The sequence below is a fragment of the Fundulus heteroclitus genome, chromosome 8 (assembly GCF_011125445.2).
Source record: "Fundulus heteroclitus isolate FHET01 chromosome 8, MU-UCD_Fhet_4.1, whole genome shotgun sequence".
Classification (NCBI taxonomy): domain Eukaryota; kingdom Metazoa; phylum Chordata; class Actinopteri; order Cyprinodontiformes; family Fundulidae; genus Fundulus; species Fundulus heteroclitus.
Genome location: NC_046368.1, coordinates 20,130,411 through 20,412,487, shown reverse-complemented (window position 1 = coordinate 20,412,487; position 282,077 = coordinate 20,130,411). Strand labels below are relative to the sequence as shown.

Sequence of the window (282,077 nt, the reverse complement as noted above, 5' to 3'; positions counted from 1 at the left end):
TTAAACTTATTTCATCTCCCCCAAAAAGAGGCTGACCCAAATTACATATTTAGAAATATTTGTAACAGTGGTGGACATATTTCAGTTTGAATCAATGAAATATGTTCACAACAAGGAAAGATTAAACTCATGCTGTGAGACAGAACTTAAATTAAATGTGGAAAATTGTCTTTGGAAGCACCTAACTCTGTTACACTGATTGTATAAAAGCTCGGTTGTTGAGAGATCATAGAAAACTTCAAATAGGCTGAAGGTTGGTTTCTTTTATCTAAGATCTAAGAATAATAATAACAGAATACATTATAGGACAAGGTTTTGTACTTTTATAATAATTCAAAAGACCACAGCAATTACCTCACTGATTGTTAATAATACAGTTACTAGTGCTTGCGATGAAGGACACAGAAATGGCCCAAGATAGACTGAATTAACAAATTGATAAATCAACACGTACTTTTTTATTTTAAGTTCACATCTAAAAAAACAAACAAAAAGCTATTGTCAGGAGTGCCACAAAGTTGACTAGGATAGAACAATCAACCCACGAAAGAAAGCCTGTGCCTGTATCCTCTCAGAGAGCTCCTATCCAAATCTAAAAAAATCCTACCTAGGAGTTTTAGAGCTGATGATGCTGTCTTCAGAGAGTTGTGATTGTACAAAAACACACAAAAATAGACACAATCACACATACACGCACACCTAGTAATCAAAGGATATAAACAGAATTTGGAAATGTGACATGATGATAAAACTTAACAAAAATTAAATAATTGTCACACATCATCAAAACGTTTGAACACACCTTATTTACGTCCTCATCATTATTTCCATTTGCTTGTTATGTTTACTCGCCATACTGGTAATTTTACTGTCATTTAATTGTGATTGCCTGCTTGCATAAAGCGATTGGATTTGACAAATCGACTGACAAAAAATGAAGAAAAAAAAAAGGTGGAAAAAAAATCGAGAGAAACAGCACCTCTGTCCACACAGTTCTGAGATTAAAATAGAGAAGTGTTGAAAGGTCAATTGGTCCCTGGATCCCGGCACAAACATGAAGACTTTGAAGCACATTGCAGCAGACTGATGCACTGTTTTCTCTCAATAAAAGTTCATAAAATACTTTCTCACCTATTTTATCTTATTTCGGCAACTTTTTCTTCTAAAATGTTTATTATTGAGAACATTTTTGTCAATAATACTAAACAATGTCTGTAGTATAGGCTTTGTACATTTCTCCAATTTTTTCATGATTATTCAATATATTTGGTTTATAATATATTTATTTATATATATATATATATATATATATATATATATATAATCAATATTTATTTACCCCCATAAAATCATGTCACTAGAGACCCGTCAGATTGCTGAAACATCCCCCTATGAGAATGACAGTGTTTATCTTATCTGCATATTATTAAGTGTGTGATTGTTAAATAAGTTTATGTGCTCATTTCCTCCAGTGTTTAGATGGTGGATCAGCCAATCAGCTCTCTTTTCCACCATCTTCCCTGCTTCAGACACTCTTAGGCTCGCTAAAAGTCCTCCTCACTACTCCTAACATGTTTCCACCTTAGGAGCTCTCTGAAGGCCTAAGATGCTTTGTGAATAAATCTTATCTTACTGTTGTAAAATCCTAAGAACAATCTTAGAATGCGGGACATTTAAGGATTTTTCCTAAAATGACGTCACCAAGAGCTACTTTTAGTCTCAGAATTCCTTGTGAACAAGGGCACCAAACTTTATGGCCTACATCAAAACTATTGTGAGAAGGAATAAAAACACTGCCATGGCCAAACTGTTGCACTGTGAAACATGAAGGTGGCAGCATCATCCTGAGGGAATGCTTTTATTCAACAGTGACACGGATGCTAACAGACTTAATGAGAATATGTGTGGACCTAAATACAGGTCAACAGTGGAAGGAGACCGGTTAGAGGCAGAGGTGTAACACCTATTCTTACCAAAAATATTTGCTACAGCCTTTTTGGCTCGGTGCGCACGGGTACCAAATACAGATTGGAGAATATCAATGTGCCGAACTAGGTGTGCAATGCAACGTTCTACAAGGCAACTTTAAAAGGGGACTCCAAAACAAACCAAACAGGACTCCCAGCTATCACTAAACTCTGCATTAAAAATATTCTCCTACAGCTACACTAGAGAATGAAAGGTGTGCCCAACCAAAACTTTGCCAGCATCAGAATATGCACTTTTAACAGCAATAAGGTATGTCGCTCGCTCTGCACTTCACTGAATTGCCTTAAACATCAAAGGAAATTTCAACATCACTCGGACTTGAAAAAAAAAAAATCAGCTGAAGTCCACGGCTACCTGTAGCATCCGATCAGCCCAAATTCTGTTCATTGTATAGAACAAAAGTTGGAGGAACTTCCGTTAATCAAAGGGAATCGTACCATGCGACTCCTGAGTTGCATGGTACGTGAAAGGGTGTGATAAATGAAACAAATGAACATAGAAAATAACACTAGGAGGGCACACAGAAGACCGAGCGAAAAAGCAGGGAGCAGGAAACTAAAACAGAATACATGAGCAAAGGAATGAGTTGATGAGACATGAAATGAAGCTCAAAAGCACATGACACCCACAGATCATTTAAAATATGATGAAAGCAAGAAAGAAGTCTAATTAAGAAGATGCTCAAAACAGCGTTTGACAATTTTGGCAATACTGGCCCTTCTTAACACACATGACATTGACCATTATCAAGTGGTTATGTTGTTGTATAATCTATTCATTGAAAAAAAGGCAACAAAAAATCTCCAGTCAGAGCTATACTTTGCACTTTTATTAGATTATCCTTTATTTTTCTCAACTGAAGCCTTTCGAAAACGTACCAAACCAAGTTTTTTCTATACCATTATAACCATAGTAGAAAGATGCAAAAACTGGGGTGGTGGACGTTTTTTCCAGCAGCACAAGATCCCATAATGTACAGCCAGAGTTACAATGAAACCATGTCAGCATTTTCATTTGTTAGAATGGCCCAAATCAGGAACAAATTGTACCAATAGAACGACTTTATAAAATAGTTTCTTTGAAACATTGTCCTTTATATGTACACAAAACATTGGCTTACTTCTATAGGGCAAAATTAGGAGGCTTGACAAAAAGCAAACAAGAGTATTATTTAAGCGAAAATGGTCAGGAATTCAACTAAGCTATATAAAAATAACTTTTAGAGAGTCTGAAATCATGAGCAACAGCAATCAAAGATTGCCAGAGAGTCTGCCTCCTTGTAAGGAAAATGTGTTACATTAGAGGGGAATGTTATCTTTTATTATAGATGTTGCAGTATGTAGATAAACTTGCGTCTTTGTCACAAGCGTCGATAAATCTTTTTCTTATTAAAAATCCATGTTATCTTTTTTTTTGTTCCCGATTAAAAATGTAACAATTAGTGTATTTATCATTGTCTAAAAGAGAAAAACCTCCCTTGGAAATTGCCACATAAAGCAACAACAGATAAATGTTATCAACAGATCGACATTGTGGTAAATCAACGCCAGTGCAACACAATTAAATTCCCCTTTTCAAGTATAAATTCATTTGTGCATTCGCCTTCAGATTAGATGCTTTAATAAGACTCATTTATGGAAGCTGTAACTGATGTAGTTATTATGTAAATGAGATCGCAGATAAAAATAAAAATAAACTTAAGCAACATAATGGATTGCATGAGGCCTGTGTCTATGCCAAAACAAACAACATTACTCTTTATCAGGTTGAATGACAAATAATTGATGCTGGGAGTAAAAAGGCACGTTAAGATACACAATAAGAAGCTGCAAAAAATATAATTCAGATATTGCATGAAAGATGATGGAACATGTACAGATGGTTAGTGGGTGTGATTTCAAATCCTTAAATGACATTTGTACTCAATTACTCCAAGACTGTGCTGTTTGCCTGCAAGCAAGAAGTCGGGATGTGCGTTCACGACGTGACATTAAAGAGGAAAAGCTCCAATAATGAAGGAGCTTTCCTGTTCCTGCAGGAGATCTTCAGTTAGTCCCGAATCTGCAGCCAGGCAGAAGCAATTTAAAGCCTAGACGGACCGTTGTCAGTCTTTAATGACAGTGTTGTCGTGTTGGGAGGGTAAAGGTCAAAGTAAACTGAGACCAGTGATTTTATTGGCATTTTATTGTTCAGGATAGTTATTGAATATGGAGGGTTAAAGATGCCTGAGACAGCTGTTATTTTGGCAGTAAATGGAGTTTCACATAAGAACACTGTTAGATGTGCCAACCATACGTACATTGTGTATATAGATGTTGATAAAATGATAAAATGTTGAAATGGTAAATCAGATTTACACTTTGTAATTGGAAAAGTGTGTAAATGTTTTTTTTTAAAGAATCTTCTAAGGATCATATAATAAAATTTCCCAGTCAAAAATAAAGTAAGAGATTTGACTACCTTAGAAAGGCACTGGAAATTTCAAACAATACAAATCATCTTTACTAATTTCTGTTGTGCTGGCCCAGAACTGATGCTAATTGTCCACAACGGCTGAGCTCACAAACCTGCTGTTTTTCATTGACTTTCTTCTATGACTGGCAATTAAAAGGTGTAGCATTCCCCAGTGCCAAATCAATTGTACATAAATAATGAATCACATTAGAGGCCAAAACTCCAATATTGCAGTTTTATTCAATTAAACAGTGTAAAAGACAAAAAAAAAGACTCTTGAACTCCAAAGGCTCAGAGAAATCCCCTTACTCAGTGAAAAGCACTAATAATAAAAGTGCTGCTGGAAATACATTTCCTCAGCTTGATTTGTCTTAATTTATTACTGATAAAATTAACACCAAGTTGATTATATCTGTCATTTAAAGCTTTACATTTCCAGATTTAACTAATCCTATTCAATTCAGACGAAGCACATGATACAGCCTTAAACATGCGCTGCAAATAGCTTGTATATCTTTCCATTTCCAGGAGAAAATGCAAAGGCCTTTAAACCGTTCAAATGACTCGCTCCGGAGAATGAATCACAAGGGTTCTTCTGTCGTGGCCGGCTCTCAAAGCTAAACAAGTGATGCATGTGATCCTCGAGGGAAGGATACAGATCAGGGGATGATTGAGAGAGGAACTGTGAGAACACTGCCTGAAGTTAAACCTACCGAATGCAGGCTAGAAAGCCTTCATATGAAAAGCAACAAAAACACAAGATATCACCTGCTTTCCCTGACACACACACACACGCACTTGCATCAAATGTCAGGGCCTACTGATAGCTCACACATGCTCATTCGTGTGCTATCATCTGGCAGGAACGAATGTGTTTGTAATCCTCCTCCTGTCATCACACTGTTCAACCGAGACAGACTCATTTGGACCAAAAGCAAGATGTTGATACACAGTATCCCCACAGTTTGGGGAGACAAAGCTGCTGCTATTTTTACTCCATTTAAACGAGAGATCTGAACAGGGTATCATCAAAAAGCTAAACTCATAAGATAGATTTACATCACACAAAAGCAATATATTTCAGCTGTTCACTTACAGCTAATGACAACCCCAAAATAAAGTTCTCTTTGAAATATTGCACAAGATCAATAATGAGGATTTTTATTACAACATTGTTATGGAAGACACCTAACTTGTAAGTTGCCCCAAAGACAGCCATTGCTAAACATGTTGGCTCTTCACAGAGTGCTGTATCCAGGGTATATTAGTGTGAAATTGAGTGGAAGGAAAAAGTATGGTAGAAAAAGGTGCAAGCGCCCATGGTAATTGCATCGTTGAAAGGATCCTGATGCAAAACCTATTCAAAAAGCAGGGCCATATGCAGAATATGGGCCACAACCGTGGCATTTCTTAAGCCACTTCTTAACTAGAAACAATGTTTGAAGCGACTTAAACGGTCTAGGCGGGGGAAGTCGTGGAGTTGCCACTGGCCACCTCTGGAAGTTGCCACCAGAGGTAATTCACATGTCACTACACCTATGCTGTAAGATCAATCTGATCAATCACCCCATCGCTCATTCCCACACTTAGCCCCGTGTCTCCTTGAACCAACCACTTTGGTGCTATTTTTCAAAATTTTAGGGCTATGCCTTTAACGCGGGGGTGCCTTTACACCCCCAGACACATTTTCAAAGATGTCACCAAAGTGGCTGGTTCCAAGAGACACTGATGACTGGTGGTAGTTTAAAGCAGGGCTCGTTTCTTTGGGCAGTCGGGATGAGGAAATGTGACCTGTTGAAACATGAAGTGACCCAGGCGACTATGAAACACCAAAGTGCTCAAAATTAATTAAATAAATAAAACATTATGAAATGAGCATTATTATACGAAATTCTAATTATAAAAACTGTTAAATAACTGAATGCTTATAAAAAGTATTATCTCATCACTTTGAAATAATTTTTCATTCTTCTTTAAAAATGTGTATAATAATAAAAAAAACACGATTTCACATTAAGTTTTCCCAATAATATAAAATAATTGTTGAGGTATTTTTATTTAATTCCATCAGTTTTTATTTCAAAATGTCCTTTTATCTTTTATTTCATATTGGTGTTTTTCCCAATGGCCTATTTATTTCATAATACCACTAAGCAAAATTCATTGAAGACAAATATTTGTGTAATTTATTAGTAAAACCTTTTCTGATTTAAATACTAACCCTATAACTTTCTGAGCAAAGTTTAAATCAACTTATTTGTAGAGAATAATAATAATGAACTAACCAGACAGTCACGTTTGATATCTGAATTATTTCTCATTGCGGAAAGCCAGCAGAAGTTGGAAAGCAATGTGCTCTCGGCATTGCGAGCCACAACTGGCGCCCAGTCAGCTTAAATCCTGCAGGAAGCCAGTAGGAGTCTGAAAGCAATGTGTTGGGAGAAAGGCGTTCTCTCTCGGCATAGCGAGCTGCAACCGGCGCCCGGTCAGGGTGCTGTCCGCGCGCGTCCGAATCTTTTTAAAATCAAGCGATATGGCAACACACTGAGCATATATTTCGGGATAACATAGCTAACGTCTTGCCTAAAATCTTTTTTAAACTTACTTTTATGTCAGAGAGAGAATAATACATCCAACTTTATTCACAGCTTTTCACTTCTCTCCACCATTGCTGTTTCCGGGTAAAAAACACGCGATTACACATTTGTCGTCCGCATTTAAAGCCTTTGTCGCTCAATGTAACATCGTGGGTCTACAAATACAGCCTTCTAAGGATGCAGCCCAAAACACTGTAAGCTGTGGAGCAACCAGGAAAACCTAATCACTTTTTAAGAATCAGCCAATGGGGGTGCAGGTCCAACCCACTGATGCTGATTGGCAGGCAAAGTGATTCTGCTGAAAAATGTCATTATGAAATAAATACGCCATTGGGGAAAAAAAACAGCATTATGAAATAAAAAACAAAATTTTCAAATAAAAACAGCTTAAATTAAAAAAGAGTAATGCATCAATAACAAGGTATATTTATTGCAGAAAAAATTACGTGAAACAAATTTTTATATAATCGTGCACATTTTAAAGAAGAATGAAATATATTTTAAAATAATGAGATGATTATTTTATAAGCATTCAGTTATTTCACAATTTCATCATCACTTTGTATATTTATTTCTTTATTCAAGTAAAAAATTATTTCATAATGAACATTCAACTGCAAAAAAACCCTAGGAGTGCAGCACTAAGACGATTTACACAAAAATATTGCAGAAGTAAGCAAGTTCACATAATGAAGTAAAAGTCTGTGCAATAACGCTAAAGTAGCACCCTTAGGCCCAGTTTTTACCGTTTTTCTGCATAAAAATTAGATTTTGTTGTTACACTTTAAAGACGAAGACAGAAATCGTTTATGGTCACTGTTTCTGTTCATGTGCAGGGCGACACGTCCGGTCATGTACATCCCCACTTTTGTAACAGCCCACGAGTTGTTCTCCAAACAAGAAGAGTAGTGAGGTAAAGTTTGAAAACCTGTCCATTTTTACCAGCATATGCACACTAATCCATCTAACCATACATTATCTATATCCGCTTGCTCATGCAGGGTCGCAGGAGGGCTGGTGCCTATCTCCTGGGGTCATTCGGTTAGAGGAAAGGGGGGATCATTATTGCTAAATGTTTTATAGGCTTGTAAAAAGAGATAGAAAAGACACTAATGAGCCCAAGCATTGTAGTTAAACATATATTATGAATGCCCCTCTACGTTAAGACTCTCTGCTACCAGATGTTGAATTCATACAAGATCTGTCTGCACTGCCTCCCCTGCTTAAGAACAACAGCGGTTCAGCTGCGCCTTAAGTGCATGTAGAGCTAAAACATGGAGAATTTAAATGAGAACGCATGAATGCTATGTATGCCTTGGGTCAATACAAAATGGCCTTTGAAAGTAACTACTGTGAAATTGTTGCTTTCCAAATGCAAAGAGAAAATAAGAAGTTGAGAGAGTGCAAAGCTACTGAACAAACTGCAGCGGCACTACTTTTAACTCAGACTCAGATTACAGAGGTCTTATCGGAAATCTAACTGACAATGAGAGTAATTAGGGCAATTAGGTAATTAAGAGCCTAATATCAAAGTTTCTTGAGGTCCAACCACAAGATTCTAAGGTCAGTGAGGATTTGGGGAGCCAATGGGTTTCATCAAGTGGAACATGAACCTAGCTTCTACCAGGGAACTCTTTATTTTTGCTTCTCTTGACAAGCTTTATGTCAATGCTGATTGAATGTACATCACATGTCCTGAATACATTTTCTGTGTCCCTCAAAGCCTCAACTCAAGTCCTCCTCTTAAATGGGTTTTTGGTTATATCAAAGCTGCAGTTATCCCTGTTAAAGGTATACTATGCAACCAGGGTTGATTTTCCAGCGAGGCTCCCCCCAGAGGGCGAAAGTAAAAGTGCACTGTCGTAAAGATGCTCAGCTGTTCTCCTGGTTTCTCCGTCAAGCCAGGCGCGGTTGTTTTGAGCTTAGCAGACAGGCGAACGCAACGAAAAATCTAAAAAACGGCAGTACAAACAATGACTAACACAGTGAAAGTATGAACATGCACACAGAGAGAGAGAAACCATTCCAATGTTGCAAACGCATCAGCAGAAACGCGAGGTCCGCGTCAGCCTTGCAGCCTTCTTTTTCTTTTAGTTCTCGCCATTCGGAAAAAGCTTCCCTGATGTTCACCCGTGTACGACTCCTCTCTCTGTCCAGAGCCCTTTTCCTCTTTCTTGCCTGCTCTGACATGGGCTTTCGCTGTTTTCTCGCTGGTTCCGCCATAATAACTGCACAAATATCGCCACTGCGCTAGCAACGAGCATGCCTTTCACTGCGGGCGTGTAGCAGTTCTCGCCTTAAAGCAAGACTCTCGCGATGCACGAGAGTTCTGAACCTGTGATTGCTGGCCGAGTGCTCCTGCAATTGCAAGTACAGTATTTCCCCTACAGACCACCAGGGCGGCTGAGAAAACCTTTGTTCGACCTGAAATGACTCATTTAATCATCCAAAACGGTATGGAACACATTAATTAACAGAAAAATGTTGCATAGTATGCCTTTAATTGTGCATTTTTACTTGCAATACCTTTTCCTTCCACTCAACTTCCTATTAATGTGCCTGCATATAAAGATCTGACCAGCCAGGTTCTTTGGCAATGATGGCCTACATCCTTAGTTTAATTTGTTCGCACCGTTAAAAGAAACATTTCAAAGACAAAAAAAAAAAAAAGAAATACCGGAACAGAAAGAGGCAAAACAACAACGACGAACAACAACACTGTGCTTATTTGAAGCCTCTACCCAGATGAGCCGAGGTCTTCTGGACAACAGCCATGCTTGCATAGGCCAAAATGTGCCAATGAAACAAAGACATTTTTTTGGCCTAAATAAAATTCTTTGTTTTAGAGAAACTTAATTGAGGAATTCATTATCAGTAAGCCATAATTATCTAAATTGACAGAAATGTTTGAAAATCTCTAACAAATCTGTTTGACTTTTAATAGTTTAAATACTGAAATAAACTTTTAATAATATTCTAAATCAGTTTGCTGCATCTGTATGATCATGACATCAATGCCTGAATAAAGGAGGAATAATAAGGTGATTTAAAGAAAAATAAAGAAAAACAGTTTCTGATATTGTCTTGCTATGACAAGCTACAATTTCAAGGACCTTTCACCACACAGCTGAACCTTTTCGTGTTGGATAATGCATTCATTATGCCAAAATGAAGACTCAAATAGACAAGCTGTTATTTTTTTCCACAATGCACGAATTACAATGGCAGAAAAATAAAGCAGCATGAAGAAGCAACCTGCAACATGACCTAATTTAACGGATTTACGAGTCCAGGCTGTAGTTCGAGCTGAAATAATCAAGTCTTTCATGCTCCTGCCTGCATTTTCAAAAATAATTACCTCTGCAGTTTTTCTGGGGGGAAATGGTTAGAAGTACAGTCAGAAGTGCACTTTCAGGGAAACAAAAACACCAAAAGGCAAAAGCCATGAAAAATCTAAGGAAGGTGATGATTTGATACAATGGATGTAAAACTGAAATAAGCAGTTTGCTTTAAAGTTGAAGTGAGCTTCAACATGAGAAGCAATGAGAAGCAATTTAGATGGGAGAGAATTAAGAGCTCAGTTGTTATATATATATATATATATATATATATATATATATATATATATATATATATGAAAACTGGAAGAGAAGGTACTGAAGGAACCATCGTGGGAGGAAAAACCCTTCATGGGACATACCACAGACAGATAGCTGGAGTGGCTGGCATGACAAAATCATACGGACGGCGAAAGACCGCTGGACTGAAGGATAGCACTGAGCACTGATCATGGCAGCGCAGGAGCAGGCCTTGAGCACCAGAGCAATAGAGGCCCAGATCTACCATACCAGGCAGGATCCCAGCTGCGGGCTATGCAAAGAAGCCCCAGAAACTATCCAGCATCTCACAGAAGGGTGTGAGATACTAGCAGGGAAGGAATAAATGGAACGCCATAACCAAGTTGCTGGTATAGTGTAGAGAAACATCTGTTCAGAATAACAGCTGGGGACCCCAAGGTCAAAATGGCAGTCACCTCCCAAGGTGGTGGAGAATGACAGAGCTAAGATCCTGTTGGACTTCCAGATACAAACAGACAAAATGGTAATGGCCAACCAAACGGACATTGTGATCACTGATAAGCAGCAGAGGACAGCCGTTATGATTGATGTGGCCATCCCCAAGTGATGGAAACATCCGGAAGAAAAGAGCACAAGAAACTGGAGAATACCAAGGGCTCAGTGAAGAACAAGAGAGATGCCCATGGAGCACTTGGGGCAGCAACCCCCACTCTTGAGAAGTGGCTCCAACAGATACCTGTAGAAACATCAGGCATCTCTGTCCAGAGGAGCACAATCTTCAGAACAGCTAATATCCTAAGAAAAACCTTGAAGCTCCCAGAGGACCAAAGCTTGAGAGATGGAGAACCACCCACCCTGCTCAGGAGTATGAGGGGTGGGTGAGAGAATTGTCTAAATGTGTGTGTGTGCATATATATATATATATATATATATATATATATATATATATATACGCGCAATTAACAGCGGAAAAAAAAAATTGTCGGCGTTAAAATAGGTTTTCGTTAATGCCGTTAATAACGCGTTTAACTGACAGCACTAATATATATATATATATATATATATATATATATATATATATATGTATGTATGTATGTATGTATGTATGTATGTATGTATGTATATATATATATATATATATATATATATATATATATATATATATATATATATATATATATATATGTGTGTGTGTGTGTATGTGTGTATATATGTTTATATAGGAAAAGGGTAGAGTGCCTTCTCCGGGTTGGGGAGGATGTGCTGCCCCTAGTGGAGGAGTTCAAGTATCTTGGGGTCTTGTTCACGAATGAGGGGAAGATGGAGCGGGAGATCGACAGGCGGATTGGTGCAGCGTCTGTTGTGAAGCGGGCGCTGTACCGATCCGTTGTGGTGAAGAGAGAGCTGAGCCAAAAGGCGAAGCTCTCGATTTACCGGTCGATCTACGTTCCTACCCTCATCTATGGTCACGAGCTTTGGGTCGTGACCGAAAGAACGAGATCCCGGATACAAGCGGCTGAAATGAGTTTTCTCCGTAGTGTGTCTGAGCTCTCCCTTAGAGATAGGGTGAGGAGCTCAGTCATCCGGGGAGGACTCAGAGTAGAGCCGCTGCTCCTCCACATAGAGAGGAGCCAGTTGAGGTGGCTCGGGCATCTGGTCAGGATGCCTCCTGGACGCCTCCCTGGTGAGGTGTTCCGGGCACGTCCCACCAGGAGGAGGCCTATGGGAAGACCCAGGACACGCTGGAGGGACTATGTCTCCCGGCTGGCCTGGGAACGCCTTGGGATTCCCCAGGAGGAGCTGGTTCTCCCTACTGAAGCTGCTACCCCCATGACCCAACCCCGGAGAAGCGGAAGAAAACGGACGGACGGATATATATATATCCACACCCAAGTCAAGTCATTTAGTGGAAGCCATGATGCTTCTCTTGGGAAAGTCAATCTGCTGGGCTTCTCCTTGGCACTCAGATAAAAATATTGTGTGTTACACTGCTGGACAAGGCACATAAAAAAAAAACTGTCAAGGATGAAATAAAATGAAAAGGGGAAGTGGGCTTTAATCTTTAATAAATGTTTTAAATCCCTTAAAATGTAAAAAAAACAAAAAAACAATCTGCATAGTTCTTTAAGCCTCTTTTAAAGTTCATCTTGTGTCTTAGTGTTTATCACATTTGTAGTGTGTTTGTTACCATGTGGTGGAAGTCAGATGTCTGGATTCATGAAACACATTCCTCACATACCTAATATATTAGGCGCCGGCATGGCATGTAGGAGTACCTTTCTTTAGTCAGGGTCAGAAAGGTGGAGGAGAGCAAATAGTTATTATAGCATTGTATAACTGAGATGTGCACTAGGTGACACGGCTCAGGTGTACAGAATAAATAGTTTCATTCCCTATTACAAGGAGGCCAACATTATGCGAGGAATGAACCATTACAGGCATTGTTGCATCCAGAGGCTGCCTAGTGACATGATGAAAAGCAACAATGATGGCTGGAATACCCACAGAACCCGAAAGGTTCCCTGGTAATCAACTCAGGCAGATAATGGGTTGCTTTGCTTTAGTGGGAACAGACTTGCTGCAATGTCCCTGAAAAAGACTGTCTTCTTCTCAGACTTCATTATCCATTCTCAGCAACATGTCTCAGATTATTGTTGAAGAAATATCAGTCTATACGCAAGGCTTATGCGACCGGAATCATTTTAGATAGTATGATATTTCTTTATGGTTTATTAACTTGTCTAATCAAAAAGCTAATATTTAGATTTTGTTGGTTGCACATGTCTTTAAGAATAGGGTTGTCCATCTGTCGCCACTATCCCACCATGTGGATCAGTGCAGTCAGGTTGGCACGAGCGGTGGAACAAACAAGGTTGGTACCAATGAAAAAAATTGAGAGGTCAAGCAGTTTTAATGTCCTCAGTTTCCATGTCCTTTTATTTTCCATTCAAAAAAAGTCCAAAAAGTGCAAGTGCATTCAAAAAAAGTGCAAGTGCAGTCCATATATGCATGGAGGTTAAGCAGTTTAGTGTTTTTACCTAGTAGCAGCAGGTGGCATTCAGGAAACTCCAACAATCCAACTCCTGACTGAAAACAACTTAAAACAACTAGGGGTGTACAAACATTAGTTACTTTAAAACTAATGTAAAATTCCTCCAATAAAAACCCACCAATAATTATGTAAAAATAAACCCACTAATTAAATAGACAAAATCCTAAATTAAACACAATTGCAATAAATAATTCTCCTGCAATTCTAAAACCAATAAACCACTCCCCCTGCCTTCTTTGTTCTTGGTCTGGCCCGGAAGGTTTCAAATAGGTATCTGGTCTCTGGGGAATCTTTTTGCCAGACACCTAGACACAAGAAGAAGAAGGTTAGAAAAAAAATACATTACACCACTCTAAAACCCTTTAAAACATACCACATACACTACACACTGACACTTAAAAGATATCACCAAAATTACATTCATCATTCTTATTTCTATAGGCTGTAGCCTGGGGATGTACAAATTAGTAAAACTTTAAAGTGCAGTGTGCCAGCCAAAGTGCTATGTGCATGTTCAAGTGTTTCAGGTAAGAGCTCTCTTTTTACTTCACAGTAACGAACCGGGTCTTCGTTACACCATCTTCTGGGTGCCATGTCTTCTTCGTCTTACATCCAAAAACTATTTGGGAGAAACAGCTGTATTTGACTAACAGAATCAGCTCACCGCTGAGGTTTGTTGGTTTGTTTTGCATCAAAGACAACCTTAGGCCTTGACATGTAGGTCTGGGACCCCTGATGTCTTCCAAGATGACCTCTGACCTCAGAAAACAGATAATTATTAACAACTACATCAATTCTGTTGTTCATTGTCTGAAGGGTTTCCAAGCCAATGACATACAAAGGGATCCAGGCGAGATTGGGGAAAGATAATTTTTTTTCCAAAAAGTCTTGGGGGATCATCAACAAAGTTTTTTTTTGGCACATATGAAAGGCGTTTTGACGCTGAAACATTGAACCTGAATCTAGAGTTCATACCAGTTAATTAATGCTTTAACAAGTGGGCTAATTACTGTATATTTTCATGTACAGCCAGGTTGGTCTGGACAAAGTTTTCCCTTTGAAAAATTATACCCTCATTAGAAAACAGATTTTTGCATCTACGTTCTACTTGTCTGATATCAAAATTTGTCTCATTATCTGATCTTGTAATCTTAAGTGTCTGTAGGGGTTAAATACTTTTTATTGCAGATTCTAATTAGGATCCTTTTTGTTTTGAATCTGAAGGGGATTTAATTTTAGGAGAGAGGATTTTCCCCCCTTTTTTTAACAGTTTCTGCTCCGACAACCGATTAGAAAGAAAACTTAAGTTGTTCCATTAAATTCCCACATATGTGATGTGGGGGCAAACATGTTGAGCTGATCAGTAACATTTGTTTGGGAGGTAAAACTGCAAATCAGTCGGGGACACAGAGGAGCTGCTGTACGTGATTCACATCAGAAAACTGACATTACATTTTTGAAACAACACCAGGGTATACTCTGCTTACCCTTCAACAAACCACTGCTTGTTGAATAGCTATTATGTGTGTTTTACAAATTTAAGAGACAACTGACTAAAGTAATGACTCACTGAGATACTGATACCAAAAGGTAAGTCTGATTTTTGGAGACACTCAACAAATGTAGTTATTTTACAGATAACGTATTGTGTATGTATTGCCGTCATACGGCTGATACATGTGAACTGAATTGTTAGCTGACGCATCAGAATAGAACTAAATCATAATCTTAAATCACATCTTTTTTTCCTATCCTTTTTTACCAATATCCAGTCTATTGCATGACTTCTTGTCAGGAAATAGGTGGTACCAGGTCCACCTATGGCACACGAGACCCACATAAAAAGGCCTGACCCCGGGGTTCCACTGAACGTGAAAGTGTCACGGGAACGCCACGGCGCGGCAATGCTGCGCTTTCTGCCACGCACCATTTCCACCAGAAGCAAACTTCGACTCGGATCACACAAGGATTGCATCATTGTGCGTTAGTAGTGTACTTGTAGGCTTTAAATAAAATGAATTTCGCCCTTCATGGAATCAAGTATTAAACAAGGTCCGCTTGTGGATTGGTGGTGGAGCCGCAGGTAATGACATATTGATGTTTCACAGTAAAATGCATTCCAAACTCTGCACATGTAGTCCTTTATTTGTAAACTCAACCGGATCCACTTTGCTTTTCATCAACTGACTTCCTGCATGAACAATCAGCTCTGCTCTAGATTGACGTGTTGACAAGCGACAAACAGAAATGCGCTACGTCTTGCTGGGTGGACTCGCTCTGATTGACTAGAGTTGCAGTGACCAGACGCCAAGGCACATCGCACTTCCGTTACGCTTCCATGTTCAGGTCAACCCTGGGGTTAGTCCTTCACATGGCCATCCCGGGTTCGACTTTGACCAGTGGACCTTTTCCGTGTGCCTTGCCCCTCTTTCCCAGTCCCCTTCCTGTCAGCCTACTTTCATTAAAGGCAACTCGTGCTACAAAATAACAAAGAAGAAAAAAAAGAAAATATGTGGTGTCTGGTGTCTGATGCTGAACCTGTAAGTTACTATTTTACCCTAAATTGCCAAATAACACCTTTATTCCTCCCTTTTCATGAATCTCCATGACCCCATGGCCACTGTTGTTTTGCTTTTCAGGCATGTCTTGATCAAGATTTTGTTTTTGTCCCCATAACTGATCCAAGTTAAATAGAATTAGAAATTTGCTGAAAACAAGTCTTTAGCTAACACCTGTAGTTTTTACTGCACAGACATGCACACTAAAGATCATAATATAAAACGTATGAGAATCAATGATTTTAGTAGTTTAAATTCTTTAGATGGGTCATTCATCGTTTTTTGTTTGTTTGTTTTTACATATTTCTGATACTACAACATGTACAAAATGTTGAATTCCCACCTTTTCCTCAATTGCTTCCTTCTATATTTTGCTGTAGAAGCAGGAAACAGCCCAACAGCCCATGAAATAATTTACGGGTTGTTGTGCATCATTGAGTAAAGAACGTATGAGGCTTCGCAGTGACATCGGGCCAATGTCCAAGCTTTTAATGTCCGTAGTAAATTCAAGTGCAGTTACATCAGTCAAATTATCATTCAGGTGGTGGTGAATGTTGTTATCCAGTTCATGAGGTGAGCTTTTAGGGAGGAACAACCTATAGCCTTCAGTTGGTCATTCAGCGGCACAGGCAAATATGAGTTCACTCAACTAAATCAGCCACTTTAAGAACTGCTAAGTTCACAAGCAGCGACCGATACGATTTCATTTTCCGTTGTAAAATGGTTCCAAAGAGCGGCAGCGTCAGCAACACCAGATGGCAAATGTACTCATATTTTACAGCAGCAAATGACTTTTACTGTGCAACTGATGCAACATGATATCACAGACAGCAGGGCGACAATAGACCAGGGGTCATCATTTAAAAATACAGTGGTCAGAACCCCCACAGATACTTCGGCTCGTACCAGTAAAATATTCCTAGACGTGTCTACCACTGAAAAGAAACTGTCCAAAATACTTTTTTGTATGACCAACTTTAATTCTAATTTTGTCATTTTCCATTGGATAAGTTTAAACTTTTATTAGTATTTCGATACAAAGATTTTTTTTTTCCGTCTCAATAAGACTAATTAAATGAAAATCATCACATAATAGCCGCTAATGATGATAAACAAACTGGTGATTTTGGTAAACAGTGAAGCAGAGAATGAAATTAGAGAATATCACAAATTAACTATTAATTAATCATTTCAATTTTATTTAAAAATAACCTGGGGATGAATGTGCATTAAAATCAAAAAGACAATTTAGAACTTGTACAATATGGATACATATATTTTCATTATATTTAAACTATGTGTTGTCAATTAATATTTAGCATTGATTCTATAGTTCAGAAAATTGAATTTGAAAAACATTACATCACTATGGCAACATAAACAAGTCTGAATAGTTTTTTGCAAAACTGAACGCAGTTACAGCAGTAATTATAGTGTGCGCGACAGATCTGACAGTTCAGACTGCTGCTCAAGAAAAGAGATGAATCCTCCACATTACAGCACAATCCATTGTAACAATGACCCTATTTTTAGTGTGGCAACTGCTGTATCTGAATTGGTTTTGAGAAGACAATAAATCTGCAACGGATCTGATACTGAGACTTACTGCACAAAGCAGCCAGAGCAAGTGGACATCAGCCATTAGGATGACAGACCTAGCAGCTTAGAGTGAACAACAACAAAAAAAAGTTGTTATTTATTTGCGTCGTCGCTGCTTTGTGGTGCCTCAGGCTAGGCCCACAAATCTCTTTTGGCATGTTTTGACCCTGGGCAGGGTAACGAATTACCCATCAGGATGCTTTCATTTCAATGGTGTGGCTGTGCTTTCCAATAGTCTTTCGGACTACCTGGCACAGAAGGCACGAGAGGCAATAAAAAGTGAGGTAAAGCACATTTCTAGTCACTTATAGAACCCATAAGATGTGTATCTACGTACCCTGTGGGGAAATCGCATTGACCTTAACACCATCAAGTCAATATCAATGTTTTTGTCATCTTATACTAGACATTAAGCTTGAATTTCTGCCTCAGAAATGAATAATTTAAATTTTCCTTCCCTAAAGTTTTGCATTTCTTTTTCACAGAAATTTTATTTTCATCTTTACTGAAATTACTAAAACAGGATTTGCCTTCCGTTTTTCAGTTTGCCCATCAAAGACCGATCGATTTCTTCTTTTACAGCTTTGCCTTGACAGCATCACACTGCACAATGCCGGCTGCTAGCATCCTGTCTATCTCCCCTGAGGTATATCCGTAGTCCAGCAGGACGTCGACCGTGTGTTCTCCAACTGCTGGGCTGGAAGCCAGACATGGCTCAGCGGGAGTCCGTGACAGAACCGGAGCCGGCCGTGGGAACTCCTCCCCGCTGGAGTCCTTGATGAAAGAGCCTCTCTCTCGGTTGTGAGGGTGAGAGCTCACCTCGTCGAAAGACAACACAGGTGTGACGCAGGCATCCGTTCCGTCAAAAACCTTCAGCCAGTCCGCCTGGGTCTTTGAGGCGAAGCGCTCTGTGAAGAGCCGCTTGAGCTCCGGCCAATCGCTGAAGCTCATCTGAGGAGGCAGCTCTCCAGCATCAAACTCTAAGCCTGAAGAGAAAAACACAGAAAAAAAGACTGATGTAACTCCATAAAGAAATAAACAAGAGTCCAAGAGCAAAATGATGTGAGATCAATGTGAAGACCTAAAAGGACCTTTCTTAAGGTATCATCTGATAACTTCTCTTGCAGACTTCTTGATGAGTTTTCTTTTAAGAGATTTATATTTTGTACTGTTAATAGCAATGCAGTTTTCTCAGCTACTAAAAATATCTTGATATAGAACAAATTCTGTGAAAGTGCACAAGGCATGACAGCTTTCCTGCTGTGCTGATCTGGGTCAAAAAGTGTTTCCATATTCTTCAAGCTCTATGCATCACAGTTTTAAGGATCCTACAGTTCCTCAGTTTTAGATTGACCCCATTCCGGATTTGTAATTTTGCTTTTATTCCAACATTTTGATAAAGCGCTATACAAGTACAAGCTATTTACCATTTAGGATTAGTTTCACTGCAAAGTACTTTTTCATTTTACTTGAATTATATTAAGTATCGCTGCTCTTGAGTAAAATTTATGCCAACATTGCCCACCGAGAGTAACTTTACTGAATGTCAAAATAGACTTGCTTTAACCAGAAAACATATATTTTGTGAGGCTTCTCAGTTATACACAAGCTTTGTTGTTTTGACGTTATATGGATGTAAGAAATTTAAGACCTATTAAAAAAATGTATAATGCTGTTATCTAGAGAAAATTCTGATCCAGTGGGTGTGCTCTCCACCGTTCTGTGCCTGGTGGTGGCATTTTATGGGCAGGGAGGGGGTAAGCCCTGAGTGGCAGCTGTTCACGTGCACATACGTGCATGCGTGGCCGGCGCGGCTATGTAAACAAGAGACTGGAGAACAAGACAGAGAGATGGTGTGTGACTTTTAATATATGTATAGACATGCTAATTTACATAAATTGCCAATTTACATAAATAGTTTGAAAAGGAGCAGGTAGAAGATAAAACAAACATCCTGATGTCCTGCGTCTCTGTATCACCTCAACATACATTCATCCAGGTCGCCTCAAACCGGTTAAATCCTTAAAGAATTCAGACAGTAATCAAAACTTAAACTCCTCATCAACCTCAGTCACTGCACACCCATACATTAACATCCAGAGCAACAACCAATCTAACCTGTATAACATTTTCCAAGCAGTTCTTTTTATATTGTTTTATTGGTGTAAATATGTACTTTAAGCCCATCACTTAATCTAATCCAGAGATCCACCACACACACAGATATAAAAAAATATATTGTTGCTTGTTCAGATGTATTGTTTTTCAAAAGTTCTTTGTCCTTTAACTCCTTTTAAATTTTAATCCCCCTCTTACACAATTTTTTTTTTTTTATTGAATATTGTAACATAAATTGCACTGTTCAACGGCTATTCAAAGCTCTTAAATTTACTATTTAGCCGTTGGCTCAACAAATCAAGAAATAACACGAGGGCCAAGTTGGTTTCTGAATTGGTGTTGAGAGATAGTTTACAATTTTATAGTTTTATTTTATGCCGTTTGAACTGACATCAGATGCTCAGATTTCTAAAGTCAGGAGTGAGCGTAGTTTGTAAAGTAAAAAAATACAAAGTTGTTTTGATGCTTTGAGCTTGTTGCATCACAAAGTCAACAGGTGGTGTGGCAAGTCAAAGCTAAAGAAATATTCCAATATATAAATAAATAAAAATAACTAGTTATATAAATTGAGGATATCACCTTTCGAAATTCAAATGATGTCTGGAGGGTAAAGCATTTTCAGTAGTTAACTTTCTTCTTCCATTCCCATTCGTCTGTGGAAAATGAAAAGCAATTTCCAATCATTTCTCTTGTAGTTGGTATAAGGTTATTTCCCTCTAATTTTATATCAGGTTTAGGATTAAATATGTCCCTTGTTCTGGTGTCCAGATGATTCAGTTTTGGATTATAAAGTTCAGTATTGTTTTTTGTTTTTTTTAGAAATCCTTTGTCTCAGTCGTTTGCAGTCTGCTTTCAGACCCGGGCATGTTGGCAGTTGTCTTAGATGTCCTATAGGCTACATCTAGACTATTTTCTAAAACGAGCAATGGCTGATTTAAATTTATTTTTGGAACCTCTTACTAGACCGATAAGCTGCAACAAACGTCTTTCTGAAGGCCTCAGAGTGCTCTTTTGATCTTACTATGGTGCTCACTCTCACTTTAAAGATCAGAGGTATTCTGCACTACAACATACACATTTGTTGTAGATTATTACACAAATATTTGAGATTTCTCATTATTGTTTGGATGACAAGTTTTTTTTTCAGTCCGTTTAAAATCCAGTACTGCTCAAAAGTTAGGCGTCACTTATATATGTCCTTGTATTTTTAATTAAAAAACACAATTTTCTTCAGCGGAAATAACATTAAATTGTTCAGTTATACAGTCTAGACATTGTCAATGTGGCATTCTGTCTGTAAAGGAGTAGCCAGCAGTCACCAGATCCCAACCCTGCTGAGCTGACCTGGGATCATCTTGACTGTATGGTGCGTAATAAGTATAATTTTATTTCTATAGCACCATTCTCAGACATATACATCACAAAGTGCTTCACAATGACAAAGCAATTAAAGCACGACAACACATTAAACAAAGGCCCGTCTGCATAAAAACATCATTAGTTGTTTCTTGAAAGAGTCTATGCAGTCTGTGCAGCGCAGGGAGAAATTTTCCAGAGCCGCGGAGTAACTGCAAAAGCTGAAAAGCTTGGTGTCCACGGGTTTTAAAACGCATTCGTGGTATCATCAGCAACATTCGACTTGAAGACCTCAGAGTCCTAGATGGAGATAGAAGATCGAAAAGGTCCAGAATGTATTGAGGGGCCAGTATCCTAAACAGGAAGCCAGAGCATGGGGGCCAGAACAGGAGTGACGTGTCAACGGGCTCGCTGCAGCATTCTGTACAGACTGAAGGTGAACCAAGAAGGTTTTATTCAAACAAGCAAAAGGACTATTATAATAGTCTAAATGGGAAGAAATAAAAGCATGAACAATCATCTGAAGTTCAGTCTTTGACAAAAATTATCTTAACTTAGAAATGTTCCTTAAGTGATAAAATCAGTTATGAACAGGTTTTTTTTTGTTTGTTTTTTACAGTGATTGTTAAAAGACAAAGAATTTTCAAAGATGACATCCAGATTTCTGAGAGTGCTTTTCACAGTAGGAGCTAAAGAAGCAAGATGCTGCCTGATTGCAGGAATTATTTCATCAGGGAAAATTATAAGAGTTTGTTTTGCTTGCATTTAACTGCAGATAATTGGTGTGCAGTCATTGTTTGATCTTTGACAGGCAATTACTGAGTTCAGACAGACAGTAGGAAGTGCCCATCGAGCCAATCTAACTTGTGGGAGGTGCTTCAGGAACTATGGGATGGGGGGGAGGGGGTGCACAGACATGTCCGCTGATGACCTCAACATACTGACAGCTAGAATGCTGAAGGTCTGCAAGGCTGTAATTGCTATAAATGCAGGATTCTTTGATGAAAGCAAAGTTTGAAGGACAAAATTATTATTTCAAGTTTATCAATTTCATGACTATATTTCTATTCATTTTGCAACTCATCAGATTGTGTTTATTTATTTATTTTTAAAACCATGGCATATACTGACCCCAAACTTCTGAGTGTTTTGTTTTCTGTCTTTTTGAGCTGTTACAAAGTGGTCAGGAAACAATTTCAGTATTATTGTATTACAATCACAGAAGAAGATGTGAAACCATTAAACTAAAATCACTTTTTACTACTTAGTCTCATTTCTATATAAAAAAAGGGGGTATAATATCTTCCTTGTATTAGCAATTGCTATCTGCAAAGAAAATTGTGCCACCATATTCACTTTGAATAACATGAGAAGATTGCTACCAAGAACAGATTTTTAAACGATGAAAAAAATATATCAGACTATCTGTTCAATATTGATAAAAAGGCATCAGGACATCCAAAACTGTATAGAAAGTGTCAGTACCACCTCCTCCTGTTTGTTAGAGAATAATGTGTCCAGCAGCAGTTCATCCCTCTTGGACCTGTTGCCCCCACAACCTGATCTTGAATAAGCGTAAGACGATGGATGGACGTAGGGCTGGGCGATAATTCGATTATTTTTTAATTTACAAATTAAAAAAAAAATCTGGATTTTATTTTGCCAATGCACTCATTAGGCTTCCATGAAGAGAATAGTATCTGATGCTGATTATAAGTTTAAGAAAATATATTGTCAAAAAATGGTAAAAAGGAAACTTTTTTTTACAATAATACGAGGCACGTTTATGTACTCATTTGTTTATTTTTTTTAGTTAGTTTGAGTTACACAAGTAAAGCGAAGCCTGTTCTTAGCTCATTGTGTAATAGCAGCAAACATAGGCTCAGTTTTACTTGTTGGGCCAATATGGTTAAAATAAGATCGAAATTTAATCAAAATGTCCTTCATGAGCAACTTTTTCCAACAATCCAGCCACCATTTGGGGATGATTTTTGTATTCTCCAAAGCCTAAAGTCATTAAAAACATTAAAGACTTTTAAATTTGTCACCTGATGCCCAGGAAACTCTGAAGATCTTAATCCTATAGAAGATCTATGATGTATTCCCAAGCAACTACAGGACCTAAAGTTGATATTCAGCAAAGTAGAGTCACATACGTTCTAAAAATGCTAAAAACAATGCAAATATAGATTTGTTTGTATAAATATGCATGTTTTTAGTTAGTTTTAGCAACAAGTTAAAAGAACTTGGCAGCAACAGAAGAGCTCTTGTGTCTTACTGCCAAAACATTTTGTCCTGACAAGAATACATTTCATTGTGATTTCAGTACGAACCCTTAAGCAGCTGGCTATAAAACTCTGGTTCTATGGCACCCACAGCCACGTATTTTCCATCCAGAGTCCTGTAGGTATCGTAGAAAGGCGCTCCGGTGTCCAACAAATTTTCTCCTCTAGGACGACTCCACAAACCAATGCTGCGAGACTTCCATACAAACGAACCGGTAAACGCTGCTCCCTCCACCTGAGGACAACACAGACCAACATAAGACTAAAAACGGGGGAATATACTGAGTTATATGTACTACTGGTAAGTATTTGAAGGTCTGAGGGGGGTGGTGCTACCAAAAATCTTTAGCGCTATTCATCTGAAGTGCCTTGGAGAAAGCATTTATGACCACTGAACTCTTCATATTTAGTCACTAACATCAATGTATTTACTGGGATGTGATGTGAGAGACCGACACATACTGAATGTGAAGTGGAAGGAAGATGGGTGTTTATGTCGACCCACACTGCAAAAACGGAACTAGAAATAAGTAAAATATTCTTTAAAATTAATGTTTTTGTCCTTGATTTGAGCAGGTAAATAAGATAATTTGCCAATGGAATAAGATTTCTGCACTTAAAATAGGAACAATTCATCTTCATCATCTTATTCCAAGTGCAGGATGTCTAAATATCTTATTTTAGGGGTCAAAATACTCATTCCATTGGCAGATAATATTATTTACCTGCTCAAATCAAGGACAAATACACTAACTTTAAGAACATTTTACTTATTTTTAGATCCGTTTTTGCAGTGCATCTTCCAACCATCTCTGAACACCTTCCCTATTCCTGCTAAAGAAAAGCATTCTCACCCAAACCCTGTGTATTTGACAGTGAATTTATGTGATAGACAAACGCAAATTAGTACATATCAGTGAAGTATAATATACAGTAAACATGTTTACTGTTTATTATGTTTCTACCAACTTTGAACATCTAAAGAGTGACATTTTTTAACCTTCTACTAAAAACAACCAGCAGGATTGCATGCACCGTTTCAGTCAAACATTCTCAGAAGTCTGGAATTTGTCATTTTATGTAACGTTTCCTTCAAAAAATAAGGACGGCTGAAGAGAGAAGGACGAAGCATGAATAGCCAGTCCGAAAAAAAATCTGCCCCTTTAAAAGCAAGCACACACATTCCACATTTTAACTTGTTAAAACCACAAACCCCAAGGTGAATTTATGCTTTTTTTGTGCCTAACAAGAGACAGGGCATGGTTCTGAAGAACAAAGAAAAGTAGTAGGGTGGAAAGTAGGGTTACACGTCACATTCATGACACATGAAAAGTATGGGCCTAAAAGCATGACATGACTGAAACATCATTAGTTCAACTTTGTAGTCCAACTGGTTTTAATAGTTTCTATTCTCCCATGTTTTATTTTGTTTCTACAGCACTTTGAGTGGTCAGTATCACTGGAAAAAGCACTATATAAGTTCAGTTCAGTCCATTTACCATTTACATTTTATTCCAACTTGCTTTTATTCTGTTTTATTTTCCTAAGTTTTAATCATGTAAAGCACTTTGCATTGTCTTTGTACTGAAATGTGCTATACAAACAAATTTGCCTTGACTTGCCTAGAAACAATTTGAATTATTATTATAATTTTTTTAAATACAATTCTAAATAGTGTTGCATATATGTATGTATTCACCCCCTGAGTCAATAATCTGCAAAACCCCTAAAAAAAACTCTGTTGCTTCAATGAAAGCTGAAAGACTTTCTTAGGTATGTCTCTAAGAGCTTTACCAATATTGTTGCTCATTCTGATCTTAGATAGGACGGGGCCATTTAAAAAAACTATATAAAATGATCTAGCTCTCACTGTATAGGCAATATTACTAATTTTAACAGCAAAAACTCTTTTTCAATACATATAAAAAAATTAAACCATTTAGAAAAGTGCAGTTAACAGCTTGTGAGAATCTTCAAGGGGAAGGCGTCTGCTTGCAGTACAGACAATAAGCTGCCAATTCAAAGCTTATGCTGCAGCTGCAGAATTATGTTCAGCACCCTGATCAGACAGTAATGGCTGACAACTGTGATAAAAATGCCAGTTTTGAATGTCATCCGTTGGATTTTAAACTGTTGTTGAGCGAAAACACCAGCAGCAGAGGAGAAGATATTTATCACTAAGATTATTGTTGATGGTAATCATTTCTCCTGGGCTGACCTCATGAAAAAGTGCCCTTCACTGCAAAAGTTGCAGCCTGAACAGAAAGCAAATCCACCTCTCTACTGTTGAAATGGCTTTTTTTTAGACGTTGAAAACTAAGAGGATCCAAACCTGTTTTTGCTTTGTGTAGACTAGAAAGGAAAAGAAACTCTTCTGTAAGGCAACTGAAACATGAGAAAAAGAAATAAACGAAAGCTACTTTAAACTTGAGAATGTAATAGGTTTTCTGACAATTGTGGCTGCTTTAAAAAGAAAACAATCAGAGGAGAAGAAGGCCGCTCTGACACTGGTCACGCTTTCAATTCGTTCACAATTATTCTGTACTAAAAGTAACAAGAAATATCTGCTCTGTGCTACAGCAAGAACGCCACTCAGAATGTGGATTCTTTCATTGTCTTCAAAATGAAAAATACATTTGTGAATAAGAAAAAAAACAAAAACAAATGGGTAACTGCAAACATTACTGTGCGTAGGGGAAAAACTTACAAATTTTGTTTGCATCTAAAACTTTCTTGCATCCAAGATACTGAAGAAACTTACACACCCTCTATTCAAATTCATGTCATTTAAATGACCAGGACAAGCGTGAAAGCATCATTTAAACCTAATGATAATATAATGATTGCCTGATTGCCCCCCTTTTCTCAACTCATTTCATAACCCGCCGCACTGACTTCACTTTAACTCCCTGGTCCCCTTATCGGCCCACACTAGTGTTCCTCCTGAAGGCTCTGTTGAGGTTTGCACATCCCACATCTCCAGAAGCAGATTTTTCTTTTGCCAACTTGGCTGCAAGACAAACAAGTTGCAAGCTAAACAATCAATATTTGTGAAACAATTAAAAGTGATTTTGGAAAACGAACCAGCGGCACCCTGGGGCCCAATCTTGTCCACCGGGTAAACCTCTGTTTTCAGGGGGAAATCGTGAGCTCTTATGCAGCCGAATCCATCACTGAGTATATCTGCCAGTTTTAAACCAAGGATATTTCCCCTGTAGAAATATGTTAAGAATGACAATTTGTTCCAAGTGGCGATGTTTTTCAAAAACCACAAGCTGTCGGCATGGTTGCATTTAAACAGCTGAAGGACAGGCGGCTAAACAAGAAGATGAACCTTTGCCCAAACTAAATGGACCTGCGTGTTCAAGCCTGTCACGCTACGTTTTGCTGCTGAATGACTAATTTTAACTGTTGTTGATTGTGACTAATTGTAAACAACTGTGAAATTAAAAAAGGATATCAACGCCAATGGCCTTTTATTACCCTTGGCATTAATATGCATCCCCACGGATGTCCTTTGAGAGGTTCAAACGCCTTGGAGCAGGGTTTCTGCAGGTGTCACCAACTCCAATTTAAGACTTTTTAAGACCTTTTCAAGACCGTTATAAATGAAATTTAAAACCTACATCCTGACATACAGAAATGTCAAGAAGAATTGCGGTCATAAAATTACTCACTAAATAGGTGAATTTATTCAAATTGACTAAAAGATTTACCACACTTTTAATTCTGTCTAAGTGTCCCACAAACTGAAACAATGTCCCGTATTTGACTGGGTCAAATTATAAAGTCAGAAATCACTCGACAGTATTGAATGTGAAGTGTAGCCTTAATATATGATTTTCAAATTTAAGTCTTGTTAAGACCTCGCGGAGACCCTGTGTAGCGTTTGCACTATTTACAAAAAAAAAAAAAAAAAGAGCCAGAGTGGTTTTTAAGCTTTTTTTTCTCTCTAGAAAATTCTATAGCTCAAGAATATTTATCCAATCCTCTATGGTGCTTTGATTCTTCTGCCCATACAAGTTATTAATAATTTAATGGGTAGTGACCAAGCACATGCATAAAGAGCTAAACAGCTTGTACTATACAACATTGTGTATTTTTGCAGCTTGTCTGACTGTTAAGACATAATTAAGATGTTATGAATGACTGAAAAAGAATTTGTAAATTATATGAAACAACCAGTTTGAACTGATGATCGAATTAAGCTAGTAAATGGGGGGAAAAAAAACGTACAAGTTTTAAACCAAAATCAAACTACTTTGTATGGTAGCAAAGTTGGCTGAGAACATTTATTCACTTCAGGGTGGATTATTTAGTTTGAAGGGGACTTGAATGCACCTTGAATCTATGGTCACTCTTCATGTGAGGCGGTGGGAAGTTTGTACCAGGTGATCAACTTTCAGAGATCAGAAGCTTAGATGATGTAAACTTAGTTCACCTACAACCTGAACTTGGTGCAGCTGGAAGCTAAGTGGAAGTCCAAACATGTCAGTCACTGTGACAATGTGCACAGCTGACAGAGAACATACAATATCAGTTTTAAGAGTATTTACATGTGATATATTATGTTATTAATCGCTAAAGCATTTGTGCTTTACTTGGCTGTATGAAAATTGCTCTAAGAAATAAACTTTGACTGATTAATGATACAGTGCATAAAAAACAAGGAAAAGTAGTTTCACTCAACATTGATGAGTGAAAAAGAAATGACAAAAAACCATTTTAAATCAAAAGATCAAATAACTGTAGAAATAAGTAACTTTATTTGTATATTTTAACAGTCCCATGTTTTGTTATAACTAAGATTTAACCTTACTGTTTTTGTTGTTGTTTTCATTTTGTTTCATCTATATGTATAGTTATTTTATTCAGACATTTATTTTTGTGCAACACATCCCTTATTATGCCGTGTCTAGTCCTCACACATTTTTATCTTTTTTTGTAACGCTAGGTGATTCAAATCGATTTGAAACACTAGACGTCTTCATTACTTATTGCTCCTTTAGAATAATGTTAAACTTACAATGGAAACAACACTATTTGGAGGTGTGCCAACGCTTTGTGACCCATATCAATTAGAACGCTGTTGGATTCAAATGGAAATGGAGAGGTTTGTTCATTTTTTTTCTTTTCCATAAAAATGGTAAATGATATGGCCAACAACGTCCAACAAGAGGCAACTCCAGACGTTGAAACAGCCTGGTGATGGTTTATAATATAGCTCAAACCGATGGTTCAAAGCTTTTAAGCACATTGCTCTCCTTTTCTGTTTTTATCAGATGACTTTGTGAGATTGAGAGGTCCTTGTTTATTTATGTGCAGGACAGAGACTGGTGATGCATCTTAATGCTGGAAGAATGACATTAGTCATCAGATCACCCACAAGATGCCTATTATTAGACATAAATTCAGAATGTACTGACAATTATGGTTACCTGACCATCTTTGCCAAAATAATTAGGATTAAAAACAGCATTTGGCCTTTTTCAGAGAAAAATGTTGATGAATAAAGGGTGCAAAAACATTTTTCAAAAAAGCCCAAACTTAAAGTGTCTTGTAAAAATTGTAGCTTATTAATTAATTGTTATCAAATAACATCAATCTTACCAGCTTCTGATCTAATTTACTATAAAATTTAATTTAGTTCTGAAAATGAAGACCAATGAACTCCAGTTTATAGAAATGTTGTTTGGTCAAGCAGTTTATTCCTGACTGTTGCTAAGAAACTCCAAATGCGTATGAAAACGTTGCCTGCTAAAAATAAATGTATTTGAGAAAATTAAGTACACAAAACGAAAACCCAGAAATAGGCCCTTGTATACATATTATATGGAGCAATAATATGGCATGATTGTACAGGAATATATTAAGATATATTGCAAGAAGATAAAAATTATAAAACACAACAATAACAAAAGTAGCTTGTAGAAAGACATATAAAAGAAAATCAAAAATGCTCAAAATGAATTTTATGAAAGGCAAGAAAAGGAAGGTGGTACAAAGAGGCCTCAACTGAATAAAACTCATTAAGGTGGATCAAAAAATAATTAAAACGCAATGAGGACTCATGAGACTTTATTAAAAGGCAAGAAAAAAAAAGAGGTTTTTAAAATCCAACTTGAATATTTCATTTGAGTGACGGGGATCAATATGAGAGACTGTTCAGAGCCTTCAGCCATCTGTGGAGAAAGGAACTCACTTTTAATCAAAAGGAACTGTGGGAAGTAAGTCAAAGTGACCCAGAGGGCAGAAACAAAAATTAGCTCAGTGCTTCTAAACTGTGGAGGTGGTTCATTTTGAGGTGCGCAGAGGAGTCACGCGGCTTGATCCGTCAGACAGACTGCCAGTTATAAATGTTTACAACCTCACAACCACTTCATTCAATCCGCATATTACAACCAGCCCACACAACCCTCAAAAGGAAGCGAGTGGTTCGAACCGGGAGTCTGAATGGAAAAGCTATACGGCTGAAAGCGCGATGCTGCTGCAGATGTTTGGAAGACGAAAACATGGAGAGAAAACGTTTCACCCTGACATGTCGCAGTTGACAGCTCTGAAGCAGATGAAGTGTGCTTTGCTGCCTGTGATTATAGGAGGCTCATGGAGAGGCTCTGAGAGCCGACATAATAACACGGCTGTTCCGCCAACAAAAGGGGCCACGCCAGCTGTTTCTGTGCTCTAACAATGAAGATCTGCCCACAGCGAAGTGAAGAAATAAGATATTCAAGTGAGCATGGTTCAGTCCTGCAACGCTGTTCAATGTTTCATGACCCTTTCCCAATTAAAACTTTTCCTCTCTGGCAAAGCAGAAAAGCTTCATACATGTACTATAATATTACCTTCATTTATTTATTCAGAAAAAAATAAGATACTAGAATGGATACATACCTTCAAATAAATTTGTGAAGCACAACCACACTAAGAGCTTGTATTAAATCAATTTGAGAAAGATTGACTGACTAGTACCAAGTCACCCTTTAAGCTAAAACATTCTACATTCGTCTGAACCTTTCTTTCACCTAGATTAGCTTTTCTCATGGCCTCATGTGGTTTTAATCAAAACTGGACTAATTGTAAACAGTATTAGTTTGTGACAAGAGATAAATATGTTGGCTTAATTCAATGTACTAAGGGACCTTCTCCAGTTGCAGGCATGTTAAATTAATTGTGCACTCTGAATTGACCTCAGGAGTGATTTTCTGGTCCTGGGAAAGGCATTAGCATATGGGTATATTTTATTCTTCTTGATCTTCTTCCTTATTATTTCTTAAATGTCGTTTCACTTGTTCGTGCTGCTTTTTAAACTCTCTATCTCCTTCTTGTTTTTGGCTGTGATAACCAATGACCTGTCCAGTTTTTGTCCGATGTTTGGCCTATTGGGATAGGTTTTAGCGTCGAGGTGTAACGGACAGAGGATACCACGTAGAGACGACTACACAGTACGGCCCAAACCTCGATGTACTCTATGCTCCCTGAGGGAAACTGGTGCTCTCTATTACATGTTTTTGTAACGTCCACATCAAGAATCTTATATTGTCATTACGTAACCTTAATGACATTTTGAGGAGACTTCGGCTCAGACTAGTAAGCAGTCTCAGTCCAGCTGCCTGAAATGTTGCCTTTCACTGTGCGTCTGCTGCTGCATCTGCTTTCTGTGCCAGCTATCTGTCCCTGCTCGTCAAAAGACTCATTCTAGCTGGCTTCGCAGCAGCCAAGAAATTGAAAGGAAAACATGCGGCCAGACTCCCATTAAAGTAGTGATATTACAATTTTTATCAGGAGTAATCAGCGTCTTGAGCGAAAAAGGCTAATCTTGAACTTTGGAGACAAGCAGCTAAGAAACCGAAGGGAAAATTTGAACTAAAAACTATACATATGTTACTGTATGTCAATATTGATGAAGTGCTTGTATATTTTCAATTTTCCACCATGATGTGTTTTTTATACACTGTATACAATTAAGTATTTTGATATCTGTTTTTTTTTAATCAGATGTCCTATGTTGTTGGTGTTTTATACGCTGAGAAACATAAAAAAAAATGTTTTAACTGTAGTTGATGGACGGACAGCTGAAATTTGCGCTGATCAATTGGGTGGTGACTGAAACGAGCTGATTTGATCGGTAGGAGAAGCAGCATATGCTCCGCTTATCTGGAACAAACTTCCAGAAAACTGTAAAAGTGTGGAAAGCCTGAGTTCTTTTAAATCAAGATTAAAAACACATCTGTTTAAAATTGCCTTTGACTGTTCTAGTTAAACAGTTTTACTGTTTTTAATGTTCTTTTTTTGTTACTACATTCTATCCCTACTTGCTTTTATTCTATTTTCTATCTACATTTTATTATTTTGGTATATCTTAATCATGTAAAGCACTTTGTATTGTCTTGTACTGAATTGTGCTATATAAATAAATTTGCCTTGCCTTGCCTAGGTGTGGATGAGTCAAAGCAATGTTGTTGTTTTTTTTACTGATTGAGCAAATGTATGACGTGTACAACGATACAGGCTCTAGTTGCCAACCTAGGGACTATTACCAGATTTCCATATTTTTCAGACCCTCTCATGGTTTTTTTTTGTGACATTGTGATAAATATAACAAGTTTTAGAAAAACGATTGCAGTTGCACACTGTTATATGAAACAAAATTATTTTCTCACATAGCTTACTTCCTCAATCAGTTGAAAATAGAAGCTGCATTACGGTTGTAAATTGCAAAGGCGGACAACTTCTCCTAACTTTCTGAGTGATCAATGTACAAGACAAAAAAGGTCCAATTCACAGAACTTTTGGTCATTTTAACCATCAGGGCTTAGGCAAATTAGAGCAGAAGTCTACTAATGAAGATGGTCAAAGGTAGAGTTACAGTGTCTAGCTAAAACATTCGTTCCTCTTTAACTTTTTGAAATTTTGTTGCATTACAACCACAAAGGTTACTGTATACAGTTTAGATTGTATGTGATGGACTAACACAAATACGCTCATTAATGTTAAGTGAACAGGAGAAATCTGACATGAATTCAAACATGTTTCACAAATAAGAGTTGCACGGGTTTGTATTGAGCTCCGTTTCCTCTAGATACCCGTGACTGAAAGTTGGTGATGCCTCAGATGTCTTCAGAAGTCACCTAATTGATAGAGTCCCCCTATGTGTAATTCAACCTCAGCATAAATCTGCTGTTCTGTGAAGGTCTCAGAGGTTTTCGATTAGTGAACAGCCTCAAGAAGACTAAGGAACACTGCAGACAGGTCAGAGATAAAGGTGTGGAGATGTTTAAACTTACTAAGCAACAGTCATCCCCCTGAACAGACAGGCCAGGCCTGGAGAGCATCATAAGGCCTGTTTACACTACACCTAAAAACAGAGCCATGCCGAGACCGGTCCGAGCTGGGTCCAGTTAACTGAGATAAATGCAGCCGTTTACACACAAGAGTTATCCCGGTTTTTTGTTCCTTGGTTGCTCCTCGCCCCCTAGTGGCGATCTGCGGTACTACCGCTCTTTGGGATTGAAGGCGGGACCGAGCAAATCAAAATGGCGGCACCCGTAATATTCAGGATGTTATTGTTAGACATAGAGTCGGCTTTTGGGACGTGGATAAGACAAATGAACGTCTAATAAGGATTTACAGATGCGGGAAACAACAACAGACGCTGAGGTTCATAAGCAGAGTCATCACTGGAAACTGTGTGGCACGGTAAGGAAGCTAGTATTATTATGAATGTCTGAAATTTGTCTGAATGGAGTGTGAATCGGGACGTGCAGCCAGACACGCCAGGAAACCCGCTGACAGTCAGCTGACTGTAAGGGGATGACGCGGTCTGCTCATGCGCTCCTCGTTATCAGGGAACCGGGCTAAAAAAAACCAGTCCGAGACCTGGTGATGAACTGGTCTGCAGTTAGCGCGGTCCGGTTATCGTTAGCGCGGTCTGGTTCAGTCTGCTGACCGTTTACACACAAGAGTTATCTCGGTTACCGAGCTCGGACTGGTCTCGGCTCGGTTAAAAAAGTGTAGTGTAAACGGGCCTATAGAAGCAGCCAAGAGGCCCCTGGCAACACTGGAGGAGCTGCTGAGATTCACAATTAAAGTGAGAGAATCCGTTGACACAACAACTATTATTCATGCAGGAATCTGGCTTTTAAGAAAGCTTGGTTATTGAAAACCAACTTTAAGAGGTCTACTGCAAACAAGACCTCTTAAAGTTGGTTTTCAACAACCAAGCTTTCTTAAAAGCCAGATTCCCTACATGTCTTGTTACAAGCCATGTAGGGAACAAAGCAGGCATGTAGATGAAGATGCTTTGCTCTCTATTTACATTTTATTTAGTAAGAAAAATTAACGCGTGATGGATAACTAACATCGCACATCACCCTGAACACAGCGTCCCCGCAGGGAAACATTACCGCTCCGAATGCTGAGAGATTGCTTTCCTTCAGCAGGGACAGGAAACCTGCTCAGAGTTAATGGGAAGGAGAATGGAGCCAAGTACAGCTCAATCCTGGGAGGAAACCTGAAAGATGCTGCAAAGGATGTGAGGCTGTGGCAAAGATACATCATTTCGCCAGATAACAACCCTAAACAGGCAGCAAGATCTACAAATGGAATAGCTTCCATCAAAGTCTCTCTTGGAAATGAACCCATGAGTCTCAAAAGATTTTCCTGTATACATAAATTATAAATAATAAAATCCTATTTATGTGTTAGAACGGCCCAGTCAAAAAGCTGTGGCGATGGTTGTAAAATTTTATGCACAGAAACCCGCCGCTCGCTCCAACTGAGCTTGAGCTACGTTGTCAAGAAGAATGAGCAAAAGTTTTAATTGCTAGATGTGCAAAGTTGATAGAGACAAACTCAAGAGGCTCGCAGCTGAAACTGCAGCAAACATTGGATCTACCAAGCAATGACTTAGGGAGTCAGAATATAATTACACACCACACTTTTTACCAGGAATAGTGTTCCTTCCACTTCACTGTTTTTGTTGGTTTACTCTGTAAAATCTTAACAAATGGCATTTATATTTTATTGGGATTTAATGTGACAAAATTGTGGGAACTTCAAAGCATATTAATGTACTGTTGCAATGAATGAGAATTACTGACTTTCCAGTCACAGTTTTAGGCTTTTAACAAACATAACAGTTTTTCAAATGAGACCAACCTAATTAAAATTGGCTCTGCATTTTTTTTCAACTCAAAAAATATTTAACAAATCACCAAAGCCAAAAAATACTCAATAAAGGAAGCTTCTGAAACAATGTTGCCAGAACACAACCAGGAAATTTAAACGGATCCTTTGAAAGCAACTGATCTAGTACCAGACTTCACGACAATGGAAGATGTGTACATCCTCGGTCAAAACGTCTGCTTCTGTAAAAAAGGCAGGGCAGGCAAGGACCTGCTTTTGAGAAGGAATCAATGTAATTTTAACAACTGAAAAGGCAAGGTTGCCTGTGCGTTTTGTTGAGCTGCACTTTAAAAGTGCAAAAAAAAAAAGAAAAAAGGAAAATATTCAGAGCAAAACCTTTTGGCGATTTACATTTACATGGCAAATCAGCCATTGGCAAGGGTCCTAAGAGTCTCTCTGTTTGTCTCGGGGATTGCTGCATCTCCTTGCTTCAAACAGCCTCTGGTTTTGTTTGATTCTGGGACAGATTTTTATGCACAGCTCTTTTTAGGTCTTTCCACAGATTTATGATTATCTTTGAGTTAGGGGACTCCAATGGCTGAGGCAAAAAAAAAAAAAAAAACTTTTGTTTGAGGCCTCTCTGGAGAGAGTTCATGTGGATTTTGTTGCTTTTTTTCTCCCAGTGTGTTTTCAGAATTTGCTGGCAAGACAGCAACTCAAACCCAGAAATGCTTCGTTGGGAGGGCAGCTCAGTGGTTTGGTGAGTAAAGCGAGCGACTTTCTGACGATGGTCTCATGAAGGTCAGAGTGACTAAGTCCGAAAAAAGCGGAGGAGGTGAAGGACTACAGATCAACTGGTGTTAGGCTAGACAACAGAGTGGACTGCAAAAGCCACAGAGGCAAGACGTTGCATATCTATAAGTCTGTGAAGAATGCAAATTTATTAGTAGCCATCTGTTAATGCTGCAGCATTTGAGCCAGTGTCATGAAGGAGCTGATTCAAGTGGTAGAGAAAAGAGAAAGTGCTGCGAGCAGCTCCGGAGCCTGTGGAGATTATTGTAAAAAGAATAATATAAGCTGCTAAATGCAATAAACACGCAGGGACAATATTCCAAAACAAATACAATAGTATTCATTAATACTAGTACACAAAGGAAAATGCTATTAACAACACTACCACATGGTGGCAGTGCAGCGTCTTGTTTTCCAGCTACAACCTGCAATTTCTAAGCGACATCTAGCACCCAAAACGCCAAGTGTGTTTGCGTCTGGTACTTTCATTTTATCTGGAAAACTAAGCCCAAACGTAAACAACGACGGCCGTATCACCCACCACCTAAACACTTATCCTTTTGACAGGTACAAAATGAAGTACTGAATCTATATACGTGTTCATACCTGCAACCTCGGGCTCCATCAGAGAGCGTTTCCATTGCAAGACAAGGTTAAGCTCATTTTTGACGCTAAAGTTAGGGATTTCCATTAAACCGGATCACCGCCTTGATCAGGACATTTCTGGCTGATCGGTACTGAGGTAGCCGTCTCCACTCAACTCCCAAATTTCATTTGGGGCTTCTTTTTCTACTATGGTTTTAAATTTGCCTCACAGGACCACAGGCAACCTAAAAGCATCGACGGAACATGCCGATATGCCTATCATTTTTAAAAAAAATATCAAATAATTTTAGAAATTTGTGTGCAAATCCTACATCCATTGATTCATAGGTGTGAGAATGCTTTCAGCTAATAAAAAAGTAAGACATGATGGTGAGCTCGTGAGAACAAGATACAGCAACATATTGTAGGGAAAACTAGCAATCCCTCTTTTTTTTCTTTCAGAAGTGAAATAAAGGTTATAGGTAATAACAAACTGTGTTTTAAAAAAATCTGTGATTAGTGCAAAAAATTATTCAGTCCAGGTTTGTCCAGTTGATATATTGGGATTTTCATGCTTGCTCAGCCACACTAGGTCTGATAATAAAATAAAAATAAAAAAACACTTTTTGTGTTTTTCACAAACAGAATTAGGATTTAAACTCAAATTAATGTAAATAATCTCTATTCAAAGCCCCATAATCTAGAACATAAGAATTCTAAGTGTTTTAGATGTTGAACTGGGAGTTTGTATTCTTTAAAAGATCAGTAAACCAGCTTTTTAATTCAATGTCGACAGCAAAGCAAATGTCAAATCTAGCAGCCGGATTCTATTGCAATATTTTTTAATCACAATTCTTGCAAATTATTTATGTCTAGTTCAGTCTGCCAGACATCTGTATAACTTCATCTTTTCATCATTTTTACAAGAGGCAGGGTGTTTAGTGTGCCAACACTAAAGTATATTAATGAGGTATGGGGAAAAAATGAAATAAATTTGCACATTTTTATCGCTTTCTCTTTTTAACAGGAGGTGCCATTTGCTCAGGTATAGCATTCTGTAAATATGCAAAGGTGTTATCGCTGAGGCCACGCGTCAATGTGAAGAGGTTTTTAGCAGTGCGAAAAAGAACATGTATCATATCTTGTAGAGAGACAATTTAAGCAGAATGCTTTACACACAATCCTTACCTTCATTTCTGAGTTTCCTGTTCTTTATTATACAGGACTATTATGGTTACTACAAAATGTATATAGCTTTGAGTGTTTTCATGTGGATGACCACATTTCTAGAAAGAATGCTAATTTTACAAGGAACCTTTGCTCTCCTTCAAGAAGCCTAGACACTTAGAAATGGGTTGTGGGGAGGGTTTGCCACATGACTTGCCTCTTGGAAAAAAAATATTATTTACTTTCTTTTATATCGTTCTTCTTTTTAACAACCTTTTTTTGATTAATAAAATAATACTAACTTTGTTTTTGTTTTTTGAAAATTAGAATTTTCAATGTGAAATAAGTATTTTTCCAATTAAAACTGTGAATTGGTTCCTTTCACTGGTGACAATGTTTGATACTGCAGCGCCATTTTTGAAGGCACACGGATCTTTCTATTTTAGAAGAGAATAAAAACATGATTAATTACAATACATAAATACTTTAATTTCCTTAAGCAGTGTAAAACTAGTAAGTAGAGGACCTGTTAGCCCTGGTCCTTTATGGGGGTAAGTGCCATTGATTCAGTCATACATTTATTTTATTATAATTGCTTGTTTTAGTGTGCTTTTATATCTGTCTATGAATTTGAGGCGGATAAAGACACACATTCTACGACTGAGGGACAAATAAACAAAGGAAGTTTCAAAACAAACATGGATTTGGCTATCACAAAACATGTTTTTCACTGTGCAAAAAATTATCTGGTCCATGCAAATGTATTCAGCAGCCACACTGTACAATTTCTACCTTTCTGGTCCATTCATGGTGCAGCGGGGTAAGACTGCCTTGTGTCAGAAAGGGCATCTCTAAAAACTTTGACAAGACTGTGTGTAATTTGTAATAACTCTCAGGGAACCAAGAGCTGGGGCATCTCCATCAGTGCAACAATTTTGGCAATTGTGAATTTGCATCAATTGCGATGCAAACGAGCATCTTAGAATAATTTTGTTTTAGCATAATGTTATAAAAATATTGATTATTTTTACAACCTTACCTTTGCACACTCAAAATTGCTTGTGCTCTTATTGAACACGTCACAAAAAGTATTGTGACACAATGTATCGAACACTTTAAAAAACTGGAAACAAGGAGTGAAAGTCTTAGCAGTGACCTAGTGGTTACAGCATTGTGCTTGTGTCCTGGAGGTTCTGGGTTCAACTCCCACAGACTGCCACTCTGGGTCCCTGAGCAAGACCCTTAACCTCAGACTGCTCCCTGGGCGTCACACAGTGACAGCCCACTGCTCCCCAAGGGGATGGGTTAAATGCAGAGAACAAATTTCATTGGAATGTATGTTGCAATGACAACAAAGATTATTATAATTACTATTATTATTATTAAAAAGTCAAAACTAAATAATGATACAGAGCTAAGGGACTTTGTTAAAGAAACATCGGCCTGCAAAAGCTTTATACAATATAAACAACTTTCTAATCCCTTGAGTAAACACTTCCGGCACTTAATAGCAACCCATTTAACCCATTTTAGTTTTAATATTAAACTCTAATTACACTAAAAAAAAACTCTGAAAAAATATAATGAATCAAAAGAATAAGCCTCTGCAGCGTTTTTTTTCCAGGCAGTTCACGATTCGCCGCTCGTCTTGTGAAAACATGTCTTCTGTAACTAGATTGTTAGAAAGAAAGCCCTGTCTGACAGCGCTGCCTCCATAACCACACCGCTTCAGGCCATCAGCTGACAAACCTTCCAGCTAAATCTCATCCTGTCACCTGAAGCCCTACAGTTTGTTCTTGTCTATTTAACACGGAGAACTGCAGCACATCGGTGACTCGTCTGAAAATTACCTGGCAGAGAAGTGAACCAGATGAATGGACAACATCCCTGCTCATTTATGTCAAAGTCAGAACGGTCCGGCCCCTTTGGCTGCTGTCCATTGTGCCTTCCTCTTCAGTTGGCTGCATTTAGGAAAGGCATTAGATTTTTCCATCCCACGCTTTAACGGTATAACATTAGACACATCTTTTGACACATCTTGAGCTAAGGAGCAATATTATAATAATAGGGTAAACTGAACAATTGAAGGAGCTTGCATTTGCAACCGGCAGGCATCTTTTCTTTAATCAAGTGTATTGCTTCTGTACACTTTCCATCCTGGACGGCGTTGGTGATTTAAAATCAAAATCAAATTAGAATTAGTCAACCTCTATTGATAAAGGTATGCTTGCTTCTTGAACTAATTTTCCGCTGTTAGTTCCATAACAGCATCAATAATTGCTGCTGCGCTTACATTTCACATAAGAATGAAAGGATGAGCTGCAACCCTTCTCAATGCATGAGAAGCTTTTACACAGTTTTAATATCCTGGCCATAATGTCCTTTTACTGAGATACCAGAGAAAACGCTGGAGTTACGACAGTTTTCTGTTCAAAGCAAAGAATAGCACAGCGCTACCCCCTGACCTATCCTGTTGCTGAGCACTGCAGATCAGCTGGTTGACAAAGGCCTCCTACACTTTTCCCTTGTTTTGAAATACTTCCAACAGCAAAAACCACAATCAGTCGTGTTATGGCAACTAACAGAGCATTATTCATCACTCTCGTTGAGGCAGGGGCAATATGTTACGTTAAATTAGCTGCAGTAGGACGGAACCATTTTACCTTTATCGTTTAAAAAAATAATAAATTAAAACATAATGTCCCTAGTGGATGAATTTCCCGAATAATCTGTCTTGTTGAATGTATATATGCATTGTACTGGGTTGGTGTTTTAATTTATTTGTGGCGAAACCCAAAGAACCTGCGTTTAGCTAAATGAAAGTGACTATCAATCAATAACGATGACCCAAATCCAATAGGCAGCAGTTTTATCTTGCTTTAGAAAAGTCTTGTTTCCACTTTGCAGAGCAAATTGGAACGTACCATCCGAAACGTTCGCATCAATTTGTTGAACTAGTCAGCGCTTTCCCAAATCCCATTCCCCCAAAGGTAAAGCAGCAGCCACAGTCTAAGAAGCCCACACACAAAGCACTTTCTCTTATTGAAAGAAAAACTTTGTATTCCAGCTGTGCACGATGCAGCTCTCTTCCAAGGACAACTGTCTAAGGTCTCATTTATGTGTGGACTCTTGGGTTCCAAGCAAAGGACTCCTCTCCAATAAGAATACAGCAAAGGGGTTTAATTTTTTCTCCGCCTCGTTATCTCTCATTGCAGCTGTTCAGCAGTTTCAGCCTCCTGCTGTTTCTCCCTCAATGTGGGTCCACATGCAAAGTTGTCTTCTTTCAACATTTCGCACTAAACCACCAACAAAAACAAACCCCTAGAATTTTGCAACAGACTGGAGCTTCAGATCTGCGTCCGCAACACAGGAACAGCTGAAATCTGCATTCAGGAAACAAGATCTAAAGTCCCACTGTGATCAATTTTCAGGCAGAATAAAGTCAAACTGGAGAATTAAAACATGTTACTGTATCAATGAAAAATTAATAAGAGCCACAAGGGATTAAAAAGAAAAAACTGGAATATATTTGTCCATTAGCTTGGACAACATGAAACCCAATTAGATGAAGAATGGAACCCAGGGAATCGGACAATCAGATCAAACTTGCATTATCCAAGAAAAATACGGGGTTGACTTACAAATATACAAATTGCACAGAAGGTCCGCATGTTTGTTTTGAAATAGCTCCTTTTAAAAAAACATTAATAACTTCACTCCCCTTAGGCTTTCAATTAAGGATGTTCTGCTTTTTAAACTTTCAGTTTACAGCCTGAGCGGATGACACATGCAGCAGCCTCTGGATACTCTGATGAGCTTTTCAAGCAACTCCAACACGAGCTGTCCAACTCATCCCACCAGCTGTGATTAGGACTTTACCCCAAAGGAGAGCGCCACCATCTGACAGCTCCGTGCAGCGGTGCAGAAAGTATTACAGCCAGTACATTGTTGATGTCGACAGATCACGTCACAGAGACAGAAGAGACAATTAGTTCTGCATCCTCTCCTGAGCTCTAAAGGGCCTCTGAGGGTTATATTAAGCTTCATTGTGTGACCAGTTTACCAGGGGGAATTATCTGAACTACATCTCATCTACGTACACATACTGTACTAATGACATACTGTCTATTGACATATTAACTTTGACACTTATGTCATCAATACCCTTTGTTATCTTGATTTTAATACAAAGACACCTGGTAAATTTAGCGGCAACTCTCAGACGCTTATGTATTAACTGTCTTCCACCTGTGATCAGGTTGAGGGGGGTACCAGGAGTAGGAGGGAAACCTAGACATCCCTCTCCAAAACGAAACACTCCATCTCATTCCGCGGGATTTCAAGGCTTTCCCGGGCCAGAAGGTATGTATACCGTATTTTTCGCACTCTAAATCGCATTTATTTAGAACTTTATTTCACACAATCCAAGCCTAAAAAGTGACATTTAATCTGGTAAGGCAATTTATTCATCCATAATCGGTTGAATAATATGGAACATACCTGGGAGATTAAATGGGGTAAATTAGCACAACAGGCCACCAGCTCTAACCGGTAAAGTTCTCGTCAGAGCATTTTGGTTTAATTACTCTGAAATTAGACAGTGAACGTAATAGTGCTACGTGCTAAGCTAACAGTATGGCATGGATGTTTCAGAGCAACATAAAGCTCACGTGCAGCATCAGTGAAGTTGTAATCTGCCTGGATGACAGACCTGTAAGCTAGCGCTAGCTGTTATTAGCTTCACAGACAGCTCAATGACACAGGGTCCTGTCACGGTTTGGGCCCTTCGGGCTGCACCACTCAATGCATACTGAAACAGCAAAACTACATACATACATGTGTTCAGTCTTTGTTGTTTATAGGTTAATCTTTTAATTATTTTTTAAGTGGTACAGGAGCGGCTTATAGTTTCCACAAGCCTAGAGCGCCCTCTTGCGGCTATAGACGGTAACTACTTGGTTCATGTTGTTCAGTATGATTTACCATTTAAAATTGATATACAAGTCGCACCTCACTATAAATCGCAGGATTAGCCAAACTATGAAATAAAGTGTGACTTATAGTTGGGTTTGTCCCCTGGGTATCCTTCCCTTCCCCAACAGCTGAATATACAAAGTGTGTGAATATATATATATATATATATATATATATATATATATATATATATATATATATATATATATATATATATATTCACTCACTTTGTATATGATTAATACTAAGTGAGGTTGGCACAAATTATACTATACACCTACAAGAAAATCAGTTTGAACTAATTTTTAGAAGAATGGATGAAGCAAATTCTGACAAAAAGATGAATGAACATAGTTAATTAAATAACTCACAGCATCCCATCATGTTGAATATAGCCAATTAGTGCTTTAGTTGGTTAAGGTTAAACATAAGAAATTTTTATAAAACTTAACCATACCTGATTAAACTGTATTTTCATACTTCATTTTGATTTGCTGCCACGTCCTTTTAGTACCTGCTGGGTTATACCTAGACACTTAGTAAATGTGCCCTCTCTTTTTTTGGATGTTAAACGAGTGTAGGGTGAGAATACAGGTTTAATTCTCCGTCAAAAAACTCCCATCACTCGTGCATCGATTTTTTCAGCAATTCGCTGCCGCAAAGTCACTTTTTCTGCAACAACAGCATTTTACCTTTTTTTTTTTTTTTTTTTTTTTTTTTTTCCCAGTGTCCTGTCTAGCAATATGGCAATAGGAATTGATATCTCAATGCCAGATAGAGCTCGACAGATTTTGCTTTTACAAGTGGAGCAAACAGCTTTCGCCATAGAGCTCCACTTGATTTATGCTTATAAATAGCTTTATTATGATTCCTGCAAGGAGAATTTCAAATTATATGGACATGACAATGGGAGAGTAAAGGAAGAACAAAAAGTGAAAGAAAAGAAAACAAAGAGTAGAGGTGAAAGAAAGAGGAGATAAAAGGAAGAGAATGATAAAACGTCCTCTGTCTGCTCCATCACCTGGAAAGAGACACAAAAAGAACAGCACAACCAACAGACATAAAGCAACAGATACACTTGAATAACACCTAGATGCCATTGCTAAATCATATATATTATTATTTAAGCTGACATGTGTAATGTGATATTTGAAAAAAGAAAGTGAAAAAACATAAATAAATAAATGAATAAATTATAACATTACTGTATATAAGTGAACACTTAATACCTGGGACCCAGCACCTGTGGGAGATGTGAGAGTGCACTAGTTTAGGTGAAGATTATCCAGAAATAGCTTGATAGTGATTGTGGAGAACCGAAGACCCACCTTCCCCGAGCACAGAGGCAGGCGTCAGGGGACCCGTAACCCCGGACTCCCAAAGGGGTCCCTAAAGCAGGTCGCCCAGGAAGGGCCGACACAGGATATCTGCAACCCCCCCCAAGGAAGGAGCAGAGACGACCCCGAGGAAATCCCCCAGCCACCGCAATGCCGACGCCCTCAAGAGCCGCGGAGACGAGCCCGTGGGCTCCGCCGGCAGCCAGCCCCGCTGAAGTGGTCCCGGCCATGGGCCCTGAGGGCCAGAGGCCCCAGGGGCGCCCCGCCCCCGCGACGAGTGCCCCGGCCGCCCCCCGGGGGGCCAGGCCCCGCGAAGAGGCCGCCGGGAGTGGGCCGGCGCACGCCCGGGAACCCGCCCCAAACCCGAAGCCAACCAATGCGCCAGGGGGCCAAGGCGCCCACCAACGAAGTGGAGGAGGGCAGGACGTGGGGGGATGGGCTCCACACCTAGCGGAGACTTGAGATGTTCTTGGGAGAGGGAGCGGACCACACCCATACCTGGGGAAAAAAAAAAAAAAAAAAAAAAAAAAAAAAAAAACATTCACACCATCCCTCCCTTGTGCCCCACTCACCACACACAGAGAAAAAAAAAAAAAAAAAAAAAGACGCTGTACACACATTCCCACATAACACTCACATCCAACACTGACCAAAAGGGGGGGGGGGGGGGGGGGTCACCCCAAATCGACTATACGACTGCTTGTGCCCGACCCCCGGCCCCGGCCCCAGACCAGACGCCCCCCGGACCGGGCCCCCCCAAGAGGGCGGGCCAACACGACCCGCACGACCCACCCGGCCAGAGCCCCCCCCCTCCCCCTAAATACCTAATAAACCCCCTCCCTCCCCCCACCTTACCCTTGCCATCCCTGCCCCCCACCCCCTGGGGGGAGCAGAGGCATCAGCCCCAGACCTGGCAAGCCGCTGACCGCACACCGCAGCCCCCCGCCAAGACCCCGGACACAGTGGCCCGCACCTCCTCCAGGCCCCAGACTCCTTGCCGCCATCGGAGAACGGGGGTGTGCAGAAGACCCCGACCCTCCCTACGCCTGCTCAAATGTTGTGTTGTTGCATGTTGTTCTCAAGTGCGTTTAAAAACTGGGAGCGCCGAAGGGGATGCACGGCACAGCCCACCCCCCTTCCGGAAGGTAGCTGTTGCCAGCGCACCCCCTCCGTGTGACTGCCCAGAACCCTCAATGTCTAAGTGGGAGAGTGGGAGAGGAGGTGAAGGGAGCCGTCCGAGGTGAGGCCCACACAACGTAAGCCCCCCCTCAGACGTCTTCCCCCCACCCCCCCCTACCATGGCCTATATGAGTGTGCGATGTGAAAAATGTTTGAAGTGAAAGTGTCTAAGATGCATGATAAAATTGGGGAGAGGGGCGTCACCAGAAAGTGGCAACCTCCAGTAACGCCCCCTCCCTCAGGACCTACATGTGTGGCGGCGTGATGGAGCAGGCAGAGGGAGGAGTCCGGGGATGGGGAGCAAATGACTGGGAAGCCAACCCAGGGAGCCAGCTCCCCTACTGACTCCAATAGGCACCCCCGCTCCCCGAAAGCCCCACCCAGAGAAGGGGGCCTCGCCAGCGGCACCGACCAACACCTCAGCCCCCCCCAGCCCACCCACCAAGCCTACTTAAACTAAATAAATAAATAAATAATAATAATAATAATAATAATAATAATAATAATAAGTTTTTTGTTTGTAGTGATTATGGTTTAAACACCACAGACTGCCACTCCAAACTGAATGAACTGCCTCTTGAAAAGAAAGGAAGAAAGAAGATGCTTCGATCAGGGTTACCTTCAGCTATCTGCAGAAATAAGTTACAATCATTTGGATGGTGGCTAAGCTCTGAAACTGAACTGAAATCATTTTTAACTCACAGGGAATTTCTAACAATCGACAGATCGTTATTAATAAAAGCCTGTGAGATATGTCTGAGTTCTTCTCCATTCAAATTTAAAATCAATAAATAATTAACAACCTTGGGCATTTGGGTTGCTCTAATCTTTATCTCAGGACATGAAGACAGAAAAAAAATTTCAACTTCACTTATTAAAATCTCTTAAAAATGCTTCAATGACAGCCCTTTGTCTCCGTCTATCCATATTTGAGGAAACGCCGAAATGGGCCGAAATATTACCTAAGGTAATATATTAATGGTGCACCATTAGTTTCCACATCATGACTGTCAGTAGTTTGTGTGACCTAAAAATATTTCTTTGCAACTTGCTTCAGCCTGCTGACCAGCAGTGAGCAGCGAAAAGTTGAAAAGAGGAGCCTTGTGTACTTCTATGCTTTACAGATCCAGGGAGAACTCTGTGCACTCTGACACTTTCTGTGGCGTCTCACTAACAGGAGTTGAAACCAAAGGAAGGGGATGACCAACATTTTTTGCGATTATCAAACTTTTTAAACATTGGTATACGATGATACTGGTAACCGACCCTATGGCTGTAATGTGGCTCCAAGGTTTGCTACGTTTGTTTGTTCTTCTGTGAGGCAGTGACTTCAGTAAGGAGACTTATGCATAAATAAAAAAGAAGCTAAAGGCTAAAAAAAAAACAATCAAAGGGTTCTTTACCATGCTAGCGTCAATGATCTGTCCTTTCCCCGACTTTGTCCGCTCCAGCAGTGCCAAGACAATCCCCAGAGCACAAGTGAGACCACCACCAGCAAAGTCTGCTATAAGGTTTAGAGGAGCGTAGGGCTTCTCTCCACTGCGACCCAGTCGGGATAAAAGGCCTGCGTAGACATTAAACAAACTCTTTAAATGAAACTGAAAACAAAATAATGATCCATCTATTATAGAAACAAAATAAGAGTGGAAAACATTCATTAAACAGCTTCTACACACAGGACAAATAATCATAAAAGGGCACAAATGTCCACTGAAATGTCCTCTAGTCGGACAAATTCACTGTGCACACTGTTACAACAGAACCTGGCCGGAGTTTGTGTCGCCTTTGGCCGCAATGTTATCACACAGATATAACAAAGGACCTTGAGGAACAACAGAAACATTACTGTGTGGTTACAAAAGGATTTTTCAAAGCTTTTTTTTTTTGTAATATCTTCTGTTGCTTTGAGTGCCAGTTATCGAGGTTTAGGCAGAACGTGGGAGCAATAGGAGGCCAGCCAGCACATGTAACCATTCAGTTAAAAGCAACAACAGGATTCATATGATGTGTGCTAATCCTAATTTATTCAAACCTATAATTATCAAATGAACATTCCCTTTTTTTAAAAAAAAAAAGCTGGAACCAACTGGCTGCATTTTTAGACATAAGTGAATTTTAAACCACGTCATCTCATACAGTACAACAGTATTTAGGGTTTCAAAAGAGCACTTCAGCCTAATTTGTACCTGAAAATGACCTTTTAGATGTGGCTGAAACAACCAGAGTGCTTTTCATTTCCTGCCAGCCATTTCAGTGGGAATATCGCAGGTCATTTCAGTACATAAAAATGGTCTGATTGGGCAATATTTTTTAAATTACTGCCAATTTGTCACAAACTAACTCCACAAATATCAATAAAGGTAACGTAAACAGTCTAATCTCTCTTATCTAGCCAAGTAAATTATTCAAAATTACGATGAAGCTGAAGTTGTTTTCCATTTCCTTCAGTCACTTTCTTTTATAACTCCCTGCATGAGCCTCTTCCTATTTCTGCTTGTTTAAGCGATGCACTAACAATTAGCAATTAGCTGTAGAGCTTTCAAAGACCCCGTTTTTTGCGAGATGACAGGCATGTCCCCGAGTAAGGAGTTGTTGCTTTCATTGTTCATCGCTTCTCTATGTGAACCTTCCTGTGTGCTCACATGAAGGTTATTTTAAAGTTCCCTAACAATGCTGCTGGGTCTGAACAGACTGAGGCCACTGCACCTCTTCTTCTGGTAAACAGATTGAAAACCTCCATCAGACGAGCTCTTTCGGTCAACAAACAGAAATAATCATAATAATAAAAAAACATCTAATACTAAAATTAAAATACAACTCTCCGCCCTTGCTGAGTTTCTTGGTAAAGATATTAAAAAATATTCAACAATCCTGAAGAACAAATAAATCCTTTTATTGCAGTAGCATATCTCACACAGGACATTTTTTTTTAGAAAAATCCAACCTCTAACTAGTCTACATTTATTCAGGTTGGAAATAAATATGCCACTGATGTTACTATTTAGAATAATCCCTTTTTGCCAACAGCACAAAACTTAGTCTTCACCGATACAATTTTACAAGCAATTCATTATGTAGGAATTTTTGATAGTTCTTCTTTGCACAGCCTTTGTAGATCATCCTGGTGAGTCCTGGCTCCCTTTTTCTATGCACAGTTCATCTACAGGTCAGGAGTCAAATCTGTTGGACTAAGGCAGCACTAAATACCACAAATATATCATCATCAAAATATGTGTCTGCAATATTCGTATTGCGAAAGAGTGTAAGAAATATTGGCTAATATATGCCAGGTATTGTGAACTTGCACTTTACATGCTAATTGTCAGGGTTCTTGCCAGCACATCTTCAGCGTAATGAACCGTTACGCTGAAAGTGGTCAAACTTGCGCTGAAATTTGACGGTTACAAAATAAGCGTAACGGTCAGTACTTCACTGATGTTTGAGAGCAACATAGAAAGGTCAGTAACCCTCTTGAACGTGCATCAGCGCAGCTCTAACCGTCCCGAACAACATAAGCTAACGCTAGCTGTTATTAGCTTAACGAACAGCACCCTACGAGCTGCGCTACGCAATGCTCCGCTGCAAAAATACATCCAGAGAAGCTGAAAAAAACTCCTGGTGAGGATCCTGAATGTAATATGCCAGCTGGACAGAGTCTCATGGCAGGAGATGCTCACCCCAGACAAAAATACATCTGCACAATATGCTAAAGGTTACTGGGAGTAGGAAGTGTAGAAAATATGTATATTTCGCTACTGATATTATCATTATAATATTTATCAATAATATTGCAAAGCTCAACTGGGGATGGGTATGGCTATGGAAGAATGTTGATTTTTGTGCCTGGTGAACCGTTTATGTGCGGATAATCTCTGAAAATCTTCATTTTAAACAGCCTGGCATTTTCACAAGGTTCCGGAGGCCTTGGAAGGAGAAACAGGCCCCCAGCATCATACATCCTCTTCTAATTAACAGTGGGCATACGGTGCTTTTCCACACACCCACCACCTAAACACTAGACTTGCCTTGAGTTGTTACAACCCTAATGTTTGTCTCATCTCATCAAAGTGCCCAGTCTCAAAGTAAAGTCCAAGTGGAGTTTAGCAGATGTCATATGTTCAAGTTTAGGATGGTAGAATCATTTGGCAGCAATTTTCTAACATACCCCCTAAAACAACATCTGCCATATAGGTACCATCTATTGGTCGTTACCTAGACATGATCCCAAGATGCCATTCTTTTTGCAGTTCTCAAACAGTGAGCTTTGCATATTGGCATTACTTCCCTTATCATTTTCCTCATAGCATTTGTTGGCAAGATAAAAACCGTGGAACTCACTCAGTCTCGCTTGTACTAGTACAGTGCTTTCATATGCAGCACTTAAATGACCAATTCTCTTACTTTTCCCCATCTCAAATAGAAGAAGACAGAAACTGGCTTCTGCATCAGGTCACATCTATAAAGGAACTCATGGTTTACAACTTTTACAAATTTACATTTAATTGATAGAAAAAGGTGACAGATATTTTTCATTAAGTCACATTTTCTGTCTCAGTTGTTGCACATCAAATAAGACTAAAGATCATCAACAAAAGCATTAATAATACTTGTGCTTTATCGACCCGGGCTTGCAATGAATGTTCTAACTTCTTTACTGAGAAAATCAAAAAGATTAGAGGATCAGTCTGTAGATCCATATCAAGTTCAGAACGAAAGTTGTCTCCAACTAGAACCAACTTATCTTGACAAAATATCCCAATTCAGCCAAATAAACTACAAAAGCATAGAGGGAATCGTTCACCAGCTAAGTTCCTCCACCTGCTGCCTTGATGTTCTCCCCACAGCTTTCTTTAAGAAAGTTTTGCCTGTAACAACATCTGATTTGTCTTGGATAATAAACACTTCCCGTTCTGTCAGGTGTTTTCCCCCAGTTCCTCAAAACAGCAATTATCAAACCACTGTTGAAAAATACGAATTTAGACAAACTTCTACTCCAGAACTACAGGCCCATCTCAAACCTCCCCTTTATCAGTAAGATTATTGAAAAAGCTGTGTTTCAACAGTTAAACACCTTCTTAACAACGACTAGCCGCTTTGATGTAACTAAGAACCCATTCAAGCACTGAGTAAATGCTTAGAAGAAATCAGTGCATGGATGTGCCAAAATTTTCTTTAATTGAACAAAAACAAAACTGAAGTAATAATTTTCAGACAAAGGAGAGGAGAGATCAAAAGTTAGCACACAGCTTCAGTCGCTTTAGCTAGGAACCACTGATCAAGCCCGAAATATGGGTGTAGTGATGGACTCAGACCTGAACCTCCAAAAGCATTTAAAGACAATTACAAGGTCGGCTTTCTATCACCTGAAGAAAATTTTCAGGATTAAAAGACTAATGTCTCAGAAGGATCTGGAAAAACTAATCCATGCGTTTATTTTTAGTCAAATTGATTACTGCAACGGTGTTTTCACAGGTCTTCCTAAAAAGTGGATCAGACAGCTGCAGCTGATCCAGAACGCTGCTGCCCGCATCCTTACTAAGACTAAGAAAGTAGAGCACATAACCCCAGTTCTAAAGTCCTTACACTGGCTCCCTGTTTCTCAGAGAATAGACTATAAAATACTTCTGTTAGTCTATAAATCCCTGAATGGCTTAGCACCTAAATACATCACAGACTTGTTATCAGTGCATCAACCATCCAGACCACTCAGTTCTTCTAGCTGAAATTGACTCTGCATACCTAGAACCAAACACAGAGAAGCCGCATTTATGCTCCACTTATCTCGAACAAACACCCAGAAAAAAAGTGTTAAAATCCTAAATTCTTTTAAATGAAGATCAAAAACACATTTGTTTAGGATTGCCTTTGACTGTTCTAGTTGTTTTACATCATTAGTTCAAGTTTGTCGTCCAATTGTTTTTTTAATATTTTCTTTTAGTTCCCATTTTCCCATGTTCTATTTTGTTTCATTTATTGTACATTTTATTCCAACTTGCTTTCATTCTGTTTTTATTTTTCCTAGATTTTTATCATGTAAAGCACTTTGCATTGTCTTTGTACTGAAATGTGCTACACAAATAAATTTGCCTTGCCTTGCCGAAAGTTTTATGGAAAGCCATGTGGAGGCGAGACTATATTTTGCTAATGCATTACATAATATTAGGTGTCAGTGTTAAGTGCATTGTTGATTCTCTCGAATAAATACAAATTTCATACATTGCATTCTCAACTTTTCAACCTAATTATGATGGAGTGTTTGCCTAAAAATTATGAAAGTGGATAAGTTTAGGACAGAAGAGTTGTTAGAAATGAAAACTATCAACTGTGTCTTTGTAAAAGGTCATCTGTAAAATGATCACGTACTGGACTGAAAATGACTACAATGAAAACTAGTGGAAGAGCAGCCAAGGTTCATAGAAAAACTTTGAAGATCCTCAGAGATCCTAAATGAATACTGATCATTTCAAATTTTGTCTTTAAAAAAATAAAAAACAAAAATTCAGAATGGATCAAGCTTTTTGCAATATAGTCTATTTAGCCACATGAATTTCAGGTCTCCCGACTAGTCCTTACCTGACATGGCGAGGTAGTTGATGTCATGTCCTGCAGCTGTAGCGTAACACCCATTCTGGCCATATCCCGTCAACCGAGCATAAATCAGACGAGGGTTTTCTGTCAGTAACTCATTCGGACCAAGGCCAAGTTTCTCCATAACACCTGCATAACAAAAAGAATCACTATGTAGCATCGCTTCCATAATCTGCTAGTTGAAGCTCAGCAAGCTGAAGATAAATTATTAATCAGATAACAGTGTTTTTCTTTCCCTTTTTACCAACAAAGTTCTGACCTTTCCGATAAGGCTCGAGCACAACGTCAGACTTAACACAGAGCCTCCTGAGCAGAGCCACGCCCTCTGCGGTTTTCAGGTTGACGGCGACAGACCGCTTCCCACGAGCTTGAGTGTCCAGACTTGTGGCAACCTTGGTTCGGTCCACACGGATCACCTTGGCTCCGAAGTCTGCCAGGATCATGCCACAGAACGGTGCGGGAGCGAGACCTGCCAGCTCGATGACTTTTACTCCCGCCAGCGCCATGGATTAATTACTGCAAAGTCAATTTACACATAGATCTCAGTTTAGGTAGGAAAAAGTTGAGCTGTAATATTATAAGAAATTTCTGTTTTCAAAAAAAAAAGAAAAAAAATCCTAATTAATTATTGCAGAGTGCTTCTCCAAAGATTCAACAGATGCTATAGAGATAGAGAAACTCTAGATTGCTCACTGAAAAATAACCCAATTAACTAGGTGTTCATTTAAGATTAAAATGTCTCTTTTTTTTTAATATAACAAAATTCAGACAGCCTTTATCACTAATATAAAAGGCAGTACAATTTTGCAGTGTCAGCATAATGTATTATCTCTGACATTGTGTAATAAAGGGTTTTAATTAATAGCAAATCATTGCATTTTAATTTGCATGTCATGCATCACCCAAGCTTTGGCATTAGTTGCAGTCCAGCTCTGTGACAACACTGACAAAGGCGGCATTACTGTTGTTGAGCTGCAGAAACTCACTTCCAACACAATTTACTATTTTGGCATATTGTCAGACAAACAGGATCCCATTTAGATTGTTTAATTGCCCAATTACTGCATCTGTTCAGCAGTTTCAGCTTCTTACCACACATGGGTCCAAATTTAGTGCTACGGTCCCAGATCGAGCATGAATTAACACGAATGCCATTCATTTAGAGTTTTTAAAACATTTTTTTTGCCGTTAACCATTTTCCATCTTTCAGGGCAGATGGATCGTATAACGAACAACAACAAATTAGAAAGTAAGGATTGTATGCCGAGGTTTGAATTTAGTGTGGATATTCTCTGAGCCACGTAAATCAAATTTATAGAGGCAGGCTTAAATTATAAACTTTACTAATATTTGGTTGGTTGTGCCTCAGCAACTTCACCCATAAGGACTGGCTTGTTGTAGCAGCCGTCAAGCTTCCAGCATATTGTTTCCTGGATATATACTCTATAGTCTATACATATTCAACAGTACTGACATCAGGGATTTGGGAAACCTAATGTTGCAGGATATGCAGGATGATTGTCCTGTTTTAAATTCCAAATTGTGTCCAAGTTCCAACCACCTCGCTGTTAATCTACGGTGAAGTTCAACCATTATTTAGTCCAATTTATGCAACAGAGCTTCACTACTAGCAGCAAAACAGCCCCGCAGCATGATCCTTGACAGTTGTTATAACGCCTTTAGCTGTAAAAGCCTTACCTTGAATTCTTCAAACACACTTTGTGTCTGACTATAAAACCTTTCACCAGAAGGCATCTGGCTTCTCCATTCGGGCTGCTGCCAATTTCAGTTGAGTTAAAAGATGTCAACTATTACTTTTTATTTTGGTCAGCCACTTCTCAATACATGTGAGAAACACAAAATCTCCTCTCACGATAGCAACGCTAAAGTTTCAATGGTTTCTGGTTCATTGCTTCAGCGCTTAAGCCTTGATGGTTACTGGGTTGTCTGTGAACATCCTAAGCCAGTTCTCTGTATCTGCACGTGACATTTTGGGTCTTTCCCCACATGTTGGCAAAGAGAGAAAAAAAACATTCCCAAAATCTTTAATTATAAAATGGTGTCTTGAAATCTGCAGCTGTCTAGAAATGGCACAGAAACACTGTCCCAATGTCTGCAAATCTGCAATTCAGCTTAGATCCCCACGGAGATACATGGCCTTTCCCGTTGTGAGCATCGGTCCATCGGATGCTGTCAAACTAATTATTTTCAAGCTGCCACACTGGATCACTGAAAAGCAGTTAATATTGCCAACTCTAACCCTACCTCATTAAATCTTTCACACATACAACACTATACAACCTTTGTTCGTTAACATGCTGCTTTAGTGTTTAAACAGATAACGTGCAAAGAAATGTGCTGTTAATAGATAGCACTGCAAATAGCAGTCATCTTTTCACTGAGAACAGCGGTTAGCAGGCCCTACTGGGTTTCTGACTTGCAACTGGAATACGTTGAGGTTGGGATTAGTGTCCTTCCCAGATTAGCATTATAATATCTCAGGTAAACAAGCAGCGGGGCCTGAAATTCACAGCGGGATTGTGCATTATATAACAGATTCCCGCAAATCTAGTTCATATAATGCGGGAAGTTCCCGCATAATAACACTGGTAAATAACGTGCCTATTTGCATCAAAGTCAAAAACTAAAACGAAGAAGACCACTGTGCGCACTCTCCTTGTTCCTTTAGCGATATGAGTGCGCAGTTGAATGAATAGTTTCAATGCTTAAAATTAATGTCTTCCTTTGACTCTAGTGTTACTAAGGGAAAAAAGTAAATAGAAGAGAACAAACAGGGAACATAATAAGGAGACAAGAGAGAGTCACCTAAGATGACAATTAGGAATGGAGAAAGTGATGAGTAACTAAAGCTGCATATAAACATAAGGTATGAGTAGGATGGTGTAAGACCTCTTATCAGGCTCATAGGTATCACCCCCCCCCCCCCCCCCACACACACACACACACACACACACACACGTATAAATCCCCCCAATGCAAACCTTGTAAGGGGCGAATCCCCCCCAAAGTGTATTTTGGGCTGTGAAGTAGCCACCAAAATTTGCCATTGGTTGACTGTTGTCTGCTTTACTGTGCAAAGGGAATTCTTTATAAACTCTCCATTTTTGGAAAGTTCCTGTCTGGAGCAAAGATCAAAGTGCTTGAACATCTCCTTTTGGTTGCTAATTAGCTTTTGTTTTATTTTATTATGATAGATACCAAAATGTGTAGCACTAAAGATACCCCAATTACAACTAGTGGTATTTGTACCACAGTTAGAGAACCTTGGATTTAAAGCATTGTTTTCTCCATAACTTTTTATCTGCTTGAAGCATTTTATCATGGTTAGTTTTATAGTTAACGCCGGATAACTGAATGAAACAAGAGCTTTTAAATAAACAAAATTATAATGTCCCTCACACTGCACTCTTGCAAAGGTAATATAAGCTTAGTATTTAATATAATTATTTTATATCATTCTTATAAGTATGCCAAATTAAAGACTTATAACAATTTTTTCAAGGCATCAACGAAAATTTTGCATATTTGTATGCAGAGACTAAATGTATGACTGTTCATACTTATTGAGCCTGGTTCTGCTGTAGGTTTTCCTTGCCATTAATGGGGAGTTTTTCTTTCCACTGTCGCTTCATGCTTGCTCAGTATGAGGGATTGCTGCAAAGCCATGGACAATGCAGACGACTCTCCCTGTAGCTCTACGCTTCTCCAGGAGTGAATGCTGCTTGTCGGGACTTTGAAGCAATCAACTGGTTCCCTTATATAGGACATTTGTGACCAATCTGTATAATATGATTTATTTTGACTTTGTCAAGTGCCTCGAGATGACATGTTTCATGAATTGGCGCTATATAAATAAAATTGAATTGAATTTAATTATTTATCCCTATATTTGCATTCAAACACTGGTCTGCTAGGAGAAATAAACAGATATAATTAATCAAAATAGTAAATTACTAATTGAAGTAAACTAATGCGAAAAAGCAAAGTACACGGGTAGAAAACAGGCGATGTAACCCAGGAGCAACATGCGCAACAAAGTAACAAGAGTGAAAGAGTGACACGTTTATTAATGCCGTTTCTATATTACAAACAAGTCGGATCATTGCAAAACACGTTTTTTTTATGTATGAACACAAAAAATCGGGCAGCAGCTTGATAAGGTGTTTGCACAAAGCAGTGTCAGCTCAGCGCACCGACGGGCAACAGCTGCAGGAACTTTGCCCAAAAGGAGCGGCTCCTACAATCTCCTCTCAGACCGAGGTCAGCTGTTTGAACTGCTAAAACACACACCCGAGGGGTCACTGACAGCTTAGATCTAATAAAACCAAACGGGATAGCGTCCCAGGGACCAGCCAAACGTACTTTCTAAGTTATTATATAGATGTGACATTAAATTTTAAGACTGAGTCGGCATGCGCAGTTTACGCATCAATGGTAGCAGATTCAGACGGCAGCCCCTACCTGTCCGCCTGTGTTATGAAGGGATGCAAGACAGACAGAAAGCGTTAACTCCGCCTGGTTGGACCACTTGGACAACTGTGGTAAAGGTATACAACTACGGAATGACTTTACTTCCTGGTGACATCATCACGTTGTTTCGCGTTGGCCTTATGGGAAATGAAGTTTCTTTTTGGAGATATGGGCAAACAACGATGTCTTGTATTGCTTAATCTATTGATCGTTTTAAAATGTTCATAGGCCACCTCAAAATTATGCGTAGTTATGTAGAAACGTGGTTTTCCTTTATAAATAACACCTGAAACTTATGGCTTGCGTTTGTGTTTAGTTCTCATGAGTCAGTATAAACCCATTTCATTACACCTGCATGTCTTTTGGGTGACATCTTAACATTTACTCATAACTGCACATCTAGACGAGCCTGTTTTATTATTGCCTATTCTTCCTTGCAAACCACTCAAAACCAGTCACTGTGGAGAGAGAGCCACTGTGAGCAGCAGTCTTCTAGTCTTGCTGAAGCTGTATGTGTTACACAAGAATAGTACTACTTTAATACATGTTTGATTAAGTAAAGTAAAAAGCAGCCAACCAAAAAAATTACTAAGATTAAAAACAGCTATTCAAGTACTGCAGTAACTAATGATAATTGCAGATTTAAAATTTTAAAATGATAAAATGGACAGATAAAATTTTAATTTAAATGTATGTACCAATTCTGGTATTTTAAAGACTAAAAATAAAGCATATACAAAACAACACAATTACAAAGTAACAAATTCAGGCAGAATTAAAGGTTCTAAATCATTTTTAACATAAAACTTTTTAAACAATACATAAATCAGTTAATGTTAAAACGATGCAAAGTCTACTGATATGATCAAATGGGTCAATGAGCTCCACAAATAAATATACAATTAAAAATAACATCAAAACAACAAATATTGTGCACAAATAAGTTTCCCTTTGTAGCTGTGTGTCTTTCTGTTGCTTTTTATGGTTAAAACAAGTTTGTTCTTTGTTCAGTTTGGTTAAATTTAATTTATTCCACGACAATTTATAACACATGTCATCTCAAAGCACTTTACAAAGTGAAATTCGTCAAATCATACAGACAGATTGGTCAAAAGGTTTCCTATCTAAGGAAACACAGCGAATCTTGACAAGCAGCAATTCACTGAATGAGCGGAGAGTCGTGTGCATTGTCGATGCCTTTTCAGCAATCCGTCATACTAAGCAGGCATGTGGTGACAGTGGAGAGGAAAACAGGAAGAAGCCTCCAGCAGAACCAGGCTCTGTGTGAACAGCCATCTTTCACGACCGACTGGGGTTTTGAGAAGATAGAGCAGAAACACAAAAGTGCACAGAAGCACACATTGATCCGGGAATACTTTCTATGGTAGAGGATAGCGGCAGACGATCTGCACCCAAGGATGGCGTCACAGCTAAACAGAAGCCCAGGCCAGATGTACCTACATAAACATAAAGTTAGAAGTAATAAACTTCTAACTTAATGTTTGGCCCTCATTTGGCCCAGTAATAATTCAAAAGTAATTTTGAATTATTTCTTGTTAGAACAAGAAACAATTCAAAATTGGAGAACAGCAGGGGAACTCATTAGAGTGAGAGAAATAGATATTGATGTCCACCAGCAGCCTAAGGCTATGGCAGCATAACTACAGAGATAGCTCAGGATAATCTAAGCCACTCTAACAATAAGCTTTGTCAAAAAGGAAAGTTTTAAGCCTAGTCTTAAAAGTAGACAGGGTGAGTGATATTACTCTCGGTGGGTAGAGTTGCCATACATTTTATTCAGGTTAGAATAGCAATACTTCTTAATAATATTACTCAAGTAAAAGTAAATAGTACAGTGCAGTAAAACTACTCCTAAAAATATATTTTGTTCTAAAGGTTATTCAAGTAAATGTAAATTGTTCTACCCCAGAGGTGTTTAGACATTGTCCTGCTGGAAAGTGAAACCGCCGACCAAGTTTCAAGTCTTTTGCTGCCTCCAGCCTATTGTCTTCCAGGATCGTCGTACATTTAACTCAATCCATCTTCTGAGCAAGTCTGACCAGCTTCCTTGTCTTACTGAAAGATAACAGCAAGATGCTGAAAACTGCAATTCTCAAAGGGTGATGGTTTGTTCAGGCTGATGTGCAGTGTTAGTTTTTGTTTCACACTGCATGTTGTCCAGAAACGTTTTCGTGTCATATGACCAGAGCTGCTTTTTCAAGACGCTTGCTGTCCCCAACATGGCTTGCCGTGTACCGCTCTCTTTTGAAATCAGCTTCCTTTATGTGACTCTTTCCTAAAGGACAGATTTATAGACGACACAATTATGTTATTTCCTTTTTAAGACAATGGATTGAACAGCGCTCTGCGATAAATACATGGCTTGGAATATTGTCTTATAGTTTATCCCTGTCATGTCCACAGGGCCATGTGCAGGAAGGTGTGTGTGTCTACTTCCTCTGATTGCAGGGTGTTACGAGCAGGTGTTTCCTGACAGCAGGAGCTTGTCAAGCCCAATCAGAAGTAGCTCCAACAGGGGCAGATCCCCTGAGGCCGATGCAAGATTGTTTTGCTCACATGAGTGGTAACCAGCCCTACTACTTCTCAGCTCCTGTGTTCCCTGACATTCCTAGGCTTACATTTTTGTTGCCTTCCCTTTAGGAACCCAGTTTCTCAGATTGATCATGTACTCCTCTTCCTTATTCTCAGAGTCCTTTGGAGAACTTCCCTCCAGACTCCCTCTGTGAGTCTCCTTACTCCTCCTCTGGCTGCTCTGTTGGTTTTTGCTGTCAGGATCCCTCAACAACAATCCAACATCATTCACTCCACCGACTCTCACGCCACCTCCTGTAAGACAGAACAAGGAAATCCCTACCAACAATCACCATTTCTCAACACCTTCCAATCTCAGTCTCTATGGGTATACTCACATATTACACCTACACATATCTCAAAAAGTGTGGATATCGTGAATAACTTTCATATATTCTTTCACTTGTGCCAGACAGTGAAACTTATACCATTATAGACTCCTTACGCATAAAGTGAAATATTTCAGACCCAAAATTCAGTGTCTCACAACATTAGCATATAGTGAAAAACTTTTATATTTCCCAAGAAATGTTGGAACACTTCCTTCTTCCCTCTGCTGACAAGCTTTATGGAACTGCTAAATTATTTTCCAGCCGAACTTGGCATCTACCCACATTGCCAAAGGTACAAAATCTGATTCTATGACCATGGTGTTGCTGCGCCCAATTTGCCAACAAACTAGCCATCTCTGAACCCCATAGACAACCTAAGGGGTATTATCAAGAGGAAGATGACAGACACCAGAATCAACAATGCAGATAAGATAACAATTCCTTCATTGTCTCACAATGGAGAAATCTGGGTGTGACATGATCTGAAGAATGCTTTAAAACCAACACGGGCTTCCTTCATATCTCTACAGTGCCACAGGCTGGTTGCCTCCATGCGACGCTGAACTGATATAGTAACTCATGCAAAAGGGCCAACAAAGCATAGAAATTAACACACTGTACCATTCAGAAGTCTGACATTTCTGTTTGTAATGTATGTAATATTCCAATATTCTGTGACACTCACTTTTGGGTTTTCATTATCTGTAATCCATAATCATCAAAATGACAAGGCTTGAAATATTTAACTCAAAGTAATGAGTTGAGTTTCACTTTCTCAAATGAGTGACAGAAAATATCAAACTTTTTAACAACATTCTACATTTTTAATAGCTTTTAAGATAAGATAAGATAGACTTTATTGATCTCACAGTGGAGAAATTCACGTGTCACATTGGCTCTTATAATCAATGAAGGTGCCAAAAGGAGGAAAAGGTGCAAGAGGTATATACAGTGCGTCCACATATATACAGTGGATCGGAAAAAAATAAATAAAGAAGAGATTAAAGGTGACTTATATAAATTTAAGGTTACTTATATATACATATGGATTTGACAATGGCTTTGATGTTGCACATTACCTGAATACGGTCAAACTAATTTTAAAATGTTTTATGCTTATTTTAACAGCTTGTTATCAACTATAAAATGTTGATGTTATGGGGCTGAATCTGAGTTATGGATGCTTTACTACAGGTCAATCCTTCTAGTTTGTTGTTTTTGTTCAATTTGCTGGAGAAGGAATATGATGAAATACATTAGAGAGCTGACTTGTTACACTGACAGACGTATACTCTCACAAACCAAACAACATTTATTTTAATGAGGACTGTGAAAAAGTAGTAGACCAAGAGCAGAAGAGCTCACTGGAGGCCCAGTGGTTTTTGGTCAACAAGAAGAGAGCGGCAGGGAGACTGATTGGCGGAGATCAGAGAAGCAAACGAGTCTCAGTGGAGAGTTTACATTCTTCAGATGGCCAGATGAGGATTCTTGAAGATTTTAGGTGATCACATAAAAGAACCTGAAATTTACAAGCCATTTATTTTGCCTGGTGCTTCATTTCCTGTTATCCTCGTGTCTGAGTTTTTGTATTTTCATCAATCCATTATTTGTAGCTGCTTATCTGTACAGGGTTGGGGGGTGGGAGTCAAATCTCCAGCAGTCAAGAGGCAGGGTACATTCATTAACAGGCCTCCAGTCTATCATAAGGCAACACAGAGACACACAGGGCAAATAACAGTCATGTTTTTGGACTGTAGGAGGACGCCAGAGTACCAGGAGAGAACCCACGCATGCACAGCGAGAACATGCAAACATCATGCAGAAAGACCCCAGGCAGGTATTTGAACCATTGTGCAGGTCTTATATTTGTATTTTGGTATTATAAATCCTTCTTTTTTCTCTGTGCTGCTCCCTTGCTCCTGTCTACCTTTTGCTCCTGTTTCAACCTCACGACTCATGACAAATACTAGATTTGTCAGAACTATGTGTTTGTTTGGCAAATACCAAAAACCCTGTTTTTTGAGAACCTTATACACAGCGAGAAGCTAAATGAGACACGATGGGTGTTTTTTAGTTTGGGCTTGATTAGCTGCCTCATAGACCATGCAGCCTGTAGGCACTGATTCTAATATAAACCATGATTGAATTTTTTTTTTTTTTTTTTTTACAACACAATTTTTTTTACAGCCTGTCTGAGTATAAAAACTAAATATTTGCAGAAAATGGATTGGCTGCAGAAAGGCAAATTCACCATGGACTTGATCAAAAAGAATAAATTATAGACATTGAAACAAAATTCTGCTTGAAGACGTCAATGTTGTCTATAAAGACAATTTAATGATTTAGCTTTATGTACTTTACTGGTGCTCGCTCGCTGTAATACGACCACAGTCTAAATGTGATTGGAGAACTTCTGCAGAATAGGTCAGAGAGCAGGGAAACAAAACTGTCAACATGTTCTGGCCCAATGGCACAAGGAGCTTATGCAAAGATTATTTCTGCCAACAGAAACTGGCTTATGTAGGTCTGGACAATGTAGCTTAATAACTTCTGAGAATAGGTTGTGGCTGGAGGTAGCACCTAATAGAGGAAATCTAATGTTACCCTCAATGACAGGTGGCATAGTGTGGTGTGAGACAGCATACAAATGTTGTGTCACACTCTAAAACAAACCCTGCAGCGTGTTTGAAGCACCTGAGATGTTACTTTCCTCACATGCTTTGTTTGTGATCGTCCATCCATTATCTATATCCACTTATCTGCACAGGGCTACGGACGGTAGGGGGTGCTGATGTCTGTCTCCGGTAGTCTTTGGGCAAGAGGCAGGGTACACCCTGGATAGGTTGCCAGTCCATCACAGGGCAACACAGAGACACACACACAGAACAAATAACCCAGCATGCACACACTCACACCTAAGGGCAATTTAGAGAGATCAGTTAACCCAATTGTAATGTTTTTTAACTGTGGGAGGAAGCAGGAGTACCCAGAGAAAACCCACATGTGCACGGGAGAAAACTTTCTCTCTAGGTGGAACCCGGGGTTCCACCCAGGACGTTCTTGCTGCAGTTTGTGATCAATGAATCTGATCTAGATTAATTTGACTTCATACCTTCTTCATCTTATGGTACAGTCAAAACATTTTGCTCTCCTTGGTAACTCTACATCCTGAATATATATATATACTTTTAAGGTGTCTGTGAGCACAGACAGTATCACAAACTGCTAAAACTGTAACTGCAATGTCTCTAGAGATATCCTGGTAGCTTGAGCTCTCTAACTGCTCTTTGCTATTTCTTATTTAATAAAATAATCAATGTTGCCAAAATATGTAACAGGCAGGTCTTTATGTGAGTTTTCCTTCAAGACTGATTTTCTACACAATTTAAAATTGTAGAAAATAATTAGTTTCTTTGCTGGATTTTTCTCTATGGCTTTTATAGGTAAAATGTAATGTTTAAGTCTTTGTGTGATTTTTGGCACCTCCAGTGTGCAAATACTGATCTTTACGGCTTTTTATTTGGATTTTATGTGATAGACCAACACAAAAGTACAGTTTATACGAAGGAGTGAGCAAGGCAAAGGCATTCTTGAAAAGAAAGCTATAAAATCCAGCAAACATGGAAGACAAAACTGAAAGCTAACACTGCACTTTATCCTGAACACTTCATCCTCACTGTGAAACAACAAGACAAGCAAGGACCAGGAAGCTGCAGAGTTTATGGGAAGACAGATGGAGATAGAAGTCAGGGCATTCCTCAAAGAAACCCCGGTAGAGGCTGCAAGCGACTTGCCTGGGGTGGGGGTTCCTCTCCCAGTGAGACAATATCCCTAAAGCATGTAGTCAACGGTATGGACAGCTCTAATTTCAGAAAGCACTGGCTCTTCAAAGCACTGACTGAGGGGGGCAAGGAAGGAAAATATGTGATTTTTCCTCAATCTTCTCAGTTTTGCACAAAAAAATCGCAATAAAATGCACTGAAATCTGTGGTTGTAATTTGACAAAGTGAGATGAAATTCAAAGGGAAATTAAAGCTTTAGCGAGGTACTGTGTTGTTTTTGCATTGCACAGTTATAGCGTTTTCAGCAGATGTTGTTTATTCATTGTGTTAATCGTTGGTTCCAAAGCCTTAACCAACTTACCATTAGGTATCAGAAGACCAATCACGAGGTGAATTACTTCTTAAAATCCTGCTCTTCAAAAAAAAGAAAATATCTTGGCTATACATATTCTCCAGGTGTCTGGGTAAGTTCAAAGTCAACTCAAAGAATTTTTTAATGAAACTGGAACACACATCTCTGGCATATTCATTATTATTCTGTGAAAAGGCTCCATCTGCATCCTTGATTAAACAGAAAATAACCTCAGCAGCAAAAGAAAGGTAATTATCGTGTGACATAATGAACATACCAGGGATTCTCTTCAAAGGATGAGGAGGCGTTAGAGCTTATTTCTTCAGGTGGACAGCTAATGAAACTTTTCTAAATTGACAATGATGTCACTCATTTGATGCGTGGTGTGGATGTGCTAGATTCTTCTTTTTTTTCACTGAGCACAGGAAGATTGTGGCATCAGAAAAATCTTATATTTATAAAGGAATTGTGAAAGCATAATTATAAGGTTGCTTTTTTTGCCTTTTATAGTCCTCATACCTTTAATAGTTGAAACCAGATATTTACACTCATTGCACAAAATGACAACCTTTTTTTGTCCGGTGGTCTGAAATTGCCACCTGCAATCATCTCTCACCGGTTCCACCTGTTTCCACCTCCATATAAACTGCGTTCAGACTAGTCATCAGTGCCAGATCATCTTTCCACACATGTGGGTGAGTCTCTGTCCAGCATAATACTGTTCCTGTTTTTTGTCCGTTGATTTTGACCCCATTTGTCCACGAGGATCTGAGCCAGCCGGACCTGTTAAGCACCTGTTTCTGTTCCTGCATTTTTCAGACTGCATGTGAGCTGCCTGACCTGGTTTACCTTTTGACTGAGAGTTTGCCTGATCCGTCTGTTTTTGTAACGTGCCGTCCCTTTTTGGTTCGGTCATTTTTGGCTGTTTTTGTTTTCTTATGTTAATAAACAGCCTTTTTCCATAACCTTTGCTTGTCTGGCTGAATCCTGGGTCCCCTGTCGTGAATCATTACAGTAATGTTCTTTCCTTGCGATACAACTTCTATTTGGTCTTTTCTTACGTCTTTATTGTTATAATCACAGTAAAAAGAAAAGGACAGCCTAACTTTTTTATTTTTTATTTTATCATTTAAAAGTAAACAGTCGATGGTAACACAGACTCAAATGGTAAAATTGTAATGTATTGTATTTTTCGAACCATAAGGCGCACTGTGAATTAATGGCGCAATAACTTACTAGGTTTATTGTTGCTAGCGCATACTTGGCCATACTGTGCGCATACTGTGAGCGTGGCGGTCTCTGCGCTGACTCTCCACGAATATTTTGCCCTTCATAGTCGAGCGTACTATTGCCTACATTTTTTGTGACAAATTCCTTCAATTCCCACACTTTGTGCCAGTGGAACGGATGGTAAAATGTGTGATTAGCTAGCTGAGCACCTAGAGCCGTTTCTATTCAACAGAGAGGGACTGTGATGCCGCGCTTCCTTGCGACCCCCTGCTTGGAGCAGCTCAGTTTACAAGCTCGGTGTCACATAAAAAACAGTTTGATGTAAAGATTTCTTGCCGCCGAGAAGTTTGTAGTGTGACACCGCGTATGCGATTATAAAACTTGAGCTCTGCACGTACCTGTAGACGCAGAGTCCGCTTTGAGTACACAAGGACCTCCGTGGAGTGAACTACGCCTGAGTATGTGGGGGCCTTTACTTCTAGTTTCAACTTTACAGTCAGGCAGTCTTGAAGACAGCTCTGGGGTCGATCAGGTAGTGACAGTGTACTAATATTGAACAAAGCCGCTCCGTTCAATAATAATATTGAACGGAGCGGCTTTGTTGCTTACAAATGTCGTACTTACACATTTTCAACAGATTTGAGCGCATTGTACCACATAAATTTGGTCAGTAAGCACAACAGTAATCATATAGTAGGCACAATGGATTTTAAGGTGCACCATCAATTTTTGATAAAATTTAAGGATTTTAAGTGCACTTTATAGTCTGAAAAATACGGGTAGTTTTTTTTTTTGTTTTGTTTTTGTTTTTATTTTAGGGATTGAGCAGACTAGATTTACCTTCAATTTACACAGAGAAAATACAGAGAAGGTTTCATTAGTGGGTTATCAGTTTTGCAATAATCACATTGTCTCACAATTATTTAAAAAAGGGACTTTGGGAACACAGTGACTGGGTAATTTAATGGGCATTTTTTGTATACAAAATTGAGTCTACTTGTAGTTAATCCACTGGCATGGCTATTATAGTTGTTTATAGATGGAAAATAGCCTCATCAGTTTTGTTCAAAATGAAAGGCTTTGTACTAAATGTCACCAATCCAACTGTACTGTTTTTGCTTTTCATAAGTATTCAGCATCTCACCCATCACAATTTTGCAAATACTTTATCATATCTTTCCAACACTGAAGATATGACACTTTCATACATTATAAAGTAGTTGGTGTACAGCTTTTATAACAATATAAACCTCACGTCCCTTCAAGCTAACTCAACACACAGCCACTAATGTATAAACTGCTGGAAATAGAAGGGAGTACAGCCCAAAGTGAAATATCGAAATTGTTCTCAATTAGCCAATTTGGCTGTCGGCCCAGAAAGGGGCCACAGCTGATGATGATTTCATAAGAAAGCCCACAAACAGTTTAATGAAGACAAGCAGCCTAAGGAGATTCATTACCGGAACCATGTATACAGTGGTCTGCTGAAACCAAGATAAACTTATTTGATTCGGATGGTGTGAACCATGTGTGTGTGTGTGGCAGCAACCTGGTGAGAAGTAGAAAGGCAAGTGTGTCTTGCCTACAGTCAAGCCTGGTGGTGGGAGTGTTATGGTTTGGGCCTGCATGAGGCCTGCAGGCTGTGCGGAGCTACAGTTCACAGAGGTAACCATGAAAGTCAACATGTCCTGCGACATACTGAATCAGAGCATAGCCCTATCCCCCTTTCCCTTCAGAAACTGGGCCGCAGGGCAGTATTCCAACACAATAACAAACCCAAACACACCTCCAAGACGACCACTGTCATGCTGAGAAAACTGAGGGACAAAGGTTTTGGACTGGCAAAGCATGTCTCCAGAACTAAACCCGATTAAACATCTGTGGGGCATCCTCAAATGGAGGGTGGAGGAATGCAAGACTTCTTACATCAACAGCTCCATGATGTCGTCAGATATCCAGATATCCAGTGGCTACCTGTGAATGCAAGGCTAGTTTATTTATAAAGCACATTTCAGTAACAAGATGATTCAAAGTGCTGTTCAAAGTGAAGCACTAGTGAACTCCAGGCCCAAGAGGCAAAAAAAATTACACTTTGGGCACAATTCCAACTTGTGGACTTGGGGGTGTACTCACTTTTGTTGGCAGTGATTTAGACATGAATGGCTGTATTGAGTGACTTTTAGGAGAGTGTAAATTTACACTGTTGTACTGGTTGTACACTTGCCTACCTAGCATTGTATCAAAGTGTCTTATCGGCAATGTTGTCCCATTAAGAAACTTAAATTAAAAATATTTACAAAAATGGGAGGGGTGTGCTTACTTCCATGAGATAATGTGTATCCCTCAGACATAACAGATTCTACAGTCAGAATATGTGGACAACTACAGTGCAGGAGGGGAGCAAAAATGTAAAAGAATATGCGTTTGACAACCTTAATGTGACATGTCACCTTTTATATAACTCAAAAATTATGCCTGCATATCTGGACTGATGGTTCATGCAAGATTTACAGGCTCGGTTTGTAAAGGTCATCTTACCTTGACAGTCTGATGGGATGCAAACCCGGATCTGGGATTTTTTTATGCAAATTTTCTTCCAACAAAGAAGATAGATGAAAGTGACGTGGTAGATGAGGTATCTCCACTGCTGGGATAATCTTGATTTGTAAAGGCAAATAATTTAGACACATTCAGCTAGTATATAATGCATAATTACTGCTTTCATCTGAACCTCCTCTCCTTAGTCACCGTGTTTGCATTTCACACAACAGCTTGGCAAAGCAATGCCATCTGCTACATGGAAGAAAAAAAAACTCTTTGAAAGGGGGGAATTAGGAAACAAAAAACGTATGATAAACGCAAAAGTATGCGGAAAATGTTTGATTTTAATTACGCTTTTTAATTATTCCACCTGTCTTGGAAACAAATTATGTTTCCGGAACTTCAAAGAGCCTGAAACTATCTAAAAATGTCAATAGAGGGGAAAAAAAAGTTAAAATAGATCACTCAGTGTTAAATTGTTTTGGAGCCAAATGTTACTTTTGCAGTTAAAAGTTGCCGGAAAGTAATAATGGCACATTGGGAACATCAAGCATGACCATCGATACATGATTCAATGTCCATCCAAGACAAAAGTAATGAAGAGTTTCATGCAGAAGGTGTCAGGTTGAATGTTGTCTGAGAACAGGTGCTTGAAGACCTAAAAAAAAACTGGTACCATGCTGAGGGGATTTACCGGTTCTTTGTGACAAGCCGAATCTGCCATTAATGCACCACAGTGGGGCTCCCCGCTTGGAAAAAAATTGTAACTCAAAACATTAAAATCCTGACAGCATTCAAATAGACACACCCTGTTAGAAAGGTATTTCTTTTCTTCCACAATAATCCCAGTATTCATTATCCAGATCACAATTCTTTATATGTTGAAAAGGATGATACATTATGGTAAAAATTTTTTTTTTTAAAACGGCCCTTTTTGTTTAAAAATTATATTGGAAAAGCTGATTATTATTCACCTGTTACTTTCAATATTTGGCTGTTTCATGCCTCTAAAAATGGTTTGCCCAGGAATGATAATGGACATTTTTTTCACAAGTAATTTCTTACTTCAGCGCTTTTACTTTTGTGCAGAGGTAAACATTTTTAAAGTTCACTTTGGATTTTTCTATTTATTTCATCTTTGATTTTGCTGATCAGGGTTAGGACCTCACTATGGCCAACACCACTGTAAAATATAAAGCACAATTAGAAGCATTAATGTGTGCTGTGATGTTCGCCATAGAAGTAGCCATCACAAAGTGTAAAGGAAGTCAAAAGAAACTTTACAGAAATAGAAAGAGGGAATATAGTAGTGGATAGCAGCATCAGAGGTTATATCAGGATCACAAGTCTAAACCACTTATTTTCCCCCACCTTTTTTATCACCAACCACTGTGGTTTTGTTTTTCATCATCCGTTGTATAAACCATGTATGAACTGAAGGATTATCGCTTTTTCTTTGGCATACTGTGTGCGCCTTTGTATGCGCAGTGAGATGAGCACAGAGACAGTGTTTGTACAAGTCCTTGAGTCGTCAGTGAATTCTCAATGGAGAGATAGTTTTGATATTATTTATCATAAATTAACAGTTTTTTTAACTCAGAAAACTTTACAAAGCTAACAAATACGTGAAATATATACCTTGGATGCAATAGAAATAATAAAATGGTAATATTGAAAAACATTAGCAACCATTATGCTCAAAACTATATTTAAATTTAATATAAAAAGAAATACTCCCAATAAATAGAGATACTCCCAAGGTAGAGCTTTGAGCTTACACTTCACTTTGAAAAATATTGCAACATTAAAGGCATAAAAAAACATTAATTGTACTTTAGGCTGGAACTAAAGGAGGAAAAAGGCTCATATTGAAAATTTTAAAGAAGCTGAACATGCAAAGCTTGAATTTTAGTACATAAAATTCAAGCTATAATAGTCAATGTAAAAACACCCATAATACATTTTTCTTCAGAAAAGTCAAAATACAAGTGAATAATATAATCATTAGAATATTTGTACATGCTGGTAGTCGCATCTTGCTGAAGCTCAGGTTGAAAGCTAGGAAAACAAGTTGGTTTACTCTTTCTGGTTTAAGTGCAGAACTCTGGCATGTTACAATGTTCCCACTTGTACTGAATGCCCACTTGGATGGAGGAACGGTGGCTGAGATGCAAAGATTTGCTTTTGCCAGCTTGGCCACCAGTGGGAAATATGCCTTGTGTTGCATCCATCACTCCAAAGAGTTTGTTTTTGGGGAAGCCTCCAAAGATGGGAGAAAAGAGTAAATTCCTTTTCAATTAAAAATCGCCCGTTGACAGAGTCTGGTATTGTGTTTTTTTTTTTATTGTTTTGTTTTTCAGAGTAGCAAGTCTTCTTTTGCTTCTTAGCATGAATTTCTGGTTCATCTGTAGCAGTTCCAGCTGATGGAGGCGGAGGAAGCCCAGCAAAACAGTTTCTGTTCAGCCACCAGGTTTTGGCACAGCCCTGGTCTTCCTATGCTCAACCTTCTCCTTGTCACGATTTGTTGCAGTCGCTATAGGACCCCGAATGAGGAGAAGAAGTGGCAGTGAGTAGTTATTGGTAGATTTAATGAAAATCAAAACTCGCAAAAACAAAACGTAGAGCCAGGAAGAAAAGGAGGAGGAGGTCATGCAAAGTGACAGGACACAAACCGCAGAAACCAGCGGCAAGTGGGAGAATGAGAGGAGCTTAAATACTGGGAGGATGAGAGCTGGAACAATGTCAGGGGTTGATTTACTAATTGATAGCAGGCGTGGAGAAGGAGCTGGAGGTAAAAACTGAGGAGAGAGCGCGAGTGGCAACAGGGGAACAAGGAAGAGAATAAATGTAACTGAGGATAACTATATACAGGGGATAAGCTAAAGACTGTACAGAAGGGAACTCAAACAAAGCTGATCTAATAAACATAAGAAACACAGGATGACCAGGGGAAAACTCGATGTATGGAGAATAACTAGGATAACTAAGAAAAGACTGAGATATTAAACAAGGAATAAAACATTCTAAAGATACTGAACAAAACAAAAACCAAAAAACTGTGCAGACCACGACACTCCTCCAAAACGCATGTTGTCCTGAAGTCAGGGTCAACATGGCAAGGCAAGGCAAGGCAAGGCAAATTTATTTATATAGCACAATTCAGTACAAAGACAATGCAAAGTGCTTTACATGATTAAAATATAGCAAAATAAAACAGAATAAAAGCAAGTAGGAATAAAATATAGATAGAAAATAGAACAAAAAAGTGGTGATTCAGTTAACTAGGACAGTTGAAGGCAATTTTAAACAAATGTGTTTTTAATCTTGATTTAAAAGAACTCAGGCTTTCCGCACTTTTACAGTTTTCTGGAAGTTTGTTCCAGATAATTGGAGCATAGGAACTAAATGCTGCTTCTCCATGTTTGGTTCTGGTTCTAGGTATGCAGAGCAGGCTGGAGTCAGAAGACCTGAGTGGTCTGGATGGTTTATACGCTGATAACAAGTCTGTGATGTATTTAGGAGCTAAGCCATTTAAGGATTTATAGACTAACAGAAGTATTTTAAAGTCTATTCTCTGAGATACAGGGAGCCAGTGTAAGGACTTTAGAACTGGGGTTATGTGCTCTACTTTCTTAGTCTTAGTGAGGACGCGGGCAGCAGCGTTCTGGATCAGCTGCAGCTGTCTGATCCATTTTTAGGCAGACCTGTGAAGACACCGTTGCAGTAATCAATTCGACTAAAAATAAACGCATGGATTAGTTTTTCTAGATCCTGCTGAGACATCAGTCCTTTAATCCTAGAAATGTTCTTCAGGTGATAGAAAGCCGACCTTGTAACTGTCTTTAGATGCTTTTGGAGGTTCAGGTCTGAACAGGCCGTGTTAAGCCGTCATCATAAGCCCCAGTTCCACTGGCTCTGTTAGCCTGCGCACCACTCGGCTCCGCCAGCTTGCAAGTGTTTCAGGAGCAGTTTTTTTCAGGGCCAGCCCGGGGGTTCTCCGCCCCTGCACAACAGCAGGGTCGAACCGGGCGGACTCCAGAGGAGTTTTGACGCAAACGCACTGTTTTTCAGTGACTGGCCAAGGAGCGATGAGAAATGAGAAGGTTTTCCTCCGGGGAAATGCCGACTGAAAGCAGCTCGTGCTCAGAAGGCCTTAAAGCTCTCCCCGCTGACAAGAGCAGCCCGCAGCCGGGGGAGTCAGTGCAAAATCAAATGTATAAAAATAATTTCCCTGCGGTTAAAAATATTTTGCGCTATTAACGTGCTCTCGTCGCTCCCGCCATGGCTGAGGCAAAACAAATCTCATAAAGCTGTAAATGTTAACTCTGTGGGACAAACTGGAGCAATTTTAGAGAGCTTCGTCTTCCCTCTCCGGTCTCACATACACAGACAGAGGGACAGAAGCAGCGGAGCTGTCACTTATTTTATTTGTTTAAGATGATGTGTGATCCGGATATTTATCCTACTATATCCTAAAAAAAATAACAAAGACAATTTTGCATATACAATTATACAAACATTATTTGTATATTTTTTTTCCTTTTATTTTTTTATTTTTATTTATATATATATATATTTTTTTTTTTTATCATTTACCATTTCTCACAAATTTCCTTTAAGTGCGAATGTCGCAAACAGGGCGAGGGCCGGAGGGGATTCCCTCTTCCAAACACAAACTGTGCAAAGTCAAACCAAGTGGGGAGGAGCGGAGCATGAGGGTTAAAAAAGATGGAGAGGTGATGGATGTGTTTCAAGTAAAACACACTGGCATAGTGCTCCCCAGTCAAGACATCTGTGAAATCCATGCGAGGACTCAGAGCTTTCTGAGGGACTCACGAACATCCATGTCCTACCACGTTAGGACTACCCGTCTTCTTTTCTGCCCAGAGCACTTGTTCTATAACCCTGTGAATTGGACCACCCCCGGACCAGTGGGTGTGTGTGTGATGAGCTGATGAGCCGGCAGCCCAGTCCTGCTTGAGCTCCAGTTCACGCCTTATTTAGCACGAATTGAAGAAATCCCCCACCAGTCTTTTGCAAACACCAGCTGCGCTTTCCACCTGATGTAGTTTCACTCTCTGCTGGGTGTATATAAACATAAAATATACTTGTTGCAATTTACAACAGGGGTAACATTTCTCTAGCTACATTTAGTAAAATGATATGTTTATCAGATTATAGTTTTTCTAAGACTAGGAAAAATTATAACCCGTATGCACATTCTTTTGGAGGCAACTACAGAAGCCCTGCACAGCACAGTTTTCTGCTCTTTGTCCACTTTTCATAACCAAACAACGTCAATGGTACAGATCTAGCCCCTCTTGGTTGGTGCTCTCTGCACATGAACTACCATAAGCAGTTTTTTTTTCACTCTATAAAATAAAAGATAGCCTATACTTTGAAACAATAGACATTTTGCCTTTGTCATCTGATTGCGATATCGCGGCTCCTTTGCTAACGACCGCACACATCCTTCACTGGCTTCCTGTTTGTCCTGACATTGATTTAAAAGTTTTATTGTTCACTTTTAAATGGCCTAGCCCCATCCTATCTACGTGATCTTCTCAACATCCAAACACCTTTTTGGTGAGCTCTCCCGTTAACCAGCTAGTTTCTCCTTGATGATACAAGAAGTTAAAGCGCAGAGGTGATCGATAATTTGCCGTGGTCAATCCCAGACTGCGGAACGCCTCGCCTCTACGAATAAGACTGTAAAATCATTTCAACCGCTGTCTTTTCTTTGAGAGTGAGACAATAAACAGTACTTAGAAACCTTGATTTTCTGTGTTTATTTATCTTTATTCGGTTTTGCTCTATGTGCTATTTTCTGATGGTGTGATGGTGAATTAGTTTGGTCAACTATTATTTCTGAATGTGGAATATACATAAAACTGCCACTGACACACCCTGAACACCAACTGGTTAGACTTTAACCTTCAGATCGACGCTACAGAGCGCTATTTGCAAACAGCCTTCACAGAGACCATTTATTGCTCCATGCTCTCTCTGAACACAGTGAGACAGGCAAAGTAGTGAGTTGTTGACAAATAAGCATATTTGCACCGCCACAACCTGCCTTTCTGGGGATTTTTTTTCTTTTTGGTAATATAAAATTGGCCGTATATACATATACATGTTCCTTTTATCCTTAATTTATTTACTCCAAAGTCTATATGTATTTGCTTAATGTCTGTATGCAGTGAGCGCTTAAAACCGAGGTCAAATTCCTTGTTTGTGCACAATATCTTGGGCAATTAAGCTGATTCGGATTCAGACTACTGAGATGCTCGTAGATTTCTACATCCATCTGATGATTTTGGTTCACTTTTCCCCAGCCTTGTTTTCTCTCCCAACAACTTTTTGAAGATTTCTCTGATGTTGCTGCTGCATGTTTCAGTTGGCTTTGTGGTCACTGATGCATCAACATGATCATTAATTTTCCATGCATAACCCTATTGTACCAAACTGTTTTTTTCTTTTGTGCTTATCCATCTAATGGGGAAAATGATGCAAATCAACTCACGCACAACAAATGAAGCTGTCAGTATCCTCAAACGAGAAAAAAAAGTGCTTCACCTCAATGTGAAACATCATGCTGTTTGCTAAAAAGGCTTCTATTTAAAGAAAACCTTTTAGGCTTAATCGCTCTCTTTCTTTCTCAGTGCTTCCTTTAATGCTGTTTGCATTTTAGATACAGTATAGCGTTTTGTCGCTTGTTTAGGCTTGTTTCCTACCCTTTTTTTTGGACTGTTCTTCATTATTGTTTCCACATTTAAGTGGCCTGAACTGATTCCTTGACGGGGCTGGGTCAATAGTGGGCTTAGAATAAGAATAATAATTCCTTAATTGTCCAGCATTGGGGAAATGTGGGTGTGACAGTGGCAAACACGCGGACAGTTGTACACAATTATTAGCAATGGGGAAAAAAAGAGAAAAAAAAAAGAGCAAACCAGTCAAATCTAAAGTTAGCTCTAAAGAAACACCGTGAGTAGAAGATTAGAGTAAATATTGAACAAAGGAAAACTATTTGACAGTGGAGAAAAACTCCAGCCTATTCACATAACGTAATAATACAATAAATATAATAGTGCAGCAGCATCCCTGGCTAGGGCGTGCGCAGGTTACCTGAGCATCTGGGAACGGTGTAAACAATTAATGGTTGAATCAGAACCTGTGCAATGTTTCCGGGATGGAAAGTTTTCTGCAGTCTTGTTACTCTCTGCAGAGCCTTCGGTTCTGCAGGAGAACAGGCAGCGAACCACGAGGTAGCACAGCTCATCAGCACTGGTTCTATGGAGCCTGGCAGAAGGACACCAGGAGCTTCTCCTCCAAGGCAAGGCAAGGCAAGGCGAATTTATTTATATAGCACAATTCAGTACAGAGACAATGCAAAGTGCTTTACATGATTAAAATATAGGAAAATAAAACAGAATAAAAGCAAGTAGGGGTAGTATAGAAACAAAAAAGAACATTTGAAAACAGTAAAACATTTTAACTTGAACATTCAAAGGCAATTCTAAACAAATGTGTTTTTAATCTCGATTTAAAGGAACTCAGGCTTTCTGCACTTTTACAGTTTTCTGGAAGTTTGTTCCAGATAAGTGGAGCATAGGAACTGAATGCTGCTTCTCCTTGTTTAGTTCTGGTTCTAGGTATGCAGAGAAGGCTGGAGCCAGAAGACCTTAGTGGTCTGGAGGGTTGATACACTGATAACAAGTCTGTGATGTATTTAGGTGCTAAGCCATTCAGGGATTTATAGACTAACAGAAGTATTTTAAAGTCTATTCTCTGAGCTATAGGGAGCCAGTGTAACTGCTCCAGATGGTTCCTCTGGAGCAGTTTCAGGAAGTTGAGTCTCTGCTGGACCTTTGTGATGTGATGACCATCCAGGTGAGGTCCTCCTTGGATGTGTACATCCCAGGGAACTTGAAGGAGATTACCTTCTCCAGCTGAGCTCTGTTAATTGACTATAGAGCATGTTCCCCTCTCTACTTTCTGATATCATGTGTATGGTCTTTGTGATGTTCAGCTCCTGGTTGTTAAAGGAACACCACGCATCCAGGTACTGTACTTGTACATTTAACTTCCAGTCATTGGCCATCATTGGGAGTTTTTTTTGTTTGTTAGTTTTTTCCTTTATTTACGGAACCTTTAATTAGAGTAAATTAGAAAATATTAAGACGCCGTGAAGCTTTTCACATATTGAGTTATATTAAAGCTGCAAACCTATCAAGATGTCACTCCACATAAACTGACAGTGGTCGCGTTTCGATCAATGTTTTTTTATGCGCATTTTTACATATCGCATTAGAAAAGGTTGGTCACTAAATGCCACACTGAAACTGATAATCTTCACCAACATAAAGCTGGGCTAAAAGAACAATAATCAGAGAAACAGCTATGAGGTCAATGGTAACTCTGGAGGAAGTGTAGAGATCCAGAGTTTAGGTGGGAGAATCTGTAATTGTGTGCACTCCACAAACCTAGTTTTCATAACACAGAAAGAGAAGGACATTTTTAAAGAAAGCCAAATGACCTGACCAAAATTTAATTTTACCTGTATGCAAAATGTTATATGTGAACCCTAACCTATCAATGCACATTAGAGAGATTCCCTCACTGCCTACTTTTTAAAATGGTCCTAAAAAGTATTGTTTTTTGGCTTTTAACACCAGCGAGGCTTAGTTTGACCTTGTTTGTTTTAGTTTTAGTTTTATCGTGTTTAATCTTTTTAATATACTCTTGTTCTTTTAATATGCGTTTATTGTTTGAAGCCATGTTTGGCACTTTGTTTCAGCTGTGGTTGCTTTAAAGCACTTTATAAATAAAGTTGGTATGGTATACAAAACTAATACACATCATCCTGAACACACCAGTAACAAATTGAAACATGGTGTATGGTTAATGCACCCCATGCATCGGGGTCAGAAAAGGAAGTCTGGGCTTTGAAATAGCAGACTTTCCAGGAGGAAATCCTGAAGACGAGATTGGGGGAAAGGTTAGATTGGTTCAGTCAAAGCCTAGATTTAAATCCAGCTGTTGAAGAAAATCAGCAGAAATCTGCAGAAAGACTCAAACACTGCTGTTAGCAAACTATGTCTGGCTGAGCTTGAGTCATTTTGCCAAAGTTTGCCAAAACCTTGCAGCTAAGTGTTGCGAAAGACGGACATACAAGCAGAGACTGACTATAAAAACAAGCTGGACTTCCTGGATCTTTACAACATAACATTTTTTGTTACTTTGTAATGGTTTCTCATGTAAAATCCCAGTTGAATACATTAAGGTTTATGGTTGTAATGTGATAAAATGTAAATAAATAAAAAAGGTTCAACAGGTCTGAAAAACCTTTGAAGGGCAATGTACTATTTATTTATTTAGATCAAAGTACCAAAAAGATGGAGGAAAACAAAAAAAAAGCATCTTTCTTTCTGATTGGGACATTTGAACATAAACCCCGCTGTGAAGCAGAATTATCTAAGTCACTGCTTTCATCTGTGCAGTTTCTTGCCCATAGACAGACGTTTTGAAGCTGAAAGTTACAAAACAAAACAGAGCATGTTTTCCAAGCTTTGCAATGTGTATTTCAGGTCAGCTAGTCCTTGTGTTTATACATCACAGAAAGGAAAAAGGGAAATTTCCCTAAGCCTCCATGTCCTAATCGGATTTTTGTGTGAAGATGACGGTTTTCTAGCTTGGTTAGTTTATTTCATCAATTCAACCTTCAAGCCACATTTGAACCCAGTAGATACTTTTATGCAGACACCTGCATAAAATCCAATGGTCACTTTTTTTGCTTTTCGACCACATTTCTACATAGTTTGCATTAGATGGATGTAATGGTATGTTTTGTATCTTTATCACTTCAATTAAGCTTGAGGGAAATCTTCCATATTTATTCCAAGTAAAACTATTTAATCGTCCTTGATTTCTGGGCAAGAATTGCAAGAAAATTCTTCTTTTTAACCCTGGCAAATTGGTTATTGTTCAGAGCTCTTAATGTAAAAAAAAAAAAAGGCGTATTGTATGAATACATTCCTTGAACGCCATAGCTTGGGTGTGTATTTGGAAATTCAAAAGAGGCCTTCACAAAATTAATCCTGTGGTTAATTCCATCCTTGGCAGATGTACGACCATTCAATAATTTGGTTTTAGCTTTGTGAACTGAACAGGCATTGCTATAGAGAGATGAATGCAGCCAATTGAATAGCCACTGATGCCACAGCCAAATATGTGTACAGAGTATTTCCACTATTGTAACTGATCAAAATAGACAACTAAAATTTAAAAACCTGAAATGCGACAGTTTGGGAAGCTGGTCTGTCAAACTGAGGGAATTAAATTATGAATAGTGCACAGCTGGGTGCTCCAACTTGTGGGGACCTTGTCACTTTTTAAGAGGCTTTGTGCTTAGAGCGACTGTTTGGATTTGAAGTATTGAATGGCAGACAGTCTGCTTGACTGAGTACAATTTCCTGAACATTGTTCATTCAATTAAATATTGTGGCAGCAACAGAAAGTTACATGCAGTCCTTTTTTTTTCTCTAGTGGAGTACAAATTTTTTTTGCCCCTTGAACAGCGTGAACAAATTTAGGAACGAAACTGGGCTTCATCATATTCTCCTTCCCGGTTAGAGGCAGCAACGCAGACTTTAATCGCAGTCATTTTCCAGTAATGGCAGATTATCAAAGCTGCACAAAGATGCTGGGAACACCCCACAGTCAGCCTTCATGCAACACAGGAGCAGGAGGTGAAGTTCAGCTTTGATTCAAGGAAGGACACTGGAAGGAACGGACAGATCTCTGTTGCCATCTGTTGGTCATAATAAATTATCTAAACAGAGCGTTCACATGTGTTGCAGCAACATTTTATTCTAGAGGAGACATATTATTGTTTTTACCTAAATTAATAGGGTAAGATATTGCAGTAACCGCTGTGCTGAAGCCGCAGCAAATTGTCTCTGTAACAGCTCTAGGTGTTAAGAACTTCAAAGCTTCCTGTAAAATATGTCTCCTTTGTGGTATTAAGTAGATTTTTAATGCTTGGATTAAGCTGGGATTCTTATTTTTTTTCCCCTCTCTCTGTTGAAAGGTAGCATGGAGTGTCTCCTACCTCTTTTTAGAAATAAGGTGAAAATAGCAGAAAAATTGCTTTTTTTTCCTCCTTATTTCAAGCATTGTCTTGTTTTTTTTTTTTTTTTTTTGTTGTTGTTGTTGTTTTTTTCCCCCCCTTAAAAGCGGTTTAAAAAAGATTAACTTCAAACACACTTTGAATGCATGGAATACAATGAGGGCTTCAGCTGACATGGCTTGTACTTGTATAGCGCTTTATCAAGTCTGACGACCCCAAATCACAGTACAATCAGTCATCCGCCCACTCACACCGTTCTGACGGTGGTCAGCTTTGTTAGAAGCCACAGCAGCCCTGAGGCTACCAGCATAGTCTGAAGCAGACTGACAGGAGCGAGGCAGCCAAATATCAGCGCTGCCGCCAGCAGGCAATGTGGGTGAAGTGTCTTGCCCAAGGACACAACAGGTGAGACTGTCAGAGCAGGGAATCGAACCGGCAACCCACCAGTTACCGGACAACCTCCCTAACCATCACATCCTTGGCAGATGTACGACTAGGGCTGGACGATTTATAGAAAAAAAAAGCATATCAATAAAATAGAAATCATATTTATCGATATTGATAATTATCAACAAATTCAAAACATATATTTTAAGTGCAGCCCTGGCCATTTTATGCTGTTGCTTAGCGACCTATTTTTAGATACAGGACATACAAACTCAACCCTTTATTCAAGCAACTTTTTACCAAAACTGCAAGTTTTTTAAGAAAATGAAAAAGAACGTGTGCTCTCTGAACTCTTTGAAGGGGAGCGTTCCTGGGTGTGCGTTGTGATTGGCTGAGAGGATGTAATATTAACCTACATAATAGGCTAGAATGCAAAAGGAAGGAAAACTGTTCTATTTAACTTTTCATTGACCCTTTTTTTTTCTATCATCGATATACGTCTATTGATCAATATATATATATATATATATATATATCGGTATTGTATTATCGTCCAGCCCTATGTATGACCATTCAATAATCATACTTACCTTTCAAATATAATTCGCTGCAAGAAACCTCCCTTCAGAAGCCACCTAATGAGGGAACGGAGAGACTAATTTGATCCCCGTACTGAAGTTTAGAGAACATTAATGAGCAAACAGCATCATGAAGACTAGGAAACTCTACAGACAAGTCAGGGGGACCATGTAGAGAAGTTTAAAATAGGGTTATGATAACAACGCTTCAAGGTCTGAACTGTTCAAAAATTAATTGAAAATAAAAAAAAAGAATAGGCAACAACTTCAAACCTATACAGGACACTGTACCTAAACTGGCAGGCTGGGCAGTGAGAGCATTAATCAGAGAAGCAGCCGAGGTGCCTGTGATGACTCTGGAGGAGCTACACAGAACCACAGCTCAGGTGGGATAATCTGTTAACAAGTCAAGCAGTCATGCCCACAGCAAATCTGTCTTTTTTTGGAAAAATTGCTTAAAGAAAGCTGTTGTTCAAACACAGCCATGTATGGCTGTGTTTGAACAACAGCTTTAAAAAGGTGATCTTTTTAAGGTTTCCTTGTCTTTGATTCCTTGTCTTTGATGAGCCCAACAAAGACAAGGAATTGTAATGTCAAAATCTCCGTGGAACACCTAGAGTCTTGTTTCCACAAATGACTTGATGATGATAATTCTACTTTTATTACAACGGTACAACATAGCAAACCAATGTATGGGGCACAATGTGTTGATATAACCCTTTTACAGCACATTTAAAACCACACTCCATGCAAAATAACATAGAAAAGGAGTAGCAATGTGAGAGCCATGCACCCTGGTGCATGTACCACAACTTATATTTTTATTTTTTTTACGCAGTGTTGGCTTGAGTTTTGTTTTTATTTATTTTTTAAATGCAGAGCTGTGAAAATGATCCACACATGCTGATCGACAACCATCAACACAGACACCCAGCAGAGATAAATAGATAAAAGCCGTTCTGGCAAGTATGCTGAGAGCTGCTCACTCCGGGAACAAACTGTCCCAAAGTCAGATTCACTGGGCTCAGTTGTGGCATTGAGCCCTCAAATGGGTCTTGCTCCTTTGTTGTTGTTTTTTCCCATCATAGCTAGTTCAGGTTGTTGAAGTCTCAGTTATCTGCTGTTGTGACTGCAAAGAGATTTGTGCAACGACACAGGTATGGATTGCTTAAACTCATCCGTGTCAGACGGCACAGGTGCAGCGTTTGTTGTAGTTCTGCCACTGGCCACAGTGGCGCACAAGGATGCCAGAAGCAAATCTTTGTGAGTGCATTTTCCAGACCGTGTTCTGTGTGTGGAGCGGCAGTGCTAAGAAAAGCATGAATTTTAGACTGTAAATGACCAGAATATGAGAATACTCAGTCAGTTTGCCCTGTGTAATTATTTCAGCCCAACCTGATTCAATTTCCCAACCAAAAACAAACCATTTCATGTCGGATACATTTTGATTATCATTATGTTTAATCTCTCTGGATGACCTTTGTCTCAACTTGGCTCTCACCGCACTGAATGGCCCCAGAGAGCCTGATCCTGCATGTCTGCATTTCCAGTTAACTATGTTCAAAGGTCCATTGTGCGTGTGTGCGGCCAAATGTTTCCTTCAGTCTGTAAAACCTTATCAAAGTTGATCACATAACAACTACATTAAATATATTATTAGTAACAATAACAGGAAGAAAACTAGTATGATGAGGTGATAACAGCCTGGCTTTGATTTATAGTGAGCATCATCTCTGTCTGGACTGCACAACTACAGGTCAATTTGTTGATTAATACTTCTTACTTGGGTCATTCAAAACTCCAATGCTCTTTAAAACTTCAAATCAGTTTATTTTCCCTTTTTACTTAACGATTTTGATGATTTATGAAGTAAAAGAACTGCTTCAATCTCAAGGAAAACATATCGTTTTTATTTATTTTTTGCTTTAGGTTCTATTCTCGTGAATTCCCTGTTTGGACCGCTTCTTTCTCATGAAATATGACAGATTATAACCCCTGATCAGGCCAAGTTGAAACAACTTAGCGTTGTCTTGTTGGTGGATTTTCTTTTTTTAATTAAAGTTGCATTATGACAAAACTAGAAGCAGATAATGGAATAAATACTCCAGTATTAATGAATGCTCGGGACTTCTGGTACCAAGTGAAAAAAGTCCAAAACAGCAAAAGTACAAATTGGTAGAGGATGCTAATGATGTGCCTTCAATGAAATTGCTTCTTGTTCTTCCATATAGATGCATGTCAAAATATTAGAATTTCATAAAATTTTTTATTTATTTCAGCAGTTCAGTTCAAAATGTGAAGGTGTTTGTTGCAGGAAAGCAATCAAATTATTTTTGATTGCTTATAGCTAATTAAATCTAAACTGTTGTATACAGTAAACCTGAATATTATCTAAGACCAAGAAAAAAAATTATCATAATATTGGGCTATAGTATATGTGCTAAATATTTGCTGCTTTTGCTTAAATTACTGCACTGCGGCAGCACGAACAACTAAGTAGCAGCCAAGGCTTTTTTTTTTTTTTTTTTTTGCCTTAGCCGAGGTAAGAGGCTTCTGACATTACTTCTGGTTTAGTCGTTGTTTAAAACAAGGAACACTAGAGTGCTTGTCATGGATACATCTGTGTGTGGAAACTCTTAAAGCACTGACTCTAGCTGCAATCCAGTACTGCTGGATGTCTCCTGAGATTTTGAATGAACTTTGCGTCACAATTCACACACAGCTACGGTTATCCCTGTTGTTTGCACATCTTTTTTACTAACGCCCTTTTTCCTTTCCCACAACTTCCCTTTAATATGCCACCTGGATACAGATCTTTATGACCAGCCAACTTCTCAAATTTACAGCCACTGCAATTATTCCTTCTTTCCACAATAATGCCATAAAACCAAAATATGCTCCTAACTCTGTTTCGACCCCAGGCGGTTTCTTGTACTATTTGTTTGTGATCAGCATCAAGTTCCGAAACAAATATTTCTGTCTGACCTCAGCTGACACTGACGTTCTTCAGTGACAGCCAGTTGTTGGCGTCCCACAGCTCTACATGGAAAGAGACGTGTGCTCAAACACTTAATGAGGTCATCGGGCTATAAATACACAGAACAACCTTAAGCTTTGATGTGCAGGCACTTTATTCCGCTTACAGCATCAGCTGCTTCGCTGTCACTCCGTTTCAGCTGGATTTAAAGTTCAATTTTGTGATTTCATCAAACTCATACAGGTCACTGAAAGAGGATACCGTTGCTGAAGTTTAATAAATGACTGTCCGAGGGGTGAAAATGACAACAGGCGCTTAAGGCAGTGGTTCTAAATCATTGTGCAAACAGAAAAGATTCGATTACCTCGGCATCATGCCTTCAGTCAACATGGACTTTGGATTGTGTGAAAGGAAAGCAAATCATCACAACCACTTCATCTAATCTTAGCCTGACCTACTCACAACTTTTTTTTTTCAATTTAAGCATTTGAATTATATGTCATTTGAAATATAAAGCATTAGATATGTATTTAGTGCACACTATATTAAGGATAAGGTTTCTTGAATATCTTTACATTCAGAGATAGGTTAAATTAACTCCCATTTACTTGAATGACTTTTTGAACGAAGGTTGTACTGCACCATGATTTTACTTGAGACAAATTTCTGGCTACTTGATCCACTGTGAGTAACTTCATTGAACAGACAGACTTGTTTTAACCAAAAAATACACAAGAGAGACATACAGCTACATCTCATTTGGTAATTGAGCCATTTGGAGGTCGAGTGAACATATATTAAACAGTAGATACTGTCATTAGAAGGCATTTACTGTGTTGCCAAAAGTTGTTGGAGCACAATACCCAGTCAGTGGGTTTGTTTGTTTGTCCCAATCACTTCCATGTCTACAGGTATATAAAGTTTGGTGTTGTGAAACTTGACTGGCCTACACAGAGCCCAAATCTCAACTTAATAGAAGACTTTTGGGGTGAACCAGAATGAAGGATGCAATTCTGGTTCTCACATCTACCCCCCCCCCCCCCCCCCCCCTTCCACCCCTCCCACCCTACATGCTGTGGAAGATGTTTACATAATGGTTAAAGTTGCTATTGCTGGGAACATGGATCCATCCACCAATTTGTCCCGGTAAATTAAGAATAGGACATACGCTTTGTGTCAAAAAACATTATTTAGAAAAGGGTTTCTTCTGCCTGACTTTGTTATTTTGTAATTATGTTTTTTGCATATTTTCTTTAACATACCAGGATGTGTAGATAACTTTATATTTTTGCACATGCCTTAGCTACTCTGAGATGTTGCCGTACAATCTTGCACATTGCCTATTGTTCTCACATCGTTGGTTAAAATCGGCTGCTGATTTTCCTGTTTGACTTGAATATTTCATTTTTTTAACCTGAAAAAATTATACAATACATACAATTTTGTTGAATGCAACAAAATTTTGTTTTGTATGCACTCTGTGCATACAAAATGACAATAAAGTTTGTCTAAGTCTAAGAATATTATCAATAATTGTGCAATATTTACCACAGTTTTATTTTTACTCTTATTGTGGCCTTTCTAATGAGTTAATTCTCTGTTGCTTTAGAACTATATTTAGATTAGCTTTAGTGTGTAACTCTGTCTGCATCTTTGCAACTGTCAAATTTCCTCATTTTGGGACAAAAAAGGAATTTTTTATCTTATTTTTGTTTGTCTGATACATGTTTTTGTTTGTCTGATACATGTTTTTGATGATTAGTCACTCAGTGCTTGAGTAGCCTTCTTACTGAATACTTATTCACTTATACATGAGTGAATTCTTGGTTGGCTACTTTTTACTTTTACTTCATTAAAAATGACTGCATGCTAAGGTGGGGCTATTCTTACTTGAGTATAATTTTTTTGATGTTTTCAATATCCAATTAACCATTTGCATTATTTACATAAAATATGCCTAATTGAGATTGCTTCATATCATATTAAAGCACAGTGGCTCACAGTGGATCAGTTTGCTGTTCTTTTAAAGGTTTAATTTCATCAACCCTAAAAGATACAGCCTAATCTGATCAAGAGCAAGGTTGAATTCTTGGTAGGTTTTCCTTTGGCAGTTTTGTTTTTGTAAACATGTAGAAAAGGTAATTTAATATAACACTTAAGTCAAGAACTCTGAAAGACAGAAATAAGTTCTTATAGTCCCATTTAAAGGCAGCAAGGATTCATAAAATAGATTAGACTCAACAAGAATAACCACATTTTCATGTTTTTGCCTAAACATGTCAATTTGATTTACAACACTGTTGGATCGGGCTTGCTACTTTAAAATAGCTTTAAGGAAGACAATGCCAGGATGTGAAATGATGATCTCTGTTTCTGTCTTTATCAGCGAACGACTCCAACAAGTCCTGCAGTGAGAGGAAGAAATACTGTTTTAGCTGTAGACCTTCAAACAATTCATACAAGAGTCAACATAAGATGTTTGTGTGATTAGATTAACAGGTGATGTGCAACACACCCAAATTATTCAACACACAGAGCATTGCAAGAGCATTTAAAGCAAGGTTTGGATGTGCAAGGTTGGAAAGGAAATCCAGCCACGAAAAGGGTAGCTACAGTGAATTGTAAGAAGTTTATTTTATTTCAGAGGTTGTTTATTTTTTAAGAAGAAAGAAATGTCTTCTAAAAACATGTAGGCAGGGGCGGTACTAGACAGGGGCCAACAGGGGCCAGTGCCCCTGTAGAACTGTTTCTGGACCCTGTTATGACCCCTGTACTAAAAACATGATATTAAATTTCTTAGGATGATAAATGCTGAGAAAGATACCGTGACTGACTGGTCATTTGGATCAGTTGTATTTTTTACATTTATGGTTTTACCCAATAATAAAATAACAAAATAATTAAAAAATACATATAAAAAATAACAATAATTTAAAAAAATAGGCTGCTTCACGTTAAGCTCCCGCCGTATTGAGAAAAGATCAGGGGTCTGCAACCTGCAGTTCCAGAGCCACAATTGGCTCTTTGGCTTACTTAATATATTAAACGACGAAATGTTGACCTATTTAGTTTTTTTCCCCCAATCTTTTGTTTTGTGCCCCTGTAAAAAAAAACACTGGCCCTACCCTGGCCCCCCTGCTAAATTTGGTCTAGAACCACCACTGCATGTAAGTATGAGATAACAAATTAAACTTATGCCAGTTCAACTGAACGACAAATCTTTAACCATTCATATAAAGAGGAAATGTCAGTGAGACCATAAAAGAGGGAACGAGTGGGTGGATTCAAGAGCAACAAAAAAGGTTCATCATTAACCTTTAAATCAATGAACATGTAACCGAACGGCTGTGGTAGGTGCTTTGGATGTATTCCATTAAGGAAATGCTGTTAAATATTTTCATTCTCAAAACGAAATTGAGCATAGGCTAGTTATAATCCTTTCATTTTATTATGAGTAACACACTGAGAAAAGGAAGTCAGCTGCGTGGCTGAATGTAAACTGTACAGCCTCAGGCTTCAGATTCTGGAGAAGCTGTTTGAAATACTAATCTGGCACACAGTTGATAGGGGTGGCTGTCTGGGACATTACGTCAACATGTCTGCTGTAACTTTTGCAAAATGCTCGTTTTTTTCCCGATAAACCGTTTTATCAGCTATGAAGTTTATCATTCAATTGACAGACCCACGGGTTCTGTCAACATATCAACACCAACAACTGTATCAAAGAAAATCTGGCTACAAACATGTGACACATTCAATTTCCTTTTTTCTAGTGAAATAAAATAAGAATAAAATCCTTAATGATCTTTGCAGGGTTCTAATAATTCATGTTGAAAGAGATTGTGACAAACTATGAATTCCTGTTGCAAGGCAAAAGGTTATTTGTCTTACACTGTGTGGGATTGGATACTGACGTTTGTCCCAATTGTTACCTGCATCTAATATGGCTGGTGGCTGGAGTGTTGGCTTTTGAAGTGATCACAAAAGAGCCAAAAGACCTTCTGAAAACAATTCATCTATGTGCTGCTTTGTTTTGATCTATCACATAAAATCTCAGCAAAGTTGTTAAGGTTATTGGTTTTAAAAGGGGGGAAAAAATGAAGAAATTTTCTCCGGCACTGTAAATACCTCCAGAATCACGTCAATCTGAAATTATTTATTTATTTATTGTTCTTTTAGGACTGGTTTCCATTTATTAGGAAGATTCCCTCATTTTCCGACTTAAGGATGTTCCTTGTATGTGCCATCTGTAACTTATTCACAGATCTCTTCTAATTCTTCAGTAGGGTAGAAACTCGTAGCTGCAAAAAGGATTTACATCATTTTTGCTCCAATACAAAAAGTGAACGCCACTCAAATCTTGATAGTTTTTATTTGCAGAAAAGCTTTTTGCTAGGAGGAAAAATCGATCTTTACAATACCTCCTTAAGACAAGAGAAACGCAACAAGACTGGGGCAGAAATCATGGTAAATATCCTGCCGTGTGAGCCAGTTTTTAGATTTTTGTGTTTTTTAAAGTCTTCAACTCGCCGCGCTGCTTCTGCCTGCCTGTTCACACTTGGGTCCACTCCAGGAAACACATTCTTGACACGCACAGAAGCTGCCCCGGTCTGATGAAAGATATTCCCGGATAATGGTCTTGCATTAGTCCTTAAATAAACCCATCCAACATGAATAGCATTTAGAGTTATTTGTTTTGTTTTGCTGGTTTTTTTGTTTGTTTTTTTACAATTTCTTGGGCATTTGCATTGCCACCAGGAATTGTTCACAATCCTTCACATTACTGCATTTGAGACTTATTCCAAAATTTAACTAAGTATAATTTTCTCTTAAAAAAAAACAAAGAAAGAAAACAACACAAAATATCCCATAAAGACAAAGTCACATTTTTTTACATTGGTTAAAACAAGAAGGATTTAAAAAATATGGGTAAGTAAATATTCACGCCTGTTGCTATGACACACAAAATTGAGCTCTGGCGCATCTGATTACCGTTGATCATTCTAGAGATACTTCTTCAACTTGTTTGGAGTCAGCCTTTGGTAAATTCAGTCAACTGAATATTTGTAATGCTACACCCATGTCTATACAAGTCCCTAAGGTTGGCCCAGGATATTAGTGCAGAAACCAAACAATGAAGTGAAAGAAATTGTCAGTAGACCTCCAAGATCAGAATTTTTTTTTAATAACATAAAATAAAATAAAATCTGGTTGAGGATTTTTTTTAATTGCAGCAATTTATTTTCCAACAAGCAATGTATTCTCTATTCTTTGGAGATGTATAAAGTTTGGGACCACCAGGACCCTTTTTTACAGCCAAACCAAACGGAGAAGAAGAGCCTTGGTTGAAAGAAAACCAAGGACCCAATGGGCATTTAGGCAGAGCACCATAGTTTCCTTGTGAAATTAGAGAACCATGCCGAAGGTGAACCATTTCTAATTCCCTCCACCAATAAGATCTTTGGGGTTGACTGGGCAGATAGAAGGCATTTCTTCATAAAAGACACAGGGTTGCCAATTTGAACCTTAGAGATCGTCAAACACTGTGAAACAAAATTCTCTGGTCTGACGGAACCAAAACAGTGGGTGAACTGTTTCCCTCCAGCTGTCAGTAGTTAATCAACTTCCTCATTGCCCCCAATATACATATTTATACTGTACATCTTCTCCTGCTCAAGAACAATCAATACTGGCACCCACCAGGTGTGTGTTCTCTCCCCTCTCATCACCAGAACGGTGATGAGTCTGCATACAGACAGGAGGTGGATCGCTGATGTAACCTGGACCACCTGGAGCTAAACCTACTTAAGACAGTGGAGATATTGGTGGACTTCAGGAGAACCTCACAATCACTATCCTATCCCCAGGCTATGTCTCTGATGAAAACCTCACAGGCAGGGCAGCCAGCTACTCTCCAGGAAACAATAACTCAGCAGGTTTGTTACCCGTGGTACATGTTTGTATATATACAAATGTTGGAATGTTCCTTATTTGGACCCACAAACTTGGCAAATAATGTCCAGTGATAGAAAACAATTGGTTGTAAACACACTGGACACACCATTGAACATTCAGTACTTGGATCCAATGGCAAATGTCCAGGAAGGCTTCTTGGAGCCTTTCAGTGTTGTGCTAGCCAAGTTGAGGTAAAGGTCATCAGAGATAAAATCCAGTGTCGTAACGGAATAAGATGCAATTAATAGCTGAACAACAATTCAATTGGATTTCCAGACACAAGGAGCAAAGTGTTGGTCACTCAGTTAGAGCCAAAATATATACAAAATCCCCATTACAGCTCCATGAATTTCTATCCAGTGTCACTTTCAACCTGTTGAAAGCGACACAGCTGTCTCTTTTGTTTACCATGGGTGGAGTTTTCTACTATCCAGCGCCATGTTTCCTGTTTTGTATCCTTAAACTCAATGGGAAACTGCACAGAAGTGAGATGAACTGATGTGCTAAGGTCAAGACTACAACACATCCTGACTGTTAAAGAACTTAAAGCTCAGTCCCTGCTTGCCAACAACAAAAACCCTATCATATCGGTGTACTGATGGGATGCAAAATCACTTTTCATGGTGTCCCCATAATTTCCTAAAAGCAACATGGGTTGGTGTCGACCCTTGCAGGCTTCCTGACAGGTTTTTGGAGAATCCGTTGGAAAGAAGCAGCTTGTTTACCAAAGATAAGCAACGTTAATAGAAAGTTGGAGAGGTCTGCGCCTCATTCAGAGACAATCCTCTGTCATCTCATGTCTTCCTTGAGAATGTGGGAATCTACGCTGCTCCAGGCTGATAATGAATGGAGCTGAACACGTTTTTTTTTTTTTTTTTCAATTAATTACAGCACTGCAAGACCGCCAAGTTCCTCTTCAAGGCAGATAAAGGGCGAGTGAAGCATTTAGTTTTGACTCGTCCTCTACTGAAATCTGCACGCAGTCAAAGCACAATCCCAAGCTTTGTGGGAAAGAAGGTAACTGACATCAGATGAAAAGGAATGAGTAAAAAAAGAGTAAATCAGATATGTTTCAGCTTGGAAACATCATTAAGACCTTACAGAGCTTAGAATTTTCTCAAAATGCCCCCTAATTAAATATACAGCATATTATGACACCATAGTCTTGTTTTGATATACAACTCAGGCTAATTTGTTGCTCATAAGTTAGAATATTAATGTCTTTGACAACAAAACTGCATAAAAACGAATATAGACAAGCTTAGTATTCAGAGTAGCCGTAGAAGTAAGTAGTGTTAGATTATTGCAAGGCTTGCCATTCACTCAACATCAGGCACATCACTCATCATATCTTACACAGGTATTTGTTGTTCACTGAAAATAAGGACGTTCAACTTTGGAGACAGCATAGTGTTTCCTTTAGCGTCTTCTGAAATTGTTCTGAAATATTTGAATGCCAAAATGATGTAGAAATAAGGTGATCCATGCATCCATGGTTCATGAAGGTGAAACATGCACTCATGTTCAAACTTTTTTCTGAATCGCTTTATTGGTGTTTTGGTAAAAAAAAAAAAAAAAATCCTTTGAATGCTAGAAAGCTGTATGCTAGAAATATTTTATGTTTAGAATCACACTGAGTTCAAGAATACATGATCTACTTCTACAAAGAATAAATTTGTGATACAAAAGTTAAAGTTTTCGAAGTGACCCGGCCAGTTCATTTCACCTGTGTGGGATAAATGGTAAACTATATGTGGTTTAATTTTGTTTCACAACCAAAAAACATTGTGTTGACATGTTTGTAACTTTTGGACTTGTGTTATTTGTTAAACGGTATGATGAGGCAATGCAGACCAGAAACGCAGGAAACTACATGAACTAATAATTACTAGGAAGGTCATATGAACTGTTCCGCCTACTGTTTAATTGTACTGATGTTGTTAGAGTCTCTTTGTGTCATTGTCTAATGAGGAATGAATTTAAGACAAGGAGAATGATCATTCCCAAGTTAACTCTTGGGGAAGAAACAGAACACACAGATTTGCATGTTCATTGATATTTAATGCTACACTTATCCTTCTCTGCAATGCATCATAAGATTAAAATGGAAGGAGTCTCCAAATCATGTGCATTCCTTTTTGAGTAATAATTATCAGTGTGGAGCAATTTCGCAGTTTAACTAGAAGGAAAGCTAAAGATTGCTGCATCTACAAACATATATATATTTTTTTAAAGCCTTCTCCAGGAGTGAACACTACCAACCCCAGTTTTGCACCTTGATGTTCTGCTGTCCACTGGGCTTAAATTAACACGTTCAGCCCCCATGGCAACGCTAAGATGTCTGTGTACACAACTCAGCCTTGGTGTAAGAACCAAAGAGCAACAAAGAATCAAAACAGAGCTGTTCAATTATGTGAAAGGAAAGAGGAATGTTATTTTGCTTTCCCATTAATTAGTTTCATTTATTAGAAATAAATATATTTTCTATGGTAGAGGTTGTTTTCAATGAAAAAAATGTCACATCCTGCACAACAGGCCAACTTAGATCACAGAAGCCACTTAGTACATCTTCTATATGAATGTTCATTCTTCATTTATGCATGGATGTCTTTGTGACTGTGTATCATATGTCAATTGTGTGCCAGTGTCTGACCAAAAATTTCATTATGGTTACATAATGACTATAGAGACTCTTGATTCTTGACATCCCTTAGATTATGGGCTTTGATGGGACATTTACATGTCTTCTTATGCATGGATGCAAAGCAGACCTAAACCATCACACCCCCACCACCATGTTTATGTTATTTTTTTCTAAACTGATGTGGGAGTGGTTCTCTGGCTGTAACTGCACGCTCACTGTTAAAATAGTTCCTTCTTTTAAAAAAAAAAAAAAAACAAGTTCTATATTTTTCTCTTCAGTGCACAGAATATTTTGCTAAAAGTTTTTTTTTTTTTTTACTTAAAAGCATGACAATCATTGTCCCTTTTTTCTTCCTCCTCAGAATTATGCAGTACATTAATTTAGCTTTCTGGCTGTAGCATAAAAAATGTAAGCAATTTCAGGGGCTTATGTAAAACACGTGGAAGACATTTTATAATTTGTTACAATTTCAGCAAGTTTATGGCGTCTTACTGGGTCCATGTTTATTTTGACCATATAAGGAAGTTTATGAAGCTTGAGAAAATCAATGCAGTCCTTTGGAGGAAAAGCTGAAAAAAAAGTTTATCCTTTTGATCTTATTTTGCTACCCACTACATCACTATGATACCAACTATAACAGATTGTGACAAGTGACAATCTTCCAACAACAGGAACACAACCTGATGTAAGCCAGTGGTTTATTGGTGAGTCAGAATCAAAAGATACAGCAGCAGCACCTCTTGATTGTTTCTGTCACCAGTTAGCGCTGCTCTGAGGATTTTGGTAAACTATAAAATGCAATTTTCAGGGGAGTTTTTGGAGGGGGGGAGCACCAACTCATGCTGTGTTCCAAACCATAAATCACAAGCACCAACTTTTAACTTGAAAGTGAGTGAAGAGAGCAGAGATCTGCTTCTATTTCTGGATGTTTGGCAGAAACCTGATGATACTGTACTGAACTAATCAGAACATTTCGGCACACTCTCTGATCCTCCTCACTAGCAAGAGTTCTTCAGAGCTGGATTTCTTTAAGATCAAAGTAGCTGTGGGGTGGGAAGCACAGCCATATGTTGATAAAGCCTTCTTGCTCTCAGAGCCCCTGAGGGAAGGGTCAAAGAGCAGATGCTGAAGCAGGTGGAGACTCTCAGAAACTTGGACAAAAGAGAGCTTTGTGTTGCCAAAAATGGCCCGTCAGGGCTTCTCGTTCTTGGGCATACTGATGGAGATTTAGAGATTATAAAGAAGAATGACGGTTTTTTATTGTTGCCCTAGTTATATATCTATAACAAAAATGTTTACATTGAGTAAAAAAAATGTTTCCTCCCTTACAGATTTATGCTGTTTTTTTTCTTTTATCACACTCCAACTTTCAAATCATTAAATTAATTTTGATATCAGACAAACACAACCTGGGTATATAAAACATATAGTTTTCAAATGAGGATTTCATTTATCAAGGGTAAAAAGCTATCTCAATCACCCTGGCTCTGTGAGAAAAGGACTTTCATTCCTAACATACGGACATACAATGGAGAGGATTGTCTGATACAGTGCTAAACTGGTTCACATCTTACATGACAAGATAGGGATTTTTTTGTCATTTGTAATTATAAATCTGGGTGAACAAAAAGGATCTGTGGGCTTCTAAAGAGTTCATTTTCGAGTAACACAGTTTCCCATAATTGTTACGCTGACGACACAACTTTACATCTCCATGTCACTGCATGACCCTTAGACCACTACAATGTGTATCCATAGTATCAATTAGTTGACTTGTCAGAATTACTATAAAAATAAACTTACTTTGCCTAAATCTAACAACTGGTTGTGACATCTTAGATTGCATCTGCCACTAAGCATTTGTAGTTACTGGCAGTGACTCTTTTTCATAATTTGATTTAGAGGTGGAATTGTTGACAGACTTTGGATCAAGAGTGTTTAAACCTAAGGTCACAAGCTGATTGCCAAACATTCTCCTTCAGAGATCAGTATTCATGGCTCCATCAAGATATGGCAGGTTGTCGGGAAGCAACATAGTAGCACTCAACCATTGCTCTATTACCATTAGGTTACTCTAACAAGGATTTTGTTTCTCATTAAAGCTGTGTTAGTTTAACACCAGATGCACCACATATTTCTAGAAAGCTCAACTTTTGCCTCATTGCCTGACAAAATGAGGGGACCACAAAGATGTTTTGTGTTTATTTTGGTCAGTAGTGGATTTCACCCATGGAATTTATTTTACATGGGTATGTTTATTTGTGAATCATGAACACTGACCTTAACGGAGTTAAATATGGCCCACAGTGCTTTGGATTTTGTTTTGGGTTCCTTTGTGACCTCCTGGAGGAGTCATTGATGTGCTCTTGGGTTAATCTTGTACCCTCAGTCACTCCTGGGAATGTTAAAGTATTTTCCACTTGTTGTCTTTAATGGGACAGTTGGATTGTATCATCTACAGCAAATAATAATAGGTCAGTAGTTTGTTCTGTCAACTTACAGTCATTTGGAAAAAGCTGCTAAAAGTTAACAATACTAGCAAGTATTGAGCAGCTGATTTTTGCTGTTGGAATTTGGCAAATATGTACATTTTTCAGTTGCACAGATGAATTGTCTCATTAAACTTACAGAAAACATTTAAACATTCATCCTCATGGAGCTTTCAGGGGATCTATGTGCAACTGAAAAAAATTAATTCCTAAATTCTGCACAAAAGCTTGGGTATTTTGTTTGAAATTATCAGCTCTGTATTTAAAAAAACAGGCATTATCTAAACTAGAGAAACTACGTGCCAGTGCATTTTAATCCAGCTGGTCAAATGTGTCAGTTTTAGGAATTTAGTTGACTTAAACAGAGGCTTAGTTTCTGCCTTGATTTAAAAGCAGAAAAGTCTCCCAGAAGGTAATCTAAACGGCAAGTGTTTTACAGTCCCATACTTTTAAAGGACAACACACACACACACACACACACACACACAAAATGCATGATTTCAACAACACTGTAATATTGAAACCTCTGAGTCATTTGTCAACTGCTACCCAGTTAATTAAATCATTTGCTGAAAAAGCTTCATGTTCCAATGTTTTTTTTAGCAGTTTTTAGCATTTTTTTTTTTAAGAAGGAAGTGTTTTACAAAAGATATCTGAATATCTTGGATGTAAAGACTGGAAGTGTAAAAAGAAGAACGGTTTTAAGAAAAAATAATAGTTTCAGTACAGTGACTTCTTCAAATACTGTTGCCTTCATGGACCAGTCTATTAAGGAGGCCTTTTTATGTAAACAAAATTCCTTCAAAAGCATTTTAAAAAAAAATTGATCTTGGAATTTTGTTCTCTGTTGCCTAAACACTTTAGTAAAAAATTTAATTGTCCAGTGTAGATTTGAGTGGAAAACAAAAACATCATCAGTGGACATGTCATTGATGTATGTCAAAGTGGCCTATGATGAGCTTCTTGCTGCAAGATTACATGAACTCATGTGACTTTTACCTTTTTGTCATTGCAGAAGTAAGCTTGAGTTGTATGTCGGAGAACAGTCATTTCCTCCCGTGTGATGAGCAATCAAAAACAGAACTGCACACACTGCAGTCACAGTTTGAGCCGTTATAACAGAAGTTACACAGTCACTATGGTTCTGTAAATTCCAGTAACGGTGGCCATAGTCAAAGGGGATATGTCTCCTTGCGGCCCGTGCAGGTCGAGGTTTTAATGCAAACAAAGTCATGTACGTGATGTAGCTCACCTGGGTGTAGCGTTTATGAGTAACACCCGGGGAGCTACATTTGGTCTTCTGGGATCTTCTCGCTAAGAAGTTCCGAGTGACCGGTGTGACTGCAAATGCCTGCAGAGCTACATCATTAAGGTCCCCAAATACCGCTCCAGCCATCCCCGGCTGCAGTATCTGTGATTAGGCCAGCAGGTGCACAGAGAGGGAATCACCAGTACAAGCCAATTGGTTGGACAGCGAGGAAGAGAGGGGGGTGCTTGCATCCCTGGCGCGGTGGAACACCACCTTGGGATCAGATCAACAGCACTAAAGCTCCTCCAAGAAAGCCGGCGACAGAGGCCCCCTAAACAACGACCCTGAGCCATTGTGGACCTTCATACTCTGGGGTTCTACCTCCCGAGGCTGGCAACCTTGAGGGGGTTCCACTCCTCCTACAGGGACTGAAACTCTGAGTTTGAACCAATGACCAACATCATGTCCTCAAACTCTCCCCTCGATTCCCAGGCTGGTGCCTGGGAGGCAGGCGTAGGGGCTACGTGCCCACCAGGGCCCCAAGCTGCTCCAACTCTGCCCTCAGCAAACCACCTCCTGCTGAGAGGGACGCTGCAGCTTCTTTGCCTTTCTCCTCCTTGGACTGTGGTCGTCCCTGACAGGCGTTTCCATACGGCAGGAACTGAAGACCTTCCACTTGACGCAGTCTATCCTCACTCACTGAGAGAGGAGGATGCTGCAATTCCTGCATCGGTCAGTCAAAGCTTCTCTGAAATTACCCACGCCCAGGCACTTGGGGCACAGCTTGTGGCCATCCTCCACGTCAAGAGGAACCCCACACGAGGTGCGCGTCAACATCCCGCTACTGCAGGGGGGGGGGAGGTGCCCATTTAACAAACAACAACAAAAATACAGTAATTTTTTCTTTGTTGTACATAATTTTAATTTAATTCAGACTGAGCGAGAACTTCACTTAAACAGAAGAGTGCGAATCAGCCACAACAACCAGGTAATCTGAACGTGAACTGTGGCAGCCACAGAACGGGGTCAGAACGTCCATCGCTTCACTTACCTTGCTGTCACCGGCTCCTCCGCCGGAGGGAAAGGGAACCAGCAACGCCACAGCCTTGAAAGCGGGGGACTCGTCCACTGACGGAAGCTCCACACATCTCCTTGCAAACAAACAGCAAGCAGAGATCTATAAAGAATGCCAACCACAGCCTTGGAGGGTAACAAAGGAGGACTCTGACTAAAAGGTCATAGGCAGGGTGACGCTAATCACACAACACTCTGCGCTTACCTCTTTTGTCCTGCAGAAACCTACGTTCTGAAACACGGTACTTACGGAGCAATCAACCAGCAAAGCACGCCAGGTCAACAGCGAGAAGATCAAAGAGACAGAATGTAGCTCCCCAGGTGTTACTTATAGACGTCACACCCAGGTTGGCTACGTCATGTAGGTGACTGTTTACATTAAAACCTCGACTGGCACGGAATGCAAGGAGACATTTTCACTTTGTCTATTGCCACTGGCAGTCAGGAAGAAATGAAAAAGGCCACGTCTGACGCCCAGCTCCAAGTCAAGTCCGATGTCCAGCGGCAGGCCAAATGCGGGTCACTCATCCGAGGACCTCTATTAAGTCATCGACGGCCGCCTAGAACCCGGCCATGCCAAGGTCTGCCACGCGTGCTAACTCTTATCGCCCATTTTGTGGCTGTGTTTGGTTTTGCGTTTTTTTTGGGTCTGCAAAACTTGTCGGTGTTGTTTGGAAGATAGATGTTTGCAAATATTTGAAAATCTCAGAGAACACTGTTTAATTGTTGATTTTTGTTTAGTTTATTTGAAAATGGAAACAGTATGGCACTTCTGCAAAACTAACCAAGACATAACCGTCTATCTCAACTGACAAATCTGTCAAGGAGAGCGTCAATCAGAGGAGCCATGTAGGTGGCTACTTGAAGAAGGGGCTCTTGTCAGATAACACCAAAATTTTACTATTTGGGCTTTGTTCAAAATGCCATGTGTAGCAGAAACGTAACACTGCACACCACCCTGAACACACTATACCAAGGTAAGAGGTGGGGGTGGCCGCATCACAATTTCGGAATACTCTTCCTCAGCAGCCACTGAGGACCTGGTTAAAAGTAATGGGAGGATAGATGTAGCTAAACGTAGGCACATCCTGGAGGGCAACTATAAAAAGATTTAAGGCAACGACATAGGTTAAGCTTCCAGGACAACAATCTTAAACATACAGCCAGAGCTACAATGGTAAGGTAGATCAAAGGATATTAATGTGTTCATGAGTCCAGGCATAAATATAACTGGTAATGTGAGGCAAGTCTTAAACACACCTGGATGCAATCTTTTAATCCACCTCTGAGGATTTAAAGCCATGGCTACAACTTTTTTACTACATATATTATTACTATATAAATATATTTACTATTTATTAAATATATAAATTTTACTGAAAAATAAATAATTGTTTTCTAAATTTAGATGAGCCCAAAATATACAAATATTTTCTTTTGGTTACGACGCAAACATTGACATGAGAGGATTATGCACCAATAGGAATAGTGGGTTGAACTCACGTGAGATGGAGCATAGGCAATGCCAGATCAAAGTAGCTTCGTAATAGCGCTGAGAAATGGCTTCTTCTCAGCGTTACATTTCTCAGATTCAAGTTGAAAAGAAGCAGGTAAGTTAAATGTTTGCTAGTGCCAACAAAAGATCCTGCCAACCGGCTGACAAACAGTAGAACTAAAGGTTAGAACCAGAGTGGTGAGTGTGAGTGCACCACCTATTGGCCTGGAGGAGTTAAACTTGTTGCTAGCTTGTTTAAGAAGCTGTCTGATGACCACTTGTCGCCTAATGGTCAGCCATACTGGTTAGATTTCAAGCTAAATACTAATCTTGTCAAATTCCTTTCCAGCTTTTCATTTTGTTTTTTTTTCTCCAAATTTTCCAGAATCAAAGATCAGAGGTGGAGACTCACCTGATCATACCTCATAATGCCTGGAGGAACTGTTCCATTCCTAACCACATTCTGATCCTACACAGGAACTTCCTGGATAACTCCTCAGTTCTATGGTCTTCTTCCACAGCTCCTTCATCTCTAAGTCCTCTTGCCTGGACTTAGAGATGAAGGTAACACCAGTCCCTCTTTAAAACTGTCTCTCTTTCCCGCATGTGGGTCAAAAAATGACCTCCAAGTATGACACTCAGGCCATCCAATCTGACTGAGCTTGTGCTATTTATCAAAGAAGAGCTGATAAAAATTACAGTCTTTAGATCTGCTACATATTTATTTATTTACTTTTAAACATTCTGGAAAACTATATCTTCCTTTCCGTCGCACAAATCTGTTCTTTAGGTTTTACTATCACACAAAATCCCAATGAAATTTGTATCAAGGCAACGTGTTACTATTGTTCAACCTCAGATGAGTTGTTACAATATGGATCACAACTCTATTTTATTTTCTTTTGCCCATCTGAGAAACTATTTCCCCTTCACAAGAGACATGAAAGAAGACCTGCACACATACTTACAGATTGTAAATTTTGATAAGCTTACATTCTGTTTGGCTATTCATCACGGCTTCTCTCAGATCTTCAACTCAGACACTTGTATGTTTACACATGTTTATGCAGTATACATTCAGCATTGTTTCTTCATACAAAGGAAATTCGGGGAAGGAAACATGCTCTTGAGGTTCAGTGAGCCAGTTGATTACATTTTCCTGCTATATAGAACATGCGGTTGATGTTTGGAGGTGAGGAAAAAAACTGTTCAGGAGTTTTAGGTTGCAGTAGCCTATACAATGCAAACCACAGGTGGCTGCTGTAGGACAATGGTCATTTCCTAAAACCTATTTTTAAAATTAGGCCACCAGATAAAAAAGGCCTTTTCGTTCAGTCTGCAAAAGGGTCTGATCTTTGATGCTTGAACGTATTTAGTCTGTTTGAGGTTGCACCTTTTTGACCAGCGGTGCTGTTTGCATTCTCAAATGTACAGTGACTACTAGTCAAATAACCTTTGGCAGATACACAGCATGGCTATAATCAGATAATGGTTAGTGGCACAAGCATGCGAGTTTAAAGGCAGAGAACCTTTAGTGAATCAACCTGGCAACCGTTGTTAGGAAATTCAAGACAGTAAGAGTCAGCTCACCATATTTGAGAAGGATTAAAGGAGACAAAGTCATAAAAAATGCAAATATAGTCCTAAAATGGCAGCAATTTATGTAAATGTGTAACAGCTGATTCTATATATAGATATATAGATTAACACATTTTTCTGCCTTCCCTGTTTTTGACATAAAGACGGAACTCCCATAGCTTGCAAATGTTTCAGTTCTGATTATTGTGAAAAGATAAGAGATTACACTAATAAAGATTGATATCAACTGGGTGTAGAAGTGATTTGTATCAAAGACAACAGAAGTCATGGATGAAGGCTGAACCTCAGCCTTGAGGTTGTGAAATACCCCAAGTTCACCCCATCTGATCAATTTATTAACAGGAATTTTAGCTCTTTCAAAAGAGCATGTTGGTGCTCTCAGACTGGCTGAAACTTGCTCATCTCCCATTTATCAGAAACCGATGATAAATAGCAGACTCTCATACCAAATAATACGCTATATGGTTTTTCTTCTTTAAGGAAGTTGTTTTAACAGGAACCTAAGCAGTAAAAAAAAAAAAAAAACATGTTACTTTTACTTGTGGGTTTTTAACGCCCAGAATTCCCTGGAGAAAATCTGCAAATTCTGACATGTTCATATTAAAAGATCACAGTTTTCAAGATCAGCAGTAACCCTGAAACTTTCTGGTGAAAACATGTACCCCGTATAGAGCTGAAATTCAAGAAACGTACATTCTGAACAAAGACTAAAATATTATAAGCTATAATTGAAGTGGCCATGTTGACTTTTGATACCTACACACAGCTGTTATCAACTTTATTAGTGTGATCTCTTATCTTTTCACAATCATCAGAATTGAAACATTTGCAAACTATGGGAGTTCCGTCTTTATGTCAAAAACAAGGAAGGCAGAAAAATGTGTTTATCTATATCTCTATATATAGAATCAGCTGTTACACATTTACGGTACATTGCTGCCATCTTAGGACTAGATTTGCATTTTTTATGACTTTGTCTCCTTTAATCCTTCTCAAATATGGTGAGTATTGCTTTTTTCTATCAGTGTATGTACATATCTATAGTCAGTTTTAGGTTTTCATCACTATTTGGTGCTAAAACCTTCGGTACTCCCTTAAAGGAAATTCCCTGATTCTTCCAGTTTATGAAATGTTTTTTTTCCTTGTCATTTAAAATTTTTGTGCATATCTTGCATTCATTACAGTTTTCTAGGTAGGTCAGCAAATTTTTACTCCTCTTTAGCCCAAGAAACAGGGGAAGGACTAAAAAAAATCTTTAGTTTGTGGTTATTTAGTGTCGTGTGAGGATAGTTTCCCGTATGCGAGGAATTACAAGTTATTTGCCTTTTAGTTGGATGACCCTGCACTTTTTTCCCAATTCTCTGATGTGCAGAAATAATTATCTCTTAGATTAAAACATGTCCTTTCCTGCAAAAAGCCTGAAGTGCCAAAAACATTTCCTGTGCCTCAGAAAGGACTTTTTCCCCACCAAAACACTTTACAAGACAACAATGTTCTGTAAAAAAAAAAAAGTAAAAAAAAAGCTCTGGTTTTGCTACTCCACAGAATATATTTATCAATCCAGATTTTTAAGATATTATTTTTTTTTTACTTTTCCAAACAAGGCCTTCATCCAATCAAGTGGCATAAGAAGGTCTTTAAGGTCTGGATTCTTGCCAGCAGTTATGTCAGAGCTTAAGTATTTTTTCCATGCTCTGGTTTCAGCATGCCTAAATGTTCATTTATTTGAAGAAAAAAAAAAAATTCAAAGGTTTAAGATTTATAGAAGAAAAATAAAACTATAGAAAAAAGGTTAAATTTTTTTCTTTAAAAAAGCATCTTCTCCTTGAAAGTAATGTACAGATAAATGCAGACGTTAGGTTTGGGAAGTTGTTTCTGAACCACCCACTTCAGAAATAACACCCTTTGGACAGACTAGATTTAAAAGGAAATTCTTGGTTGACGTTGTCAGCAAAACAAACCTCCCCTACCAACTGGGAATCAAAGTGTTTTTGCAGCCAGAGGACTTGGGCACTGTGCTGTCACTGAAACCATCGTGACCCCCTCTATCTACCAAAGTGTCCCAGAGACAACGCAAGGAAATGTGACGGGACGACAATTCCAGACACAACAACAAATCTATGAAGGTGTTGCAATGATTAACTCAAACTCCAGTGCTCCTCCTAAGAATTGTGGAACTCTACAGGGCTGTGAACAAACTTGTTCAGCACAGTAAGACTGATAAAAACTGTATTTTTCTTAAATAAACTTAGACTCATTTACAAATTACAGTTATACCTCTTTAACATTTCAAAACAGCTATGTGTTGCTTTAGTTTTTGATTAAATATTCAGTCTGGTGATGCTGTCTACCAGATGGTCTTCTATGGTTACTTGACCTACAGTATTTTTTAGAAATGGCATTTTTTACGGTGCAAAGCCCTGTTTTTTTATCGTCATTGTTTGAGGGTTGGAAATCTTTTGATATCAAAGAAGATGTTTTTGATATGACTGTACATCTAACCCTATCAACAGTTGCCTCATAGTTAAAAACATCAGATAACACATTGTCAGTGTTTTGCATGGATGCATTTATATGCGTGCATCCACGAGCATGAGCGATTTTGAACTCAATTATGTGTTTTTTTACACAACACTCCTTAAACTGAATGTAGCTCTCCTATAGCGTCATTAAACCAGAGTGAAAGTTGTGTAAACAGACTCAGTAAGACTCAGTTGTGTTCCTCGTGCAGGAATTTGTCCCCGCACTCTCCTCCAGGGCAAAAGCTTGGTGACTGATACAGGCCCATCTAAAGGCCTATGTTGTCTTTGTGACAATCCAGTCATTGATGTGCATTCTTCTCCCCTCTCTTTGAATGTACTCTAGGCTCAAAGGTCATGCCCTGTTCATTAAAGCTTGTGGATTATGCTGAAATGTTCCTGTTTCCCGTAACTGTATGGGAGCCTACTGCAAGCAGGGACTGAGTCCAGCTGTGTGGACTCAGTCCCTGCCACACAGGGACACACAGGATGAGCAGAGTAATGACCATTTCTGTCACTCCTAATGTTGCTCCTCAGCTGTCATACAAGTGGAAATAGCCGTTACATAGATTGTTTTGAATCGGTGTGTCTGTTGATTTGGCGTGAATGTTTAACCACAAATGGGATTTCATCAGAAGAACAGCACAGTGGCCACAATTGTAGTCTTTAATTAAAATGTCAGGCTTCACTAAAACATGAAGATAAGCGAAAGAAGGCCCCTCGACTGAGAATTTGGGCAAATTACCATATTTGTCTTCCCTTGTCTAATAAAAGTTTATGTGAGAATTAAAAAGATAAAATCTAAATGAGCAGGTAAAGTCTAGTTTTAAAATCAATCCGCATCACCAGGATCATTATGTTGATCATGTCAGGATCCGTCCATCCTCAGGCTGACGACTCTCTCCAGTGATCAGCAAATGAAGAGCGGGGTACACTGTACACAAGGCAACACACACACACACACATATATGCGCACATCCTTGTTTAATGTATAAAGTGAGGACTGTCCCTTGACTTTCATAGACTTCCACTCATCTTCAAGCCTTACGGTCTAACCCTAACCTTTACAGTGAAGACCAACAAAAGGTCCTCAATTTTCATCTAAGTCCTCACTTTACATCAAAGTCCCACTTTACTAGTAAAATGAGCACACATTCTTGTCTTGCAATATGTAGCGGGGGGCCATGTATTGACTCCCATTGAGTTCCATTGATTTTCAGTCATTTTCAACCCTTTCTATGCCCAAACCCTGACTATAAACCCTATACCTAAACAAAACCAGCACATACCTAACCCTAACCTAAACTCCATTCACACCTTAGTCCTAAAGCCGTTGCAAAATAAAAAAGAAAAATAAGTGAGGGCCAGCAAGATTTTCTCACTTTGGTACAAACGGTGCTCACTTTGATGGTTAAATCAGAAAAATAGTCCTCAGTTTGATGCCTAAACAGGAGATCACACACACACAGTTTTAACCAGAGGTGGGTAGTGACTAGTTACATTTACTCAGTTACATTTACTTGAGTAACTTATTTTACTTTTAGGAGTACTTTTACAGTAATAACTGTAGTTATCACATTTACTCGAGTAATATTCTTATCTTATCACTACTCTGACATGTGTAAAATATCTGGCTACTCTACGCACCACTGAATAAAGAACAGACTTATTTTAACCAGAACTGCACCTCACTTTATGTTAAAGTGAGTTTTCTGGTTTGTACACAAGTTCTTCTGTTTAAATGTTATTTGTTAAATGTTATTCTCTATCTGCTAAGCTGGTGAACATACAGTAAACAGTGGATATTGTCATTGGAATTACTTTGCACTGTTCTAACATGCTGTATATATACTAAGTATTATAAGTTGGTCTCATAAGTTTTATGTTGAAAAGAAAAAGATTTAGAAAAGTGTTTCTTCTGCCTAAATTTGGTTTTTGTAATGGTGATTTTTTTTTTTACTTTGTTCTATAAAATACCACAATTTGTACACAACTTTATATTCATATTTATGTACTTTATATACCAAATTACATCATTTAAAAATATTAAATCAAGTTAGGATCAGTCACTCAGTAGTGAGTAGTGAGTAGTTTTTTGCCAAATATATTTTTACTCTTACACGGGTAATTTCTTGGCTGGCCACTTTTTACTGTTATAGAGTCAAAATAAGAAGTGGTGCTAATCTTCAGTAAAATTTTTGGCTTCTCTACCCTGGTTTTAACATGAGTAAACTGAATTTTGAAATTATTTAGCTTTTGAGTGTTTTTTTTTTTCTTTTCTTGCAGATATGCTTAAACTTGTTTGTTTGTTTGTTTTAAGAGAAACACAAGATTAAGGCAAAAGAAAAATGTTAATAGATGGTCAGTGATGGCGTTTGTGATCGAGACATTGTCTCAGCAAGTAAGCAGTAAGATAACAGTAAGATCTGTTAACATTGTGTGTTATTAGGTCATAGCTCCGTGGTTTCCGTTCACCTGATGCTTCTTCCACCTCTGTGCACAGCCGCAGGGTGAACAATCCGAGTGTGTGAGCGAGCGGGGCAATTGCTGCGGGGGTTCGAGGTTATTATGGGTTGAGAGGAGCGTGCTCAGCCCACTGCGCTCCGACTGCTTCAACCAATCGCAGCGCTCCTGGCTTGGGAGGAGGGAGAGGACAACCAGTCCGCTACAAATACTCTCTGGTTCACTTTCCAACACATGTGCTTCAGTCTGACTGGGAGAAGGAACCGCATAGTTTCACTATTCATAACAGGACTTCCCTGCAACGCTTTCAACGTGTGTGGGGGGAAACCCTTTTTAAAAAAAAAAAAAAAAAAAAAAAGAAACTTTCGCTCAACTTTTGAAAACTTCATTCAAAAAAGCGTCGTGGGAGAAAAGAGAGAGAGAGAGATACGCAATCTCACTTTTTTTTTTTTTTTGGTGTGTTGGAGAAAAGGTAGATAGTTTTCTCAGCGTAAGGAAATATACCTCCACATCCATCCTTCCAGGGTCCAAAGCCCGCTGCTTTGCATCTGCAAGCCATGACGCGAAGGTCCTGCGCGATCTACACGGTGGGGGCCATCTGCGCCCTCCTGCTGGTCACTGGCATCGCCTTGATGGTGGCTCAGGTTTTCCCCAGCATGATGCACAAACGCCTGAAAAAGGTAGAACAACTTTCAACTCCCGTCTCTTACTACACGTGTGCGTGTTTGGCGCCATTGTACTGTCCCTGCGCTGCTCTCTTACGAGTGGATCTCTGAGTAGGCTACTACACGTTGTTGACTCATTTGCAAGAGATAATAACCCCACAAAGACGGGGTTGTTTGAACCTACTGTGTAACTCCCCCACAGATTCCCTACTGTCTGCAAGTGAGCCGTGGACAACTGGCACAGAGCAGAGACTTCAAATGTTAGATCGCAATTACATTGTCATGTGCTATTTTTCCTCTTAGTATGCAGACAGTTGGATTTTTCTTTTGTTTGTCGGTTGGTTTGTTTGTTTAATAGCTGTTAATAAACAGTGAAAGCCAAATGTGAAATGATTTACATTGCACTGCAAAATAATCACCGTGAACTTTTTGGATCATTGTGTTTCTCTGGGATGCACTCCCCAAATCCAGCTATTAATTATCCACCAGAAGTCTAACTTGTGGCTCGTTGCAAGCCATAGGCGGCACAGCTAGTGCGTGGAACTAGGTGCTCTGGTCATTTAACACCAAGTCTTTGACTTTTTGTCGTGAAACACGGAGGTGGCAGAATCATGCTGTGGAGACGTTTTTCTTCCGTGACTGGGCAGGTGCCTCGGAGTTGATTTGAACGACACAGAGGAATCCTTGCAGATAACGTGACAGAGGTTGGGAAAGGCTTAAGGTTCCCAGTACATTTTCATTTTTTAAATTCTTATTTTTGTTCTTAAGCGCTTGAATGACCTGGCCCCTCTGTACCTCTCTGAGCTTCTTTATCCCTACTCGCCCTCTCGGACCCTCAGGTCAGCTGAACTGCATCTTTTGGAGGTACCGAGGTCTAAGGGGAAGCTCAGATAGAGCAGGGACTATTGTTGGTCTTCAATTGTGTAATAACTTGCCCCTGCACATAAGAGAGGCTCCTCCACAACCCACTTTTAAAAGTAGCCTTAAAACCCTCTATTGTCCTTTGGCTTTTAAAACTTGCTTAGTTTTCATTTTTAATTGGTTGTATTGTTTCTTTTAAGCCTTTTTATGCGTCTTTTTATTTATTTATTAATTTTTAATGGGTGTGTTTTAGCTTGTAGCAATGTACAGAACTTTATTTCAGCTGTTTTTAGGCGCTTTGTAAATAAAGATGCTATGGTATGGTTTGGTAAGACTAATGCAGAGGTGCATCCTCCTACAGGACAAACAAAATAGACCCAAAGCTACAATGGAATGGTTAGTGTAATGTGACCAAAACTGAGACGTGCTCATGGATATATGTGCAACGCACTGTTAGGTTTTTATCCCTTTATTTCAATAACAATTTTTTGATATGACTGTGTTCTCTTTGCTGTCATGGTCAGCAGCTAATAAGCATTTTGACTCAAAGATTCAGGTCAACATGGCACAAATGTGCTAATACTATGAGAGAGAGAGAGAGAGAGAGAGAGAGAGAGAGAGAGAGAGAGAGAGAGAGAGAGAGAGAGAGAGAGAGAGAGAGAAAGAGAGAGAGTCCAACGTTGACATAAAATAGAGCATTTTAAAAGAATGAATTTTAAAGAGTTAAGTTTGATTAGTTTCTACCAAGCAGTAGAAGCTTTAGTAAGATTTTAGTAAGCATGCTGTGTAAGTGTTGCACTGACAGACTTTGACTTAGAGCCTATTTATGGGGGCGGGGGGCTGGTGCCTATCTCCAGTGCTCATTGGGAAGTAGTGGCCTAATGGTTAGAACATTGCGTTTGTGTTCTGGGTTCAACTCCCACGGACTGCAACTCTGGATCCCTAAGCAATCCCTTAGCCCGATTGCTCCCCGGGTGCTGCACAGCGGCAGCCAATTGCTCCCCAAGGGGACGGGTTAAATACAGAGAACAAAGTTCATTGGGATTATTACTCATAGTTTCATCAGATGCCATCTAAACAGAGCACCAGAGTTAAATGTTGTAACCATTAGAGTTAAATGTTGAATGAATATTAAAAAACTGGAAAATAATAGGAGGAAATGTCGCAGAGTAAGGAAAAGTGGTTATGTTCTCTGGTAGCCGAAGCCTACGGCAGCATAACTACAGAGACAGCTTATGACAGCTAACCAAAGTAAATTAAGGGAGCACATTCTTGAATAGGTTCAGTTTAGAAACAACCTCAATGTCCTTCTCTACTGCCTTAAGGAAAATAGACCAGTCATTCCCCCAGGACTAACTACCTATCACACCTCAGATGTCTCTTCCTCCACCTTTGGTAATGGATCCTGCTCCTTCCCCGGTATTGTCTACAACCAGAACCCCCTCCATCTTCCCTACCTGCCTTTCTCTTTAGCCTTTAGATGCAGGACCAGAGGGTGTCAGTACAAGAGTGTTGAAGGCCTGTGCGAAGTAGATCTGTGGGATTCTGCAGCACCTCTTCAACCTTAGCCTGACCAAGGAGAAGGTACCGGCACTGGTAAAGACATCATGTTCATGTTCCAGTACCAAACAGTGCTCATCTATCAGTCAACAATGGCTGTAGACCTTTTACTCTGATATCCCGCATCATGAAGATCCTGGAGAGAATAGCGTTGGTTGGCACACCTGAGTAAACAAACGCACACATTTCAGGACCAGTGGCGTTAGCTTAGCTCTGTGGAGGTGGAGCTTAAAACTCCATCACACACCCTCTACAACAAAGCAAATGTCATCTGGACGAAGCAGGCGACACTGTGAGGATCATGTTCTTTGATCTCTCTGAAATGAGGACAGGGGCTAGCAGTAGTAGACACTGTCTCGAGTGTGTCATGGCTGTGGAAAGTAGGCCAAGAATCTTTTGTAAAGTTATTAAAGCTGCTTTGTGTAGTCTGCCATTCATTGCCAGTTGTTTACATTGATTAGAAATGATAGCCAAATATAAGCAGGGTGCTATATGGAAGTGGCCAGTAGCGTGAGGGTAGCCATGAAGCTGTCCAGATGAATTCAAGAGATATAATATTAATATCTACAATGCTACAGATAACCCCTTTGAGATGAGATCGTAGAATTTACCAGATACTCCCCTGTCATGTCTCTCTTCCCTGCTCCATCTTTTATTGTCTGGACATGTTTTTGATGTTGCCTTTGTTGCTGCTTTAATACTTTATATATCATACATTTCTAATCAGTTGTAAACAACTTGCTATCCAAGTTTCTTCTTTTCTTCAAAGGGACTGAAGTGATGAACTCTCAGTCACTGCGGCTCTAATGTGAATTTTATCTCTGCTGTTCAACGACAACAGGAAAAGAGAACATCAACGTTTCCATCTGCACATGTTTGTGTTCTTTTGCTCAACTTTTCCAAGGCTTTGGTTGAAAGAGTTTGGTCTCATTCCCAAAGGTGGCCGATTTAATGGACCATGTGTACAGAGCAACATGGGCATCTTGGTGTTGTTTTTACCAGATGTCCGAAGCTCTTCCACAGAAGACAACAAAGACATTACAAAATTGCTTCCTTTCGCTAAACAAGAGGTTGCAATTATAAAGGAAATGAAATAAATGTGGTCCAAGCTGGGATATTCTGTTATTTAAAAAAAGAAATGGATACAAATAAATCATTCAATCAGACAGGAGGTCTCTAGAGGAAGACCGGAGAGGAGATTCAGGGATGGAGTGAAACAGACCATGAAGTGAAAATAGTATTTTTCTCTTCCATGTTTTACCATCTGACAGGCCTAGTAGGGAATGTATTATTTGGAGAAGCAGCAACGGTCCTATAGGTAACTCTGGAGGAACTGCAGAGATTCCTCTTCTCAGGTGGGAGGACTCTACCCACAGGAAAACTATCAGATGTGCACGCTGCAAAATATGACTTTAATGAAACACTGGCAACGTCCATGCTGATCACCATGCCAGATCATTCTGCGGCGATGCTTTACTTCATCAGGGAAGCTGAAATGAGTTCAATAAAAGACGAATTTAGCTAAATGCAGGACAACCGTGAAAGGGAACCTTTTTTTTTTAACACTGATACAGATGTTTTACTTTACAGCAGAAAAGCAACCCAAAACATACATGCAGGGCTATTATGGGATGATTTAGGTCAGTGGTCCTCAGAACCAACTGTCCTGTATGTTTAAGCTGTTTTCCTGCTTCCACACACCTGACTTAAAGTAATGGGTTATTTACAGGGTTCTGCAGCACTTGATGGCATGCTGAGAAGGAACACAATCATTTGAATTCGGGTTGCTGGAGCAGAGGCACAACAATCCAATGCAGGACAGCGGCCCGTGTAGACCAGGGTTGAGGACCACATTTTTTAAATCCAGGCATACGTACATGATGGAATGGGCCAGTCCGAACTGACACCTAAATCCAAGAGAGAATGTGTGCCATGAATTGTTCTTCAGGTTGTGAATGACTGATCAGTATAAACACTTCTTATCATGAATGCTTAAAAACCTAGTGGCATAATCCCACTCAAATCATAACATTAACAAAGCGTTTATCTTCCACTCCATTTCATTCTTTACAAAAAAGAAAAAAAAGAAAAAAAGGGGTGGCTATGGGGACTTAAATTTATGTGGTACATGTAGTAGACAGAGACATTTCTGGGAAGTTAATTCTGTTTAATTTGGCAGATGTCCTGAAGTTACTGTGAACACGGGGGGAAAATTCAAGCTGATGGAATTTAAAATCATAACAAAAAGTTAGAAACATTCCAGAAATGTTGAAATAAAGTTCTCATTGTGACTGCATTTAAATAATTGATTTATTGCTTTGGCTACAGTTGAAATACCAAAGTCCACGTCAATGTTAGTTTCCTCATCCTCGATAAATCATTGTAACTTTCTGAGTCACATCATTCTGTGGGGAGGCCACTAAAGTTTCTACAAGATTTTGAATGTGTGTTTAAAGTAACTTCAATATGCTTAGAACACAAACGAAACAAATACCCAGTCACTGCATCCAGTGTTGGACTGGCAAAAATCTGTCTCCTACTGCTCTTCTCAATGGGAGGCTTGTGTTAAGGAAAAGTGGCTTATTTGTAACAAAACATTTCACTTAGAACATTTAATCATTTCTATAGGGCAGTGCAAAAGTTTACATTTTATAACAGGGTTACTACCTGTGTTTAGCCCCTCTCATTCTCCCATCAACTCAGCTTTGCTGTTCCTGCTAAAAAGTTTCCCAATGGCATATTGTTGCTACCTTTATGTTTCTCTGCCACCCCTATGTGTGGTTACTTTTCCACCACACAGTGATCCGCACATAGCGCAAAAGGTTCAGTCCCAGTTTTATCAGACCACAGTACGCTTTACCATATAGCTCATCCATAATGGATAGATTGATGCAGCACAAGCTAATTCATCAAGTCATCAAGCTCCAGTCATCCAGCTTTCAATTCAGCTCTGTTTATCTTTATAGCGCAACAGATCTTCTCAAGGCATTTTGCAACGTCAACACCACCAAAACATCCAGACGGTTTGGTTAAAAAAGTTTTCTATCTAAAGAAACCCACCTGGTTGCATCACATCATTGACTTGCAGCACTCACTCCTCCTTGGGGATTATGTTGCCACAGTTGACAGTCAATTGGATTGTGTCATTAACTCTGCAGCAATCCCTCATGTATTTTATGCATGCAGTGGCAGTGGAGAGGAAAACTCCCTTTATACAGGAAGAAACCTCCAGTAAAATCAGGCTTAGTTTGAACAGGCCTGGTTCTGCCACGACTGACTGGGGGGTTGAAAGGACAGCACGCACGCACGCACACACACACACACACACACACACACACAAAAGAACACAGAAGCACTGATCCAACTTTCAATATGAGAGAAAAAGGATAATGGCAATCCTAGCTCCAATACTGGCTTCCTCTAGGAAAGAAACACGACCAAGCAGAAAAGCTCTGTGCCAGTCTTCAAGTCTAGAGAATGAAAGATATATATATATATATATATATATATATATATATATATATATATATATATATATATATATATATACATACACACACATACCGCTAGTTGGCATTAGAGCTCAGCCGACAGCTACGTCTACAAGAGAAACAGGGCTAAACACTGAGAGACAGGGCCAAGTGTATCATCTATTGAAGGAGAACATCATGCTGTTGGCAGCAGTAGCTCCGAAGATGCCTTCCTCCAGGACGATGTCACAGCTAAACAGAACACCAAGCCTGATGCAGCTAATATGAAGAGAAGAAACGGAGAACAAAAAGTTAAAATTAAAAAAAATGCAAAATTGGGGAGTAGTAGGAGAATGTAGGAAAGTGAGGGAAAGTTGTAATTATGTTCTTCAACAGCCCAAAGCTGTAGCAGCATAGCTACAGAGATAGCTAAGGATAACCAAAGCCACTCTAACTATAACATGTATCAAAACATGAAAGTTTCTCATAAGCAGACAAAGTGTCGGCCTCATGGTCTAATCAGTACTTTGCAGCAGTGTTTTGGATAAGCTAAATGGTTCTAAGTGCATTTTGTGAATTTCCTGAAGTATTACAATAATCCTGTCTTGAAAAAACAAATGCATTGAATAATTGTTCAGCATCCCTCCTAGACAGGATATTTCTGAATTTGGCAATATTCCAGTGGTGAAAAAGGTAACCCTGAAAATCTATTTAATATGTGATTAAAAATAACATGTCGTGGTCAGAAATAACCCTAGGGTTATTTTTTACTTTATTACTAGAGGCCAATTTAATGCTTATGTGATTGATTAGGAAGTTTCTTTTTGAAAGACTCATCCAAAGACGATTACTTCTGTTTACCAGGCTTATATATGTCATCAAGACACACCTGTTGTAGATGAGCACATGTTTGGAAGCCTGTTTATTTAAAATAAGGGGCACTCCATTTGCAGAGCTTGAGCAGTTCCTTGAAGTTTAAAGATGCCTATAGTTCCCCAGATTTATGGAAAGCTTTCCCAGAAGTTTCACCTTACTAAGATAACATTTCAGGCAGGAAACCGCTTATTCGCATGTAATAATGATACTTTACACCTTCATTTTTAGTTTCACATCAAGCATGCGTTTCCATTGCACCGATCAGACTGCTTCTGGGAGGTTTTGCATGGGATTTAGGAGATAAGGGGCTAATGTCAGTGGTAAATCATCCTGTGGAAAAAAATAGCAGAGAGTCAGAAATTTGGGTTTATTAGTAAATTTAACTACTCAAACCTGTTGTTTAAATATATTTTTTTTAAAACCAACAGTTTAAAAGCAAAGCTTGGTTGTTGGCCTGTTGTTAATGTTTTTAACAACACATATCTACAAGTCTCAAGCCTTTAAAAAAGGCTTATTTTATTGCCTTCTCAATTATAACAATGTGTCTCTGTCTTCTCGAAACCCCAGTTGGTCGTGGCAGATGGCCATTCACACTGAGCCTGGTTCTGCTGGAGGTTTCTTTCTGTTAAAGGAGAGTTTTCCTCTCCACTGTCGCGACATGCATGCTTGATATGAGGCATTAATGCAAAGTCAATGAGACAATGCAGTGCTCTCTTTCAGATGGAGTGAATTCTGCAAGTCAATGACTCAATGCAGTCTGCTGAGTGTCCTTAGAAAGTTTTTATCTAACCTGTCTGTCTGGATCGATTGAATAGACATTGTAATGTGCCTTGAGATGACATGTGTTGTGAATTGATGCCAGAGAAATAAACCTATTTGAATTAAACTGAATTGAATTCATTATTGCACTGGATTAACAAAGCAGTTGGCACTAAATACATGCAGGAGCTATCCCACCCAGCAGATGGATGATTTTTGAAGTCTATTCTCTGAGCTACAGGGAACCAGTGTAAGGACTTCAGAGCTGGGGTGATGTGCTCTATCGTCCTTGTTTTAGTGTTAACGTGACCAGAAGCATTCTGGATCAGCTGCAATTGTTGCAGTAATCAATATGACTAAAGATAAACATATGGATGAGTTTCTCTAGATCTCATTAGGACATCAGTCCTTTAATCCCAGAAATGTTCTTCAGCTGATTGAAGGCTCACTTTGTAACTGTCTTTATGTGTCCTTGAAGGTTCAGGTCTGAGTCCATCACCACGCCCACAATAACTGAAGCTGTGTGCTGACTCCAGATCATTCCTCTTTAGGTCCAAAGATGATTGCTTCAATTTTGTTTCTGTTCAGCTGGAGAAATTGTTGGCACATTCATCCATGCATTGATTTGTTCTAAGCATCTGTTTAGTGCATGGATGGGTTCAGAGTCACCTGGCGACGTTGTAATGTAGAGCTGTGTATCATCTGCGTAGTTATGGTAACTAATCTTGTTTGTTGTTATAACCTCAGCTAGTGGGAGCATATAAATGTTGAATAGAAGTGGTCCCAGAATTGAACCTCGGGATACCCCACATGTGACTTTGATCCACTGATGAGAAGTTACCTATTGACACACAGAAGTCCCTGTTCTTTTGGTAGGATTTGAACCAATTGAGTGCTGTGCCAGAGAGTACGACCCAGCTCTCCAGTCACTTTATTAACTTCAGAACTGATGAGGGGAAAATATTTTACTTCTTTATTTTGATTTAAATTGGGTCCCTTGGCATGTTTTTTGTTTTTATTTTTTTATTCTTATCAGCTGGGTTGATAAAAATGACATGCAAATATGTTTATATCCGATTCTTGTTTCTACAGTTTAATACTCAATTGCCATTTTTAAATTTGTTTTCATTTCCAGGAGTTCAAAACCTTTCAAAATATCATGTTTGTTTTTTGGCAAAGATGATTTTTTTAGATTTACCAAAATCCGCCAGCTAACGTATGTTATATATGAGAGAAAACAGAAACATTTATGTATGATTGCATCCTTTTAATTTTGCTTAGTAAAAAAACAGACTCCCAGGTAACTGGGCATACACAAGCGAGCTCTCCTTCTGCAGCTGACCCCCATCCCCCACCCCAATATTTCACTCTCCCTACTATGGTCCCTCGTCCCACCCTCAGAGCAGCTGACAGGGGCAGAGATTCCTCAGCATACATTCCCAAAGTCGTGAAAAACAAATCGATCTTCATTAAAAAAGTAATTTTTTTGGAATCAATTTCTCATCCTCCGTGTGTAAGGCATCTGGTGGAATATTGTAAAAACATATTTTTTAATCAGCCTGGTTTCCATCATGCCAGCAGCGCAATATGTCTCTTTTTTTTCTCTCCTTTTCTTCTATTCCCTGAAAATTACCACATGCACTTGCTTTCTTTGCTAAAATATGCAGAATGCAAATTACTTGTTTTTCTTTTATAAAGAGGAGTTATTCATAGTATTTACATAAACTCACACAAATATGGGATGGATGCCCCCTAATTGCATTCATAATGGTTCATTTAAATGATGGTAAAGTGTGGTAGTGTGCAGTGATGATGTTAGGAACTAATAAAATAACCATTTTTTAAGGCAACCTTTTAAACACATTTTTACAGGGTTGCAGGAAGGCCTGAGGGTTTATATTAATTTGTTTAACAAATGCAAAGAAAACATGTCAAAATCATCACAGCTATTCATTTCAGTATGCAGGGACCTGATCACAATTAGAAGCAACCCTGAAACCCGTTCCACCATGCTCCCCCACATATTATTTTGAACAACACGGTCATAGACCTTCAAAACCAAAGTCCAATTACCCACTAATCAATGATGATCATGATACCTCACAGAAATGGCTAGAGATATTTGGCCTAACGAGGCCTTCGTTTAAACTTGACTTTACGTCTGCTGCTCAGTGTGCTATTAACCCAGCTTGGGATCTGACCTGAGACTGCTGAGCCAGAAAGCCCCCTAACTGACCTATTCTGGCATTCAACCTTCAGCTTACCTCGCCACCGCTAAGGTTTCCTATGAAGTCACCTCAGAGGAGTTGGTTTAGCATGTCTTAAAACTGTTACAGAAATAAATATTTAGGAATATTTTGGAAAAATTTTAATTTGTCACTACTGTGGAAAATTATTTACTTAAATGTTTTTGATGAAAGAAATTATTTTATACAAAGATGACCAGAGTAAACACAAAAAGCTGTTTTCAAATGATTATTTTATTTACTAAAGGAAATAAAACAAGAGCAGCCTTACCCAATATGAAAAAAGTAATTGCCCTCTAAACCTAATGTCTAGGGTTGCCACTCCTGGCAACGGTTTACTGGCAGTCAAGCATTTAAGATAACTTGCAATAAGACTTTTACATTGCTGTGTTTGAAAAATTATGTTTCAAGTTATCCACATTAGAGAGTTCAAGGTTCTGTTCAAGGTCTTGCCACAATCGCTCAATCACATCAATGCCTGAACTTTGACCAGACCACCACAAAACCTTGATCTTATTCTTGTGAACCATTCGCAGGTAGACCTGATGTTTTTTAAATTGTTGTCCTGCTGAACAATCCGACTGTGGAAAAGCTTTAGGTTAAAAACTAATATGTACTCTAGTTCACATTTTCAGGTAGACAAACAGAAACCATGGTCTTAACAATTGCAGCAATCCGATGTCCAGTTTTTATAGCCGGTATGATGTCCTCTTTCTTTATTGATGGGGTTATTCTTTGGCCAGATTTAACAGAAAGCACACCTTCCCCAAAAAAAATCTATTTCTGTTATGTTGTTGAATGCAATGATTTAGCCAATTCTGCCTCCATATGTATGACCTCTTGCCTGTCCCTTGGTTTGTGAATTATTCTCTGCCAATCTGTCTGACGCCACTGCAGGAATTAAAGCCTGCTCTCCAAGCTGCCAAGTTGCTGCCTGAAAGATGCTTCATTGTTTTTTGAGCTCAACATTGTGTTGTCAGACAGGCTCTAATTACGTGATTTCTTGACTCAACAGGTCAGGGAGAAATTAAATCCAGACCGAGATGTCACCGAGGTGGTCTTGCCAGTTGCTAGGTTTAGGGACCAGACACATTTACAAATAGGACCAGGTTCCGTTTCGATACCTTTATTTCCTTAATTAATTAAATCAGCTTTTGAAAACTGCTTTACTGTGCTTACCCTCTTTGTCTGACATTATACTGCAAGTTTGATCGTCTGAAACACTGAAGCGTGACCAAAAACAGCTAAAATAGTAGAAATCTGTAAGGGGGCCAATCCTTGTTTCCCAGAATGTGTTTTTTGTTCAGAACGCGTTCCATTAATCCAACTCCATCTCTCGGCTGTAACAGCCGAACCCCAAAGGCCTTGCAGCAAGTTCAGAGCTCATTATGAGCTGGATTCAGATTTTAAATCTCACTTCCAGAGTAGATTCAAACTTTTTTTGCTTTGCAGGCTGAGGCAAACACTTTGAGAGGATGTAAAGCTTTTGTGGCCCGACTGAAAGATTTAAAGGGTAGCCCCCCGCCTCCCCAACTGTGCTCAGTGTTTTTCACATCTATGTATGTATTTGAACGTCTCCACATCAAAGCACTGGGTTTTTATGTGTGTTTGTGTATTCACCTGCCACGTGTGTTTATGTATAGGGTGTGGTGTAAGAGTAGCAGTGGTATGTACAAAGATGAGAGGGATTTTTTTTTTTTTTTTGGTCCCTGTTTTCCATGTATTTTATGTAACCTGCTGTGAGGGTTATAATATTGATTATTCAGAGCGTGAAAATATGAGCGAGAGAAACAAAGACTCTGTTCCTCAATTTAAGGTGACAGCGCTATTGTCCTTGGCTACTCAGTTACGGTTCTGTCTCTTAACACAAACAATAAAGGGTCACTAAAGAGGAGGGGGTTTATATTCCCTTGAAAAAAAAGCGGCTCTATGCCTACGATAAATCTGACACCATTAATTAATGTCATGCTTTCTCCTCACTTGCTGTCTGGGGGAAAAACCATTCCCACTTGCACTCTTACAGCTCGTGTTTTCATACGTACTTGTGGGGGAGATCCCTGCTTCTAGTTTCACCGTACTGTGTAATCAAACAGGGTGGTCACCAGTGCTGCAAGTCCGGGGGCCTCCAAAAAGCTTGATCCTGAGGAATGTGGCTCAGATCATTAAGGTTGGAGTCCCTCACAAACAGCGGGCATCCAGCTCCATGCATCACATGGTCTGTCAGAGGCCCTCTCTCCAAGGGCCCGTCGTCAAGGGAAACGGCGGACAATGGAGCGGTGGACGGGTCCCCCCTTATACCATTTAGGTTCACAGCCAATGTTGTCGTCTGAACACAGTATCCCCCCCCCCCCCCCCCCCCCCCAAAACACACACACACACAATCTCCTGCACCCACCCAGGAGGATGTTTTTCTTCTTGGGGTTGTTTTTACTGGGAGCACACTGGGGAAACTGCGGATTCAAAACATCTGCTTTCTGTGGTGAAATACTTTGTGTTGTGCAGGAACAGAGTGATAAGATTAAAACCCATTTAATGAACTTTTTATCGGCATGCTTCAAAGTGAAATGCATGCAACGTTTTATTTATTTTTCCTCTATTTTAAAAGACCTGCTCGTTATGATTGTTCACATGTTAGATGGAAAATTAGATGGTGTTTGTAGTGCTTTTTAAATGCAGGGGAAACTTGAAGCAAATGGGCATAATGGGCTAGGCAAGTGTCAGACGGCTACCAAGAGGGCACGATAAGCAGTTCAGGAATGTTTTTTCCCTTGGTATAGATTTTTGAGTTGTTGTTTTTTCTACTTTTCTCATATTCAGAAAAAAAGGCTACAAAACAGCATCTTCATTTCTTGTGATATTTGGACTCTTTTCTCAACAGGAGATTGTTTTAGTGGAGGGCAGCCGCGTGTTTGACTCATGGAAGACCCCTCCTCCTCCCGTCTTCATGGAGTATTTCTTCTTTAATGTGACCAATGTGGATGAGCTCCTTAAAGGGGCCAAGCCAGTTGTCAATCAGGTTGGACCCTACACGTACAGGTAAGTTTTATAAAAACTAACTTTTGAAATTGGAACATCTTTTTGCAAAGTGACATGATTATTGCCTCATGATATAAAAAATGGTGCCATAAGAGTATCTTAAAGGGGAATATCATGCAACATAATTTTTTTCCTTCCTTTTCAAGGAAGATTTTCCATTCTTGAAATTAAACCCCAACTTGGGGTGTAGGCAGTAATAGGTAGAAAATTAAGGATTGTAATTGTTATGTTCCTGTGAGCAATCCGAGTCATTTAAGTACAGGCATTTGCTAAAATGGAGCCCCAGTCTGATACTTGAAATCAGTGACATATGCTGTATATGCTTAAACACTCAATGTGCTTAACTCATGCTCCAGTAACCTTTTGGACGCTGCAGGATTTGTTTTCCTTGACAGCTTTACATTTTGTCAAAGGAGAGTTTTTGTGGAGAGTAGTTTGAGGTAGAGCTGGGCTAACGCTAGCATCTCAGCTCTCTGTTGTGATATGACTCATTGGTAACTGTTACATATTTCAGTGCATCTCCAGTTAATCGTGTGTGGACGAGCCGTACAGGAAACCCGTTCTCCTACTTTAACAAACTTATTGCTGTCCTTTGCCCCTCTTAAATTTTGTTGAGTAGGATTTCAAGATACACTCGCTCATAAAAATGTAAATCTGTCCGGGGCCATTATAGCGCAGAACTTCTAAACCAGCTCACTGACAGGCTGAACGCTGCGCTGTGCGTTCTATGCACGCTTCCCATTGTTTTCGGTAAACAAACAGGCCCACAGCAACACAGATCCTCCACCATGCTTAACACTGAGCAACAGCTGCTGTTCCACACATCAATCAACACCACACACACCTGGACTTGTTGTTGTGGAAAATAAATCTCAATCTTACTATTATCTGATTTAAAGCTCAGTGTCTCAGTAAACTTACCGATACATTTTCGCAAACTACACATGCACTTTTGTGATAGTTGGACTGAAAAATTGTCTGGCATCACTGCCAGACAAGCGGACTCATTTTTGTTCAGGAACTTGGTGACCCCAAGAGGCCACTCCTTTCTGCTATTCTTTAACACAAATCCCAGGGCATTTTTTTTATTACCTTCCTTATCATCCTTCTGAACATAGATGTGACTTGTGTAATTTATCATAGCACAGTGGTCCAGGTTGACTGTGTAATGACACATTTATACCCTGAGGAAACATAGAAAGGTTTCCATAGAAAGTAATGGATTACTAATTAAAGGTACCACTAATCAAAACACTGAACAACTTCAAAACTGAATGTATAAATTAAAAGGCATTGTTGGTTATATCAATACCTTTGCCACCTGTGATTTTGTTAAACTCTATTCCTATTTATTTTTCTGTTGGAAAGATCGTCTTGTAAAATCTGTGTGTTATATGTAATTATGTGCATTCTGACCCGATGTCTGTTTCACTATAATATGTCATTATGGTAACACATAATGACAATACAACTTATTAATTCCTTAAATGGGTTGTTTCTTTTTCCCCCTGGTTGAATGAATGTTTAAAATGTTTCTTCTATTCATATGCACATTTGTGTTTTTATTAAGGGTTGAATTAATGTTCAAGGTCTAAATCAAAGTGATAAATATTTTCTGAAAATTGTTGTGCAGAGAGTATAGGTATAAGGACAACGTCACCATGGTGGAAAATGGTACAAAGGTGTTGGCGTACAACACTAGAAGCTTTGTGTTTCTGAGAGATAAGTCTGTTGGTGACCCGGCTGTCGACGCTATCACCACCGTCAACATCCCTCATTGGGTAAGTCCTGAAGTAGAGGTCACGGATAAGTGGGGAAACGAGACTGGGAATCCAACTTGGTTAAAGGGGAGCATATGCTCCCACTGCCCCCTGCACTGCTCTGCTCACCACCAGCTTATCCTGCACTGTTGTTTGTGTTTTCTCATGCCTGCTCTGCTTCCTGACTCCAGGCTGCAATGAACAAGATGCAAGGATTCGCCAAGTCCTTTATGTTGAACATGATGATAAGCGCATCCAAGAGTACTCTCTTCACCACCCGGACCGTACACGAATTACTTTGGGGATATCACGACGCTTTGTTGGAGCGTATCTCCAGGTCCAAACCTGAGGTGGAGAAGGTCTTCGGCCTCATGTATAAGGTATGCACAGGTCTAACCTAATTTTTTTTTTTTAAATAAAATAAAAACCTGCTGGATTTTAGCAGGTTTAGAAAAGAGAGAGGACTTTTTGTACCTGTACCTGTTCTTACCTATAAGAAAATCATTCATTTTAATAAGCTCAATGTTTGTTTGGCAGAAAAACGGAAGCCACAACGGGGAATTTGTCTTCCACACCGGAGAGCAGAACTACTTAGATTATGGACGCATCGAAACATGGAATGGGGAAAGGTAGCACTGCTGTGGTCTCACACAAACACACCCCATTAAACAATAGGTGTGAGGAGTTAGGGTTGGTCTCAACTGTAGTTCTCAACACAGGGTGCTGGACAGGACATCCTGGCATTTGGGTTTTCAAAAAAAAAAAAAAAAAAGGCTTTTTAAATACTTTTTCTTATCCAGATCTCTTATCTCTAAGTGCTCTAATTACCCGTTCACACTAGGGAAGCTGCTTTTTGAAGTGTTATAGAATAAATATAGCAAACCTTTTGACCAAATGTTGATTTTCAAAATGTCCTGTTGTTTGTACTTTTCTCTCAATGACCTTTTATTGTCTCAAATAAAGTCAGAACAGCTTTAAGCTTCTTTTGATTTGGTTTGTTGTCAACAAAGAACAACAAACTCCTATACAGCGCTGGTAATGAACTGATGACAGGTCATTCTTTCTCAGGGTTGTTTCTGGTAGTGAGCAGATATATTTTGCAGATCTTGTTGTGTCAGATATTAAAATGAGTTTGATGTCATGAGTTTAACAGACAAGTCAAAAACAAAGGTAATCTGTAAAGAGGAAAATGGAGCTTATTTGCACATTTACAGCTGCTTTGCTGGCAACAAAGAACAATAATATTGTTTGGAAAAACCTGAGATGCTCATGATGTTAACAGTAATTTGTTTTCCAGGCAACTGACCTACTGGTCAACTAACATAAGCAACATCATCACCGGATCAGACGGAAGTGCTTTCCACCCTCTGCTGAACAGGAGTGAACGCATTTATGTCTTCAGTCCAGACTTGTGCAGGTACAGTTTAGGACCACACCACCCTCCTGCTTTATCTTTTAATGTCTATGATTTTAAGACTTCAATGCAATAATTTTAATGTTCTTTCAAGTAGATGCAGCTTTTGTTTAACCAGAAGTTGTTTGGTGAAAAATTGCTCAGATGTTGATCAATCATCCCACATATCCATCTAATGGATGAAAAGAGTTTGAGATTTATTTTTTGTGTGTGTGTGTGTGGTTTTGTTTTTGCGCAGCCCTAGTCTTACTTATAAAGTTGCAGCATTTTAAGACAAACTAGCTCTTTCAGTACAAATGTAAAGTTAAAGATTCCCCCGCGGGATGCTGTATGTTGACTTCAGTTAAATCCAGCTCATTCTTACAGCACAATTTCACAGCAAAAGGCATCTGAAGCCACTTAGAAAAAACAAACGAGTCAAAGTCATATCCAATTATGTTCAAATTCACACTAAATCCGTCAGGTTAATTAAAATCTTGTCAAATCATATACATAAAATAAAAATAGCACACAGGGTTAATGGCAACCATAATTACAAATACCCTGCAAAAAGGGAACTAAAAGTAAGTAACGTTTTCTTGAAATTTGTGTATTTGTCCTTAATTTGCCACATTTAAATTCTTAAATTTTCCAAAAGTTCATGGTGCGCCTTATAAACCAATCTGCCTAATATATGATTATCGTTGTGCTTACTGACCGATTTTTGTGTGGTACAATGCACTAAAATCTGTTTAAATGTGTAAGCACGACTTTTGTAAGCAACGAAGCCGCTCCGCTCAATGGATATTCCGAGCTTTACGGTACACTGTGTCACTACCTGATCGGACCCCTGAGCTATTCACAAGACTGCCTGACTGTAATGTCGAAACTAGAAATGCATTCATGTAAAGGCCCCCCACATACTCTGGTGTAGTTCACTCCACGGAGGTCCGCGTGTACTCGAGGCGTACTTGAGGCGCACTCCGCGCATACAGGTATACGCTTCGTCCCACTGACAGAAAGTGTGAGAATTGTTGGAATTTGCCACAATAAATGTAGTCAATAGTACGCTTGACTATGAAGGGCAAAACATCTGCGGACAGTCAGCGCGTAGTCCGCCAAGCTCACAGTATGCACACAGTACGGGCAAGTATGTGGGAGCCTTTAGGCAGCCCGCGCCTGGAGTACGCGCTAGCAACAATAAACCTAGTGAGTTAATTCAATATAAAAGTTATATTTATTTTGGCCTTATGTTAGAAACAAGACGGCGTAGTCCAACTACCGTATTTTCCCGACACAGTCACAGTTTTTTCATAGTTTGGCCGGGGGTGCGACTTATACTCTGGAGCGACTTATGTGTGAAATTATTACACATTTTTACCGGTATATCATTACACCTGTTATTTTCACACCAAACCACAAGAGGGCGCTCTAGGCCTGCGTTGAATCAGACGTAAGCGACGTAGAAGCGGAAGTGCCGCATCTTCTACCTCCGGAGTCAACGGAGTTATTTGAAAGTGACACCGAGGATGAAGATTTCACTGGATTTTAGTTATTTGGAGTGACACGGGCGCTTTGGTTAACTTCTTCACATGTTATTTATGCTATAGTTATCTGAATAGCTTTTAATATGTTATGTTAACATACCAGGCACGTTCTCATTTGTGTCATGTAGCGTAGGCTAACCGTACAATTATTCAGCCAGTTGTTGCCTCCGTTCTATTTTTATTTAAAATTGCCTTTCAAGATGACATGTCTGTTCTTGATGTTGTATATTATCAAATAAATTTCCCCCAAAAATGCGACTTATACTCCAGTGCGACTTATATATGTTTTTTCCTTCTTTATTATGCATTTTATGGCTGGTGCGACTTGTACTCCGGAGCGACTTATAGTCCGGAAAATACGGTACTCTGTCCTCTCGGCAGAGATGGATAGAGAGCTGTGTACGTGAAAGGGCGGAGGGATATTACACACTTGGGAAGAATATTCAGTGTGCCTTATAATCCAGTGCACTTTATGGTCTGAAGAATACAGTAAATAAGATTATGTACCAATGAAATGAATATTTTGACACCTAAAGTACGATAATTAGATATACTCCACTTGAAATGAGATGGAGGTGAATCTTATTCCGGTGGTAGATTGTTTTACACCTGCCCGCTAAAATCAAGGACAAATACTGTACACTCATTACAGGTAGTTCATGATAATCCCAAGCACCCCAACTAAGCCTTATTAAGACAGAGAGCTTTAAGCATAGTTTTAAAAGCAGCCAGGGCGAAAAACTGGAAGCTGGTTCCACAGGAGAGGACCCTGATAGCTAAAAGATCTGCCTCCCATTTTACTTTTAGAGAGCAGCAATCAAATGTTTAATGTAAGATGCAGCGTGAGTATTCACAGCCTCTTTTTAGAAAATTTCATATGCATATGTTTGCATTGTTTTTGTTGTTGTTACCACATCAAGACAGTGAGCTGTAGCTTTTGCCTTTGTGGTTCTAAAATTAAAAGTTCTCAAAAACTTTGTTTGAACTGTAATGAAGTAATGCTCAGCGAACGAATATTTGTTGGTGATGGTTTAACGTAATCACAAGCACTGTTAAAAGAAGGCCATGGTTAACTTGTAGAGATGTTACGTATTATTTTCCTCTGGATCACAACTCTCACTCTATTAAAAGTCAATGTGGCCAACAGCAACAAATTAAGATTGTATCCCAGGGTGGCTGACATAATCTTGTATTCAGATCATTGTTTGTAAGGACACATTACAATACGTCTTGTTCTTGGACCAAGGTCACAGATCTCGTTCATCCGCTCACAGCATCCTGATTGAGTACAAACATGTTCACAGCTACCCTCGTCTTATTGCTGAAATTCCGTGTACTGGAAACAATTTACGTTCGTTATAAGCCTGCTGACTTATTTGATGTGCTTGCCTGACATTTACAGAGCAAATGATATAGTAAAGAAACAATAATAAATAAATAAATAAATAAATAAATATATATATATATATATATATATATATATATATATATATATATATATATATATATATATATATATATATATATATATAAATATAAATATATATGGTTGTATGTATGTATTTTCTGGGAGTCAGAATCTCTTTGCTCAAAGCTTGATCCTTGTGGAGGTTTGCATTTTACTTAGTAACAATCGGATGTGTGGTCCCTTAAAGTTTATTTCACAACGATGAATCTTTCCTTGTTGCTACACTTAAGTAGTTTGTGCGCTTATCCTTCATGAGGCCCACATCTTCCTCTTTTTCTCTTCTTTTTTTTCCGAGTGGAAAGAATCTGTTAGTAATGCAGCTTGCACCTCTCGCTCTGATTGGCCATGTGCCAAAGACCCCTCACCCAAATGTCCAAAACTCTTTGACCTACTTACTCTTTGCCTGATGGTGTCATTGTTTCTGATTGTGCTTAACAACTAAATGGGAGGCTTCCCTCCCTGTTCCTGTTTTGTTTTTTGCATTAATTTAAAGAGGAAATATTAAGTTTAGTCATATTGCTGACCCTTTGCACACATACCATGGCCTGAACCCTGCGTACTAGTGGTTAAACCATGTGCTGAATGACATCTGGGACTGATCTGCTGGTTCAAAACTGTGCCAGGATTCCCATCTGCAAGCTCATGGGGTAGTGACCCCTTTGCTTCAGAAGCTGACAGCTGACTCGCAAAAGCTGCACAATTTTGACGTACTGCAGGCAGGTGTAATTGTTTAAATACCAACAGGCCTTACGCCCTGAAGTTCTTCTTCCCATAAAGCCACCAAGGGCTCAAATACCGTGTCTAAGTCTCTTGGATCATAAATAAATACTCTTCAGAACACAGTAAAGTGATAAAGTATGAATATCTGTCAAAGGATTCACAATCCTTGAACTTGTTCACACTGTGTCAAGTTACAAGTTACCACATTTTCTAATGTTGTTTTATTGTGGGCTGCATACCTGTGAAACAGGAGGAAACATTTTCAGCTTATTTGGAGGAATACTAATCTAAAACTATCGGCGTCCATTTGTATTTGGGTCCCTTTTACCCAAATAACCCCAAATAAAATCCATCAGAAATCACACAATTCTGTAGTAAACAGATTTGACCTGTTTGTAATTTAATCTCAGATGCCTTTACAGAACCAAGAACCAGAAATCTGGATCTTGTGAAAGAGAGACGAAAGACTTCAGAAATCCTCTTTCAAGTTTGGCACAAGCCATGTAGGGAGACCGCTAACATCTGGAACAGTTTGTTTTGGGTCAAATGAGGCTAAAATTGACCCCTTGAACACATCATCCAACTGGGAAAACCTGGTGGTAGCAGCATCATACCTGAATATTCATCAGCTCATCATGGCCTAGTCAAAGTCGACGTCTAAATCCATTCTTTGAATCTTTAGCAAGACGACAATTAATGTGTGGAGACAACTCTAGAAATAATCTGACTGAGCTGGAGCAACATTACCAAGAAGAATGAGGAAATATTTCTACATTTACAAAGTTAGAACAGACATATCCAAAATGATTACTGTGGTTATTATGACAAAAGATGGTTGTACGCCGTGTTGTATATTGATTTATCACCTAAAATCCGCCTGTCTGTAACAGGACAAAGAGCGAAACCGTTCATGGGCACTGCATATCAAAAATACTTAACTGTGGTAGTTGCGTGTTTCATCTCTTACGTCTCTGTTTGATTTAAAACCTAAATGTCTTGAAGAACAAACTCCCGTCTAAAGTTTAAATCTTTGCTCAGCGCAGCTAAAACCTTCTTCAGCTTGGTGCTAATATGTCAGTCCAACTACAAGGCAGAGATTCCCAGTCCTCGCTCCTGAAAGAAGAAACACTTTACGCTCTTTTCTTGGCTTCTCTCACGAAGGTCAAGGGAAAGGTCTACATAGTGTTGTTGCACTACTGGTGGGCGGTGTTTCCTCCCAGTCCTTTGGCAGACAGTCTATGGGGTGCTTTGTTCTCGCTGAGGATGGTCCAGATTCCCTTCACACTATATGACTGCAGTTATTCACAGATAATACAGTTCCCCTGTGAACTGTTGTAACAGAAATGATATCTGATGTAATCCAACGTTTCTAGCACAAAGGGAACACCAGAACTGAAGTGCAGGAAAAAAGATCCTTTAATAAAATCAAGTAAAGGTTAAAAATGATTCGTCTGAATTGAGAGGGTTCGTCTGTTTCGGTGTCTGGGTAAAATCTTCCTGCTTTTTTAGTGTGGGCTCTGGCAAAAGATGTTATTTTTTTATGTCTTTACCCACCTTTTTATATATTAAGCGTTGACTGTAAAAACTTTATAAAGAAATGCATTTAAATGTGTTAACTGGGACTCAAAGGTGAAACTGACTTGATCCTTCATGACAAGGTTTTAGCCTCAGCTTAAAAATGCATGCGAACATCATCCAAATGTCTTTTTGGAGAAAACGATACAGTTTAGACAAACCAGAACGAGCAGAAATCTTACAAATCATCAACGAATTGTTTTTTTTTTATTTTGATTTTCTGATGTCAACAATGGTCGGCACCACATTGTCAGTTCAAGGCCCCAGCAGTACGCTTTTGTGAAGACATTTCGGGCAGTGCTTGGTGGGATTGGATTCTGTTCTAGAGGCGATGCAAAGTTCCAGGTCCAGCAGGGAATATGGAAGAAATGGTATTTAGGGGAGACCTCCCAGTCAGAAGGTTTTTTACTCCTACTCTCATCAAAGTCAGTTAAGGCTCAGTCTGATAAATCATTAAAGTCAGTTCTAGATGTCAATATTTCCATTTTAAACTATAGCTTTGAATCTTTTGGGGTAAAAGTCTCTACAACCTTTACACATCTATCTAGCCACTGAATATTTTATTTTTTCTTGTCAAACTGGCTCAAGCTCAGTCAGATGGAATAGTTTTTTTTTTTTGTTTTTTTTTTAACAAGTTTTGCCACAAAATGTTTATTAAGATCTGGACTTTGTCTGGGCTGCTCCAACACACTAATATGGTTTCATTTGAAACATTTAATTGTAGCCCTTGATATATATTTGGTAGTTTATTTGCTGAAAGGTAAGCCTTGGGATCAGTTTTATGTGTTTTCATCCACACAGCATGAATCCACAACTACCATTTGATATCGTGGGAATGCTATGTGCAGTGTTAGCTTTTTGCCACACATGGCTTAAAGGTGGCTGACTACAAATGCAAGCCACACTTTTCAGAGTTACACTTGACAACAATGCATATCTTCTCTCCCACTTCAAATAACCCATCAATGTAATACTTAGATATAAAAATAATGGGTTATTTTGAAAAAAATTGTGAAAAGTTTGCAAAGCCTTACTTTCCTTCACATATCACGTATCAAGCCAGGTCTAGTGTGCATTTGCTGTGGATTTGTGTCCTGTGTAAAGATGCACCTATAAAACAGGCAACAGTTATTCAGTGACACTGTTATTACTGAGCATCCTAACTCTGTGCTGTGGGAGCAAATTATGACGTGGCACTGAGCTTCTTCTGTTTAGTCTGTGTGAATGACCAAAGAGCAACAGTAGAAGCTGATAAGGTGAGCACAATTTCTGAATAAGATTTGGGGAAAGTCTCAGGAGAGACGGAGGAGATGGAAATTGATAACGTACAGACAAATTAGGAGGGATTTGGTGCTGCTGAAGCCATAGTACAAGCAGGCAGCCCACATACTAGTATCAATATCAACTGATTTTTATTGTAAATGTTGCAGCCAAATGATCACTAATAATTAAGGATATTTTATTATCATTATCAATTTTATTTTGTTGCAGTTATGCTGAAATTATAGCAAAAGTGAAAATTAATTTACTCCTGGAAGATGTAGGTGTAAAGTAATATTTGAGCAAAAGATTAGCAAGAAGGCCTTCCGGTCTTAGTGACCCGAGGCCCAACACAGGGATAAATTATCCAAATACCAGCTGATTAGAAATCATAAAAAGAGTATATAAAGGAGGTAACGCTAATAAAGATTCTTACAGTAATATTTCTGGAGGGTTTAGATTATTTGCAGCATGCCATTTTCAATAAAAGTCAATAGAAATAGATAAACAGTTGTTGTTTTTTCTGAAGTGCTTTTTCTTTAACAGTGCTCTCTTATCTTTTGTGAAATCTCTGTTTCATTTCCAATGGGGGAAACAAATTGCCCAGCTGAACGAAAATAATGTTGAACCTAAATCGGCTAGGTGTATGAATACTTTTGGATCTAACTAAAATTTCTGGCCAAATGCCATGATGATTCTCTTTGTGCAAAAGAAACAAAAATTGCAGTATTTGAAAGTGTCGATCTATAGGATAAGGGATTAAAAACTTTCCCGTCATCCTATGCTTCTCATGATATAAACTTTAGCCTCTGCTTTACTCTTCAGGACGATCTACATGGAGTTTGAGAAGGACGTTAAGGTGAAAGGAATCCCCGCCTACCGCTTCACCCCTCCCCGCTCCGTGTTCGCCAGCAAGCAGGAGAACCCGGCCAACGAAGGTTTCTGCGTCACCCCTCAGGAGTGCCTGGGAACCGGGGTCCTTAAAGTCAGCCCCTGTCGGAATGGTAACCCTCACCCTGTGCAGCACATTTGTGCCAACTTTAACAGTCTTAACTCTGACGTGCCTCTAAGGAGCTTCGACCGTAGCATTTTTATTTTTTTTTCTTGTACTCGCCTCATTGCATTTCGTCGCTTACGAAGGAGCCTCGGGTTTCAGTTGCATCACCAGCAGTGAAGCTGAGCGTGAATGAACCACGTGACAGAGCTCTCCAGCTCATGCCACACCTCAGGCCCCATCTGACCATGACGGAGCCAGCAGGCTCGGGCCAGTAAGCTCTGTCACCTGATTGTACCCTTGAATCTGATCAGGAATGACCTTAGTGCTTTTGTTTCTTGGCCCTTTTTTGTTTTCCTCTAGATTATTTAGCCCTTTTCTTTGGGTTAATCCGTCACAGTAGTCTTGTATCAAAGTTACAGCAGGGTCTTGTTCAAAGAACCGCTCACTTTGCAGCTAAATAATCTAAGTTGTTCTGGTTAAAAAAAAAAAAAAAAAAAAAAGGACTTTAGTGCTTGCCGGCTTCACTGGCGTTCTCAGACGGGATGAAATGAAAGTCTGTAGTTAGACTCACCAGCAGTGAAAGCGGCGAAACGTTCGAAAACATGTTGAGAGTTTACAAAAGCCCAAGCTCGGCTGAGGTCACGATTTTGTTTAGCCACCATCAGAAAAGGAGTTTCGGAGTGGAGGATTGAGGTCACGCAAAGCTGTGCTGATAAAATAAAAACAACACACAAAAAAAAAAAAAAATAGCGAGCGGCGTGCTTGCGCTGCAGTGACCTTGCGGGTTGTCACGTGAACGCTGCTCTCAGGTGACTGCGGGTGGGCCGCTGTTTTCGCCCGGCGTCCGCTGCCTAACACAAGAGGAGGAAATCTGTCACCTATGCCCCACTTTGTCATCACCTCCGTCTGCCCCCCCCCCCCCACCCAGCAGACACCCCATCCCTGTCTGACTTTGTTAATGTCGCCAGTAAACGGGAGGGGTGCGTGTCATTTGAGAGTCAATCATTTTGTGTAGAATTACATCCATGGAGTGCAAAAGTTGCACAAAAAAAGGCCTTTGTTATCTGCGCTCCTTAACCTCGCCCCAAGCGCTGAACCCAGACAATAGCAGGAAGGTAGTTTTAGTAGTTAAAAAAAATCTTTATCTGGACAGACAGTAATTAATTACACAAGTTGATTTATTGTCTCTTTGCTCCTGTAATGTATTGTTGCTGTTTTTTTTGTTGTTGTTTTTTTTTGGGGGGGAAGGGGTATTTTATTCACATTAACTTTGAGGTCAGATTGTATCTTTGACTTTGTCCTGTTCCAAGGGCAGGTTACATCTTGTTTTGATCAAACATTAAAGAAGTGGGAGATTAAAACGCTTTCCATGGTTGGGGGGGGGGGGGGGGGGGGGGTGTTTGGGCTTTTCGTCACCTCAGTGTGAGCATAAACAAGAGCAGCTTGAGGAGCATTCATAACGATTTAGATCTATTCCAGCAGATAAGCTCAGATGTACAAATAAACAGTCCTCCGTCAGTCAGCCTCTGTTTCAGTTCATGATATACTGTGACCGGCCGCTTTATTAGGTACAGCTGTTCAATTCAACGCAAATCAAGCACCAGGATGGGGAATAAAGCAGACTGATGTAACTTTGAAAGTGGCATGGTTTTCATGGCAGCGTTATAGAGATGAGGAGTTCATTTCAGTGAGGTCCAAATGAGGTTTAAACCCCGCAGCCTACCTGACTATCGTTGCTGACCATACCCACTCATTTATGACCCCTCGGGGTCTGTCTCTCGCGGTGGCTCCTTCGAGCAGAATGACGAAGCTCAAATCGTCTCAAACTGTTTGTCTTTTTTTTTCTCAACATGGCAGTAACTTCAGGGTACTTGCCAGATTTTGATCCAATGGAGCACATTTGTGTGGCGGAAAATGAGACAACTTTTTTTTTTTTTTTATCTCATAGGTGCCCCAGTGGTCGCCTCCTTTCCACATTTCTACCTGGCAGAAGATAAATATATATCGGCCATTGAAGGAATGTCCCCTCAAAGGAGTCACCACCAGACGTTTTTAGACCTCAACCCGGTAAGCCACCAGACTACACTGTTGTCTTTTAAGAACTTTGCAGAGCTCTGGTTACGCCGAAATATCAAGATGTATTGCTGCTCCATCTAGTGGCTCACAAGCAGTAGTGCAACCGCTGCAACATGAAACGTCAAAAGGCTTAGAAACATTTTATTTGTTTATTTTTTACTCATCTGAATATAATTAGCATCATACAAAAAGATTAGAATGTCATCAAATAATGTATTTATTTCACTAATTCAATTCAAAAGTCACATACTCATCATTTCCATAAACATACATTTCAAGCATTTATTTCTGTTAATTCTTGAGGATTGTCAGTTAAAGTCAATGAAAAACCAAAATGTATATTTTTGATACATAAATGGGATTTTTTAATACGTAAATCCCCCCCTATATGTACATTACTGTATAAATCCACTCATTGCCTAGTGGGTGCTCCTTTAGCATGAATTACTGCATTTGTGCGGAGTGGCATGAAGGTGACCAGCTTATGGTTTGCTGAGGTGTTAAGGAACCCCAGGTTGGTTTGATAGCAGCCTTCGGCTTCTCTGCATGGTTGGGTCTGGTGTTCCTCATCTTCCTCTTCACAACAGCCCACAGAGTCTCTATGGGTTTATGGTCAGGCCAGGTGGCTGGCTAATCAAGCACATAAACACCAGGGTTGTTAAAGCGGTTGCTGGTACTCTTAGCTTTGATGACAGGAACTAAATCCTGTTGAAAAACACAATCAGAATCTCCATAATTACTTGTCAGCAGAAGGAAGCGTGAAGTGCTCAAAATATTTCTTGGCAGACGACTGCGCTGGCTTTGAGGAAACACGGTGGAGCAAATTCCAACTCCTCGCCGCCTGTGGAGACCTCACACTGGACTTAAAGCAACATAGATTGTTTGGATCTTGATTTCCAAATTCAATGTAACGTTTACTTTAAACACTAGACACTAGACAAATACAGTCCTGTACTTTTTCCTCCGGGTGGGACACTTGGATGTTACGTCTGGTTCTTAACACAGGGAAATTAAATCATCTTCTAAGAAAGGAATCAAACACTTTTCTTTTCACTCAACTTTGCATGATTTTGCTTATATACAACATCAGACTTCATTTGCAATGACCTTTTGTGGCTCGCTCTGCCTGTGGAAGGGAAGAATGGCAACTGTCATGTCAGCAGTTTTACTCAAGATTAACATAACCACAACATGATAAAAATATCCCTTTTTTTTATCTGGTTTGATGTTATATTCTGATTGACTGAGAAACTGAATACTAATCCATCCATACTAATCTACATTAACACACTTTACTCTATGACTGTACAATCACTCTGAATTATCTATATTTTAATAAGTTTCACTTTTTTTAATTGAATTTCCAAAATAAATGTTCTTTTATATAGTATTTTGATTGATTGTGATGCATCTCTGCATATTTTTTTTTTTTTTGGTCATAATAAGAATTTAATATATATATATATATATGTTTTTTGTCAATATTCTGCTGACAGACAACTGGAGTGATTGTGCGTGCAAACAAAAGAGCACAAGTTAACGTCTTGATTAAAAAAATCTCTGGATACCCGTGAGTATCTGCATCCCACCACAGGCCACAACTTTTCTGCAACTATGTATTATTTATATTGATATTGTATGTCAATTTCTTCCATTCTTTTCCTTATTTTTTTTTGAAACAGAGACACTAAAGCCCTGAATGAAACAATCTTCCCTGTTATGTTCCTCAACGAGGTGAGAAACAATAGCTACACGCACACATTTTACATTTAGCTCCTATCAGGATCCAGCATCTAGTTTGGGGTGCGTTGATGTAGTTTTTCAGCTTTCAACACAACAAATGCTTAGTTAGTGACTCTGAATTTGACCAGAATAGGTGAAGGAATCTTACACACACGTTATGTTGAACAGATTGTTTTATCATAATAGTGCCTCCTAAGGTATTCATGCTACTTGAGTTTTGTCTTGCAACAACCATAAATTTCAATACATTTTGTGAAGATTTTATAGGGTAAACTAACACAAAAGAGGACAGGATCGTGGAAGAATATTATGAAACATATTTTGCAATTCAAATGTTAGAGTAAATGAGACTGAACACAAATATGTGCTACAACTTTGAGATCGCCAAATGGGAGCGGAGCAAACGTGTGGTCAAGTGAGACCAAAATGAAACCTTTTGGCAAAATGCAACGTGTAGCACGAGGGGATACGTGTAGCAGAGTTGATGGGGAGATGGATAGGACTAAATACAGTGCAATGTTGGAAGAAAATGAGTTAGAGGCTGCAAAAAACCTTGAGACTGCAGTGGTGGCTCACCATCCAACAGGACAAAACCCCTAAACGTACAGTCAGAGCTACAATACAGCCTTTGGATTTTTTTTATGTATTTCATTTTGAAAGATGCATATGTTGACAAATAATGAAAACTGCATAGGTGCAAGAAATCCTATCCTGAACCAGGTAATGATAATATTACACATTCAGCTACATGGGCTCCTATCAGAGGTGAAACAATACATTCAGAATTATCAGTCGAGTCTGCAGAAGAAATGTCGCTTCATTTGATCTGATCTGACCCTCGATGCAAACGGGTCACAGTGCAAACTTACTACTCACTTAGGCTTAGACAACTTTATCGTCATTTTGTATATACAGAGTGCATACAGAACGAAATTCCGTTGCATTCAGCTTACGACAGTGTAATGAGATTGCAGTTGGAATAAGACGACATTACAATATAAAGTGCAGCAGTGATCAGAATGTAACACTACAGCAGAAAAACAGTGTACAGAGGAATGTTCAACCATGTTAATGGTGCAAAAAGGCATTAATATGAAATATGACTACCATGAGATCTCAAATACCCGCTCAAATGTGAAAGAATTGTATTTGCAGAAAATACTTTTTTTATCTCATTTTGCTCCCTCTGTTCCGTTGATCATATATTTCTTGCCATCTAAGAACTCTTCCCCCCTGTGTCTTGACTCTCAGAGTGTGGAGATCGATGATGCATCTGCAGCGAAGGTGAACAAGCTGCTGATGATCGTCAACGTGGGCTCCAACTTCCCGCTTATTATCATGGGACTGGGCGGGATCATGCTGCTGGTCTTCATCATCCTTCTGGTCAGGGCCCATCAGCAGAAGGTACGACGCCTCCTCTCTATCCACGCCTTATTCTAACATCTTAGTTTGCTTGATCCTAAAGAGTAATTTGTGTTAATCCATTTAATTTCTTAACCCCGCACCAATGCCACTGTGCACGTGTTTATCACCGCTTATCTCTGTGCAGAAGGAAGCTAAGCGCATTGTGTTTACCAAGGCTGTCTATGCTGTAAGTTTTGCTGCTTTGTTTCAATTAATTCACTTTTCTGTCTTATTGCTCATTGCCTGAATGCATCACTTACAGTTGTAGCAAGTTCACCTTTGCTCACCCTGGGGAGGAATCTGCTTTGCACAAAGTGGGCGACTTAAAGAAGACCGGGAAGTCAACAACTAGCCAGTTAAAACTTCCAAAGGGATAATGATCTCAAACGCACATCAAAGCTAGCTTTGGAGTGCTGACCTCACATGTTTGTCCATTTGATTTATTATGCTTAAAAACTCTGTGCTTGTCACTAAGCAAAACTATTTACATGTAACCTACCAGTTGAACCAATAAAAGTGATCCAATATAGAGGCGCCACAAGAAAGTTTTTAGGTAGGTGGCAGGGGAATTTTACTCTCTATACCCGCTTACACCGAGACGCACTTACTCGTAAGGGCAATTTAGAGAGATTAATTAACCTTGCATGCATATTTTTGGACTGAGAAGAAGCTAGAGTTACCCGGAGAGAAGCCATGGTGCATGGAGAAGGAGCACAGACTGAGTCCGTAAGCCTTCCTGCGATGCAATAGTGCTAACAGCTACGCCACCGTGCAGCCTTAAATAACTATACAAACAAATTGAAAAGCTTGAAAGTTATTTAAAGATACTCTCCTTTCTTAAAGTCATTCAGGCCCCAATGGGCCAATCTATTAAGTCATAGCAGATTTATAGGAGTGGCGATTGTCTCTGAAGGCCCATTAGCAAAATGCTTGCCACTAGCCTGAAAAAGCCTATAGTCGAGGAGCAAAATGCTAAGTTAGATATATATATATGTATATATATAATCGAGTAAATAAACTTGGGAGAATTATATGACATTTCTCATTATGAGTGAGTAGAAACCTCTCAGTGGAACTGCATTTCACTCTTCAGTACACAGTAACCCTCACCCTTTGGTTTTAACCCTTTAACACGACTTGGTTATGCTGGAGCTTGACGAGAACTCTTAAATGCGTATCGGTGGGAACGTTAAAGGGGACGCTAATCCTTTTAATCACATGACACATAACCTAAAAACAAAACAAAAGATAATTGTTTTTTTTTAACTCTTTTCTTTCCCAACGCAGACCTCAACTGAAGACGACACCTCTTACACGCCGGTCAGCAGCAAGGAAAAGGACGATGGCCAGAATGGAAACTACATTGGTCTGACGGCTAAACTGGAGCAATAAGCTCGCGGAGGAAGGATGGGATGGGGCTGTGTGAGACGGGGCGGCGTGGCATCCTTTTCGCTTTAAGCCCAATGTATTAGATTTCCTTGGTTAAACACATGCCACCCCTAGTCCAGGTATAGCCATCGGACCCCTGAAAGTATTTTTGTCTTCCTCTGGGCCCAACGCCGTCAGATTCTAAAACCCTCCTGACCTGCAAAACGAAGGTTATTGAGGGTAAACCGCGCACCGGCATCTTTAAATGTAGTATTTGTGAGAATCGTCGCTCTCAGGGGGTCTCCTACCAAGATGCTGCCAAACATTCTTAAAGCGCGAGAGGCGCAAAACTGCAAGTGAGCTCTTTCACAAGACATTTCAATCAGTTCAGTATTATTTTGTCTAATCTTTCTTTAATCCCTAACTCAGTGATGCAAAGCATGTGTTATTCTGTGTGTCGGCTGTCCTTTTCGAACCGAACGCGTCACGGCGTAAAATTCATGGAGTTTCACGTATAGACGGTGGGAGTGGAACAACTTTCTGTTGTTAGCGTTTGATCGGGATTGAAGCTCAAACATAACACTTTGTTATTGGATAGTTATATTTTTGTAAAGTTAAGCATTTGTCACAGTTTTTTTCTATTAATATGGTAATTGGTAATGTAGAAATCTTCGAACGGTGAAAATCAAAGTGTTGCGTCTAGGTTACAGCTAATGTTTTACCTGCAGCAGATAACTCTCCTAACGTCTTCGTTTAGCATAAAGCCAGGTTAGTTGGTGACAGGTGGCCCGATAAACGCCCATCTCAAAAATATCGTCGGAGGTTATGGCTATTCACAGAGGACTGGATGATTAGTTTGATGACAAATGGAACTAGGAGTCTGCGCCACCAGTGATCTTCCTGTGGGAAACGGGAACAGAAAATGAAAAGCTTTTCTGGTCAAAGTAAGCAGTGTAAAAATCAATAAACGGGGTTCACTTAAACCTTTTTAAAATGTATTAACTTTTATAAGAGATGCTACTCTGAACCTTTGTGTTGTCAGTTCATCTTTTGTGCCGGAAGATCGTTGTTGCCGGGACGCCTCCGACCTCCATTTCCTGTTTAAATAACCATCAGCTTTTCTTTATTCCTCTAATTAGCATCCTTTCAGGACAGACGTGATTTGGCGTGTTCTCTTTGTTTTGCCTTTTGAACTTTCTCTGCTCAGGCAAACACACAATAACACCAATAAGTGCCAGATACTGAAAGCTGAAGTGGTCTTGATAAAAGCCTATTTTTTGACAGCTCTGCCTACATGTGATCTAAATAAATAAAGGTTAAATTTTTTTGTTTTTTTTAAGATGGTATAAGTCCCTTTGGTCTTGGCCCCTTTAGAAGTCGCCGTTACCCTCGCCGTGCAGTACCATCAAACCAGACGGCGTGAGAGTTATCTACTACAGAGGCAGAACTTCTCTTGAAACAGCCTGAACTATCCCCTCGATATGAAATAATTTATATACCCTGTACAACTGATTTTACTAACAATTATGTTATTCAGAAAATGCTTTTAACTGCTGTAGCTGTGCGTTTTAAAAGATTGTTGTGTGCGTCCTGTTGTATTTTCTTTATAAAAGAAGAGCCTCGCCATATAATTTTATCTTCATCTTCCCGCTACCAGGCGAAAAGTGGAATATAAGATTTATAGAAGTTTATTTCTTTTGATAATGAATTCAGAGACATAAAGGTTGTTTTTATTTCATGTGATTCTTTTTTTTTTTTTTTTTTTTTCATTTTTGTGAAATCTCAAAAATGCTGTGGAATGATTCAAGTAAACCTGTGATGAGCCCCAGCTGTCATGACTGCTCCTGAAAAAACATGTCAGGAAGGATTTTAACAGTAGATCTTTATGCACACAGATCAGAAATTACAATGTACATATCAGGCAACAGCAGAGAGATAAGATTTTATTATTACTCTTTAGAGCATAGATAAATCTAGTGACGCACAATGAAAAAGCTAAATGGAGTTTTTATCCTGTTGCAATTGTTATTTCATGAGAGCAATACTCTTTTTAGATAGAAATTTTGTGAGTATTTTATATATAAAGAAAATAGGCAGTATTATACCATAGAAATCTGGCTGAAGTCTGAAAGAGTAAATTATTTTTTGTTACATTTACAAAGCCAAAACACTGACATCGTAGACGTTACACCGGGATACTCTGTGCCAAATTTTGATCGGTGCTGTTCTGTGAAACTATTGTTACTTCCACAACTGCATATTCCTCTGATCGTCAACTTTTGAAATGTTGACTGTTGGTAATGTTTTTACTGTGTTCACAACAATAAAGAGTAGTTTCAGTAGATTGGTCTCCTTATACTCACTGTTTGCCCCTCAGTTTGGTCATTTTAAAGATTTCTAAATGACCAGCTTTCATGGTTGGATGAATGGGTTCATTTTTAACACATAACAATGGTTTCTAACAATTATGTTTCAATGTTGCCGCTCTTTTTTTAGCTATATAATATTAACAACAATATAAATGGCTTATAGCTTGACTTGTACCTGCAGTCAACTTTTAACTAGCTTTGAAACTCACGTGGCAAAAAAAATATCAAGCCATAAATATTAAAGACAAACTTCAGTAACACTGAGTTTTCTACTTTTGTAGGAGATTGTTGATAGTATTTATCTTACCACAGACCGCAGGTACTGACCCAACAGCAGGGGGTGCTGTTGTCACATCTAAAATGATTTGAAAGGCCCGTATTTGTGGAACCAAATAATAAAGACAAGGCTGTTCCAGCTAATCAATGGCGAAAACTCACCACATTAACCGTGGTAAGAATATCAAGGAAACGGGGGAAAAAATAGATGGTGGACTTTCGTAAGTAAATTTAATATTACTCTGTGTTGTCAATAAACCTTTCAGTTTGTAGCTAAAACATTGAATTTCTCCATTGAGGGATAGATCAAGGATTTTTTATTCTTTTTAATGTTTTTCTAGTCAGGTCTTATTTGTAAAGCAGTTGCAAACAGCTTTCTGTATTTTGGACTCATGCTCATGTGAATAATTCGGGTAAAGAAAGAGCAGATAGGTTGGCTAAGGAGGCGATTAAAAAAGAAGATATTGATATGCCGGTAAAGTTATCTAAATCTGAAGGCAAAAGTATAGTTTGGAGAGAAAGCAAGAAGATATGGAAAACTAGGTGGGATAATGAACTAAATGGAATACATTTGTATAGGATACAAAATACAGTTATAGTAAGGATTAGAGGAATAAACATGAGGGGGGAGATAATTATAAATAGAATAAGAACCGGTCACAGTTTTTTTTTTTTTTTAATGGAACTATTTTTAAGATGGGGAAACATCTTACTGGTTTTTGTAGTTGGTGTGATACAGTAGAAACAATGGAACATGCATTTATTAATTGTAGAAAATATGTAAATCAAAGAAGATTATTAAAAACGGAATAAGGTTTTAATAGGGAATTGAAATTTGAGAATGTGGTTAATCAGTTAAATAGTATTGAGGGGGAAAAAGAAGATTTTTCGTTTAAAAAAAATACTGGGATCTTTATGAGAATTTGAGGATATGCTGGTGAAGATTCTCAGTCATCCAGGTCATGGTCATTCCAAAAAAAAAAAAAAAGTCCAGAATTTGAGGATATTAGGATCCAATAGATGGCAGTAGTGCAACAATAATGGATGCAAGCTGCCGTAAAAATCTCAAGGAGAAGAAGAAGAAGATGAATCTGCTTTCTGAACTCCAGGGGGCGGTATGGTGCCACTTTGCAGAGTAGTCACCGACTGAAAAAAGTCGAAGAAGAGCACTTCCGGTGACAGTCGTCAACATGGCGTTCAGTTTTGGCGGTGCCGGGACTAACACAGCCGCAGGTACGAGCGACCTTTGCTCAGGTTTTGAGTTTTCCACGGAACATAAATTATGTGGCGCGTGTGCTTACACGCGTGGGTCCGGCTGTGAACTGAGTTTACAAGTCGTACATCTAAACTGAACGTCCCGGCGAACATGCCGCTAAGCCTCGGCTCTCTAGCAGTGCAAGCTAGCGATAAACGCACACGGGGTTGCTTTGTAGCTTTTACCTGCAGAGTTGGGAGAAGTGTAATGTGTAGTCAGACATGTAATAACTATTACTGCTTAATTAGGTTTCCATACGCCTCCGCTTTGATTAGCCACGTACTAAATATGTTGTCCTTTCAACACGGGGTGTTGTTATTGTTGTTTTTATTTGGTTTGTTTGTTTGTTTGTTTTTTGTGAGATGAAGCTAGAAAGTGCTTAACTCTAACTATGCGTTCTCCTGAAGGAACATCCGGGTTTTCATTTGGTCAATTTGGTGCCAAAACCACCGCTTCGACGACGTTTGGGTTTAACCCCACAGCGACCGCCACCACCGCCTCTTCAGGGTTTGGCAGTAAGCCCTCACAGCTCCTGAAATCTGTTCCTAGAAGATCTTCTCCTCACTCAGAACCACACCTGATTGGTTGCAGATCATTTTTTTAGATCAGCCAGGCCGTCCGCCGGCTTGTCACACACAGTGTCCCGCTAAAGTATGCACACCCCTTGGAACTTTAAAAAAATATGTTATATATGTATTTAGTCACTTTACGAACACGATCTTAAATGCATTTCTTCTTAAGCCTTTTCTAGTCTCTTAACAGGTTTTCCTCCTGTTTGACGGCATCCTTGCATTAACTTTGCACATCTTCCCTGTCCCTGGTAAAGGAAGCCCATTCAACATAAGACGTTGATCCAAGCGGGTGTTCTAATGGTTTTTTTTCCCCCCACTCTTCCATAAAGACCAGATTTATGGATTTCAAAACAAAGCTGTGCTTTTGATAGCTTCTCCTACCTGAAATCTGGATCTCTACAGCTCCCCCAAAGCCACCACAGGGCTTTTGGCTGCTTGGTCTATCAGTTTCGATGCCTTGATTTGGCAATGCTTTTCAGTGTGTGTGTGTGTTTTGTTTTTTTTTAAAGTTCCCATGGTGTGAATACTTTTTGCAAACTGAGCACTGTAGTTCACGTTAGTTCAGTCAGGCCAGTCACCAGCTTGTCACACGGTCACTGCAGCCATCTGTTTGTAGTTCTGACAGAACACTAGTATGAATGAATTCATCTTTGTCTCACTGTTTTGCATTCGCATCTGTGCATCGTTTTAAGCATCGGCCTGTTTGACCTTTGCAGCTCTGACAGCTCCTGCTTTTGGTGCGGCCACAACCACAGCTGCACCGGCCACAGGATTTAGTTTTGGCGCCTCCAACACTGGTAAGACAGATATTCTATCTAAAGCTCGTATCACGTGTACCGTTTCTCTAGATCACCCTCTTTATAGGCACACGGCGGGTGTTAATAGTACTTGTCGTTTTGAGCACTGGCATTGTCGTTTACCTCCCGTGTTACTCTCTCCTTTTTCCGCTGCCTTGCCTGCTTTGGCTGCAGGATTTGGGGGGCTTGGAGCTGGAGGCACCACAGCTGGTGGGTTTAGTTTTGGGGGGTTTGGTGTAAATGCAAACCCAGCAGCAATCAGCTTCAGTGTAGGTGGCTTTGGTACAGCAACCACAACTGGCTCTGTTTTCAATTTTGGTAATAGCCTGGCTAGCACAGGTAGAGGATCTTTGGGATTCAGTTCACTTTGTGCCTGTAAATCATGCATCGTTGTTTAGTTTTTCCACCTCAACGTGGTGCTGTGTTTTTCTTTTCTTTCTTTTTCCATCCCACTTGGTGATTCTAAATCATTGCATTTGCATGAAAAGTCTTGAGTTATTTACGTATCCCTGTTGATGCCAATGAGAGTATGTGTGTTGTAGAGAGAAAAAATAGATGGGAATCATTTGTCAAATTCTTCTCCAATCGTTTTAGAAGCTTTGTCACGATTGTTTTCTGCTGTTTTTTTTATCCTCTTACTGTCGTTTCATCTCCTTTCTGTAATTTCTTTCATCAAACTTGTCGTCATTCTCATTGATCTGCAGGTGCGTTCGGTGGCTTCGGGACAACTACAACCGCTGCTGCACCAGGATCCACTTTCAACTTTGCGTCGTCAAACACAACAGGTCAGTAACACATTTTCCAAATAGAAATTTGGACATTTAAAAAAAAAAAATATGTTGCTCAGTCATTATCAATACTTGCTTAGTTGGTCAGTGTTGTCGCTGCTGATTCTCAGCCGTGGGGGTTTTAGACACCAGTGCCCATATTCACAAAGATTCCTAAGAGTAAAAGTAGCTCTTAGTGAAGTCATTTTAGGAGAAATATTAGAATTTATTAGAATTATGGGAGTCTTAAGCAGGGATGATGGTGGAAACAGAGAGAGCTGATTGGCTGATCCACCATCTAAACGGTGGAGGAAATAAGCACATAAACTTTTTTAACAATCATACAATTATTAATACGTAGATAAGAGAAACTTTATCATCTTTACAGGGGGTAATTAATTAGTTTAAGCGGCTCTACCAAAAAATTTTTGGATAATGATGAATGAAAAGTGGAAACATTTACAAAGAATATATAAAAGAGGTGAGAAAGTATTTTCTGTCGCATGATGATGTCAGTAGGCCAAATGGTCATCTAGAGGTTTGCTTGTGTTATGCCATCCTCGCTTTTGATTGCTGCACGCAGCGCGTCAGTTTCCAGGCTGGTGCGTAAAGCACCAAGACGCAGAGAGAAAAAAGCGCATTGATCTGCAGCAATACGATTCAAAGACCGCCTGTTTGCTCCGTGATCCAAAGACCGGTCACCTCCCAGAGATGACGAGACAGATGCACTGCTGTTCATTTTGTTATTTACTTTTTATCTTTTTCTTCTCCGTTTCATGTTGGTCGTTTTGCCAAATACAACCATTTTATACATGCAGGTAATCTCAGTAAAATGCTGACAGGTGAGTGCACATTTATATGAAATAGACAAAGGTAGTAAAAGCACATCCAGATTAGGAGTTCAATAAAGTGGTTCAAAACATTTTGATTCTGTGTGGCAGTCAATAAATCTTGCTAGTTTTTATCATCATGCGACTAATTTCTCTCGTTTGATCACCAGGAGCACATTTGTTTTTGTTTTTTTCCCCTTTAATATCAACCAATCACATCTTTTAAAAGACAGCGTCACACCTAGCAACAGGTCAACCACACCTCCCCACTAAGATAACAGTTTCTGCCGTCTCCTTACTCAGAGTCGCTCTCAGCAACTATCTGAATCACTATAAGGCTCCTAGGTAGGATTTCTTTTAGGCTCAGATAGGAGCTGTCTGAGAGGACTGTGAGAATCTTTGTGAATACAGGCACAGGACTCTGGGTGATCATGTTAAGATTCCTGTCTCCATATTCTCCCACCCATGATATAGGAGAGGACTGTCCCGTCCATCATCACTCGTTCCTGGCTCCTATTAAATAATTAAGTGTATAATCAGAGGGCAGATGATTGACGCTAACCCACCACTAGATGTCACCCTTTATCTCCCAGAACATGGGACCGTATCCTAACTTCTGCAAAGCTGGCATTATACTGCAATTTCCAAGTACTCTAGACCTAATAGGTGGTTTTCTTCCAGGTCATAATTATTTAAATTTGTTCTCAGGAGGCCTGTTTGGTAACACGCAGAACAAAGCGTTTGGGTTCTCATCCGGGCTTGGAGCTGGTACCACTACTGGAGCAACAGGCTTTGGAACTGGATTAGGAACAACCAGCCTTGGTGGGTTTGGATGTTTTAATATCCAGCCCACACAGCAACAACAAGGTCAGGAATTTATTTTTTGACATGCAAAAGTATGGAGAATGATGGCTGTGCTTTTAAAATGCACCTTTAGCATACTTCTTTTTAAACGTTTGCTTCTTTTGTAGAACATGGATAGGATTCATCTTAATCTTTTATTTATTTAACCCTGATTTAAAACATGGTTAGGGTATAAATCTCACCATGACTATCTGTTTATTTCCCCTTTCTGCTGCTCGTCTGTGAGCAGGAGGCCTGTTTGGCCAGCTGACACAGCAGCAGGGTCAGGCTCAGCCCACCCAGCTTTACCAGCAGGTCACCGCTCTGTCAGCCCCCACCCTGTTAGGAGATGAACGGGACTCCATACTTGCTAAGTGGAACCAGTTGCAGGCCTACTGGGGAACGGGGAAGGGCTACTATGCTAACAACAACCCATCAGTGGAGTTCACTCAGGAGAACCCTTTCTGCAGGTTCAAGGTAAAGTGGGGAAAGTTGATTCATTCAGCTGTCACTCTTTAATTTTGATATTAAACATACTTAAATTTGGATTATTTAAAAGTATTTTCCAGGTCTAGATATATATGGAAAAAAAGTGTGAAACATACCTCCATTTTCAGGCTTTTCCTCCCCTTGTTCAATTGTTTATAAAATGTTATTCATTCATCCCTCACCCAACCATCCAGCTTTTTCTGTTCTATGGATCCAACCGTATTGGTCCATCCATCCTAGCATCCGTCCATCCAAGCATCCGTTTCTGCATCCATCCGTTTCTGCATCCATCCATCCAAACATCCATTCATCCAAGCATTCCTGCATCCAAGCATTCCTGCATCCATCCATCCTGGCATCCATTCCTGCATCCATCCATTCCTGCATCCATCCATCCTAACATCCATCCATTCCTGCATCCATTCATCTTACTATCTATTCCTGCATCCATCCATTCCTACATCCATCCATCCATCCTAGCATCCATCCATCCATCTTAGCATCCATCCATTCCTGCATCCATCCATTCCTGCATTCGTCCATCCAAGCATCTGTTTCTGCATCCATCCATCCAAACATCCATTCATCCAAGCATTCCTGCATCCATCCATCCATCCATCCATCCAGCCATTCATGCACACATCCATTCTAGTCCATCCACCCAACAATCTAGTTGCCTGTCCACCCAGTTGTGTTTGGCCAGCTGTCCATCCTTCTGATGCTGGTGTTTTGCAGATTCCATATTTAAACTCTGAGCTCTGTAGAAATATCTTCTATTATTTCAAAACTTCTGCATTTCTACTTTGGAACTATACTAAAGATGACTATAAACTCTAAGCGGGAAAGGGTATGCAATGTTGACATGAAAAATGCGTAGAAACCCTGTTTTCCATCTATATGTTCTTGTTGCAGGCTGTGGGCTATAGCTGTGTCCCAGTAAGCAAGGATGAAGATGGTTTAGTGGTGTTGATTCTGAATAAAAAGGAACCTGACGTACGTGCTCAGCAGCAGCAGCTCGTTGAGTCGCTGCACAAGGTTCTGGGAAGCAACCAAACTCTGACCGTCAACGTAGAGGGTGTTAAAGCTCTGCCCAATGATCAGTAAGTTTCTGTAACTTTACTTTCAAACACAGGTTCCTCCTTCATACCCAACGGGCACGAATCCTGAATAAGTTCCTCTTCATCTGTTGTCCAGGACAGAGGTGATCGTTTATGTCGTGGAACGTTCCCCCAATGGCACCTCCAAGAGGATCCCTGCTTCCACCCTCTTCGGCTTTCTGGAGCAGGCTAACATTAAGGCTCAGCTCGCCCAGATCGGAGTGGTCATGTCGGTCACACGCACAGAGCTGTCCCCGGCACAGCTGAAGCAGCTGCTGCAAAACGCTCCAGCAGGTAAATGTGCTTCGCAGTAGCTTTGTAATTTTGCTGTTGACATCAGCTGACGGCGTTATCTCCCCAGGAGTGGATCCCATCATTTGGGAACAAGCCAAAGTGGACAACCCTGACCCAGAGAAGTAAGCTGGAATGTGTTTTTTTTTTTTACTTGTTTCTTGCTTCTATCCAAACAGCTCATAAATCTTTCTAGATCCTCAAATGTTGTTTTTGTGTGTATAAATCAACATATCTGTCTAGTTTGGCTTTCACATCCCATAGTTGGAGCCAGCACACCCTTTATAATCACAGTAAACAGAAAAACACACAAACCGGTGCACAACATTCCCACCTAGGGCTAATTTGTTTCCTTGTTTTCCTCCAGGTTAATCCCAGTACCCATGGTTGGTTTTAAGGAGCTGCTCCGCAGATTGCAGATCCAGGAGCAGATGACCAAACAGCACCAGACCAGGGTGGATGTGAGTAAGAATATCTTCTGCTATTGTCTCTAGATTCAGCCATTGTTAGGGGAAAGAAAAGGTAAGAAATGAACACGGGGCCACCTGGTTATCAGAAAAGGAATTCAGAGGCAGATATCTGTTGTTGTCAAGGACGGTGCACAGATGTCCAGTCAACGCTCACTGCCAACAACTTGTTTTCATCTGACATTGTTACAAATCAGGAGGAAAAGGATTTTAGAAAAACTTTCTTATTCAGGACTTCAAATGAAAATAATCTTGACTCTTAAGAGTGAGCCTACTCGTTGTTCGTCATCCTGTCTTCATTTACCCCCTTCGTCTGCTTACAGATAATCTCCAATGATGTCAGTGAGCTGCAGAAAAACCAGGCAACGACTGTAGCCAAGATCGCTCAATACAAGAGGAAACTGATGGATCTCTCTCACAGGGTCCTGCAGGTAGAGTCTGAATTCACTCCAAATACCCATTCAGAGTTTCAGTTCACCCATAAACCATAATATAGAGCTGTGATTTACACAAAGCCAGCTTTTAAACGGCATCCCTCCCTACTCCGCATGTTCTGTGTTCAGGCAGGATATACTGATCCCTGTTCTTTTTCTTCCACGAATAGCAAATCGCTACCGAGTACCATGTGTATACTTAATCAAGTTCGAATGTGCTGGCGCCGTCCGCATCTCTCCCTGCCCTGTAAATTCCTCTTCAGTAATCCTGCCATATTAATCATTGCTTTTGTTTTATTTATTTTTTTATTTTGAAAGGTCCTGATAAAGCAGGAGATTCAGAGAAAAAGCGGCTACGCTATCCAAGTGGACGAGGAGCATCTCAGGGTGCAGCTGGACACCATTCAGTCAGAACTCAATGCACCCACACAGTTCAAGGCAAGTTTGTACATAAACTGGATCAGCCTGTCCTCTAAGAGGCCATTTTTCATTTCTTTCACAGAGCGAGTAAACATAAAATGAACATAAAATAGGCTACTGTTGATTTGAACCTGGATATTATAGTATTTTCAGGTATTAGTATATAAAAAAGCCTTTTTTTACAATTTGAATACATCAGTGAATCGTAAGTGGTGCATTACTCTCTCTAGCTCTTATGAATCGAACCTCTGTTGTAATTCAGACACACGGTTTTCATTCAGTGTCTGTGTTTTTTTTTTTTTTTTTTTTATCCAGGGTCGATTGAATGAACTGATGTCCCAAATTCGAATGCAGAACCACTTTGGAGCAGTGAGATCAGAAGAGCGCTACAACGTCGATGCAGACCTCCTCAGAGAAATCAAACAAGTAGGATTCACTATTTTTATTACCACATTTCTAAATCTATGACTCTCATTCCTTTTGACTGCTAATACCAGCAGAAAACACTAGAATATATATATTTTGTAACTGAAACGCTGTTTTTTTGCTTTCAGCACTTAAAGCAACAACAAGAAGGTTTAAGTCACCTGATCAGCGTCATCAAAGATGATCTGGAAGACATCAAACTCATTGAACATGGACTAAACGATGGCGGCCACATGAGGGGGGGCATCTTGAGCTGAGGACACATCCCTCCAACCTCAACATGTGTTCAGACCTATCGGCCTGAAAAGGATCAAATTTCACCTGAGAGGGATAAACGAATGTCTTATTTTTTGAAGGTTTGGATGAGTGGTTATTCTCTACTGTCTGGACTGAGTTAGACAGCTTAAAGTAGACTCAACACGGTCTAATCAAAGCTGGCTGCCCTCATGTTAAATCAGATTATTGATATGGGGCTATAAATGTGCCTGGAAAGTAAACAAGCTGCAGGAGTGTGTGCCACGATAAAAAAAAAAAAAAAAAAAAAACCGAATGTAAATACATCTTTGTATTTCTTTCCTTTTATCCTAGTAGAATGATAATAAATTTTCTTTGAATTAAACTATATATTCTTGTATATGTTTGTGGATTAGAAGCTGTTTTTTAATTTATTTTGGTGGTGGGGGGGTAGCATTTCTAGGCTGCTTTCTTGTCTGTTTGCTGCTTTTGATTTGCTTATTTATTGTAATAATAGGGTCCATTTCTTGTTTACCTTTTTAGATTAGGACTTTCCTACATCTCATCAAAGCAGGGCTTCAGATAATAGGATTTATGTCCTGGATTTGCATCCCCTACTCAAATGAAAAGGCTGATTGGCAGTTGAACTTATTAGGCGGCTTCAAACCGATTACATCCCCTCGTGCAACAGGGTCACCCACATCCCAAGCGACTATAGTAGTATCCAGAGCACCAGTAGAGGTAAACATCTTGTCAGATGTGTAGAAGCAACAAATACATATTAAAAAAAAAAACTTTGGCTTTAATAGGAAAATATATATATATATAAATGGTTACATAAACGTATTCATAACACCTCCACAGACAAAATGACAATAAGAACAGGTTGTGCCAATGAAAATCACTATATATGAGAAAGGAATAAGTTGATATTTTTTTAAGATGAATTTTCATTGGAAATACCTTGTATACAGGAGGTTTGATATTCCAATAGAGCAGAAGTGCTCAGTTCTAGTCCGTGGGGGCCAGAGTCCTGAATGTGTCGCATGTTGGGTATATATACCAGAAAGGAAAAAAAATCTGGCTAGGATCTGCTTGGCGTGTATAAAATAGCATATAACTTCCTTAAGTCTACAATTTATTAATCCTGAAATTCTTGGACATGGGGAAAAGTGTGTTCGATACCCATAAGGTAACATAAAAGCCTTGGGTCCTTCCTATGGCCAGCGATACTAAGATGCCCACGGAAGGTTAACTTGGTCTGAGTTTATTTGGTCATATCATTTGTTCTGGTAAGTTCTTTCACTTAAACCCACCGGTGATTCATTTTCACAGTTTTTGCAAGAGAAGACAGATATTTATTTAAACCTCCCTGATATATGAAAGAGTTAAGTGATCTCACGCACCCTAAAAAGTGTCCCAGGTTATTTGGAGGGAGAAACAAGCCCGTTGCATCACAGATCCTCCATTAAGCTTGATAACTGGTCAGATGTGCTTTTCCTCATCCTCTTTTTTCTTCTTCTTTTTTTTGTTACTATATATGGTTACCTTTACATGAGCAGCTATTTTCTTGTCTGTATTCACCTGCATCAGTAGTACGGCATGTTCTTTTCTCTTTCCCATTTTGAAAAATGGTTTAAAGAAATAGACTGTGTTATGTTTTATTTCTCTCTGTGGAAGCAAGGAGTTATGGGTTACTAATCAAATTTGCTAAAAGCTCGAAGAAAGTACTTGCGTTTGGACCAGCTGGAGGCCAGGTCATCTGTATTAAATGATAATGGGCATCAAGCATCGTCACCCATATACAACGGTTGAACAGAATGTATTTTTATTTCCTTTCACCAACTAAATATGTCATCTTTAAGTACAAAATTTTGGTAGAAAATCATGATACAACTGCAGTAGCTAGAAAACACCTGCGTTACATCTGGATGAATAAAAATGATAACCTATCCACACAATACAGTCAGTTCCGAAAATATGGATCCAGGTGATCTAGCCAGAACAAGACTGTCAAAAGTCAGATTTTATTCGTACAGCACATTTAAAAAAAAAAAAAAAAACAGCTAAATAGGCGACGTGCTTAGTCTGGTCCTCTGACTGGGTTTGGCAGTTTTCAAGAAGGAATATGTAACCTACTACTGCTTCTATTCCAACTCCAGTTCGTCAGCCATGTGAGGAGAGGTCCACAAGGCGAAAGGCCTCCATGAACTCATTGATATCGATGCTGCCGTCCTTGTTGAAGTCCATGCTCTGGGCCAGGTCCGCGATGGCTTTGTCGCTGATTTCCATTTTCAGATGAGAGCTCAGCAGTTTCCAAGTCTGACGGAACTCCTCAAAAGAGATCAGACCTATAAGAAAATCCCAGATCACGACTATTGAAGGCAAAAAGTAGTATGTTACAAAAAAATAAAGTGTGATTGTACTGCTGTTAAATATACACTATTTTTATTTACATGTGTAAAACTAGATTAAACGTTTACTTTAATTCCATTTTAAATAAACTACAAGTTCAAATGTAAATTTTAGTGGTCAATTATTTCATGGTTTTTGTTCCGAAGGGATGATATTTAAATCGTGGCACAATTCAGTAAATAAATTAAATGTTAAATTATTTAAAATTTGCATCATCTTGTGAGAAGACGGATGGTGTACTGGGGTATCTCCTGAGCATCACTGAGCTGCTGCACAGTCTGAGGTGTCAGATGGACCTCAGCATGATGTCCCAGGGAGGTTCTGTTGGATTTAGGTCCAGAGAGTGTGGAGCCCAGTCAATGGGGTCAGTTCCTTCATCCTCCATGAACTGCCTGCATATTCTTGGCCAGGCATTATGATCCACCAGGAGGGACCCAGGACCCTCTGCACCAGTAAAGAGTCTAATAACTGGCCTATGGATTTCATCCTGATACCTAATGGCAAGCAGGCTGCCATTATTTATCCTGTACATGTCTGTGCATCCCTTCACGGATATGCCTGCCCAGACCAACACTGATCCACCACCAAACCCATCTTGCTGAGCAATGTTCAGCGAGCAGCATGATGTTCACCGCAGTTTCTCCAGACCTTTTCAGGTCTGTCCCAAGAGCTCAGGGTGAACCTGCTCTCACCTGTGAAAGAACAAGGAGCCAGTCAAGCTCCACGGCACCGGGCAGTGAGCACAGAGCCTACTAGAGGAAGGCAGATCCCCAGGTTATCCTCATGAAGTCTATTTTTACAGATTTGAGCAGAGACCTTCACTTTTGTGGTTCACTGGAGGTCACTTTGTAGAGCTCTGGCAGTACTCGTCCTGTTCCTCCTTGAACAACGGAGCAGGTACCGGTCCTGCTGATGGGTTAAGGACCTCCGGCAGCCCTGTCCAGCTCTCCTAGAGTAACGGCCCGTCTCCTGAGATCTCCATGCTCGTCAGACTATTCCAAAACCATTAAACCATCCCTGTGTTTTTGTGTTTGTCTTTAGTGCCCCTGTTGTTAATTTCATTTACACCAAAAGAGCCGACACTGATTAACAACTCCTTCTACTACTGACCTGACCAGATCAATATTTAAGAAGCTTAACTGACATAACATAATATAATATAATATAATATAATATAATATAATATAATATAATATAATATAATATATAATTTGTTACCCCTCGCGACCCCAAAAAAGGGATAGCCGTGTTAGAAAATGGATGGATATAATTTGTTGGATTGGTGTGGTCTATAATATTTTATAGTACGCTGCAGCACAAAAAGCATGGAATATTTAGTTAAAGGTGATTTTATTTACCCTCCAATTTTTATTAACTTTAACATTTAATTATGTATTCAGTAAACTCACAAATGCAAAACATTTCATATGTTTAATCTATCTTATATTTGGTATTTACTTCCTATGTTGGAGCACTTCCGCCGCTCCACAGATTCTGTGTTTTACTTACCTGAGTGATCGGTGTCTATAATACGGAAGATGGTTTCCAGGTTAGAGTGGTTCTTGTACATTGTCTCCAGGATGCTGGTATCTGACACCTGCCAAGGAGTTTGTAACAATTTTCATATGTGTCAAATAATCATTATGGTCACACATTTAGAACAGAGTATGCAGCGGGTTAAAAAAAACACACACACACACCTCTGGTTTGGGCTCAGGAATAGAGAGCTCTCTTATCCACTGCTGGTAGTTCACCATACCATGCTGGGCCCTGCTGACGAGCTGCGGGCGCAGCACCCTCCACGGCAGACCCAGCTTCAGCACTCTCTCTGTAGCCGTCGCCCAGTGGCGTAGCGAGATCACCCCTGGGATCAGAGGTACAGAAAAGTTACTTTACTGAGCCGCTTTTACATGAATAGATGTCGAGAGGCGTTCTGTGGTTCCTGTACCCGTGTTGTTGGGGTCAAACTCCTGGAAGGCTCCGATGAGGTCCGACTTGTGAACAAACAGTTGTTGCCTTAGAGCTCGCAGGGCTGACCTCTCAGTCCAGCCGACACTGGTGGAAAAAAAACAAGCTTTCAAAATACATTTTCAGCTTATAAATAAGAATAAAAGGGTCAACTTAAAATACAAAGACATTTCTTTTTATCACTTTTTAAAACCTCTGTTTTCATATCTAATAGTTTCCTTTGGGTTTTTTGCTTGATTCTACAAACCTGTTTCATCGTAAAACAGCAGTTAAATAAAATTCATATTAACTTCATTAAAATAACACACCACTTTAAACCTCAAATTGAAATAGGCGCAAAAGCAATTGGGTCTTTTGAAATAACTGTCGGCAGAACATATATTTTAGCAAAAGTTAAACTCATGACCCAGTTGCTTCAGGTAGCGCTGTGTTTAGACCAAAGAAAGGCTTAACAGTATGAAGCAAAAAAACAAAAATATATAATTATATAAGATATATATATATATATATATATATTATATCTAATATATAATATAGATATATATATATCTATATATTACATATAATATATAATATATTAATAATAATAATATATAAGACATATATATATATATATCATAATAATATATATATATAATATAGATACATATATATAGTATATACATATATATATATATATAATATACTATATATAGATATATAATATATATATATATATATATGTTAAAACATAAATCCATGGATAAATGGTTTATGCCTTGTTGTCAATCAAGAGGATTGTCAGTTAATCTGATATTTTATTTTATTTATAATCAGACTCAGGATTTTAAATGAACCTCTTTCACTATTACGCTATTTTAGCAAGTAATTTTGCTAGATAATGGGATAAAACGCAGGCGTATCTCTTTTTAACTATATACAATTCTGTCATTTACCTATAAATGTATTTTCAGCTTTAATCTGTGTTCAGATCAGTTCTAAATTTGACCGCCATGAGCCTGACTGCCGTTCTCTGACTAATAATTTCTTTGCAAAGTTCAAACTATGCACCTTTGTCTCAGAGTCAGCTCCCTGCATGTGCTGCTGGCTTGGTACTGAATGAAGTGAGGGACCAGATCGGGGCCCATTCTGATGTATGCCCCTCGGTTACTGCCCACCTCATAATAATTGGAGGCGGAAAATATGGTCAGCACCTGCTTGTAACATTAGAGAAAAGATAATCAATATTAACACTTTTTTTCCCCCTTGCAAGACTTTTTTTGTCTTTGTGTGTCTTTTGGTGCTCACCCTGCGATCGTGGCAGAACTCATAGCCGTCCTGTTTGCACTCGTGGGAGCGGATGAGGAGCTGGAGGTTGTGCCTTCCTAGCACCTCCTCAGTTACATCCGGTCCCCAGTAGCAGCCTCCACCTCGCACCTCGTTGGCAATGCAGCCATTTTGTGGCATTGGATCGCTCCATAGAAGGTCCACTATCTGAGCAGATGCATTTCTTGTTATGACATTCATACATTTATGTAGAAATGAAAAATTAGGACACCTTTTAAAACCTGTCTCTTTACTAATATAAGCAATTAAAATAGCACAAAATCACCATATTTTCAGTAGAATCAAACATACAAAAGCTCTAGTAAGCAATAAATTGGGACACCACCCAATTTATTGGTGCAAATGTTAATTTAAATGGCTAAAATATACACGGGCACATGATGAGAACAACATTACTCTGCGTTTTGAAACCGATTTGCCCTGTTTAAACCTCTGACATTGAGTTTGGGTTGCTCCTGAGTGCTGAAGTGAGGGTAAACACCACAGGTCTTTATAAAGAAGATTGTAAAAGATTAAGGAGGCTAATAATTTTACTTTAGACCTTAGAGAAAGTACCAGATTTACAGGACTTTCACCTACTATATTGAGCATACAAATAACTTAGCCACCCCTCCCCCTGCATGTTGCTACACCCTGGAATAAGCTTTATATTTCCTTTAGTTACCAGAAAGTAAAGTTGGGAAACATTCCATCCATCCATCCATCCATTGTCTTCCGCTTATCCGGGGTTGGGTCGCGGTGGTAGCAGCTTCAGAAGGGAGGCCCAGGCGTCCCTCTCCCCAGTCACTTGGGCCAGCCCCTCTAGGGGAATCCCAAGGCGTTCCCAGGCCAGCCGAGAAACATAGTCCCTCCAGCGTGTCCTGGGTCTCCTCCCAGTGGGACGTGCCCGGAACACCTCACCAGGGAGCCTGACTACCGGGCATCTGGTAAGGATGCCAGGAGGCATCCTAACCAGATGCCCGAGCCACCTCAACTGGCTCTTCCCCGGATGACTGAGCTCCTCACCCTATCTCTAAGGGAGAGCCCATGCACACTACGGAGAAAACTAATTTCGGCCGCTTGTATCCGGGATCTCGTTCTTTCGGTCATGACCCAAAGCTCATGACCATAGATGAGGGTAGGAACGTAGATCGACCGGTAAATCGAGAGATTTGCCTTTTGGCTCAGCTCTCTCTTTACCACAACGGACCGGTACAGCGCCCGCTTCACAGCAGACGCTGCACCAATCCGCCTGTCGATCATCCGCTCCATCTTCCCCTCATTCGTGAACAAGACCCCAAGATACTTATACCCCGTTTACACTTACCCTTTTTTAACCGTGCCGAGACCAGTCTGAGCTCGGTAACTGAGATAACTTTCGAGTGTAAATGGATCGCAAACTGAACTGGAGCGTGCCAGACACAACCGGACCGCGCTAAATCTAGACCAGTTAGATGAGTGGGCTCGGCCCGATTTTTCCCTGGCTGGGGATCTCAGATAACAAAGAGCGCATGAGCAGACTGCGAGCAGACAGACTCCTCCACTAGTGATAGCACATTCTCCCCAATTTGGAGAAGGCACTCTACCCTTTTCCGGCTCAAGACCATGGTCTTGGATTTGGAGACACAGATTCTCATCCCGGCCGCTTCACACTCGGCTGCAAACTGCTCTAATGAGAGCGGTTTGCAGCCTATTGGCTTCACGCCCTGATAAAGCCAATAGGACCACCTCATCCGTGAATAGCAAAGACGCAATCCCAAGGCTCCCAAAACGGATCCCTTCAACACCTTGGCTGCGCCTAGAAATTCTGTCCATAGAAGTTATGAACAGAATCGGTGACAAAGTGCAACCTTGGTGGAGTCCAACTCTCACCGGAAATGAGTCCGACTTACTGCTGGCAATGCGGACCAGACTCTGACACTGGTCATACAGAGACCTAACAGCCCTTATAAAAATCCATACTCCCAGAGTAACCCCACAGGACCCCCCGAGGGACACAGTTGAATGCCTTCTCCAGATCTACAAAGCACATGTAGACTGGTTGGGCAAACTCCTATGTCCCCTCCAGGATCCTGCTGAGGGTATAGAGCTGGTCCAGTGTTCCACGGCCAGGACGAAAACCACACTGCTCTTCCTGAATCCGAGATTCAACTATCCGACGGACCCTCCTTTCCAGCACCCTGGAAGAGAACTTACCAGGGAGGCTTAAGAGTGTGATTCCACTATAGTTGGAACACACCGTCCGGTCCCCCTTTTTAAATAGGGGGACCACCACCCCAGTCTGCCAATCCAGGGGAACTGCCCCCGATGTCCACGCAATGCTGCAGAGCTGCGTTAACCAACACAGCCCCACAACATCCAGAGCCTTAAGGTACTCAGGGCGAATCTCATCCACCCCCGAGGCCTTGCCACCGAGGAGCCTTTTAACAACCTCGGCAACCTCAGCACCAGAGAAGGGAGAACCCGACCGAGAGTCCTCATGCTCTGCTTCCTCAATGGAAGACGTGTTGGTGGGATTAAGGAGGTCTTCGAAGTATTCTGCCCACCAACATACAAAGTCCCAAGTCGAGGTCAGCAGCACACTACCCCCACTATAAACAGTGTTGGTACTGCACTGCTTCCCCCTCCTGAGACGCCGGATAGTGGACCAGAATCGCTTCGAAGCCGTACGGAAGTCTTTCTCCATGGCCTCTCCGAACTCTTCCCACGCCCGAGTTTTTGCCTCGGTGACCAGCCGAGCCGCCTGCCGCTTGGACTGCAGGTACACATCAGCTGCTTCCGGAGTCCCACAGGCCAATAAAGCCCAATAGGACTCCTTCTTCAGCTTGACAGCTTCCCTCACCGCTGGTATCCACCAGCGTGTTTGAGGGTTGCTGCCACGACATGCACTTGCAACCTTGCGTCCACAGCTCCGACTAGCCGCCTCAACAATAGAGGCCCAGAACATGGTCCACTTAGACTTAATGTCCCCCGCCTGTTCAAAGCTCTCCCGAAGGTTGGAGTTAAAGCTCTGTCTCACAGGGACTCCACCAGATGTTCCCAGCAAACCCTCACAGTACGTTTGGGCCTGCCAGGTGTGACCAGCTTCCTCCCCCACCATCGGAGCCAGCTCATCACCAGGTAGTGGTCAGTGGAGAGCTCCGCCCCTCTCTTCACCCGAGTGTCCAAGACATGAAACAGATGAAACAGATGAAACAATGACAAAGTCTATCATTGGACTACGTCCTAGGGTGTCCTGGTGCCAAGAGCACATATGGACACCCTTATGGACATTCCATGATGAGCACAGAAGTCCTACAACAGGTGGTTGGTTCCTCCCAACCATGCCCCTCCAGGTCCCACTGTTATTGCCCACGTAAGCGTTGAAGTCCCCCAGCAAAACGAGGGAGTTCCCAGGAGGGGCACTCTCCAGTACCTCCTCCAAGGACTCCAAAAAGGGTGGGTAATCCAAATTGCTGTTTGGTGCATAAGCACAAACAACAGTCAGAACCTGACCCCCCCACCCCGCATGTATGCGGAGGGAGGCCACCCTCTCGCCCACTCCAGCTCGGCGCCTCTCACCATGGGCAACTCCAGAGTGGAAGAATGTCCAGCCCCTTTCAAGGAGACTGGTTCCAGAGCAAGAGCCATGCGTTGAGGTGAATCCAACTATCTCTCTCAACCTTTGCGCACTAGCTCAGGTTCCTTCCCCACCAGAGAGGTGACATTCCACATCCCAAGAGCCAGCTTCTGCACCCGAGGATTGGAACGCCAAGGTCCCTGCTCTCGACTGCCACCCATTTCACAATGCACCCAACCCCTTTGGCCCCTCCCATAGGTGGTGAGCCTATTGGAAGTTGCGAAACATTCCATGTCGCAAATAGTGATTTGTCACTCTTGTCAAGGTGGCGCTGTTTAAAGCTAGAGTTGGCAAGCTACAACCTGTATTTCTGTTAAGTAGCTGCAGGCTGGGCGTCTGAGCAGATACCCTGACTAAGTAACCAGCTACCAGCTTGTCAGCCTCCTCGTTTTACTCTGAAGCAGGGCGCAATGGAGAAGTATAGTATTCGTCACAATAGGCAGTTGTAAAATACTACAAAATAATAATCTAATGTTAGAGATAACATTGTTTTAACTGATAAGTGATGATATCTTAGCAGTCATGAATAATTGTGTTTTTTCTGTTTCAAATAAAAGCAACCACATCATGTCTTTCATTTTTGTTTCAAAATGTGGGAAACACAACCATATGGTAACACGTTGGTATTTTTATTATCAGTCCGTGAGTGTATCTCACATCTGAGATAAGGTGCAGAGCGTTTGAAAGCCCAGTTTTGCTTAATGATCATATGTAGTTGGAACTACAAAACATTTCTATAGCAATTAATCTTAAGCCTTACGCTACAAAAACAAAAACTGTCAAATCAAAGTTTAAAGAGGCCTAACCACATACTATGGTCATACAAAAATACCCCAAAAAACATATATTCATCTTCAAATAAAACAATATATGCCAACTGCTCGTGCTGACAGTGTTTACTTGTCCTTTTTGAGCCTGAAATGAAGTTTGCACCGGTTGTGACAAACGTTGCGGTCTGCCAACAATAGTATCAGAGAGCAAGATGGCGACAATTGCAGCAGCGATTGTAAGAGCCAGTAGGCTGTCCCGCATTGCCTTAGACTAATGTGACAGGGTCTACAGGGTCCGGTTGAGTTTAGTGTCACAATGACGTTTACCTAATTCAGTCATTTGACGAAAAAGTTTGATGTAGGGAGTCAAAGGCAAGACATGGTCCTTCACTCAAGAGCCCAACCCCTTTTGTCTTCCCGGGTGAGAGTGTAACAGTCTAAAATATTCCTGTTGTCCCAATTGGAAGGTCTGGAATACATTAAAGCTTGGCTAGCCCAAAATTTTTAAAATTTAACAATAGGAAAACTGTGGTAATTGCACAGTTACTTAGTTACTTAACCTCTGGACACTGCTGACTCGCTTGGCTCCATTGCTTCTCCTTGTTGACTCTTTGTGCATGTGCAATATCATACTTTCGGTCACATGGTCTTGTTGTGATAAATATGCACAAAAGTGCTTTGTTTACTGACAAACGGAGCCAAAACAAGGTGTAAAAACAGGATTAAAATATAATAAACCAACAGTGGGGAATAATTTAGTCTTTGCATGCAACCAGTGTTAGCTACTGATGTAGTACGTGACTAGGCCGCTTTAATCCTTTTGACGATCAGTTAATCTTTTACTTGGTGTGAGAGAACTGCTTCGCGCCATGTAGAGACCACAAAGCAACGTCTACCATCACTTACTTGTTTCCACTCATGGCCATGTGTTTCCATGGGCTCTCCAAACTCTGGGTCCGAATCAGAGTCTGGTGTCTTCATCTCTCGGTAGGACTGATCAAACCCAGCCAGCCTGCGCCTCTTCTTCAGCTCGTCCTCCACCGAGCAGTTCGGCTGGTTGCCGGTGATGGGCAGGTTGTGGAGGGAGCGACGTGGGATGTTGTTCTTTTGAATCAGGGCAGAGGTGTTGGTCAAGGAGCGTACCCGACGACGGCCTTCTGCCGGTCCTGACGCGTTTTCGTTTTTGCCGATCACCGTCTTGTCGCCATTGAGTGTTTGACGGGACATTTTAGGAGGCCGTAGGACTGACACATACTGTGCATTCACAAGGTCAACAGGTTTAGCTTTTCTAGATTTGCTCTGTAAAACACACTAATCGGAACTAAAGCTGAAGGCCTCTCTTACTCTGTGTCTGTCCATCCTGGTGACCATGTCGAGGTCTGTTGAGTCGGAGATCCCTCCGTGTACAACTAGGACCTTATGGTTGATCACTGTGGCCAGAGGAAGCCAGCTGAAGATCTTCTGGAGCAGCTTTAAAATCTTCTTGCCGTGCACCTGAAAGTCGAGTCAAAACACTTTGTAATAGCGTTGTAATTACATAACATCATGCAACTACTGGTCATATTAACTTTCATACTCACCCTGTATTTTCCCAAGACCTCTTTAGTAAAGCCATATCTAAAGAGAACACATGAATAATACCACACAAGTTTAACCAACATGAGGTTAATGTTATATTCTATGAAACACATTTATTTAAAACATTTAAAGGGAACAATCAGAGATCTTTAAAATTAGCTTTTTTAATTCAAGTTCATGTCAGTTTTAGCAGGAAGGGGGTGGGGGGCTGTCCAGTGTCCTCACTATGAATGAGGAGTAGGCCAGTCAGCTGGGCTTCATGGAGAAGAAACATTATACATCGGTAACTCCTTATACTGAAGAAGTCTCTTGGAGAAGAGATGAAACATTTTAACAATGAACCCGTGCGGAAGACCTGCTGTTTTTTGTGTTATTTTGGGTTTTTTTGCGACCTGGATTACTGAGATGCACCAGGGTAAAATTATACATGATTTCTAATAGTTTTTACGAAGAAAAGTCTGAAGTCAGCCCCACACCTCAAATCTGCCTTTTTTCAGCCATGACTGTCTGCTTGCCACTATTCCATAAGAAACATATTTGTGGTGAATAACTAAGGGGCCTCCCTACTGAAGCTGCTACCATCGCGACCCGACCCCGGATAAGCGGAAGAAGACAGACGGACGGAACTAAAATTTATCCTTTTGCACGTTTTCCCACCTGAGCTATGGACCTCTGTAGGGTTCATGTCTACTTTTTTGATTAATGCACTACTCAGTCAGCCTTCGGGCATAGGTGGATGGACATATCTCGGAAGGTTTTCTATTGTGCCATACTCTTTCCATTTTTGTATTAGAGGTTTAACACTTCTTTTTGAGAAAGTCAAAACTAAGGATATTGCTTTATAACCCAACCAGGCTCTAAATGTCTTCACAACTTTGCATCTGAGTGGTCAATTTTTGTTCCTTGGTCTTTATAATGCTGCTTGTTTACGTTGGTGTTTAAAAGGGAATTAGAATAAATGCAGACGGATGCTGGGAGCATGAAGCAAAGATTTTACCTCAGGTTAACAATGTGATCTTCATGGTTCCCTCTGTTCAGATGCACATCATTGGGGTAAACAAGCAGGAACCCGAACAGGATGAGCATAATTTCTAACGAATTCTTGCCACGATCCACAAAGTCTCCATTGAAGATGTAGGGTTTTTCACACGATGGTAAACCATTCTAGACACATTTAAAAAAGTCAGTAAAATGGGCATCTTGACTGAAGACACGAGGACCTGCATTATGATTAAATACCTTATAGAATATCAATAGCAGATCTTCTAGCTGTCCGTGCAAATCCCCTGAGAACGACAAATCATGCAAAATACCAAACGTTGCATAAGCAGTAAAAATGTGAATATATGATGAAATATTCATAGAATATAAAAAAAGGCCTGCTTCTGTGTACCACATATTGTAATCTCCTTTGTGTGGCAGACAGAGACATGATTGATGTTTGGAAGGATTCGTAGAAGTCTCCAAGTTTCTCCAAGAATCTGTAGGACATAGCGAGCGTGGAGCTGCTACTGGGAGGAAAGCATGTGTAAATAAATCAAGAAAACATTGCCGACAACTGCTTTGATCTTCTTTTCTCATGCGGGCATTTGTTATCTACTATCTTGAGTTCTTCATGGACCAGTGCACCCACTTGTTTGTGCTTAAAAGCCTCCATTAGCTTTGACAACCCACAGAATGTCATGGGGATGGTGAGGTGAGGGCCGCTGTAGCTGGCAGGTACCTCTATGTCTTTGTAGCAAAAATATCTTTCCCAGTCTGCATCATGGCAGATCTCATTCTCCCGAAAGATGTGAGATATAAGGTTTCCTTCGATAAAGAGAGGAAGGAAGTCAAAAGGAGTTAGAGCATCAAGTAGAAAAAAATGACAGCCAGTCTAAATCAGAAACAGAAGGAGCAGATTGTTGACTTTAGCAGACTGATGATAAAAAAAAGATGTAGCACAGAAGAGTTAATGGGTTCATAGCTGAGAATTGTTCTCTTACTTTCACTGCTGGTTGGGGTGAAGTGGTCCATCAGGAAGCCGAAAAAATTGTATAGCTGTAAGAAGAAAACACATTTTAGATAAGAAAGCTTTGTTTCAATGAGCAACATATTAAAACCAAGAGTTTACTGCAAAAGAGACAGTGCAAAACATAAAGTACACCTTTGGCTGATTGTAGTGTGCACTTTTTAGATATTGAGTGATCGACCAAATAACAGAAGCCATTGAATGATAACAGAATGTTTGTGCTCAACAGTTAATGCAAAAGCAACCAGTGATACACAATAGCATCAACTTGGCTCCGGTACATATGTTACATAATGGAAACAGAAAAATGCACTTCTTAATGTTTTGTTCTGAAGGGGTACAGAAATGTTTATTTACATGTTCACAGCTGACCCAATTAATAAGTGAACAAAGCTGCTGCTCTGGACCCGAACCAGCAGGGGGCCCCCAGGAGTGCTTTAATGGTTACTCATAAAACACATTCCCGAATTACATTTTGATTATCAAGGCTGAGCATCCTGTTTAAAACTGTTATAAATAACAAATGTAAGATTTTTTTAAATTAGGGGTTTTCAAATAGCTTGAAAAATGAACCAGTTCTGAACATTAAAAAGAAAACCTTCATAGTTTATTAGTTATTAGTGAGGCCACAAGTTCAAACCCCTTGGCTTTTGTTGCCAGCGCTATAGACATTAATGGCCATGTGTTGAGTTATTTTGAGGGGGCAGCAAAATTACAGTGTAACAAAAGCTTTACACTGACCACACTGTATCAAATTGTGTATCAAATTGTCATATCTTCAGTGTTGTCCTATGAAAAGATATAACGAGATATTTACATAAATGTTAGGGGTGTATTCACCTTTGTGAGATAGTGTATAAGCCGAACATGCCAATATGCAATCACCATAACAAAGATCATAAATCTGTTCATCTTGCTGCAACAAAGACAACATGAAATACTTCAATAACGTTATAGTAGTTCTGTGTCACCGTCGGTTTATATAAAATAAATCTCTGTTGTGCTGTTTAAAAGTGACCCTTCACATCTGGGGGATATCTACTGTGCCCTACAAGATGACTCATACCACATACGTCAGTGAACTTTATTCTGGTTTTATGTAAATTTGGTCCAAAAACATGACTGTAAGGGTAACTGCTCGCTATAAATTGCCCTTAGGTGTGATGGTGTGCATGCATGGCTGTTCCTGTGTGTCTCTGTGTCGCCATGTGATGGACTGGTGGTGGCCTGTTCAGGGCGCGCGCACACACACACACACACACACACACACACACACACACACACACACACACACACACAATCCTGCAGGTGTAGATAATGGATAGATGAATTTTGCAATTTGTGAAAACCGTTTGATTTTGATCCTGTCTGACCAGAGTACCTTCTTCATATCTATGTCACCTACATGGTTTGTGGCACAAATGTTACATTTTATAGCCTTCTTTCAACATTGCCATTCTTTTTACCATAAACAATTTGTGGAGTGCTCAAATTATATATTCTCCAACCTAAGCTGTGGATCATTTAACCTTCTAGAGTTACCATGGACTTATTGGCTGCTTCTTCAGTTCATGCTCTCCTTGCCCAGCCTGTCACCTAAGGCGGACCATCATATCTTGGTAGTTTTGCAGTTGTAATATACACTGTCCATTTTCTATATAGCTATATGGGATGTTTGAAGCTTCGTTATCACTTATCTTTAGAAGTCACACGAGTGTAAACTGTGTGACTTCTAAAGATAACTGGGAGCACTGCATTTTTTCAGAGGTTTTAAAGTAAATGAGCGAATTACAAGTACAAGCCACACTTTTCAGATTGTTATTTTGAAAACTGGTTTGAAAAACATGTATCGTTCTTCTTCCAAAACACAATTATACCCATCTTTGAGTTGCTTTATCAGATGAAATTTCAACATTTAAATTCAAGGTTGCACAGTGACAAAGTGGGAAAAAGTTTGAGGGTAAAATATTTTACACTATGCTGTATACATAAAATTAATATAATAAATATAATAAAATATCAGACATTTGAGACCAATAGACTATTGTCTGTGCAACATTTTGACCTTACCTTTATTTGATCTTGCTCCCCTGCGTATTCAATAGACTGGAATATGTTCCACGTGCACCTGCGTCTCATTTCCAGCCGAGCAACATACTGTCGATACCAGCGCTGGATCAAAAGTGCAGCTCTAATCGCTACGAAACCAAAAGTGGAAAAAGCATAAATCTGATGAAATGGCCGGGTTTCACAGAAACTAAGCCGTGAGGATGTTAATTTCCAACTAGTTGTTTGAGAAATCTAAGCTCTCGGGCTTGAAAATGTTCTCGTCAATCATAATGAAGTGTTTTCTTTCCTAATCCCAAGGAACACTTTGAGCTGGAGTACTAAAACATTACAGAAAGTAGTAAATATCATTCTAGATAGAAAATGATTTACCTGTGGCGGCTTTCCAGAATGCAAAAAAAATAATAAAAAATAGGTTCAGATTACAGCAGTTAAACACACATTAACAGGCCTAAGCATGGATTTTAGCTGTAAAGGTTTTGCTGAAGCCTAATTAAGTTACCTGGAACGGAGATGCTCACTGAAAATGACAAAAAAAAAAAAAGACATGGAAGTGTTGCAGTGAAAAGAGGATTTATTTCAAGTTGTGTAAAAATGAAATACCTCTGTCACATTTGTTCTGCTGTATTCTGGGTTTTCCCATGCCACATCCCATGACCCTTTGCTGCTTTCCCTGTCACAAACAATGTGAGTGAGTATGAGATAATTGTGACCTTGTATTGTGCAACCTGGGAATGGTTCAGTAACAAAATATCTACATACTAAGTAGCACATTTCTCTACTTTTTTCCTTCAAACTCATAAAACAGCTGCTGAATGAAATTTCTAACCAGTGTGCACAAGATGTAAGGATGTGTGTAATGTAAGAGCAATGTAAAGATAAAGATAAATATATTTTAAATGCATTCTGTAAATTTCATTATATTTTTAAAAGTGATAATACATTAGTCACATTATCTTTCAATTTTATGTTTAAATCTGGCGGAATGACTGAAAACGTGCTCACCTGTAGGAGTCACCCGTCGTTCATTACCTTCCCTCACTTCCTCCGTTTTAAAAAATTATCTTTTTGTTAAAAACGCCCCCGCTGAACAGATGCAGGAAGAAACATTTTTTTATAAAAATATGTTATGTTATCTCATTGTTTGCTTCCTCTGCAGGTTCAGTGGCAGTAACATTGTAGCTCTTCTCTGGTATACAGCCATGTGTTGGCTAAAGCGCTGGGGAATATCACAGCCAGGCTACTGTAATCACTCACTCAAAACAAGATGCAGTTGGATTAGGATTAAACTTTACTACAGCTCACATCTACGCTGAATAAACAGGTGAGGGCTCTGTTAAAGGGCAGCAAGCCTTTCAAAAGGATCTTATGCAGTCTCACTTAAGGCTGGGAGTTATCAATGTGACTCATTGCAAAGATCTGGGCATTGATCCCTGACCTGTTAGATATGTAAATAAAAAGAACATATTTTGCAATTGATACTTTACTAAAAGAAAAAAAAAGTGACTAAAGTGTTTCAAAAAAGCCTTTTTTTCTTTAATGCTTAAATTATTAAAATTTGAATCTAGAAATGTAAAGTTTTTATAAACAACCATGTTTAATATATATATATATATATATATATATATATATATATATATATATATATATATATATATATATATATCAGGGGGTAGCAGCTTCAGTAGGGAGGCCCATACGTCCCTCTCCCCAGCAGCTTGGGCCAGTTCCTCCGGGGGAATCCCAAGGCGTTCCCAGGCCAGCCGAGAGACATAGTCCCTCCAGTGTGTCCTGGGTCTTCCCCATAGGCCTCCTCCCGGTGGGACGTGCCTGGAACACCTCACCAGGGAGGCATCCAGGAGGCATCCTAACCAGATGCCCGAGCCACCTCAACTGGCTCCTCTCGAGCCAGTGGAGGAGCAGCGGCTCTACTCTGAGTCCTCCCGGGATGACTGAGCTCCTCACCCTATCCCTAAGGGAGAGCCCAAACACACTATGGAAAAAACTCATTTCAGCCACTTGCATCCGGAATCTCGTTCTTTCGGTCATGACCCAAAGCTCACGACCATAGATGAGGGTAGGAACGTAGATCGACCAGTAAATCGAGAGATTTGCATTTAGGCTCAGCTCTCTCCTCAACACAACAGACTGGTACAGCGCCCGCTTCACAGCAGACACAGCACCAATACGCCTATCGATCTCTCGCTCCATCTTCCCCTCATTCGTGAACAAGACCCCAAGATACTTAAACTCCTCCAGAGCTGTAGATCATGCCCTGGTGAAGCCAATAGGACCACGTCATCCGTGAATAGCAGAGACGCAATCCTAAGGCCACCAAAACAGATCCCCTCAACACCTTGGCTGTGCCTAGAAATTCTGTCCATAAAAGTTATGAACAGAATCGGTGACAAAGGGCAACCTTGGCAGAGTCCAACTCTCACCAGAAATAAGTCTGACATACTGCCGGCAATGCAGACCTGGCTCTAACACCGGTCATATAGAGACCTAACAACCCTTATTAGAGGGCTGTTAGGTATGTCCCTCTAACCATGTCCCTCGGGGGGTCCTGTGGAGGGTCCTGTGGGTACCCCCCACAGGACCCCCCGAGGGACACAGTTGAATGCCTTCTCCAGATCCACAAAGCACATGTAGACTGGTTGGGCAAACTTCCATTCACCCTCCAGGATCCTGCTGAGGGTCTAGAGCTGATCTAGTGTTCCACGACCAGGACGAAAACCACATTGCTCTTCCTGAATCTGAGATTCAACTATCCGACTGACCCTCCTTTCCAGAACCCCGGAATAGACCTTACCAGGGAGCCGTAAGAGTGTGATTCCACTGTAATTGGAACACACCCTCCAGTCCCCCTTTTTAAATAGGGGGACCACCCCAGTCTGCCATTCCAGGGGAATTGCCCCCGATGTCCACACAATGTTGCAGTGTCACGTGAACCAACACAGCCCCACAACATCCAGTTACTCAGGGCAAATCTCATCCTCTCCCGGGGCCTTGCCACCGAGGAGCTTTTTAACCACCCCGGCAACCTCAGCGCCAGAGATGGGAGAACCTGACCCAGAGTCCCCTGGCCCTGCTTCCTCAATGGAAGGTATGTTGGTAGGATTAAGGAGATCTTTGAAGTATTCCGCCCACCGACACATGACGTCCCAAGTCGAGGTCAGCAGCACACCACCCCCACTATAAACAGTGTTGGTACTGCACTGCTTCCCCTTCCTGAGGCGCTGAATAGTGGACCAGAATCGCCTCAAAGCTGTACGGAAGTCTTTCCCCATGGCCTCCCTGAACTTTTCCCACGTCTGAGTTTTTGCCTCAGCGACCAGCCGAGCCACCTGCCGCTTTGACTGCCGGTACACATCCGCTGCTTCCGGAGACCCACAGGCCAATAAAGCCCGATAGGAGTCCTTCTTTAGCTACACAGCTTCCCTCACTGCTGGTGTCCACCAGCGTGTTCGAGGGTTGCCGCTGAGAGATGCACCGACAACTTTGCAGCCACAGCTCCGACTAGCCGACTCAACAATAGATGAGTGGAACATGGTCCTCTCAGACTTAATGTCCCCCAACTCCCTCGGGCCGTGTTCAAAGCTCTCCCAGAGGTGGGAGTTAAAGCTCCGTCTCAAGGGGACTCTGCCACACGTTCCCAGCAAACTCTCACAATATGTTTGGGCCTGCCAGGTCTGACCGGCTTCCTCCCCCACCATCGGAGCCAGCTTACCACCACGTAGTGGTCAGTGGAGAGCCCCGCCTCTCTTTTCACCCAAGAGTCCAAGACATGAGGCCGCAGGTCGATTATTGAACTACAGCCTAGGGTGTTTTGGTGCCAAGAGCACATATGGACACCCTTAAGCTCAAACATGGTGTTCGTTATGGACAATCCATGACAAGCACAGAAGTCCAACAACAGAACACCACTCGAGTTCAGGTCAGGTGGGCCACACCTCCTATCCACCCCCCCCCCCAGGTCTCACTGTCATTGCCCACATGAGCACTGAAGTCCCCTAGCAATACGAGGGAGTCCCCAGGAGGAGCACTCTCCAGAACCCCCTCGAAGGACTCAACGAAGGGTGAGTAATCCGAACTGCTGTTTGGCGCATAAGCACAAACAACAGTCAGAACCCGTCCCCCTGCACCTCTGTGGTGGGAGGCCATCCTCTCATTCACTGGGGTAAACCCCAACGTACAGGCACCAAGATGAGGGGCAACAAGTATGCCCACTCCAGCTCGGTGCCTCTCACAAGGGGCAACTCCAGAGTGGAAGAATGTCCAACCCCTCTCAAGGAGACTGGTTTCAGAGCCAGAGCCAGTGCCATGCGCTGAGGTAAGTCCGACTATCTCTAGTCGTAACCTCTCAACCTCACGCACTAGCTCAGGCTCCTTCCCCACCAGAGAGGTGACAGTCCACGTCACAAGAACCAGCTGCTGCAGCCGAGGATCGGAACGCCAAGGTCCCCACCCTCAACTGCCACCCATTTTACAATGCACCCGACCCCTTTGGCCCCACAGGTGGTGAACCTATTGGAAGGGGGACCCATGTCTCCTCTTCGGGCTGTGCCCAGGCTGTGGTGGTCAGGCATTGGCAAAAGCCTAGCCGGCAGTCGCTCGCCAACGTGCCCCACCTCCAGGCCTGGCTCCAGAGTGGGGCACCGATGATCCGCGTCCGGGCGTAGGAACATGACATCCATTTATGGTGCTCATCATAAGGGATCTCTGGGCTGCTCTTTGTCTGGTCCCTCACCTCGGACCTGTCTGCCTTGGGTGACCCTACTAGTGGCATAAAGCCCCTGACAGCATAGCTCCAAGAGTCATTGGGACACTCAAACCCCTCCACCACGGTAAGTTGGCTGCCCAGGGTGGGGCATTTATATATATATATATATATATATATATATATATATATATATATATATATATATATATATATATATAGATAGATAGATAGATAGATAGATAGATAGATAGATAGATAGATAGATAGATAGATAGATAGATAGATAGATAGACTTCTCTTTGCACTGGGCTGTCTTCTGCTACTTTTCCCACATCACTGCAATGCATTGGTGGAGACGAACCATCCTACAGCTGGAGTGGTAAATACTCCTGTCATCGTGAATGCTTTAAAGTACATTTGGAAAACGTCCTCCGTTGTGTCTCTATTCTGCAAATCACTCAGAAAGGCTGACTGGGATCCCAGACAAAAGCAGCTGGCCATGCTTTGACTCCCAGCTACAACGATTGGGTGGGAGGTGTCTGGCCCTCAAGGACTCCTTTTATTCATGGAACGTTGCAAAACACACATATAGGTGCACTATCCCACAGAGACGGGCAGCATGCACATGCCGGTTTGTGTGTGGGCCGTCGGAAGAGGCTGATGTCCTGTGGGTGGCTTGTTTTCCTTATGTGGTCAAAAGAAAAAAGCAAATGCTAATCATGTCCATGATACTTGAGTCAATTTAAACTTTATCAGTGTAGCAAATCTGAAAACTGTCTCCACTGACCAAAGTTATGTATGGAATATGTAGTTCCTTGCAAAAGTATTTGTGCACCATGATTTTTTTTTCTCCACATTTTATAGCAACAAAACAACAAAACTATGTTTATTTTATTAGGATTTTATGTGAAAAACGACACCAAGTAGAGTAAAGCTGTTAAATGGAGAAAAGGGATATGTCGTTTTAAAAATAATTTTACTAAATAAAAGTATAGAGAGTATTTGTATTGAACCCTCTCAAATTTAGGCCCCTCAAATCTAGGCTCACAGGGTTTGAAGAGTAATTCACACCACATTTTAATTTTTTATTAAGAAAAAAGAAAAGGATATGATGTTCCTTTTACTTTACAATTGTGCATAATTTTGAATGTTTTATCACATAAAATCCCAAGACAGCACACAGAAGCTGTGTTGGTGTTGATACAACAAAAGGTGAAAAAAGTTGAAGAGGAATTAAGACGCTAACATGTGAGCTAAAATTGTATTTTATAAAGAATTTAATTCAAAACTAGCAGCGATAGGCCATTACAGGTTAAATAATTACCCTTATTCGTGGTTGTCAGAAGGCTGGCTGCTTAAATTCTGAACATCTTGCAGGCATCAAAGTGTCTACAGTTCAAGACCAGGTTACACAGGCCTACATTAATCTGAACAGGACGTTATAAAGGCATGATTTACTCTGTTAAAGTCATGCAACGGAATGTGGGTCTTACTAAAAAAAAGCTCATCCTGACAACTGGGTTAATTTGTTGATGTTTATATGCATCCATATTTGTACAGGTATTCTAAACAATCTAGCTAAGCCTGGCAGATGCATCTCCGTCAACTTGAATAGGCAAATAGATCTGTGGACCAGTTCACTACCAAAATACATCTTAAACGATTAGACATAATCTGGAACCTTGAAATACCCCATAGCTAAGTGGGAACCCAGAATTATACAGTTTTATGTATATATTTTAATAGACTCTAATTAGTCATCTTTTTTTCATAAAATATAGGAGTTTTTAGAATTGTTTGTGTTAATTAACATATTGATCTACTGTGAAAATGAAGGCTATTACATCTAAAAAAAAAACATCAGTGTCACTGACAACAGTTGTGATAAACAGGAGCAAATAGGTAAAGAAGAATACTTTAGTGCTTTTAATATAAATAACTAAGAGATCATTTTAAACGTGTGGACGTGTTAAAAGTCACGCCATCTTGTGAAAAGAGTGTTTGTCATATCAGATACTCATGAGAGCAACAAGAGAAGCTCAAACCTGCAGATAATGGGCCATAATGAGGCCTGTGATAGAGATCACAGCAGTGTTGTTGAGACTTGTCAAGCATTTTTATGCACAACACCACCAAGTATTTTTATCCTAGCACCAAAACAATCCATGTGTGGGTAATGGATCATTTGACAGACGTTTCCCTGTTTGCATTGAGGTCCTCATCAACAACATCCAAACAAGACATCAGACGTGTTAGTTTATCTTATTTGATAGACTAACACAAGATTGTCCATATATTCTTGAAGTGAAGTAGAATGTTATAATTTAATGTATGAAAACAAATCAGACACGTGTGGCATGCATTTGAATCTGGCCCCATCGAGTCAAAACTTTGTGGAACCACATTTTCCTCTTGTTGCGTCTGCAAGCATTTGGAGATCTGTCTCAATCTGGTAGTTTACTCATTATTCTTTGCAGATTATTTAAAAATTTCCTGCACACAGAAAAGTCATCAACCCCACCACCACCTTTGTTTACAACTATGCTGTGTCCCCTGAAATCATGTCTTCTGTTTGTTCACTACTGTTGCCTTACAAACCTCTAAGGCCTTCATAGCGAAGCCATATTCAGTCACATTTAATAAATTATAATATTGCATTACATATTGCTGGCAGTTAGTATGTTCTCCTTGTGCATGTGTGAGTACTTCATGCAAGAAGCTGTGCAAAACAGTTATTTTTCAAGGATCTTAAGCTCCAGCCCTATATTTGAAAGCAGGGTAGTGTAAGATGCTGGAATGACCTGGAAATTTTAAAGAACACTTTTCCAGGCCTTTAAAAAAAACTGTTTAAAAGTCTGCATGTACAGAACGCATTATATAAAGAAATTATTTTTGGTGTTTAGAGAAGGCTCAGGATTGTACATGTGAGAGAGGGTGAAATCAATTTAAAGGAACAATCCAATTTGTTTCTTTATCAAAATATAAAATGTATTATTTTATACATTTACTTAAAATATGATACCACATGTCTCTTTTTAACAGCATAAAATAAAGTATTTCAGTAGAAAAGCACGTATTTATTTACATCTTTGATAATATGCCATAACACTTCTGACTTTGTTAAATAGCATAAAACAAAGTCTTTCACTATGAAGCCATGTGTTGATACATTAATATGAAGCTAAAGGGCAAGTTCAATTGAAGAAACTCATCGCCTGCCTCCATTCAATCGGAGTTCGATCCGCCTCTGATGTGAGCCAATCAGCTACGAACCGCACCTCCATGAAGCCAATCAGCATCCCGCGCTTATCTTAAAAGCAACTTCAAATCCACGTCTCAGCCTGCTAACCAGCAAGCGTGTCGGATTTCGAATTAGATGTCCGATTCAACCCACCTCCAGCCCCTTCTCCACCATCGTAGCTGAGTTCATCTAGCTTCCAAGACGTTCCTCCATCCTCAACCCATCAGAGTGTTTTCTCCCTTCAGTCTTCAGCACTCCCTATCACCTCGTTATTGGTCTGGCAGAAGACCACCATGTTGGGCCCGGTTCTGCCAGAGGTTTCTTCCCAAAGGGGAGTTTTTCCTCTCCACAGTCGCTTCAAGCTTGCTCATCATGGACAGTTCAAGCAAACCTGTGTTTATCAAGTTGGACATCTATCTTAAACAGATCATCATATGGACTGAACAAACTTCTTCTATCTCCACTCCACCACCAGTTTCAGACCTGGGGGGAACATGCCTGTTCTCATACATCTACTTATGCATATTAAAGTATAATTCAGCATTATTGTTCCTGCCGAGGTCTGAGCGCCAAAGACTTAAATTATTGTGTCAATAAAATCCTTCTAATTGCCATTTCTTTCTGAGTTTTTCAGATTGAAATGCCACATGGTTGTTTATCCTGTGACCGACTGGCAACCTGTCCTCGGTCTACCCGGACTCTTGCCCAGCGGGAGATGGGCGACCTTGCATGGACAGGTGGGTATTGACAATGATTGGAGGGACGGACTTCTCTTCCACCTCACATTTACTTTTGCATACTTTATGCTGGCCCTTTCAATAAAAGCCAAACAAACCTTTATTGTTGTAACCTTGCAAAATCTGTAAATATACAAGTAATAAATACTTCTGGGAGGTACTGTGCTACATAAATATGAAATGCTGTCGGGTTTTTTTTTTCTCGTTGTTTTTACTTCTGTAGCTCAATATCTCATATGTAGCACACCATATTGAGCATGTTCTTAAATTAAAATTCCTGTTATCATTTCACCTGTAGATTAGGGAGGGAAAGCATGCCAATGCTTGTTTCTGCATGTAGCAGACATTCCTCTGGCTCTCCGGGTGAAATATAGTTTGATATCCAGTGCACCTGATAAGATGTCCCATTTTGGGGCCTCATGAGAAAGTTTTTGCTTGTGCTCAGTTTTTGGCAAGAGGATCTTATTCGAGGGCACCAAAGGACAAAAGCTACTGTGTAGTGCAAGTCTTAATTCTGTGAAGCATTCATTTTTCCCAAGCTCCTGGTGTCCAGATAGCAACATCACCTGCAGCATTTTACATCTTGTTTGTTACATTTCCATTGTGTCCTTGATGAACTACTGCAGAGGAATACTACAAGGTTTGCTGGGTTTCTCGGGGGAGGTTACTCGCTGTTATGTCAAGCCAATAAATAACAGATGCATAAAAGCTGATAATAAACCATGTGCAAAAATAAATGGCCTCATCCTGGCCCTTAGTTTGGTGGTCTGGCAAACTGTCACATTACTTCATACTACTGGTCTATGCTAAAACACATAAATCTGCATTTCCATACTGACACATTAAAGGTAAGTGCATAAAAAGGTGCACCCTCAGACAACCTCACTCAGGGAGCTAATCTGGCTAATCTGTTTTAAGTATTGCTCAAGTTTGACCCCGTTTAAACTCTGAGAAAAACACAGGCTTGAACTCGTTCTGAGTGGTGTGGCCATAAACCATCATCAACAAACCATGGTGGATCCCAAACTGGAAAATTACCCAATTAAAACTGAACAAAGAAGCTGTGCTCACTGGATAGTCACTGCTTTTCGTTTGCTTTTTTATTATATTTTATTATTTTTGTTACTTTTCTTTTGTTAAATTATGTTTTTTTGTGTAATACTAACCAGTCTGCAAGTCTAAAAGCATGTCAGTGAGACTGAGGGAAAAGCCTAAGTGTTGAAAGGAACTAACATTCGAAGTCCTGCTGGATCACACAGAGACTCAGCAGGAAGTTTAGCTGTTCTTTAATTGTTCTTTAATAAAGTAAACTCAATCTTTACAACCATAACCACTCACACCTAGACTCTGTAGATACTGAAGCTCAATTAATAAATTAAACCAAATGCCGATGAGCTATGTTCTGCCTTTTGGGTTTATTTACAATAAAAATCCCAAACTACTGTTTTTATTGTAAAAAAAAAAAAAGAGAAAAAAGGGAGAGAAGGAGACAATAATAGAGGGGAGGAAAAATATTTCAAGATAACATCCTTGGAATGATTTAAAGTATAAAAAGTATAAATGGCCCAGTCAAAGTCCAGACCTCCATCTAGTTTATAATCTGTTGTAAGACTGAATGTTTCTTGTTCACAGAAGCTCTACATCCATTCAGACTTAGCTTGAGTTCATTTGCAAAGATGACAGAGCAATTTTTTTGGCCTCTAGAAGTCCAAAGTTGGTAGAGACATACACCAAAATGTGTTTGTACAAAGTGGTGAATACAAAATCATCCCCAATGTTTAAGATTGACATTTTTAAAGTGAAAAACATGTAGTATGTTCCTTTCACTTTACAGTTATGGCTACCTTGTGATTGTATGTTACACAGTAGCATACATATACATATCAGCTTCTAGTGGTAACATAATAAATGGCTCAAGGGTGTGAATACTTTTGTGTGCATCTTAATTATACTCTGTTTTTGGCAGAATAACTTTTTTGAAGGAAAATAGCCATTAAATGTGAATTCTGGAGGTGATATTGTACCGAGCCACTAAAGTGGGACATTCTGGGATTTGTCCTGTGACAATTTGTTTTATTTCTGAGTATTTATGAGTGAATATTGCAGCATGTGTGGCTTTGCTAATTTTGTCTCCTTCCCACCTTTCATTCCAGATTGTTTGTCTTGAGTCTGTCTATTAGTCTTCCTGTGCTGGACCCAGAGCAGGGGACAGTACAACAATGTTAAGTATCTCAAGGCCACGCTGGGGTGATAGAAGATAAAAACTCAGGTTCCCCGGCCCCGACCAACAGTACCTTGTGTAGCATCCTCATCTCCACAGTGTTGTGTCCTCCTTCAAGAAGAAATACGTGAAGAAGTGCCATCTTTGTTCTTTTGGGACCCATCCTGACCTCACTGGTTATCCGCCATGTCTTTTGCATTTATTAGCTCGGTGATGCTTCTCGGTTCTTCTGTGGTGGTTGCGTTCGTCTTGCATCCATCCAACGAGGAGCCTGCAGCCTCTGCTAATTCCCCGTTTTCCCATCAAAGGTGAGTTTCAGCTAATATATGCATCCAAAAAGTGTTTGCGATAGCACTTCTTAGAGCATGTGTGTAGTCTTTCTGTAATGATTAAATAATTATTAAAGTATTTCTGATTCGGATTCTGTAATGTGTGTGTGTAGGAAACATTTAGCAAACCTTTATCATAATTGATGATCGTGGAATAATAGATTCTTTGTGTTATTCGGGGTCATTTTGTTACATCTGTGCAAAGACTTTCTCTCAAAGCTTCATATTCTCTTCAGCTTTCTATCATTAACCTCTTCACTCCTCTGTGAACCGTCTGTGCAGGGCTATTTTGTTGTTTCACATTTATACATTTACCTCACACGATGAAGCATTTGGGTTACAAGATCACCGGATGCACTAATATCAATCAAATCTAATGTGATTATGACTGTAACATTCAGGTGCCAGGATCAGTCACTGCAGTCTATCAGGAAGAATCTCCTGAGGGCTCTCAACATGCAGACCGAGCCACAGCTGCCTGCTGGTGTGATAGACGGTGTCCGTGAGCAATGGCTGAGAACATTCAACATCGTTCCACAAATTGTTAAGAAGACTGCAAGTAAGTGGAAACCATAAGTCAAACTGTTCAGATATAATCTTTTGTGATGGTGGCTTGTACCCAAAGCTGACAAAGTCCCTCTTTCTCCAGCCACCGCTGATTACTCTGTGTTACATGACGGTGGAAACAGTACAGGCCTAAAGTGTTGCGCTGCAGCCTCTGAGATCTCCATGAAAGGTATTGAACAATGAGTACAAAATATATTGCAGCCAGAAGTGTCTTTTTTTCTGTCATTTGATGGTAAAAATCCCATTTTGTACCTTCCAGATCTGGGCTGGGACAGCTGGGTGATTTATCCTTTGAGCCTGACCGTGGTTCAGTGCGCTCTGTGCAACCCTGCAGATGGCACCGTGCAATGTCCCGAATCCTCCTCCAGGGTGCAGGATGCCAGCTCACAGGTATGAATCCCTCAAATATTTCAACCAGAGACGTATTCTCAGGTTTAAAAAAAACAACAACAAAAAAATTTAAAAAAAATGTGTTGCAGTCACCCCAGTTCAAGACGTGCCTTACAGTTTGTGACTCTGAATGTCATTGTGTGATTAATATATATATATATATATATATATATATATATATATATATATATATATATATATAGAGAGAGAGAGAGAGAGAGATAGATAGATAGATAGATAGATAGATAGATAGATAGATAGATAGATAGATAGATAGATAGATAGATAGATATTAATTATTTAAATATGCTTCCTGACGAAATCTTCAAAAGATCCAACCTAATTGTCTTTATTTTCCTTTTTTGAGTATATAGTTTGCTGCTCACATGTTGTAAAATGAAATCAATTTATTTCATACCTCTGTATTAATTATAATGAACTATAAGTGCACTGATTGACTTTTGATCCCTTTGTGCATTCAGGACAATTTGCCATGTTGCCAGCCCGCCACACAGGAAACACAGAACCTGGCCTACATGGATGAAACCAGCACCATCGTCCTCTCTTCAGTGGAACTGACCCGCAGCTGCGGCTGTGGACCAGGGAATGCCCAGCAGCCCGGCTCAGACTAGGCTGGGGTCCGTCCCACAGTCTCTGGCATAAGATCCGAGCCACCTGGCATAACTAAAATATCTTTGTACCCAGGCCTGTAGAGCTCTCTGTTTCTCTATCACCAATTGTTATTCCGTGTGCTCAGCTCTGATCGTGGGAACCAAAGCAACCTCTCAAGTTTTGAATTCCTGCTGCTCCATCGTACCACAAACAGATTTGTTGAGCCTGCAAGTCGTGAAAATTGATCTCTCCTTCTGCACACTATGCAAATGTGTTGCTTAAAATAGAAATCAGTATCCCAGAGATCTGCAATCTTTTAAAAAAAATCTTAGATTATTGAACATAAATAGCTGGAAAAGAACTTAGTTTCAGAGGACATCTATGTGGTTAATGCTCTTGAGTACAGATCATTTATATGGAGCTGCTAAAAGTTACTCAGTGTTCTTTTTAAAAATGTGAGAGCGAGCCATGCCAAATACTAGACAGGCCAGTTTTTTTTTCTTCACTGAGTTGTGAGGCCGCCATGTTCTCTTGGGAAATGGGAAATATTTCAGTTTACTCTCAGCAAGGTCAGAAAAATAAGTGTGTAAATCACCTAATGCTTCATAGTCATTTAGTTTTAGAGGCTCCCAAATTGAGCTTAAGAAACCTCATGAAAGGAACGAGCTTCGGTCTTAATGGGGAAATTTTGGAAATAAAATAACTTGTCTCATGTCAACAGCACACAGTAATGTGGTAAAAATGCAATAAAAAATAGACATTTTCATTCCTTTACGACCAAATCCATTAGGATCAGAGATTGAATAAAAGCACTATTAGAATGAATTATTTGTAGTTCAGCTGCAGCTTTATCAAATATGACGATATAAAAAACAACAATAAAATACATTTATCTTTGACAGTACTCGGTGACCTCACCTAGGCATAAAACTCTTGAAGAATTCACCACTTCTGTTTTCAGAATATGTTCAGGATGTTTACAGAAAAACATCCTGCAATTAAAAACCAGACGTAAATTTGGACTCAAGCGAAATGTAAGACGGTCCCCTCCACTGGCAACGTAGCGTTTCCAGGTCTGCTAATCCAAGAAATTTAAATCCAGGACTGATAAAATGCTTTAACCATTATTGCCTGAGATGAGATTTGCTTTAATGCAGCTTTTTTTATCACTAAAACTTCAAAGCATGCTGCAACTGGAAAGTCAGTTCCTCCTCTGTTTCAGATCTACCAATAATCAAAGCACTTGTTTTAATTTGCTGCTGATAAACAGTGTTTTTAGTTAGATTTAGAGTTCTCTTCTGTGTATTTTCAGCAATTTCTTGAGCAGTGAAAGTTCTCAATTTTGAATTTGTCTTCTTTTTCTTCTTTTTTTCGTATTTTGTAATAAATTCACACAGTTACCTCACAGTTTAACTTTTAAAGTCTTTTTACAGAGTGTGCAACTTTAGTTTAAAAACATATTCAGATCAGATGTTTAACACACTGCTTTTCCCTTGTAATCATTTGTATTCTGTGATTTCTTTTTTGTTTTCAGAAATTAAAATAAAGATGACTGAAGTGCTTTAAAAACTGCTCTCACTTTTTGTTCCTTAAGATTTATTGTGTATGGTAATAATATCCTCTTTCTAAAAATAAGGATTTATGTACCGAAATTCTTAAAGGCAATCTTTTATCCCTGCATGACAAGCAGAAATTTATGAAATCCAGCCAAGAGGGAGGGAAATCTGAGCTGAAGAAATGCTGGCTGTGCGTTTCAAAAGACTGGGTTCTTCTGAGGGGAAAAGTGATCCGCTTCACTCTGAGTGGCTGCTGCTGTTTTTGCTTGTGTTGAAGCTATTTGTTCACAGTTTCTAAGTATTACAGCCCATTAGGACCTAAGCCCACAGCTGAGTACTTCTTTTAGGCTTATTTGTGGACAGAATGAGAGATTATTTCAGCGTGTGGATGTCTTTTGGCTTGCTGTGCCACCTTCTGCAGGTCTTCGAGGCATTTAAGTGCTCAGAGAAAGAGACGCTGTTGAAGCCCAAGCCCAGCTCCATGAAACTACCAACGGACTGTTTGATACAGTGCAGCACAATGACATATGCTAGAAAACTGCAACTCGGGGACAATCACAACATACGGATGACAGACTCCAGAGAAGGTAAGAAGCCACAAAGTCACTTCAGCAGAGCTTGGCACAAAACTAAGTCCCAAGACTTTCTTTTATTTTTTAACTGGAATGAAATGCATTAACAACATGAAACCAACACCATTTAATACATCAATGATGGACACATAAAGCTAACCTTCCAACCTGCAAGCAATAAAAATCACTTCCTATGCACTTATAATTATGCATAATAAACCATGAGATTTATGAAAACTTTCTGCAAGCCAATGTTGTTGGCCGTTGTTCTGATTAATTCAGCAGTAAGTGATCTGGACTTCATTATCTGCATCTGCTTTTTCTGCTTTCCCCCCTCCTGAGGCTTTTGCTTCATCTTAAATAAACTAACTAGCCAAGTTGTTGTTTTCTGCCTCTTTTTTGCAGGATCGTTGTTAAAAAATCACAATATATAAATGTAATGTGTTAGCTGTGGTGCATCAGACGTTAATATTTACACCCTTTGCATCTGCATTGACTTTGACCTTCTTAAACAGGAGACCCCGGGGAATACTGCTGGTCCTCAGAGCTGAAGTGCCTCACAGGAGACAGCTTCACGAGTGCATACGTTGTGTTGCCTGTGGACGCTTCAGCAGCGGGAGGTGAGCAGCTGGAAGTGAAAACCACTGGTCCCACTGCCACGACGCTGCACACCACCAACAGTCCGACCACCCTCGCAGAGAGCTGCGGACTTATTCACGAAGTGACGACACACTTCACCCCGCCGAGCACAGAGACATCATTCTGCGTGCAAGTTCTTACCCAAGAACAGGAACGGGGGGACCAGTTTCTTACGTGTCCTCCCTTTCTGGTCACCTTTTGGCAGAGAAGTTCAAACCAACCCAGTCAACAGGATCTTGGATAGAAAATAAAAAAAAACAAGAGCAAAAAATAAAATTAAAACAACTTTTTGCTTGCATAGCAATGAGACTGTTATGAAAGCTCTTATTTTAAATTAACTGTACGAACAGGCGTGTAAATATATAACCATGGCATTATTTTACAAGTAGTAAAAAGAAATCTTGTTCCAATATACCATAGATGACTTCATTTTGTAAACAAAACATGTTGCTGTAGATCAGAGGTCACCAAGATGGTGCCCCCTGAAACTTTTTTTTATTCCGTACTCTTTTTGTTTAATCCCACTTGCATTTATATAGATTTAAAAATGACAAAATCTATAGCAACGCATGAAAAATTCTTTATTTTACATAAAGTGGAGGTGAACTTTGACTCTTCTAGTTCAAAGTCAGCACATGTAGCCCTTCGTATGTCACAACACTAATGAGACAGCTCTCAGTTTCAAAAAGGTTGGTGACCCCTGCTGTAGATGATCAAGAAGAGCTTCAATGGCAACGTTATAAATCCTCAACAAATCAACACTGAGTTAAATGACTGCAGATGGTTCTAGGATGACCCCTGAGAACGTCGACTGACAGATCAGTGAAGAACGTTGTTCTGCTCGGATGAGTTGTTAGGTTCAGCAAGATACTATGTGTGAGTGTTTAATCCTGTCACACAATTTCTGGGAAGGAAAATTTAGAAGTGTGTACCTATACATGCAAGGCACAATAATTATCCAATATCAATGTGAACACACAAAAAAAAAGATTTTTTTTTTAGGTGAATTAAAATGTGATTTAGCTGTCCAAAAATATACACTTAATCTAAAAATAACAACAATAATAATTTTTAAGTAATTTTTGGATAATAAACAATAATAGTCAGCTACAGATGATGTTCAATCAAGAAATGTAAAAATTATAAAACTTCATATGATTTAATCTGAATGTAATATGATCTTTCAAGCTTTAGGTACCATGTATACAAACTCATTAAAGTAAGCTATCATTTGAATGCCACACTTTAATGCTGTTTATCTGCAATAAAAACATTTTATTAACTGATTGCAATTAGTTGCTTAGGCTTTATATTTGTTCTCATTTGGATTCTTCAAAGATTTAATGCATTGGATAAATCAGTTTATAATAAGCCTCTGTATAATGATGTGCGATAAGCAGACAACAATCTCGACTGATAGTTTTTTTGAACTTCTAATGTTCAACTTGCCAAACAACTGTGCTGTTTTCTGAGTTCACTTAAAAGAAAACAAAGAAAACCCCTGAAGTATAACTCCATGACTCTTTTGTAAATTGATGGTTTTGGTGCTGCGCAAGCGGCAATGTCACCGGCGCTTTAATTTGATGCAACGTTTGGCTCTTTTTGTGAGTTTCCTTGCAAACATTATTACAGTAAATTTGGTGATTTAAAACAAAAAACATTAGGTGCTCAAAGCAGCATAAGTTTTTGTATCTTTGTATTCTGTGTATATCAAGTATGTTTAGCCAATTACCTAACCTTTATTTTTTGCCTGCTAGTTTTATATAATTCAGTCTACTGTAAAATGCCAAAGACCCTTTTATTGTTTGCTGGTGTGTTCTGCTGTTTGAATTTTAACACATGAAAAGAGTGCCACCTGCTGGCCATTATGTCAACTATTGACAGTGCTGGATTTTAAACTGCAACCCACCACCAGGTGACAGGCATGTTTCAAAGAAGCATAGATTGATTTTGTGTATTGTGTAAAATTAAAAATAAAAATAAAATGTATAGAAGACATCTTGTGTTAAGTAAATGTATAATGAAGCACTATACTGATCGCCTTTATTTATTTTAAAATGCTCAGTGGCTATTAGACTACCTTGCAAAAGTAGCCACATCCTAGGAACTTTTACACAGTTTATTGTATAAAAAAAACAACAATTGTATTTGCGTAATATTGGGTTTCTCTACCAAATTTGTACATCTTGAGAGATTTTGTTCAGTCAAATCGGACGGAGAGCCTCTGTGAACAGCAAATGTCGAGTCACAGATTCCCAACTGGATTTGGGTCTGGACTTTGACTGGACCGTTCTATTGCATGGATTTGAAGTAGTAAAATTACAAGAACTTCTGTAAGACCTCTCACAAAAAGGTGCAGACATCCCCCTGCATTAAAACAAGGACTGTGGCACAAGTTATACCTTGATATCCATTTCACAAATAAGGAAATGCAAAAATCTTTTAGCACATCAGCATTGGACATCTCATGGCCCCCACCACCCAGAGGTGTCTTGCGACTCCCACATTGAGAACCCCTGATCTAAAACCTCACCTTAAATCTTTTCTTTATTTCTTTTTGTTTTTCCCCCAATCCGCTGTATATATGTGGACGCACTGTATATATCTCATGCACCTTTTCCTCCTTTTGGCACCTTCAATGATTATAAGAGCCAATGTGACAAGTGAATTTCTCCACTGTGAGATCAATAAAATCTTATCTTATCTTAAACCATTTCACTGCCCCTTTAGCAGTATGTATGACGACGTTTTCCCTGTGGAAGGTGAACCTCCATCCCAGTCTAAAGTCCCTGGAATCTTCTAACAAGTATCCTTCCAGTATTGCCATGTATTTATCACCACCCCTCTTCCCTTCAACTCTGACCACCTCCTGAAGAAAAGCTCTCCCAAAGTATGATGCAGCTAATCCTAAATTTGTGGAGATGGTGTGCTCAGGATGAAGTGAAGTATTCATTTCCCCACCAAACACAGTGTTTTGCATCATGTAAGCCAAAATGTTAGGTTTTGGTTTCATCTGACTGGAGCACCTTCTACCACACATTAGTAACAACACAACAAAGGTGTGGCAGGCCATTAAAGACGTCACAAACTTCGGAGGCTGTGATGGCTCAGCCGGAGACCTAAAGCCCCGTGTACACTGTACGAGTTTTTGCCCTTTTCGGGCCGATATTTCCGTCGTGCGAGCATTTTTTGAATCGGCCGAATTTCAGCTTGATCATACAGGGGGGGAGGAGGGGCGACTGGCTTCTCACGACCACCTCCCGAACAGGAATCGGACAGTCGGTTGAAATCAAACATGTTTGAAATTCCGTACAGACCGTAGTAGTCACATTTGCTCAGCCATGTCTTTGTCCAAATACGTTATCGCCTTTTCTTTTTAGGGCTTTCTGCACACAAAATTGCACATATTGCCAAAGCAGCGTGTTTCTCTCCGGTAATGTTTACAGTAGCCATCAACACTTCCGTCTTCTTCTTCTTTTTCTTCTTCTTCGTCTTCGTCTGTCTACGTTCGGACGTACAGTGAGAGCACTCCGGTCGCGTCCGAGCGTCGCGCCGTACACAGATCGTGAGCGGTGAACTTTTAAACCCCGCGCTCCCATTGCACAGTTTGAGATGTATATAAGTACCACGACTGAAAAACTTGTACACTGTATGCCCGGCTTAAGTGAGCCATTGGCAGTGGAGCTAAACTGCTTCTTTGCTCGCTTTGACACATCTCAGCTCTTCCCCCACCAACTTCCTACTCCACTCCACTCAATGTACAAGAGCACAAGGTCAGACAAGTGCTCCTGGCTGTGAACCCCAAGAAAGCTGCCAGCCCAGATGGAGTACCTAGAAAGGTGCTCAGAGTCTGCGTCTACCAGCTTGCCTCCACCTTCACCAGGATCTTCATACCGTGCCAATAGGTCCACAGTGCCAATAGGTCCACAGAAGACGGCATCACCATAGTTCTCCACCCTGCACTGAGCCACCTAGAGCAGTAGCAGAGCTACATTTGGATACTCTTTGTGGATTACAGCTCAGCCTTTAATACAGTAATGCCACATATCCTCACCACAAAACTTGGCATTCTCGGCCTACCCTCCTCTCAAATGTGCCTGGATAAAGGATTTTTTGACCAACCGACCCCAGACTGTGAGACTTGGCCCTCACCTCTCCTCTACCTTCATGCTGAGCACCGGCTCCCCACAGAGATGTGTGCTGAGCCCCTCATATACTGCCTCTACACCTACGTATGCAGCTCGGCCCACAAAAACAACCTTGTCGTCAAGTTTACTGATGACTCCACAGTGGTTGGAATCATCTCAAAGGGCGGTGAGACAGCCTACAGAGAGAATGTCCTGAAGTTGGCAGCCTGGTGTTCATTGAATAACCTTAATCTGAACACCAAAAAACCAAAGAAATCTTCGTCAACTTCAGGAAGCACAATACTGGTCCAGGACCCCCACCACCCTTTTCATTGACGGTGAGCATATGGAGAGGGTGCACAAGTTTCTTGAGGACACAAAGTTTCTTGGTGTCCTCCGCCAACATCTCCTGGTCTGGGAAAATTGCAGCAGTCACCAAGAAGGCTCAGCAGCGCCTACACTTCCTCAGAGTCCTCAGGAACCACAAACAAGACTCCAGCCTGCTGCTGACCTTCTACCGATCGTCCATCGATAGCCTGTATCGTAAGGCAGCTGCCCTGGTGCTGACAGGGAGAGGCTCGTAAGAGTGGTAAATTCAGCATAAAAGATAATTGGCTTCCCTCTCCCCTCCCTGATGGACATTTCCACCTCCCGCTACCTCAGCAGAATCATAACTATCAGTGCAGAGTGCTCCCACCCTGGCTTTAAACTGTTTGAGCTTTTGCCCTCAGGGAGGCACTACAGGTGCATTAGGACCAGTACAAACAGACTCACAAACAGCTTCTTTCCTAAGGCGATGACCACCCTGAACTTTCCTTCAAAACACTTACTACAATATGTCAGGGTTCTGCGGGCAGCGCCAGTCAGGCCGCTGCCAGCTTCCTCTCTTTTTCCCCACAGGTGGCTGCTGATTAGCAGGGAGGCGTGGAAGGTTCCATATAAGTGGAAGGCTGCCAGCACAACACTGCCAGAGTGTTAAACTTAAGTGGTAATGACTCAGTCTGCCTCCGTCTTTAAGACATCCCTCGACTAACCTGTGTTTCCTATGCACCAGGTTGTATCTGCTTCGGATCCCGCTCCGCAGCACTCCCTCATCTCCTGGAAAATCTCAAGCCATGTCCCGTCGAAAACCTCTGAGTGATCTCCAGCTGGCAGCCGGCCGCCTACGCTTCCTCAAGCCTCACCCATCGGATCCCGCTCACCCTCCATTGCCCTGTCTCCCAGCCTCGCTGCCACCTTCTCCACCGCAGGCCTAACGTTCCACCTCTGGCTGTCTGCCCCGCAGAATCCACTCGCCTTCTCCCCCCTGGCGGATTCCCGATATGCCCGCGGTATGCCCCTTGCCCCATTGATCTCTCTAATCTGTAGTCCCTGTGTTAACCTCTCGTTCTCTGCCTCCGCAGTTTGATCTTGTTCCCACTCCTCCTGAAGTTCTTGTCTCCCTTCGCTGTAGACTCCATCGACCGCCATTATACACTGCTAGCTCAATAAACATTGTACCACCATATCCTTGGTCTCCTGAGTGTGTTCTGCATGTGGGCCAAGAACCTCAAAACCATGAAAGAAGAACACTCTGGCCAATCTGTCCCAGCAGACACACTCAAGAGAACATTCTCCGCCTGGCAAGAACAGCATCACGCTCATGGGTTGGCTGTGCGAGTGCTCCAGGAACAGCTGCAGAGTCTAAGTGCCCAATTGGGCCAGCTGGTCGTCATCTTCCAATAGTGCTTCGAGCCCCGCGACTTCCATTTCAAGTCCCCACGTCCGTGGCGTCAATTCCCCAGAGAAATTCTCCAGAGAGGGCATAGATTGCGGCGGGTTTCTTTTTCAGTGCAACCTGGTGTTTAACAGTTCTCCCCATGCATACCTGCATGACTACACCGAGATGTCTTATAGTCTCGGTCTCTTAACTGGAAGAGCTCTAAGATGGGCCGAAGCCCGCTTTCCTGATTGCCAGCAGCTCGGCTGCTCCTTTAACAAATTTATACAGGATTTTAAATTCTCTGTTTAATATTCTCTGTTGATTCAGATTCGACTGAATTATCTCGGCCTATGGGTGCTTAAACACCGGAATCGTCCCGTAGCTGACTTTTTTTTATCGAGTTCTGCACGCTGGGAGCCCAACGCCCTTAAGGCTGCATTTTTTCAAGCCTTAGACAAGCCCCTCAAGGATGAGCTACACCACCTTGAGGAGCCCGAGTCTTTGAATGATTTCATCGCCGTTGCGACCCGGCTAGACAACTGGATCAAGCATAGGAGGCGGTCACATCTAGAAAGGTTTACTATGCGAGACTGCAATGTTCGCCTAAGTCCAAAAGAGCGACAGCATCACTGAGAAGCTAATCAGTGCATTTATTGCACTTTGCCAGATAATTTTATTGCTGCTTGCCCGGAGCGGCCAAAAGACTGGGTCCATCAGCAGTAGTGGGGAAGCCGGCAGACCAAGAAGGCACGCAGTCACTAAGACCCCACGTCTCTGCCTCCCTGCTACCATCCTAACCGCTCGTGACTTCCTAAATCTCTCCGCGCTTGCTGCTTCCAGTTGTGATTATAATCTAATAGATCACTCATTTGTTCTACAGGCTAAGATTGAAACTGAGCTGCTATCCACATCCCTCCAGGTTTCTGCCCTGGATGGAAAGAGCCTTCCTCGGTTGACCCACAAGACTAAGCCCCTCAAAACAGAGAACGAACCTCCTTCTATGCATTTCCCGTAAGGCACACTCCTATCATCCTAAATTTCTCGTGGTTGCAAGCACAACAGTACAACCCCCACATAAATTGTTCTGAGTGTAGGCTCAAGTCTTAGTCCCCTAGCTGTCACTCTTGTTGCCTGCAGTCCCCTCCAGTTCGTCTCCGGGAGATTTCGTTGAAGATGCCCCCATAGATTTAAGCCTTGTCCCCGAACAGTACCAAGACCTGAGGTTAGTGTTTAGTAAGAGCAAGGTCAAGTCGCTACCCCCTCATCGTCCCCATGATTGTGCTATAGACCTGCTGCCCGGTGCACTGCTACCTGCCAGCCGTCTCTATACCTCCCGGGCCGAACGGCAGGCCCTCGAGAATTATATTAACGAGTCTCTAGCCTCCGGCCTTATCCACCCTTCTTCCTCCCCTCTGGGGACAGTTTCTTCTTTGTGGGGAAGAAGGACGGATCTCTTTGTCCCTGCATCGATTACCGTGGGTTAAACCAAATTACAGTAAATAATAAGTACTCTCTTCCTCTCATCTCATCAGCTTTCAAACCTGTCCAGGACACCACCGTCTTTGCCAAATTAGACTTACGTAATGTGTACCATATAGTTAGGATCAGGCATGAGGATGAGTGGAAGACGGCTTTCAAGACCCCGCTTGGACACTTCACGTACCTCTTCATGCCGTTCGGACTCTGCAATGCCCCTTCTGTCTTCCAAGCCCTTGTTAATGACGTCCTCCAGGACTTCCTTAAAGTGCTCGTCTTCATCTACCTCGAAGACATTCTGGTTTACCCGAAGAACCTCGCTGAACATCAGAGCCACATGCGCCTAGTCATCCAGCGCCTCCTGGAGAACAGATTATTTGTTAAGGCAGAGAAATGTGAATTCCACAAGCCATCAGTGACCTTCCTTGGCCTGATACTTGAGGGTGGGCTGGTCCGATCAGACCCGGATAAGATAAAGGCAGTCCTTGACTGGCCCGTGCCCGACTCCCGGAAACAGCTTGAGCGCTTCCTTGGTTTCGCCAATTTCTACCCTCGATTCATACGGAAATATAGCCTGATCGCCGCCCCTCTGCACGCCCTCATGTCCACCAAGTCCACGTTCATCTGGAACCCTGAAGCTAACTCCGCCTTCAGCGAGTTAAAACGGAGGTTCTCTCAGGCCTCCATCCTCATCCACCCTGACCCCTTGATACAGTTCACTCTGGAGATCGACGCTTCGGACATAGGAGTTGGGGCCGTCCTCTCCCAGCACTCTGAAGACCACCACAAACTTCACCCCTGCACCTACTTCTCCCGATAGCTGTCCCCTGCCGAGTGGAACTATGATGTAGGGGACAGGAAATTGTACGCCATTAAACCAGCCCTCGAGGAGTGGCGCCACCGGTTGGAGGTAACCGAACAACCCATTTATTCTGGACAGATCACAAGAACCTTGCCTACCTTCAGACCTCCAAACATTTAAACTCAAGACAAGCCCGCTGGTCCCTGTTCTTTTCTAGGTTCAACTTATCAATCTCCTTTCACCCAGGTTCCAAGAAATTAAAGCCTGACACCCTCTCTCACCAGTACTCACCATAAGATGCTGAAAAGGAACCCGCACTCATTCTTCCACCCACCTGCACCTTTGGCGCCCTCCACTTGGAGATCGAGAGCCTTATCAACCAGGCCTTGCTCCACAAAACTGATCCCAGATATGGGCCTCCCGATAAGACCTTTGTATCCAGCGCCGTTCGTTCACAAGTCATCCATTGTTTCCACTCAGCCAAATTCTCCCCTCACCCTGGTGCCTGCAGAACCATCAGCCTCATGTCCCGGTGCTTTTGGTGACCGTCCTTCCATAGGGACGTCCGGGAGTACGTTGCCAGGGGACAGCTATCGGGAGAAGTAGGTGTGGAAGAACCACCGTGCTGGTTCTATTGGACCTCAGTGCAGCATTTGATACTGTTGATCACTCTATCCTGTTAGAACGCCTGGAGAACTGGGTCGGCCTTTCTGGTACAGCTCTCAACTGGTTTAAATCCTACTTAAAGGACAGGGACTTTTTTGTATCAGTAGGTAACTTTACATCAGAGATGACAAAAATCACATGTGGGGTTCCCCAAGGGTCCATCCTGGGTCCCCTCCTATTCAATATCTACATTATTATTATTACTATTATCTCCCTCTAGCTCAGATAATAAAAAACAACAACATCAGCTACCATAACTATGCAGATGACACACAGCTCTACATCACCATGTCACCAGGTGACTATGAACCAATTCAGGAACTAAGTAAATGCCTAGAAGAAATCAATGCATGGATGTGCCAAAATTTTCTCCAATTGAATAAAAACAAAACTGAAGTAATAATATTTGGACCATTAGAGGAAAGTTAGCACACAGCTTCAGTCGCTTCAGCTAAAAACCACCAATCAGGCCCGAAATCTGGGAGTAGTGATGGACTCAGACCTGAACCTTCAAAAGCATCTAAAGACAATTACAAGGTCAGCTTTCTATCACCTGAGGAACATTTCTAGGATTAAAGGACTGATGTCTCAGCAGGATCTGGAAAAACTAATCCATGCGTTTATATTTAGTAGAATTGATTACTGCAACGGTGTTTTCACAGGACTTCCTAAAAAGTGGGTCAGACAGCTGCAGCTGATCCAGAACGCTGCTGCCCGCGTCCTCACTAAGACTAAGAAAGTAGAGCACATAACCCCAGTCCTAAAGTCCTTACACTGGCTCCCTGTATCTCAGAGAATAGACTTTAAAATGCTTCTGTTAGTCTATAAATCCTTAAATGGCTTAGCACCTAAATACATCACAGACTTGTTATTAGTGTATCAACCCTCCAGACCACTAAGGTCTTCTGGCTCCAGTCTACTCCACATACCTAGAACCAGAACTAAACATGGAGAAGCAGCATTTAGTTCCTATGCTCCGCTTATCTGGAACAAACTTCCAGAAAACTGTAAAAGTGTGGAAAGCCTGAGTTCTTTTAAATCAAGATTAAAAACACATCTGTATACAAATTGCCTTTGACTGTTCTAGTTAAACAGTTTTACTGTTTTTAATGTTCTTTTTTATTACTACATTCTATCCCTACTTGCTTTTATTCTATTTTCTATCTACATTTTATTATTTTGGTATATCTTAATCATGTAAAGCACTTTGTATTGTCTTGTACTGAATTGTGCTATATAAATAAATTTGCCTTGCCTTGCCTTGCCTTGCCTTGCCTGTCCTAGGTTTGCCCAAAACAAGCCGTCCAATAGACCTCCCGTGAGCCTTCTCCAGCCTCTCCCGGTACTTAGGCGCCCCTGGTCCCACCTAGCCCTGGATTTCGTCACTGGACTACTGCCTTCCCAAGGTATGACCACCATCCTAACGATTGTTGACCACTTCTCCAAGTCCTGTCCCCGCATGTCTCTATGTAAGCTCCTGTCAGCCTTGGACCGGCCCTGCAGTCAGCGCCAGTCAGGCCATTGCCAGCTTTCTCTCTCTCTCCCAACAGGTGGCTGCTGATAAGCAGGGAGGCGTGGATCCGTATGTGATCCGTGTTACACGGCCCTTGCGGGGAGCATATAAGTGGAAGGCTGCCAGCACAACACTGCCAGAGGGTTAACCTTAAGTGGCAATGACTCTGTGGGGGGACGGGTTCTGACTGTTGTTTGCGCTTATGCGCCAAACAGCAGTTCAGATTACCCACCCTTTTTGGAGTCCTTGGAAGGGGTACTGGAGAGTGCCTCTCCTGGGGACTCCCTCGTTTTGCTGGGGGACTTCAACGCTCACGTGGGCAATGACAGTGGGACCTGGAGGGGCGTGGTTGGGAAGAATGGCCCACCTGATCTGAACTCGAGTGGTGTTTTGTTGTTGGACTTCTGTGCTCGTCATGGATTGTCCATCACAAACACCATGTTCAAGCATAAGGGTGTCCATATGTGCTCTTGGCACCAGGACACCCTAGGTCGCAGTTCAATGATCGACTTTGTTGTCGTTTCATCTGACCTGCGGCCGCATGTCTTGGACACTCGGGTGAAGAGAGGGGCGGAGCTCTCCACCGACCACTACCTGGTGGTGAGTTGGCTCCGATGGCGGGGGAGGAAGCCGGTCCGACCGGGCAGGCCCAAACGCACTGTGAGGGTTTGCTGGGAACGTCTGGCGGAGTCCCCTGTGAGGCGGAGCTTTAACTCCCACCTCCGGGAGAACTTTAAACACGTCCCGAGGGAGGCGGGGGACATTGAGTCTGAATGGACCATGTTCCACGCCTCTATTGCTGAGGCGGCTAGTCGGAGCTGTGGCCGCAAGGTTGTCGGTGCATGTCGTGGCGGCAACCCTCGAACCCGCTGGTGGACACCAGCGGTGAGGGAAGCCGTCAAGCTGAAGAAGGAGTCCTATCGGGCTTTAGGGATGTGTACCAGCAGTCGAAGCGGCAGGCGGCTCGGCTGGTCGCCGAGGCAAAAACTCGGGCGTGGGAAGAGTTCCAAGACGCCATGGAGAAAGACTTCCGTACGGCTTCGAAGCGATTCTGGTCCACCATCCGGCGTCTCAGGAGGGGGAAGCAGTGCAGTACCAACACTGTTTACAGTGGGGGTGGTGTGCTGCTGACCTCGACTCGGGACGTCGTGCGTCGGTGGGCGGAATACTTCGAAGACCTCCTTAATCCCACCAACACGTCTTCCATTGAGGAAGCAGAGCCTGAGGACTCTGGGTCGGGTTCTCCCATCTCTGGTGCTGAGGTTGCCGAGGTTGTTAAAAAGCTCCTCGGTGGCAAGGCTCCGGGGGTGGATGAGATTCGCCCTGAGTACCTTAAGGCTCTGGATGTTGTGGGGCTGTGTTGGTTAACGCGGCTCTGCAACATTGCGTGGACATCGGGGGCAGTTCCCCTGGATTGGCAGACTGGGGTGGTGGTCCCCCTATTTAAAAAGGGGGACCGGAGGGTGTGTTCCAACTACAGAGGAATCGCACTCTTAAGCCTCCCTGGTAAGGTCTATTCAGGGGTTCTGGAAAGGAGGGTCCGTCGGATAGTCGAATCTCGGATTCAGGAAGAGCAGTGTGGTTTTCGTCCTGGCCGTGGAACACTGGACCAGCTCTATACCCTCAGCAGGATTCTTGAGGGGGCATGGGAGTTTGCCCAACCAGTCTACATGTGCTTTGTGGATCTGGAGAAGGCATTCGACCGTGTCCCCCGGGGGATCCTGTGGGGGGTACTCCGGGAGTATGGAGTACTGGACCCTTTAATAAGGGCTGTCAGGTCTCTGTACGACCGGTGTCAGAGTCTGGTCCGCATTGCCGGCAGTAAGTCGGACTCGTTTCCGGTGAGAGTTGGACTCCGCCAAGGCTGCCCTTTGTCACCGATTCTGTTCATAACTTTTATGGACAGAATTTCTAGGCGCAGCCAAGGTGTTGAGGGGATCCGCTTTGGTGGCCTTAGGATTGCGTCTCTGCTATTCGCGGATGACGTGGTCCTATTGGCTTCATCAGGGCGTGATCTACAGCTCTCACTGGAGCGGTTCGCAGCCGAGTGCGAAGCGGCCGGGATGAAAAACAGTGCCTCCAAATCCGAGACCATGGTCTTGAACCGGAAAAGGGTAGAGTGCCTTCTCCGGGTTGGGGAGGATGTCCTGCCCCTAGTGGAGGAGTTCAAGTATCTTGGGGTCTTGTTCACGAATGAGGGGAAGATGGAGCGGGAGATCGACAGGCGGATTGGTGCAGCGTCTGCTGTGAAGCGGGCGCTGTACTGATCCGTTGTGGTGAAGAGAGAGCTGAGCCAAAAGGCGAAGCTCTCGATTTACCGGTCGATCTACGTTCCTACCCTCATCTATGGTCACGAGCTTTGGGTCGTGACCGAAAGAACGAGATCCCGGATACAAGCGGCTGAAATGAGTTTTCTCCGTAGTGTGTCTGGGCTCTCCCTTAGAGATAGGGTGAGGAGCTCAGTCATCCGGGGAGGACTCAGAGTAGAGCCACTGCTCCTCCACGTCGAGAGGAGCCAGTTGAGGTGGCTCGGGCATCTGGTCAGGATGCCTCCTGGACGCCTCCCTGGAGAGGTGTTCCGGGCACGTCCCACCGGGAGGAGGCCCAGGGGAAGACCCAGGACACGCTGGAGGGACTATGTCTCCCGGCTGGCCTGGGAATGCCTTGGGGTTCCTCCTGAGGAGCTGGCCCAAGTGGCTGGGGAGAGGGACGTCTGGGCCTCCCTACTGAAGCTGCTACCCCCGTGACCCGACCCCGGATAAGCGGAAGACAACGGACGGACGGACGGGGCAATGACTCAGTCAGCCTCCGTCTTTAAGACATCCTTCGTTCCCTCGACTAACCTGTGTTTCCTATGCTCCAGGTTGTATCTGCTCCGGATCCCGCTCCGCAGCACTCCCTCATCTCCTGGAAAATCTTAAGCCGTGTCCAGTTGAAAACCTTCGAGTGATCTCCAGCTCCAGATCTCCAGCTACTAATCCGTAGTCCCTGTGTTAACCTCCAGCAGTTTGATCTCGTTCCCACGCCTCCTGAAATTCTTGCAATCTCCCCTCGCTGTAGACCCCGAACAGGGCTGCAAAGTGATATAGTTGGTTTCACTGCTCCTCCCCCAGGTCTGGGTTCAAACCCCTGCGTGGGGACTTTCAGCATAGACTTTGCATGTTCTCCCTGTGCATGCGTGAGTTCTCTCTGGTCCAAAAATATGAATGTCAGGGTAACTGTTCACTGTAAATTGCCCTTAGGTGTGAGGGTGTGCATGCATGGCTGTTCCTGTGTGTCTCTGTGTCACCCTGTGATGGGCTGGTGGCCTGTTCAGGGCGTACACACACACACACACACACACACACACACACACACACACACACACACACACACACACACACACACACACACACACACACACACACACAATCCTGCACCGATAAGCAGGTATAGATAAAGGCAGGGTGCACTGCATTTTTTTCAGAGGTATTAAAGTAAATTCAGCGAATTACAAGTGCAAGCCACACTTTTCAGATTGGCAACAGAACACAATTATACCCATCTTTGAGTTGGTTTATCAACAATTAAATTCAAGGTTGCACAGTGACAAAGTGGGAAAAAAGTTTGATGGCAAATTACTTTTTCGTGGTACTGTATACATAAAATAAATATACTAAATATAATAAAATATCAGACATTTGAGACCAATAGACTATTGTCTGTGCAACATTTGGACCTTACCTTTATCTGACCATGCTCCCCTGCGTATTCAATTGACTGGAAGATGTTCCACGTGCACCTGCGTCTGATTTTCAACCGAGAAACATACTGTTGATACCAACGCTGGATCAATAGAGCAGCCCTAATCGCTGCAAAACCAAAAGCAGAAAAATCAGAAACATGATGAAATGGCCGGGTTTCACAGAAACTTAGCTATAAGGACGTTCATTTCCATCTAGTTGTTTGAGAAATCTAAGCTCTCGGGCTTGAAAATAATCTCGTCAATGGTAATTAAGTGTTTTCTTTCTAAATCCCAAGGAACACTTTGAGCTGGAGTACTAAACATTACAGAAAGTAGTAAATATCTTTCTGGATAGAAAATGATTTACCTGTGGCGGCTTTCCAGAACACATGAAATTTGGGTTCAGATTACAGCAGTTAAAAACACATTAACAGGCCTAAGCATAGATTTTAGCTGTAAAGGTTTTGGGAAAGCTAAATTAAGTTACCTGGAACAGTGATTCTCACTGAAAATGACAAAAAAGACATGGAAGTGTTGCAGTAAAAAGAGGATTTATTTCAAGTTGATTAAAAATAAAATACCTCTGTCACGTTTGTTCTGCTGTATTCTGGGTTTTCCTATGCCGCATCCTATGACCCTTTACTGCTTTCCCTGTCACAAACAATGTGAGTGAGTATGAGATAATTGTGACCTTGTATTGTGCAACCTGGGAATGGTTCAGTAACAAAATATCTACATACTAAGTAGCACATTTCTCTACTTTTTTCCTTCAAACTCATAAAACAGCTGCTGAATGAAATTTCTAACCAATGTGCACAAGCTGTAAGGATGTGTGTAATGTAAGAGCAATGTAAGGACAAAGATAAATGTATTTTTCAATGCATTCACTAAATTGCAGCATATTCCAAAAAATTGAGAATTTAATAGTCCTATTATTTTTCAATTTTATGTTTAAATCTGACAGAATGACTAAAAAGGTGCTCGCTTGTAGGAGTCACTCGTCATTCATTACCTCCCCTCACTGCCTCCATTTGTTAAAATGATCTTTTTGTTAAAAACACCCCCGCTGAACAGATGCAGGAAGAAACATTTTTTTATAAAAATATGTTATCTCATTGTTGGCTTCCTCTGCAGGTTCAGTGGCAGTAACATTGTAGCTCTTCTCTGGTATACAGCCATGTGTCGGATAAATCGCTGGGGAATATCACAGCCAGGCTACTGTAATAACTCACTCAAAACAAGATGCAGATGGATTAGGATTTAACTTTACTACAGCTCACATCTACGCTGAATAAACAGGTGAGGGCTCTGTTAAAGGGCAGCAAGCCTTTCAAAAGGATCTTATGCAGTCTCACCTAAGGCTCGGAGTTATCATTGTGACTCAGTGCAAAGATCTGGCCATTGATCCCTTGATCTGTTATGTAAATAAGAACAACATTTTTGCCAATTGATACTTTACTAAAAGAAAAAAGAGCAACTGAAGTGCTTCAATACAGCCTCTATGTCTTCCAGTCTTAAATGATTAAAATTTACATTTGCAAATGTAACGTTTTTATAAACAACCATATATATTAACTCCCATAGATGGACTTCTCTTTGCACTGGGCTGTCTTCTGCTACTTTTCCCACATCACTGCAATGCATTGGTGGAGACGAACCATCCTACAGCTGAAGTGGTAAATGCTCCTGTCATCGTGGATTCGTTAAGGTACATTTTGAAAACGTCCTCCGTTGTGTCTCTATTCTGCAAATTACTTAGAAAGGCTGACTGGGATCCCAGACAAAAGCAGCTGGCCATGCTTTGACTCCCAGCTACAACGATTGGGTGGGAGGCGTCTGGCCCTCAAGGACTCCTTTTATTCATGGAAAATTGCAAAAGACACATAGGTGCACTATCCCACAGAGACGGGCAGCATGCACGTGTCTGTTTGTGTGTGGGCCGTCGGAAGAGGCTAATGTCCTGTGGGTGGCTTGTTTTCCTTATGTGGTCAAAAGAAAAAAGCAAATGCTAATCATGTCCACGATACTTGAGTAAATTTAAACTTTATCAGTGTAGCAAATCTAAAAACTGTCTCCACTGACCAAAGGTATGTATGGAATATGTAGTTCCTTGCAAAACTATTTGTGCACCGTGATTTTTTTTCTCCACATTTTATAGCAACAAAACAACTAAACTATGTTTATTTTATTAGGTTTTTAGGTGAAAAATGACACCAAGTAGAGTAAAACTGTTAAGTGGAAAAAAAGGGATATGTCGTTTTAAAAGTAATTTTAATAAATAAAAGTGTAGAGTGTTTGCATTGAACCCTCTCAAATTTAGGCCCCTCAAATCTAGGCTCACAGGGTTTGAAGAGTCATTCACACCACATTTAATTTCATTTTTTTATTAAGAAAAAAGAAAAGGATATGATGTTCATTTTACTTTACAATCGTGCATAATTTTGAATGTTTTATCACGTAAAATCCCAAGAAAGTACAATTTAATTCAAAACTAGCAGCGATAGGCCATTACAGGTTAAATAATTACCCTTATTCTTGGTTGTCAGAAGGCTGGCTGTTGAATTCTGAACATCTTGCAGGCACCAAAGTGTCTACAGTTCAAGACCAGGTTACACAGGCCTACATTAATCTGAACAGGACGTTATAAAGGCATGATTTACTCTGTTAAAGTCATGCAACGGAATGTGGGTCTTACTGAAAAAAAGCTCATCCTGACAACTGGGTTAATTTGTTGATGTTTATATGCATCTATATTTGTACAGCTATTCTAAACAATCTAGCTAAGCCTGGCAGATGCATCTCCGTCAACCTGAATAGGCAAATAGATCTGTAGACCAGTTCACTACCAAAATACATCTTAAAGGATAAGATAAGACATAATATGGAACCATGAAATACCCCATAGCTAAGTGGGGAACCAGAATTATACAGTTTTATGTATATATTTTAATAGATTCTAATTGGTCATCTTTTTTCATAAAATATAGGAGTTCTTAGAATTGTTTGTGTTAATTAACATATTGATCTATTGTGAAAATATGTGTTTGTCATGTCAGATACTCATGAGAGCAACAAGAGAAGCTCAAACCTGCAGATAATGGGCCATAATGAGGCCAGTGATAGAGATCACAGCAGTGTTGTTGAGACTTGTCAAGCATTTTTATGCACAACACCACCAAGTATTTTTATCCTAGCACCAAAACAATCCACGTGTGGGTAATGGTTCATTTGACAGACGTCTCCCTGTTTGCATTGAGGTCCTCATCAACAACCTCCAAACAAGACATAAGACGTCTTTTTTATCTTATATGATAGACTAACACAAGATTGTCCATATATTGTTGAAGTGAAGTAGAATGTTATAATTTCTTGTAAGAAAACAAATCAGAAACGTGTGACATGCATTTGAATCTGGCCCCACCGAGTCAAAACTTTGTGGAACCACATTTTCCTCTTGTTGGGTCTGCAAGCATTTGGAGATCTGTCTCAATCTGGCAGTTCACTCATTCTTCTTTGCAGATTAGTTAAACATTTTCTGCACACAGAAAAGTCATCAACCCCACCAGCACCTTTGTCTAAAACTATGCTGTGTCCCCTGCAATCATGTCTTTTGTTTGTTCACTAATGTTGTCTTACAAACCTCTAAGGCGTTCATAGAGAAGCCATATGCAGTCACATTTAATAAATTATAATATTGCAAACCTGCAGATAATGGAGCTATGCTGTCAGGGGCTTTAAGCCCCTAGTAGGGTCACCCAAGGCAGACAGGTCCTAGGTAAGGGACCAGACAAAGCGCAGCCCAAAAAGCCCCTTATGATGAGTACAATTATCGGACGTGTTCCCTCGCCCGGACGCGGGTCACCGGGGCCCCACTCTGGAGCCAGGCCTGGAGGTGGGGCACGTTGGCGAGCGTCTGGTAGCCGGGCTTTTGCCCATGGAGCCCGGCCGGGCTTAGCACGAAGAGGCGACATGGGTCCCCCTTCCAAGGGGCTCACCACCCGTCAGAGGGGCCAAAGGGGTCGGGTGCATTGTGCAACGGGTAGCAGTAGAGGGCGGGGACCTTGGCGTTCCGATCCTCGGCTGCAGAAGCTGGCTCTTGGGACGTGGAATGTCACCTCTCTGGTGGGGAAGGAGCCTGAGCTTGTGCGCGAGGTTGAGAGGTTCCGACAAGAGATAGTCGGACTCACCTCGACGCACCGCTCTGGCTCTGGAACCAGTCTCCTTGAGAGGGGGTGGACATTCTTCCACTCTAGAGTTGCCCCTGGTGAAAGGCTCCGAGCTGGGGTGGGCATACTTGTTGCCCCTCATCTCGGTGCCTGCACGTTGGGGTTTTCCCCGGTAAACGAGAGGGTGGCCTCCCTCCGCATTCGTGTGGGGTGACGGGTTCTGACTGTTGTTTGCGCTTATGCGCCAAACAGTACTTCAGATTACTCACCCTTTTTGGAGTCCTTGGAAAGGGTACTGGAGAGTGCCCCTCCTGGGGACTCCCTCGTTTTGCTGGGGGACTTCAACGCTCACATGGGCAATGACAGTGGGACCTGGAGGGGCGTGGTCTGGAGGAATGGCCCACTTGATCTGAACTCGAGTGGTGTTTTGTTGTTGGACTTCTGTGCTCGTCATGGATTGTCCATCACAAACACCATGTTGAAGCATAAGGGTGTCCATATGTGCTCTTGGCACCAGGACACCCTAGGTCGCAGTTCAATGATCGACTTTGTTGTCGTTTCATCTGATCTGCGGCCGCACGTCTTGGACACTCGGGTGAAGAGAGGTGCGGAGCTCTCCACCAACCACTACCTGGTGGTGAGTAGGCTCCGATGGCGTCCCGAGGGAGGCGGGGGACATTGAGTCTGAATGGACCATGTTCCGCGCCTCTTTTGTCGAGGCGGCTAGTCGGAGCTGTGGCTGCAAGGTTGTCGGTGCATGTCGCGGCGGCAACCCTCGAACCTGCTGGTGGACACCAGCGGTGAGGGAAGCCGTCAAGCTGAAGAAGGAGTCCTACCGGGCTTTTTTGGCCTGTGGGACTCCGGAAGCAGCTGATGTCTACCGGCAGTCGAAGCGGCAGACGGCTCGGCTGGTCGCCGAGGCAAAAACTCGGGCGTGGGAAGAGTTCGGAGAGGCCATGGAAAAAGACTTCCGTACGGCTTCGAAGCAATTCTGGTCCACTATCCGGCGTCTCAGGAGGGGGAAGCAGTGCAGTACCAACACTGTTTACAGTGGGGGTGGTGTGCTGCTGACCTCGACTCGGGACGTCATGTTTCGGTGGGTGGAATACTTCGAAGACCTCCTCAATCCCACCAACACATCTTCCATTACGGAAGCAGAGCCTGAGGACTCTGGGTCGGGTTCTCCCATCTCTGGTGCTGAGGTTGCCGAGGTTGTTAAAAGGCTCTTCGGTGGCAAGGCCTCGGGGGTGGATGAGATTCGCCCTGAGTACCTTAAGGCTCTGGATGTTGTGGGGCTGTGTTGGTTAACGCGGCTCTGCAACATTGCGTGGACATCGGGGGCAGTTCCCCTGGATTGGCAGACTGGGGTGATGGTCCCCCTATTTAAAAAGGGGGAACGGAGGGTGTGTTCCAACTACAGAGGAATCACACTCTTAAGCCTCCCTGGTAAGGTCTATTCAGGGATCTCGGATTCAGGAAGAGCAGTGTGGTTTTCGTCCTGGCTGTGGAACACTGGACCAGCTCTATACCCTCAGCAGGATCCTGCAGGGGGCATGGGAGTTTGCTCAACCAGTCTACATGTGCTTTGTGGATCTGGAGAAGGCATTCGACCGTGTCACCCGAGGGATCCTGTGGGGGGTACTCCGGGAGTATGGAGTACCGGACCCTTTAATAAGGGCTGTCAGAGTCTGGTCCGCATTGCCGGCAGTAAGTCGGACTCATTTCCAGTGAGAGTTGGACTCCGCCAAGGTTGCCCTTTGTCACCGATTCTGTTCATAACTTTTATGGACAGAATTTCTAGGCGCAGCCAAGGTGTTGAGGGGATCCGTTTTGGTGGCCTTAGGATTGCGTCTCTGCTATTCGCGGATGACATGGTCCTATTGGCTTCATCAGGGCGTGATCTACAGCTCTCACTGGAGCGGTTCGCAGCCGAGTGCGAAGCGGCCAGGATGAAAATCAGTGCCTCCAAATCCGAGACCATGGTCTTGAACCGGTAAAGGGTAGAGTGCCTTCTCCGGGTTGGGGAGGATGTGCTGCCCCTAGTGGAGGAGTTCAAGTATCTTGGGGTCTTGTTCACGAATGAGGGGAAGATGGAGCGGGAGATCGACAGGCGGATTGGTGCAGCGTCTGCTGTGAAGCGGGCGCTGTACAGATCCGTTGTGGTGAAGAGAGAGCTGAGCCAAAAGGCAAAGCTCTCGATTTACCGGTCAATCTACGTTCCTACCCTCATCTATGGTCACGAGCTTTGGGTCGTGACCGAAAGAACGAGATCCCGGATACAAGCGGCTGAAATGAGTTTTCTCCGTAGTGTGTCTGGGCTCTCCCTTAGAGATAGGGTGAGGAGCTCAGTCATCCGGGGAGGACTCAGAGTAGAGCCGCTGCTCCTCCACGTCGAGAGGAGCCAGTTGAGGTGGCTCGGGCATCTGGTCAGGATGCCTCCTGGACGCCTCCCTGGTGAGGTGTTCCGGGCACGTCCCACCTGGAGGAGTCACAGGGGAAGACCCAGGACACGCTGGAGGGACTATGTCTCCCAGCCTTGGGATTCCTCTGGAGGAGCTGGCCCAAGTGGCCGGGGAGAGGGACGTCTGGGCCTCCCTACTGAAGCTGCTATCCCCGTGACCCGACCCCGGATAAGCGGAAGAAGACGGACGGACGGACGGACGGATAATATTGCATTACATATTGTATGCTGTTTGTATGTTCTCCTTGTGCATGTGTGGGTACTTCATGCAAGAAGCTGTGCAAAACAGTTATTTTTTATGGATCTTAAGCTCCAGCCCTATATTTGTAAGCAGGGTACTGTAAGATGCTGGAATGACTTGGAAATTTTAAAGAACACTTTTCCAGGCTTTTAAAAAAAACAGTTTAAAAGTCTGCATCTATAGAACGCATTATATAAAGAAATTATCTTTGGTGTTTAGAGAAGGCTCAGGGTTGTACTGTGAGAGAGGGTCAAATAAATTTAAAGGAACAATCCAATTTGTTTCTTTATCAAAATATAAAATGTATTATTTTATACATTTATTTAAAATGTGATACCACATGTCTCTTTTTAACAGCATAAAACAAAGTATTTCAGTAGAAAAGCACGTATTTATTTACATCTTTGATAATATGCCATAACACGTCTGTCTTTGTCAAAAAGCATAAAACAAAGTCTTTCACTATGAAGCCATGTGTTTATACATTGATATGCCACAAGTCTGTCTGTTAAAGAGCATACATTTATGAAATCGGGTCAAAGTTCAGGGAGGTATGATTTATTTTATTTTATTTGGGCAAACAGCTCCCTCAGTACAAATAAATGCACTGGAGACACGTCAGAGACACATCCAAAATGGCTTCCACGCTGAAATTTTGGCTCCAGTAGGCAGTGCCAGTCCATGGGACGTCTACCTATACGAAATGTCTATGCTCTCACCCATAGACATTAAAAACATAGACATGATCCCTCGGTGTGAGTGTGTGCATGCATGGTTGTTTATTCTATGACTGACTGGCAACCTGTCCTCGGTCTATCTGGCCTCTTGCCCAGCGGGAGATGGGCGACCTTGCATGGACAGGTGGGCATTGACAATGGATGGAGGGACGGACTTCTTTTCCATCTCACATTTACTTTTGCATACTTTATGCTGGCCCTTCCAATAAAAGCTAAACAAACCTTTATTGTTGTAACCTTGCAAAATCTGTACATATACAGGTTATACATACTTCTGGGAGGTACTGTGCTACATAAATATGAAATGATGTCGGGTTTTTTTTTTCTTGTTGTTTTTACTTCTGTAGCTCAATATCTCATATGTAGCAAACCATATTGAGCATGCTCTTAAATTAAAATTCCTATCATCATTTCACCTGTAGATTAGGGAGGGAAAGCATGCCAATGCTTGTTTCTGCATGTAGCAGACATTCCTCTGGCTCTCCGGGTGAAATATAGTTTGATATCCAGTGCACCTGATAAGATGTCCCATTTTGGGGCCTCATGAGAAAGTTTTTGCTTGTGCTCAGTTTTTGGCAAGAGGATCTTATTCGAGGGCACCAAAGGACAAAAAGCTACTGTGTAGTGCAAGTCTTAATTCTGTGAAGCATTCATTTTTCCCAAGCTCCTGGTGTCCTGATAGCAACATCACCTGCAGCATTTTACATCTTGTTTGTTACATTTCCATTGTGTCCTTGATGAACTACTGCAGAGGAATACTACAAGGTTTACTGGGTTTCTCGGGGGAGGTTACTCGCTGTTATGTCAAGCCAATAAATAACAGATGCATAAAAGCTGATAATAAACCATGTGCAAAAATAAATGGCCTCATCCTGGCCCTTAGTTTGGTGGTCTGGCAAACTGTCAGATTGCTTCATACTACTGGTCTATGCTAAAACACATAAATCTGCATTTCCATACTGACACATTAAAGGTAAGTGCATAAAAAGGTGCACCTTCAGACAACCTCACTCAGGGAGCTAATCTGGCTAATCTGTTTTAAGTATTGCTCAAGTTTGACCCTGTTTAAACTCTGAGAAAAACACAGGCTTGAACTCGTTCTGAGTGGTGTGGCCATAAACCATCATCAACAAACCATGGTGGATCCCAAACTGGAAAATTACCCAATTAAAACTGAACAAAGAAGCTGTGCTCACTGGATAGTCACTGCTTTTTCATTTGCTTTTTTATTATATTTTATTATTTTTGTTACATTTCTTTTGTTAAATTATGTTGTTTTTTTTGTGTGTAAAAGCATGTCAGTGAGACTGAGGGAAAAGCTTAGATGTTGAAAGGAACTAACATCTCAAGTCCTGCTGGATCACACAGAGACTCAGCAGGAAGTTTAGCTGTTCTTTAATTGTTCTTTAATAAAGCAAACTCAAACTTTACAACCACTCACACCTAGACTCTGTAGATACTGAAGCTCAACTAATAAATTAAACCAAATGTCGAGGAGCTATGTTCTGCCTTTTGGTTTTATTTACAATAAAAATCCCAAACTACTGTTTTTTATTGTAAGAAAAGAGAAAACAAGGGAGAAAAGGAGACAAAAATAGAGTGGAGGAAAAAGAGTTTAAGATAACATCCTTGGAATGATTTAAAGTATACAAAGTATAAATGGCCCAGTCAAAGTCCAGACCTCCATCTAGTTTATAATCTGTAGTAAGACTGAATGTTTCCTGTTCACAGAAGCTCTACATCCATTCAGACTTAGCTTGAGTTCATTTGCAAAGATGACAGAGCAATTTTTTGGCCTCTAGAAGTGCAAAGTTGGTAGAGACATACACCAAAATGTGTTTGTACAAAGTGGTGAATACAAAATCATCCCAATATTTAAGATTGAAATTTTTAAAGTGAAAAACATGTAGTATGTTCCTTTCACTTTACAGATATGGCTACTTTGTGATTGTATGTTACACAGTAGCATACATATACATATCAGCTTCTAGTGGTAACATAATAAATGGCTCAAGGGTGTGAATACTTTTGTGTGCATCTTAATTATACTCTGTTTTTGGCAGAATAACTTTTTTGAAGGAAAATAGCCATTAAATGTGAATTCTGGAGGTGATATTGTACCGAGCCACTAAAGTGGGACATTCTGGGATTTGTCCTGTGACAATTTGTTTTATTTCTGAGTATTTATGAGTGAAAATTGCAGCATGTGTGGCTTTGCTAATTTTGTCTCCTTCCCACCTTTCATTCCAGATTGTTTGTCTTGAGTCTGTCTATTAGTCTTCCTGTGCTGGACCCAGAGCAGGGGACAGGACAACAATGTTAAGTATCTCAAGGCCACGCTGGGGTGATAGAAGATAAAAACTCAGGTTCCCCGGCCCCGACCAACAGTACCTTGTGTAGCATCCTCATCTCCACAGCGTTGTGTCCTCCTTTCAAGAAGACATACGTGAAGAAGTGCCATCTTTGTTCTTTTGGGACCCATCCTGACCTCACTGGTTATCCGCCATGTCTTTTGCATTTATTGGCTCGGTGATGCTTCTCAGTTCTTCTGTGGTGGTTGCTTTCGTCTTGCATCCATCCAACGAGGAGCCTGCAGCCTCTGCTAATTCCCCGTTTTCCCATCAAAGGTGAGTTTCAGCTAATATATGCATCCAAAAAGTGTTTGCGATAGCACTTCTTAGAGCATGTGTGTAGTCTTTCTGTAATGATTAAATAATTTCCCCCTGGGATTATTAAAGTATTTCTGATTCTGATTCTGAAATGTGTGTGTGTAGGAAACATTTAGCAAACCTTTATCATAATGGATGATCAAATAATTGATTATTTATGTGATTCTGGGTCATTTTGTTACATCTGTGCAAAGACTTTCTCTCAAAGCTTCATATTCTCTTCAGCTTTCTATCATTAAACTCTTCACTCCTCTGTGAACCGTCTGTGCAGGGCTATTTTGTTGTTTCACATTTATACATTTACCTCACACGATGAAGCATTTGGGTTACAAGATCACCGGATGCACTAATATCAATCAAACCTAATGTGATTATGACTGTAACATTCAGGTGCCAGGATCAGTCACTGCAGTCTATCAGGAAGAATCTCCTGAGGGCTCTCAACATGCAGACCGAGCCACAGCTGCCTGCTGGTGTGATAGACGGTGTCCGTGAGCAATGGCTGAGAACATTCAACATCATTCCACAAATTGTTAAGAAGACTGCAAGTAAGTGGAAACCATGAGTCAAAGTGTTCAGATATAATCCTTTATGACGATGGCTTGTACCCAAAGCTGACAAAGTCCCTCTTTCTCCAGCCACCGCTGATTACTCTGTGTTACATGACGGTGGAAACAGAACAGACCTAAAGTGTTGTGCTGCAGCCTCTGAGATCTCCATGAAAGGTATTGAACAATGACTATAAAATATATTGCACCCAGAAGTGTCTTTTTTTTCTGTCATTTGATGGTAAAAATCACATTTTGTATCTTCCAGATCTGGGCTGGGACAGCTGGGTGATTTATCCTTTGAGCCTGACCGTGGTTCAGTGCGCTCTGTGCAACCCTGCAGATGGCACCGTGCAATGTCCCGAATCCTCCTCCAGGGTGCAGGATGCCAGCTCACAGGTATGAATCCTTCAAATATTTCAGCCAGAGACATATTCTCAGGTTTAAAAAAAACAACAACAAAAAAATAAAAAAAAAATGTGTTGCAGTCACCCCAGTTCAAGACGTGCCTTACAGTTTGTGACCCTGAAGGAAACACAAGATTATAAAATGATATGGGAGCTGCTGATTTTCTGTTCGGTTTCAATGATTTAAATATACTTCCTGACGAAATCTTCAAAAGATCCAACCTAATTGTCTTTATTTTCCTTTTTTGTGTATATAGTTTGCTGCTCCCATGTTGTAAAATGAAATCAATTTATTTCATTCCTCTGTATTAATTATAATGAACTATAAGTGCACTGATTGACTTTTGATCCCTTTGTGCATTCAGGACAATTTGCCATGTTGCCAGCCCGCCACACAGGAAACACAGAACCTGGCCTACATGGATGAAACCAGCACCATCGTCCTCTCTTCAGTGGAACTGACCCGCAGCTGCGGCTGTGGACCAGGGAACGCCCAGCAGCCCGGCTCAGACTAGGCTGGGGTCCGTCCCACAGTCTCTGGCATAAGATCCGAGCCACCTGGCATATCCAAAATATCTTTGTACCCAGGCCTGTAGTGCTCTCTGTTTCTCTATCACCAATTGTTATTCCGTGTACTCAGCTCTGATCGTGGGAACCAAAGCAACATCTCAAGTTTTGAATTCCTGCTGCTCCCTCGTACCACAAACAGATTTGTTGAGCCTGCAAGTCGTGAAAATTGATCTCTCCTTCTGCACACTATGCAAATGTGTTGCTTAAAATAGAAATCAGTATACAAGAGATCTGCATTTTTAAAAAAAATCTTAGATTACTGAACATAAATAGCTGGAAAAGAACTTAGGTTCAGAGGACATCTATGTGGTTAATGCTCTTGAGTACAGATCATTTATATGTAGCTGCTAAAAGTACTCAGTGTTCCTTTTAAAAATGTGAGAGCGAGCCATGCCAAATACTAGACAGGCCAGTTTTTTTTTCTTCACTGACTTGTCAGGCCACCATGTTCTCTTGGGAAATGGGAAATATTTTAGTTTATTTTCAGCAAGGTCAGAAAAATAAGTGTGTAAATCTCCTAATGCTTCATATTCATTTTGTTTTAAAGTCTTCAAGACCATCCAAAAGCTCCCAAATTTAATCATCTATAAGAAACTTCATGAAAGGAACGAGCTTTGGTCTTAATGGGAAAATTTTGGAAATAAGATAACTTGTCTCATGTCAACAGCACACAGTAATGTGGTAAAAATGCAATAAAAAAATAGACATTTTCATTCCTTTACGACCAAATCCATTAGGATCAGAGATTGAATAAAAGCACTATCAGAATGAATCCTGAACATGATGTTTGTATTTCTAGTTCAGCTGCAGCTTTATCAAATCTGACCATATAAACAACAACAATAAAATACATTTATCTTTGACAGTACTTGGTGACCTCATCCAGGCAACCTGGCAACGCAGCGTTTCCAGGTCTAAACACCTCCCTGCTAATCCAACAAACTTAAATTCAGGACTGATAAGATGCTTTAACCATTATTGCCTGAGTTAGGATTTGCTTTAATGCAGTTTTTTTATCACTACAACTTCAGAGCATGCCGCAACTGGAAAGTCCGTTCCTCCTCTGTTTCAGATCTACCAATAACCAAAGCACTTGTTTTAATTTTCTACAGATAAACAACATTTTTAGATAGCTTTGGAGTTCTCTTCTGTGTATTTTCAGTAATTTCTTGAGCAGTGAAGGTTCTCGATTTTGAATTTGTCTTCTTTTTCTTCTTTGTTTTTGTATTTTGTAATAAATTCACACAGTTACCTCACAGTTTAACTTTTAAAGTCTTTTTACATAGTGTGCAATTTTAGTTTAAAAACACATTCAGATCGGATGTTTAACACACTGCTTTTCCCTTGTAATCATTTGTATTCTGTAATTTTTTTTGTTTTCAGAAATTCTAATAAAGATGACTGAAGTGCTTTAAAAACTGCTCTCACTTTTTATTCCTTGAGATTTATTGTGTATGGCAATAGTGTCCTCTTTCTAAAAATAAGGATTTATGTACTGAAATTTTTACTACAGGCAATCTTTTATGCCTGCATGACAAGCAGAAATTTATGAAATCCAGCCAAGAGGGAGGGAAATCTGAGCTGAAGAAATGCTGGCTGTGCGTTTCAAAAGACTGGGTTCTTCTGAGGGGAACAGTGATCCACTTCACTCTGAGTGGCTGCTGCTGTTTTTGCTTGTGTTGAAGCTATTTGTTCACAGTTTCTAAGTATTACAGCCCATTAGGACCTAAGCCCACAGCTGAGTACTTCTTTTAGGCTTATTTGTGGACAGAATGAGAGGATATTTCAGCGTGTGGATGTCTTTTGGCTTGCTGTGCCACCTTCTGCAGGTCTTCGAGGCATTTAAGTGCTCAGAGAAAGAGACGCTGTTGATGCCCCAGCCCAGCTCCATGAAACTACCAACGGATTGTTTGATAGAGTGCAGCACAATGACATATGCTAGAAAACTGCAACTCGGGGACAATCACAACATACGGATGACAGACTCCAGAGAAGGTAAGAAGCCACAAAGTCACTTCAGCAGAGCTTGGCACAAAACTAAGTCCCAAGATTTTCTTTTATTTTTTAACTGGAAAGAAATGATACTAACACTATTTTAATACATCACTGCCTGACACATAAAGCTAACCTTCCAACCTGCACGAAATCAAAATCACTTCCTATGCACTTATAATTATGCGTATAAACCATAAGATTTATGAAAACTTAAAATTTCTGCAAGCCAATGTTGTTGGCTGTTGTTCTGATTAATTCAGCAGTAAGTGATCTGGACTTCATTATCTGCATCTGTTTTTTTTCTGCTTTCCCCCCTCCTGAGGCTTTTGCTTCATCTTAAATAAACTAACTGGCCAAGTTGTTGTTGTTTGCCTCTTTTTTGCAGGATTGTTGTTAAAAAAATCACAATATATAAATGTAGTGTGTTAGCTGTGGTGCATCAGACGTTAATATTTACACCCTTTGCATCTGCATTGACTTTGACCTTCTTAAACAGGAGACCCCGGGGAATACTGCTGGTCCTCAGAGCTGAAGTGCCTCACAGGAAACAGCTTCACGAGTGCATACGTTGTGTTGCCTGTGGACGCTTCAGCAGCGGGAGGTGAGCAGCTGGAAGTGAAAACCACTGGTCCCACTGCCACGACGCTGCACACCACCAACAGTCCGACCACCCTCGCAGAGAGCTGCGGACTTATTCACGAAGTGACGACACACTTCACCCCGCCGAGCACAGAGACGTCATTCTGCGTGCAAGTTCTTACCCAAGAACAGGAACGGGGGGACCAGTTTCTTACGTGTCCTCCCTTTCTGGTCACCTTTTGGCAGAGAAGTTCAAACCAACCCAGTCAACAGGATCTTGGATAGAAAAAAAAAAAAAAAAAGCAAGAGCAAGAGCAAAAAATAAAAAGAAAACAACTTTTTACTTGCATAGCAATGAGACTGTTATGAAAGCTCTTATTTTAAATTAACTGTACGAACAGGCGTGTAAATATATAACCATGGCATTATTTTACAAGTAGTAAGGAGAAATCTTGTTCCAATATACCATATATGACTTCATTTTGTAAACAAAACATGTTGCTGTAGATCAGGGGTCACCAACATGGTGCCCCCTGAAAAATGTATTTCCGTTAATCTTCTTGTTTAATCCCACTTGCATTTATATAGATTTAAAAATGACAATATCTATAGCAACGCATGAAAAATTATTTATTTCTATTGAACTCTTCTAGTTCAAAGGTCAGCACCTGTAGCCCTTCGTATGTCACAACACTAATGAGACAGCTCTCAGTTTCAAAAAGGTTGGTGACCCCTGCTGTAGATGATCAAGAAGAGCCTCAATGGCAACGTTATAAATCCTCAACCAATCAACACTGAGTTAAATGACTGCAGATGGTTCTAGGATGACCCCTGAGAACGTCGACTGACAGATCAGTGAAGAACGTTGTTCTGCTCAGATGAGTTGTTAGGTTCAGCAAGATACTATGTGTGAGTGTTTAATCCTGTCACACAATTTCTGGGAAGGAAAACTTAGAAGTGTGTACCTATACATGTAAGTTCCAAAAAAAGGTAAAAACAAAGCAACTGGACTTGTTTTCCGTAGTGAAGACGTTTCGCTTCCTCTCCAGGAAGCTTTCTCAATTCAAAAAGTCTGGAGTAATGTGGAGCTTTATACCATTACCAAACAAAGGCCTTGTAATGGCTTAGATAACATGCAAATTCCACCGAAACAGAAAATTTGCATGTTATCTAAGCCATTACAAGGCCTTTGTTTGGTAATAGTATAAAGCTTGTTACTTCACATTACTCCAGACTTTTTGAATTGAGAAAGCTTCCTGGAGAGGAAGCGAAATGTCTTCACTACGGAAAACAAGTCCAGTTGTTTTGTTTTTACTTTTTTTGGAATGACCATGACCTGGATGACTGAGAATCTTCACCAGCATACTATACATGCAAGGCACAATAATTATCCAATATCAATGTGAACACAAAAAAAAAAAAAACAGGCTGTGTTTGATTTTTTTTAGGTGAATTAAAATGTGATTTAACTCTCCAGATATACACTTAATCTAAAAATAACACTGATAATAATTTTAAAGTCATTTTTGAACAATAAACAATAATAGTCACCTACAGATTTGAATGCCACACGTTAATGCTGTTTATCTGCAATAAAAACATTTTATTAACTGATTGCAATTAGTTGCTTAGGCTTTATATTTGTTCTCATTTGGATTCTTCAAAGATTGAATGCATTGGATGAATCATTTTATTATACCAAAAAAAAGTAAAAACAAAAAAAACATTTTATTATAAGCCTCTTTGTAATGATGTGTGATAATCAGAGGACAATCTCGACTGGTAGTTTTTTTTGAAAGTCTGTAATCACATTTTAGTATTGAAGTGAAGAGAGGCTCTGCCGCTTCTAATGTTCAACTTGCCAAACAACTGTTCTGTTTTCTGAGTTTACTTAGAAGAAAACAAAGAAAACCCCTGAAGTATGACTCCATGACTCTTTTGTAAATTAATGATTTTGGTGCTGCGCAAGCAGCGATATCACCGGCGCTTTAATCTGATGCAATGTTTGGTCTTTTTGTGTTTCCTTGCAAACATTATTACAGTGAATTTGGTGATTAAAAAAAAAACATAAGGTGCTCAAAGCAGCATAAGTTTCTATATCTTCACATTCTGTGTATATCAAGCATGTTTAGCCAATTACCTAACATTTATTTTTTGCCTGCTAGTTTTATATAATCCAGTCTACTGTAAAATGCCAAAGACCCTTTTACTGTTTGCTGGTGTGTTCTGCTGTTGGAATTTTAACACATGAAAAGAGTGCCACCTGCTGGCCATTATGTCAACTATTGACAGTGATGGATTTTAAACTGCAACCCACCACCAGGTGACAGGCATGTTTCAAAGAAGCATAGGTTGCATTTGTGTATTGTGTAAAATAAAAAATTAAATGTGTAGAAGACATCTTGTGTTAAGTAAACATATAATGAAGTACTTGTCTTTATTTATTTTAAAATGCTCAGTGGCTATTAGACTGCCTTGCAAAAGTAGCCCAGGAACTTTTACACAGTTTATCGTATAAAAAAACAACAAAGGTATTTGCGTAATATTGGGTTTCTCTACCAAATTTGTACATCGAGAGAGATTTTGTTCAGTCAAATTGGACGGAAAGCCTCCATGAACAGCAAATGTCACAGATTCTCAACCGGATTTGGGTCTGGACTTTGACTGGACCGTTCTATTGCATGGATTTGCTAGAACATAAACCAGGGGTTCCCAAACTTTTCAGCCTGCAACCCCCAAAATAACAGTGCCAGAGACTGGCGACTGGGATTGGGGTTTCTTTCTCTATCTTTTTCAGAAATTATGACAATATAGTAGTAAAATTACAAAACTTCCAGTAAGACTTCTCACAAAAAGTGCAGACATCCCGCTGCATTACAACAAGGACTGTGGCAAAAGTTATACCTTGATATTGTTTCACAAACAAGGAAATTCAAAATCTTTTTTGCACATCAGCATTGAACATCTCGTGGCCCCCAACCCCCCAGAGGTGTCTTGCGACCCCCACTTTGAGAACCCCTGATCTAAACCATCTCATTGCCCCTCTAATAGTACGTATGATGACTTTTTTTTCCGGTGGAAGGAGAACCTCCATCCCAGTCTAAAATCCCTGGAATCTTGTAACAAGTTTTCTTCCAGGATTTCCCTGTATTTAGCACCACCCCTCTTCCCTTCAACTTTTACCACCTCCTAAAGAAAAGATCTCCCAAAACATCGTGCTGCTAAGTTTGTAGAGATGGTGTGTTCAGGATGAAGTGAAGTATTCCTTTCCCCACAAAGGTTTTGGTTTCATCTGACTGGAGCACCTTCTACCACACATTAGTAACAACACAACGAAGGTGTGGCAGAGCATAAAAGACATCACAAACTTTAGCGGTTTGTGTTTGTAATCCAAAATATTACTTATTCAGACCGGGGGGGGGGGGGGGGGGGGCGGAATGTATCCCCCTGGGGATAAAACATGAATGACCAGAGGGGGGGCATCACAGGGGGGGTTAATCTCCACAGCGGTTGGAGTCATCTCAACGGGTGGTGAGACAGCCTACAGAGAGAATGTCCTGAAGTCAACTTCAGGAAGCACAATACTGGCCCAGGACCCCCACCCCTCTTTTCATTGATAGTGAGCACGCTCAAGTTTCTTGGCGTCCTCATCTCCGCCGACATCTCCTGGTCTGAGAACATTGCAGCAGTCACCAAGAGAAGGCTCAGCAGCGCCTACACTTCCTCAGAGTCATCAGGAAGCACAAACTAGACTCCAGCCTGCTGCTGACCTTCTACCGTTCATCCATCGAGAGCCTGTATGGTACAGCAGCAGGGAGAGGCGCCAAAGAGTTGTAAAGTCAGCCCAAAAGATGAATTGGCTTCCCTCTCCCCTCCCTAATGGACATTTCCACCTCACGCTGCCTCAGCAGAACCATAACTATCAGTGCAGAGAGCTCCCACCCTGGCTTTGAACTGTTTGACCTTTTGCCCTCAGGGAGGGGTTACAGGTGCATTAGGACCAGTACAAACAGACTCAAAAATGCTTCTTTCCTAAAGGGGATGACCACCCTGAACTCCCACATGCTATAATAAACAACTGTTGGGGAAAAAAAAAAAACCTTACTACTGTGATGATAATGTGCAATATTTACAGTTTTTATCCTACAATGCGCAATATTTACCCACATATATTTAACAATGTACACAACAATATATTTTATTTTTGCAAGGTACATAATACCCAGGAATGGACTCCTTACCTCTTAATGTTTACACTGTATATATTTTTGATAACTGATATTTTGATATTTATGCACTGTTTGGAGTTGGCTTCAATCTCGTTGTACATGTGTATAATGACAATAAAAGGCATTCTGATTCTGACATTTGATGGTCAACTACATGACTTATGCAATAAGTACAAACATGCATTCTTATTGATTTTTTTAACAATGGCTCCCTTCTTGCCACTCTTCCATAAAGGTCAGAATTGTGACGTCCAAGGCTTAAGGTATTGTTTTTATGATCTGACTCTGTGTAAAACACCTCAGGAACTGTATCCTTGACATATCTTAGTGTGTCTTTTTCTTTGTCATGCTGCTTCTTCATTTATACTCTCTGATACACTGCCTTGACCTTCAGAGAACAGTTGTATTTGCACTAGGATCAAAGAAATTACTCATATGTTGACTGATTCTATTTGCCAATTAAGAAGACAGATAAGGGTTATGTTGGATAATATTGAGGGGTTAAATACATATGTACACACACTGGCAGTTGTTGAAATGGTCAATAGGGTGTGTTGGATGGGGAGGAAGGGGGGGGCACCGCATAATATCAAATTGAATACGTTTTGATGTGTTCCTTTCCACGTATGGAAAGAATTTGAGGCGAAAGGAAGGGAGCCAGTGGATAGGACAAGGAAAATGGAGGCGCCCAGCTTATATTTAATGCAAAAAATCGGCACCTATATTAGATTTTTAGTTGCATAAATATTGGCACACTGTGTTACCTTACCTTTATGCTCCACCTCACACTTATGGCCCAGGCCCAGATTAGTTTTGCCTGGGTCTAAAACAATATTTTCCAATGAAATACAGTAAAGTTTGCAGTTTATTGTGACACGGGGTAAAAACCTGAGCGGGGTATGAACATTTTTGCAAATCCTGCGTAAACGTCCCATTCAGGGTTCCCTTTAACCGACAACCATTAAACTGCGTTATACTTTCATTAATTTCTCCATCTAGCTATTAATTCACTGGAACCCGAGAGCGGCATGTGAAATAAAGCAACCTTGTCTTTCGGTGATTATGTTTAACCATCAGATCTGATGCTACAATGCTAGATTCCTATATAAAAATGTAAATTTTCTTTCTGAATTTCTCTAGCTTTCCACTCACATTAAATTATACCGCTTTGACCTGACAGCCCTGTAGGGTTCACTATAAACACAACTGGCCGTACCATGTTTTGTCTCGTAGGGGTAATATCCAAAACTTTGCATAAACTGCAGCGAAAGAGCGAAAACAGTCCCCCAACATGGCCCCGATCGGATAATAATATCAATTTTATGTTGTAAAAGCAGTAAAACGGGTTGTTGGTGGAGGATTCTCGCGTATAAAACGCTGAGCCTTGGTCCCCGGGCGGCTGGGAAATGTAGTACAGTCCAGACCAGCAGGCAGGCAGATAGACGGGCTGGACTAGTAAACCCAAAACACGCTCAGTTTAGCTGACAACAACAACAACAACTACGAAGAGCCGCTTCAGTTATATCAGCCGGTAAACAATGTGACCAAGCGTGAAGACCTCCCCACTCGGCGAGGACCGATAGGAAAAGGGAAGAAAAAACAACAACAACAACGCATGACAGCGAACTTCGGTCGCTGCGAGAGGCGCCCTGCACCATGGCATCCCAGCCGAGGTAGGCAGAACCTTCCGCGGCTAGCCCGGTAGCAGCTACCCCCGCTTAGCCGACGGTTAAACCCGGTTAACGTAAACCGAGCGGGTGGCGGTCAGCCCAGCCAGCGGCAGCGCTGCGGACACCGTGTTTTTAATGCGGTTAAACTTTATGACAGAGGGAATGAACGTATGTTTGAGCACTGACTATGGAGGTGTCAAACTATCTAGGTCCAGCAGGGGGGAGGAGGCGGAATCAGCTGGAAACGGCAGGCTGGAGGGAGCGAGGGAGGAGGGGGGGGGGGGGCGAGGAGACTTTCAGCTTCCGCGAGATGTGGAGGACATCAACCTTTCACGTCGCACGGCCTGCTTCGCTATCTGCTCCTCTGTAGCTGCTTCGTGTTGGTCCCGACTTTAGTTGGAAGACGGCGGCTGGCCCTTTAACTGCGGCTGCGCTACAGCCGCGGAGCAGCGCGCGCCGGCTTCCTGGCGTCAGGGAGCAGAGGAGAGTCATGGCGTTTGGCAACAAGTAATTACTCATCACGACATGATCTGGGAAGATGAGCAGTTTCCTATGAGTCCCAAATAAAATGCATGAATAAAATCAGGTTTTACCGTTAGAGACAGATCGTATCAATTATAGTCCAATTTAAGACAAAGTCAGATTTGTCCATACATTCTGGAAAGTATGGGCTTTTATCTAGTGATTTCCAGGTCTGAATACAAATGTATACATATTTCCAGACTATTCCCCATGCCGCATTGTTTAAACCTTCCTTCCTTTTTGGTTCCTTCATTTTTTTTTTTTTGTATCCATTTCCTTCCTTTTTGTTTTCTTTCCTTTGTTGTATCCCTTTGCCTCCTTCCATCCTTTTATTTTTTTCTGTCTATCCTTTTGTTTCAGTGTTTCTTTCTGGCCTTTTTCTTTTACGCTCCTTCTTTCGGTCCACTCATCACTTTCCTCTGTGCTCCCCTTCGCCCGTTTATTTATTAACTTAATTTACTTTATTTGGTCCTTTTTAAAGGGCTGGGCGATATGGACCAAAAAATAATATCTCGACATACGATATTTATCTCGATTTATGTTTTAAAGTAATTATGAAAAAAGGCCTCTCTGGATCAAAGCTTTACCCCAAATGTCTTACAGGCCCATTTTTCTAACAACAGCTGTAGATAAATATGAGAAACATCTGAAAAATAACTTACTGGAATGTGTAAAGGTATAATTATAATGCAACATAGACAATCTTGATATAAACAGTATAGTCTCATCTTATCGTTTGCCCAGCCGTTTGTCCTTTTTTGTTAAAGTAAAAATGCCTCTGTTAAACAGCGTTCCACCAGCAGCTGCAGTGTTTCTGATCAATGGTTAACCAAAAACATACTTTTTGACAAATCAGGGTCCAGTTTTAGGTTTGATAGACAGTAAAGGGCTTTACTGTCTGTCTGCAATGCAGGGACAGGGGAACAAATCAAAGAAAAACAACAAGCGGTGCATTTGTGATGCATTCAAAAGGGTTTTGTGCAGATATTTGTGTTGACACAAGTCGGTAAATACAGGATTGATAAATATAATAGCTATTGCTGTTGAATTGTGGGTACTGGAGATCCACCAATCAGGCTTTCACTGGCCGACGTAGATTTGTAGTTTTCTTTGTGGCCTGTTGTCCCAATTCAGTTTTTCTGTTTAAGGATTTTAAGACATACAAACTGACTTGAGTAAGGTTTGCCTTTAATTTATCAATTAAATATAGCCAACATTTACCATATAAGAAGCACATGTATACTGCAGGTTCACTGATTGTACTGTAGATCTGAATCCTAACGGAATGTGAATTATGGAAATGCAAACGTACGTCTCTGACCCAAACCTTTTTTTTTCTTTTCTTTTATTATACTAAACTCCAAAGCACAACCAGGAATGCATTAGTTGGTGCATTTAATCAATAGAAAACCACAGTCAGATTTATCACCATGCAACCTTTCGATCAAGGAGGAGGAGGCATGATTCTGGGAAATTACGAGGGATCACACTTATGTCTGTACATCATACCACAATCGCTATCTTAAGGTTAGGTTATCTGGAAACATTATACTTCTGATTATAAACTAATAAGGGTACCATCAACCCTCCACTAGCGCTCAAATTGCATCCTGCACACATTTTAAAAGCATTCCGAGTTTTGTGATGGTGCCAGCAGGTTAAGGGTGGCTTTTTTTTTGGCAACTGCAAACGGAAGCTGTTCCTGGGGAGAAACGTTGAAGTCGTGTACTCGTAGTCAGCATGGGCTGTGTTGTTTCCAAAGCAACCCATTTAAATATGATGCTGATATTCTGACAAACAAAATCTGATGTTATTACAGCACCAACATAGGCAGTCTGACTTAAATAGCCAATATTAGAAAAGCATCTTGGAGGATTTCCAGGCAAATCCCACCAGAGGTGGAAATCCCCCCCCCCCCCCACCCACCCACCGCCTTGGGCAGATCAGGAATGCTCTGGAGGGACCTTATATCTTTTTTTGCATTGGAACTCCCTGGGATCACCCTTAATGAGCTGGGAGAGGGATATCTAGGTTCCCTCCTTATTTACCTTCCAAAGTAAATTCAGAGAAGCACAAGACAATAGATTGATGCATAGAAATCCATTCGCTTGCCCTCTTAAGATGTTGTGTCAGTAAGTCCCTTGCTTTCTAGACTGTTTAGTAGTCTAGCCAAGGTTGGCACCGTTGTACCTGAACGTTACAGGTGCAGTCTGACTTGCATTCACACAGAATTGGCCCATAAGCCAGAACATTAGGAGCAGAACTGTAACGCCGAGCAGGCTCCCAGGAATGTCCGTTGTTCATTCGGACGTGTGCTTTCGTAGACCTCTGAAGGTCTGTTGTTGAATTTAGCACCAGGCCGTTGGTGGCGGATCCCCTGCGTGCTGGCGGACGGGAGCTTTAAGGGTCAGACGGTTTTTGTCCTGAACGTCACACCAAGTGAAATGCGTCTCTCCAGCGGTCACCGGGCGAAACATTTCTAAGTCTTAGCAGAGCTCGCCTGCCGGGGTTCCTTCAGGCTCCGTTCTTGGGCCCCTTTTGCTCACCATTGCTATGAATCCTCTAGTTTTGATTATTTCAACGTAACCTAGGATTCATAAACTGGTAACATTCAACTATAGATGACTGTGGCACCACAGTCCTTTATAAAATCCCTAGGTGAATTTTCATATCAGTGAGTGTATGGGTAGAAATTTTCTCCAGCTTAAAGGTATACTATGCAACCGGGGTTGATTTTCCAGCGAGGCTCCCCCCAGAGGGCGAAAGTAAAAGTGCACTGTCATAAAGATGCTCAGCTGTTCTGGTTCCTCCATCAAGCCAGGCGCGGTTGTTTTGAGCTTAGCAGACAGGCGAACGCAACGAAAAGTGGAAAAAACGGCAGTACAAACAATGACTAACACAGTGAAGATATGAACATCAAGCTTCCCGCAGCGCTATCTTGGCGAGGCGGCCGCCGCCACCGCCGCGCCAAGCCGCGGCCGCAGCCGCCGCCACCTCGCCTCGCCAGTTTTATTATTATTATTATTATTTATTTATTTTTTTTATGTTGGCAAGACGCTACCGCCACCGCCTCGCCAAGCCGCAGCCGCCGCCGCCGCCTCGCCGCCGCCGCCGCGGTAGCGTCTCGCCAACATAAAAAAAAAAAAAAAAAAAGATAATAATAATAATAATAATAATAATAATAATAATAATAATAATAAAACTTGACATGCTTGCATGTTTATTTGACGTTAACACGCGGTTCTTTGTTGTTGCTTTCGCGCGTGCGTATAGTGAATGGCAGGGCAAAAACACATGGAGTTCTCGCCGTAAAGTGAGACTTCTGTGTGTGCGGGCCGTGAGTTCTTGCAATTGCAAGTGCAGTATTTCCCCCACAGACCCCCAGGGCGGCCTAGAAAACCTTTGTTCGACCTGAAATGACTCATTTAATGATCCAAAACGGTATGGAACACATTAATTAACTGAAAAATGTTGCATAGTATGCCTTTAACGCAGAGAAAGCATCAGATGTTTGGCTAGAGAAAGGCAAGGTTAGAGATTTATTTACTTGTTTTAAATAGATTTTTCTGTCACTTTTTCTCCTTTATTGTTCAACAAAGCACTTCACTGCAAAAATTGAACAGAAAATAAGAAAGTATTTCTTGAAATGAGAGTATTTTCCCTTGATTTGAGCAGGTAAATAAGATTGTTTGCCAATGGAATAAGATTTTCTACACTTAAAATAGGAACAACTCATCTCTATATATCCTTATTTCAAGTGCAGTATATCTAATTATCATATTTTAAGGGTAAAATACTCATTCTATTGGCAAATAATCTTATTTACCTGCTCAAATCAAAGAGAAATACATTAATTTCAAGAAGATTGTACTTATTTTTAGTTCTCTTTTTGCAGTGTTTGAGTGGCTCTGTGTATTAACTGGGCTAATACAAATAAACTCGCCTTGCCTTGCCTAAACAGACTTGGATGCAGTTTGAGGTTCTTAAAGGGATCATTTTCCCAAGCTCGTTCATTTTTCTTCTGATTAAATTCTGCCAAAAGTTGTTGGCCTGGCAGCAGCTGTAAAAAGTTGCTTAAAATGAAAGATTGCAGTTGTTGAAATTCAGCCACGTTTTCACAGGCTGGGGTATGGTTCCACCTGTCCGTTTTTAGGAGAACGGCATGAGACGGCAGTGCTTATGGGTTTCCTGTATGTTGCCTCAAATTCCTCTGTTGGGGTTGGTGTCGTTTTGTCTTTGCTGCTTTGGTGATGGTGGTTGTTGTTGTTGTTGTTGTTGCTTCTTTTTTTGAGATTTTTCTTTTTCTCCATGCATCCCGAGGAATTGTACCCTGCAGGAATACCTCAGATGTTATCTTGTTCTCTCCTTTTTCACTCCTCTACGTTTTTTAACCTTTTCTCATATTTTTCTCTTCCTTTTTTTCCTCTTCTACCCTTTTGTGTCCATTGATCATGAAATAGTCCCAGAATAACCACAAGTGTTTGTTTTGCTGTTTCTGGTGCTACACATCTGCGAGTGCTACGTTGGTACCGCCTGTTCCCATTTTGTACCTTGATTAAAGCTAGTGTATGGAGATCAAAAGTGACACACAGAGCTAGAATGAATCTGCATTCCTATGCAATAAGTAAATACAGTCTCAGGGGAGCAGCACTTGACATATTATTAGCATTAGTTTGTCTGTGTTTGCGTCCTTAGAAAAAAAAACTTCATTAGGAGAACTTGCCAAGAGGAGTGTAAGTGTTTGGCTACAGAGCTCATCGTCACATTTTGCAAAACACAACGCATCAGGAACTTATGCTTTGGCCACATAATCTGACATTATTCATCTACTGTTGCCCAACTATATTAAAAGAAATAAATGGGGGGGGAAAAAGTCAACCATTTGTTAGCGAAAGTTAAATTTGTGTCCTGCAGCTGTACGATCACCTTAACTGCATTAGCAAGTCGGCAAGAGCGCGTATGAAAAAGAAAAGCGTCCATGTGGCGCAATGCTGCCGGTCAAAGTCCGCCCCACGGCCAGATTAAAACGCTCGGCCAGGACCTAAAGAAAGCCGTGCAGGAATCTAGTGCCTTCCACGGAGGGAAAACCCCAGATAAGATTATCCAGAAGGCAATTTGTTCAGGTTCTCTCTGAGGGTGGTTCATTTTTTTTTTCCCCCTCCACACACTGTTTTGCATTTTATCTTTTTGTTTTTGTCAAACAAGCAACACAACCAGACGGTGGTGCACACTTGTTGTGTCTCTGGGGTTTTATGTACTTAACTTTGGAACATATGGTAAAGCTAAATTGTATGTTTAAGTCCTAAAATCCTATGAATTATCTTTTACAATGACTGTAAAGACTGAGACTAGTTTCCTGTTTGTAGTTTTATAACCATTTAAGGGTATTTAAAAGACCAGTCAGGGTTTATAATGATTTAATCTCTCATATATCTCTTCCCTTTTTTTTTTTTTCTTTTTTTTGTCTGCAACATTTAAATGTTATCAGGTGCTAAGGAATATTTGCATACTTTTTCTTTTCTTTTTTTCTTTTTTTTAGCTTCTCAGGAAGTGTTGCCGGTTTATGCAACTTGAATGTCTTGTTTTGTGTGAATTCTGAGCCGGTGTCTCACCAAAATGTCATTACGGTTACATAATGACAATAAAAGATTGTTGATGTTATTCGTTTCGCTTTATTCTACTATAATATGATTTGATTAGTCTTTTTTTTTTTGGGGGGGGGGGGCTTTGCTGCATTCTTAATGTGGCTATACATTTTCAATTTAACAGTTTTGAACCTACTGCTTTTGACTCTCATGAAAGAATATCAGAGTTTTCATCTCGAGTCCAAAAAGAAAGACGTTTTTACCCAATACTGCCAATTACAGACAGTTTATTCAACCATAGAGCCTTTAATTCTGGTCTCTGTGATGTATTTAATGAATGCAAATGTTGGTCGACTTGTGTGACTTCAATGTAAAAGAAAACAAGGTGAGTGCTCATCATAATGAAACCTAAAATCCAGATCTGCTACCTAAACAAATGAAGCAATCTGGGCGTAGGCGGGCTGGGCGGCTGGTGCTTACCTCTGGGTAATATGGGGTGATTTGTGAGGAACACCTGTTGTGTTGATCACCCCTGGGTGTCCGGGCATTGCCAGTTTGTGCTCCTCTGCTTGGCTTGGTCCCAAATCTTTGCTGCTCCCCGTGTTGCCATGGCGTGCGTCCTGCGGGGATTGTTGTCAGTGACAATGATTTGGAGAAGTGTTTTGGGAGGGGGGGGGGAAGACCCGTGAAACATGAAAATTCAGTGTTCATATGTTTAAAACGCGTAGCTTGGCCTGGTCCCTAAGGAAATTGCTCCACCCCACCCCATTTTATAATATTTTATGATTTGTTTCAGTTAATGGGCTCCTATAAATTAAAATTTATCCTCTCGGGATTTGGCAGAAGTGATGTGAGGGGTGTGTAAGGGCAGATTTGTTCTCATCCCTTGGGTTTAACAAGTCTGTGAAAAGACATCATATGTTTGCAGCTCCCATTTTTCTTTGTTTGTTTTTTTGTTTTTCTGTTTTTGCAGAAATTTCCCGTTGGCTTATTGGTGCTGGAACGATTTAGTTGCAATTCTTTATATATATATATATATATATATATATATATATATATATATATATATATATATATATATATATATATATATATATATATATATATATATATATATATATATATATATATATATATATACTTTAATATTCAGTGTCCTGGTCAGATTTCCATATTGTAAGTCCCAGCATGATCTACTTGTAAAGAAGGTGCTAATTTAGCCTATTTGTATTTCTATCTAATTTCCCAGCGTACACAATGAAGAACGGAACCTTCTCCGTCGCCGAGCATGGGAACAAAGGATCCAAGAAACCAGCCAAATCAAAGAACTCGACGCGGAAAACGTGCCACTCTTTGCAGAACCCTACAAGGTGAGAACGGACTTTAGAGGGAGCGCGACGCTCAAAGAACAACGGTGTCTTTTTATTGGGCCATCTGATAGATCCGTCCAGGCAAGCTGGACGGTGTACATGCAAAGAGAAGCGCGGCCCCTGGCAGGGCGCGTAACTCCTGGTTTCTATGAATAGCAGTGTGCTCATCTCGGCTTTGCTCGGGAAGGTTGTAAAAGTTCAAGATGAAAGTTCAAGATGAAAATGTGGGCTGTATAAGCTGAGCCGCTGGTACCCAAGGCCTTAATCACAGCATTCTAGTTTGATATTATCTGCAAATGTCAGATGGGCGATGACGCTGCTATCCGTCAAGGGATCTTAAAACAATATAAAAGGAGTGTCAATTTTATTGGAATGAAATGATTTACCTTTTTGAATAAATCTGTATTGGGTTTACAGCAATCATCTACTTATATTTACTGAATTCATGTGTCCACAGGTATTTTGGCAATTAGTGTTTGAGGTTGGAGGGCCCCCTTGCCATCACCCTAATGTTGAGCCCGACTCTCCATCAGATTCCAGTCTGACTTGGCCGCTCCCTAATGTTAACGTTACTTCCCATACATGCAGTATTGTGCAGGTTATTGTTCGGAGTAGTATCCCTTTTTTTTTTTTTTGTCGTTCTGCTCTTTATAGATGAGCCATAGCTGATATTAGCAGATCTATTAGTCCAGCTATCTGCCTGGGTTGCCAGCCTGGAGTCGACGGATAAACAGACGTGCCGCTAATGGCTTGCCAACTGTTATTTCAACTCAGTATCACCTTACTAAGAGTGTCGCTCCTCTGGTTTCCTTAACATTACAGTCTGGGATTTCTCTCCCCCACCCCCCCCCCCCCCTTGAAGAGAAGTCTTTCAAAACAAGAAAATGTGTCTTCATTGTAATTAAGAGAGGCTGACTGGCATGGGCTTTGCTCCGCTACTTTATCCTCCAAAACATACTGAGTAAATCTCTGGTCACTGTAACGCTTTACCGGCCGACGCATAAAATTGTTTATGTAGCCTTACAAGAAATATTTTTTGTTATTTTGGGGAGAGTTTTAAATGTAGAAATGTATTGAAACACAATGACTCGGTTGTTGAATCTCTATAAAAACGGTAATTGAAAAGTGTTAAGTTGACGGATTTCAGCCTGGGGTAACATCTGCCTTCCTCCTCTGAGCCTGCTAATGGCCTAAATAAATAACCTCTGTGGCCAAAATAGCTCTGCCCCTGCCAGGGCAAACCTAGGGGCCTTAAGGTCAGTGAAACACTAGCTGCTCCTCTACAGGATTCAATCTGTGGGGGCAGAAGAATGATGAAAAGGTGATTTCTGATATACTTATCAGTTTGAATCTGAACGCAGCTGGTGGGAAGCTGCTTAGGATAATTTTAACTGAATAAAGCTTTTTATAGCGAATTAATTTAGTAAGTAAGGGGTTGCTTCTGATACATCATTCATTGAAGTTGAAGAAAATTGCCTTTTGTGGTAACTAATTATCACTCCCACCTAAACTTGTGTATTATATTAATGTCACATGTTTGCACAGCTGTACTCAGCGTTTTTGAAGGTTTGTCCCAGATCAGAAGAGCTATCTGAGGCCTTCAGAAAGAGGATTGTAGCAGTTTGAGTCTCTAAAGCATTAAAGAGGTCTCAAAAGAACATAAAAGCCCCAATTCCGCTATACAGAAAACAGCCTTCAAGTGGAGGACGTCCAAAATGACTCACCCTGGTCTGGGCTTCCAAGTAAGTTCATCAAAGGGTCGAACTCTCATGGGAGGTGTGCAATGAGGAAACATTTTCTCATTAACACGAAGGCCAGGAGGAAGTTTGAAGTTATTTGTATCTAAATATTTAATGTGGTGTCTTTGGGTTTTCACGGCCATTGTTGCAAATATGTTTGTGTTTTTTTTTCGTTGTAATTCTGTTTAATTGAGACGTGTTTCTCAGCAGTGTAAATGTCCTTTTTTTCTTTTTCGCAGACGAACAAAGGGGACGAGCTCTCGGATCGAATCCAAAGGATGCTGGGCAGTTACGAAGACGTGAACAATCCCACGCCCGTTCCACTCGAGCCTTTACCCATTCCTTCCCTCTCACAGCCGGATCAGAACCGGCCAGCTGCAGGTCAATCACGCGAGACCCTGATCCACAGTCAGGAGCTTTACACGGCTACCCAAAGTCAGAAAGGGACATCTAATAGCTCGTACCCGTCGCCCGCCTCCGTCTCGTCGCCAAGCCGCCGCGGGCGTCCATCCAGGTTGTCAGCCCCTCCTCTGACCCCCGGTCAGCTCAGACACTCAGGGCATCACAAAAAGGAGAGCGAAGTCTTCCCAGATCTCAGGGGGGTCATCAGCCTTCCCCAGGAAACGTCTGCCCCCTCTCCAGATGCTAAGCCTCTTCCCGTCCTACATTCCTGTGACCGCAATATTGTCATGGATACCCGGGACGCTCTCAGTAGACATCAGCTTCAGGGGTCCCCCGATATTTCCTCAGGGTCGACCAGCAGCGGGACCGTTTTCACGCTGAACATTCAGCTTTCGCCGATAAATCCACCTCCACCCCAAGCCAAGCCCAGCGCACTGCCCTCCCAGACCTTTCCTTCGCTGCTGCCGTCCAAGCCGGCCGGAGCAGTCCTGACCCAGAAGCCAACAGCCTATGTGCGGCCCATGGATGGTCAGGACCAGGTGGTGGACAAGTCACCCGAGCTGAAGCCATCACCGGAGCGTTACGCACCGCTGCCGGAGCTGATCGGCAAAACTGACATTGCCAAGACAAAGATGACTCCTCAATTCTTGGAGGTGATTTTTATTTTATTTTTTTTCTTTCTCTCACAATGTCAGATATTGCAACTGTAATAATCTAAAATGTGCTTTAGCATCTGGTTGAGATGTGAATACGAGACACTAGTTGAGTAAAATGGCAACGTTTTAGGATGAGCACATTGGCTCTGCATTTACTCCGACTCGTCTACTGTAGGCCCCTAAACTCACTGCAGTAGCCGTAAACAGTCTGAATGGTTACAATTTTGCGTTTGGCATTTGAACAACGTCAGACGTCGATACAAACATCGGAAACCCAGAGTCGGCTTTCCCGATCGTTGGGGCAGGAAGCTTCTTCCTTTTTGTTTTACACGTCTTTCTTCGTAGTAGGGCTGTGCCATTTTTGCAAAGAATCAAATTGCGATTGTAAACTTATTTAGATTTTCCTATGCATTCATTACAAGCGACAAATATGTCCTATAAATGCACGTGTTTATAGACGAGAACTAATTAAAACAGAAAATATAATTTTTTTTTTCATTATTTTTTTGTTTTATGGAGCCAAATATTTGTATTCAAGAGCACAGCTTGTTGAGTTGAACATTAATCCTTGCTCAACATAAAGTGCATTGTGCAGCTAACAAACACCGCTATAAATAAAAACAATGGTAGTGGTATTGAATGCAATGGCAAAACTTAGTTATTCATCGAATAAACTCTGATACAACTGATCTCTAATCAGTGAAACAAATGGGTTTACAAATATTAACTTAGGTGCACTTGGGGGGGAACAAAAAGAACACTTCTTTAGAAGATGAAACTGAAATGAACAAACATCAATAATACATTAAATAAATTCATAATTACTTTACGCCAGTAAAACAAAATAGTATTTTAGTAACTAAGAACCTTGGGTGAGTGACACGTGCCGCTTTGAAGTGCGTTCATGATTTTTAAATCATGTCTGTCACCGATGCTTGGCGGGGTGGAGTAAATTTCTGTCGTACAGTCATCATGAATGTAGAAAAACTACAACCATCTGTTGTGTGTTTTTTTTTTTTTTTTTTTTTTTTTTTTAAGTGCTGATACAGCTTAGTCATGTTTCTGTGTAGTATTAGCGTCACCTCAACACAGTCGCATTTCTTGACACTACAGCGTTCTCAGAAGACAGACAGAGCTTTCTTCTTTGGCTCCAGGGTTTTATTGTTTTCTTGGCCTTGAATGCTCTCTTCTCCGCAGTACAACGTTGCGCATTTTACAGTTGGGTGAAAAACTGCTAACTTCTAGCTCACGCGCATGGACCTCCCTGCTAGCTGCAAGTCTGTGTCCCCTTCCCTGTGTTGGCAAACCCACTTTAACTGTATTGCCGCCACCCAAAGGGCTGGAGTGAGAACGGACACGCGTCTCATTCTTATTAAAAGTTACCTGACTAAAAATTGCAATGCTCTGTGATTTGCGCGATTTATATTGCAAATGCAATTAATTGCACAGCCCTACTTCACAGGTAGTTTTCTCTTTCCTTTCTCCTTCCTGTAGCTTTTCACAAGGTACAAGCTTTTCACATACAAAGAACGTGCCCTTTGACTGCTCTCCTCTGCCTCCGTCAACCCTAAGTTGATATATTTTTGCGATAAATCTAAAATTGGTGACAAAAAGATTTAAAATGCATCACACAATACAGTCAGAACTACACACTAGAAAAATGCTGCTCAAAAAAATGAACTCTGTTGTCAAAAAGGCTGCGGAAGAACACCCGTTACATTAAGAGGTGTAAAGGCACCTCTAAATGGCACACATTAACACTATTTGTCATATTTTTGAAAGAATCGCCATTTATTGACGGTCTCATGGAACCAACGGCTATATATACCTATCCCAACCCTTCAATTTGTTAATAGCTATATTGATAAATCGTGTATTTATAGTCTTTTTGATTTTAGCAATGCTAACTTCAATTCAAAAATACTTCAATAATTCCAAAGGGTAATTAGATAAATATATATCTGAATAAATATCTCTGTTGGGGTGTTTTTTGTTTGTTTTTTAATCGGAGTATTGACAAAATATCAAAATTATTCTTTGCTGCTCTAAAGGCATCATCTGATGAAGTTCTATGTGTGGAAGATATCTTAAGGGTAAGTGCAGCCTCTTATGCCCACATTTATAGCTCAGTGTGAATGGAGTCATTTTACTTTTTCAAGTATAGTGCAAATTACTTTGATTTACTTATGCTGCTTATTTTTATTTTTTTTTATTTGGGATGGGTGGTTGTAACTGCGGGCTGTATGCCGACACCAGACTGGGACCAAATATGAGGACACTCTGTCTTCTCGGGCTATTATGGCGATCAGGAGACAGAAAGTCTCTATTGGGTCATTTCCAACCTGCACCATTTAATCTAACCTGTTCTCCTTGTGTGTGGTTTCTTCACACAAACTTATTCTTCAAAACTGATTTCTGTAGTCCTGCACAGTCCTCTGCACGCTTGGCTGTATCGTTTATCTGGGCCTTTCTCCTGTGGTTCTTTTACTTGCTTAATTTCCCCCAAATCCTGAGTTCACAAAGGAAAAGAAACATGGAAACATTTCTGTCAGGGGAAGAATATAGTAAAAAGTCGCCTAACAGACATACTAAAGATAAACGTATGTATTTCATGCATTGCATGGGGTTTTCTCACACCTTTTTGAGACTTTGCAGGAACAAAACAGTTTCCAAATTTAACGTTAGTAACCCCTGTAAGAAAATGCAAGAAAAAATGCGCTCTATTCTCATCCCAAATAAGGCTGTTGTCCAGACACCCATGAACGTATCTCGACAATCCTGAAATGTTTTGGTAAAATATGCAGCAAGACAATGAACGGAAGCCCACCAGCAAGTCCACATCTGATGGGGATGGACTAGTCAAAGTCTGTGGTAGGACCTTAAATAGGCGATTTATGCTTGGAAACCGTCCGATGTTGCTGGATTAGAACAAAGATGGCACACAGGAACAGATTGGTTTAGGTCCCTCTTTTTGCCTCGTAACAAAATCATTTGAAAACCGCTTTTGGTATTAATCAGGCTTCTTATCTCCGATGTTAAAATTTGTTCCAGGAATGTTTAAATGTGAGCAAAATAGTTAACAGAAGAAAAATATCATAAGGCAAATACTTTTTCACAGCACTGTCCTGATGCTTTTTTTTGGCTTTACTAATTTGGGTTGTCAAATTTGCATAAAAAATGAGTGATGTGTTAATTCATTGAAAATTCATATCTTAATTTACAGCTTCATCTAAAAACTGGCTGCTTTTTTGCGATGTTCTCCTGTATTACAGACTTAATTTAGTGGAAATAATTTCTCCTATTGTAGTTTATGGTACAGAACAGATGAACCTATGCTTAATTTAAAGCTGAATCAAGCCTTTTTTTTTTTAACATACATAAATTACCTCCTTTGTCTTGACAGGAAATGACTCAGTCATGGCCCCCTCTGCTGACAGCTATACACACACCACCCTCTGAGCCATTCAAGTCTCCAGTCCCACCAAAGGTACCTTCTTGCACTTAGGTTGTCTAGCAATCTAAAGTTTTCCCTCTCTCTGCGCTCTAACAACACTGTTTATCCAAGGTTCTGGTCCCAACACGAGGGTAGAAACGGTGATTATTCCTAAAATCAGGGAGGTTTTCAATTGGAGGCCGTGTTGGGTGTGTTGGAGGGAGGGAGATCAAGCTGCTGTGACCTCCACCTAATGAAAGTCTCCAGATGAGACATGCACTTGGAGCAGATTATCATTAAACTTGTTGTGATTTCTTAACCTCTTGTCCTCTTGTAAACGCCTCAGATTTAAAAAACCATGATCATATTTAAAGTGCAAGTCTGCGGTTAAAACGACGTTTGGTCTCGTTAAGCTAAGGTGCCTTCTGCGCAGGAACGTAGCTACATTACATGTTTGGCAGGATCCTATGGGTTTGGAGAAATGACTCTTAGCTTTGCCTCTTTAACAGTCATCATTTCAGCGGAGAAACAGACTAACGTTTGCAGATGAGTAATGAAATGCGTTTCTTTTTCCACCCCAGCAGGAAGCAGAACAAGTCTCCTCATGTCGAGAAGAAAGTGAGTAACGTTCAGTTTGTCTTGGCCAATCAGTCGACCTGTTTGAACCCATTAGATCTGGATTTGGTTTAGACGGCAAGTTAAAAAGCAAGTGAAAAGTAGAAAATTAAGCTAATAGGTAATTATAAATGATAAGAGATTAAAAATGATGTAATTTTACTTCAGACAAATATTGCTGAAAGAGCCGATGAAGGTTTAAGTAAAAGTGCTTGTATAGCTGTCTGTGGCCCCACTAAGATGAATTACCTGCTCTGTTATTAACACTCTCACGCGTTGTCCCTGATTGGTCGCTTCCAGTTGATCCAAATCTCACAATCAAATTGAAAGCATCTCTAATGTTTCTTTTCAGAAAACCATCAATTCACCGCTAAAGAGCCGCCTCATTACAGCCAGCAGAACTCCTCAAAGTAAGTAACCACACCTCTCAGAAGGACACCTGTCTCATTTTAAATGGTAAACCTGTACCGCGGATGAAGGTTCTCTTCCTCAAATTAAAGGAACATAAACCAGTCATTCTTGTTCTGCCGGTTTACTAGAATTAAATAGTCTTGGAAGGCTCCCTCTGACTGTGGCGTTTCTCTTTAGCTTTGCTTTGGACACAGAATTTAGTCCTGACGTTAAAATTAGCTCAGTTGTTCACTCAGGCTAAGATCAAGGCTAACCTGCCATAGTAGGACTGATCAGGGCTTCTAGCTCCTGGAGATTGGATTACTTGTAACTCTTTGGATAATGTGCCTGATCAGGTTTTACTTTTTTTCACCTGAAACTTGTCTAAAATTCAGCTACTCCCCTTGTTACCCGTACCAAAGGACGCAACTAAATGATCTCACTTTAAGTTTGCTTGTGTTGGCTTCCACTCGATTTTAGAGTTTTTTTTTTAATTGTACTTCCTTTTAAGGGTCTCCATGGTTTGACTTGTGTACCTAAAATATCTTTTATGCTCTTGTCAAACCATCTCCTATGGCTAGCTCCTAAGTCCAGGCTAAAACCCGGCAGGGGCGAAGCCTTTTTGACTTTTAGAAGAGTCTCCCATTTCAACTGAGATCTGCCCAGGACTATGAACTTTGCAGAAAACATTTAAAAAAAAAAATACAATGACCAAGTGATGATGGAGAGAATTTTGTTCAATCTTTAGACACTAACATACATTTCCTTTGTATTTGGTAGAATTTCTCTTTAAACAGTACGACTTTTGGCTAGTAGATGTTTTGGCTATTCTTCTACAACCTTGGCCCTTTGAGTTTCGGCCCCTTCTAAATATTTCCCTCATAACGTTTGTCCTTGTGATGCCGTCTAGTTTAGTGAATTGCGTCAATCCTTCCTGGAGCAGACCTCCCAACACGATGCTGCCATCCCTGCACCTCACAGCTGAGATAGTGTCTTGAAGCTCTGCTCTTCGTCCTTTCGAATGTTAAAAATGGTCCTTATGGCCAAACACTTTAATATTGCTTTCACACTCATGAATGTCTCCAAATATTTCAATAGATTTCTTTAGATTTCCCTAAGGACGTCAGTCAAGGGCGGTGTCTTTGAGTGACATCCTGATAACAGCCACGGGTTTTTCTCTGTGAGCTTCTGATTGGTCACTTTATCCAAGTTAAATAAAGCAATGACTTCATCATCTGGACCTCCTAAATGATTTCGAAGCAACCTAATGTATGTAAACTTCTGACTAAAGAAGGTGAAAAGATATTCTGGCATTCTGGCTGATAATCCTGACTGACCTAAGACGGTAAAGGTTTAGTCTGATTTATTAACCGATGGAGAGAAGGAGAAAAAACTTGTTTTTTTTTTCTATTCAGTGTATGTAAACGTGATTCCAACTCCATGTATTGTTGACAGCTAAAAAGTACTTTTTAATGCCAATCTGTGTGCATTTGTCTGTAGTTCCTTTGAAGCCACACATTCCAGTGATGCCGAGATGACGAGCTCCAGCGACTCTGAGAGCAGCTTAGAGTCGGACTCGGACAGTGACCTCCCCACTAAGGAACCAAAACCTCCAGAGAGCAAACTAGTTCAAATCGAGGTCTTTTATTCGTTTACTACGTTTTCCTGATCACACAATGCTTTTCTCACATGCCTTTTTTCTTTATTCAGTAACTCCAATGTTTGTGTTGTTTTCTCATAGCCTGATGCTCTGGCAGGGAGCCATCGTGACTGGCAGCTGGGAGAGTGGCTTAGGTCCCGTCAGCAGAACTCAGGCACTGATGCTCAAACCTCCAAGCAGAGCCGTGCAGACGCCGGAGAGGAGTCCAAGTCCTCATCTCAGCAAAGAGAGCTCACCGCTGACCCGGCTGTTCCTCAGCGGAGCGTTAAAAGCGTCCAGGATGGCTCCTGCAGGCAGAGCAAAAGCAAGAAACTCCTTTCGGAGGGCGGGAGCCGCTGCAGCAGTTCAAGGAAACTGGCCAAGCCGTCTGCGGCAGGTTGCCCGGACCGAGCTGAAACGGCGCTCGCTGTCAAAGCTGAGGTAGTCGCAACCACAGAAACGACGGAGCCGCGTTTCACTGACAAAGTCGAAGTGAAGTCAAAAACGGGGCAACACAAAAAGGACAGCAGAGACGCTAAAAGAGACGCTAAAAGAGACGCTAAAAGAGACGCTAAAAGGACGAAACACACTAAACATCATAAGCAGGCTGGGTCTGAGGTCGCCACTGTGGAGTGCGCTCACTGTCCGTCCTGTGGCGTCCGGTATCCTAACCCCTGCTGCTGCTCGGCCCAGGGTCCCACGCAACCGGACCCCCCGTCCGCTGCTCCTCCAATCAGAGTCAGCTGTCCCAATACAGGAAGCGAGGTGCCTCGCAAATCGACCCACAAGCACTCGCGCAAGCCCCACCAGGCAGCAAAGGGTTCAAGGGACCATGACCAGCTTCCTAAATCCCTGCTGGTGAAGATTGAGCTCGGTCTGCTCTCTAGAGTCCCCCCGGAGTCCAGCAATAACAAAGGGATTCCCAGCAAGTCAAAGAGACCAGCGCTGGTCGTAGAGAAGGATGAGGCAAGCAAAGAGTCTTCTAAAGCACACAAACCCGGAAAAGCCAATAAAAAGTCTCAAAATGTGAGGAAGCTGTTTGGCGTGGAGGGATGCTTTACCTGGTACTCATGTTTATCGCTAAAAAGTTATTTCAATGATCTTTCCTTTTTTAGGTCAAGGTGGAGACTAAAAGCCCTCCCAAGAAGAAACCCAAGTTGGAAAACAAGGATGCCTCATTAAGTCGTACTTCTGTCAAAGTAGAGTACGTCCACTAAAGCAGAGAGAGATCTGATCGTTTATCGGCATGCTGTTCATCACTTCACACTAACTTTATCTGTTTTTTCCTACAGGAGCTCCAACAAACCAAGCAAGGGTCAAACGAAGGCTACGAAAACATCCCAGGACCCTGCAACGTCCAAAGACATTGTTAAAGCGTCAAAGCTACAGGATCACTCTTCTGCAAAGCTACCCAAGGCCGGTAAGGAGACGGAGAAGGCCACGGGTAAGGACTCCCTCAAGCACAAGAAGATCAAAGGGAAACACCCACCACAACCCCCGCTCCATAAAAAGGTTGTTCAAACTGCTGTATATGTGGTAATATGTATGATTAACATAACCGCAGCATGTTTACAACCCAACTTGTCTTCTGCAATGACAGGTAAAGGTCCCAAAGGGCAGTGTTGATGTGCCATCCACCTCCCAGCCCCAAAGAGAAGCCGTCAGCAACAGATCCTTGCTGAAATTTGACAAGAGGTAGAATTCTTCTCCCCACCCCCAAAGGAAATTTTTTTGTTTGTTTTTTTTTGCTCAAAGAGGCTTGAAAAGTATTTGTATATATTTACAGCCTCAAACCTCTGTGTTTGATTGGGAGTTTGTGCGCTAGAGCAACGCTAAGTAGTGCGTCTCTCTGAGGTGGAAGGACATAGAAACATGGTTGTCGTGATTTTTATGATTTATTTGTTTACTAATAAAAATCAAAAGTGCAGTGTGCCGTTTGTATTCAGCGCCCTAAACCCTAATTACCCTAAAAACAGTCCATTACAGCCAGTTGCTCCTCCAGATGTTACTCAGATGCCTTCCAGATTCCTATTATAAACAAATAAAATAAATAGAATGGCCAGATTTGTGTTGGTGTATCTCATAAAATACACTTTTTTGGTGGCAATTTGAAAATGTTCAGAGGGTGTAAATACTTTTGCATGTATGGTTTTTTATTCCATAAATCTGGAGGTTTTCACATATTTCTTAACATTTTGAAATTATCAAGAAGTAATAGTTAAAGATGTACATCCTTCAGAAACAAATTCTTTTGCTTGTACTGTTTCTTACATGATGGCAGCTCCTTGGGAGGATTTTAAGAGTAACACCACACTGCAGCACTTCAGTTTTCATTAAAACCGTGATGTTAAAACTTAAAGACCAGCTAAAACTTGGAGCACATTTTTTACATGTACATCTTTTATTCCGTTCAGTTTATTTATATAGTGCCAATGTGTATGACGTCTCAAGGCACACAAAAATATCTGTTCAGTCGAAACATGCAGACGGATTCCAAGTCAAGTACACAATCCTAGTTATCAAACAATGCAGTTAAGTCTATTCAGATTGGTTGAAAGGTTTCCGTCTAAGGGAACCAATCAGATTGCATTTGGTCATCGGCGTGCAGCATTGGTGACGGTCGCCTCCTCAGCGATCATGCATGTAGCGCCAGCTGAAAGGAGAACTCCCCTTTTTAAAGAGCTAAAGATCCATGTGATCGTTTTATGCATTTTTCTCTTTCTATAAGGCAACAATTGTGTCTCACTAATTTGTGTTTGTGATGTCACGTGATGACTTCCATGTTTCACAGACAGTATCCAGTGAACCATTATATAAAAGAGGCTAAGAAACTCAAACACAGGGCAGATGCTGAGGTAAGCTTGTCTTTTTTTCTTCCCTTTTTAAAAAAAAAAAAAAAAAAAAATGCACCACACTCCACGCCGCAGTGCATGTAGCTGCCTTTTTACTCTGGTATTCTATTATGTCTTTGTAGCCAGATAAGCTTAGTAAAGCGTTCACCTACTTGGAAGCAGCCATGTTCTTTGTTGAGAGTGGCATTGCCATGGAGAAGGATCCCCAGATTTCAATGTCTTCCTATACAATGTTTGCAGAGACAGTGGAGCTCCTCAAGTAAGACATCACACTTTTTCAGGGGCTTTGGCGTATACTGATCAGAAAACTTTGCCAATAGCATGCACATTCCCCAATATTTGTCACACACTGGGCATTGAAATCTTCTTGCAAATGTGACGCAAGCTTCCCGCCACAGTGTGACGCGTATTTTCTCGGATTCATGCTGGAGTTTATCTGTCGTTCTCGCAGATTTGTACTGAAACTTAAAAACCCAGTGGACTCATCTGCTGCCCCCTCAGAAAAGGACTTTTTAGCTTTATGGTAAGGGGAAGCGTCATCTCCTGTCGCCGATGCTACACGGCATTACAAGATGTGGTTAAAACGCGGCTGCAGAAATGCCATGTCTGCAGTGTGTGGCTTTCTCGTCGTTTTTCCTCCGACAGTTTTTTTTCTTCAAGTGACCCTTTCTGTGTCTTGCTTTTGTAGTTTGAAGTGCCAGTCGCTCCTGCACATGGCCTTGTTTCGTCACAAACAAAAAACTGCAGTAAAGTTCTCAAAAACGCTCACAGATCACTTTCATGTAAGTCATAAATAATTTGTCTCATCTCTGCCTGCTTTGGTAAGGCGTTAAAAAGTGAAATTCAGTTTATCTTTCAGAACTTTGCTCAGGGGTCGGACAAACAGCCCTCCTCATCAAAGTAAGTCACCCCTCCCAAAAAAAAACGAAAAAACAAGTTTTCCGCTCCACGCAGGGGTTCAGCTTTTTTCCATCTCACCCTGTAGGACAGCAGAAAACTCGTCCCCCAGCGTGCCGTCTCCAGCCAGCACCAGCTCAGGTCCCAGTTCCAACCACAGCGGGTCCGCCATCGCTGCCGTTGGCGCCACCGTGGCGATTCCTCATGACATAGAACAAGTGGCCTTTTCCTATGTCAACATCACTACATTATTTCTAAGTGCTCATGACATCTGGGAGCAGGCAGAGGAACTGGCACTACAAGGCAGCGGTAAGAATGAAAAATCTGGTTGGTTAGCTTCTCTTTTAAACTTTATTATTATTAGTATACAAATGTAAGTTGTAGTTTTACAACATGGCTTTTATTTTTTATTTTTCACTAGAGAAACAGTTACTTATATGTCCAAGAACAGGATCGTACCAGTTTGGGTAAAAACGTCAGCAAAATATCACCAGTGATCCGGAAAGTTGATTTTAGTGCAGAGGATGCTTAATTACAACTTCCTCCCAATATATAAAATCAGGACTTAAAATAAATTTATAGTGATATTAGACCTTAGATGCAAGGTGCATGAATGGATAACATCAGTTGACAACAAAGGAAAGGCAAGATGTTCTCCAGCAGCTTTGCATTTCTATCAGATTGTCTTTTTTTTGTAATTTTGCACTGGTAGGCCAGTGGGTGGCGATGTACGATGTGACGCTGGAGTCGATTTGAAGTAGCTTACCTGCAAATATACCATCAAGCTAATAAAATGTTTTTTAAATAGCTGTTCACTGCACAGCGTCCCAGTGTAGTCCAGGTATGTTTGATTTTTGGTTGTTTCCAGGACTGGATGAGTAATGGAAAGAAAAATAGGGTACTGGAGAAAAAACATTTCCATTATATAATTCCCTATTTTTTGTTTTTTACTTTCCTTTGCATTGCATACACATAAAATCTACACACAACCAATTAACTATCTGTAACTGCTAAAAGGGTTGCAGATTAAATCCATCACAGGTGATTATGGTCGATTGGCAGAGTCTGATTTTGTAGGTAAGCAATCAAAACATGGAAATTTATACTAAACGAAAAAGTCATCAGCTCTGTAAAGTCACAGAGTTTCGCAAAAAACTAAGTAATTAGGAAGTTAACAGTGACTTTCTGTGGCGTTCACCTTTGGAGTCCTCTTATGTTCATTTTAAATCCACATCCAGCCAGAGATCTGAGCCAGAAATGGCTGAGATTGCATTAATCTCCTCTTGGACACTCAGTCTCCAATCCATCTGTGTTTCAGGTATTTTCCCAGAGCTGGACGCTGCCATGGGCCCTCTGAGCCTGATTTCAAGTATGAGCTTCATGGTCCGCTACGTCAGACAAGGAGTCCACTGGTTGAGACTGGGCACCCAAAAGCTATGATGCTGGAGGCCTAGACTTGTCTCTTTCGGACATCATCTTATTTCATCATCAAAGTCCATGGCAGATGATTGTTTTGGAATTACCCGTTCTGGAGATGGCTTCATGAATTCATTTAAAACTTCTTTTTTTTTTTTTTTTATCTTTCCCTGGGACAAAGATATCTGCGCTCATCTAAATCCTCTGCATATATATTATGTTGTTCCTCATGATGTGAAACCAGAGCTTTAAACAAACATGGAAGGATGCAAATCAAATATTACCAGAAGTGCCATTTTGGGGCTCTGTGAATCATCTCACTTAATCATGTGCTTGTGGTTCAAATATTGCTGTGAGCCTTTTTTTTTTTTTTCCACAACTGTTCTTAGTATTATGATCTCTGACGAGATCCCTGAAGAGACATTAATCGGGAAAACCCTGGCACTTAAACCCTATTCGGTCTGTCGACCCTGCAGTTCTGTTTCTGCTGGCTTCATGTTCTTCGTTTGATTGTGAAACATCGCTTTGAGCTGATGAGGCTTGTTGCAATAGTGCCACACGAGTAGAAATTTGCCTTTAACTTATTTTAAGCTACACTTCTGATGGGTTCTGCATTTCCTTTATGTGCAATAATTACGAATGATAATGGTAATTTTGTGCCTTACTAAGAACTGCCTGTGGTTTAGTCCTCATCAGACACTCAGGTGCACAAAGCACCGCGGATCGAGTGCAGCCAGAGCTTTAGTGGCGTAAAGCAGCTCTTCTTCTTCATGTCTTAATTTTATCTGCTGCTGTAAATGGTTGGTTTGCATTAGGATGTCTCCTCCGACCTCTTTGATGATCATACTGTTGCTAGTTAATGGCAGGTTCAACAGACCAAAGCTGAAGAAGGCTGCACTTGTGTTCCCCATCTGGAGGAAACCATACAGCCAAATATTTCTGATGAAGAGCTTCTCGTTCCCGTCGTTCCTCCTGTCGGCACAGGCTACCGAGCTGGATTGTTGAAACCATAAGATTAAAGTTCAGCCAAAGGTTGGTTTGTTCTGTTTGTTTTGTAGCGGCTAGTCCTCTCTTGTGAAATCACCGATATGAAAGTCCTGCTTTAGCAGCTGTTCGTATACGCATGTTTGGTTGTAAGATTTCAGTTTGGATACATTTATAAGTGGGCTGAACACCCAGTTTCTTTGTGCACACCCTCGCCTGTTAATGACGGAGGATGAACACTCACTAGCTTTAGCTGAACTTTAAAGATGCCGAACGGAGAGAGTTTTGGGGATTTTTGTTGTCATATTTTCACAGTGATGCCGATCAGCCAGACCCCTGCTTCAGTCGCTTCCAAGTTTGTATTTATTTTTGCTTCATCCATGTCATGTTCTCACATTTTTGTTAGTAATTTCATTTGTTTGTGTGGCGAAGACCAAGCTAAACAGGCTGGACGGTGCTTGTTGGACTCAAAGCAATAAGATGTTTTTGTTGAAATCACAACTTCTAATTTATTTGGGGGGGGTAAAAAGTTTTTGGTGTGCAATGCTGAAGGAGAAGGTCTAGACTAGCACAGGAATAGCACTGGACTTTTGTTCATTTAAAATGAAAGTCCTGAACAAGGTTATGATATTGTTCCTTGCTTTATTTTTTTTCAGCCAGACAAGTAGTATTTTTTTAAGTAAAGTGCCATGGAATTGGAAGTTATTTTTATGTAAGAACCTTCAGCTGGATGTCGTTAAAAATGAACTTTATGGTTTGATGGGAAGAATGTCTACCCTGCACACGAAGGGAAACTGAAACATTCATTACTCTGTTTTCTGTCCTTGGTTCTTTTCTGTTCAGATCCTGTGGCTCTAATTTCCTCACAATTTTTTTTTTATTTTTATTTTATTTTTTTTTGCTGCTTTAATTTATTAATTCTGTTGTAACTAATTGTCTAATTATGTTTTGACTGGGGGGGGGAAAAATGTTCATTTTTCATTTTGTCAAACTTTGTAAATGTGTTGCAGTGTACAAACATGAATAAACACTGGAAACTAAATAGGTTGTGGATTTCTCCAGTATATGTTGTTCAAAATGGCACTAGAAACTGCAAAATAACAGCGATGCAATGAGAAATCAGCCTGTGCCTGACTAGAAATCACCTAATTGGAAACTCAAAATTCCCATAAATTTAGAGTCAGTAAATGCACCTAACCACACTCAAAAAAAAAATAAAATCAGGCTAACCACCCTCTTGGGTGTGAAAGTTAATACTGACTGAAGGAAGAAGACTCAAAGTCAGGTATTTTCAGCATAGAGGTCTTTAGATACTACTGACAAAACTTAAATACAGTAGTCCAAGTTACCACATTGGGATTAAATAATGTTTTTAAATTAAAGTGAAAGGAAGCAAGAAAACTTGTAAGAAGTTGTTTAAAAGGAAACTCCTTGTGGAATTAAAATGTTTGGCAACTCTAAGTCGCCTAAAAACGTGATTGCTGCATCTCTGTATAGTTTTTTTTTTTTCCAAAAAAAAAAAAAAACATTTGTCTTAACATTTACAATATTTTTTTTATATCATTTTAAAGATCTGTGCTAAAAAGGGATGAGATCACAATTAATTTTTTCAAGCTGTATTAAAGTACACACAAGATTACCTACTCCTACAAAACACTTGCCAGAAACTTTAAACCAGTATGATTTAGAAATATTTATCCTCAACGATGTACTTCACAGAAATGGGAAGAGGGTTTATGTGTCGGATTCTCCTGTGAAGTTAGGGTTGGCGAAAGCCGGCTGCAACAGAATGGAAATAAAAACACATTAGATCCATAGAGATTGAACCAGATTTTCTTACCCAGCTGCAGCAGGCTATAATGACCTACCACGTCCACATTAGTAGTTGTTCTCGTCGGTAAGGTCAGGCTGCTCAGTTTATATCCCCGCACTGAGAAGACGAAGTACAGCAGTCCAGCAATTAAGGAGAAGAAGACGATGGCTCCGATTATGGCACCGACTATCACCCCGGCATCTGCAGAAATTAGATTAAGCAGGAATTGCAATTTCAGCCGTGCAGCTTTTAAAATGACAGACAAGTAGGGGAAACCGAGGCTAGTTGTCACACTTTTTACACTCATACATAAATATTGGAATCAAAACAACATATATAAAAAACATATGTACCTGATGAAACACCAAAGTCTCAGGTATATATTTTGTTTTCTGGTATATTTCACATCTTATTCCTGTGCAGAGTTATAAGCGATCTAATGTAGCTTGTCACCATGTGACGAGTTGCCCCTACAAGGGGTAAGATGTCACACAGGGTTTTGCAACCAATAAAATAAGGGCAAAATTAATTTTGTTGTTATTTTTTAATGTTAAGTTAATAAATGACAATAACACAATTTTACTACGTATGAAATAATATGCAACATGCATTACGAAACTGACACTTAAACTTTGAATACAAACAAAAGAACAGAAGAAAATCTCACGAGTCAGACTCCTCATTTGAGTTGCAGTTTTGGCATAGCTTATGTAGATTGAATTGCCAGGAGCACATGCATCATAAGAAATAAAATGAAATATTACGAAACATTGATTGACGGCTGTCTGACCCTGAATTTCCGCTGATGTGAATGTTTTACAGTTTACGCCAAAGTACGGTAATTGACATTAAAGTCGTTCGCTGTACTCCTGTTTGACTTGTGACCTAGGGCCACCTGCCTGACTGCCCTCAGCATCACGTCAGGTGCTGCTTGACATTTTTATTAGGATGTATTAATTTAAATGATTTTTGAGAATTAACATTTTGGGGTAAGTTTTTACATGTGATAACTTACCCCAAAAGGACTGTGACAAGTTGCCCCAAATGACCATGTTTGCTAATTCTAGCTCTATCTTAACGTTAGGCTAAATCAGAACAATGACTGAGGTATGACTGGATGCCTTAATATCTACTATAACAAGTCCATATGCATAACTGCTAGAATTATTTTATCTGAATGAAGGTTTTTTTAAAAAAAAATATAGAGTGCATATTTTTTACTTTGGGTTGTGGAAAATGGTCAATTGGTGCTCATCTCAACTTACAATGTCTTGTCCTCTTCTCACTCAGTACGTGAGACCTGACCATGCAAAGGAAGAAAACTAGTATTCCACTTTTTGGTTGCACCCTCTGATGGAGAAGATAATTGCAATGTGACAACTTACCCGTGTGACAACTTACCCCCGTCTCCCCTACATCTCAAAAATTTTGAACATTGGCAAATATTGGAAACTTATGGTGTCATGCCTAATCAGCTAATAAACTCAGGACACCTGCAAATGTGTCTCTTAAGACGTCACACTGTCTGGGTCAAGGTTACACAATCATGGGGAGGACCGCTGACTGGACAAATGTCCAGAAGACAGTCAAGGGAATCCTTGTGGTGTCAAGAATAAAAGGTGAGACACCAGACCCAGCAATCCAGATGACCCGAAGGCAGCTATCAAAGCAACCTGGACTTTCATTACACCTCATCAGAGCCAAAGACTGATCGCCTCCATGCCATACGGCATCGATGCAGTAACTCATGTAAACAGAGACCCAACTAATTACATGCCAACTATTTAGAAGCCTGACATTTCTGTTAAAAATATCTATTTTAATTATTAATCTTATTCACTATTCAAATTTTCTAAAACACATTTTTTTGGTTTTCTTTAAAAACCACAATGATCAAAATAAGGAAATAAAGGTTTGGTATATTTCTTTCTATGTAATCATATATAAATTTCACTTTCTGAAATGATAAGTGAAAAACATTGAACTTTTTCACGATATTCAGATTTTTTTTTTAGCTGTGCCTGTAAGCGTTCTGCCTCATAACTGAATGTACCTCGTCTTTGATCATTTGGTACTTGATAACAGCTGGAATAAGGCCTGCATTTAAACGTTGTGATTGCGTTCTGCTGCCCCTAGTGGCTAAGCGGGGTCATTACACCTAAAACTATTTTCATGGTATAGGGTTAGATTTATTGGTCATGGGGAAAGCATTGTTTAATGAGAAGGCTACAATATAAAAGATGCAAATATTTTTCAAATGATTGTTTTAAAATGTTTGATGTATCAAGAACTAAGAAAAAGGCTAAATGTACACCTTGGGACCTCAACGCTAAGCTGTGAAAACAAGTCGGCTACCCAAAGTTTCTAGGTGACAGAATACCTAGATATGCAAAATACATCATTAAGGCTAAACAGCTTGACTGTTCTAATTAAAGAAGCGGGCAGAGATGCAAGATTATTCAAAGAACTATTGGCGGCCAGAAACATTTTATGCTCATCTTTTGTTGGCTCACACCCTGGAGTTAAAATGGATTGTTTGTGTTTAAGATTTAGCACTATATATCTGCCCTTTAGCTTGGACCAGTTGATTGCCATGGTGGGATACCTCTTGCTTAGGGGTGCTGCAGCCACTGGGGCCTTTCAGAAAAGATGTGTTTATATTGACAGGTCATGTGACACTTATAATTTGCTTCATTTTACTAGCAATGTGATTTTTCAACATAATTCGTCGCACTACAACATTTTAAGGGTTTCATAGCAAAGGGTGTGAATACATATGCATATATATATATATATATATAATATATATTATATATCTTTATCTTATTTCACTTCACCAATTCAGACTATTTTGTGCAGATCCATGACAGAAAATAAGATAAAAAAATCTATTCCAAGTTAGAGTGTAACAAAATAGGGGCTAAAAACTTTTGCAAGGCACTGAACACACAATTATCCATTTTATTACTTACTTGCACCTGGGCTGTCGGTTGGGAAGATGGGATTTTTGTTATCGTCTGTCATGTAATCTGGAAGACAATTTCACACACACACCGTTAATCCCATCACATTCAAACTAACCCTAACCCTAACATTCTCAAAGTGTATTAGGGACGCCTTACACTGCCGATGGCGACAAGCAAAGCCCCTCTTCTGCAGGCAGTTGTTGTCATTCCAGTGCCCGTCTAGATACATCTCCACGCAGTTCTCCTCGCCAATGTCCCCGGGGTGAAAGGCCGAATTGGGCTCCCCTTGAGCCCAGTTAAGGAATCCCAGTGACGTCTTGTCTGTCCAGCCCCAACCAACTAGTAGGGTAAACATGCCACATGTCTCTACAGGTGAGCTGTTTGCAGGGGTTAAACTACGCAAAGAGAATGGTTACTGTTGCCGTTTTGGCTTAATTCGTTAACTCACAGTTTCTGTCCCGGGTGAGGCCGATCCAGATGTTGTGGTGTTTGGTGTAGTTTAGGTTCCTGATGAACTCCACCTCTGCCCTGCTGTGAATGGAGGCCAACTCGGTCCTGAGCGACTGACAGTGGTGTCGGGCGTCATTCCAGGAGAAGCCCTCCTTCCCGTTGTACACGTGGTAGCAGAATCGGCCGTAGGGAGCCCAGCGAGGCAAACACTTCCCGTCACCGGGGCTGGGAGTTGGAGGTGGTTTTACTGGAGACATTAACGACGGTGTTTCTCAAGACTTATTCAGATCATTAGCTGGTGCAAGATAAGTAGATGCGCACAGCTCTGGTTTGTCATACCCGAGGAGACCTTGCAGATGTAGGGCTTAGCCTGGTCACACTTGGTGTCGTTCCAGGTGCCGTGGAACCAGATGGAAGCGTGCATGCTGACGCAGCCCTCGTCCTTGATGTTACTGGGCTCTCCCGGACCCCACTGAGTGAAGAAAACTGGCCACCCGTCCGTCCACATGTAGGAGCCATCCTCCTGCATCCCCAACACAGCTATGGGTTTATCTCTTAGACTTGATTCAGAATGTTGCTCTGCTTCAGGCCGTTTGGTTCGGTTTTTTACGTCCCTCTTTACTCTAATGCCCCTAAACAAAATCCAATTGCCTTGAGAGATCACCTAGTTAGAAAACAGAGTCCGAGCGTGTGCTGTTCTTTCTCAGTCTACATGAGCCTAGGCCAGTAGATCATTATTGAGAGAAGTTGCCAAGAGGCTCTTTAGTCCTGGTGGGAAAAACCTATCGTAAAAATGGCATTTACGGACAGGTACGCTTAAAACAAAGGAATTTGACAAATTCAATAAATTTTTTCACTCATTACAGAAAGAGAAACTCTTGCCTCACATAAAAACATTACAACTGAAGGTTGGAACAAGAGCCTGCGAGTGCGCCGCCTACTGGCCAGGAGGAGTTAAACTTGTAGCTAACTCCTTTAAAGACTTGGGGCTCTAACTACATCATAATTTTCCTTTCACTCAACAATTATGTACTTCTTTCTGTTGTGCTACAACATAAAATTACAATAAAATGCATTGAGGTTTGTGGTTTTAATTTGACAAAATGTTAAGTTGAAGGCTAAAAACACATTTAAAAAGGTACTGTGGGTGAGATTGTGCACCTTGCGCTTTAGTCCGATCCAGGCGTCTGCCTTTCCCTGCAGGACGACTCCGGCCACAAAGGCCTGATCGTAGCTCATGTCAATGCTGGCCAAGTTGCCGCCCTGCTCCTCGCAGGACGCCTGAGCTGCATCCCAGGTGGCCGGCTCCTCAACCAGCTTGTAGCAGTTCTGGTACCAGGAGATGTAGCCAGCTGGGCAGGGGCTCTTGGTGGGAGGAGGAGGTTGGATGCTGCTGGCTGATTAGGAGCCAGAGAAATAAAACACAAAAAATGTGGATCTGCAGCTTCAAATGGTGAGATTTTGTTTTTTTTTAACTAAGGCATGTTTATCTGACGTACATTTCTTCCTGTAGCAGACAAAGCTATGATTCTTGTGGCAGGCGTCATCGTTCCACTTGCCGGTAGAGAGAAAGCCGTGAGCCATGGCCACACAGTGTTCCTGTTCAGTAGAACAGCAGAGATCATAAACCTGTTTCATGGCGACCTCTAAAAACTCTCAATATAAAAAAATAAGAAGTCCTGACCGCTCCTCCTGCATTGTTGGGCTCATGTTCATTCCAGTTGGTGTAGAGCACTGGACTGACCCCGTCGCTCCAGGCGTACTGATTCTCCACCAACAGATCTGACAGACCGATCCAAGTGGGGAGCTCCAGGTCTTTGAGGTAACTAGCTACAAAGTCTTGTGGAGAAAAAAAAAAAAAACGAGAATGGGCTGCTAGACCAACGTAACCTTTTGTTTCGTCTTTGCTGGTTCTGGTAATGTTTCTCCCTGGAGCTTACCATTCTCGTACTGGTTATCAATAATGGCCAGCTCCCCTCCTTGATCTTTGCACCAGCTTCGAGCATTAGACCAGTTCGCCTTGATGTCGTTTTTCATCCCTTTGAACATGAAGCACTTGTCCTTAAAGCGCATCCATCCTGCACGGATGAAAAGATGGAAGCGAGTGAAGAGAAACCGGCATCCTGACCTCTTCGTGAGAGCCATGAACATTTTGAGCTCCAGCGATGGATGCTATAAAAACCCGACATCTTCCTAATGTGACATTTGTACTTGACGGGCGTTACCTGCAGGACAGTTGCCCTCCCAGGGTTGTGTGGGGGGAGGAGGTGTGTGGACGTCTCCAGGGAACTTCTTACAAACGTAACCCGCTCCGGCTCGGCCGCAGTTTGCGTCGTTCCATCCACCTTGACAAGCCAGAGATCATTGTCCACTGAGTCAGTGGGGGTGGGGGTGGTCACAGTGAGAAAAAGAGTTGTCCAAGTACCTTGGTGTCTGTTCATCTGGACACATTGTTCCTCCCCGTTGGCGTTGTTTGGCTCACCAGGAGACCAGTGGGTGTACGTCAAAGGGGAGAGGTCTACCCACCTGGGGAGAGAAAACAAACAATATCCTTTGTCTTTTTGCATCCATCTTGTTTTCTGCAAATCTTTTCTTACATTCCCAGCGTTCCAGGAAAATGTTTACTCTAGGGTGTTGTAAAAGGGGAGATTTTGATCAAAACGGTGGGGTCTGCACCCAGATCTGTACCCTCGCAGACTTACTGAGGAGAAAGCTTACAACTGTGTCCCAAGAGGCATTTTGTGAGGAGTGCTAACAAAACAAACAGCTAAGCTAAATAAAAGTCAAGCTTTCTCTTTACTGATCTATATTGCAACCTTCCTCTGTGGTAATAAGATGGCCATCTTGACCAAAAGAGCAAAATCCTGGACATTAGGGGCTAAATCAGCTTCCTCCAGAGGGCGACAGTCTCCATTCACTCTTTCACTTCACAGTTTCATCACAAAGGTGCCGCAGTCAACCAGGCATGTCCCGCCCATGTATGCTCCTTTCAGAGTTGCCAAACCAAAGGAGTGGAAGACAACAGGAGTGTTAAATACATTGCTGGAGTTTGACAGCTTATCACATCTCCCCAATGTGCTGGTGAAGATTCTCAGTCATCCAGGTCATGATCATTCCAAAAAAGTTAAACCAAAAGTTCTTGGACGTTAAATGGGAACGGCCAAGAACGACCCTAACGACTCCCCATTGCAGAGGCGTGTACCAGTTTCAGTTTAATTTGCACGTTATCTTAGCCATAACAAGGCTTTTGTTGGGCAATACTATAAAGCTTGGAACTACAGACATTTTGAATTGAGAAACCTTTCTGGATGGGAAGCGAAACGTCTTCAAACTTTGGAAAAATGTCCAGTTGTTTTGTTTTTTAACTTTTTTTGGAAAGCTGTTCAATGATTTGTCTGTGCCATACACTGCCACCCATCAAATGTAGAGTACGCCAACAGCAAGAAATGATGTCCATTTTGCACCATCGTGGTGCGGAGCAAAGCTCACTCTACAGACCATCAGTCATTGCTGCATCATCCCTTTGACCCTAAAGCTGACTAATACTTTCCTGAGTCAGGTGCTGCGGGGCTGTGACTACTTTGCTTGGCGGCTCAACCGCGTAGCAGACAGGTTTATTTCAGCCGTCTTTGCTGCCTTGGAAGTTTTAGAAAACATACAGGGATAACAAAGAGGTATCTGGGTTCTGGCTTGAAGCGTTTTGTAAAAGAAGCTCCAGAGACAAGGTGAGGAGCTCTGTCCACTAGGGGGAGTTTAGAGCAGAGTTACCGCTCCTTCACATCAAAAACGGCAGTAGTTCAAGAATCTGAGTCTTCAGTACTAGTAGACCTTGTGACAGACCCAGAAGGCACACCAGGGACTTTCTACTATACTATACTATACTATACTATACTATACTATACTATACTATACTATACTATACTATATAGGGCTGGGCCTTTATCTTATTGTTTTATCGTTAGGTACAAAACTTCTTATCATGATAATACTTTGGGTTTATCTTGACAACAATAAATTCCAATTAGCAATGTCTGAAAATCCCCAAAACTGCCAATATTGTCATTTTAGCTATTTCCTGCACTATTGGTTTCTTCAGAGCATCAATAAATGTCAATAAATTAAAAATATATAATTAAATGCCGTTACTGTCTGCAGTTTTGTGATAAAAATCAAATTTCTTCCTGATGAAACATATTTCAAATTTTGTTTTCATATATGTAAACAGCCTTCAGATGATGTGTTGTGAATTGCCGCTATATAAATACAATTGAATTGAATATGTGATTATTGAAAGTGTTTTTTAAGGACAGTATTTGTAATTATGGGGCTATAACTGACATAAACTTACAAAAGCAAAGTTACCTTAAAAGACTACAAAAAGCTGGTAATACTCTTTTATCATCACTTTTCATTGTTATAATAGTACCACAGTATATCGTGATATAAGTCCATATCACCCACCCCTAATACTATTATTATAATTAACGTTTAGTTAACCCTCCAGGATCTGTTATCCTCCACAACTCGATCTCAGATAAGTGGAAAACAGTGGATGGATGGAGATCTTCCATTCTTCTAATACATTTTTGGATTACTACATTACTTTCATCATATTTTGATAATACATAATTCAAATTGGCATCTGAAATTTTTGATTGGGAAATATTTTTTTCCAGCCAATTTCATCTCTAATTTTACTCAGAGGCCATGTTGTTCTCTACGTACATGTACTGCCCATTTGCGATGCCAAACATCCTCATTCCGATCCAGGCTGCAGCTATCTTCCCTGTGCCCACCTGAGGGAGCAGTAAAACATCAAATTAACACATTTATGCAAAATTTCCACAAATCACATCCAGAGAGGCCAAAGAAACGGGGCATACCATACTGTTAACATAGGCCTGCTCGTCTTTGTTGAGGATGGACACGAGCGTGGCCTTCTCTGCGTAGCAGCGCGCCATTGCTGTGTGGAAGTCAACGACGTCTGTGTCGTTGTAGTAGTAGCAGATGTTGTTGTTCTTCCTCCAGCCAGGGTTGGAGCCACAGTCAGGAGCTGGAAGGTGAAGGAAAAGTGGAAACATATACGCCTTGAGAGATAATTCAGTTGGACCGTTTACGTCTGGGGGCCGGAAGCGCCGGTGCACGATGGGGAGGGTTTACCTGGGACTGGAGATGGAGGCACTGGGGGGATGATTGGGGTTTTCCCTTTGGAAATCATGCATATCCAGTCCTGATGAGCGTCACAGTTCAGGTCGTTCCACCAGGAGAAAGTACCGTTGGTGCTGCTCACCATCTCCACGCACTCCTCGCGGCCCTCGTGGTTATTTGGCTCGCCGAGGCCCCAGTTTGTGTGCGACAACGGCGTCCCATCACTCCAGGAATAGCCTATGACAAATGGAGAGTCATTCGTTTTTCTTCTCGGCTTCTCATTTAAAATTGCCACGCAAAAAATTATTTCCCCTCGCCTCCTTCTATCGGGTTGTGCTTGAGGCCGATCCACTTAGAGGTGCCTTTGCTGTAGAGAGACAGAAACTCTTCCTCCTCCTGGTTGTGGACGCTGACCAGATTAGCGCCTCTGGACACGCAGTCCTCGTGTGCTGCTCCCCAGCTCTTCTTCTGGGACCAGTCCACGTTGTGGAAAAGCTGCATCACACAGGAACAAGGAGATCAGTCTCTTACCCCCCCCCCCCCCCCCCCCCTTGCAGAAGTTTGGATTTTCATCTCCGTTTTGCCGTCATTATTACCTTGTAGCAGTTCCTGAAGTGGGGCAAAGCTGTCCAGCCGTCAGCGCAGCCCTGTGAAGGAGGAGGAGTCGGCGCCTTCGTAGGCGGCGTGATGTCAGGTCGGGCCTTTTCGCAGACGAAGGCGTGCTCCTCCGAGCACTGTCTGTCATCCCAGAAACCGCCAATTTGACCCGCTGTCATGGCCACACAGGTGCCATCCCCGTTATCTGGAAGTAACAAAACACAGAACGGGGTTTCGTTTCCCCATCTTGGTACGCGTTCCCTTTCCAGCGATGGTTACAGCCAGTTCTACTACCTGGCTGCTCTTTGTCCCAGTGAGTGAAGGTCAAAGGCAAGCCGTTGTCCCAGATGTAGTCGACCCCTCCGCTCATGTCTCCGCGGGCGCGCAGCCCCATCCACCAGAAACCGGTCCTTCCCGACAGGGCTACTGTAAAATGGGACTGCTCGTAGCTGCGGCCAAACAGGAAAGACATCCGGTGTGATACGTTGAAGAAGAACTCAAACGATATTTCGTCTTGAATTACTATTTATTTTTTTTCAGATAAAAATCTGGGTGACATGCACACGCAGTCTGCTCCCTTTACTTTGACTCCCTAAATAAAACCCGGGTACAACCAAAAAGGATCCGGGGGTTACGCTTGCAAAGGCGTACATTTTAGAAATGCATCCGCCCTGATGAAGTTGGCATTACGCAAACATTCACATCCCTCCTATTTGGAAAAAAAACCAAAAAAAAAAACCACTTTTATCCTCACATGTCTCCGATGTGCAACAAGAAAGCGTCCTGCTCCTGGCAGAAGGCTTTAGCGTCAGACCAGCTCCTGGCCGTCTCCTCCATCCAGTAGCACGAGTAGCCATATGCGTCCCAACCCTGACATACAGCAAGAGAACATCCGGCAGATAAATGCACTGCTGCTGTCGCTCTGCGGGCTTTAATACACAAATTAAATCTCAAAGAGATAACGTGGGGGAAAGAAAGAGTAATATCTTAATGGGTCCTACCTGAGGACATCCGTACATGGTGGGTTTGACTGAGGGGAGAGGGTAATGTGCTTTGGGCATCTTGCATATGTAGGTGTTAAGCTCCGTGCAGGACACGTCGTTCCATCTTCCGGTCTGGACGACAAATGAAATCCCAGTTAGCTGCAAAGAATGGAAACAGCTCCCACAGGCGGCATGGGCGCAAAGACGAGATCTCACCTGGTGCAACATCTCAACACAGTCCTCACTGAAGCCATCGTGATTGTTGGGTTCCCCTGGAGCCCAGTGTGTGAAGGTTACTATGTGTTCATCGGTCCACATGAACATACCGTGCACGGCCAGGTCATTCAGACCAGTCCACACGTCACTGGTGGCTGCAGAGGAAAACAATCACTGGTTAAAAGGTACGGACGTTTGCCTTCTGAGCTCCAGCTCCTGCTCCCTCTTTTTTGATCTGCATCCGCACCCATGTACAGGTAGCTTTCCACCCAGCTCTGTTCCTTCAAGGACTGGATGGAAACGAGCTCCGCGCCGAGATTCCTGCACGAGCTCCGGGCGCCATGCCATGTCTTTTTGTCCCCGAAAGGTTTGTAGCAGAAGTCTCCGAACTCATACCAGTCAGGTCCAGAGCATCTCAGCTCTGAGTGCGCGGGGTTAGAGACAAAGGATTCAGCAGAAAGTATGCAGCAAGTTGGAAATAATCGTACGGCTGCTAAATCAATCTTTGCTCACCCCCGTCTGAAAAAGTGTACGACACATCATAGTCTCCGTCGAACCTGCAGAAATAAAATGTAGACTAATTTTGTTTTGGGCTGTTGGGTTAGATAATAGAGAATTGAAGACTGAAACTCATTGACTCACTGTCTGGAGGTGATGCCGTTCCTGGTGGAGCCGGCGTAAAAGTTTTGCCCCGGAGCTTTGAGTAAAGTGCAGTCTCCTCCGACCTCGTTGAGTACAACCCCAGCATGGATGGCTGCAGCGCAGATGTTGGAGTCCTGGTCCAGAAGGCGGCGCAAAACGAGCACATAAATGATAAATCTAGATTCACCTATACACCAAATGGCTTAAAGTGAGAGAAAATAGGACATATTTACACACCCCGCGATATACCGACGTGCCGTACACCAGGTAGTCTGATTTGGCACAGCCTGCTGGGCAATGCACCCTAAAAAACGCAACAAGATCATAGCATAAATGATCCACACGCCGCAGCACGGATGGAATATTTTGGATTTCACTCACGTCATTCGATCGTTGGCAAAACTGAAGTTGGACTTGCTGGCACATGTAATGGCATCTGTTAAACCACAGTTTGTTTGTTTTCATTTTTTTCAAAAACGTAGCATTTGCAGTATTCTTTGGAAGTAAAAGCGACGCGGCTTCCTTACAGTCCGGCGTGCATCCCAACACGTCAAACCGGAGGCCCGCCTGGCCGCTGAACTCCAGCGGAAGGAGGCGGACGTACTGAGCGGACACGGGCGTGCCCAGCAGCTGGGTGTCGGGGGTGTCTCTGTCTGTTGAGCCCGGGAAGAACTGGGAACGAGCGAGAAAAACAAAGCATAAATAATATGAATAATTAAGCTAATGCACGCTTATCAATCCTCCAGACTGAAAAGCCGTTTAGGCCATGAGATGATGAGCAAGGTTTATACAGATTTGCAGTCAAAAAGTACATCCTTTTACCAATCTCTGATTTTTAATTCTCAGTCTTTTTTTTAATTTCATTTTTCAGTCTGGAATTACAAATCCTTTTCCACAGCAGACTGCAGGCACTCTGCCTCACTCACATCTCCATCAGCGGAGTAGTCGGTCCAGCTTGTGCCATCCATGCTGTGCTGCAACTTAAACTTAGTGACCCAGTGGTCGTTCTGTGGACAACCCTGGATTACAATGCCAGTCACTTTCCTGGTCTGGCCGAGGTTCACCTGGATCCAGCTTGAGGTTGCTGAAAGAGGAGACACAAGACATGGTGTTTCACCAGGGAATCAATCTTCCCAGTAAGGCAAGGCAAGCTTATTTATAAAGCACATTTCAGTAACCACAGACATATATACGTAGACGCGTCATAGGGCGCAGGTTCGCACGTCAACGTCACCGCCATATTGTATGTGGCAGAAAAAAGTTGAGTTCTGTTATTGTGAACGTGAATCAGAGAAGATGCCTCATTCCTGTGCTGCAATAAATACACACACACACACACACATATACATATATACATACATATATATATATATATATATATATATATATATATATATATATATATATATATATATATATATATATATATATATATGCGTTTTCATCTGCATATATATATATATATATATATATATATATATATATATATATATATATATATATATATATATATATATATTGTGTGTGTGTATGTGTTATGAATATAAGGATCAATTTGTTAAATCTAACATTGTGGTCTTCATTATTTTATAAAACCGTGTCACATGTGAACCTTTAGGAACAGACTTTTTGGGTGAGTATTAAAGAGGGAAAATTAATAATATGAGGGAAAAAAGTCCTAGGTCAATAAAGTAAAAATAAACAAACAAACACAAAAGTGATAATGTTATGATAAAACGTCATATTATGAGAATTAAGAGGGAACATTTCCAGAAAAATCACAGTTTGCAAAATTATTTCACTCCTGGAGTAATAGTGTCAGGTTAGATTATTTAAAATATTTTTATTCTTTAGGAGAATAAATTCAGAAGAATGAAGCTAAAGGGATACGAAAATAAACTTGTAATATTACAAAAAAAAAATACTACGAATACAAAGTATATTCAGAGATTAAAGTCCCTCTGATACTGTTTAAGTGACTGAGTAAATGAAGATTTGCCACATTTAAGATGGCGGACGCTCTGACGCATCGCAGCATAGGCAGAACCCGCCCAACGACGCGTCTACTCTTATATTATGTCTATGTCAGTAACAATACCATTCAATGTGCTGTGAGCCTACAAAGACAGTAGGGTCACTTTAAAAAAAAAGATCTTTACCAACTACATTAAAAAAAAAGTAATTTCATACCACTTCCTGAGGGCATCCAGCAGGAATTTCCGTTCAAACGGGCTTTGTTTGCAGTAAAGGAACCGATTGAGGAGGAAGCAGAGAGTTGGAAGTCTGTGACGTTGCCGTTCTCAACACCCAGGCCGTGCAGACACACTATGGAAAAACCAACACAGTTGATTTTATATAAAGGGTGTCAATGATTGTTAAAGAAATGTGAATGTAATCATTTTCTTTTTATTAAGGAATGTTCTACTGTTTTAACTTCACACAGGAAGAAACAGATGTTTCTCCTACACAAGGAATCTCTTGCTGTATATGTTAATCCTACACCTCTTTGTGTGAAAACCCCCCCTTGTCCTTTCTTTTGTTTCTTAACCCCCATGTTGTGAACTCCTGAATCCTCATGTCCCTTTTTTGATGTCTGACAATAAAGGCAAAGAGACAGAGGTAGCCAGCGCAGACAGACCTAAGACTGTGATGGAACAGGCCTCACGTTTCTGGCTCCTCTGCCCTCTTTCTTTGTGAAGAGTCTAAACTTGTGTTTGTGTTGGTTTTCTTTCCAGGACAAAAGGGTTATTAAACTTAACCCTATCAATGATGAAAAATATATCTACAGTTTATCATCATCATCATATATCGTTGTCATATATCAACACAAGGATCATGTCAAAAAGACAATAGAAGTGATTGAAACTTGTTACCTTTTTGTTCACAGCTGTAGACTATCTCCAGATATTTAGAGATGGTGGGACAGGGGTCCTCCTCGGTGTGGGCAAACGCAAAGCAGAAAGGACGGTTATCGCATGCCTTTCTGTAGTGAGGAAGAACTCCTTCGACTGTGCAGCTGCCTGTAAAACAGGTGAGATCATATCCAAGTTCGCGTATTAAAAGGAAATGATTAAAAGGCGCAGTAGCGCAGCAGCAGCACTCTGCGTTTTCATCTGCAGGAACTACGACGCAGCAGGACCTTCAGATCCCTCAAAGTGGGGGCAGATGTCATCGCTCTTTCGGCCGTAGAAGACAGACTGGATGTTTATCACGCTTTCCTGTGGACAGTGAAGGACAGCGGCAGATCCTTGGCACACGAGTGCAGTCATAAAACCTGAGAAAAAAAGAAAGCGAAGGTTGATGTTTGGGCTGTTTTATTTGAATTTGTTGGTAAACCATGCTTGAAAAGAGCGGTACGGAGATGTCCTCTTTACCATTATGCGGCGGAGGAGGCTCAGGTGTTCTTCCTGAAAAGAAGCAGCTCTTTATTATATTTATATCTAATTTTACTTAAATTATAACTATTATATTATAACTCTCTGTCGACCCCAGTTTTAATTAAGCATCAGCAGCAGTTCCGGCAACATTTCTCACCTCTCCGCTTGCAGATATAGCCTCTCTTGTTCTGGCAGTTGTCGTCGTTCCAGTAGCCGTTATTAATGAGTATCGACAGGCAGTCTTCACCATTATAATCATCTGGGTTACCTGGGAGAGAACACACATCCCCGCTGTCAGGTAATGGTTGTGTTTTCGTTCTGGTTTTTCCTGAAATAAGTCAGAGTTTTCAGCCTCACGCCAACCTGCATTCCAGCGGATGTATCTGAACGGAGAACCGTCCGTCCACTCCCAGCCACCCTCTGTGACCGAGTCATGGCCTCCCATCCACAGGGAGATCCCAGTGGGGCTCTGCTGGATCAGGCCTGCGTTCAAACAACAGGGACATTTAAAAAAGGCGGCGTTTCACCCTGTTTGTGTGGCTATGGACCCAATATGTGCTTCACTTAATCGACCACGGCAGTGACGGCGGAAGAGCATAAGGCAACACAACTTTGCATATGGATCTTTTTCTAAAGATGTCATGAAGTAACAATAAAAATGTATCAGGCATGAATACTAGTTATAGTACACTTTTGGAAACAACACAAGTTTTCCATTCCTACAAAAAAGGATATAATACTTTCAAAGGTGTAGAGGAACTAAAGTTTTTTTGAAGTAGCCGATTTAAATCTAAAACAACATCTAAAAAAAACACTATGGCAAACAATACATGGTATCAGTGGTTTCCAAAGCTATCAGCTGTTTAAATTATAAAACCTTTGCTAACAAGCCAACTAAACAGAGGCACAGTGACCATCACCAAAACCCAATCATTATCCAGTTTTATCCAGTTATGACCATTAGTTATGACTCAACTATTTAGTGTTGTTTTTTTTGTGGTCATTTTCAAAATAAAATAACAATAAAGTTTTAATAGCAACAGAGTCACAGAAAAGTGAGGAAGATAAAATTATCAAAACAATACCTCCGCTGTCCAAAAAATAAAAGCAAAATAAAAAACTTTGTTTGTCTTTTAACAGGATTATTGTAAAGAAACGTAAGGTAATTGCTAAAGAAGATCTCCAGACCCATGTATTAATGCCCAACAGTGAGCTCGCCACTATTGCTTTGGAAACCACTGCAGTATTCTCAGAGGCCAGGGCCGGACCTCAGCAAGGAAGTAGTCCTCGTGCAATAAAGGCCCACAAATATACATACGGTATATACTTTTTTTGTTTTATGAAAACATAAATTGCAAAATAAATTTGCTGGATTTTTGTGTAAATAACTAACACAAACCCAAAGCTCCACACCAAGCATGTCAGATGTAACAACAGCGAGCTTTAAATAAATCGTCATGTGCAATAAAATTAGAATATGCATTTCTAAGCCGCTTGTTTGTCAGATTAAAAACACCTTTTGAAAAAATGACAACCTGGTATTAAACATACATTTTTATTAAGCCCCTATGTCTGCATGAAATACGTATTTTTTATTCATCTGATGCAATATTCTACACTTAAATGCTGTGAGTTTATGAGTGGGAAGAGGAAATAAAATAATAATTATCAGAAATAAAGGTTTTAAAACATTCATCAGCCTTTTCAATAATATTCAAATTTATTCAATATGACTGTACTTCTCATTGCCTTTTTTCAGTGACTGATTTATAGTGCCTCATACAGGCCAGGCAGAGTTACTGTAACATTTTGCATAATTTATTACTTTTTTGTATGGATGAATACAGTTTAAAAAATTGTGCCATGTTTATTGTTTTTCTTTTCTTTTTTTTCTTTTTTTTCTGATATGGAAAATTCTGATATTTTCCATATCCATTCTGATATGGAAAAGCCTATAAACTTTGTCTAATTGTATCTAAAGATCAATCTGTTGTAATTTGCATGACTAAATTATTGATCATTGTTACAATTGAGTCATGTTAGGGAAAAACTAAATAAAAATTCACAGTATAATTCTAAACCAATATTACATGATTTTTGTTCATTCTAAAACTCTTTTAATATCGCTTCTATCATAATAATTTGCAAATTAGTGTATGCATCAAGAAATTATTAAAAACCTTTTCAGCAGCTTGTTTATGTAGCAACTTAAATAATTACTCCAATAACACAATAAAGGATGGACGACTAGAAGTGCAGCTTAAAACCCTAACAATAATAATCCAAACCGCACTTTGCAGTTTTGCCTTTTTAGTTCTCTGTCAATGCAAACAGACAATAATCAACAACATCAGGAGAAAAAGTATATAAAGCACTAAATACCTTGAATGAAAGCCTGCTCAAAGGGCTCAGTGATGCTGAGAAGGTCCCCTCCCTGGTTGATGCAGTCGGCTCGAGCCTCGGCCCAAGTCCTCATCGACAGATAGTTGAAGAGGTAGCAGAAGTCATTGAAAGGGTCAGAGGTCCACGAGCCACATTTCTCGTTCCATCCTGCGGCAAACGCAACAGCTCAGACATTTACATTCACGGAAATACGTTGTTATCCGGTTCAGGTCTAAGAACATGAAGTAAACCTGGTCCAGATGTCGGGGGCTGAGGAGGAGGTCCTTGACCCTTCGCTATGGTGAGAAAAAAAACAAAAGTTCACTAACAGAGAAGGGAGACAATAGGAGGTAAAAAAAAAAAAACGTAGAGGAGCGTCGTACCTTTTTTGCAAATAAATTCCTTTGTGGCAGTGCATTTGTCGTCATTAAGCTTCCCAGGGTCAGGGTGGGTCATTCCCGTCAGGTGAACGCAGTCCTCGTTCTCCCAGTTGTCCGGCTGGTTGGCTCCCCACGGGAGGAAGGTCTGAGATCATCGGCAAAAAGCAGCACAGACTGAGATGCTGCTCCGACGCCACAGTCAGCATCTTCACAGGCGAATGGGGAGTCTGACGGGTGAGCTCACTCGTGGGTTTAGTACTTACTGCATTTGTTCCATCGGTGTACACAAATTTGTTCTCAACTTCGATGTCATTCAAACCCACCCAGGCCTCCCCTGGCATGTGAGCTGCAAAAAACAAAAAAAGAAGAAGAAAAGCACTCCTTAAACCTTTTATCATGTCACAATCCACAAACTTCACTGTATTATTTATTCAGATTGTGTGTACAAGACCAACAAATAGCGCGATAGTGTGGAGGCCACTGTCCCTAAATAAAATCCAGTTCAGTGGAAATGTGACACACCAGCACTCTAAAAAACACAATTTTCACTGCTAACATGATCACACCAGCTGATGGTAAATTGGATGCCACAAAAAGCAGCCACTGATCTCTATTTATTCACTGGATTGCTGATTTGCCAGAAAAACTGAAGTCACTGGTCGCCAGCTTGCTACTCCCTACTTTCACAGAATCCCATAGGATTTGATTGCAACAACAAGCAGTTTTCTGGCTGTGGGAAAACGTTTCATAGGTAATTTTATAGTCAGTGGATACATTAACACTATCAAGTACTAGGAAATTAGGTGCTGAAATATTTTGCATGTTATTTATTACATATATGTATATATATATATATATATATATATATATATATATAGATAGATAGATAGATAGATAGATAGATAGATAGATAGATAGATAGATAGATAGACAGACAGACAGACAGACAGATAGACAGATAGACAGATAGATAGATAGATAGATAGATAGATAGATAGATAGATGTATGTATATATAAATATATACAGTATACATATATATAAATAACATGCAAAATATTTCAGCACATGACTTTCTCAGTACTTGATAGTTTTAGTAAATAACATAAAAGTATATGGCATTTTACATTTTAAAAGTCTTAAGCCCCCCCTGAACATGAGAAAATCATCGTTGTTCGATGCTGAAGTGCACATATTCCCTAGTTACTGGAGAAAAATAGGGAGAACCAATATGACGGCTAGTGGCTTCACAGCGACGTGTATTATATACGGCCAATGCGCAATCCAGTGAATAAATAGAGAACAGTTAATGCAACTCAATAATGTCAGAAGAGCTTTTAGAAGCAGACCAGAGACTGCAGCTGATGTTCACCAAACTGCTACCGAATGACTTAGATCGAGCATATTCATGTGTTGGAATGGCCTAGTCAAAGTCCAGACCCAAATCCGAATGACAATCTGCGGTAATCCGCTCTTTTTGTTGGTCCATCACATAGAACCGCGGCCCTATATTTACTTAAACCGCAGTGATTTTATGCTCACCAGTGAGGAAACTGAGGTCTTCCTCTGAAACAAAGCTGACCAGATGACCCTGCTCTTTGGTACAGTGAGCCTCGGCGTCGTGCCAGTTCTTCACCTGCTCGGTCTCAAAGTGATAGCAGTGGTCCTTGTACAGCAAGTATCCGCGGTCACAGTGGCCATCTGAAACACACCCCACCACCGTCACCGTTAGAGCCGGGACCGCACCGTGCCGGAGGACGGACCGTGAGGACAGACTGACCAGGAGAGGCGGTCGGCTGAGGGTTCAGGCCGCCCGTCATCTCACAGATGTACCCCAGGCTCTTAAAGCAGTTGGTTGTTTCCCATTTGCCCTCGTAGTTCCCTGAAAAATAAAAGGGTTCGTTGTGGAAGGCAACAGGAGGAACAGATTCATGTCTGCGGAGTGACGTGGGTTGCTGTGCCACCTGTGAAGATCTGACCACAGTCCCACGTGTGTTCAGTGTTTCTGGGCCAACCATCGCCGTAATTTGAAAATTGAATTTTGCTCTTATCCGTCCATTTGAAGTCTCCGTCCTGGTACATATCTGGTGGCAGAAACAGCGGGAAAAACAAACAGAAGGGCACATCAGGATTGTACGTCACCAAGTAAAAAGGGACTTTTTGATCATTTCAGGAAAAGAAAAGGTGATTTAATCAAAGTCTACTGATGACCTGATAAGCCGATCCAGATGTCAGGAACGTCCACTTGGTGGAAGTCTGGTAGTTTCCCGTTTATGAAAAACTGCTCCTCTTGACTTTATGTGACAGACAACAACAAAACAAAAAGATGTTTCTCATATATAAGGATATAATGATGGCAAGTGAACTGCTTAGGAAAGTTAATATGTATATTGATATATTAATATGAGGAATAAATATGCCAAACTGTCTAACATCATTCCCTGAGACTCTAAGCTTTTCATTTAATGCCCAACCATGAGGCACAGAGTAATGCTCTTCCTTATATATTAAGGTCTAAAAGCAGATTGGGTTTCCTGAAGAGACAGGAGCTGACACAGAACGTTTCTAAGAAGGAAGCATACGTTTGGGAGTGATTTTATTAAACACTAACCAACCGGTTGTGCTTTCTAAAGAAAATGTCAAAAGCAAAAATACAAACATTCAAATTGAATTTATTCCCAACAGGACTCTGTAAACTAGTACTTTTAAAATGGCAAATTAAGTTTTTACTTTTCAATGATTTGGGATCGTGTCCAAGTTTTAGAAAACAACAACAGCAAATAGTACATGAAGGTATTAGCAATTAAACCAGAGCTCATACTTGATGAACTACGCGAGGAAGAACTGAAGAACGACTATAGTGCAACAGTGCTTGCATCAAGATTCAGTCTCTGTTTGGTTTATTTCTTTGGTGATACTATTGAAGTAAAAGTATTGAAGTGTAGCATTAAGAAACAGGTAGAAAGATATATGTTTTTTAGATAAGACATGTGCCGGTTACCTATATCAAGGTTCTAAAAGGATACGGTTTTAAAACCGCAACCCTTCCTACAGTTTAAGCCTGTTTAGTGAGACAGCCCCTCCCACACCTGCTGCTGACCACTGCTGGCCAGCTGGCTGACATCTCCCTCCCTCACAAGAAAGCCATATTTTGCTTTCTATAAACATATCTACAAATATATTTATCACTAGGATGTGGAATTGAAGAGTGTGACAATCCTTCTCTCTTATTTAGGCTTTATAAAGACAGTAGGCAAGCTAATGGCTGCATGTTGGCTAAACATGCGACTGCAGGCAGGCTGCTTAAGCACACAGACAACCCGATAAAGCAGGACATATCAGACCGTTATACGTGTAAGCATATGTATGACAAGATAGCAAAATAACAACAACTACGTTTTGTGCAATAAGCAAGTACACTTGAAAACAGCTATTAAATTAAGCGTTAAATCTGTGAATCTAATGAATGAACATCATTATAACACCAGTAGAACTCTAACACTAACACTTTTTAGTCTGAAATCTTTGTGTGTATATATATATATATATATATATATATATATATATATATATATATATATATATATATATATGTATATATATATATAGATATAGATATAGATATAGATAGATAGATAGATAGATAGATAGATAGATAGATAGATAGATAGATAGATAGATAGATAGATAGATAGATAGATAGATAGATAGATAGATAGATAGATAGATAGATAGATAGATAGATAGATAGATAGATAGATAGATAGATAGATAGATGGTATTTGTTCTGGTAATTTATCATAGAAGAGATCTCATATCTTGCCTAATGTGGACCCCCCACTTTTCCTACATGTTGTATATAAAGATTCTTGAAAAACTATATACGTATTTTAACCTCCTTATGCAAATGAGTTGCACCCATAACTTCTTTGAGGTTGTTGGACTTTGTCTCCAAGACAAAAAGTATTTTTTTTTTATCTCTTCTTGCATGTAATAACGATACAGCCATTTCTGCGAAACTAAGTCCTCGACCACAAATACATTTCTGGCTGAAATGGAAGTTCTTCATCCTCTACCTGTTTATGAACAGCAGGTGAGCGTTCATTTCAGAGCACCTGGTTGCAGCCTCATGCCAGGTGGTCAACTGAACGACGTTACTGACCATCCAGTAGCAGCTGCCGTTAAAGCTCAGCCAACCGGGAAGACAGATGGCTGGACGGGAGGTTGAAGAAGAGACGTCAGGAAAAGGAATTCACAACCCAAACCTGCTCTGGGTAGACTTTCAACAACGTCACCACAACGGGTAGACAAAATGCGGAGCTTACTGTTGATTAGACGTTTGCACATGTATGGACGCTCATATCTGCACAAATGGGACCGCCACTTTCCAAATGCTTCGGATGTATCTTTGACCAACGCTGCACACCCGCCGACCTGTGGATCTCTGTTGGAGAACCAGAGCTTTAACCCAAATTCATCACCTTTTAATGGAAAGATGTCAAAACGTGTTCTGTGGCAATACAACATCTTACACTGAAGGTACACCGTTATTCCAGTTCGTATAACCAGACTGCATTGCATCAGACCAGGCAAAGTCGCGGTTCTCAGGATCAAGCTGACAGGAAATCCTGTTGCATTTCTGGAGAGACAAAGCTCACACATGAACACATCAGAGCTCAGCTGCTCAACCTTGGTCGTTTATGTCCAAACAGCCAGGCGAGCCTCCCAATGCTTCAACAAGCTCGTCTCACCAGTGTGGACAGCCCAATCCAGAAATCCAGATGCGTCGACGACAGTGTTCCCATGACGTAGGTGTTTTCCTGCTGTGACGTTATGGAGACCAGGTCTCCTCCCTCCTGCACACAGTCATGCCTGGCTGCCGACCAGCTCTTCATCGTTTCTGAGTTGAACTTGTAGCAGTTGGAGCCGTGCTGCCTCCAGCCGCTGGCTAAGTCACACTGTGGCGCAGGGTTTGCTGCAGGGCAGAAAGAAAAAAAGGAAAAATGTATTGGAAGAAATTTCCTGATCAAGGCATTTTTTTACTGATCAGTATTGAAGTCACTTAAAATCAAGTCCTAAATCCTGCTGTTGGAGTACTATCTGTGGTTTTAGATCCCAACAACGGCAGGCGCCATATTTTACAACCATCAAAGTCACATGTTAAGTTTTCAATGTAGGAGAACAGCATTTTTCTGTAAGGTTTGCCTGCACATAAATCAAATGGATTTACTGGAAACGCACTGAAGTTTGCTAGGAGCCAAACAATCAACAGGCGATATCAAAACAGAGGAAACACGCTAACATTAGCCTGTAGCGTTCGGGCAAGCTACACCAGAAAACACCATTACTGGGAATGAAGCAGGAGTTTATTATAGGACCTAGCTTTATCTTTAGAAATAAATGATTTTTAGGAGCAACATCAGAAATTCAGAATAGCTTTCTTGACATAAATATTTTGTTCACTGTTTAGAAAAACAGGAAAGGACTGCATCGTCATTCAACATGAATGGGTGTGAGTTAAGTGGGTTACAGCCACATAACTCAGGTTATGTGGACCACGTATCACTGACAAAGTGTAAATGTTACTTTACTGCACTTTAAAACTTTAAAGTTTAAAAGCATATATAAACAGTAGCAATTTAATTCACTTTGATGTAGGACTGCATTTGGAGTCAGATCATCAAATGTTTAATTTTTGATTACTTGGTTCTTGATTTAAAAAAAAAAATGGGATAATTGAAATATCTCTAGAAATTATTGCCCCATGTACTAATAATGAGTAGAAATGAATCGTATGATGTTAGCTAACAATAAAATTAATTACTGATTGCATTGATTACTCACTCCTCATAGTTTTTAATTGTAATCCTTAACGGAATGGCAATTATTTTTGATTTCAGATGCTGAATACATTTTAACAGGAAAAATATACAGAGATCTCCTCACTTCTTTAAATGTGCGATGTCATTAAATAAGGAGGGAATAAAACGTCCTTCAGGGAGACATCTAACAGATTATGGGACTGGTCTATGTACATTAATATGGTTCAACTTAATCAATGCTAGATTAGTTTGTAAGCATAATAGTTGCATTGTGCTCTTCCCTGAGAGATAGTGGACTTTGCATTTGTAGACAAATTGCGCAGTTCCAGTTAGCATGCAGGCACCATAGCCTACAAGCAGATATGAAAGACAGATGTAAGCAATTATATAAAAAAAAATCCCATTAAGTAAAATTTGAATAAAAATAAAAGGCCTTTTAGAAAGGAACCAATGGAGTCCTGAAGATAACTGGACAGCAATGCAAACAAGTAAAAAATATGAACAAAGAGAATCCAAATTTTAAAATGATGGTGAATTGATGTGAAATTTTATCTATTATTATATTATTTGAAAAAAATATATTCAAACATGTTCATGGTCAATATTTGGACTTTGCGGCATATCGACAATGCAGACCTTCATGGAAACTTCTGATCCAGAACAAAGAACAATTAGTTGGTCAAGCACATGAAATATAATCAGGTTAAAAAAAAAATAAAAAAACTGCTGCAGACTTTGTGTAAATTCCTTTAAAATAACAAATGAGGGAATATTATTTGTCCTCTTTGAAGGGCAGGAGGTAGAAAATAAGTCCCTTAGAACTTGGCTTCCAAGTTTCCTTACAGTTGATGTATTTGCAGATATATTTCCTCTTGGCGGCGCAGTTCTCATCGTTCCAGTGTCCGAAGTTGTATCCAACTACCTGGCCACAGTCCTCAGTGTTATTCCAGTTATCAGGCTGGCCTGACATCCAGAACCTGAAGCAGAGGAAATGATGTTCTTTTCTTTAAAATAAAAACACCCCTCAGAAATACAAAGCTAAAGTCTTGATGTTTAAGGAGCAACATTAAAGAAATTCAGCTTTAATTTATATACATACGATAAATATTCTATAAAAGGCTTCCCATCACTCCACTCCCAGATGCCTTCCACAATCAGGTCATTCAAACCGATCCAGAAGATCTCTTTGCCGATTTGTGTTCTCACCCATAACTAGAAATAGGAAGAGGAAAACAAAGGGCTTTAAAAGTGAACCTCAAACAAATCTTAGTCCCATCTGGGTTTGAACTCCTCACCCTCTCATGAATGTCCTGAATGCTCATCAGGTGGCTGTTCTGCTCCATGCAGTGTGCATTCGCCTCCGGCCACGACTTGGTATCAGTGGAAAAGAAGTAACATTTACTCTCGTACTCCCTCCAGCCTTGCCGACACTGACTGTGGGCTAAATGGAAACAAAGAAATGAAATGTTAGAGGGTGGAGACACACGCTCTCCTCTTCACATTGAGAACGTTGGTCAACTCTGGTCTTGATCAAAACTTGTTGTGTCGACTAACCTAGGATACAGGTAAGTGGGATTTGATATCACAATTAATATTTCATTTTGGATTGATCTGAAGGTAAATGAGGCTTTCAACCAGAAATAAAGGCTCTGCATAAAATAAAGAATCACATTTTTGGTAAAGTCATCTGAACAAAGCGCAATATGCAAAAGTGAGATCTTGTTACCTGCGTCTCAGTAAACTACTAAAAGACATGCTTAATGGTCTGCTAAATGTTTTAAAACCACATTCAAACATTTTAAGCAAACACATGAAATAGAAAACATGAAACAGACCAGAGATCACCAACCATTTTTGGACTCGCTGATTCTAAATAAGGTCTGTTTAGAGCTCAAAAAATCAACTTTACTATTAGGGAAGAAGAAGAAGAAGCAGTAACTTATATATATATATATATATATATATATATATATATATATATATATATATATATATATATATATATATGTATAGATAGAGAGAGATAGAGAGAGAGAGAGAGAGAGAGAGACTGACCAATTATCATATCATCAGAGCCGAGAGTGTGCATAATTTTGATATAACTTTTGCACTAAAGACATTTTTTACAATACTTTTCCAGATTCCAAACTTCTAATTTCTATATAAATTTAAAAGATACTTAAATACACAGAAAAGTGTGATTTTTATTTACACCAAATTTTCCACAGAGGTCATGTTTTAAACCTCAAAAAACAAGACTCCAAGACTCCAAGTTTGTATGGACAACGTTCTGCAGTTGTCATTTACTTGATGACAATGAAATATAAATATCTTTTCATACTCCCCTTTTGTTCTATAATTACCCACAGTAGTTTTTAAGACTGCATAGGACACCTGCTCTGTTGTTGAATGCAAGCTGCATAAAAACTTATAAAAAAAACCTTTCCTTTTGTCTTTGTATTTAAAAACATTGGTCTCCTCCATGTATTTTTAGCAACACTTTTAAAAGACATTGTAGTAGATCTAAAAAGGGGTTGCAGAATCCTGAGCCAGGCTTGTCGTTCCAACAAGCTGGCTAAAACAATGTTAATTAAATACTCTGATTACTCTACATGCTGCACATAATGCTCTCAGGAACACAGTAAATCTCTTGAATGCTCATCAGCCATAAAAGTCTCATGACTGGGTCGCATTTCCTGACCGTGTCAGCCCACCTTATGTTCTAACACAAATCTCGAGGTGAATGTTTGACAATGTTTACAGACATTATAGTAGAATCACATGTTTTGCTCAAGACTTTAACTGGTGGAAAGGCTACCTAGGAAAAGAGATGCAGAGGAAGTGTCAACTCACTGCAGTATCGCTGTTTTGTTCTTTAATTCATGTCTCTATAGGCGAGTGATGGGCTAGAGCCTGGACATTGGTGCAAATCAATCACAGGGCGACACAAACTCACACCTCAGAGTACTTCAGAGTGGCTAATTAGCCTAAACAGCTATGTTTTTGGACAACGGGTGAAAGCCAGAGTGCCCAGAGCAAACCCACACATGCACCGGGAGAACACGCAAACTCTGGATTTGAACCCATCCAAATGCTGCAAGTTAACAATGCCGACACATAAATGATGTGTAAAGCAAAAACATCTAACTGTGGTCTTCCTTAGAAACATACCAACACCTCCCTCTAAATTAGAACAAAAGCAAATATGGGCTCAAGTTAAACATTTTTATTAAAAGAATTTAGAGCAAGACACCAAAAAATGAGTACGTAAATAAATTAAAGTAAATCTTAAGCCGTTCTTGTGATATACAAACATAAAATGTATGTATTCTTTATTCAGACAAATTGTTACGCAAACCCTTTCCATCAAAGGTCCAGGCATCTGTGCTGTAGTTTAATATACCTTTTTTTTAGAGCATATAACGTTTGTTTTATATTAAACTGTTTAGTTTTTAATATTTAGAACCAGACAGAAATGTCTAATGAAATTTTATCAATTTTATTTGTACATCTGCCTCAGTACTATCACATTCAAAACTGCAAATATCTCAATATTTTAAGCCCATTTCATAAAAGGAAAGGATGTATACTCACCACAAGCAAGAAAAGAAGCAAAGACGAGCAGCGTCAGAACAATGCTTCTGTCCATTTTTTAAACTTTTGCTTGGTTTTCAAGGTGTTTTCCTTCACATCCTAGTATCAGGCAGTTGTTTTTTTTAGTTTGTTTTGAACCTCGCTGAGCCTGGCGGTGAGTGATCTGCTGGATCTCCAAGTGTTCAGACTACTGAGCATCTTCTCTTTGGTTCTCCTCTTTTCAGCGTTTGTCCAGAGTCCAAAGACTGAGAGCAATAAAGCAGGGACGAAAAACAAGGCAGTGTGCAAAGACTCCCTATCATTAAAGCGTCACCGATTTAGTATAAACTAATTTGAATTTTGAAGAATAAACACAACTCGAAAACATTAAAGGGAAAATGAAGAGTATCGACCCCCAGAGGGCTTATTCTCAAATCAGAGAGAAAGTGAAACACTGAGGCGGCAGGATGGTCCAGTTTGCTGAAACGTCATGGCAGGAACTCAGGAGTGGTCCTCAGTAGTTTGTATGGCCCCCCATGTGCGTGTCTGGCATGTCAGGGTGTGCTCCTCATGACGGATGGTGCACTGGGGTATCTCCTCCTTGATCCTGACCAGGGCATCTGTGATGGCCACACTTGCAGCCACACAGTCGGTAACCTCACAAACCACTTTTTCACTTTAAGTTTTCACATACTGAAGTATAAATACATTGATTTGATTAGTTTTTAGTGTAACAATGTTAAAGTACATTAGTTCCAATTGTAGCGCGCACATTTGGTTAACTTTTGTATATTTAATTTTGTTACATGCTTAACATCTGTTTGTTTTCTTTTTTTTTGGTGTTGTGGGGAGTGCCTTCAACTGGGCTGAAGCAGAGGACTCTGGCTGGCACACTCCAATCCCTGATTGACTCACTGATTGGGTGGTACCATCTGGAGTTCCACTAGGGGGGAGAAGACCATGGAGTCCTTATTTTAATTCTGTGGCATAATCTTTCTTTTGCTTTTGTGATTTGTTTAATTTGTTAATTTTTAGTTATTAGTCATTTAAGTTTAATCCTTAAACCAATGATGTTCCCTTTCCCTCTTCCTCAGTGTGTCAGTCTGGTCTGATCAGCCAGTATTTAAGCTCCCTTTGTTTGTTGTAAGTCAGGTCAATTTGTTTGTTTGAGCAGTTAGTTTGAGGTTTTTGTTATGTTTAACTTTGATATTTTTGGCTTGAGTTAGCTTCTTTATTTGACCTCTTTTAAGGGCCCTATAATTATTGTTTGGTAATCTTTGTTACTTTGGGGAAATAAAACCCAGTTTTTTGAAAGTTACAACTGTGTCCTCATGCTTGACCGGCTCGGTCCCTCACAGCATCACTGAGCTGCTGCACAGTCTGAGGTGCAGCCTGGCGTCAGATGGACCTGAACATAATGTCCCAGACAGGTTCTGTTGGATTTAGCTAAGGGGTGCCTGGAGGACAGGCCTTAGTATCAATGCCTCCATCCTCCAGGAACTGCTTACTTATACGTACCACATGCAACCGGGCATTCTGATGCATCTGGAGGAACCCAGGAGCCACTGCACCAGCGAAGGGTCTAAGGATTTAATCTAGATACGTAATGGCAGTCAGGGTGCCACCATCTACAGGTCTGTGTGTCCCTCCATAGAGATGCCTGACCCTCCACCGAAACGATCACACGGAACAGTGTTACAGGCAGCACAATGTTCACCAGTTTCTTCAGACCCTTTATGCACAAAGGAGCAGGTACACAAGACAAAGCAAAACTTCTGGCAATGGTTGGTATTGACGTGCCGTCCTGGTGGAGTCCCACTGCCTGTGCAACCTCTACAGGGTCCAGGTATCGCCTTATGGCACCACTAGTCATCCTGACCCTCCTCAAATGTACAACTACTGAGAAGGAATCGAAATAAACGAGGAGGGAAACATGTCAGCAATGTATTTTCTTCTGAAAACAAATTCCTTAAAATTCATATATAAGCAAATTACAAGTAAAATTACAATTATACACCAAAAATTATATTTCTGTGATTATTTCTTAATACTCGTTCACTGCAAAAACAGATCTAAAAATAAGTAAAATGTTCTTAAAGTTAGTGTATGTATCCTTCATTTCAGCAGGTAAATAATATTATCTGCCAATGGAATGAGTATTTTGACCCCTAAAATAAGATATTTAGACATCCTGCACTTGAAATAACATGATGGAGATGAATTGTTCCTATTCTAAGTGCAAAAATCTCATTCCATTGGCAAATCATCTTATTTACCTGCTCAAATCAAGGACAAATACACTCATTTTAAAGAATATTTTACTTATTTTTAGTTCTGTTTTTGCAGTGGTTACCTAATACTCATTAATCACTACATTAATCAAATATAACCACATTTCATTTACATTAAAACTACTTTGGTTTTGAAGAATAAAATACATGTAACTGATCAAAATAGTTACCCTGCTGTCATCCGATCCAAATGTTGTCCACTATTTATTTATTTATTTCACAAATGGCTAAAGAGTGACAGAAAGTGGCTCAATTAGAGCAACAGAAAGTGTTTACCGAAGACCACAAATGCTATTTTAAACCTTCAGGAAGTAAATTAAACATTCTTACTCGAAAGTCCCAAACTTTTAGTGCATAAACACATCGTACAATGAAGCTGTAATTACAGAGGATGATTGCAGGACGGTACATAACACTTTGGACGGCAAAACCCCAAAGTCCAGAGGACCGTTTACAGCATCCACGTGTCAGATGCCAATAAATCCAAACAGCTCAGATTGTCTTCAAACTGTTACTTTTTAACAAGTCTTAGCAGGATGTTACAAAACGTTTAAATGAAATTATCATTTGTAATTCTTCATACAACCTCACAAGGATGAAGTGTCTTAATCGACTCAATCCATCATCATTTTATTAGAGGAAAACAATGTTTCTGGTTCGTTTTACTCCTTTTTCTTAGCTTTTATGTAAAAAGACTGCACTTTAACTGAATGCTGCTTATTATTTTAATTATAGAACATTTTTAGGTGGGTAAAACTCTTGACATGTATAATTCAAGTCTTAAAATGTGGCAGAATATTGAAAACAACAGAAACACCAAAACAAGAAAAAAAATAGATTTTAATGTAAATTTTTTACTGCTTTTTCTCATGGATACGGGCTCATATGCAATCATAGACTCCCACAAATATTTGCAGAGAAAGCACACACTTGTTGTAGCCAAACGGTTCGGACATAACCCCGGCTGGATATATGACCACTCCTTTTATGAGAACATGCGAAGCTCATTTAAACTGATTGGCATCCCCGCTTTTACCGCACATAAACTCTCAGAGGGGTTGAGCCCACAAGCCTTACATAAACATTGTGTGTTTATAGCTACTGTCCAGTTGGAGCACCAAAATGAGTCCAGGTTTCAACCATCTGTCCCAAAATGTCACCGGCAAAAAGGAAATGAAATTAACCCGTGTTGCACCAATCATAAGCTGGAAGCGCTGCTCAAAAAGCAACACCTTCAATCAAGACAGCAAATTTCCAGCTGGAGAAAAAAAAAAAGGTTTGTAGTTCAGAAGAACAAAAGACTGCAACTAATACATGTTAAAAATAAAGGCTTTTACACCTAGAGCCCAGCTGTCAAGCACGGTGGTGGGAGCATCTTGCTGATGGGTCTGTTGAGCTGGCAGCGGTACAGGTGTATGGCGAATAGTTAAAAATCAATTAGTGCTTGTCTTTAAGAGCCAAGAAACAAAGCAATTTAAAGAAACTTTCTGATAGAAGGAGCATTCATACATCCAGTCAGAATGAGCGCGCCAGGAGCTTGTGATCAGCTAGGAAAAAAAATCTGGTTCTCCCCAACTTGCTAAGGACCATTTAACCAAACAGCAGCAGGACTGTATGTATGCATTTAAGCATGCACGTATATAATTTTAAACCTGTGGATAAGAGAAATTTAGCATAAAATAAAACCTCTGTCTGTAATTTGTGTGAAGTGTACATAAAACATTGAAAATGCTATAAACAATACCTTTTCTGTACAGTTTAAAACAAATAAAACTCATGAAAGGTAAACTTGGGTGGGAAAAAAAGAGGGATCTAATCAACAATATTCAAACACAACTTTATTGAACCATTTCAAAGCGACACTATGTTCGTGAAGCACAATATAGTCAAACACCACACATCGCATGCATTGACATTTAGAAAAAGACAAAAGTTCAAGTTCGCTAGAAAAATGATTGATAACACCAGCTGCACAACATCTGTGCAACACTTTGTAATTCTCTTGTACAAACAGTATATCTGAGTTATCTGGATTCCTATTCTGAAAATTCTGCCAAAAGGCTATAAATATTTTTTTTTCTCTCCCCAAATAGCAGAGCCACTTGTGTTAAATTAACATACCGTATGAACATAGAACATGAAATTTCCCAATCTGGACAAAAATATACTCAGACCTCACGTCTATTCTAGGAAAATAGAGAACAGCAACGGATTATATAGTTAGGAATTGTTCGATTATACAAAAATGTCTATATCATATATTGAAATATAATGGAACCATCTGCAGATACAAACCTCGTCTGACTCGCGTACGCATTTAAAAACGCACCGATTAGGATTTCTGACAGTCCAGCTATCATCATTCACAAAATCTCCAATTTTTCTTGTAAATATTGTCAAGCTAAAGAGGTGCTTAGATCTCTTTATAACACTTCTGCCAGCAACAGAAACAACAAGGATTGAGCACATCTGGATGCTGTTGTTCTGTTCGGCACTTGCAGGAGTGTGTTTCCCCGAGTGTTAGAGGTCCTAAAGTGAGGACTGATTTGTTTCTAGGCTGCACTGAACGGCAATGCTCCTTAAAGGACAAGTCGGCTCCTAAATGGCAGCTAGATCTGCATACGACTGGAAACAAAAACGCATGAAAAAGTGTAAACTGCTCCAACAGAGCAAAGGAAAAGGTTAAAAACGGCTCCGTGTCCTAACTCAAAGAAAAACGATCCAGTCCGCTGCTGATCTGGGAAAATGAAACAAGTGCAGCGCCGCAGTGGCAGTCGTCTCGCGGGTAAAACGTAAATCCTTTCTCACCGGCCCACATTACAGCCTCTATTCCTCCGAATACGATGCTTCTCAGGAGGTTTGTCTTAAATAAAAGCTCAACAAATAATGCCTACTCAAAACAAAAGTCAAAATGGACTAAAACGGAAGAAAATACAGTACTAAATACTTCATTAAAGATTGCAAATAACACCAGCAGGAGTGCAGAAAAACACGAAATGAAACTTGTCAGTGTGCACTTTGTCCTTTTCAGATACGGCGTGCTGAGCGAGCGTCGGGCCTTCGGCGTGGAGGCGAGTGGCTCCGCTCGCTTTGTGCTTTGTGCAGTGGGTCGGGTCCGGAGGCGGCTCTGCCGTCAGCCGCCTCGTCAGACGTGGCCCGCGTGTCACATGCAGTTGGCCACGTTGCTGGAGCCCTGGCCGACGTCTCTGATCTGGCTGACGTGACACGAGCACACGGCCACGCCGGCTCCGGCGCGGCAGTGGGACACGGAACCCACCAGTTCCCATCTGACACAGAAAGAATATGCAGTTAAAAGCTGATCAGACGTTCGTTAAAAGTCAGAAAACCCTCGGAAAACGGTTTATGTTTTCACATGATGTGGTACGTCCTGATGACAAAATGCTGTCCTCATCGTTTTTGTTTCACTTTATCACATTAGAGCGAGGATGGCCAGGATGCTTGTTTAAATGATGGATACTGGACCCCCTAACTATACTTGACTCTTTTTGTTGCTGGACCGTCAGTGATTTTATGTCAAATGTGCTCCCAGTGAACCGTGTAGCTGCTGTCTGCACATACAGTCGCTTAAAATCATGGCTTAAATTTTCCATGTGCCTGGTTTGCAAAACCGCATCACGAGCCCGTTTAATGAGCGTGCGTTATACCTTCGTTGAATTTAAATTTCAGTTCGACAGCTTTCACTTTCAATCCTACACGTCAATTTCAATTACAAATTTAATGTTTTTTGCCACACATCCAAGTCTTGGAGAAAGCCAGAAGTAATCGAACACAGATTTACTATGAGATCGACGCTTCTGTGATACATTATCACAGAAGCAAACTTGCAACATTCATTAAAAAAAGTGTTGAATAAAATCTTTGACACTTTTAGCCAGGAGGCTTATTTTGTTAAACAGTAAAAAATAAGAACTCACCATCTTTTCTTAATCTGTTGCAGGACATAATGAAACATGTTCAATTGGAAAAGAGAAGATTTGAACAGAAAGGCAAATCAGATTCTTTCTATGAGATATGGCAGCCTGTCATAGACTTCAAAAAACTGACTGCAAATGACTAAATGTCTTTGTTTTAGGTTACCCCCCCCCCCTTTTTTTTTCATTTGTTCTACTGATGATGTTTATGTTTAAAAGAAATTCATTAAAAAAAAATTGCCAAGAGTACGCAGTGGACTGACGGTTTGAATCTGCCGCTGGTGCTGCTTAATGTCCCTCAGGAAATACCCTGGCAGGCCCACTGACCCGCATGTTGTGTGTTTCCCTGCCTCCACACACCTGACTCAGGGTGCTTGCTCTTTTTCCAAAAAGACTTTTTTAAAACTGATATTTTTTTCCCAAGACCTTAACTTTATGTACTTGTCTACGTGTGTGCCTACTGCCTACTTCATTGGTTGAGATTGAACAAACTGTTTATTAGAAATGTTAATTTTTATAGGCTAGTATTCAATGAACAAATGCATTATTCACAGTAAATTATGCTTTTACTGATGAAAACATTTCAAAACATGAAAATCACAAGTACATGAATTTCACATCAAACAAGTGTTTGATTCCTTTAGGCTAATACAGTACGTGACCAGTTAGTAAAATTATAGTTTTATAGCCTACCTTCCTATTTCTCATTTCACAATGCCTTTGAGCATACTGTAAAATTCTACCACACATTTTTTCCCATACTTTATTAAGACTTTCACACAGAATTCAAGACTTTTCAAGGTCTGGAAAACAATGTTTCAAAATTTCATACTTATTATGACTTTCAAGACTTGCGCAAGCACCCTGTGACTTAAATAACCTGGTGATGAAGAGGCCTCTGCAGCCCTTGGCTGCTGATTTTACACTTTTAAAATCAACAGTTTTAACATTGTTTTAAAAGCTAAAGTGCTTTTAAAATTAAAGAACTAGAACCGGAAACCCTGCATGTCAATAAATATATTTGGAATGAAAACTAATCCTGATGTCAGACATGGGGACATGTCTGCGTTATGACAAAAGAAAAAAAAAACGACTGCGGTGGTGAATCATTTGCCTTGGCTGCTGTCGAGGCCTCGGTTGTGTAATCTTCCCCTCCTCTACTCCTCTACTCCTCACCTGTTCATCCTCGGCTCGAAGGCCTCCACTGTGTTCAGGTATATGTTTCCATTGTGTCCTCCGACTGCAAACACTCTGCCCATCACCGTGGCCACTCCTACCCCTCCGCGCGGCGTGGTGAGCTCCGCTACGTACTCCCAGCGGTGCATTCGAGGGTCAAAGCGCTCGACGGAGCTCAGGGGCGAGTTGTCGTCAAAGCCGCCTTCGAAACAGCACCAGAAGGACACGTTTATTAAAAACCCGACGCACCTATGTAGGGCAAGCGTTCATACACGGTAAACCTGCTAAGCGTGAAACAGTGTTGTAGTCAAGTCACTATGGCTCGAGTCCGAGTCCAGGTTCGAGTCTCCAGTGTTCAAGTCCGAGTCAAGTCCAAGTCATTAAAAAAAAATCCGAGTCGAGTCCGAGTCGAGTCACTATTGATCAATTGGAGTCCAAGTTCCGCACTAAAGTAAGCATAGCCTACATGTTTTTAAACTAAAAAAAAAAAATCCACACTCCACCACATTGCACTAATAATTTAGATATTAAAATCATACACCAAATAATATTCTAATAACATATTAAAATTATAGCCTAATGATATAAAAAAAAATGAGAATGATTCAGAATGATCTGAATGTAGGAGTCCGAGTCCAAGTTCGAGTCATCGGTGCTCAAGTCCAAGTCAAGTCACGAGTCTCTAAATTTAGCTAATGACTCGAACTCGAGTACTACAACAATGACGTGAAAAGTACAGAGACGTAGAAATCTGATTGGAATAACACCTCAATTAACTTAAAGTGTTCGCATCGCAAACTAACCCAATAAATGCAGAAGAAACTCTTTAAATTCAAGCTGTGCAGTAAAACGTCAACCCGTGAATCAGTGACCAAGACGGCGTTGCAGAACATGAACTTTTGTCTCGATTCGAGCCTCTGTGTGTAACACTAAAGCATGTGATGAGGGTGTTTCACAAAGGCCATCCTTCAGTACGTCCCAGCTACACACAGCAGACGTGCTGTTTAAAGGCTCCCGGCTATTTTATTTGACCCTGACGTTTGTCCGGGGAGGACGTCGCGCTTCTCTCACCGACGACGTAGAGGCAGCCGTTGAGTTTGCTGACGCCGTTCCCAGCCCGCCGCTGGCCCATCTCGCAGACCTCCGTCCACTTGTTGAGGTGAGGATTGAACCGCTCCACGCTGGAAAGCGACGCCACGCCATCGTTTCCTCCCACTGCATACACGTAGCTCTAAAAATAAAAAAAAAGTAAAAAAATAAAAAATCGAAGCTGTGCTGAGACCTACATCATGAGCTGATAAGATTATCGACTTTTCCTTTCCGCTCCTACCCCCAAAGCCACGGATCCGACCCCTCCTCTGGGCGTGTTCATCGGGGCCACGGCGCTCCAGCTGTCACTCTCAATGTCGTAACGCTCCACGTCGTTGAAGCAGGAGTTGTCATCGAGGCCTCCGATAGCATATATCGGACCGCCGAGGGCTGCCAGCGCTATCCCCCTCCTGGAGAGACGACAAAAACAAACAAAACACTCTTATGTTTGCTACACACCACGATGCTCAGAGGGTGGAATGAAACGAGAGCCTCAAACAGCGCTCTAACGTGGTTTTATTACAGTGTGTGTACCGTTTGGTATTCATGGAGGCTTTCATCATCCACTTGTTGGTGAGTGGATCGAACATCTCCATATTCCCCAAGTGTTCGTTGCCATCGTGGCCGCCAACAGCATAAACCTTACCTGTGGGAGAACGGAAAAACATCCAACGTGTAGGGTTAGGAGGCTTCCACGGTGTGTGAGCTACATAATACCTTTTTATGCTTTTAAATTGCTTATCATTTTTGTTCAAACCCTTACGAGAAAATGTCTCCTCACCTGCGACTGATATCACGCCCACGTGACGGCGTCTGCTGTTCATTTCCGGGCCGAAGAACCAGCTGTTTTTAGTGATGGAGTAGCATTCGATGCTGCGGAACGGGTCCCCAGAACCTCCCCGGCCTCCCACGCAGAAGAGAACGCCTAAACGGGGAGGTGAACGTAACGAGCAATGCAAATAACTGGTTGTTTGAAACGTGAGGACAAACACAGAAATGTAAGAGTTCAAGATGAGACGGCGATATTCTGGCTTCTTTACACCATGTAAATATTCAGCGTGTTTTTTTTTTTTAAATCTTCAACTAATCAGAATGTGGAAAATTTTAGACTCCTTTACTGTAATGCTGTTAAATAAAACCCAGTCCAGTAAAACGCCTGCCGAAGGCACCTAAATGAACGAATGAATTAAGGCAGCTGCCTGGGTTTCATCTCAGAGTAGGGCTGGACGATATAGAGAAAAAAAGTGTATCGATAAAATAGAAATCATATTGATGAATATCGATAATTATCAACAAATTGAATACAAATATTTTAAGTGCAGCTCTGACCTTTTTATGCTGTTGCTTAGCAACCTATTTTATATACAGAACACACAAACACTGAATTCAAACTCAACCCTTTATTCAACCAACTTTTTACCAAAACTGCAAGTTTAAAAAAAAAAAAGTGTGATCTCTGAACTCTTTGAAGGGGGCGCAGCTTGGTTCCTGGGTCTGCGTTGTGATTGGTTGGGAGGATGTAATGATGTAATATTAACCTACATGATAGGCTAGAATGCAAAAGGAAGGAAAACTCTTATTCTATTGAACTTCTTATTGACCCTTTTCTCTTTCATCGATGTACGTCTATCGATCGATATATATCGTTATTGAATTATCGTCCAGCCCTATCTTCGATTATAAAGATTTACACATGCCACACTTCAGATTGTTATTTGTAGAAAAATGTCGAGCAGTACAGAAAGTTTAAAAGGTACGATCAAAGCTGCTAGGCACTACAGGGACAACCTTGAATTTGTTGAAGCAGCAGCCAGAAAGCCAGCTGCTCTTCTTCATGGGGCTGAACGATAATTCAATAACGATATATATCGATCGATAGACGAGTGGCTCAATGGGGTCAATAAAAAGTTCAATGGAAGAACAGTTTTCCTTCCTTTTGTATTCTAGCCAATCATTTAGGTTAATACTACAGTCACTACATCATCCTAGCCAATCACAACTGCCGACCCAGGAAAGCTCCTGCACCAAGCTTCAAAGACTTCAGAGAGACGGTGTTTTTTCTTTTTTAAGACTTAGTTTTAGTAAAAATTTGGTTGAATAAAGGTTTGTGTTTAAATTTGGTGTTCTTTATCTAACATTAGGCCACTAAGCAACAGTATAAAACGACCAGGACTGCACTTAAGATAACTATCGACATCAATCAGTCCGATTTCTATTTTATCGATATGCTTTTTTTCTTTTATCGTCCAGCACAACTATCACGTGAAAGAAGCCCTAAGCCCCTCCCTCCAAGCAGTACCTGCGGTGTGCCTCCGTGGGACGGTCCGCACCGAATACTCAAAGTCTGGAACCACCTTGTTGCTGAGGTGGAGATGGTAGTTCCTGGCCTCGTCCATCAGGTCCCGACAGTCCAGGTTACCTTTGATCATCTCTTCTTTCGCCACCGTTCCCGTCAGAAACTCCACAGGCAGCAGTGGGAGCCGCACCTGCAGAGAGCAGCTGTCACACAATGACCTCAGAAATACATTCATTTACATTTTAATGTGCAGACTTTTCCACAGTCAAGAGTCAGGAGCTCTCAGCAATGTCGGTTTTAGTTTTAGATAGCAAATATAGATCTCTATAAATTTATAGCAGATATTACTTTGGTGGGAAGGCTTTAGATATAGAACAGCTCAGACACTTACTGGAGATCTATAGGAGGATAGATGAAGAACGCAAGCAGGACACTGAACTAGGACACAAGGAGAGACAGAAAAGAGGGAAGGCCAGAAAGCTGAGTAGGACACAAGGAAGAAATGAAGGATATGAAGGAGAGATGTTAGGAAAGATAAGAAAGGAAAGAAGTACAAACACAAGAAAAAACGGAGGGACGTGAGGGAGGGAGGACACAAGAAAAGAAGGCACCAGTAAGAAAGGAAGGAAGGAAGGAAGGAAGGAAGGAAGGAAGGAAGGAAGGAAGGAAGGAAGGAAGGAAGGAAGGAAGGAAGGAAGGAAGGAAGGAAGGAAGGAAGGAAGGAAGGAAGGAAGGAAGGAAGGTCAAACAGCAGAGGTAGGATACAAGGATGGAATGAAGGAAGGGAGGAATTAAGGACATGAAGTAAGAAATTAAGAATTATGGAAAGGAAGGAAGGAAGAAAGGAAGGAAGGAAGGAAGGAAGGAAGGAAGGAAGGAAGGAAGGAAGGAAGGAAGGAAGGAAGGAAGGAAGGAAGGAAGGAAGGAAGGAAGGAAGGAAGGAAGGAAGGAAGGAAGGAAGGAAGGAAGGAAGGAAGGAAGGAAGGTCAAACAGCAGAGGTAGGATACAAGGATGGAATGAAGGAAGGGAGGAATTAAGGACATGAAGTAAGAAATTAAGAATTATGGAAAGGAAGGAAGGAAGGAAAGTCAAAAAGCAGAGGTAGGATACAAGGAAGGAAGGAAGGAAGGACATGAAGGAAGGAATGACATGAAAGAGAGATGGAGGGAGGAAAATTAAAAAAAGGAAAGAAGTACAAACAAAAGAAAGAAAGGAGGGACATGAAGGGGGGAGAGGACACAAGACAGGAAGGCACCAGTAAGAAAGAACGGGATGAAGGAAAGAAGGAAGGAAAGATGGATGTGAGGAAAGAGACAACTTCTAGACAAAGAATTAAGTCTTGAAACATTTTTCTCCATACTCATCCAAACCTGGGGGAAAAAACCTGAACTTTCCATCCCAACCCCCACGGCGTAGGAACCCAGTGTAGGTAACATCAATGAAGGTCAGCTTTCTCCCAACCTCCTAAACTGAAGACTGACAAACAAACACAATTAACAGCAGTGAAATCCACGTCCTCTGACCTGAGACATAATCTGGTCCAGCCAGGCGTCGTGGTGCCGTGGGTTTGCCTTCAGCCACTTCACGGCGGCGTTATACACTTGTGTCTCGGAGTGGATGTTGAGGTCGCAGGAGGACAGCAGAGTGCGCAGGTGTTGGGGTGACACACACGTGAAGTCCTCGCACTCCACCACCTCGGTGAAGTGCTCGCAGGCGTAGCGGTCTGCCATGTCCATCAGGTCCACTCGGTTGTGGCTCTCGGCAAAGGTTCGAACTGCCAGGCAGTTGGTGGGGTGGAAGTGGGCCTTCATGTACTCACAGCAAGCTCTGGCAACCAGCTCAACCTAGCAGAGTCAGGCAGCGTTCACACGGCACATTAGGACCTGGAACTCTACATTCTCTTCAATTCGCTAGGGTTTTTTATAAATAAATAAAGTTCAGAACATGTCAGTCTCTAAAGAGCTTATTGAGAGAGAGAGAGTACTTTGCTTACCTGTAGGATGCAAGCGGCATAAAGCAGCGGCTGAACGTTGTCGACGGTTAGAGTGAGTTTAGAGGAGTAGGCAAAGTGCACCAAGTCCTGGATGGCGTCTCCATCAAAGTCTTTAATCTCTATAAGGTCCTGCTTGGCTTCCGACATGTCTGATAGGAACATTGCCCTGAGGAGAGAGAAACAAAGGCTTAGAACTTCTAATTGCTTGAAACAAAATACAACTAATCTGTGAGCTGCAGGTTGCCATAAACAAATAGTTCACTTTAGGATGCAGTTTTATTTCCAAAAGTAAAAAAAAAAAAGGCAACTCTTGTCCAAATAATAATAATAATCATAATAATAATTAGATTTTTTCACATGATACAACTGTTAATCCATTGCAAGTTTTTAATAAGCAAATTTAAACTTAGCAATGTAACCAGCGTCTGTTTTTTTCATGTAACCAGCCTGCTCTGGTTCTGTACCACATAGTGGAATAGTGAGTATAAATGTCCTCGGCAAAGCTCAGGGTGTTTTTAACAAAAAGAAAGAAAAAATTTATAAAAATGGGAAATGGATTGAACTTATACATCACATTTCCAGTCATGCTAACCACTTAAAGCGCTGTACACTAGAGCTACATTCACCCAATCCTTCTCACTAACACACACACATTTATACTAGGGCTGGGTGATATGGATTAAAAAATAAATCTCAGATTTTATCATACCAAATCAGATGAATCGATTTTTTTCCTCCTTTTTGTTTCATAAAAAGAAATTAAAGAAATTATTTTAAAACCTTGCCTTTATGTCAAGCATTTCATCAGGGAGTTGACCTGGATTCAAAGTGCAACTAGAAACAAGCTGTGAAACATGTTTGTAAAACAAGATGGCAGCCGTGCCATTATAAACAATGAAAATATAACAAGACATTTGCTGCTAGTGGTATTACACATTGAGCTAAGAACAGGCTTCACTGCACTTTTGAACTTCAAACTAAGTTAAAAAAAAGTAATTAAGTAAATGAAGTACCTCGTATTATAGTAAAAAAAAGCTTCCACTTAACAATATTTTGACAATAATTTTGCCTAAACATATATTCAGCATCACACGCTGTTCTCTTCATGGAAACCCAATGAGTGTATTGGCAAAATAAAATCCAGATTTTCCAAAAATGAAATCTTAAAGAATTGTAAATTCAAATTAATCGATTAAATCGATTTATCGCCCAGCCCTAATTTATACACCGATACGCAGCTCGGTAGGCAACATGGGGTTAAGTGCCTTGCCCAGGAGCACATCAACGTGTGACAAGGGAAAGCTGGAATCGAACCTACAACCTTCTGATTGCGAGACAACTACTCAACCCATCAGGCCACAGTCGCTTAAAAAGGTATCAGTTAATCAAATTTTTGGCTATCCTCCAAAATCGATAGCCTCTAACTTGAAATATTTCTGTCAGGAACGCACTGAGTAAAAGTAAGCAAGCTATTTCTATAGTGATTTTCACAGACACAGACTCACAAAAGCTTCACAGTAACAAAAAAAAAATACAAGACAAAATGGATCAATACTAAAAGCGTCAACAAAATTAGGTCGCTTGGGATTGGAATGCTTGTCTAAACAAGTCGGTATTTAGCAGCTTTTTATACATCCACCGAGTCCAGACTAAAACTAGAAAAAAAAAAGCAGCGACTCCTTTTATATGCCATCCTCAATAAATAGAATGTCAAAGCAACCCATCAATTTAACGCTGATTCAACAACTGCAAATCAGCTTCAACACCATTTCCCATCTATGGTTTCTGGCAATATCTTCTTCATGCTTGCACTACACACACATCAGAGATGGGGGGGAGCCCATTTCTAATAAATTAGCATCAAATTGGTAACTTTTTTTTGCCCCTAAGACACCACAAACAGGAAAGCCACATTGCCCAAAAAAAAAAAAAAAACACACACCATAATACCATGCGATGGATAAGACCGACTTAATTCAACGTTTGACTTTCAAACAAATGAAAAAACAAACAAACACGGGAATTAAACCAGAGGATCTCCTGAGAGAAACAAAACTAAACCTACCGGAAGTAGGGGATAACACAAGCTAGGACTAACTTGTGACAGGGAATCAGCCTACTGCCGACCTACAAAAAGAGAAACACAGAACACATCAGCCAGTGGAGCCAGCGGTGCTGACGAGTAAGCGACGGACGCGGTTCACGTCTACCTTCAGCGTGACGTCACACAGCTCCCTGACTTCGTAGAAATGCCTGAGAGAGTTATGGAAGTCCTTCCAGGCTTCGTGGGCCTCGAAGACGAAGGACCCGTCGGGGTCACATTCTGCTTTCAGCGCCCGGCTTCCCGGACGCTTCTCCTTGGACTTCTGCTGCGGTTTGGGATGCTCCGGCACCACATCCCCTGGTGCCATGGCGGGTTACAGGAAACAAGACCTACAGGGACGAGGAGAGGGGAAAAAACATGATCCGAACCCTCAGTGGACTCGTGTTCAGATATTAAAAGTTAATGCACTGCTTGAAGAAAGTGAAGGAACGCTTTGAAAACTGCTGAACCCACCAGCTCCATATTCAAGAAGTTTACCTCACCTGACATCATACTATTTTTTTACATTAAACAACACAAATGAGTAATTTAAGACTCTTTATAGGGGTTCTAAAGCATTAAATGAGTATAGGTCAGGCTATCGTTAGGATAATCCAGAATAATGAGATTCAAGCGGGCAATCTGCAGAAATAAGCCATTAAATTATTCCATACAGGTTTAAATGCACGATAAACCACCGAGAAAGACTCCTAACATCACATCAACGCTACAAGAGCCTTTTTGCCTCAACACTGACTAACGCATACCATTCTCGCATCAAAAAAAAAAAAAGAAATCTAGCAAGTATAGTACAGCTAATGCTGAGGAATTTCCATAATGACGGGAACAGACTAAATATTTCAGCCAGCCAGGTGTCAAGGATGTGGACTGGAGAAATGTTATGCCCCCTCACAAACTTAATAAAGTGAGTTGCATAGGTTGAACAGACTTTATTTGCTCACACTAGTTTCAAACCTCAGCGCAGTCAGCAAAACATCCCAAATATGACTAAAGCTTCGATAACGGCTAAAAGGCAGAGGTCAATGGCAGCTTGTAAACTTATATGCAGCTGGAACTGGCTCGCAGGGTGGTGCTGCCCTTTTGTTGATTCTACAATGAAGTTAAAGGTTAAAAATGTGCAATAAAGGTAAAAGTAGGGGGAAAAATATTTGTTTTTTCTTATTACAGTAGCCATTTTTTTGGGGTTTCCTGGTCCATTCTGGATCCCGCTGTTGACTCTTTGACAAGCAATAAAGACCCAACCTACTGATGACCCGGAGAAAAACACTACAGCGGACATGTTTGTCGCTGAGACGCCGAGATCAGAGAGCGCAGGGCTAAAACGTCCCCCACACCTCGTAGCTGCCCGCGCTTTAAAAGCTTTATGAAGCTGGCTCTGAGTAGCTTCAGTGTCCTCTCAGCGATGGGAGAGCGGGAAACATGGAGGCCCATCAAACAAACCCAGGATCAAAAGCTCCCACCAGTTTTATTTCACTCTGTAGTTCGTTTTAAAGTCACACCCACTATATTAAAAACAAGGGAACTGTCCCGCTGCAGCCTCACGGATGACAGAAACCTGACATTGTTGCAGCTGTGAGAGCAAAAGAAAAGGAGCTCCATCAAACCCAAATGACACGAGCATTTTCAGAAATCTGCATAATTATGTACGCAACACCAAAAGGAGACTTCGGCGATCTACTCTGCGGATGATAGATGAATAGATGATGATAGAAAGGAAAGGATAGATGAAAGGACAAATAGATAACCAAGATATTACTGAATAGACTGATAGACACACTGACAATGAATTAATAAATGAATACAGCATTTCTACGTCCGTCCATGATTCAAAACCAGGAGAGAAAGCAGGGTGGATTATTTTTTTAGACATGTAAAAATATTTGTCCTGCTCTGAACAGGATAAAGAATTAAGTCTGTTTCCACATTCCTTTTTTCATATTTATTCAGACTTGGGAAATACTAAACCTGAATTAGGACTTTTATTTTAGGACTGTAAAGAAACCCTGCTGGAAGTAGTTGACAAGTCGTTCCTCTTTTCTATAACGGGACGTGTTGCTTATACCACTTTCAATGCCTTTTGAATAAAAAATTAATATTTCGGCGTGGAATCTCTGCAACATTTGACGACAAACTTCACAAATGTTCAGCAAAATAAATAAATAATAATAATCCTCTATATATAGCATGCAGTCTGCCTTGGTTGACCTATATTAGACGTTCCCGTTTATTTGACATCGTGCGCATGTTTAGAATCAGTCTGATTAAACAGATCTGTAGCTGGAAACCATTTCTGACCGCGTCTGTCATTCAAGATTTTTGTCTGACGTTTCGTCACTTGTGGTTTTAAACGCCAAGAATTAGCCAGATGTCCTGCAGCTTCATGGAAGTGCACTAAAAGCTAAAATTAAATCTATCACAACAAACATTAACCCGCAAGTCACAGTTTGTCATTTACGAATACAAACTATCAGCCACGCTGTTTACCACTCCACTCCTGAACCCTTAGTTAAAGTAACTCCTAGTGGATCCAACAAATGGATCGTTTCGGCGACAATTAACATGATAAATTAAGCTAGCCGGGCTAGCTTGCTTGCTAACAGCGTCGGCATGACAGGAAGCTTAGCAGAAAATGGCGAAGATTTAACGATGAAGTTATCCAAACGTTCAGAGCAGAGTGTTAGAATATCAGGTAAATTGTTCGGTAGTGTTTAATATGTACAGACAGGATACCTCATATCGCAGAAAGATGTAAACCCCGGCTTGTTTGAGTGGACCGTTTGGAACGTTTGTTATGACGGCAGGTGCTTTCTGGGTATTGTAGTTCACAGAATGACATCTCGGGAACACGCTACAGAATTATGAAGCTGGCCACGTTTTCTCTGATTTTAATTATTATTTTCTATTAAAGATATGATGGCATGGCCTTGGGAAAACAGTTGTACTAAGATAATCGTTTAGAACTTTTACTGAGTACATTTCATTTCGCCCAATTTAATTTTAGAGGAGCGCAAAATGCCTTGAAATCTCAGTGATTGTAATCAATATCAAACGTTTTGCAGACTGGCAGAAATGTTTTTCACAAACTTTGCTGTTTCCATATTGCTATATGTTGTTGCCTGTTGTTTCAATGGTAGCTACACTGCAGTTGAACAGCAATTGAGTTTCAAAGACTTCTATTGAGAATGGCATCAAGTTCATGGTGCAGGTATCTGCAAATTGACCTGACATTCTAGATACCAGGTTATGAGCCAAATTCTGCATTCTTACTTTATCAGTCCTAAAGAGGTTGTCATGATCCCCCCCCCGGTGTCTTCTCCAAACTACTAGGTCTGGATTTTAGGTCCAATCTGGGGAGTTTATTTTAACGATAAAGACTCTTGATTCTTACCTGGAAATGAAACCAGGTAAGATTAAATGTTTTTAATCTATTCTGTTTCTGATACCATTCTGTGTTAATGGTCAGAATTACAAGCTGGGACACTCCCTTTCATAAGAAGCAACTATACACTCAGACATGGTTTGTTTCATTGACAGCATGACAAAGAAATAATGGTAGCGTTAGTTTTGTATTCTCTAATCAGCCATCATTTTTAAATATTCCAGAAAGTGCAATGAAGACTTCAACAGAAAATGTATATATAACTTTACCCCACAGAGTCAAGTGCTGCTGCATCCTGCACAATCTCAAAATGTTCCTGATATTTTTATTGGGGACAAGTGACATTTTTGCAGCTTCTCTTAGCATTCTAAAAGGGGCTTTCTCCCTGTGCATTCAGAAACACACACCTGCTGCCATTCCTGAACAAGCTCTGCACTGGAGAGAACCTAGTCCCTTCGTTCAATCATCTTTAGGCTTCTCAAAAACAAATGAAGTTCTCTTGAAGCCCCCCCAAGGGTCTTTTAAATGGTGTAGTTGCAATCTATCCAGCCTCAACTAGGACCCAGTCAGTGCATACTACCACTACAAAAAAGGTACCATAGTCCTTAGTAGAAAAACAATATATGCCAATTAAAACCTTTTGGTAACGACTGATGCATACTGAAATAATTTCAAGTAAAAATTGACCTGAGTGACAGTCGACACTTTGGTGTACACTGAAAGGATAAAAAAAAAAAAACCCTCAAAAAAACAAACAGGTAATCTATGAATTTGTTATGCTCCACCAAAAACAACTAAAGACATAAAATCCAGACTTATTTCTTTAGACCAACAAGAAATCACTAAGCAGTCATTGAGCAAACAATGGTAAATCCCGCTCTGAACCAAAATAAAAATTGCGTTCTCTTCATAGCTAAACCTGGAAGCTACATTTTCTGGGTCTGGCTTTCCTGTTGAGAACACTAAAATTCAAAAGTTAAAGCCACAAAAGGTTTAAATGTAATCCCACATATAAATTGGCCTTTACCGTGCAATAAAGTCTAATAAAACACATTACCACCTTTGCACTTTGGCAGAACTTTTACTGTATAACAGTGCTGTCTGTAAATTCCTCCTAGTTTGTAAAAATGAGGAATTTTGCAACAGGGTCATTAAACTAACCTGAATTCATTTAAAAAAGGAGGAAACTGACCGACATGGCAGTTATTAACGTTTTAGTATACATAACATTTTTACAAAACCATTTGGTAACTACATGGCTTTATAGAGCTATATGATATACCGTAAATATGTGATATTAAAAAAAAATAGATCAGACAACCTTTTTTCAAATAATAAAGATGATTTATTTCAAAAAGGTGTACATTAATGTATTTCATTTGCAGACAAATGACATACATGAAGATAGCAAGTTTACATGCCATTTAATGGATGTACAATATTTGACCCAGTCAAAGTTAAATGTTCGTAATGGCCGTCAGAGCCAGCATGAGCGCCCTCACGCTCGCCCTACTAGTGCTGCTTCTTCTTCCTCAGGAGGGCGGCCTGGAGCGCCATCTGGTAAAGAAAAACAAGATATTTTACTTCCAAAAATTGCAAAAAAATACGTCCAAACTGATTATTAAGCATCAGTTGAATAAGAAAAATTATGATGTATGGAGGTACCTGTTTCTCTCTGAAGGAGCGTTTGGCTTTTGTTCTGACGTTCTGACTGTATCTCATCATCATGAAGTTCTTCTTCCTCCTCTTCTCCTTGTTGCTGGTGCTGGCGTGCGGGTTCAGCTTGGTATGCTTCCTCACAAAGTC

At 40.6% G+C, this 282,077-nt stretch overlaps 10 protein-coding genes across 19 annotated transcripts in view; 5 read left to right on the top strand and 5 right to left on the bottom strand.

Moving 5' to 3' along the window:
* Positions 1–17,482: 17,482 nt before the first annotated feature.
* On the bottom strand, positions 17,483–55,923 carry amacr (alpha-methylacyl-CoA racemase). Its single transcript, XM_012879791.3, has 6 exons — positions 55,815–55,923; positions 51,592–51,848; positions 51,318–51,461; positions 46,148–46,308; positions 23,635–23,821; positions 17,483–18,813 (listed from the first exon to the last, which is right to left on the bottom strand). Exons 2-6 carry the CDS (start codon positions 51,836–51,838, stop codon positions 18,404–18,406), a joined length of 1,149 nt encoding a protein of 382 aa, XP_012735245.1. The 5' UTR covers positions 51,839–51,848; positions 55,815–55,923; the 3' UTR covers positions 17,483–18,403.
* A 47,506-nt stretch (positions 55,924–103,429) lies between these two features.
* Positions 103,430–136,337, top strand: LOC105938142 (lysosome membrane protein 2). Of its 2 annotated transcripts, XM_012879780.3 has the most exons (13): positions 103,430–103,889; positions 116,525–116,682; positions 118,316–118,463; positions 118,634–118,822; positions 118,980–119,071; positions 119,740–119,859; positions 127,231–127,409; positions 129,351–129,469; positions 130,975–131,048; positions 131,161–131,212; positions 132,473–132,625; positions 132,771–132,812; positions 133,913–136,337. In XM_012879780.3, exons 1-13 carry the CDS (start codon positions 103,767–103,769, stop codon positions 134,015–134,017), a joined length of 1,554 nt encoding a protein of 517 aa, XP_012735234.2. In that variant the 5' UTR covers positions 103,430–103,766; the 3' UTR covers positions 134,018–136,337. The 2 variants fall into 2 exon arrangements, with proteins under 2 accessions (XP_012735234.2, XP_012735235.2); XM_012879781.3 differs by lacking the exon at positions 132,771–132,812.
* Positions 136,338–137,734: 1,397 nt separating this feature from the next.
* nup54 (nucleoporin 54) lies at positions 137,735–145,871 on the top strand. 5 transcript variants are annotated; one of them, XM_036140324.1, is made up of 15 exons: positions 137,762–137,871; positions 138,301–138,408; positions 139,182–139,262; positions 139,437–139,472; positions 139,967–140,047; positions 141,568–141,726; positions 141,953–142,179; positions 143,104–143,291; positions 143,386–143,582; positions 143,650–143,704; positions 143,947–144,040; positions 144,370–144,477; positions 144,799–144,918; positions 145,216–145,326; positions 145,455–145,871. In XM_036140324.1, the coding sequence occupies exons 1-15, from the start codon at positions 137,829–137,831 to the stop codon at positions 145,581–145,583; spliced, it is 1,737 nt and encodes a 578-aa protein (XP_035996217.1). In that variant the 5' UTR covers positions 137,762–137,828; the 3' UTR covers positions 145,584–145,871. The 5 variants fall into 5 exon arrangements, with proteins under 5 accessions (XP_035996218.1, XP_035996219.1, XP_035996217.1 ...); XM_036140323.1 differs by having other exon boundaries at positions 139,437–139,601; XM_036140325.1 differs by lacking the exon at positions 138,301–138,408 and having other exon boundaries at positions 137,735–137,871.
* Positions 145,872–147,619: 1,748 nt separating this feature from the next.
* On the bottom strand, positions 147,620–162,593 carry LOC105938126 (serine/threonine-protein phosphatase with EF-hands 2). Its single transcript, XM_012879759.3, has 19 exons — positions 162,299–162,593; positions 161,897–161,966; positions 161,796–161,813; positions 161,666–161,674; positions 161,297–161,424; positions 159,201–159,255; positions 158,849–159,024; positions 158,609–158,723; positions 158,455–158,501; positions 158,213–158,379; positions 157,218–157,254; positions 156,982–157,131; positions 156,544–156,891; positions 151,231–151,416; positions 150,994–151,136; positions 149,924–150,030; positions 149,676–149,839; positions 149,485–149,572; positions 147,620–147,911 (listed from the first exon to the last, which is right to left on the bottom strand). Exons 2-19 carry the CDS (start codon positions 161,946–161,948, stop codon positions 147,727–147,729), a joined length of 2,175 nt encoding a protein of 724 aa, XP_012735213.3. The 5' UTR covers positions 161,949–161,966; positions 162,299–162,593; the 3' UTR covers positions 147,620–147,726.
* A 9,621-nt stretch (positions 162,594–172,214) lies between these two features.
* Positions 172,215–174,613, top strand: gsdf (gonadal somatic cell derived factor). Its single transcript, XM_036140322.1, has 5 exons — positions 172,215–172,523; positions 172,946–173,103; positions 173,194–173,280; positions 173,371–173,501; positions 173,984–174,613. Exons 1-5 carry the CDS (start codon positions 172,402–172,404, stop codon positions 174,131–174,133), a joined length of 648 nt encoding a protein of 215 aa, XP_035996215.1. The 5' UTR covers positions 172,215–172,401; the 3' UTR covers positions 174,134–174,613.
* A 26,268-nt stretch (positions 174,614–200,881) lies between these two features.
* On the top strand, positions 200,882–203,703 carry LOC118563948 (growth/differentiation factor 6-like). The gene is made up of 5 exons (XM_036140321.1): positions 200,882–201,122; positions 201,555–201,712; positions 201,803–201,889; positions 201,981–202,111; positions 202,485–203,703. The coding sequence occupies exons 1-5, from the start codon at positions 201,001–201,003 to the stop codon at positions 202,632–202,634; spliced, it is 648 nt and encodes a 215-aa protein (XP_035996214.1). The 5' UTR covers positions 200,882–201,000; the 3' UTR covers positions 202,635–203,703.
* A 7,218-nt stretch (positions 203,704–210,921) lies between these two features.
* On the top strand, positions 210,922–233,051 carry aff1 (AF4/FMR2 family, member 1). Of its 4 annotated transcripts, none has more exons than XM_036140318.1 (19): positions 210,922–211,165; positions 218,519–218,639; positions 220,618–221,433; positions 223,488–223,529; positions 224,840–224,923; positions 225,454–225,487; positions 225,837–225,894; positions 227,375–227,513; positions 227,616–228,539; positions 228,629–228,717; positions 228,806–229,025; positions 229,114–229,208; positions 230,305–230,368; positions 230,488–230,624; positions 230,817–230,888; positions 231,054–231,147; positions 231,225–231,265; positions 231,351–231,571; positions 232,581–233,051. In XM_036140318.1, exons 1-19 carry the CDS (start codon positions 211,149–211,151, stop codon positions 232,700–232,702), a joined length of 3,390 nt encoding a protein of 1,129 aa, XP_035996211.1. In that variant the 5' UTR covers positions 210,922–211,148; the 3' UTR covers positions 232,703–233,051. The 4 variants fall into 4 exon arrangements, with proteins under 4 accessions (XP_035996211.1, XP_035996210.1, XP_035996212.1 ...); XM_036140317.1 differs by having other exon boundaries at positions 225,451–225,487; XM_036140319.1 differs by lacking the exon at positions 230,817–230,888 and having other exon boundaries at positions 225,451–225,487.
* Positions 233,052–235,179: 2,128 nt separating this feature from the next.
* Positions 235,180–262,182, bottom strand: LOC105938136 (macrophage mannose receptor 1). The gene is made up of 50 exons (XM_036140316.1): positions 262,032–262,182; positions 259,733–259,878; positions 259,537–259,649; positions 259,281–259,414; positions 257,367–257,590; positions 257,148–257,254; positions 256,941–257,059; positions 256,692–256,827; positions 254,827–254,909; positions 254,580–254,699; positions 254,396–254,497; positions 254,158–254,316; positions 252,880–252,962; positions 252,620–252,761; positions 252,488–252,532; positions 252,237–252,404; positions 250,218–250,337; positions 250,012–250,122; positions 249,852–249,884; positions 249,617–249,751; positions 249,351–249,497; positions 248,668–248,802; positions 247,404–247,561; positions 247,005–247,149; positions 246,859–246,913; positions 246,715–246,781; positions 246,478–246,611; positions 246,349–246,392; positions 246,083–246,256; positions 245,836–245,990; positions 245,638–245,751; positions 245,391–245,506; positions 244,931–245,085; positions 244,636–244,841; positions 244,357–244,534; positions 244,052–244,276; positions 243,775–243,944; positions 243,617–243,687; positions 241,317–241,417; positions 241,117–241,236; positions 240,832–240,969; positions 240,576–240,730; positions 240,391–240,490; positions 240,053–240,288; positions 239,231–239,414; positions 238,890–239,138; positions 238,598–238,780; positions 238,448–238,504; positions 235,531–235,676; positions 235,180–235,441 (listed from the first exon to the last, which is right to left on the bottom strand). Exons 1-50 carry the CDS (start codon positions 262,084–262,086, stop codon positions 235,397–235,399), a joined length of 6,498 nt encoding a protein of 2,165 aa, XP_035996209.1. The 5' UTR covers positions 262,087–262,182; the 3' UTR covers positions 235,180–235,396.
* Positions 262,183–266,114: 3,932 nt separating this feature from the next.
* LOC105938138 (kelch-like family member 8) lies at positions 266,115–279,705 on the bottom strand. Of its 2 annotated transcripts, XM_036140312.1 has the most exons (12): positions 279,623–279,705; positions 276,999–277,221; positions 276,854–276,915; positions 274,789–274,954; positions 274,319–274,639; positions 272,798–272,984; positions 271,280–271,423; positions 271,033–271,144; positions 270,740–270,908; positions 270,481–270,640; positions 269,410–269,611; positions 266,115–267,588 (listed from the first exon to the last, which is right to left on the bottom strand). In XM_036140312.1, the coding sequence occupies exons 2-12, from the start codon at positions 277,197–277,199 to the stop codon at positions 267,465–267,467; spliced, it is 1,848 nt and encodes a 615-aa protein (XP_035996205.1). In that variant the 5' UTR covers positions 277,200–277,221; positions 279,623–279,705; the 3' UTR covers positions 266,115–267,464. The 2 variants fall into 2 exon arrangements, with proteins under 2 accessions (XP_035996205.1, XP_035996206.1); XM_036140313.1 differs by lacking the exons at positions 276,854–276,915; positions 279,623–279,705 and having other exon boundaries at positions 276,999–277,061.
* A 1,888-nt stretch (positions 279,706–281,593) lies between these two features.
* Positions 281,594–282,077, bottom strand: part of LOC105938137 (protein SDA1 homolog) — a 9,374-nt gene continuing 8,890 nt past the window's right edge. Inside the window, exons 21-22 of the mRNA XM_012879773.3 lie at positions 281,937–282,077; positions 281,594–281,828 (exon numbers count right to left, since the gene is read on the bottom strand). The exon at positions 281,937–282,077 is cut by the window's right edge and continues 21 nt beyond it. Coding sequence (XP_012735227.2) covers positions 281,784–281,828; positions 281,937–282,077 — 186 coding nt within the window. The 3' untranslated portion in view covers positions 281,594–281,783. The remainder of the gene's footprint in view (positions 281,829–281,936) is intronic.

Coding starts and splice junctions, on each gene's coding strand:
- amacr (XM_012879791.3), bottom strand. CDS start 51,838: ATGGCGCTGGCGGGAGTAAAAGTCATCGAGCTGGCAGGTCTCGCTCCC. Junction 46,309..51,317: donor CAACTACCTCGCCATGTCAG/GTAAGGACTAGT, acceptor ATGTCTACGCAG/GCCTTTTATCCCGACTGGGT. Junction 23,822..46,147: donor AGATCATTGACGCTAGCATG/GTAAAGAACCCT, acceptor TGTTGTCCTCAG/GTGGAGGGAGCAGCGTTTAC.
- LOC105938142 (XM_012879780.3), top strand. CDS start 103,767: ATGACGCGAAGGTCCTGCGCGATCTACACGGTGGGGGCCATCTGCGCC. Junction 127,410..129,350: donor AGTCAGCCCCTGTCGGAATG/GTAACCCTCACC, acceptor TTTATCTCATAG/GTGCCCCAGTGGTCGCCTCC. Junction 132,813..133,912: donor TTACCAAGGCTGTCTATGCT/GTAAGTTTTGCT, acceptor TTCCCAACGCAG/ACCTCAACTGAAGACGACAC.
- nup54 (XM_036140323.1), top strand. CDS start 137,829: ATGGCGTTCAGTTTTGGCGGTGCCGGGACTAACACAGCCGCAG. Junction 137,872..138,300: donor CGGGACTAACACAGCCGCAG/GTACGAGCGACC, acceptor GTTCTCCTGAAG/GAACATCCGGGTTTTCATTT. Junction 143,583..143,649: donor GCTGCAAAACGCTCCAGCAG/GTAAATGTGCTT, acceptor TTATCTCCCCAG/GAGTGGATCCCATCATTTGG.
- LOC105938126 (XM_012879759.3), bottom strand. CDS start 161,948: ATGGGATGTGGCATGGGAAAACCCAGAATACAGCAGAACAAATGTGAC. Junction 150,031..150,993: donor GAGCTGACTCTGAGACAAAG/GTGCATAGTTTG, acceptor TTTTTCCACCAG/TGTCGGCTGGACTGAGAGGT. Junction 149,573..149,675: donor TTCCTGAGCCCAAACCAGAG/GTGTGTGTGTGT, acceptor ACTCCTTGGCAG/GTGTCAGATACCAGCATCCT.
- gsdf (XM_036140322.1), top strand. CDS start 172,402: ATGTCTTTTGCATTTATTAGCTCGGTGATGCTTCTCGGTTCTTCTGTG. Junction 172,524..172,945: donor TCCCCGTTTTCCCATCAAAG/GTGAGTTTCAGC, acceptor TGTAACATTCAG/GTGCCAGGATCAGTCACTGC. Junction 173,104..173,193: donor AATTGTTAAGAAGACTGCAA/GTAAGTGGAAAC, acceptor CTCTTTCTCCAG/CCACCGCTGATTACTCTGTG.
- LOC118563948 (XM_036140321.1), top strand. CDS start 201,001: ATGTCTTTTGCATTTATTGGCTCGGTGATGCTTCTCAGTTCTTCTGTG. Junction 201,123..201,554: donor TCCCCGTTTTCCCATCAAAG/GTGAGTTTCAGC, acceptor TGTAACATTCAG/GTGCCAGGATCAGTCACTGC. Junction 202,112..202,484: donor TGCAGGATGCCAGCTCACAG/GTATGAATCCTT, acceptor TTGTGCATTCAG/GACAATTTGCCATGTTGCCA.
- aff1 (XM_036140317.1), top strand. Junction 227,514..227,615: donor GCAAACTAGTTCAAATCGAG/GTCTTTTATTCG, acceptor GTTTTCTCATAG/CCTGATGCTCTGGCAGGGAG. Junction 230,369..230,487: donor AACACAGGGCAGATGCTGAG/GTAAGCTTGTCT, acceptor ATGTCTTTGTAG/CCAGATAAGCTTAGTAAAGC.
- LOC105938136 (XM_036140316.1), bottom strand. CDS start 262,086: ATGGACAGAAGCATTGTTCTGACGCTGCTCGTCTTTGCTTCTTTTCTT. Junction 246,393..246,477: donor AACGGCATCACCTCCAGACA/GTGAGTCAATGA, acceptor TTATTTCTGCAG/GTTCGACGGAGACTATGATG. Junction 240,970..241,116: donor GGAGGGCAACTGTCCTGCAG/GTAACGCCCGTC, acceptor TCATCCGTGCAG/GATGGATGCGCTTTAAGGAC.
- LOC105938138 (XM_036140312.1), bottom strand. CDS start 277,199: ATGGCACCAGGGGATGTGGTGCCGGAGCATCCCAAACCGCAGCAGAAG. Junction 274,955..276,853: donor TGTGTTATCCCCTACTTCCG/GTAGGTTTAGTT, acceptor CTCTCTCCTCAG/GGCAATGTTCCTATCAGACA. Junction 272,985..274,318: donor TGGACCAGATTATGTCTCAG/GTCAGAGGACGT, acceptor TGCTCTCTGCAG/GTGCGGCTCCCACTGCTGCC.